At 44.8% G+C, this 288,358-nt stretch overlaps 2 protein-coding genes across 3 annotated transcripts; one reads left to right on the top strand and one right to left on the bottom strand.

Moving 5' to 3' along the window:
* Nucleotides 1-31,316: 31,316 nt before the first annotated feature.
* LOC146073058 (paraneoplastic antigen Ma2-like) lies at nucleotides 31,317-32,681 on the top strand. The gene has a single exon (XM_083180236.1). It carries the CDS (start codon nucleotides 31,317-31,319, stop codon nucleotides 32,679-32,681), a length of 1,365 nt encoding a protein of 454 aa, XP_083036362.1.
* Nucleotides 32,682-48,486: 15,805 nt separating this feature from the next.
* On the bottom strand, nucleotides 48,487-270,465 carry TACR1 (tachykinin receptor 1). 2 transcript variants are annotated; one of them, XM_083184514.1, is made up of 6 exons: nucleotides 269,691-270,465; nucleotides 166,545-166,742; nucleotides 95,674-95,824; nucleotides 85,886-86,076; nucleotides 66,051-66,103; nucleotides 48,487-49,100 (listed from the first exon to the last, which is right to left on the bottom strand). In XM_083184514.1, the coding sequence occupies exons 1-6, from the start codon at nucleotides 270,074-270,076 to the stop codon at nucleotides 48,967-48,969; spliced, it is 1,113 nt and encodes a 370-aa protein (XP_083040640.1). In that variant the 5' UTR covers nucleotides 270,077-270,465; the 3' UTR covers nucleotides 48,487-48,966. The 2 variants fall into 2 exon arrangements, with proteins under 2 accessions (XP_083040640.1, XP_083040639.1); XM_083184513.1 differs by lacking the exon at nucleotides 48,487-49,100 and having other exon boundaries at nucleotides 65,030-66,103; nucleotides 269,691-270,464.
* Nucleotides 270,466-288,358: the final 17,893 nt, after the last annotated feature.

Genomic DNA, 288,358 nt, shown 5'->3' with positions numbered 1-288,358 from the left:
CATCACCGCCACCACTTGCAGAGGAATCAGCTGCTGATGTGGATGCTGTCGGCTCTGCGTCGTCGTCATCATCCTTGTCAAGTAGGGGGAGCATGGTCAGTGCATACAGGATGCACTTGAAGGGGTCCTGTGCGCCTAAACTCTGCCTCCACATAAACTCCTGGAGGTACGAGTCCAGGTGATGGCGCGCGGTCCCACTTTGGCGCTTATTGCGCCACATGCAACTGCCCCACAAGCATTCAATGTTCTGGGTGTGAACCCTAGTGTCAGGATCCAGGATTAGGGTGCTCGCATCCTGCCGCTCCACTGCAGTGATGAAACACTGGCCTGTCTCCCTCGAGAGGCCCCCGAACACCCACTGCTGGGGCAGCATCCGTCCAACGTTACTTTTCCTCTTAACGTAGAGGCGTTCATCTACCTTCACGATGGTACCTGGCCTTCCAATGTGCTGCTGAGGCTGTGCTAGCAGGTCCACTGTGCAGGCCTCCCTCATGAGATTATTATAGAGGACTGCTGTCTTCTGGGAGATGTTCAGCTGGCGGTCACAGAATTTGATGCTGGTCAGCTCTTCCGCCCAGCAGTAGACGAAGTGGATCAGGGTGACGAAGCTCAGATGAGACCCCCCTGAACCACTGCGCTGACCTGACGCTTACTTTCTTGCGGCAGCTGCGAATATGACAGCGCCACATGCGCTCCTTCACACTCAGCCTCATGGGGTGCCCATTGGGCAGGTCTGGGTATGTGGCAGGAATTGGTGGGCCTGCAGGAATGCCGCCGCCTCCTCCTCTGTCTGCAGCAGACTGAAAAGAGTCAGGTGCTCCATCGCCATGTGAATTATTTATAAAATATGTACACATTATATATAAAAGCGTCTAAAATGTTAGCGTCTACATTGGGGACACCCCCTTTGATAGCGGTGTGCCGGAGTGTGTACTTCAGAAGCCCCGTTTGTGTGCCGGGGTGTCCAGTTTACATGCCACCAGCGCTACGCTACATTACATTACATTATAGCTAGAGTGGCACGCGCAGCATCTGGCAAGCTGCCAAGTTTCTTAGACAGACTGTGCGCGCGGCGGCGCCGTGAAACTACACAAGTACCAATATTTAACTGTTTTAAATTGATTCTTTGTTCGTATTACCATTTACATTATGCTTTTTAATTATGTAAGTAAATTATAGTTATTAGTTATCACATGTCGTCATTACTGTGTCAGTTGCATGATATTGCAGGTGTTAATGTGTTCATAAAACACCACCACTATCCACACCACCCCCAAAGCGCGGAGAGCGCAGCGAGCCCTGTGAGGGGCGGCGGAACGCGTCCTACGACCTTTCATACCCCCACTATCCACGTCGGCATGGAGTTGACATTATACAGTGTAGCGAGCGCAGCGAGCCACCGAGCCTGAAGCGTGGCGAGCGCAGCAAGCCCCAATAGGGGACGTGGAATACATGTAAAGTAATCCTCATCCCCACGCGGAGCTTGCTGCGCTCGCCACACTTTGGGCTCGGTGGCTCGCTGCACTCGCCACACTATATAAAATCAACTCTATGCCGAAGTGGATAGTGGGGGTATGAAAAGGTTGGAGGACGCGTTCCGCCGCCCCTCGCGGAGCTCGCTGCGCTCACCACGCTTTGGGGTGACGTTAATAATAATGGCATGTTAATATATTCTACACAATCTCACCGTTATCCACAATATTGTGGAACGCATGTGAGGCAGTTCTTCCGGGTATAACTGTATGCAATGTATATATTACTAGCTTATAACAATGGTGGCCAGGGCTCCGTCTCCGTACTCTGAGCAGGGCGGGGCGAGCAGGCTGTGTGGCGGGCGGAGGGAGCAGCTCCGTGTGGAGCAAGCCAGCCCATACACACTAGGCGACTTTCAGCTGAAAATCGCCTAGTGTGTATGCCCCACCAACGCAGCGCAGGCTGAAAGGTGATAGTCTTTCAGTCCGGCTGACCGTCGCGCTCCCTCCCTCCCCCCTCCCCTGCTCTAGATCATACTCACCAGCGCCTTCCGCACCGCTCCGTCAGGCTGGCTCCACATCCACACTGGAGGTTGCTCCTCCGCCCGGACACACAGCCTGCTCGCCCCGCCCCCCGCCCACTTGTCCGCACCGCACCGCCCCGCTCTGTCACTGACTGTCTGTGGCAAGTTCACTTCAATCCAGTCCACCGATGCCCGGAAGCACTGCTGGCGGCCGGCCTGACCTCTGAGTAACCAGGCCGGCCGTCAGTCATGACAAGCCGGCCCGACAGAGGGTGGATTGGGCCGGCCCAGCGGGATTTATCCCGGTATCCCGGTGGCCCAATCTGCCCCTGCTCACCTGCTTCCAAATCCTTTTCGATACATGAAATATCTCTGATCCTGGCAAAAGAAAAAAAAAATACCTGGAAAGACACTAGACTTTGCTGTGTAAAAAGACATAATTCAAATGCAAATTCTAATACTTTTAATTCTAATAAGTAAAATTGTGAGAAACCTCAATCTCAATTGATAGAGCCATGTTCTGATATGTAACACTTGGATTATTTATTTATTTAACGTTTCTTATATAGCGCAGCATATTCCGTTGCGCTTTACAATTGGAAACAACATTGATTACACAATCTGGGTAGAAACATGGAGGTAGGAGGGCCCTGCTCGCCAGCTTACAATCTATAGGGATAATAGGAGGGATACATGAGGATAGAATTCCATAGCATGGCAGTTCCATCAGATTACAAGGCAGTACTGATAGGATGCAATTAGATATAAATGCTACATGAGGTTGTATGGGGATTTCAGAATATGATAAGCTTGCCTGAAGAGTTTTCAGGGAACGCTTAAAAGTTTGGAGGCTAGAGGAGATTCCCCACCCCTCTAGAAATGCTGTATTTGCTGCTGCACTGCAGTGGGGCCTGGACAGCATTCTGCATCAGACATCATGCCCCTTCTGAGTGATATATTTTTAAAATCTTTTAAAATCTCTTCTAGTGTGTACGGGGCTTTCCACTCAGTGGAAACAGCCAGTATGTAATCTGATACAATATTTATTCTAACAGTTTACTCGGAACACCACCTGGGTATGAGGCACGTTGATAGATTACATGCTGGTGTGTTTTGTTCTTGTCCTTTAAATGCATCATCTGCTTTGTGTACAGTGTAAGCGTACCATTTAGCTTGTATGCTAGTGGAATAAAGGTAGAAGGGATGTTTTATACTTTGCTACCAATTCATACCTCCCAACACTCACGATTTCAGCGGGACAGTCCCGATTACCGGGTCCTGTCCCGCTGTCCCACCTGCGGCCGGAGGTGTCCCGCTTCGGGGGGGCAGTTGGGAGCCCCCCAATTTAACAGAATAGACGCATGCGCACAGCGTCTATTCTCGGCCGCAAACGGGGACGTGGCTCATTTGCATAAGCCGAGCCCCTAATTTACATAAGCCGCGCCCCCCTTTTTGGATGCTGCAGCTACAAAGTTGGGAGGTATGCCAATTGATGGACCAAAGTTTCAGCATAACCATTTCAAGTGTACAGCACTGCAGTCTGCTGGAGGCAGGCACTGAGTGCTTGTGGTGACAGCAGCTGAAAAACAGAATCTGGGAAACCTCAAAGGAAGATGGAAAATCATAAAAGCAATTCCTTTGATGATTAAAATCCGATTGATCAGAAATGTGACAGCTTCACATTCTTCTGATCAGTTTTAAGTTTTAGCCTGAAAAAATAATTCAATTATCTGAATATCATATTTGTAAATATATTCTAAACCTCAGGAGGTATTTGTGGCACCTCGGGAGGAGGAAGATGGAAAATAAGCTACTTTGTTTCTGAAAGCGAAGAGTTTATAACACTGGACAATGGCGGTCATTCTGATGGATACGCACCATTGCGAATTTGCAACGGTGAGCGATGGTGATGGCCTGCGCATGAGCATATTCCCTTATGTGCATGTGCAGGAAATCTGTGCGAACTGACTCATCGACTTGCTTAGTTGCCGGGCCGTTCACATGGAGCAGTGCAGACGGGAGGCTTGGGGTGGCAGGCATGGGCCACGCCTATGGGAATACCCAGCGTTTTGTGGTCTTTCCAATGAAAATCCTGGGTGTTCCCATGGTAATTTGCCCGTGACGCGGGTGTCAGGGGTAGGCAGCTGACTTCACCGGATGTCAGCTACCCATCCTCTTTGCGAGCACTGTAGAAATCATTCAATGGTAGGTGACCATCGAAAATTGCATGCGTGCAGTGGATTGGTGTTCGTGCAGGCGGTGTTTAGTTGACTTGCAAAGTTGCGAATTTCCTCCAAAGTGATCTCCAAAGTGTAATCTCATTTACCTCAGTGGACACAGCTACAGTCAGTATAGAGGTGGGAGGTGCAGTGGACAGAGACTTATTAAAGCACAAGGAGGTCCACCTACATTATGCACAGTAGCCCAAGGTATCCTGTTGCTGGCGACTCAGCCATCTTTCCAGTGATATTTGGCAAGATGGAGAAGAGGATAACAAAGTCCATGTCACGGTGCCAGTCTACACTTACTGAGTGGCACCATCTTTCTGAAGATGTCCATATCAGATCACTACATAATGGAAGGACCAGTGAGGTCTGTTCTGAGCGCAGGGTGTGTTGAGCCCTCTCTGGACCCAGGAATCACACCGTATATATAAATTCTCTATGCTTGCTCTATATCTAATTACTCACTGTGTTTGATGTGTGACTTTGGCGCAGGTACAGTGGCAAATCATTTCTATACTCATTGCAGGCAACACTGATTCAGGCCTATGGCTCAGTGTCAATGTCTCAGAAATAACAATCATTGTTTCATACTTATCCACAACTTAATGATGTAAACAAATTGTGTGTCAATCTTTCTCAACCTCTTAATTGATCCCCCTTCATTATGTACTCTGAATATATAAAGTTTCAAATTTAAATGTAAATTTCTGTTGTTTTATTGCTTTCACAAGGAAATGAGTTTATTATAGCTCCTTCTTTCTAATGCTTTATTACATCTTAATAGCTTTGTCATTGTTTCTACCTTTTATAAATTGTTCTTGCTATGTTGTATTTAAATTGATATTTCTGCTTACCCCTTAGCCTCACTAACATGGTGCAGATTTTGTATTCTTCCAATACTTCTTCCAAGAGGCAGGGCCCTCTTCCCTCCTGTTCTCACTGCCCTCTTCTCTCACACATCAAGCTCTTACCCACCTACCATCTATGCCCACATCTCTTCTCACTTGTGTTCATTCATCTCTACCAATGACAACTTGCCCTGGTAAAATGCAGACTTATGTACTAAGAATTGTGCTGCTAAGTGTTACCTGTGCTCTGTTTTTTACCTCTTCAGTTACTGTTATGTTTAGTCCTGTGTACCCTGTATTGTTCTAATGTGTGCTATATGCATGGTGCTGCCAACCATTGTGGCACCTTATAAATAAATGTAATAATAATATTTAGCAATTTTGGTGCAGTCCATATATGCAGGACCGAGGACACAAGTATCCGAGGACCCGAGTAAAGAAGCAAATGTGGCCAAATATGGGAGGCATATTAAAGTTAATGCTATAGACAGCACAACATGCTCCAATAGGGTATACATTAACATTTGTCCCCTTCAGAAACTAGCACGCACTCTTGCAGGGACCATCTTGATTGGCCTTGCCATATATAATTAGCACCTCCTCCTGTGGGATGGGGGGGGCGCAGGGGGTTGCATTGAATCGCGGGAGGGTGGGTCGCGGGGGGCGGGGGGTTGCCGCAATGACAGGAGGGGGGGTCAGGGGGTGGGGAATCGCGGTAGGGGGGTCGTGGGGGGCACCGTGAACCCGCGGGTGGGGGGGCCCTGGGGGTTGGCGCGAATCATGGGAGGGGGGGTCGCGGGGTGCCGCGAATTGCAGGAGGGGGGGTGTCACGGGGTGGGGCCGCGAATTTCGGGAGTCACCGGGGGTGCCGCGAATTGCGGGGGGTGTGCTGCAAATCGCGGGAGGGGGGTCGCGGGGGGTGCCACAAGAAAAAATCAACACAGAAAGGTCAACACATGTAAATGTTGACATAAGTGTGGCACTTCATTGGTGTCCATGTCGACACATGAGAATGAATATGAAAACATTGAAAAAGTGAAAAATAAATCTTGTCAACCTTTTTAATTGTCGACCATAGCCATGTCAGTGTTTTGCATGTGCCATTTAATCGTGGGGATGCCGTGAATGGGGGGGGGGGGGGGGGGGAGGGAGGTGCATACCCAACATGACCCTCTCCAGGAGGGACACATTGCTCTGTTTCTGGACTTTCTTCTTAATTTATGGATTACCATCACCTGTGCTTAAACACCTTTCTTATCAATTACCCTGTTTAAAATGACAGGTGATGACAATCATAAATTAATATGGAAGTCCACAAACAGAGCATTCTGTCCCTCCTGGAGAGGGTCATGTTGGGAGGTATGGAGGTGTGGGGCGCTCACCTGGTGTGCCTGGTGAGTAGCTGTGTCTTTGCTGTGTAACATGGAGAGGCAGAGGGAGTCTGGCACTGTCTGTGGGCTCACTGGGCTGGTTCTCTGTCATGTGAGTCAGTCATGTGAGTCAGAGGCTCCACCCAGCGTTATAGCTCCAGACACACTTTGAGTGACAGATGTAGCCAAATATATAAGAGATTCTCAAGCAATATATAGGGTAATGCCTATCTGAAAATGACATTGCCCACTGTATCCAAGCCCTGGAATGTAGCGCAATCTGGGCTTGGTGCATATGCGGTAAGCGGCCAAACCTCCATAAAATGCATTTTTTAATTTTGGCCACTTCTTAATATAGTAGTAGTACGTTTATTTATAAGGCGCCGCAAAGTGTCCGCAGGTATACTAACCTAACACAAGCACCGAGTATCCTTTTGCTTTCTGCAAACTCTCTAGTACTCTGTTAAATTTACTGGGCAGCTTCACCAAGCAAGCGCAAAACTGTTTGGGATACAATTTCCCAATCCCCCACATATACAATAATAATACATTTGGTAAACAGCTTTATCATAGTAATAAAGTATATCTGTCCTTTCCAACACTTGTTATTGCTGCCTCTGACATTCTGAAATAAGCAACATGGGGCCTCCTTCAGAGATGTATTCTATGCCCATGGTTTGTGTGCAGCTTTGATTGTTAGAGATCAGTGCCCGATCTGTACTGTGCGTGTGCCAATCTACTTCTGCAACATTGCTCGCAGTTCCCCATTAGCCACAGCATGTTTGTAAGCAGAGCCGTTTCTGAGGGGTAGTGAAAGGGGCTGTTCTAGGAAATGTGGCTTGCCCCTCCCATGTGTAGGCTTGCAGAGCCCAGGGTCTTCAGATGCAGATGTCCTAGGCCTAGCTGAGCATTTACGATGGTCATTCTTAGTAAGCTGAGGCTTGCTTAGATTGTTGAGGGCTGCGAGCATAACAACCGATTATCACCAGGGTGATCTGATGTTGCATCTTTGGTCTCAGCTCTCCGTTCTTTGATGCCAGCTGGCAGCATTTATTTCCTACAGGCATTTCCTGTTTGAGCATTGATGCCAGTGGCGTAGCTACAGGGGTCGCAGCGGTCGCACCTGCGACCGGGCCCCTGAGCCAGGGGGGCCCAACCCCCGTCACTGTCCGGCCGTCCTGGATGAGCAGAGGCGGAACTACCGCCGGTGCAGCCGGTGCAGTGCAGCCGGGGCCCAAGGAGACCATGGGGACCGCGGCCGTCTGCACCGTATGCTGCTGCCGCTAGTTTCCTTTTTTTTTTTTAGGGACACAGCGGCAGTGTGGATGTGAGGGGCGGGCCCGCGGACGGGAGGTAGCAGGCCTGACAGGATGTCCTGGGATCACGTGACCCAGACACTGCAGGCCTGCCGCGGGACTCCGAGTGTCTCTCCCTCACTCTGGAGCCTGCACAGCGCGCATGTCTGCTCCGTGCGTGTCAGGAGTCACGCCGTCGGGGCTGCTGGAGGGGAGAGAGCCAGAAGAGGAGAGCAGCGTGGACGTGGTGCTGCCAGCCACAGGACCAGAGGAAAGCGGGTCCCAGCTTCAGGGAGCTCAGGAGGGTGCCGTGCGGAGTGGAGGAAGGAGAAGAAGGCTGTCGGCATCCTGGAACCGGAGGTCCCCATGACTGAAGAGCTGCAGTGAAGGCAACTGGTCCGGAGTGCCCCCCAAAAGCAGCCTCCTTTGAAGCACAGAGGGTCAGGTTAGTAACTACAGCACACCCCCTGAAGCCTAAGAATATACCCTCCCTCAGCCTAACTCTAACCATGCACCCCCCTTCCCCACAGCCTAACTATGCACCACCCTCCCCCTCAGCCTAACTCTAACCATACACCTGACCCTCCTCCCCCGCAGCCTAACCTTAATCATACACCCCCTCCCCCACAGGCTAACCTTAACTATACACCCCCTCACCTGCAGCCTAACACTAACTACAGTATACACCCCCCATCGCTTAATCCTAACTGTACATGCCCCATAGCCTTACCTTAATTAAACACTCCCATGTAGCCTAACCCTAACTATACATCCCCCCATAGACTAACCCTATCTATACACCCCCTACCCCACAGCCCAACCATTCACCACCCTCCTGCAGCCTAACCCCACCCATCCCCCTCCCCACAGCCCAAACCTTACACTCCCCTCCGCAGCCTAACTATACACCCCCCTGAAACCTATAACACAAACCAAACAGGCACACACCACAGCCTATAACACTAACCATACAGGTACACACCCACAGCCTTACACACACTCTGCAGCCTATATCCCCAAACACACACACACACACCCTGCAGCCTATAGCCCTAACTGTATACACACCCTGCAGCCTATAACTCTAACCATACACACACACACCCTGCAGCCTATAACTCTAACCATACACACACCCCCCGCAGCCTATAACTCTAACAACACACACACACCCGCAGCCTATAACCCTACAGGGCCGTTTCTAGAGGCGGACAAGCCGTGCAGCCGCCCTGGGCGCCGCACGGCTTGTCCGCCTCTGTTGAATAGCCGGGGCGCCCGGCAGCTCCCCTCACGCCGCCTCTCCCCGGCGTCCGCCATTGTTGTAAAGCTGGGGCGCCCGGCAGCTCCCCCCACGCCGCCTCTCCCCGGCGAACGCCACTGTTGAATAGCCGGGGCGCCCGGCAGCTCCCCCCACGCCGCCTCTCCCCGGCGAACGCCACTGTTGAATAGCCGGGGCGCCCGGCAGCTCCCCCCACGCCGCTGCCCCCCCCTTCCTCCGCCTCTCCTCGGCGTCCGCCACACCAGCAACAGATGATTTTGTTTCAAAGGGGAGGAGAGGAGCGCATAGCGCGTCTCTGCCTTCCCCTGGCTGTGTCACTGGGCTGTTAGCGAATCATCTCGCGGGCCGGCAGCCAATCAGGAGCCAGCCCGCGAGTTATGATTGGCATAGTGAAGGGGAAGGAGAGATGCGCTAGAATGCGCTCCCCTCCCCTGGGAACTGAGCAGCAGCAGCGGCGGCGGGGGGACTGGAGGGGGTCTCAGAGCAGCAGCAACGGTGAGTTGTCCTGCTGCTAGGATATAATATTCTAGCACTGTGGGGGCATATAGGTCTTGCACTGAGGGGGGCATATGTGTGGCACTGTGGTGGCATATATGGCACTGTGTGGGCATATGTGTAGCACTGTGTGGGCATATGTGTGGCACTGTGGGGACATATGTGTGGCACTGTGGGGGCATATGTGTGGCACTGTGGGGGCATATGTGTGGCACTGTGGGGGCATATGTGTGGCACTGTGGGGGCATATATGTGGCACTGTGGGGGCATATTTGGCACTGTGGGGGCATATATGTGTGGCATTGTGGGGGCATAGCTGTCACTGTGGGGGCATAGCTGTCACTGTGGGGGCATGTTTGGCACTGTGGGGCATATATGTGTGGCACTGTGGGGGCATAGCTGTCACTGTAGGGGCATATATGTATGGCACTGTAGGGGCATATATGTGTGGCACTGAGGGGGCATATCTGCCACGGTGGGGGCATATATATGTGGCACTGGGGGCATATATGTGGCACTGTGGGGACATATTTGGCACTGTGGGGTCATATATGTATGGCATTGTGGGGGCATATATATGTGGCACTGTGTGGGCATATATATGTGGCACTGTGGGGGCATATATGTATGGCACTGTGGGGGCATATGTGTGGCACTGTGGGGGCATAGCTGTCACTGTGGGGGCATATATGTATGGCACTGTGGGGGCATATCTGCCACTGTGGGGGCATATTAGTAAACAGCATCAGTTGTATTGCAGCGGCGTGTGGGGCATAATGTGTAATAGGCATTACGTTGTGGGGAGTATTGTGTAATTGCCATCATGGTGTGCGGCGTAATATGTAATTGTCATCACAGTGTGCGTCGTAATGTGTAATTGTCATCACAGTGTGCGACATAATGTGTAATTGTCATCATGGTGTGCGGCGTAATATGTCATTGTCATCACAGTGTGCGGCGTACTGTGTAATTGGCATCACGGGTAAAAAGTGTATAATGATTTAAGTAGCCAGTCATTGTTTGGCCTTGATCTGTGAGGCGTACTAGGTAACTGTGTGGGCCTTTATATTTTTATGTCACTGTGTGGCCTTCAGCCCGCCAACTTAAGTGCGGGAGGACAATGTCTAGACGTGGAGGTTGCAAAAGTGAGATGTAAGGTAATTGTTTCCTGATAGACCACGCCCTTATATTAAGCCACGCCCCCTTTAAAATAAACCACGGCCCCTATTTCGGCGCGCGCCTTCGGCGCGCGCAATTTCTTCTATAACATGTTATGTATTGGTGGAGGGGGGGGGGACGGGGCGCATTTTTATTTCTTTGCCCTGGGAGCTAAATTGTCTAGAAACGGCCCTGTAACCCTAACCATACATTCGTACACCCTGCATCCTATAACCCTTACCATACACACTGCGCAGCCTATAACCCTAACCATACACACTGCGCAGCCTATAATCCTAACCATACACACACCACGCAGCCTATAATCCTAACCATACACACACTCTGCAACCTATAGCCCCAACCACACACACTCTGCAGCCTATAGCCCCACCCATCCCCCTCCCCACAGCCCAAACCATACACTCCCCTCCGCAGCCTAACTATACACCCCCCAGAAACCTATAACACAAACCAAACAGGCACACACCACAGCCTATAACACTAACCATACAGGCACACACCCACGGCTTATAGCCTTAACATATACCCCCCACCACAGCCTATAACACTAACCTAACCCTATGCTTAATACACACACACACACCAAAGCTTATTATGTGGCCATGACCCTTCCCCAGGAAGTCATGCCCTTTTTGTCGCCCGCCTTTGGCGCACACAGTTTCTATTTTGAGTATGGGGTGGGGGTCCCAAAGCATATTTTTGCACCTGGGCCCATAACTCACTAGTTCCGCCTCTGATTGATGCTGTGTCCAAAGATGCATCAGCAATGCTCACTTCGTCAATCTCTGAATCCATCCCATGGATCTCACACTCATCTTAAATGCACCTACTGTGTGAGGGTGTTGTACATAATGTAAACATTCATAATGCTTGTATCAGTATTCAGCATTGGTCTGCAGTCCAGACTAATGCAAGTACATTTTTCTGGTCCTGGACTGCATACCTCAGGCCTGCTGTACTAAGCCTTGAAAAGTAATCAAGTGGAGAGTGATAACCTACTAGCCAACCAACTCCTGTCATTTTTCAAACACAGCCTGTAACATGGCAGTTGTGAGCTGATTGGTTGGCACTTTATCACTCTCCACTTGATAACTTTCATGGATTAGTACATTTGGCCCTGGGTTCAGAATTATTTCCAGACAGTCGCGGCATATTAACTAGATCCCAGGGCTCCCTGTGTAAGAACATTTGCTACTGTATAGCGGCAGACTGATACCTAATCCTTCTCAGTAGACTGATCAGTACCAACTACGGAGGACAATTTTATCAAGAATTATCTTTAATGTTGGGTAATGCCAGGAATAGCCATAGGTTGGGGAGATATGCCCTGCTAAATGGCGTTATAGAACATCATATGAACATTTTTGATATGCCTCATTTATTTGTGCAACATTTTATTTTAAAGAATGTAACTATTCAGTACAGTGTTGCATTCGAATTCTCGAATTCTTCATTTCTAATATCCATGCCATTCTTTGAAGCAAAGGAAACATTGGGCCTTATTCTGGTTCACTCGTAGAGGCAAATTCCTTCTCAAATGGACAAAATCATGTGCACTGCAGGAGGGCAGATGTAACTTGTGCAAAATTAGATTTGGGTGAGCTATTTTGTTTCTGTGCAGGGAAAATACTGACTGCTTTATTTCTACACTGCAGTATAGATCTCACTTTGAAGAAAAACCCCACCCAAATCTAGCTCTCTCTGCACATGTTACATCTGCCCCACCTGCAGTGCACATGGTTTTGTCCATTTGAGAAGGAATTTGCCTCTAAGAGTGAACCAGAATAAGCCCATTGTCCTGAAGCGTGTGTGCATGTGGTGTTACTATTTAAATAAATAGAAGATACTTAATTTATCTAAGTCAATCATTGGTTGAAAAATGCCAGACAGCACTGTAAGATTAAATTTATAATTGTGTCCAGGTGACCTCTTGACCCCAGTTAAATGTATAAGCTTCCAATACTTTAGACAAAGCGGTATGGGGTATATTAGATCAGGACAACACATTAAGAAGTGGACGCTGTGGCTTCCATATTGGTAATAGGCTGTCCTGATATGTATAGAGGTTGTGCGCAGAGCGTGGATGACAGTATAACATCTTTGAACATCCGTACATTAGTTTAATCTTTGAACATCCATAACACTGCTGTGTAAATCAGTTCTAAATGAGGCACATTTCTGTTTATTTAATCAGAATAAAGCAGCGTCAGTGGCTGATATATGGTGCTATGTATTACCTTCAGCTGTGTCTCACACTGATTTATATGGCAGCTTCTCGTCTATGACGACCTAATCCCAGTATTACTGCTCAGACAGCGTATAAAGTGACACCAAGAGCAGGATTTATGACAACTGTATGTTTTATATAGTCTTAAAGTAGCATTAGATCCGGCAGCGAGTACTGTAAGTGTCAGTCAGTCTTGGTTATAATTTCCATGTTTAGCTCAGAGTCTCTTGTGTTATTGCATTGGGCCAGATTCAGACCTGACCAGATTAACGCCGCCCGCCAGAGTCAGGGGTGCCGAGAGGGTGGGTGGAGCAGGTACAGTTTACCCAGGCCCGAGCCTGTCAGGGGGGCCTGGTTTGGACACACAGGTGCACCGGAGTCAGCGGTTCAGTGGCAGCATTGGGAGTGCGGATGTGGGCCAGTGTGGGGGCAGCAGCATCACAGAGGTCCTTCTGTGTCGTTCCGCTCTCCGACTCCAGAGCCTGCTGAAAGCCAGCCACGTGACTTGGGAGATTACCGTGGCTTGGCGACAGGATGATACTTAAGGTAGGTAGTCCCTGTGTGCCAGGAGGAACTTGGTAAGAGAGAGGCCACCTCCCGCGGTAGTACCACCCACTCCGCAGAATCCAGCCTGCCCCGCTCCCCAAATTCCCATACCAACTGCCACCAGCAGCAGCAGGTGCCAGTGCCATGTCTCCAGTCTAGCAGTGCCAGACCTGGTTCCCCTCCCATGTCCAGGTCACTGTGTTCCAAGGTGGAAGGTGGGTGGCTGGTTGTTCTGTGTCTGCTGCCTCCCTCCATGTTGCTGGGGCTGAGATCCAACTCTGGAAGTCAGCATGTAACCCCTGGCAAAGAATGTAACCCATGGCAGAGCAAGTAACTCCATGGCAACGGGCATGTTTAACCCTGGCAGAGCATGTAACTCCGGGCAGAGCATGTAACTCCTGGCAGAGCAGGTTAATCCCATGGCAATGAGCATGTTGACCCCCTAATATGCAATGAGCATTACGGTGTATGGAATAACATGTAACGGGCATTATGGCATGTGGTGAAATATGTAATAGGTATTACAGTGTATGGCATATTGTGTACTGCCCACTATGTTGTGCGCCATAACGTGTAATGAGCATTATGGCATGTGGTATAATATGTAATGGATGTGTGACTAGGGTGACCAACTCATCCCTTTAATCCGGGACACATATTAATTACACAGGTTCTGTGGCTGGCTTTCATCTGGTTTTAAACTGCCACAACTCAAGACTCCATTTCACCTGGTTTTAAACTGCCACAGAACCTGTGTAATTAATATGTGTCCCGGATTAAAGGGATGAGTTGGTCACCCTATGTGTGACATGTGTAATAGGCATTACGGTGTAAATTTTTGTCCCTGTAACTTTGGAAGCAGTGGCGTAACAATGGGTCCGCAGAGTGTGCGGGGAGCTCCGTCCATGGGGGCCCCAGGAAGTTGTTGTACCAGGGCCCAGGATTTCTCTTGGTGGCCCTGGCCAGAGTCCCACTCCCCCCTGCATAATCACTCAAATGGTTTTCCCCCATGTTCACAGCGCCGCGTTAAGTCTAGACTAATTCATTGGGCTGTGACTTTGCAGCTCAGTGATCGGGTCTGGATAAGGCCCATTGTGCGGTTATAGCATTGTGTGATTATAGTGTGTGTTTGTGTTTCTTTGAGAGCCACAGGCAGCTGATGAGGACATGGCGGAGGTGTCTGCCTACTTAGCCTCTACTGTACATTAATGCAATGACCTGGACTGGATTGTTCTTACTGTTATCTCAGTTTGTGATGATGTGTCTCAACTCAACAACTTTTTTTTTTTTAATTAGGTTTTTACACAGAGAGTTTTTATTGTTTATGTGTTAAGTTTTACGAGTGCACAAGTTTATGATAGTTTTCACAATTATGCCCGTTGCATATTATACAAAGTCACTTTATGCAGGTGCTGTGGACAGCGCAGCTCTTATATATCACAGTTAAAATAATTATATACATATGCACAATGCACACCAGCACTTTATACTGTTAAGCCTATCTATATGAATGAGGCGTATTTATGTCATATTATGTATTCACAAAGTTCACGCTGCACTGGCTTGTTTACGTTGCCAGGTTACGGTAGCCGCCGGATGACATCACTTCCTGTGCGTCCCGCACGCTGATCGGGAAGCCGGAAGAGGATGGAGGCGCTTCCAGTCCCATCCTGGAGTGTATTTAATGGTGAGTGTTACACTGCTTATTTGATTCTGTTCTTGATAAAAACGCGAAAGCGTTGAAACGTTGAACCTCAGACACAGTTTGTTTGATTCTTTTACCAAGTCCTGAGTGCCGCCACATCGCCCGTATATATATATATAGGAAAAGAGAATAGGGGTGCGCTAGGTATACCACTAAGTGGCTCTACATACAATAAATCAATAAAAAATTGGTTCATCCAGCAATAAGATTTCATTTCATTGTTTTGGATTTTTCAAAAAACGGTGCCACATACAGTGCAGATCCGTGGCCCGACGCGTTTCTTCCCTTAGGACTTCATTAGGGGCAATGAATCAATCCAATAAGGAGATGTCTCCTATACAATTTATGGGTGGAGTTATATCCTCTAATCGTAAGATTGTAGTCTTATACAGAAGTTTTTTAGGGCTACCGATTTAGGTGAAAGATCTCTCAAGTTAGATTCATACATAAAGTGGCAGTGTTCTTCTGTCCACAATGGTAGATTTACACCGCCTCAATTTAGGCGAGCGTGGTCTCTCAGACCAGAATTTGGCAGATAAATTCACACACGTTATAGCAATGTTCAATATGGTATTCCTCTGTTCACAGTGGTAAATTTTTACCCTCAGTAGGGTGAAAAGTGGTCTCTAAAACCAAACAATGGACTGATTCACAAAAAAGTGGCAATGTTCAGTAAGGTATCGCTTTGTCCACAATTTAAACAGCCTCTCAATATAGCCTGAACCAAGAATCACGGAGTCTTCTGGAGCCAGTATATATATATATATATATATATATATACTGTATATAGATATGGTATACTGGCGGCACTCACAAACAAAAGCTGACTCCAACGAGATCCGATAAAGATTATGACATATAGTTGTAAGGGAAAGGGGGAGAAGGGGAAACCAGTGCACAGATCAATATCGTACGGTAATGTCAGTTGATATTAGTCATCCACAATTCCTAATGTTTATGATGAGATGTGTTCTCACCCGTAGCATTTGTCGTGGAGATGCACCCTAGAGAGTAAAATAAGTTTAAAGGCAAAAGAAGAAGAAAGCGCTCTCTTTTTTTCTGGGGCACTCTTATGTATGAAAAAAAAGAGAGTGCTTTCTTCTTCTTTTGCCTTTAAAGATTATGACATTTAATTTATTAACCGTCTTCAGATACAATTTTTTTTTATTTAAAGCTTACCTTTATACATAATACACAATATATAATATAAGACTTGCTCCTGAAGAAGCTGGAGGTATAACTCCAGTGAAACGCATTAAGCTCTAGCCAAGAACATGTACCACTCCACCGCTCCACTGGACATTCCCTCCATATAGTTTGGACTGCTCCCATCTAACCACAAACATTTATTCGGAGGCTGCTCAAGGCGACCGCACAGAACTGTTGGTTCATCCAGATACACCTTCCTACGCCTATCTGGGACCATGGATCTGGGACATTTTGATTGTTGGCCACCTGGTTACTTACATGTCACTTAACAAAGACTGGAGCTATAGTCCTAGTCCTATCCGACATCCATATTACCACTGGATGTCCACCTATCCGACATCCAGTGGTAATATGCTCTATGTAATTTGATGTTTTTTTAACAATTAATTTTTATTAATATTATTTTTATAATAATAAATGGCTATATTTAGCAGAAACTGTTCTTTATATCAATCTACAGCCGGCCCTGGTACACACACACACACACACACACACACACACACACACACACACACACACGTTTTCTTGCTATTTCCCTTTCAGGGGCTGACAACCCCCTACCAGCAGTCTGTTAGTGGCGCACCCCCCACCCTCTTTTTGCTTACTAACTGTTGCTTGTATGGGTGATTCCACTCTGTAGATGGTACTGTATTGTCTTTCATCAGACAGTTTGCTGGTATAACAATAGTTAGTTGTATTAGTGTTTAAGGATATCTGGGAGGGAAAAGGATGGGGAAATATGGCAAAATAGCTGTAATATTTTATTTATCTTACAAAGTCATTAAATTACAGTTCTTAATTGTATTTTAAGCAACATTAATATATGAATATTGTGGAAGGTAGGAGATGACAGGGCCTGCTCCTGTGGTTTCCTCGGCGCTCCCGTGAAATAATGAGCCTGGCTGATTAGTATGCTGGGTGTGTTCCAATCTTCTCTCTGACTGCTGATCATGTTTGCACTGATTAGTCACGGTATCATAATGTCTTAGAGATGCAAAATATTGAATTCTCTACTAATTTACAAAGTTAAGCTTTTTAATCTGGCATGATTACAGGGAAATGGGTAAATACCAAATAGTACATGTACAAGACCAGTGGGGATTTCACATAGAATTATAGGGGGGGGGGGGTGGGGGGTGGGAGTTCTATTTCACATGGGATGTTGCTATGGGCAACCAATCAGATCCTATCTAGAAGGTGCTGAATAAATAACAAGTAGATTCTGATTGGTGGCCCACAGCGACATCCCATGTGAAATGGATTTTGCATCTCAGTAAAATTCCCCAATACAGTAGAATCTGGTACCGAGGAGTTTGCAAATCTATCTGGCTACCTCCAACTATTGGCAAACAGTGGGAACATCCACCTGTATTCTTAGCCGCTGCATCCACTGTAAACTGTCCCCAGCTTTCCTCTTATGAGAGCAGCTGTCATCATTATTACAGTATATGCATTTGAACTTGCCTCTGGGTGCAAGAGATCCCATTGAAATCGGACATACCTCTCAGGGTTGCCTACTGACCCTCTCCTCCCGCACACAGAGCTGCAGACAGAATTGTGGTCTATTCAGAGGTGAGTGTATGTAGATGTATCAGCGTTGCCTACCTGACCCTCTCCTTCAGGAAGAAAATGCTCTGCTCCTGGACTTCCCTAGTAATGTATGATTGCCACCACCTGTGGGGAAACACCTTTCTTATCAATTACCTAGCTCCCATCAGGTGATGGCAATCATACATTACCAGGGAAGTCCAGGAACAGAGCATTTTCTCCCTGAAGGAGAGGGTCAGGTAGGCAACCCTGATACATCTGCATACACTCACCTCTGAATAGACCACAACTCTGTCTGCAGCTCTGTGAACACATTGCATGCAACCAAGGCACATCTCCTATGTTCTAATGTCCTGGTACCACAAACTAATGTCCATTCCGCTGTAAATAAGATGTGGCAGTGACGCATATCACCTGGAATGACTTGTGAAAGCTCTAATAGAACGTAGGCAGGCTGGGACACACGAGCAGTTTGCTGAAAATCACTACATCCATCCACATTAGGAATAGCGTGAAACTCTAAATTAGGCCCATAGCACCCAGTAACTGCCTATGGAGGTTATGTTTTATTTTATTTATAGACAGATAAACAGCTGTAATACATCTGTGTTCCCTTGCATGTATTAATGGAGCAATCTGATGTCACATTAATGAGATGACAAAGATACCTTTGTCTATAGCAAGCAAGGAGCAGCACTTAAAGGTCTTGCGATGGAAAAAAATCATTGATTTTATTTATTTACTGATGTCTCAGTCATATCTAAGCATACCTTTATCAAGACAGTTATTATGTGTACCAGGTTCTGGTATGTACCTTAGTGTGTATAAAGAAATCTATAAAACACATGTGTTCTTTTATCAATCTCATTACAATAACATATCTCCCAACATGACCCTCTCCAGGAGGGACACAATGCTCTGCTCCTGGACTTCCCTCTTTCTGTTTGATTACCATCACCTGTGTGGAAACACCTTTCTTATTAATTAACCAATCACTGCAACCTATCCACCCCATTCACTACAGCCTATACATTAATTCACTATCAGTATACCAGCCGTATTCTGTGATTTGTTTAAAGGGGCAATCACTTACAAGGCATGGTTATGCCCACTAGTGGCATCTTTCCAGATAAAGACGATCAGCACTCTAGTCAGTGTCATCATTTAGATTCAGCTCGGGCAGCACTACAGTGTTGTCACTCTGGATTCAGCCTGGTAAGCACTGTGGTCTCATTGCAGATCACCATTGGTTCCAGTCCGATAGTTCCTCACCATTGGTTCCAGTCCAATAATATTCTCCATGGTTCCAGTCTGACAATACTCACTATTGGTTCCAGTCTGACAATACTCACCATCAGTTCCAGTCAGACAAAACTCTCCATCAGTTCCAGTCTGACAATACACACCATCAGTTCCAGTCAGACAAAACTCTCCATCGGTTCCAGTCTGACAATACACACCATCAGTTCCAGTCAGACAAAACTCTCCATCGGTTCCTGTCCAATAATACTCTCCATGGTTCCAGTCTGACAATACTCACCATCAGTTCTAGTCTGACAATTCTCATCTTCGGTTTTAGTCCAATAATACTCACCATGGTTCCAGTCTGACAATACTCACTATTGGTTCCAGTCTGACAATACTCACTATTGGTTCCAGTCTGACAATACTCACCATCAGTTCCAGTCTGACAAAACTCTCCATCGGTTCCAGTCCAATAATACTCTCCATGGTTCCAGTCTGACAATACTCACCATCAGTTCCAGTCTGACAATACACACCATTGGTTCCAGTCCAATAATACTCACCATAGCTTTCAGTCCGATAATATTGACCATTGGTTCCAGTCTGAAAAAACTCATCTTTGGTTCTAGTCCGATAATACACGCCATTGCTTTCAGTCAATGACTCCTCCTGATTTCAGTTATTCCAGTCCCTAGCCTCAGCCTGAGTGGCCCAGTCAGAGGGCCAGGACCAGCAAAACAGAAATCCCCTTGCAAGGATCCATAAAGAGAAGACCACCGGTGGGGTAACAGTGCATGGCCCTTTTCTGGGTCTTGCCAACACCCTGGTGCTTGAATCAGATCCTAGTTAATCCATCTTCCAGTCTACAATTTCTCAAATCTTTTTTGAGGAGGGAAATACATAAAACCTTCCAGTTTCCAGCACAGCAGTTATCCAGCTACAGGCAGCTCTGACACAGGTCTAGAGACATATACACTTCAAATCCAGACACTATCTATTCACTATCACCTACCTATCCCTTCATATAGCCTGCCACTCCAATCTGATTTGATTTTCTCTGCTCACCACACACACTACTCCGTCAGATACTACTTTATCCCTCTGTTTCCAAATGTCTCAGCATTGCTGTCTCGCAATGCTGAGACACTAGCCGGACTGGGTATTTTGCGCTGTATGGAGTATAGACACTAGGGGCCAAATGTAATAGGGTGAGAGTTTCAGAAAGTGAGAGATTTTGGGAGAGTTTTCCCATGTTTTTTAAAGCAGCAATCAATTACACTGCAAAATCAGGTTGATTTAGCCATGTAATTGATTGCTGCTTTAAAAAACATGGGACAACTCTCCCAAAATCTCTCACTTTCTGAAACTCTCACCCTATTAAATTTGGCCCTAGGTGTATGAGTACACACCTGCAGGCTGTAATAGGATTATTCATATCCAACAGTATGCACTGTATGGCTGTTCTCTCCAGCCTCACAAGATCTACCACTCTGCCTCCCCAGCCTCATGTCTTCCCTCCCTGACTCTCTGGTCCCATGTTTCCCCCTCTATCTTTTCAGCCCCCCTGTGTCTTTACAGTCACTTGCCAATGGCTCCAAAGCTTCCTGCCCCCCCCCCCCCCCCCCCCTGTCTGCACAGCCTAGATCTCAACTCAAGCTGTTTCACCTCTAAGTACTTTTCTGCGTGACTTCCTCAGGCTGCCTGACCGCTGAGGACTAGACAGGGAAGCAATAACATATTTATAAATCCGTCTGAGAGAAGCATAGCGCATTATACAGCTCTTCCTGGCAGCCAAGGCTGGTTACCTTACATCATTACCCCCCTGGGCACAACAAAATCATAGGACACGTTTATTGAAACATACATATTATATGTAAAATGTGAATCTAGGACTTGACGAAAGGTTCTCTTAAAATAAGTGTAATTAATTAATTTATACTGTGGCATCCTTACTTTACACAACATTTTAATCTTATTTTGTTGTGTACAAAACTATTCTTTAATCATTTATAAACCACAAGATCACACTTTGTGTATAAAAGTATTGTGGTGAAAGCAAAGATGCATAAAGTTCTTGCAATGTCCTGGCACGGACCAGTGGATTTCCAACACCATAATGCAATCTTAATAGGATTTATGTCCTTTCATTTAAGCAAAGTTGAAGAAATAAACTGTAAACTAGATTGCAATTTTACAGTAAGGAAACGTGTTGCTCAATCAGCTGTTTTTTATGTTTGTAGAAGTACAGAATAATTCTATTAAATGTAAAAAAATTATTATTACAGCCAAGACAGCAGATTTTGTAAAGAAAACCTGACACAAAGCAGAAAAAAACGAAAACAATACAAAAATGTTAGGAAGATGAAATAATAATAAAAATCAAGCCCACTTCGGTGTTTGAAATTAAAAAAAGAAAGAAACTGGTTTATAAAATATCTGGTAGAAAGATCTAGGGGCAAATCTAATGGGTGCCGGATGGGTCGGGTGCCCAACAGTCGGGATTACACTGATGTCGGAATCCTGACTGTTAAAACCCTGACACTCGGGGTCCCGACGGCCACCGGCTATACTCCCTTGTGGGGTCCACGACCCCCATAGAGGGAGAATAGAATAGGTGGCGAGCATAGCGAGCCACTGTTCCCGCAGCGTGGCGAGCGCAATGAGCCTGCAAGGGGCTTTGTTGCGCCCCCCCCCCGCTTTCTGAGTCCAGGCAGTCAGGATCCCGACGTCGGGCTAATGAATGTTGGCATCCCGACTGTTGGGCTCCTATAGCACACCCAATTTAATAGACTCGGAAAGTGAGAGATTTGGTAAGGAATCTCAAGGTTTTTTTTTATCATTCACACGGCAAAACCAGTTTGATTTTGAACTGTAAATGATTGCTGTTTAAAAAAAAATTGAGATTTCTTACCAAATCTCTCACTTTCTGAATCTCTCATCCTATAAAATATATATATAATTACTTTCAAAGGAGGCAATTTTTGAAGCACAAAATTTGCACTTGACAAAACATAGGGGGTTTTTCAGACCTGAACCCTGGGCTGCGAAGTCGCATCCAAGCTGATTATCACTTGACTCCGCATGCATACAGATCCAGCGTCTTGTTTTTTTATCGCTAGCCTAGGGGGTTTGGCCCTGCAAGCAGATTGACAGAAAGCCGCCAATTGTGGATGGTAGCCGGCTGTATTCTGGGAGTGTCAGGGAAAACACAGGCGTGCCCAGGCGTTTTCAGGGAGGGTATGTGATGTCAGCTCCGGCCTTGGTCAGCCTGTTTTTATTGCAAAGGGCGAGTAGGTTCTGGGTTTCACACAGGCTGCACTCTGGGAAAATCATTTGATGATGAGTGAGTTGCCAATGGATTTCACGTTATTCAACATTTTTTGCATGCCTTGCACAGGGCTGGTTTTCACCCTGGCTGGGCGGCCGCCATCTGATCGCAGTGCTCAACAAATTATCATGTCTGTGAATAACCCCCAGATGTAGAAAAGCTCTTCTCAATTTCTACAGGGGTGCATACTCCAATATACTGATCTAGATGGATGCACCTGAACAGGAGCAGAACATGAGCTTTGTAAATGGGGATGGAGGTAGTAGCTGGGTATCTACTGATGCATGATACTTCATGCATCAGTCATTACACTGACATCAGAGTCCTGACTGTTAAAACCCTGACACTCTGGGTCCCGACGGCCACCGGCTATACTCCCTCGTGGGGTCCACCACCCCCATAGAGGGAGAATAGAATAGGTGGCGAGCATAGCGAGCCACTGTGCACTGGCATTGTTTCATGGAACAGTGCATAAGCAAAATTTTGGAGACGCTTTAATCATAGCGGTTTAATATTCAATAAGCCATTTCCACTCCAAAGGTCGTAAATCTTGTCCCAGCTACTGGGTGGCCATAAGGTCTTAGCCCAAGCATTTTTTGTTCCACCATTTTTCATTCAATTAAATTAATTTTATGGCATGTTCCAAGTAAACAAATATGCTTCACACACACAATTGTCACCTACAGTATAATACACTTCCTAGCTATGGCCTAACAGTCTCAGGATTAATATAAGCCATATAGAATTATAATCATATGTCACTCTAAAAAGCTTGTGATCAAAGACCAGTGAGGGACTGATTCAGAAGTGGGAGTCACAGCTTGGCAAAACCATGTTGCACTGTAGGTGGAGTAGATTTAAAGCTGTTTAGTAGGAATGTCATATGGTTAACCATCAATGGTGACTTCCATGCTATAACATCATTGCCATGGAACCAACTATGGGTTGCACCATTGGTGGCCATCCCTGCTTTGGAGCATGGTCCAATCATGTTTGTGGGGTGGGACTTATTGGTGCAAAGCAGAGGTGGGGCTAAGCTCTGCTCCTTCTGCATCATCAAACAAATTGACCTGGGTCCGACCTGTGTTTAATCCTGCTTTAATCTCATGTTGAAATGCCAGGTTGTTTGGGTTAACACAGGCTATTTTGGAGATGTGAAAGGGTATAGTGAGGTGTTTCTTCTTAACTGCACAATGCAGCAATATTGTTATTTGCATGGGATACCGGAGGGTTATTCAGACCTGATCGCCGGGCTGCTAATTTGCAGGGACCTGTGATCAGGTAATCATCACCCAGCCAGAGGGAACTCCTGCCCTGTGCAAGCCTATGCCTTCCCTCCCATTCCCACAGCCTAATCCTAGCCCCCCCTGCTGCCCGCTCCATACATACCCACCAATCAGGATGCCAACTGTGAGTATTCCGGCATCGGCATCCTGATCCGTTAGGATGTCAGTGTCAGTATACTCAATGCTGGCCTCCTGACTGCATCCCGTTTGCAGGGTCTTCGCCTTAAAGCAGGGAGTATATGTGCACCTCAAACTATACTGATGTAGAAAAACCCACATTTAACTTCATTGAAATATTATTTCTACATTATGTTTGCAGTTTGTGAGAAGAAGGCCACAGGTTTGTGTGCTTGGGTACAGACACATGAATGGAACAAATAGTCTTTTGAAATGATGGATAAGCGCTATAAATGTAAGCAAGGTTGAGAGACATGCCAGCAAGTCACATGTCATTGTTTACAGCTTATGAAATGTATCTTAGAGATAAAAGCCTAACCAATCATATCACAGCACAGCGACTGTGGAGATTTCTCAAGATTTTTCACGGATAAGAAGTTAATAGAAATGTATCATTCAAAGATAATTTCTTGAAGCTACTTGTAAGATGACATTGTTATACTCTGCTGTATTGTGCCTCAGAATAAAAGTATGGTACTTGTGTATTAGCACGGCGCCCACTAAGCAAATTGCTTAGTGGGCGATTCTGTATAAGAAAATCGTATTGCATTGCATGCTTTTTTTTGCGTGCAATGCAATGCGATTTTCCTATGTAAATTATTCACTGCTCTCTGGCCGCGGGCAGTGCGATTTTATACGGTGCGATGCCATTTACTTTACTAAACACTTCTATGAGATGCAATGAGTTTTAGGCACCCCCCCCACTATCCACGTCACCCCGAAGCGTTGCGAGCGGCGGCGGAATGCGTCCTCCCGACCGTTTCATACCCCCACTATCCATGTCCGCTTGGAGTTAAATTTATATAGTGTGGCGAGCGTAGCGAGCCACCGAGCTCGAAGTGTGGCGAGCGCAGTGATCCCTGTGAGGAGACGCGGAATACTTGTGATGTAAAGTAAATGTCATTGCACCCTAAAAAATCGCAGGCGATTTTGCGTGTGGTGCGATCGCATGCGATCGCATCGCATCGCACAGCCCCCGCGACAAGAGAGCAGTGAATAAATTACATAGGAAAGTTGAATCATATGCGATTGCATCGCACGCAAAAACCCACATGCGATGCAATGTGATTTTGCTATGGTGCCGTACGTATGCAAATAGGGCGCCGTGATAAGACACAAGTACCAAAAGTATTATGCGATGTCCCTCATATGCTGGGCGTATCACCAACATAGGCGTGCGCAGCCCATTTTCTTAGGAGGTGCACCATTGAAGGGGAGTGTCCATCACCACCTACTGGGTGTGTCCATCACCGCCTATTTGGCATAAATGCAAACTAAATAGAAGGTGACTTATTTATGTATATGCACTCCAGAATGAATCATTCCCCCCCCCCCCCTACACATATCTGAAACAGGTACAGTGTGTGCCGCAGTCACGCTGCAAAAATATAGACTGCACATTGTAATGGCAATTACACATAATGCCCATCACACATAATGCCACACACCATAATGCCCATCACACATAATGCTACACACAGTAATGCCCATTACACATAATGCCACACACCGTAATGCCCATTACACATTATGCCAGGGCTTGACAAATTTTTAAAAATTAGGTACAGTGCGCAAGGAAGGCATGCACCAATAATGTACACTGTAATGCCTATTACTCGTCACACAGCCATTACATAGTATACCACATGCTCTAATGCCCATACACGTTATACCACACACAGTAATGCCCACGTAGCGCCTTACACTGTGATGCCCATTACACCTCACTCCGTAATGCCAATTACATATTAGGCTACACACTGTAATGACAATTACCTATTATGGCCCACACTGTAATGCCAGTTACCTATTACGCCACACACCATAATGCCCAATTACATTTTACGCCCCACACCGAATTGCCTATTACACATTATGCCACATGCTGTAATGTCCATTGCACATTATGCCACACACCAAAATACCCATTACACCACACGTATATGGTGTATACATTAAATATTAAAACCACACACCATATTGCTCATTACACATTATGTCACACACCATAATGCCCATTACATATTCTGCCATATAAGTGTGCTTACCTACATGCTCGTTGTCAGGAGTTACATGTTTGATGCCAGGGTTTACATGCTCCTTGCGAGGCGGTTACATGCTCCTTGACACGGGGGAGTGTTGCTTGCGCATTGCCACAGGGATTACATGCTTGTTGCCCAGGGGGATTACATGCTCTTTGTCTGGGGGATTACATGCTTGTTGCCCACATATAATGCCCCCCTTATTTCTATATACATAATGCTCCCCCCCATAGTGTTACATGCATAATGCCCCCTGTAGAGCCACACATAGTGCTGACCCTTTAGTGCCACACACAGTTCCCCCATAGTGCCACACACATAATGCCCCTGTAGTGCCACATGCATGATGCCCCCTGTATTGGCACACACATAATGCCCTGTGTTGCCAGACATATAATGCCCCATATTGCCACACTTATAATGGCCCCATAGAGCTATATACAAAGGAGCTGCCTGGAGCCTGCGGAGGGAGGGGAGAGCTAGCTGCCACTGCCGGAGTGTGTGGGGACCAAGCTGCCGCTGTCAGGTGGGGGAGAGAAGGAGGCTACCGCTTACGGGCGGTGGAAGGGGGGGCTGCCATTGCCGGGCAGGGGAGAAAAGGAGGGTGAGTAAAGCTCCCGCTGACAGACGGTGAGGGGAAGCTGCCGTTGCCGGGTGGAGGGGGTTTGGAGGTGCTGGGCGGAGGAGGGACGTAGCTAACGTTGCCGGGCAGAGGGTGAAGGCACGCACGCTGCTGGACATTTGCAGCTGCCGAGCAGATGGGGCGGCAGGCAGCATCCAGCCAGCTCTGCGCTGAAAGGGGAAGGATGCAGGGGTGGCATCATTAGGAGGTGCCTGTGCACCTCCGGCACCCCCCGTGCGCACGCCTATGATCACCAAAGAGTAGCAGTACAAAACCAGAGGATTTTTCCTGTGTGAAGCAGGATCACCTGTAGGGTATACAGCTAGATAATACAGCACTGAACCAGTATTACTTTTTATACAGCTTATATCTCCTACAAACCTCCTACAATTCATACCTGTTACATTTTAGGACATGTATTCTATCCACCAAGGTCATTGTCCAAATTACACAAAACACAACAATATATTGTAATGCTCCACCCCAGCAGAGGCTCCATAGAAGAGGCTGTACCACAGTTCCAAATTTGAATAGGGGACAAACACCAGCTGCCATTGAGTCAGTTTGGAATGGCAGATGGTATGCCCCTACCCCCCTATTTCAATTTTGAACTGTGCTGCAGCACCAACTCTGGAGCCTCCCCTGCTCCACCCCTAAACTGTGAAGACACGCCCATTTTTCTTTTGAAACTTTTTTTGCATCCTGGATGCAAGTGCTAAAATAATTATTGGGGTACTGCAGTACACGCAGGGGGCACATTCAATTATCCAAATGCTCTATAGCACAGCTTCACTTCCCGGGTTAGATGCTTGGCATTCTATTACTGCCCACAGGTACTGTAGTGTTGCTTGCTCTTCTGTTTTATGACATATATGTTCATTGTATATTAAACCTGTCTGACAAACACAGCCCAGGTGAACATACAGGAGCTAAATACTGTGATTGGGTGTGGTACAGGGGTCCGACAGTCGGGATCCCGACAGTCATTAGCCCAATGTCGGGATCCCGACTGGCCGGACCCAGACAGCATGGTGAGGGCAACTAAGCCCCTTGCGGGCTCGCTGCGCTCTCCACGCTGCGGGCAAGGCGGCTCACTACGCTCGCCACCTATTCTATTCTCCCTCTATGGGGGTCATGGACCCCCACGAGGGAAAATAGCAGGTGGCCGTCGGGAACCCGGCTGTCGGTGTTTTGACAGTCAGGATCCCGATGTCGGGCAAATGCCTGTGGAGATCCCGACTGTCAGGACCTCTTCCGGCACCCCTGTGATTGTGCACTGTTAATTGCAGCACATGGAGCATAAGGAACCAGAAGAGCAGATGGAGCAGTAGAGTGTTGGACTTCATCTGTGAGACAGAGAGTAGCACTCTCCCCTATACAGTCAGTATCACTGTAACTATCCATTTAGACCAGGACACTCCTGAAATACACAGGATCTATGGCTGGTTAGCACCAGATAAAATGCAGGACAGCCACAGATCCCATATCATTTATGAGCATCCCGATTAAAAGGGATAGTATTGTAAGTCTTTTCATACCTGAGTAGTGATTATAAGATTTATAATAGACATAAAAATGGTCTGTCATTTGTATTGTATAAGGGAGCAAGTAAATCTTAATTTATCAGCAATTTTTTTTTCTTCCAATATTGGGGGTATTCAATGCCGTGGGCGAGTGGCGACAGTGAGCAGGGCTTCCTGCTCGCTGTCACCACTCACCCTGTCAGTATTCAACGCAGCCCCCTCATACGCCAATTCCCCCTCGCTCTGTTTTTTTAACAAGGGGGAATTGGCGTATGCGGCTCCAGAAGCAGCGAGACTCGCGGATAAATACAGCGGATTTTCTGCATTAGCCGCGGGTCTCGCTGTTTTGGGGAATTCTCGCCGTCCTGTGATGGCGAGGATTTCCCTAGAACATTGAATAGGGCGAGCGGCTGGCGAGGGGGTTAAACAGCGAGGATCTCTGGTTTTCTGCAATCCTCGCTGTTTAACCCCCTCGCCGGCCGCATTGAATACTACCCAATGAGTACTACATGAGGAGATGAAGAAGTACTACTAGACAGACAAAATTTGAGGAGCCCTCTGCATATAGGAAGGAATGAAGACTGAAATCAAAGCATGGGTGTGTATGTTGTAACATATACATGTATATATGTTAGAATAGAAGATGAGTTATAGACTGTTTGCTATAAAAGTTTATACTGTGTGACAGACTCTTTCACTAATGTGGTAACATTCACTGAGCAACTGAAGTGCCCAAGTTGCCAGGAGACTCTCTAAAACTAGGCAGCATTAAACATATGAATGCTAAATGACTATGGCAGATGCAGTATATTTATATATGTATATTGTGGCTAAATTATTCAACAAAGAACATTGGTGACAGTGAGATGTTTTGATTGTAATGTGGACACTGGTTAAACAGCACTAGTATTGGTGCTGCCCCCTCAGTGAACTCTACTATGGGCTGCCAATCAACTTCTTTCAGTGAGTGTCCCCGAGGACACTAAATGTGCGGGAAATACAGAGGCTCGCGGCCTGGGCGGGAGAACAGCTGTTCTCGTGCCAGACAGCTGACCTCCCTGCCAGAGTATAAAAAAGGTGTCAGTACAGCCAGAGCTTAGCTCAGCTGTTCCCTCCTTCATGTGCTCACCTCTCCGCTGGCGGCTCTAGCTGTAAACAGAGCTGTATACATCCGCAGCGGAGTGAGAGCCTGAGAAGGAGCTGTCTTTCCACCTGGCCAAAGAAATAGAAGGCATAGATCCCCGTGTCACCAACGGCAGACAGAGATAGACACAGCGCCCAAGTATACCCCTCCACACCCAGAGCCTGTCAACAGCTATGACAGCGCCCTGAGGGAGACGGGAGGCGGTGGGGGAAGGAGAGCGTCGGAGACGCTGCAGCCAAGAAGGGACAGGTACCTTGCTGCCGTACGCTGCTGCCGGAGGGGAGAAAGTCACGCCGCATCTGCCAAGGAAAAAGCCGGAGAGTCCCGCCTGTGGAGGCCGCGCTGCATACAGCAAAGTGAAGGAGCCGCCTTTTCCCCGCCCACTACCGGCGACGGAGGTTAGAGCCGCCCAGCGTCAGTGATATACAAGACGCCCCCTCCAACCGCAGAGCCGCGCCGACTGGAGAACAGGGAGGCGCCGTACAAGCCAGCCGGAGGGGTAAGCTGTCAGTCAGAGGCGCGCCTCCGCTAACGCCGCCCCCTGGTGACGCTGCTGCCGGGGACGAAGCAAAAGGACGTCCCTCTAACGCCCCTCTACACCCTGGTGCTGCTCACCAGCGGGAGACGGGAGGAGGCGTTGGAGAGGAGAGTGGGACGCCGGCCAGGGGACGCGTGGACAAGAGATAAGGACAGCGCCGCCTGGCAGCCAAAGCCACCGCCCACCAGCCTGTCATAGGCGCACCCCCACAAGCCGCTCCCTCATATCACCAGCCGCTGGAGCCAAGGGGCATCCCCTAGCACGCCCCTCTACACCCAGAGCCTGCTTGTCATCCAGCAGAGCTCTGAGGGAGACGGGAGGTGGCGTAGCCTGGGAGGGAGGAGTCGCACAACAAAGCACTCCCACTCAGCCATACAGCTGGAAGAACAGTGTCACCCCTGTGACAGAGAGATGTTTCTGCCGGGGCACAGCAAGAGAAACGCTGCCCACTCATCACCCTACCAAGAAGAAGAATAATCCATTGCAGCCTAGCACGGGAGCCTGTGCCCCTCTACACCCAGGTACTGCCTGCGGGAGACGGGAGGTGGCACCTACAGGCTCAAAGTCAAGCAACAAACCAAGCAAGAGAGAGACTTACAGGCACCATCCCATCGAAAGCTGCCAGACCGGTGAGCTAACCTCCTTATGCACCATAACACCACAGGAACCCCAGACATTTATGTTAGCTTCCATGAAGACAGCAGTGGTAACAGGAATAGCTCAAGCTTCCTGCTGCACTAAATAGGAGACTTTGTAGCTAATGCCCCTAAGCCCATAGCTAAACAATTACAGGAGTAAGATAGAAAGTATCAATCTTCTAAGGGAAAGCTAGACTATTGTATCTAAACTCAGTGATATTGATACGTAGTGTGGTTAATATCGCACATCAAAGGGACAGAGACATAGACTTCTACAGTGCTAGGGACACCTAGTGAAGACCATCGGAGAGACTTATTTAGACAGGTTGCTTATTAATCCATTCACACCTTCAGCACACCTAGGGCCCCAACGCGCGCCAACAAGTGTATTTATATGCAGTGTTTTTATGCTGGCCAGCACATGGTAGATTTTTGTGTAAATGCATGCATTATTATGTGTATAGGAAATATAGAGAGTATAGTAGTTTATTGAGTTTATATATGTCATGCCAAGTTATTTATTGAACCGTCATATTGTGTAAAGTTATGCTCTGCTTGTTCTACTGTTAAAGTAAATATTGAAGCTGCAAGTTATAAAAAAGTTGTTTATTGAATTCAAATGTTTGCATTGTAATGTTATACTCATCACAGTTTGAAAAGTAAACCTACCTTTTATATAATATGGTGGTACCTCTCGTCATTTGAGAATTCTGTAGAAAGTAAAATCAAAATAACCCTGTCAGTGGTATCCCCTGCCAATAGCATTACAAGAGGGGTTACATTTGGAGGCACTGTAGCTGAGATTATATACGTTTCAGGATCTTTTGTTTACCAAACAGGGATACAACATGGAAAAATTAACAGAAATAGACATTTATGAATGGTGTATCCAACACAATAGAGATCCTAAAAAATGCATAGGAATAGCAGGAAATTTTACAGAATTCTCAGATGAAAAAATATTGGAACAAGTAGACAAACTGTGTGGGATTGTTAAAGCTAAGATAGTGGATAAATGGAGAGGAGATTTGGGGAAGACGGTAGCATTTCTTATAGAAAATTTAAGGGAATTAGATCGCAGTTTAATCCCAGCTATGATCTTAGCTAGCGCAGAGACGGGGAGGAAGTGGCATGTAATGGGGCCCGTAAGACCAGAGGGGGTTACCAGTACAAGAACACCCACTGCTGCCAATGGTGACAAAGAAAAAGAGGAAAGAGACGGGGAGGATAGTGATGGACAGAGTCAGGCCACCAATGTTAATGGCGGACAGTTTGAGGTCATAGTAGATAGGGTAGTGACGCAGCTGGAGAGGTGGCACTATGAGGGAAGCTACAGAAGATTGCGCATATTCTCTGGCATCATACCAGTGCCCACAGGGGAAGAAAACTATGAAGCTTGGAAGGAAGCGGCAGTACAACAAGCCGAAGAATGGCAATGTCCGGATAAAATAAAAAGGCAAAGAATCGTTGAAAGTCTGAGAGGTCCAGCTATGGGGATAGTACAAGCTGCCCGGCGTAGCAATCCAAATGCCACGTTGGACACCTACTTCGAGGCACTCGATTATGCCTTTGGAACCATGGAAGACGTTGGAGATCTAACATCCCGCTTATACCACACTTTCCAAGAATCCGGAGAAAAGCTGAGTACCTTTCTAATTCGTGTAGACAAGCTGCTGTACAAGATTGTGGACAAAGGAGGGGTTGAAAAGAAGGATGTTGATAAACAGCGGATGAAACAGCTCCTAAGGGGGGCTTTGACCAGTGACCCTGTAGCGCAGAAATTGAGGTGCTCAACAATGCAAGAACCTCCTCCTACCTTTAATGATTTACTCAGAGACATAAAGCAAGAAGAAGCACTGATCGAAATGAGGGAAAAGACCGTGAAGAAAGTGAAGGTGGTCCAGCCTACGACAGAAAGCAGTGAGTTCGAGAGCAAGGTGCTTAAGATGTTAGAAGAACAGAATAAAAAGATAGAGGGTTTTTTGACCAAACAGAACTCCAAGACTCCTAATGTGAACAGCTATACCCCAGTGAGAGGCTTGGGCAGAGGAAGCGGTAGAGGGTGCTTCAATTGCGGAAGATTTGGACACCGAGCATTTGAATGTAATAGAAATGCATACAGAAACCCTGGCAGAAGAACTGAGAATGATGAGCAACAACCAGAAAACCAGAATCAGGGAAACGGGAGAGGGAGACCTATGAACCCCGCATAGACTCCCTTGAAATCACGTACTGTGCCATGGGAAACTCATGGTGGAATGGGGAATTGCCTAAAGGTTTGGTGGGGCCCTCCTGCCATTTGAATGCGACCATCAACGACAAACCATGCCGAATACTCCTCGACAGCGGATCTCAAGTGTCCATAATCTTTGAAAATTGGTACCAAGAAAACTTGTCTGATGTACCCATTAAACCACTCAGCGGGCTCGTGATATGGGGACTTAGTGCTGAAAAATATCCCTATTCGGGCTATGTACAAGTGACTCTTAAATTCCATCAAGAATCATCAGAAGAAAGTGACACTTTGGAGATCCCTTTAATTGCCTTGGTGTGCCCTGATTTATCGAAAGAGAGAGGTGAGACACCAGTGATCGTGGGGACAAATACCCGGTTGTATTCCTTGTTACAAGAATGGCAGGAGGGTGAGAGTGAGCAGTTCAAGACGACTTCTTTTTGCATACAATCTAAAGAAGATAAATTCCATGTCTGCTTTGAGGGGAGCGACATTCATAAAAGTGATAAAGATGAACTGATCCTTGAACTTGAAAAATACCAACAGGCATTCTCTGAGGGAGAGTGGGACCTTGGCACAGCAAAAGGAGTTGAGCACAGCATACGACTTACCAACGAGACCCCTTTTAGAGAACGCTCCCGACGGATTGCCCCAGCTGACTTCGAAGATGTGAGACAGCATTTGAAGGGATTGATTGAGAACCAACTAATTATTGAATCTCGGAGCCCTTACGCTTCCCCCATAGTGGTGGCCCGAAAGAAAAGCGGCAAAATCCGAATGTGCGTAGACTATCGTACGCTAAACCAACGTACTATCACTGACCAATACACCGTGCCCAAAGTGGATGAGGCCCTAGACTGTTTGCAGGGGAGTAGCTGGTTCTCGGTGCTGGATCTTAGAAATGGTTACTATCAGATCCCTATGAAGCCAGAAGACAGGGAAAAGACTGCCTTTATATGTCCCCTAGGATTCTTTGAATTCTTGAATATGCCCCAAGGGATCAAGGGAGCCCCTGCCACGTTCCAACGGGCCATGGAAAAGATTGTCGGGGACATGGCGTACCGAGAGGTGGTCGTATACCTCGACGATATCATAGTATTCGGAGCCACTTTGGAAGAACACAATCAGCGCCTTTTAAAAGTACTAGAGAGATTAATCGAAGGCGGATTGAAACTATCAATCGACAAGTGCCGGCTGTGTCAATCAAAAGTCAAGTATCTGGGCCACATCGTCAGTCGGGATGGGGTAGCTACTGACCCTGAAAAGGTGGAGGCGGTGAAGAAATGGCCAAGGCCGATTAAATTGAAAGAACTGCGGTCGTTCCTGGGTTTCTGCGGGTATTACCGGAGATTCGTTCCCAACTACTCCAGTGTGGCCAAGCCTCTAACCGACCTCACCAAGGGGTACCCTTCGCTGAACAAGAAAATTAAGAGCAAGAAAGAGTGCTTTAAGGTTGGTGAGCCTTTTGGAGACCGATGGACACCCGCGTGCGAAGCAGCTTTCCTGTCTTTGAAGAGATGTTTGACAGAAGCACCGGTACTAAGCTATGCAAACCCAGACCTAACTTACACACTCCACATCGACGCCTCTCTAGATGGACTAGGGGGTGTGCTCTACCAGGAGCACGAGAATGAATTACGGCCTGTATCATTTGCCAGCAGAGGACTGAGTGAGAGCGAAAGGCGTTACCCGACGCACAAGCTAGAATTCTTGGCTCTAAAGTGGTGCATTGTCGACAGGTTTCATGACTATCTGTATGGGACATCATTTATAGTGCACACTGACAACAATCCACTCACCTATGTGCAGAGTACCGCCAAGCTCGATGCCACCGGGCACAGGTGGATGGCCGCCTTAGCTCTCTATGACTTCTCCTTGAAATACCGTCCTGGTGTCAACAATACGGATGCCGACTCACTCTCTCGCATTCCAGGCCAACAAAGTAACAGCGTAGAAGACGACTGGATTGAAGTGCCTGCCAGCTGTATTAAAGGAATGTGCCATAGTATTGGAGTGGAGCTGCAGTCTGAAAAGAGATGCGTGGATTGTCTAGGGCCTCCGCCGCAAGTCCTACCACTATCATATTGCTGGCTCAGTCAAGTTGAGATGGAGGGACTGCCGAGAGTGAGACAGGATCAATTAAGAAAAGACCAGCGAACTGATCCCGGTATGAAATATGCATTCTCGAATAAGTCTGACCTGAATGTTTCCCCAGACGTTAAAAGAGAAGCTGAATTGTTGAGGCGACAGAGAAAAAACTTTATCACTAAGAAGGGAGTGATGTACAGAAAGCATGAAACTGAGAAAGGCCGGTGGCAGATTGTGCTACCCAAGAAACATCGAGCAACAGTAATGAAGGCCTTACATGACAAGCATGGTCACGTGGGAATGGAGAAGACATTGAAGTTAATATCTGACCGTTTCTACTGGCCTAATATGAGGAAAGATGTGGAGATGTACTGCAAGAGATGTGGAAATTGTATTGTCCGGAAGACCCTCCCGGGGAGGATGGCCCCTTTGATGAATATGAAAAGTCAAGGCCCCATGGACTTAGTGTGCATAGATTTCTTGACATTAGAAGTGGACCCAGGGAACAAGTGCAACATCTTGGTAGTCACTGACCACTTCACTCGCTATGCACAGGCGTATGTCACCCCAAATCAAAAGGCCATTACAGTCGCCAATGTGCTCTGGGAGAAGTATTTTGTACATTATGGCCTTCCTAACAGAATACATTCCGATCAAGGCCGTGACTTCGAGAGCAGGCTCATCAAGGAACTGTGCCAAAGCTGCGGGATAAAGAAGTCCAGAACAACTCCCTACCATCCGCAAGGCGACCCACAACCCGAGAGATTTAATCGTACTCTGTTGGACATGCTGGGGACATTGAGTCCATTAGACAAGCGTCGTTGGAAACAACAAACCTCTCGGTTAGTACATGCTTACAACTGTACCCGTTGTGACGCCACAGGATACTCGCCATACTACCTCATGTTTGGGCGGGAAGCTAAACTCCCCATTGATGTCAGCTTTGGGACCTCAGATCCCAACCAGTCAAACATGTCCCATCTAAAGTATATACAGACTCTTCGCAGAGAACTCCAAGAGGCATATGAACTGGCTGAAAAAACTGCTGATAAGTTAGGGAAGAAGAATAAAACCAATTATGACCGCACTGTGCGTGACCACCTTCTCCATCCTGGAGACAGAGTACTACTGAGACGGCTGGGACATCCTAAAAAGTTCAAAATATCCTACAGGTGGAAGGAAGAACCTTATGTAGTGATGGAGAAATTTAAAGACTCGCCTGTCTACAAAATTCAAAGGGAGGATGGAGAGGGAGCCATTTTAACCCATCATCGGCAAAATCTTCTTCCCATTGGAAGGGATACCAGAATGGAGGACCTGAAAGATAGAGACCCAGAACCTGTAAGAAAAGAAACGCCTACAAATGACACTGCACAGATACATCATTCCGCAGAACCAGAAGAGAATGGAGATGAAATTGGCCAAGGCTGTTATTTCAAAGACTGTGAAAAAGACATTGCCAAAAGCCTTGAGGAGAGTAAAATTATTGATGAACCCCCTTTGCAAAGTCCTGCTGTAGCAGATTGGGATTTTACAATTGAAGACTCTGACTGTCCTGTCCCTGAAGAATGGGTTGTGGGGGAGGAGGATATTACAGAGAATTATCCCAGTGACTATACTTTGGAAGATGGGGAAGCATTTGGGGAAGTAACTACAACTAGGCCTAAGAGAGAATGTAGGCCCCCAAACATAGTTACCTATGATCAGTTAGGGGTACCCACATATATCCCAAGAGTGACCTACCCTGCCAATTTAGCAGTATGGCCTTATTTTGCAAATACTCAAACTGTATATTAAGAAAATGTAAATATTTATATGATGATCCAAGTTCATTTATTGCCTTGTATCATCAGGGGAAGAATGTAACATATACATGTATATATGTTAGAATAGAAGATGAGTTATAGACTGTTTGCTATAAAAGTTTATACTGTGTGACAGACTCTTTCACTAATGTGGTAACATTCACTGAGCAACTGAAGTGCCCAAGTTGCCAGGAGACTCTCTAAAACTAGGCAGCATTAAACATATGAATGCTAAATGACTATGGCAGATGCAGTATATTTATATATGTATATTGTGGCTAAATTATTCAACAAAGAACATTGGTGACAGTGAGATGTTTTGATTGTAATGTGGACACTGGTTAAACAGCACTAGTATTGGTGCTGCCCCCTCAGTGAACTCTACTATGGGCTGCCAATCAACTTCTTTCAGTGAGTGTCCCCGAGGACACTAAATGTGCGGGAAATACAGAGGCTCGCGGCCTGGGCGGGAGAACAGCTGTTCTCGTGCCAGACAGCTGACCTCCCTGCCAGAGTATAAAAAAGGTGTCAGTACAGCCAGAGCTTAGCTCAGCTGTTCCCTCCTTCATGTGCTCACCTCTCCGCTGGCGGCTCTAGCTGTAAACAGAGCTGTATACATCCGCAGCGGAGTGAGAGCCTGAGAAGGAGCTGTCTTTCCACCTGGCCAAAGAAATAGAAGGCATAGATCCCCGTGTCACCAACGGCAGACAGAGATAGACACAGCGCCCAAGTATACCCCTCCACACCCAGAGCCTGTCAACAGCTATGACAGCGCCCTGAGGGAGACGGGAGGCGGTGGGGGAAGGAGAGCGTCGGAGACGCTGCAGCCAAGAAGGGACAGGTACCTTGCTGCCGTACGCTGCTGCCGGAGGGGAGAAAGTCACGCCGCATCTGCCAAGGAAGAAGCCGGAGAGTCCCGCCTGTGGAGGCCGCGCTGCATACAGCAAAGTGAAGGAGCCGCCTTTTCCCCGCCCACTACCGGCGACGGAGGTTAGAGCCGCCCAGCGTCAGTGATATACAAGACGCCCCCTCCAACCGCAGAGCCGCGCCGACTGGAGAACAGGGAGGCGCCGTACAAGCCAGCCGGAGGGGTAAGCTGTCAGTCAGAGGCACGCCTCCGCTAACGCCGCCCCCTGGTGACGCTGCTGCCGGGGACGAAGCAAAAGGACGTCCCTCTAACGCCCCTCTACACCCTGGTGCTGCTCACCAGCGGGAGACGGGAGGAGGCGTTGGAGAGGAGAGTGGGACGCCGGCCAGGGGACGCGTGGACAAGAGATAAGGACAGCGCCGCCTGGCAGCCAAAGCCACCGCCCACCAGCCTGTCATAGGCGCACCCCCACAAGCCGCTCCCTCATATCACCAGCCGCTGGAGCCAAGGGGCATCCCCTAGCACGCCCCTCTACACCCAGAGCCTGCTTGTCATCCAGCAGAGCTCTGAGGGAGACGGGAGGTGGCGTAGCCTGGGAGGGAGGAGTCGCACAACAAAGCACTCCCACTCAGCCATACAGCTGGAAGAACAGTGTCACCCCTGTGACAGAGAGATGTTTCTGCCGGGGCACAGCAAGAGAAACGCTGCCCACTCATCACCCTACCAAGAAGAAGAATAATCCATTGCAGCCTAGCACGGGAGCCTGTGCCCCTCTACACCCAGGTACTGCCTGCGGGAGACGGGAGGTGGCACCTACAGGCTCAAAGTCAAGCAACAAACCAAGCAAGAGAGAGACTTACAGGCACCATCCCATCGAAAGCTGCCAGACCGGTGAGCTAACCTCCTTATGCACCATAACACCACAGGAACCCCAGACATTTATGTTAGCTTCCATGAAGACAGCAGTGGTAACAGGAATAGCTCAAGCTTCCTGCTGCACTAAATAGGAGACTTTGTAGCTAATGCCCCTAAGCCCATAGCTAAACAATTACAGGAGTAAGATAGAAAGTATCAATCTTCTAAGGGAAAGCTAGACTATTGTATCTAAACTCAGTGATATTGATACGTAGTGTGGTTAATATCGCACATCAAAGGGACAGAGACATAGACTTCTACAGTGCTAGGGACACCTAGTGAAGACCATCGGAGAGACTTATTTAGACAGGTTGCTTATTAATCCATTCACACCTTCAGCACACCTAGGGCCCCAACGCGCGCCAACAAGTGTATTTATATGCAGTGTTTTTATGCTGGCCAGCACATGGTAGATTTTTGTGTAAATGCATGCATTATTATGTGTATAGGAAATATAGAGAGTATAGTAGTTTATTGAGTTTATATATGTCATGCCAAGTTATTTATTGAACCGTCATATTGTGTAAAGTTATGCTCTGCTTGTTCTACTGTTAAAGTAAATATTGAAGCTGCAAGTTATAAAAAAGTTGTTTATTGAATTCAAATGTTTGCATTGTAATGTTATACTCATCACAGTTTGAAAAGTAAACCTACCTTTTATATAATATGGTGGTACCTCTCGTCATTTGAGAATTCTGTAGAAAGTAAAATCAAAATAACCCTGTCAGTGGTATCCCCTGCCAATAGCATTACAAGAGGGGTTACAATGTGTTTACATCACAATATTTCTTATCATTTATCATGTATTTTTTTTATATTTTACTTTCATATGTGGCACTAGGGTTCCCAGGTTCTGCTAGGGAACGCTTCTTTTCACTAGGAGGGGGGACAACCACATTCATTTTTTTTATTTTGCAGGGCCAGAGTCCCTAGGGAATTCATATGCTAACCAGGCTTCCTGATATCATTGACCAGCCCAGCTTGGCATTATTGTTTTCTGGAGTCTAGTTATTAGAATAAAGATTGGGATGATGCTAGCTAATGCTACTGCTACAGTATATGTAATACTAATACTTATGATAAGTAAGATCAATTAATTTACAGAGCAATCACTGACAGTCAGGATGCCGATGTTGAATATACCGATGCCAGCATCCCGGCTGCTGTCAGAAGACCAGCACTGGAACCTTATAAGGATCAGGATGCCAACCACGGAATATGACAGTTGGCATCCCGATTGGTGAGTTTGCTAGGTGGGCTAGCACGTGGGCGGGACAGGGGTGGTTAGGTTTAGACACTAGAAGGGGGACTAGGAATTAGACTGCATGTGAGGGGGGTTGGAGGGGCTCTGTTCAGGTGTTGTGGTGCGCAGTTAGGTTTAGGCACTAGAGGGGAGGGTTAGGGACAGGATGCGGGGGAGGCTTAGATTGCTGCAAGGGAGGATTGGGGCACTTGCTGAGCCCCTGTGGGCATTCTCCACACCAGAATACCAGGGTTCTTTTGACCGCCTTCATCACCACCACCAGGATATGATATGCATCAACTAGTATCAGCACTGGAAGCTCAAATAGATTGTCTGGAACAGTATGTTCTATGGATCTTTTATATTCTACATTTTATTTACAATAAATGCACTATATACAATATGTACCTAATCACCATATTTAATAAGCAAAGTAATAATGGTGTGACCTCAGTAAGGTAATACAGACTTTTCTATTGCAAGCTCTTTATTTTGTGTTCTAGCATCTGAGAAGATCTGTTTGATTTGTACAGCGCACAAGTTCATTTCAATCTCATTTTAATGCATCTAGTGGTTTGTCCTACATACGGTAACATTGCCAAAGGGACTTTATGGGAGTAAGTCACTCCAGTACATTCAGTACTGTCAACATTTTGTGAATAGGCCTAAAAACAACTCTAAATAATTAGCAATAATCAAAGGGTATGTATCGCCTGTATGACAGATTCATTCTTAACACTTTTATTTTATACAAGAATCATCAAAGTCTGTAGCAGAAATAAGATGCTGTCCATCTCACCTTTCTTTGCTATGAAAAGTCAGATAACACATAGTTGCCCACCCTCCTGCATTCTGCAGGAGACTCCCTGAAATAGCAGCAATCTCCCTCTCTCCCTCATTAGTCTAGCAATCTCCTTCATTTCACCTAGCCCACATTACACGGTTAAATTTTTTTTGGGGGAAAAAGGAATGAGAGATAGATAAATTAACATTGAATCATCTGCACAATTTCCCAGCACTTTAGCGAGTATAGTATCTCTTACTAACTGCTTTGGGGCTCATCTACATTTGGATATAAGTCATTTTAAGATGTAGAAATGCACACCCACACTTCTAGGTGCCACGTTCACAATCTCTTTTCACAATATCTCCATTTATGAAACTGGACACGTCCTTGGGTGGAGCATGACACGCCCCCTCAATGGGGCACTGTGCAAAATTCTACTACCAACTATAATCTCCCTGAAACTTGTTTTCAAAAGTAGGCAAGCATGAGATAACAGCATCTTGTTGAGTAACGCTATGACTTTTCCCAGTCAGCCACCATCTCACAGGTGTCAGGGGGCTGACCTTGAGTGGGAGGTTGGCTGTTATTGGCTGGTTTAATTAGCATGATAAACATCCTCCTGAGCATATTAATCAGTTGCTGGGGCTGAACAGCGTTTGTGGAGTTTTTCTTTTTTATATATACAGTATATAGTCTTCAACAGGTTTGTCAGCACCTGTACAAATGCATCCTCATCATACTTGCCTACCAGACTTTCACCCTGAATGAGAAAATGGTCTGTTCCTGGACTTCCCTGGTAATGTATGATTGGGGGGAGCTCTTGTTCAGAAGGAATCCATAGAGTACCTGTACAAAAATAATGCATTCTCACCTAATCCAGTGTAGATCAGTTATCTTTGTTCCACAAGGTTAAGCTTGTGGTTTGGCCTAATTAACCTTGTGGTTTTCTGTAAACCGCAAGATTCTCACAGATACATGGGGATATTTCCCAAATGCGCAAAACTGAAGGTGGATAAATTAGTGGGGCCAGATGGAATACATTTAAGGATGCTACGAGAGCTTAAAGGGATGATGGTAACAACATTAACAGAATTATTCAAACAGGAGTAATACCAATGGACTGGAAAAAGCAAATGCAGACCCACTGAACAAAAGTAGACGCAAGGAAGAAGTGAGTAATTACAGACCAGTAAGCCTTACTGTACATCAGTAGTAGGGTAGGTAATGAAAACACTATAAAAAATAAGAGTTTGGGAATATCTTAAATCAAACAAGGATCCTAAACAGTATGGATTTACTTGGGGAGATCATGTCAAACAAATCTTAGTGATTTTTGACTGGATGGCTTACAGATCAAAATAGAGTTGTAGACTGTATCTAGACTTTAGAAAGGCTTTAGACACTGTCCCATGTTGCAGACAAATAAACTTGGATTTCATGATGGTTGAATGGATAATATACGGCTTCAGGAAAAGAAACATTGGATTTAGGTAAATGGAGCGCAAACATAAGATTCACCGAACCTGTGAAGTACCGCAGCAATCTTTAGGTCAGTGGTTCTCAATATCGGGCCTCAAGTACCCCGAACAGTTCACGTTTTCCAGGTCACCTGGCAGGTGCACAGCTGCACTTATTACTGACTGACACATTTGAAAAGATCCACAAGTGGAGCCCATTATTTAATTTGTTATTCTGTATGGAGATCTGGAAAACTTGCATTGTTGGGGGTACATGAGGACCAAGTTTGAGAACCACTGATCTATTGTATGTAGACTAGAGGCATGGTCAAGAGCATGGTAACTATAGTCTAATGATAAAAAATACTAAATCATGCACTAGGGCCTTGATGGCCAACCTTGACACTCCAGGTGTTTTTAAACTACAAATCCCAGCATGCTCTGCTTCAGTTTTGCTATTTTGGCCATGCTAAGTCTGATGCAGAGCATGCTGGGATGTGTAGTTCAACAACAGCTGGATTGTCAAGGTTAGCCATAAATATTGTATTAGGGGAAATGTAGTGGTAACTATGGAGGAGGAAAGAGATATACTGTAGGAATCCCTATTTCATGTGATTTAAATTATGGGAAGCAATGTAACAAAGCAAGACAATTGGTGAAAGCAAGATGCTTGGTCGCATTGGGAGAGCAGAACGAAGAAATGATGCCACTGTATAGGTCATTGGATTACTGTCATCAGTCATTGTGCCAGATGGCTCATTAGGAATACTGTGTCCAGTTCTTGAGGACATATCTCCAAAAGGATATACAGTAAATACATTATAGACAAAGAAGGGCAACTAAAAGGGTGCATGATCAACACCACAAAATATACCCACAATACTAAAACATCTTAACATGTATAGTTTGGGGCAAAGAATTAAAAGAGGGGACATGATACAAATGTTCAAATATATCAAGGGCCAAAAGTAATAGGGTGTGAGAATCAGAAAGTGAGAGATTTGGGGAGAGTTTTCCCATTCTATTTAAAGCAGCAATCATTTAGACTGCAAAACCAGGTTGATTTTGCCATGTAATTGATTGCTGCTTTAAAAAAATGGGAAAACTCTCCCAAAATCTCTGACTTTATGATTCTCACACCCTATTACATTTGCGTTTCAATGAGGTCCAGGAGAGAAACATTTGTCAAAGAAAGAGAAGATTTACAACTCAAATACATGCACTGACACTGGAGGGAGGGTGGTTAAGGGGAAATGTTGGGAAAACGATTTTACAGAAAGAGTAGTGGACAAGTGGAATAGCCTCCCATCAAAGGTGGTAGAGGCTAAGACAGTAGAGCAAGTTAAATATACTTGTGTTTGACATATAAGGATCTTTTAAAAGATATTGGCGCAACCCAACTCACATGGCATGCTGAGAGGAGCTGTTTGGTTTGGCTCTAGCAATAGTGTATGAGGATGCAAATGAACTTAGCAAAAAAGTATATGTTATATGGGAGTTACAGTGTAAGACAATCCTCAAGGTTCTAATAACAAAAATAAACGATGATCTTTATATGTCGGAGAACATTCATATACTTAATAACAGACTTTCAGCTACAGTATAAAAATGTACATTTATTAGTGATTATTAGTGAACTTTAATGGGCAGGTCTTTCTTACAACTATTGTATACCTAACTGTGCACAGCCCTTTCATAATTATTGTACACTCCATAATGCAACTGTGGAAGTCGAAATTGCATCTCTACGCCATTAATGTATTACGACCGCCTTTTACGCAATTTAACCATGCCATCTGCGTCTCCTTAGCTTAAGTATAGCGACGAAGAACGGAAGTGAAAAATGAATGGTTAAATTGTAATTGCATGTCCCCTTTGATGATGTTTCTATGTAACTCCCCAAGTATTGGGATCTGACCATCCATACTTGGTTTCTTTAACTTTGTTATAATTACCGTCACAGACGCAAGGTCAGTATGGTGATTGTAATACAATCACAATACAATCACAATACGCGGGAGAGATAGTTGGACTGTGTTATCTCTTGATTCAATATGTGAAGACACCAAATAAAGGAACAATGGACTATAACTCCAGTAGAAACTAGTTTTCCCTTATGCTCAAGACAAAGGACCGCATGGCTTGGACGATACTCTCATGAACAGGAAGACGTTCCTGTGAAGTTGAGAGCCAATGAAGAGATGCGCAGTACCCATTCCTTTATCCAATGACCATCCAGTTTGAACCCACACCCCCTTGCTTTAAAAGCCTAATCCCGGGATCGCTGCAGCCAGATGTGATCTAATCAGAACACATGCCCAGGATCTTGGGGGAATACTATTTGATCGTGGTCTCTGCTTCTTTTGACGGTAATTGTTCTCCTTATATGTTAGTTGTTTTATGTTATCTGTACCTCCATTTATACCCATTGTAGTAATGTTTCTTTTCTATGTATAAGCTGTACTGCATAAGTCTATAGTTTATATATTGTTTGTTACCTTGTAATCACCTGTGTCCACTACGGACTTCAATATATTAAGACCTGTGATCTCCATGTAACTGAGTGTTTATGTGCATTATTTCTTATAATCATAACAGCGTCTCAGACGCAGTACCAGCTTTAGTGGTTATCAGAGTGTATGTCGACTGATACAGTCAGAGAATTGCCGGTAAACCCAAGGTTATAAATATATGTTCACTGCATAAAATATCTTTGAGAGTCTCATACGCTGATGCGTCTGAGTCCCACGCTTAAATATACGTGCGGCTGCATCTCACATTCCGTATCAGATTGCGGTTGACAGGGGTAACTGTGTATTGGTTAGAAGGTAACGGATACAGTGTAACTACCTCATTATCCCCTGGTTTATTAAAATAACTGTTTTAATACAACCCACTATAGTGCCATCAAATTGTAAACTCCATTGCATCACCACTGTTCACTGTAATTTCACCAGTATACTCCCTCTGATAAGCCTTCTGTAAAAGACCTATCTTGAATAGTCAATTTTATTTTTTGGAGCAATTGCTACAGTATCCCAATGTTCTGTTTTGAAAGCCTGAACACTTTATGCATAATGCTCTCTTTAAACTTACCCCCTGTATAATGAGTTGCCATATACAGATGGCAAAATAATCACACCTTTTACACAGTCTATTTAGAAAGATATTCACATGTATTTCATCTTGATTGTACACTATGAGGTAAATATAATAGTATACAAGATACAGTCATCAGTGAGTTCCTCGCGAGTTTGCCTGGTGTTTTAAAGGGGCAATCATTTTAAAGGCCTTTTAAGTGATTACCACCTTATAAAATTGGGCAAAATCTCTGAAATCTCATTGATGACTGCATCCTAAATGCCCTCAACAATTCTTGAAATAGCTCTCCCAATATAATTTCTGTCATTCTTCTCGGTCTTCTCCCAGCATTCTATCATCAATCACCCGTCTCTCTGCACTTTCTTGTGAATCATTATTTTTTTTTTACTTTGGTTTTCATGTGCACAGAAAGAATTTACTAGTTTTTCTGACAATGGCCCTTATTCTGATCGGTGCGGCCGGATCCGAATATGCGGCCAGGACCGTGTGTGCGAAACTCCGCCTTCCATACGGATCGCCAACTCCGTCCGTACGTGGTAAGAAGCTGGCCGAACGGACCGCACGTGTATTTTTCATGGAATACGCCTCCTCCATCTCAGGGAACCTCCCCCATCATTCGATGGTCGCAGACCATCGAATGCAGGACCGAGTGGTCCACCAGCTCCCGCAACCTCAGACCACACGGACATTTTTCCGTGGAAAAGCAGGGATCTGGGCGGGCATCAGACATCCGGCGATGTCATATGTCCGCCCCCTACACGTGCATCACAGCCGCATTACCATACGTACGCCCAGCAATTGCATGGGAACGCCCATGAAACGCGGGGCGTATGCATATGGTAATGAGCCCAAATAGCTCTTCACGCCCCTCTCCACCCCCTTTTCGGAGTGTTCACATTTCATGCGGGATTTGGCCGTACACCCGCTCGCACATGCGCAGAGACGCCTCTGCACATGCGCAGACACAAAACATCGGCGGCACGAACGCACACGGATATTACCGCACCAACCAGAATAAGGGCCAATGTGTAGTAGCATAAAAAGTGCACAACTTCACCATCGGTACCGCAGGAGCGTAGCGTTTGAGTTTGATGGTCGTGCAGGATTCTGGCTGAACTCAAACTTTTGTTAAAAGGATAATCATTTACAAGGCATGATTTTGCCTTGTAAATGATTGCCTCTTTAAAAAATGTATGGGGATTTATCTTTAATAGCATTTCTTTCTGCCTTTCCTTACAGTATGTTGTGCATCATTTGTGTCCCTTTGTATATTCTCTAGTAGACAACACAAGAATCAACGGTTTGTTAAAATAATTCACATTTACTTTCCACAAAATGTCAGTTAGTAAAAAGTAAAAAAGTCACATCTTGGGACTTAAATAAGAGGACAAAAAACATTCTTATCGATTGTGCTCATTGTAAACCTATTGATTTGTCATAAGAGTCATAAGAGATGATGAAGTCATAGAGGTAGATGCCATTTTAACATAGATGAAAACATTGTGTTTCTAGAGGAATATTAGAAATGAATAAGGCAGAGTTCTCTTCCTTTATAGAAACACATTACTTACATGTTACATGCCTCTATAATGTAGGGTGGAGGTTACTGGTAAATTATTTCAAGCATGGACTGACCGTAGGGGATGTAGTTGGCATCACATGATCGGGATGTAGTTGGCATCACATGATCAGGATGCCGGCAGACTGAAGACCAGCGCTGGAATACCGACACCTGCCAGAATGCCGATGGCATCATCATGACAGCCAAAATCCTAAACGTAAGTATGGGTAGTTTATGGTTAGGCTGCAGGGGTAGTGGTTAAGGGTAGGCTCTGTGATATTTTCCTGTTGTTTGTCTATTTGTCTTGGATTAAATATCCCTAAATCTCTTTTTTAATATTGAGTAAATAGAGAATACATTTTAATTTCAAATTGTATAAACTAAGCATGCCCCCACAAAAGAAGAGAGTACTCTCTTCTTCCAGCTTTCAGGGGAGCATCTCCACTTACGTGATTGATATAGCCCTTTCACATTTAATAGTTGTGGACTTACTATATCCATCTGGTGACATTCTACCTGATAATTACCGATATTACATGTGTAGTTTGTGCTTAGGTTAATCCCCCACCCCCTCTTACCCTCTTTATATGTGGGATATAAGGGTTCGGATGCCGGAGGGGTGATTAGGGTTAGGCTGCAGGCAGAAGGGGTAGGTTTAGGGGGAGGGGAGAAGTTATAATGTGTCCACTAGAACTATCTTAATTGTGGGTCTATGGATGCTGGGGTCGGTCTTCTGACCCAACAATACATGCTTACTATACAGGCTCCTAGCAAGGCTGATACAAGAAGAGCAGCTGCAGTTCTATCTGAAATAACTTAATTAATAATGGTAAAATGAGGTGCTTCAGGCAACCAGTTCCCAACTGGCATTTTTCAAACATATGTGTTCCATTATAGTGGCTTTTTAAGAATTCTGCATTGTACCAAGAAAACTGTTGATCATTGATCATATAAAAGTTATGAGCTGATTGACTGGAGAATGATTTATCACTCCAAGGAGTCTTATCATTCACAACAATTTTTATCACTCCTTGATAAATAAGCCCCATAATGATGGCGATTTATCAAACCTGGAGGTGTGGCCATAGCAACCAACCAGAATCTAGCTAATATTTATTATCTAGTATAGTACATGCTATAAAATGAATGCAAAAATCTGAGTGTTTGGTATACAAGAAATCCTCTTGTCCTTTTTAGGTGGTTTTATAAATATCCCTTTTAATCAACTACCCAAGTAGGTCTATATTGTACTTTACTGTGTATTTATGGTATAAATGTATTTCCTCCATAAAGTAGAATACAGGTTGAGTATCCCGTATCCGAATATCCGTTATCCGAATTATTCCGAAATACGGACATTCCGGAAAGTGAAGAAATTTTTTTTTTTTTGCTAAAACCTCACTGGGGACATTTGTAACAGCATCACTGGGGACATGATATGTAACTGGCACTATATATGTGCAAGACAATGATTGCTTGGCATTCAAATTCAGTGCTGAGATAGTACACACATTTTGTTTCACGTTTTGAAACCTTGTTTTTTGAACAATTAAAATATATTTGTGTGTATTTTATGTGGTAATAAAATATATTTGTGTGTATATTATGTGTTTATACAGCATAAATGCAAGATACTTCAAAATACATCAATGAAATATTAAAATATTCCGAAATACGGAATAATCCGTTATCCAAAATTCTCCTGGTCCCGAGCATTTTGGATAAGGGATACTCAACCTGTATTACCAACCCTAATTTGCATGTCATTAACCTAAATTTAACTCTACTGTAAACTGTATAAACAACAATCTTTTGCTGAATTCTCATTATGTAAGGGTTAATGATATAGGAAGATCATTGTGGCTTATTCGCTCCCCCACACAGTCGCATGGGGGAGCGATTTTTTGCTACTGCACACATGCATAAGCATATTTGCAGTGCGCGGGGGGGGGGGGGGGGCATTGATGCGGGCGATGGGCAGCATTTAGTTAGCGAAATTCAACGCTTTGTGAGTCAACCAGAATGACCCCCTAAGTGCTTTAGATACTGGTAATTGCAAAGTGCATTTTTGGTACACATTTCCCATTTAAGTATAGTTGAATGTTACATGGTCAGATTGCACATTGTAACTGGTGACCACACATACTGTACAGTACTTCAGTCTTTTGTATGAAGAAATGTTTCCCATCAAGGTCCACCACACACATAAATATGCCGTTTTGATTTAAAAATAAAAAAAGCATAAAATGAACCTTAGCAAAGATTAAACCAATAACTTACCAACTAAAAGTATGTTAAGTAAGTTTTAAAACATTGTTAAAGGCCTTTTAAAAATACAATAACGTTTTCAAATCAAAATAATAAAATATACTATTAATAATATTTTCATAGTGTTATTTTGTCAGGGTTGTGCTTTGGTTCTTCAATCATCCAATGTTGTCAGTCGGTTCCCCCTGCAGCTTGCCGGTCCTCAGGGTTTGGAGTGGTCTTCAGCTGATTGTGCGCATTTTCCATTCTCTTAGACTCAGAGGGTCTCCTAGTTTTCATCTTATCAAGCTCCTTTTGATTCTCTCCTGTTAGGACAATATGAGGAGGTTGTCACTCTTTATCCATGGATAGTAAAACCATGACTGGAACGGAGATACAATAAGCCTTAAAAGCAATGATAGATTAACTCCACCTCAACCTAAATTATTCAGCTTAGCACGACCTCCCTCAGGGAGAAAAACAATGATAGTGTAATGAGTGCGATTTCCGCTGTTTCTCCGATACACAATAAACCTGTATCTCTGTAATGGATGTTTCTGCAGCTAGAGAATTTAGAAGGACTTCCATTGATAAAGCCATGTCTAATCTTGTTTTGAGACCAATGATTGGCTGATTTCTATGACATCCAATCAGTGAGCTTTGAAAGGTCAGGCTAACAAAATGTTTTCATTCTTTCATACAGTATAGAGGTGCTGGTGAGGGGTATGGGTCATTGGATTGAACCATTAGGTTGACTTGCATTGGGTTGACTACTGAAGGCCGACATGGCTCTGACACATGAAATTCAGGATCAGAGTGGAATTATTTAATCTCCTCCAGAAAAAAACATAATTTATATTTTAAAAATCGGAAATAGAAAGATAGTAGTGGAGATATATTATTATTATAGTACAGAATGGTGTAAATCAGGGGTAGCCAACTCGGATACTCGAGAGATACCAACATTTCACGTTTTCCAGCTCACCTCACAGGTGCACAGGTGCTCTCATTACTGGCTAACACATTTTAAAAGATCCACAGGTGGAGCTAAATACTTCACTTTAAACGTTAACTGTTGGTAGCTCTCGAGGACTGGAGTTGGCTACCCCTGGTGTACATTTTAAAAGTATTTTTACACTGCTTAAAAACATCAACTTCTATGCAGATTAGGAGAAATAGAGCCACTGTAAAATGTCAGTTGAGAACATTAGTAAGCTACCAAATTAAAAATAAAATGTTAGAGGAATAGAAAATTCTATTTAACCCTAGAACACATACATCATTTTTGCAGCCAGTAATTTCAAGTTTATTTGGGGTATTATAATATTATTATTATATTATGTGTATGTATTCGAGGGATGGTTGCCTACCTGACCTTCTCCTTCAGGAAGAAAATGCTGGACTTCCCTGGTAATGTATGATTGCCATCACCTGTGGTGAGCTAGGTAATTGATAAGAAAGGGGTTTCACCACAGGTGATGGTAATCATATATTACCAGGGAAGGCAAGGAACAGAGCATTTTCTCCCTGATGGAGAGGGTCAGGTAGGCAACCCTGATTCTAGGGTTAAGATTCTATCTCAACTAGACATTTAGCTAATATACTGTATGGCATATACTTTATAGGTAGCACATAAGCAACTAGATGGATACATCAGTAGGGGAAAGTAATTTCACACATTAGAGAAGGAACATTAAAAATAATTAAAGAAGCTGGTGGCAGAACAGTTGAAGGGAGTCATCTGGGGAGCAACAGTTGGTTTTCCAGATCCAATTTTTCTTGTTTTTGTTTTTCAAACAAAACATCCAGCCATGTACTGCCTATAAAAACACTTGGATACAGGTGGACCAGCTGCACGATATAGCCATTAGATCAGCCATATACGGGATAAGATGATGAAATTATAAGGTTCCATGCTATTGTTTATTGTTTTTTGAATCTCTCATCATATTAAATCTCACCCAATGTCACTGTGCCAGCATAGCTATGAAGATCTATGGTTTTAATGAACGTTAATCATTTAACGTCTATTTTTTTTGGGGGGGGGGGGGGGGATGGGGAGCTCCCAGAGGGAAGGCCAAAGTGGATGTAAGAATATCTAGTGATTATCATGGCAGCCATTGATGGAGGCCCATTCACAATGCGATTCTTGTCTTAACTGAACCAACTGACAATCATAAAGCAGTAGCAGTCAGTAGCAGTTCATGCAGTCCCTGCTATTGGAGCCGGTGAGGATTGGGTGACCGACAGTCCTAATCCATTCATTTTGAGCTGATGCTCTTTGAAACTGTATGTAGGTTTTCAGTGGAGCATCAGTGTTGATCCTGCTTCTTAATCACTTCTTCAATGACTTGAATGCTTCCATTTTTCATAGACTTCTATTTTGAGATTAATTTAGGCCTTAATTAGTCTTTTCAATACTGTAAGAGGATATCTGCTCTGAATTTATTTCTAGTGTCATGATTTTAGATTTACATTTTTAATTTACATTACTTAGTGTATGCTGTTATAACTCTGCAGTACGTATAGGCACAGCTCTGCTAATGATAAAGCTGACTCACATCTGATCTATTTAGAACAAGTTGTCTAATAAGGCTATAAAGGTTCTATGGATTGCTGCTAAATGGTAAGTGCCTTTAAATCAGATTACGACCAGCAGGTCCCCTCACAAGACCTTCCCGAACAGTAGGGTCGCATGCGATACATCATATGCGGTCCTTGTGCATCAGACCCGCGGGGGCATTAAAGGCATCCAATTTGGGATGATTTCTCGGCCCAATAAGTCGGGAACGGGTAAAATCGGCCCAAATCGCTGTAGTGTATAGGGGCATATAACTGGGTACACCCTGAGCGATATACCATTAACACAATGGTTGATATAATGAACAATATATACTGCAAATCACTTATTGTGTACCCACTATATCATTAACGATGCGGGATAACACACATCAATGAACCCCCCCTCTGCTGTCTGCACATGCGTGATGTCATTGACCGATATCATGACCGATATCACCAGTGTGTATGCACTATACTGTTCTCCCGCAGCACCGCCAAAATAGTTAAGAATACTGGCGGTGGCAAAGATCGCTAGTGCTCCGTACACAATGTACAATATACGGCAACATCGATATCATTAATGATAATGGCGGTGCCATGAAAACTAACGACCTAGAGGTAAACACTAAACAATATTGTTAATGATATCCTTCGCTAATGTTACCCGGAGCCCAGATGAACAGATTGAACTGCATTTCCAGATGGGAGCGCACACCGTTAATGACATAATAGGTACACACTGAACCATATGCATGATGATATTGTAACAATATTGTGCATATCATTCATTAAAATGAGAAAGTGTGTTCACGGCTTTATGTATACCCAGTTTAAGTATGTTGTGTCTAGGGGCAGGATGTATAAACATATATCACCGCCCCTCACCACGCCCCCGTCGCGATGCTAGCACATATGTACATATGTGGCTAGCATCGAGGTGCGGTGACGGAGGCACCCCGCGATACCTGTAATGTGGTCACCTCCTGGGCTCTGCGGCGGTCCCCGGCATCTCCCCCCCCCTGCAGCCAAGGAGAAGGTGCAGCACGGAGGATGGAGAGGGGGGTAGGAGACTGTGGCGGTAGAAGCCCATAGGTGGCGATACCCTGCCCTGCGATGACGCGTTGGCCGGGGATTAATACATTTGAAAATGAGGTAAAACAAGGGTTTTACCTCATTTTTATCTTAGTACATCCCGCCCTAATCCCGTTTAAAGTTCATTTAGAAATTCAATAGAAAAATGCCTCCTTTCTGCAAATCACTCGTCATAATGAGGCAATATGTTCTCACTCCACAGATAATATAATGTCACAAAGCAAGGACAGGCTTATATACAGCGCTGATATCAAATGTCTGAGCTCAATCCATCTATTGAACATATATATATATATATATATATATATATATATTTATTATATATATTACATATTATACATGTATTTGTGTGTGTGTGTGTGTGGGGAGGTGATAAAGGTTTTGGTGTGGTTAAAATTCCACAATCTGCTCCAGAGTTCTAGACATATTAGTGGCAGAAAATCACGAATCAAATTAAATATGCCTTATGCATTAAGGGGGTTATTCTGGTCTGTTCACACGGATTGTTCATTTGCATGGCCACTGATAATTAGTCACACCCAGCATTCCATTGGCGTTCCCATTGCAATCGCCTGGTGATGTGCTTGCGGGTAGATGTCTATCTCAAGATGTCAGCTGCCCGCCTATTTCCTCCCGAGTATACACGCACATCTAAGTGACCTGAGAGTCACCGGCCATCCAATGATGTGGGAGTTTCCCCCTGGCCTGCGAATTGGTGCTTATGTTAAACATCCATTCTCAGCCAGTGCGTACGAAGGCGGTGTTTGAGGGGGAGGCGGATGCCCCGGCATCTGGTGGATTTGCAAGACTGCGAATGCGCAGCCTTTCGAATCAACCAGTCCGATTGCATTAAGGATATTAAATCTGTATGTGGCATTGTGACACAGAGAATTGTTACTTGACAGTATATTGTGACAGGATGTATAAATTGTATGTCTCCTGAATCTTTGAACCCTCTTGATGTCCTCTGTCAGATTTTGTATATATACTTAATTTAATGAGTTTGCTGCACAAATCTTTCTAACATCCGTTAACCAGTTGAAAGACTAAAAGGATCTACAGTATAACAGATACTGGAGACAACCCTTTTCCTACATACGGCACACAGACACATGCTACAGTATATGAAACAGCAAGCTGATATACAGTATCTAAGCTAGCTTAACAATGAAGTCTTAAATATTTTACAATCCCATAAAAACACAAATTCAAAGCAGTGAACATTGGTTAACGCAGAACTCCCAGGAAATGGTTTTCTGGAGAAATCTGTGCTTTATACAATACATTCTTTTAACTGTGCATCACCTGAGCCTATAGAATTAGTGTGGTTGGGGCCCAGCTACGCTGCTGTAGTCTACTGGGCCATCTGTTCCGTTCCGAAAACAGTGCAGTGGTATACTGTATACTGTATGTTGGGATGTAGGTGCCTTGCCTTTCACTATCCAACACTCAATCTGTATGTTCCAACCAATTTCATGTAATTACAGATGCAGAGTCATATACCTATCAGTCACACATCTGCTTAGTACTGACGAGATGGAACTTGGCCCATTCAGTGTTTAATTAAGGTGCCATCTTGGCCTTCTGATTCAAGTCCTTTCAATGTTGTTGCAATCACCACAATGTGCAAAGCCATGTAATATGTTGGTATTTGAAAAATATAAAGATACAGATAAAGCAGGGATGGGGAACCTTTGGCCCTCCAGATGTTGTTGAACTACACATCCCAGCATGCTCTGCTACAGTTTTGCTATTTGCCCATGCAAAAACTGTTGCAAAGCATGCTGGGATGTGAAGCTCAACAACAGCTGGAGGACCGAATGTTCCCCATCCCAGAGGTAAAGTATACAAGTAAGAATATGAAATTAAATATCAAGAAATAAAATATATTTGTAATGTTCTGTTGATTGGAAGTTAACTACTTTTAAGCATTATATAATGATTGACCATCTTGCAATGGATTCAGACAATGAACCTACATTATGCCACTACTCTAAATACAAATAATTGCATACTGAGGTTTACATCCAGTTTATCTGTGAAACCTTGACTCAAGCACAACCAGGTACAGTAGTCAAGTGATAATGACACAGGATACCCATTGTGTTTACTTAATAGAGCTGCATATATTTGTGAGAATGTCATTAGCGGACTGACAGGAGGAAGGAAGGATTAAATGAATGTAGAGCGACAATTGCTAATTCTGTTGCACATTATAATGCTGCCCTAAGTCTGTATCCTATAATGTGATTAATAAGATTCTGATGTTTTTCTGGTATCATTCAGGATATTAAAACAAACACCTGGGACATTCGTACAGCAGTTCAGTGACAGGAAGAGAGATCATCAACTGCCTACTACTGATACATTCCTGAGGATGCAGAAGCAGGTGCACAAAACACTTGTGGAACATTAGCCTCAGGAATGCTGGGAGATACCGTAACAAGATAGTGACTGGGGCCAGGATGAATCAGTGCGTTTCTGTCAATCCGCCACTTTCAATTTGTATTGATGAGTGGTTTGCTAACTGTATTACAGATAAAACTATCACACTGAAGCCAGCTAAGGTCAACCCACTGTGTCAGTTTTGAGATCTGACAAAAATAGAAAATGTAACTGAGATTCATCAACCGTGTGAAACAAGTCATACAGTATAATGTATATTTTCTTAGAAGTGAGAATGCGGTTTGAGAGAGGTGTCTATACAACGTTTTCGGTTTCCTTTAATTACCCTTTGAGTGCCAACATCTCTGTGAGAGGTGTGAAAAATATCGGCTAAAAATGCCAGCATCGCTCACATTTGTTATATAAATTCAAATAAAAAAATGTTGTGTAAGAAAAGATCATATTTCCTATATAAGGTAAACATTACAGGTCATTATGAATGATGAATACAAATGTTTGCTTGGCAATTTTCACACCAATTTTGCCAAATGCACTTTTCACTCAAAGGGTTAAGTCATCCCGTATATAAATAAGTAGTTAAGTATTTTGACATTTATCCTTCCCCAATTTCCTCAACAAGCTACAGAGCATCCAAAATAGATGTTATGGTTTATTAAAATGACTTGGGAAAATGTTTTATTCATTTGAACTTTAGTTTACAAATGTGTCCGTTATAATGTGTCTAATATGTTTATTTATTCACATTTTTGCACATTTGAAATAAAAGGCAGGGATCTTAGGGGCATGCAGTCCATTACATTAGAAATTAGAGCCTTCTATTATCTTAATTTATGGCGTTTTTTTTTCAATATATACAAAAAAACCTGAATGATTGATTCATTCACATACATGTAGGGGTACATTTACTAAGATGGGAGTTCCATTTCTTGCTATGGGCAACCAATCAGACTCTGCTTTGTATTTAATTAGCATCTGCTAGAAGATAATACATAGCAGACGATTGGTTGCTATAATAATAGCAACATCCCATCTGAAATAGATCCCATCTGAAATAGATCTCCTATCTTAATACATTTTCCCTGTAGCGTTAAAACGTAATTTGGCTTAACAACCTGAGGATTGTATTTACATGCTTCATTCTGCTTGTTAGAAAGCCACAACGTTAAACCCCAAGTTAGTACTTCCTGGCCTCCGTACACCCTTAGGGCAAATGTACTAAGCCTTGAAAAGTGATACAATGGAGAGTAATAAACATAGCTCCCAACTGTCCTGCTTTTCGCGGGCCCGTCCCGTTTTTTCGTGGCATACCCGCATCCCGCCCAGGGCCGGCAGTGTCCTGCGGTGGGGGGGGGGGGGAGATAAGCTGTGCACATAGCGTCTATTCTCGCAGCTAGAGGGGCCATGGCCAGCAGCTTACAGAAGTGCTCCACAGGAGCAAAATGTGGGAGGAGCATCATGAGTATAGGCTACGCCCCTTGCCACTAGGCCACATCCCCAAAATTCCGGGAGCGTGCCTTTGGGCTGCACGGTGTCCCATTTAGCTTGCATCTAATGTTGAGAGGTATGTGATAAACCACCAACCAACCAGCTCCCAACTGTCATTTTTTCAACCACAGCCTGTAACATGACAGTTAGGAGCAGATTGTCTGGTTGTTTATCACTCTCCATTTTATCATTTTTCAAGCTTAGTACACATGTGGCCCCAAGATTTCTTAGACATGGATCCGCCGCCTATAACCACAAGACTTATTACACCATTGCCTATACTGTATATCCTGCCTGCCCTTGTAATCAGCCCTGGGAAATGGTCTCTGGAAAATAGAGCTAAACCTTTTTTTTTTTCACATTTACAAAAGAAAACGAATACAGTAATTTACATTATACGCTTATGGGTGTATCTGTCAGGAAGGGACATTTTATAATATCACAATTCTCCACTTCACACCACTTAATGAAACAACACATTTATTTGTGAAAATACTGATATTTTTTTTTGTTTTTTGTTTGAACAGTGAAACATGTACAGCGATTTACAGAGATAACCAAGGCAGGTTATAGACATATGACAGCATTTCTACATAATTAGCTGATGGAGCACAACTTACAGAGTTATACAAGTAGTTATACAAGTTTACTGTGTTTATCAGAAAGGCTGCACAGAGTCTGGGTGCTGGCTTACAGCAAAGAATAAAAAAAATCGCTTTATTTCAAGAGACTATGTACGCGACAAACTAAAGCTAGAACCAGCCAATGGCTATATTCTATTCTGTGTCCCGTTAGAAGGGAACTTTTGACCGAGGAGCGTTGGTCAGAAGTTGCCATGGATACTGGTCTCCATCACAACCCAGCAGGGGAGGCTGGAGATAGGCTTTATTCACAAATATCTGTTATTCACATTCATATTTAGTAAATACTCTGTTAAAATGTTAGCATTAACACCATGAACAGCAAAAGGCATTTCAGAAGCATTGATTTTGCTGCTGCCACAAAATGATTTTCTTTTTTTATTTAGAAAAAAATGATATTATATAGTGTAAGCACAATAAGATCCACAAAAGCTAGGATGGAACACTTGACATCAATCGTATAAAAAAGCAGTGTCCCTTGAATGCAAAATACACTTTTAGGAGGAGTTATATATAATTTTTTGATCAATATTTCTGTTAGCATGTAGCATTGTGTACACCTGCAGGAATGTCCATTAAACACTGATTTTCCCTTTTCTTTAGATAAAAAAAAAATACATTTGGCACTAATTAGGTAAAGGAAACGTAAAGCAGAGGTGAGACATCCCATCACAATATACATGTCAAGTAACTCTCTAGTCATTTTAATTAGGTATTAAATGCACAATATTAATTTAATATTTCATTTAATATTTTGCGGCATATTTGCTACTGTAGATCAGGTTCAAACTTCCAAAGAGTCTCACTGAAACAATGGAAAGGGGAGGATTCCAAGAGCATAATATGTCATTGTGCGTTTTCAATAGAAGCAGTGACTTCTGGGTAGTGCACTTTGTAAGGCAGCCTTTGGGCTAACGTTCCACCCAATGAGTTGGGCACAATAATTAAGCATATTGTTGAGTGAAATAAAAATAAAATAAAGCAAGAGAGAGCAAGTAACTTTACGCCTGGGCGCACCATGATGTTGTAATGTAAGTTGCGTAAAAGCAATTCATGCAGGATGAATACTGTCATCTTTTGCGTAATGCTGGACAGGTTTTATTTTAGACTGCAGTTTATATTTTAGTTTGGACATGCCCCCTCCCATCTAATTTCCTCTGTAGACTTTGAATCTACCCCATCTATCAATACACACTGTAATAACTGGCAGTCGTGACCTCAAGTCTGATTGTCAGTATACACTCTGCAGTAGAGGACTGGGATGGAAATCCAGCCTGGGATATTGCTGGAAACAGCTCTAATGGGGGCAAAGTTTGTTAAGGGGGCGGTGTCTGTTAAAGGGGAGAGATGAGATACCTCCTCATAGGGCCTGATTCTGAGGTGAACATACTTGCAGCTTTCCTTGTGACTTTTGATGCAGTTGTATCTATGAACTTATGCTAATGCTTCTACAGTGCCTTTCCCTGGGGTACATCTGTGCATCCGAATATGCAGGGCTAAGATGCCACTATTGGTTGCACCATTTAAGCTTTCCACAGCCATATGCTCAGTGCAGACGATCTGTATGCGAATGGCCTCCAATATTTATGCACTTATATTTATTAACATGTATCTTATTTTGAACGTATATATTGTTATATTATATAATATACTGTTATATATTAATTATATTTGTTGCTGCAATGTAATAACACACGGCTGTGTATCAGTGACGTCATCCCCAATCGCTGGGCGAGGGGAGGCGCCTGACACTCGCCTACACATGGGAGATGCTATATAAGGTGTACACTTACTCCATGTTCTTTGTATCCTGATGATAGTGCCAATTAAAGCACTGAAACATTGACACAAAGACAGTTTCCTGTTGTCTTTTTTGTATGTTGATAGCTGAGTGCCGCACCCACCCAACTCTTCTATATATATATATATATATATATATATATATATATATATATATATATAGTATCCACTTTCAGCAAGAGAGCAGCAGAGACTCAGACAGCAAGAGAAAAAAAGAGCCCACAAGTGAGCAGCATAAAAAAACAGACAACATCAAGAGAGCAGCAGAGTAAGCAAGAGAACAGCAAGAAGAGCGAGACAGGCAGCAAGAGAGAAGCAGAGAGAGACAGGCAGCAATAGAGAAGACGAGAGATGTGAGCAGCAGAGCGAGAGAGAAACAGGAAAAGAGAAGCATAGAGCAACTGAGCAGCAGAGAGAGAGAGAGAGAGCAGCATAGATTCAGCAAATGCTGGTAAAAAAACAGACCCGGGAGTAACATCCATCACCCACCAGGCTGTAACTGTTCCTCATTGGCATAGTCCCTCTGCCCCAATGGGGCATCATGCCAATCTCTTGCAGGCAGTCCAATGGGGAATCAGCTCCCCCCCCCCCCCCCCCCCCCCACACACACACACACACTGGTGTGTCCCTTGTGTGAAGGTGATACTGGGAATACTCCACTCAAGCCCCTCTCAGACTGTGGACTACATGAAGTGCTCGCTAGCTGGCAAGATCACAGTTTCTGGTTTGTGTTCCACAGGTGGAATGCACATCATGGAAGTTCAGCTCCCGGCAGGGAAAAGATGCCTTTATCAGTCGGGGCAGGTAGACAGAGTGAGCTGGTACAACAGGGGGAGAAATGGACCTGGTTCAGCCAGAACTTATACACACGGGGTGATTTTGCCTATTTTCGAAGCAGTCTGTCCAGATTGCTTAGAAATTAAGCACATGTCACTCCATGTGTACCCGAGCAACGTCACATGCGATGACACAGCTCACCTGTACACACTAGGGGGCAATGTAGACGATTTGTTGTTTCTAAAATGGCAAACTATCCTGATATCACTCCAATATGGCTTTACTTGCTCTTTCTTGCTTTATTTCCAACACAGAATTAGAATAAGTGGTGACACTAACTTAAGGATCTGCCGTTATGAAGTTAATATTATAAAACCAGTTTCGTTGTTATGTTATATTCATTGGTAAAGAATAGCTAAAAATGGTTGTCTGTTATACTTAAGGAGAATTAAAGTAGAACCCTTGATACTTTCTATTTTAAGAATTGCAGGGCAATTTTGATTTGAATTGTTTATAGAACTAAACAGATATTCAATATATTTTTATTATACAAAATGTTGATTAAATTTACTATTTTTTCAGGTGTTCCTCTCCTTTAGTACATTGCTTTTTCATGGAAAACATGAACAGTAGAACCTGAAAGAATACTACCCAAAAGTGGTAAAGAGGATTTTCCTGACATAATGTGACAGTCAGGTAAATTGTTCTGCCATGTTGCAGCACTGGATTTAGACCACATGGAGCTCGAGATTCCTGCTGTCATTACACCGACATCGGAATCCCAACTGTTAAAAACCCGACAGTTGGGATGTCGAGTTACACGGGCTATTCTCCCTCACTGGGGTCACAACGGGCTTTGTTGCTCTCTTTCCGGCAGTCGGGATTCTGACGTCGGTGTAGTGACTATTGGAATCCCGATGAGCGGGACACATCATACCACACCAAAGAAGCTATAGACAAGATACTGGTTTGAGGCCTCCCTCTATCAAACAAACTATAGCACAATATTTTCCTTCCTAATTTATGCCCCTTACAGTACATTATATGTTAATTTTCCTCTGTATATTCATAGCTTTAAACATTACAGAAATGAACAATATGGTGTAATGGTTATCATTTCTACCTCACAGCATTGAGGTTATGGGTATTCGATTCCAACCATGGCCCTAACTGTGTGAAGCTTGTATGTTCTCCCTGTGTTTGGGTGGTGTCCTACGGTTTCCTTACACAATCAAAAAATATACTACCGTAGTAGGTTAACTGGCTCCCATGAAAAAAAAAAACTTTTAGTATTTTACAGCACTGTCCCACACATCTCGCTGACACCAAAGTAACTTTTTTCCCCATTCTAGTGTTTGGTCTAAGCAACAACTGAACCTCTTTGCCATTCTGAATGCTTTTATGCAAGGAGTTGCTGTCATACTGCACTAATATTGTGCATATTGTGTAATGTTATGAGTTGCTGAATCTGTCATCATACACCTGCACCCACAGCAAAGTAACTAATTAATTTGAATCTTGCCATGGTAAACCCATGGTCCAAGCTGTTGAAGCCTATGATAAGCTGTACAAAGACTCAGGTGCATAGGATGTTGCTTAGAATGTGATGCAGGGTGGGGGGGTTTGTTATGGGGCCCCCCCATGGGGAAAAATAGCTACGCCCCTGATTGAAGTGTATAAGGTCTACTAAGCTGTGTATGTAGTAATAGTCTACTACACAGGGCCGGCCCTAGGCATAGGCCAACTAGGCAATTGCCTAGGGCATTTGGAATGCCTAGGGGCATCAGCAGCTTCTGCTGATTAAAATGATATGCAGCATGCCTATATTCTGTGTGTGAGTGAGGCTGTATCTGCATATGAAATAGTGTATTCATGGAAATCACTGTAACATAGCATTCCGTATGCAGGTACAGCCACAGTTGTACACATACATGCTGCATATAATTTTAATCATTGGAAGCTCCTTGTGTGTGCTGGTCATAACAATGCAAATAAGACGAATTTTCAGCAAAAAAGGCACCCAACGTTAGCAGAACTGGCCAGGAGCTGCATGGCCTATTGAGACAAGATGTATGAGGAAACATCTGTATCCAAGCAGAGGCAGAGGTCACAGTGTTAGCGGCTGTGCGAGTGCTGTCTGTGGGTGGGTTGGTTGTGCAATAGTGTTCAGCAAATGTGTAAGGGGCATTATGTGTGTCATGTATAAATGCATTAATAATGTGCGACATATGTGTAACAGGCATTATGTGTGTCATGTGTATTAATAATGTGCAACATATGTGTAAGGGGCATTATGTGTGTCATTATGTGTATGAAGGGAATTAATAAAGGATGGCATAATGTGTAAGCGGCATTATGGTTATAAGGACATTAATAATGTGTGTCATGTGTAAGGGGCATTACTGTGTGGTATTATCAGGGGTGCCGAGAGAAAGGGGTAGTGGGTACAAATTACCCAGGCCAAAGTCTGATGGGAGGGCCCAGTGGGGGCCCCGGGCCCCCTCCCCTTAAGTAATAGCAACAGCTGCAGCTCTTCTGCTCTGCCCAGCACACACTGCTTTGTGCTGGGTTGCAGTGTGGCCATGGAGGTGCTTAAAATACAATATTTTCTCAGTATTTTTTTCTAAGGGTATAATGTGAATAATGTGAGGAATAATGTATATAAGGTAAAGTGGTACTACAGTGCGATGTAATGTGAATAAGGGACACCATCGCATGATATAATGTGAATAAAGTTGCACTACTGTGTGGCATAATTTGAATTGGGGGTAAAATTGTGTGGCCATGCCCCTTCCCAGCAAGAAAACACCCCTGTTTGGGCTGTGCACCAAATTTGTGCACTGTTTCTATTTAAAATATTGCGGGTAGGAGCACCAAAATGATGACTGCTATGATGAGGGTTGATGGTGCTGGGAAAGGGGAGCAGGGTCAGAGGCGGAACTAGTGGCGGTGCTAGGGGGCACCAGCCAAAATCTTGCCTAGGGCGTCATTTAGGCTAGGGCCGGCACTGCTACTACATACACAGCTAGTTCACTTATCAGGCAATCTAGACTCTGCTAGTGCCCAAATTAGGGTTGATCACCCTTGGGTCTGCCATTAGGGGTCAAGGTTTTTAAACCATCTATTGGAAAACATCAATGTTTTAACTTTAATTATGCACAGACCACAGCTGGCATTTGCTATTTGGAATCCCATCAATGGTATAATTAATTGGCATCACCATCAAACCACTGAAGGTTGTTCATCATTGATGTTCAATGGTCAATGGCCAACCTTAGCCCAGATTACTGTAATTGTTTTCTGAATGTTAATTTGACGGAAGAGGGGATGCAGGGAGTCCAAACCAGTATTTTCCCTAGAGCTCCATAAGGTCTTAATAAGGCTCTGCATACAGGAGATCTACAGTATTATTTCCGCAATTTCCATTTGTGTAGCTCTCTGTCACTTGACCTAAATACTTTCGTCAACTGAATTACTTTAAAAGCAATGAACAAAGCAGAACATCTGTAGGTGCTATTGGGAGTGTTCTACGCATGGTGCCGGAGAGTAAAACAATTCATACAATTACATTTGTGCAATTGTTCAAATGCTTTAAACTAATTAGTTCAATTATATTTAATTGTGTGCAATACATTTAATATTAGTTTAATATTATATTTTTATGGAATATTCCCTTTCTGATAAGATTCCGGTTTGTAGGTGGCATTATAGAATTATGCAACTACTTTTCCCGTTCAGTAGATTTATAGAAAGAATCAGAGCCGCTAATCATTAAGTGTTTGCCCAACTGGAAGACCACTGACCTTATGGGTGAGATTTAATAGGATGAGAGATTTAGAAAGTGAGAGATTTGGGAAGAAATCTCCAGTTTTTTAAAGCGGCAATCATTTACACTGCAAAATCAAACTGGTATTGCAGTATAAATGATTGCCGCTTTAAAAAAAACTGGTGATTTCTTCCCAAATCTCTCACTTTCTGAATCTCTCATCCTATTAAATCTCATCCTAAGTTTCTATTTCACAGGAACATTTCTAGAACCTGGCATAAGATCTGGCCATGTTCCATTATAGTGGCTTTTTAAGAATTCTGCATTGTACCAAGAAAACGGTTGACCCTACCCTGTTCACCACAGTTTGGTGCCTCCATTTTTAAGCATTCAAAAGTTGTATTAAACAAAATGGTGCAACTGGTTCCGGTTGATAGATCTACAGTGCCTAGACAGACAGTCAATAGTATCTACCCCAAAAGGTTGGCATTCAATAGGTCAACAGGGTCAAAAGGTTCGACATACTGTAGTCAAAGGTCAGCATGAAAAAGGTAGACACGTGACAAGGTCGATATGGTATATTTTAAACCGGCCTTTTCTTACTTCATCATCCATGTCGGCATAAAGGGATAATATAATAGAGTGCCGAGCATAGCAAGATACCGAGCCCAAAGCATGTTGAGTGAAGCGAGGGTATGCATTACATTAACTGGCTGACCATTTTGATGAGTTGTCGACATTAACACCCAAAAAATAATGTCAACTTTTTCACGTCTACCTTTTTTATGCTGACATTTTGACCATGTTGACTTTCCCCATGTCGAACTTTTAAACCTGTCCACCTATAGCATGTTGACCTCATCGGGTGAACATATTGACTAGCTAGACACAGTTCTATCAAAATCCCAGCAGGAGGTATAATACTCCACTTTTAGCACCTGTGAGATAATGATGTTTGTTATAAGCAAATACTTCATGAAAATACCTTCTGTAATAAGACAGCTCTTAATAAATGTTGCCATGTCCTGTAAATCATGTAAACCAATCAAAAGTTTGTTTCCAAAATCTACAGCTAAACTATGGGAGTACCCAGCAAGATCAGCATTGAATGGAAGAGGCTGTGCCGGCATTGGCAAGTGCATACACATCCACCAATGCCGGCCCCGTGAGCATAACTCTCACTAGTGATGTCTTCTGTCGTCCTGCATGTACAGATAAAGGAGGTTGTTGCTGATGACGCATGAGAGTGTGCATTTTCAGCAACATAGTGTGTACATAATGGACGATATTTACATTATCTCTTTCTGAACCGCCAGAATCAGCAAAATCATTTCAATACCGTCCAGTGTGCACCAACTTAAGATAATTGCCGCTAAACAAATGAAGCAAAGCAAATCCTTAAGCGCTCAACAAAGTCCTGCTGCTGTTAGTCCCCAAAAGATAGTTCAACTGTAAACTACCAAAAAAGACATACAACAAGGTTTTTTTTCTAGAGACCTCTCACAGCGCTGGACTCCTGAATTCAGAGTGAACTAGACGTTTACATGTATCTTTCTCAGCGATATCCTTATTTAAAGTAGCATAGTCCACTCCTCTTTTTTATTAAAGTTTTTCACGATTTTTTTGAATACATTTTTTTGACTTTTTATAAAAAAGAGGAGTGGACTATGCTACTTTAAATAAGGATATCGCTGAGGAAGATACATGTAAACGTCTAGTTCACTCTGAATTCAGAAGTCCAGCGCTGTGAGAGATCTCTAGAAAAAACCCTTGTTAAGATAATTGCTAATTGTTTGCTATTGGCTAAATTACAGTTTGTTATTTTAATCGTGATATTAAATAAATTATATTATTATTCTTTCTTTAAGGGCCGATTAACATTATCTAATGATGTCATATTTTAGGTTACAATTCAAAAGTTTACTTTTTACTTTCTTAAATAATAATTTATATTACTCTGAATAAAATACAAATATCTATTATAAATAAATCTATAGGCTTTGGTCAAATAACAATTAATGCAATTATGATTTGTTGGGTATTTCTTTTAGTAAAATAAGTTGTTTAAAAAAAAAAAAAGATGAAAATATTCTTAACTATATAATATTATAATATTTATCAAAGAACACTGACAACTCCCTGAGATTGAAATATCTCATTTTTGTTTTTTTTTCCTCCTGGGAATTTGTAAAAGGGATATTCGTCTTTGGAATACCCTCTTACAGTATGTAAAAGAGAAAAATGAATATGAAAGGTGGAAAAAAAAATGTAAACATGTTACAATCCTGCAGATGGGCTGTAAGCTCTTCAGGATGTAAACATCAGCGGAACAAAGAGAAAAGACACTGGATTTGTAAACAAAATCTCTTTCACTTGTAGCCTGACAAAAAAAAAAGAAAAAAAAAAGAATGGATCATGTCCCACCCCCAATAATAGGGTCTATCGGAGTTTCGAACCACAAGACAGACACCATCGGACAATGTTGGTGTCAGTGGATCATGATTTTTATGACAGGTTATTTGAATAGAAGCTGGATGAGTCAGACATGGTCTTACAAACACTGCGAGAGGAACCATTGGAAGTGAGGTCCAAGGAGAGACGTTTCTTGCTCTTCACATTCTCTTCTGCGTCTTCATCGTTGGTGCTTAGGACAGACGAAACGGTGGTTTCGATACGACTGATTTTGTACATGCTGCTCTGTGTTTGAAGGTAGCGTGTGGATTTCATTTCCAGACCTTCATACTCACCCGCACGGATGAACGGGCACCATCGAAACACGTGCTTAAAGCCAACACGGAACCTTAGAGTGAATAGGAAAACAAAAACAATGCATCAACCACCACTGACACTGACCGTGTCCCTCCGGTGTCATCATACCAACTCCTTAATTTAGAACCGAAGCTACAATACTGCCAGGAGGTTATCACAGCTGTTTAAAATTAAGGGAACCTCTCTGAACAAAGTTCAACTATGGCAACTGGGCTGAACAGAGGGTTTAGAAAGCCGATTTACATTCACCAACACAGAAACTATGTGAAGCCCTACATGAATATATCTTAATATTTAGATAAACACATAGTGGTACATTTAAGTATTAGTCAAGCAAAAGGATTATACACTCAGCGGATAGCACTACCTGGAGCACCTGCTAGTTTGGAGTCCCACTACAACCTCCAGAAAGATTCAAACACAAAAGACAAAAGTGGCAGCACCAGAGCTATTAAACAATACATAATAACTGTAAACTCCCATCCGCAATCATCAAGTATAGACAATATATTTTAATAGCAAATGGTGTTAGCCTACAAAACATGAAAAAAGAAAACAACTATTCCGATATAAAACATATAGTAATGTATCAAAAAAGAGCACAGTATGAAAAATTGCAAGGATTGTCAAGCTTAGTAACTATACTGATTATATATATATATATAGAGAGAGAGAGAGAGAGAGAGAGAGAGAGAGTAGCAGGAGATGCAGCACTCGGATGTAGAAGAAATAAATACGCTGTACAAGCAAATGTTTTAGCAACGTTTCATCGTTTAAGATTTTCGTCAGGTCTTAAACGATTTAAACGTTGCTAAAACTTTCGCTTATACAGCGTATTTATTTCTTCTACATCCGAGTGCCGCATCTCCTGCTACTCTATATGCCCAATATTGTGCTGGCACCGGAGCATTTATACAACATAGAGCGGAGTGCCGGTTCCCCCTGCTAAGCTATATATATATATATATATATATATATATATATATATATATATATATATATATATATATGCTCTTTCAAATAGATATCTGTAACTAATATTAGGAGTGTCCAATGCACGTATCAAGTCATACAGCAGATACAGCAGCCACATGTAGTGGCAGGACAATAAATAGAGGCACTCAGGGTTGTGGAAATAGTTACTACTGTAATTATATTAATGACCAATAGATACTTACGAACCAACCTCCTCAAATGTCAATTCCTGGTAGGGGTGACCAGGATGTAATGCAAATATATTAGCAAAGAGTTCCCCTAACTCCTCCATTATAATCCAAGTGTTAAGTGCTTGAATTCAGATGGTAAAACTGCTACTAAAACTGCAAGGATTTAGTAAACGGTCACTTACTAATAACATACCTTTTCGAATATCTCCTTATTCCTTCCTAATGTTGCACATTTAGGGGCTTATTCTGATTGATTCACTTGGATGCAAATTCGCACCCTTGTGAGTCAACCAGATTCCACCTTGCAAATGGCGGTACGCCGGTCCACCATTCCCACGGTGTGTACGTTTGCACGGCATGCTAATGGATGTTTTATATAAACATCCATTCGCAGACTGCGGGGGAACACCCACATCATTCGATGGTCTCCGACCACCGAATGATGTGGAACGTGTACGCATGTCTAAGGTTGCTCAGAGCAAACTAAAGCCCTGTACACACGCTTAGATTTGCTTTAGATTTGATGTTAGATTTGATTTTCTATTAGATCTGGCATTAGATCATCCCATTCGATTTGGCATTAGATCTGTACTTTTGCATTCGATTCGATTTCGATTTCACAATGTAGGCACAATGTACTCATTCGATTTACTGGATCGAATTCGAGATTTCCTTGGCTGCTCAGTAGATTTTTCTATTCGATTTTGAGAAAACAGGAGCGCGCATCGAATCGAATGCAGATCGAAAGTGTCCTAAAAACCATTCGACGTGGATTCGATTTTGCTTCTATAAGCAAAATCGAATCGAAAACAGGGAAAAATCTAAGCATGTGTACACAGCTTAACATCTGCATGAACATTCTGAGGGAAGTGGGCAGGCAGCTGACATCTGGTGATATTGTGAGTTCATATAGCCGCACTTGACATCCGGTGATAGTGTGAGTGCATGCAGCCGCACTTGACATCCGGTGATAGTGTGAGTGCATGCAGCCGCACTTGACATCCGGTGATAGTGTGAGTTCATGCAGCCGCACTTGACATTACGGCTGCATGAACTCACACTGATAGGACTCCGAACAGCTTTGTGCGAGTTTAGGCTAATTTCAGCCCACAAAGGTTGCAATTTTAGGTGTTATTGTCAGTTTTTAAATGCAGCGGCAACAGCACATCACAGCCATCATATTGATTAAGATTGACCACGTTGTGTCTGCTAAAAGCAGTGGTGGCTCCAGAGCAGGGGATTCAGCACAGTCCAAAATATAAATAGGAGAACCTAACCCATGCCATTCCAATATGACTCACTGGCAATTGGGGTGATTCCCTTATTTGAATAATTTAAATTGCCTATAATGATATCAGACTTGGGCCAGATGCACCACACCTCAAAAAGTAATAAAGTGGAAACCAGCCAAACAGGTTTTAACTGTCATTTTTTAAACCTAGCATGTTAAATTGCAGTTAGGGGCTGATTGTCTGGCTTTTAACACTTCCTACTTTATTACTTTTTGAAGCTTGGTGCATCTGGACCATCGAGAGAACCATTGTGTGATAATTGAGCACTTCAGATAATATAAGAGTTCGTGCATGAATCTGTCACACCAGAACCAATTGCAACAACTGTTAACACCTATAGGTGTTTCTATAATGGGTGCAATATGTGCGGCGCACACACATGCCCCTGTGCCCAAGGGGGTCCACACACTGCACACATTTTATAATACATCTCCGGAGTCCCGCACCAGGCACTGCATTCGTGGAAAAAAAGGCTGACAAATGTCCGTCGCCTCATGCACAGAATTGAATTTAGTCTCCAGAATATGGTGGGCACCATGTTTCCAGAGACCTGCTAATGCGCAATTCGCAGAGTCTACTGAATTACAGAGAGGAGGGAGCCCATCCAAAGTCTGCACACGGGACCCCTCCTCTGTTAAAGCACCCGTGCCCCTTATTCAAGCTGGCATATGGCCTTAGTGATGTATTAGAGCAACAAGAGAACCTGCAAGAGATAATAGCTATGATCGAAACTATTTCAAAAATGTCAAATAGAAAAACTTTCATTTTGGATAATTCTATTATACTCGCTTATTCCTTTCTTTTCCCTATCACTAATTTAACAATTAAAAAAGATTAGATATCATAATGCATACTAATAAAGCAATATACTTTTCATACAAATTGTTTGATTCCCAGTGCACCCTGGTAAACTACTTATTTTATTCTTTTGTTCTACTGCAATATAAATCAATGTTATGTTTTATGGGCTACAACAGACATTTACTAATGAAACAGTTAACGGTGCAATAAGTATTATTAACAAACAAAAGTGGGTACTCTTTACCTAGTACGGCGCCCGTCGCGGGCATCGCGGGTACATTTATGTATGGCCGCGACGCGACCGACGCGATGCCCGCGATTTCCCATTGAAACCAATGTTAAACTTGGAAATCGTGTCGGTCGCGTCGCGGCCGGCCATAAATGCACCCGCGACGCGATGCTCCCGATTTCCCATAGGAATCAATGTTAAAAGCCGCGATGGACCCGATTTTACTGTTAAATGCCTCAATCCACCCGATTTTGCCATAGGAATCAATGTTAAATGGGCCACAGAGCCCATTAACCCTTAAATGTCCCCCCAAATTTTTAACGCCACCCCACGATCCACGCCAACCCGAAGCGTGGCGAGCGCAGCGAGCCCGCGAGGGGCGGCGGTACGCGTCCTCCGACCTTTTCATGCCCTACTATCCACGTCGGCGTGGTGTGAGAATATAATAGTGTGGCGAGCGCAGCGAGCCACCGAGCCCGAATCGTGGCGAGCGCAGCGAGCCCCGCGAGGGGACGCGGATACCTTCACAGGTATCCGCGTCCCCTCGCGGGCTTCACAGGTGTCCGTGGCGACCCAGACACCTGTGAAGCCCGCGAGGGGACGCGTCTACCTGTGAAGGTATCCGCGTCCGCTCGCCACGCTTCGGGCTCGGTGGCTCGCTGCGCTCGCCACACTATTATATTCTCACACCATGCCGACGTGGATAGTAGGGCATGAAAAGGTCGGAGGACGCGTACCGCCGCCCCTCGCGGGCTCGCTGCGCTCGCCACGCTTCGGGTTGGCGTGGATCGTGGGGTGGCGTTAAAAATTTGGGGGGACATTTAACGGTTCATTGGCCCTATTTGGGCTGTGTGGCCCATTTTACATTGATTTCTATGCCCAAATCGGGTCCATTGAGGCATTTAAGTGTAAAATCGCGGTCAATCAGGCTTTTTAACATTGTTCCCTATGGGAAAATCGCGGTAATCGTGGTCATCGCGGGCATCGCGGCCATCCCGATTTACCCGTGATGCCCGCGATGACCGCGATCACCGCGATTTTTACCCCCGACGCCCGCGATTTCAATCGTGGGCGCCGTTCTAGGTAAAGAGTACCCAAAAGTGCATAAAATAACATAACAGTTTGTCCAATAATAATACTGACAAGGTGGTAGTGCAATGTAATAGTATATGATCTAAGATGAATGAATGTCAATGACAAATATCTTGACCATACAGTAACAATATATGTATAATGCCAAATGCAATACATACAAATTACCCGAGTATTCGAGAGCAATAAATAAAGTGCCAATGATAAAGGAAGGAATCTCACCAGAGGGAGACTGTGCAGCGCGTTTCAGATAATTTACTTCCTCATGAGGAAGGAAATTATAATTGTCCAAAACGCGTTGTACGGTTCCTGTCCGCCATCTGGGATAGAACTATATCACCCTCATTGGTCTATTGCGGTGGTCCAGCACGGGACCTACCATTTGTAATTGACAAATCACCCACTGTAGCTGTCTCCCCCTGGTGAGATTCATTCTCACCAGGGGGAGAATATTGCTTCCGAATATCCGGGTAACTTGTATGAGCAGGTTGAGTATCCCTTATCCAAAATGCCCGAGACCAGGTGAATTTAGGATAATGGATTATTCCGTATTTCAGAATATTTTTATATTTCAATGATGTATCTTAAAGTATCTTGCATTTATGTTGTACAAACACAAACACATGAAATACACACAAATATATTTTATTTGTGTATAAAACAAGGTTTCAAAAACATGAAACAAAGTTTGTGTACAATATTATTGCATTTGGCATTATACCTATATTGTTACTGTATGGTCGAGATATTTGTCTTTGGCATTCATTAATCTTAGATATACTATTACATTGCACTGACACCTTGTCAGTATTATTATTGGACAAACTATTATTTTATGCACTTAATGCACTTTTTAAAAATACTCTTGGGTACATGTGAGTTATCCGGACGCCCGATTTCAAAATCGGGTCGGATCGGGCACATCGCATCGCATCGCATGCGACCATCGGATGCGATGCGATGCGATGCGATGCGATGACCCGATTTTTCCATAGGAATCAATGTTAAAATGGACTGAGTCCATTTTAACATGGAATTCAATGGGAAAAAGGGGTCCTTTTCATACCCCTACTATCCAAGTGGGCATGGAGTTGGATATAAACCTGTGGCGAGCGTAGCGAGCCACCGAGCCCGAAGCGTGGCGAGCGTAGCGAGCCCCGCGAGGGGACACGGAATACCGTCCCCTCGCGGGGCTCGCTTCGCTCGCCACGCTTCGGGCTCGGTGGCTCGCTACGCTCGCCACAGGTTTATATCCAACTCCATGCCCACTTGGATAGTAGGGGTATGAAAAGGACCCCTTTTTCCATAGGAATCATTTTAACATTGATTCCTATGGAAAAATCGGGTCATCGCATCCGATGGTCGCATGCGATGCGATGCGATATCGCATCGCATCGCATCTGATTGTATGCCTTAACTTAAGGCATACAATCAAAAAATCGGGCGTCCAGATAACTCACAAGTACCTACTCTTGCACTTTTCCCTGTTTATACACGTGTTATTTATTGCAATGTTAACACCTAAATATATAGCCCTCAAAAAGGCTATATCACATCCCTAATAGTAATTGGGGCACCCAAGGATACCTTATTTTGTTTTAACACGTTTCCTAATGGACAATTTTTTTATATTACATTTAAAATGTTAGCAAATGTGTGCATTAGCCACTGAAACATAACATTCATTTCTATTGACTGGGTTGACAGTTGAGGTGGGTTTATTGACCCTGATTCTAATTGACTTGCAGCTTACCAAGTCCTTATGATGCCACCCCAGCAAATACCCACCCCCCCTGCTGACATTTCCCCTCCCAACCATCATGAAGACACATCCCCTCGCATGTGCCCGCTGCTGGAGAAATCGCCGACCATCTAATGATATTTTCAGGGCTCGCAAATATGTCAGTGGAGACTGACTTATATTTGTGGGCTTACCGCTGAAGACAGGGCGGGCGGCTGACATCATGTGACGTCAGCCGCCTGCCCCAGCACAACTCGTCCTGCCCGCAATTCCATGGGAATGCCCATTGTTTTCATGGGGACACCCATAAAATGCTGGGCATTCCCATGGGCGACACCCGTCCCGACTGCCTCACGCCTCAAGACTGCACCACAGTAACAAAAAAACATCGGTCCCCCGTGCAAACACAGGGGACCAAAGCATTTAGAATGACCCCCGTTGTGTATTGTTCTGCCACATTTGGCCACAGTACCTACTGTACTATGTTACATTTGTTGAACAATCCTAATAATGTATTTTTTCTTTATGGAGCTTGTTTGGGTTGATTTTCTTTTTTGATACATTGCTACTTTTTGTCTGTATAGTTTTTTTTTTCACGATTTTATAGGCTTATACTAATTGCTATCAAATAATAGTCTATTTTTATATATGACTGCAGTTTGCAGCTATTGGCGCAGACCTACTAAGCCTTGGAGAGGGATAAAATTAAGAGAGATATAATACCAACCAATCAGCACCTAATTGCTATGGTACAAGCTTTTTATTTATTTTTGTTCTTTAAATGGCAGTTAGGAGCCAATTGGTTGGACATTTATTTCTCTCCACTTTATAACTCTCCAAGGCTTAGTATTGCACATATGCTCAGGGCCGTAACTAGGTGGGGGGCTGGGGGGTCACGCGCACCGGGCGCTGGAGGTGAGGGGCGCTGTGAGGTCCGGTGACAGGTATGTCCGTCCATCTCCTACTAGCGCGGCTGCAGGAAGCGCTGATGACTTCGAAAAGACTTGCCGGACGCTGATTGGCTGAATTCAGCCAATCAGCGTCCGGCAAGTCTTTTTGAAGTCATCAGCGCTTCCCGCCGCAGCGCTAGTAGGAGATGGACGGACATACCTGCGGCTTCAACGGTGAGAGGACTGTGCGGGGAGGGGGGGGGTCTCCGGCGCCAGGGACAAGGCGTCATTTGGTCGGTCCCCCCTGTCAGCTGCTAACTAAGCAGCGGGGAATAAACGCTGTGCGCATGCGCACAGCGTCTATTCCCGCAGCCAGGGGGCTGGGGGCATGGCTAGAGGCTCACAGAGCCTCTGGGTCATGCCCCCATAGCGGCAAAATGGGGGCGTGGCCTCGCGGGAGAGCAGCGATTATAGGCCATGCCCCCAAATTAGGCCACGCCCCCCGAAAATTTCGACGCGCCACCGGCGCGCATCAGCATCACTAGGGGGGGGGGGGGCACCAAAAGACTGCCTTGCCCCGGGCGCCGGAAACCCTAATTTCGGCCCTGATATGCTACTGTATCTTATTTAATAGGAGCACTGGTGAAGCCACTTTACTATAAATATATTTATATTTCTTTTCATCAGAGACCTTTAACAGTCATTTAAATGTGAACATAAAGGGTACATGTCACCTAACTAATATTTAAAAAATAGTTGTTCATTCTTGGAATAACTCCCAGCAGAGTGGGTAGAGACTAACAAAAATGTGCGGTAAAGCCTGAAGGTTGCAAAGCAATGTGGGTAAGGTAAGGAAGTGTGGTCTAAATGAGCTTCTGTAATCCAAACGGCATATCGGTATGCAGTGACAGATGATGTTACACAGATAAAAATATTTCAGTGTGGCAGCTTGTACCCAGTGGTACCAATGACCCTTTCTGTACTACCAGCCTTACAAAGGAATTGTGTCTGTACTGTAAACATTCTCATGTTCATCTCTTAAAGTTGTTTTATAAATGCAGTTATTTTATACAGTTTTCATTACCTGATATTCCTGATTTTGTGAGTGAATGGCAAATAATAACTGTAACAAATGGCAGAACTCTGGGAGGCCATGGAGTCATCTGCCGTCGGGCTCCTGCTCCCAAGGGGGCACCTCTCCTCCTTTGCTAGTTTAAATCAGTCGATTGAAAACCATTGATATCACTTCTGTGGGTGAGTTCTGAAATATATGTGTTCTCTCTCTATAGATAGATAGATAGATATATGTAGAACACACATATTTCAGAACAGACCTACATGTATATATTTATTTAAGATTGTGTGTGGGTGTGTGTGGGCAGGGCACCAATATACATTTTGCCTCCGGGACAACTGTGACAAACTTACGCCACTGACTGTAACAATATCATTTGAAAGCAGAATACTATATAGAAACATTGTGGTTCATGTCTCAACGCAAATATGTATGAAAGAGTTGCAAATTCTCAGCCTCTCTTTCATAGTGTCCTTCGGACAATTGATTTGTAAGACTATCTGGTGAACATTTATGGAAGAAGGCATCGGGGTGGCATCTGAGTCAATGGAGGTCTGGTGGGTTCTGATTCGGGGCAGAGTTGTCCAATAGGTGAATGCTGGGACATATGTGGCTCTCAGGTACCTCGGGAATCTACACTGCCTCTTTTCTATGACATCATTTTTCTTTCATTGAACCTTTTCCATTAACTCCAGTACGCCACCCAGTGGCCGAACTATAGGAAAAGAAATCCATTCAACTTACAGGGGCAATGTAGCACTAAAAATCCCAAACTAGACATATATATTTACATATACAGGCAATTGTCTGAGATTTACAGTAAGGGTTAAGCAAGGATACAATAATAGATATTTATTGTTGGTACTTATGTAGTATCTGGGCGCCCGATTTTTTGATTGTATGCCTTAAGTTAAGGCATACAATCAGATGCGATGCGATATCGCATCGCATGCGACCATCGGATGCGATGCGATGCGATGACCCGATTTTTCCATAGGAATCAATGTTAAAATGGACTGAGTCCATTTTAACATGGAATTCAATGGGAAAAAGGGGTCCTTTTCATACCCCTACTATCCAAGTGGGCATGGAGTTGGATATAAACCTGTGGCGAGCGTAGCGAGCCACCGAACCCGAAGCGTGGCGAGCCCCGCGAGGGGACGGTATTCTGTGTCCCCTCGCGGGCTCGCTACGCTCGCCACGCTTCGGGCTCGGTGGCTCGCTATGCTCGCCACAGGTTTATATCCAACTCCATGCCCACTTGGATAGTAGGGGTATGAAAAGGACCCCTTTTTCCCATTGACTTCCATGTTAAAATGGACTCAGTCCATTTTAACATTGATTCCTATGGAAAAATCGGGTCATCGCATCCGATGGACGCATGCGATGCGATGTGCCCGATCCGACCCGATTTCTAAATCGGGCGCCCAGATACTACATAAGTACCTTATTGTTTAATTTACTTTGATAAAACAAACTGATAATTGAGAATTTCTGAGTACTGTTTTGGACCAAAGGATTCCTGTAACCCCAATGATGAAGCAGAGACTGGGTGCTAATTGGTTACTGTCTTCATACAGTTGTGGGTGCAGATGCATCTTATGAAGGATGGTGCCCATGTGCAATCTCCGAGCAGACCCATCTCGTGCTGTTGCATACACATTCTTAACACAAGTATCTCTGATAATGTGGTGCAGATTTCTCTAATATGTTTGCACGTTTCTTCTTAAAAATTAAGCTAATGCCATTGTACAGTAGATTTGTTCTATGGAGGCTGCATGGTAAGCAGAGGGGCTGCAGAACATAGTTGCCTACCCTCCCGCATTCTGCAGGAGACTTCCTGAAATAACAGCAATCTCCCTCTCTCCCTTATTAGTTTAGAAATCTCCCTCATTTCCCCTAGCCCACATTACACTGTTATATTTTTTGGGGAAAAAGGAATGAGCGATAGATACATTTACATTGAATCATCAGCACAATTTCCCAACTCTTTATCAAGTATGGTAACTCTTACTAACTGCTTTGGGGCTCATCTACATTTGGATATATGTAATTTTAAATTACACACCCACGCTTATAGGTGCCACAAGTTCACAATCTATGTTTACAATCTTTCCATATATGGAACTAGCCATGCCCTTTGGGTGGAGCTTGACTCGCCCCCTGAATGGGGCGCTTTGCAAAACTCTATTACTAACTATAATCTCCCTAACACTAGTTTTAAAAATTAGGCAAGTATGCTGCAGAAGGAGGAGCCGCACCAAGGCCCTTATTCTGATCGGTGCGGATATTCCCGCATTCTTACGGAGCGGTCCGCACGCCACGGTGTTCTGCCGCGTGCGTCCATCGTCCGTAGAAACGCCCACGTGTCCTCCGCATTCGGACGGACTCACTCTTTAAGAACAGGGCGTGTTTACGGACGACATACAAACCATGCGTGTGCGGGAGAAACACTCCGATTCTGCACGGTATTACAGAGTATTACAGAGTATGCTCGGGAATACCGCATCCGAACGGGAGCCAAGCGGTGCTACCGCCCGTAAGCGGTGTATTTACGCCCAACAACCCACTATTATGTCAATTCTGCAATACATCACATGACCCACTTATTCAATTACCTATCCTCATCAAAAAATGCTTATTTGGAATTGGAATCAATTAGATTCCAATATATCCTTACAAGCATGCCTAACACATGCATTGCACACATTAACCCTTACAGCAATTGAAGTGCAATGGTTTGTATTAGACCCTGTGTAAAATATTATAAACAATCTACACATATACTGTTTAATGTGCAAAGAAAACCAACAACTTTGAACTTGCATAAATTATTTATTACCAGGAACAATTAAATATAAAAAAAACAAAGAAAAAATTATAGAATTAAATCGCGCAGGTCCTGCAGATCGGCTAATAACAGCCGTAAATGGTGTTCCGCACGCAGGAGGGCCCCACGAACCCCCTCATCTGGCGGTGTTGTGGCATCTGTGGGCATGTCAAAGGGGCAAAAATTAGTCATGATATTCATGCATACATTTCACATACTGCTACATACATTGCAGAAATGCTAGGTGACATGTGTGTGTGTATATATATATATATATATATATATATATATATATATATATATATATATATATATATATATATATATGTAGAGAGATAGAGACACACATAGATAAATAGATATGACACATACATATATACATACATGCAAACTTATTTACTACATACTGTGTTTTTTTCCCTCTACCCTTTACTCTGCAGAAGACATAACAGTCATAGTGTTTCTTCTCAGTCACAACCCACCCATGACTAACCAATGACAAGCATGTCATGGCCTCCGTCAATAAGAACTTGTCACAACCTCCTCAGTCTAAGTTCAGTGATGGTTCGTGGCATGGGAGTTATGCAAATGTCAGGAATGCACAGTACACATCCTCAAAATCATAATTCAGTCTAAACCAACCTACAATTCTGTGAGGCCAAAAAAACAATCTGAACTACAGGGGGTGTTTAGGTAGAGGAGGCTCCTGGGACACTGGCAACTTGTGACTCCATTCCAAGGTCGGCTGGGCCATACTCCATTTATAGCATACATCCTATAGTTTATAAATAACATTCACCAAAAATATAGATTCCACTATTTGATGGGTCATAATCAACGCTTGCAGCAGGTGAATTTAATCCACAAATGATCCACTCATCCCTTTACTCCAGGATCCAGTTTAACTGCAACGGTTATGTGGCAGTCAAAATGGAGCTCCAAGCCATCCCACAAACCTGTGTAATTCAGAGGTGTCCTGGATGAAAGGGATGCCTTGGACACCCCATCTAACCCGTACCTGTATCTGTAGCTACCCACTTTGGGGTCTGTATTAATAGTATTGTACCAAAATTTTTAATCACCAGTGCTACATAACAAATACCAGTCCAACTACTTCATGAATGATGCATTATGTAAACATACCGATCTGATGGGACTCCGGGGCCTCACACGCCTCCTCCCCCTCGGATTCGGACACCTCTGGGGCAACCGTGGCCTCCTCAGCCACCTCCTCCGCCAGCTCCTCCGCCACCATCACCTCCTCCACCTCCTCCGCCACAACCACCTCCTCCACCACCACCACCTCCTCCACCACCTCCTCCACCACCAACACCTCCTCCACCTCCTCCTCTGCCACCAACTCCTCTTCCACCTCCTCCACCACCACCTCCTCAGGCACCTCCTCCTCCTCCACCACCTCCTCCACCATCTCCTCCTCCTCCTCCACCATCTCCTCCACCTCCTCCACTTGCTCCTCCTCCACCCTCGCCGCCACCTCCTCATCACGCTCTTGCGCCTGCTCCTCCGCCAGGGCTGCCTCGGACTGCTCCCGTGCCTGTCGTGCTCGGGCTCGTGCTGTGTGGTAGAAAACAAAATCATGGTCAATGTCGGGTCATTGGGGCACATGTAGTAATCCATAACAAGACATACATGGAAGGGTGATAATGTTGGCAAACGATGCTTGAAAGTAGCTCCTTACTGTTAATGGACTCCAAAATGTGTCATTTAAGTTATTATGTGATTGTTAGTAATTTGTTCAATCATTACAACCCTGGCATTTATCAATGTTGAACACATATTAGATCTGGCACATTGTATGCATCTGAATCATGAATGCTATGTCATTACATATAAAAGCCACATGACTGCATGTTAACCAGGAAGAAGCACACATAACAGTCTATGGACTTTTAAACCCATGGACACCCACTTATCATGAGACACATTTTATTGTTTATAGATGGTATGATGTAAGTGCGAAATTTCATAGCTAAAATACTCACAATCAGCTATCTCGCCCCTAATTTGCTGGAGAAGCTGGGGCTGGCGCCTGCGGAGGTCCGACCACCGCCTCTCGAGCTGGCCGAGGCTCCTCCGCACCCGGGTGCGGGCGTAAATCCGGCGCCCTGCCGCAGCATAGGCCCGCCGCTTCTGCCCATTTGTGATAAAGGGCCCCGCACGGCCCAGCCTTGTCTCCATGACGGAGACCAGAGCCCTCAGCTCCGCAGGAGAAAATGGCTCTGCCCTGCGTGTCTCCGCCATGTTAACAATGGCATCAATCAACCAATCAGGTGGTGTCATTGGTTTATCACAGTTATTTGTGTTAATAACTTTATTGTTCATCTTTACATGAACAGCGTCTCTGCGCCAACACAAATGGTGACAATTTCGCATGCCTTAAAAACAGTAGTGCTGATGTATGGGAATGAGCAAATCTGATATATATAAAACACAGTGTGTATGCACTTAGCAAATCCAATAAGGCCTCGCTCCGCCAAGCAACGCGTGCTATAGCTTAGCAACGCATAGCTGTACTTAGCATTACTTACTCTATGCATCTATGTGTATGCGTACATTTATGTTTAAAAGACACATACACATACTTGCAGGTATCCTGAGTCCAGCATTATACACCAGCGCTGCCTGCCTGGCTGCCTGCCTGCCTGCCTGCCTGCTCCTTGAAATGTTTAAACATGTTAATAAATTGAAATATCATATATATATATATATATATATATATATATCTCTGCAAACCAATCATACATCAACACAGGAAAAAATCCCCAACACATTAGAGAATAAATCAATGTACTCACCAGTCATCAGGGATAGTATCAACTACAATAATGAAGATATAACAAACACATAAGATCCCTTGTACAAGGTATAATAATGATCACCTATATTGTCCTTCCCCCAAAACTAAGCACATATGATAAATATCTACTATTTCTTTGCCATTAGGAGGGCAGGCTGGCTAATTGTCGTTTTGTAACACTGACAACTACCACACTGTACTTATTTGAAGGGGTGATTTTTACAACAATTGGTGTGTTCTGGTCCACTAGATAAAATGTACCTGAAGTATCTTTGCGCCACAGAGTCCCGCAGCTGGTATCCCCTCCGGCATTCGGGGGCGCGGGATGGGCGCATGGGCGGATCTTGCGGCTCAGATGGAACCTCCCACTCATCAAAGGGTATCTCACGCCGCACAGCAATGTTATGGAAAAATATACACAGGCCCACGATCCTCGACACCATTTCAGGCGCATACTGTAAGTCACCACCAGTGCGGTGGAGCACTCTAAATCGACCCTTTAAAAGGCCAATTGAGCGCTCCACCACTTGCCTGGTGGCAACATGCGCCCGATTGAATGCCTCCTGTGGGCCCGGTGCTGGGTAGCTGTACGGCGTAAGTAGCCAGGGCGTACATGGGTAACCGGAGTCACCCAGAACCCACGCATCACGGCCTTCCAGCTCTTGTAGTCTTTGCCATATCCCGGTTTGTCGGATGACATGAGAGTCATGGGCACTTCCGGGAAACTTCGAGTTGAAGGCGAGAATTTCCATGGATGGGCCACATACCACCATCACGTTCAGTGAGTGGAACAATTTGCGGTTCCTATATATCTTCTCACTTCGAGATGGAGGCACAAATGGTACATGGGTGCCATCCACAGCCCCTATCACATTAGGGAAGCCAGCAATTTGATGGAAGGCCTGCTGGCTTCTGCGCAGGGTCTCGGTGGCAAATGTCATGGCCATGAAGTGCCCCTTGCGCCTGAACATGGCCGACGTCACACGCCTCAGGATTCGGCAGAAGGCCGGCTGAGATATTCCAGCAAGTACTGCCACTACTTGTTGGAATGATCCAGAGGCGCAGAAATGCAACACCGCCAGCAGCTGTGTGTGAGGCGGAATTGCTGTCGTGATCCCGTGTAGAGGTTCCAGATCACTCTCAATTAACGAGAGCAGATCCAGAATTACATGTGGCGGTAACCGGTACCTAGTAAGTACCTCATCATCGGGCATAGCAAACAGAGTCACCCGTGTGCGATAGATTCTAGCACGTCCTGGCCTCCTTGGGCGACGAGTGGGGAGAGCCGCAAGTGCCCTTAGCCTCCTTTCCATGTCCCGCATCATTGCTTCAGCAACCTATAAAGAAATGAACATAAATACTGATGCACCTATGCACATAATGGCCATATCCCACTACAAATAGATTTGTAGGCTTCAATACGTACAATAGATGGCCGCCCCGTAAAATCCCGAAGATCCATTTGACTCTATAATGATGTAACAATAATATGAACTCAATACACACCGTCCTAAACACACAGATGCTTACAACATCGAACTACTAAACACTACTTGAGTATCAAAGGTGTCTGCATTTGTTGCCGACATCATGTACTATGAGACATTCCAGCTATTGCTGGGACATGTTGTCCTGCAATAGATGAACACACACAGGTTTAAGACCTGTGAGTGAAATAGTGAACATGTGACATGTTGCAATAATGCTACAAAGACTTTGCAGGCCCAACAATCTGTAGTCAGTGAGGCAATGGTGCATACATTCATACACTTACATTGTTAATGGATAACATATCTACAAGGACCATGGAAGAGCTTACCTTAGACCCTGACAAGTCCAGATCTGGAGACAAATGATTCTAGCAGCAACTCACTATTTATAGGCCTGGCACATGTGTGGTCTAGAACAGTAGTGATGAGTATTGGATGACTTGTGGCCTGGATTTTCTAAGGGATTGGGCTACTTTTAGCTTGCAATCAAACGCCACAATACCACAGTAGTCATGAACCAAATGTCATGTCATGCTAGCAAATAGCATGTGTATTGTGCGATAGTCACAGGTGTATCAGAAGATTCTATGCAATGTTAGAATTGGTGACCAGTATTTCATGTAGAAGTTTCGCCAGGTTTTACACAATGGAATTTCCGCCACCGTATGCGGCGCGAAAAAACAGCGACGTACGCTCGTGCACGGAACGCAGCTGCCGCGGACGTCCGCCAAACAGGATACACAAACAGTATATAAAGGTGTATTAGAATGTGACAATGTTGCTGCTAACATGTCTGGATCACAACCAGAGGTGGACCAGGAGCTGCAGCAACTATTTGACCAGGTGGACTCCAGCACCACCTATGTGCCACTGCACATGCAGCCAGTGGGTAATGAGGAGGCTGCTGGCCCTTCTACAGCAGGGCAACCTGCACCTGACCATTCTACAGCAGGGCAACCTACACCTGGCCCTTCTGCAGCAGGGCAACCTGCAGCTGTCTCATATGCACCATCAGAAGAATCTTTTGGAACACAACCGGGGACTTCACAAGATAGTACCATGGCCAGCACTTCAAGTGCAGCGACACGTGCCAGGGGGCGTGGCCATGGACGTGGCAAGGGGAGAAAGAGGGCAACAGAGGAACCAACTACAAGAAATAAGGCATATGAAGCACAGGAGCTTGCCATCCTGGTTCCCCGAGCACGTGATTTGATTGAGTGTCCATCAGAGAGGCTGACACACACACGCAGATGGAAGATTTGGGAAGAGATAACGGCAGAGATTAATGAAGTTGCGCCACAAGTTCGTGAGGCCGACCATGTCAAGAAGAGGCAAGTTGTTTTGTGATACATGTGCCCAGTAATAGACAAGTAATGATTGAATTCATGCTTAGATGGATTTTGCAAATGGCCGGTGAGGTTGTTACCATACACAGACATTATTGACATGTTATTTGGTTGAGAGTTAGAGTAGGGTGATTGTGAATGTGTATTGTAACGGTTGATATCATAGTTGCATGTAATGTTATCTTTTGGACATTAAGCACATGTCGTAATATGTAGCACAGAGCAATGGCAGCAACAGCAAACATCTGGAGTGACATGTATTAATATGTCAACTTACATTGCAGGTGGCAGGACTTCAAAACCAACCTGAAGAGGAAGATGACCAAGCGGTGGCAACACAGCCAGACATCTGGGGCCGGGCCCATGCCATCAGGGCTAGAGTTCACCCCCCTGGAGTTGATGGCCGAGAGCTGTGTATCACTTGAGGAGGTCAGGGGGGTGAGCACGATGGATAGCGAGGCCCCAGCTGAAGTGTTTGCGTCTTTTATTGAAGGTAAATATTTGTCATGCCATAAAGTTGTGCAAGTAATTATCTTAGAATGTGTCCTAATTGTGTTTATCATTTTCCACAGACACGCCACTGCTTGGTGACGACTCTGGTCAGGAGGTGGAGGAGTCCGTGCCACCTGGCCCGAGTGGTAGGCCTGTGCAGCAGCAGCCATCGGCCCAACCCGATTTGGCCAGGTTGGCCCAGATGCTTGGGGACATAAACCAGCAGGGAGACTTGGCATCAGAACGGATGCATAGGACCGAGGAGATCATGGCGAGCTTGGTCAGCACCCAGCAGGCCATCGCTGGGAGCCTGCAGGCCATGGCTGAGGCGCATCAGGCCATGGCTGCAAGTGCTCAGGTGCTGGCCGAGCAAGCCACCCGCCAAAATGATCTCCTCCTCCACCATAATGAGCTTATGGTGGAGCTAGTTACCAGCAACAGGGTCCTAATGTCATCCGTTTCTGGTGCATTACCACCAGCAACACTCCCTGCTGGCAGGAGGGGTAGACCAGCCAACCCCTCACCAGCATCTGCTCCACCTGCCCCAGCATCTGGCCGTGCCCGAAGAGCTGCTGCACAGGCCAAGGAGCCTACCAAGGCCAAACGTGGTCGAAAATGAACTTGTGGCTGCATTAATCTCCACCGTTATCTCATCCCAAATCTTCCATTGTACTGTGTGTGTCAGCTTCTTGTGTCCAATCACGTGCTGAGGGTAACCAGATGAGCCCTTGCTTCAAATGTCCTTTTTGGTTCCCCTGTTGCCCTCTTTTGCCTGCCATTACTGTCAGCTGCACTTGATGTGATGTTGCTAAGTCCCCGGTTGTGTTCCAAATGATTCTGCTGATGGTGCATATGAGCCAGCTGCAGGTTGGCCTGCTGCAGAAGGGCCAGGTGTAGGTTGCCCTGCTGTAGAATGGTCAGGTGCAGGTTGGCCTGCTGTAGAAGGGCCAGCAGCCTCCTCATTTCCCACTGGCTGCATGTGCAGTGGCACATAGGAGGTGCTGGAGTCCATCTGTGTGCAATTATATTTGTTTTGTATTATAATTTATTTTTGTACATTCCTGCCATGGTTTGTTTTTTTTTGTATTTTTTTTTTTTTGTCATTGCATCACAGTGGCATTGACTGTGAAATGTCTATAAATAAATTTCTTTACTTTACAACAATTGTGTGGTTTAATTAGTACATGTCGCATACACATGTGTATTGATAGTATTAATATTCAGTCATGTCCATTGTTAGCAGGTTTAAAGTGTGTCCGAAGTACAGCATATGTGGGTGATTAGTAAGGTTTCCTTGAAGCAGCAATGGTTTCAATTAAAGCACTGACAAGCGTCCTATTAGTGAGTAATGAGTAAAGGAGACGATTTTATTGGGTTCAGGTGTTAATGCTTGTAGTCATTAGGCGGTCCGTTCGCCTCCCGCAGGAACGAGTGGTGTCCGCAAAGCAATAGTGGCCTTTTGGACACCGCACATTTCTTCCCTTTTTGTTCGCGTGCATTCGGAGTGGTATCCGAATGCACGCCCCCCAACATAAGTGTACTCCCCCGTGTCCGCCCATGTTTCCGCCCCGTTTTGCCCACTTTGAAACTACGCCCATGTGTCATTCCGCATGACGCCCATAATACGCCCATATTTCCCGAATGATTGCGGTGACCAGTTTTGTACGGGATTTGGCCGAACAGGTACGGAGTCAAGGCGTGGCACATGCGCGTAGCGTTCTCCACGCATGCGCAGACGCCGTAAAGACGCGATCCGAAAGTATGCGGTAAAGTACGCGTCAATCAGAATAAGGGCCCAACTGCTATTACAAACTGACTCATTGGCAGTTGGTGTTTCTCCCCTATTTGAATTTTGTACTGTACTGCAGCCCCACCTCTGGAGCCACCACAAGATACTGTATAAGTGTATTCAATGTGTGCAGCTATCCCTGTCTTTATCTCCGCTATCCCTGCTTTAGGAATACAGTGTTTATTTTCTCTCTATGGGCCCATTTAACAACGATCCAGCATACAGCATATATATATATATATACTGTTTAGTATCGCAGTGATAGCAACGATTACCCCGTCATTTAACATTACAGTACTTACCTCTGCACCAAGGTCCAGCGACATCCGCCACTCAGAGGCATCCTCCATACTGTTCAGCTTATTGTTGCCAGCAATGGGCTGTTATGTCATTTGCTTGATTCTTTCATCCGGCATGGACTCATCACTGAAGCCAAAAAGGTTGTTGATGGGTCCCGAGTGCCAGCAATAGGGCAATAGGGATCCTAATGCTATCACCATTTATAGATGGTATAAGCTGTTTGTTAAATACTGCTTCTATGCTAAAGGGGTAATTCCTAGTTGTTACTGTAAATGGGGCTCTGATTTATAGAAACTGATTTACTGGCTACCAAACACATATGTTTGCGCCCGCAAAGCAGTATATGGTAAATTAACCCCTGGGGCGTATTTAATGAAATGGTGCAATTAGAAGAATATTATTTCATAAGCCCACCCATGTGTGTCACCCGGTAATATGTGATGCTGTACGTTTGGCACTCACCTGTCATTCAGACAACAGTAAATTATGGGGTTGTACATGGTGGAGCTCATTGCCAGCCACATGATGGCCAGGTAGAGCTGCTGGTAGAGTTTTTGGTTTGTGTCATCGAGGGTCTGCAGCAGGAAATAGATGTGATACGGCAGCCAGCAGGTCGCAAATGTGCAAACAACCACGATCATCATCTTCACTACCTGCAGGGCACAGAGACAGGAAGCTTGTTAGTGACCCTCTAAGGCACTGGTGCCGCCAATTTCCAATTCCACAACAAAGGGACAAATGTATGAGAAGTGATAAAGTGGTGAAGTGATAAAGTGGTGATAAAGTGGTGAAGTGATAACGGACTAGCCAATCCTCTCCTTATTGTATTTTTTTTAACCCAGCCCATAACTTCACAATTAGGAGCTTATTGGCTAGTGCCTTATCACCACTTTATCACTTCTCCAGGCTTAATTCATCTCCCCCAAAAGGTTCTAAAATTGGCCAATCATATGAGCTTATACATTGTACTTCTGTGGTTGCATTGTGTCATATTGCTGAAATAATTTAGAGATCTCTACATAGTATTTTAGGCGTTGGATTATTGAAGGTTTAGTTCATATTTGCAAATTAAAATAAACTGTATTAGGGTTCACTGATCCCAACCTAACACATAAACAACATGAAGGATTCTGTTGAATGTGTACTAGCCTAGAACACAAGAATAAAAGAGCAGAACATATAGAATTTGTCTTCCACCATCTGTTTGATACATGGTTAGCATGAGTATACATATTGTATTTGGCATGTGGATAAATGATAACTATTACAAGCTCCATTAGGTCTACATTCCACGGGATGCGGTCAATATGCCGGCGGTCGGAATCCTGACGGACGAAATCCCGACGCTGAAATCCCGACCACCGTATTGCCGGCACTTTGTCCCTCTATGGGTGTCCACGACATCCATAGAGGGAGAATAAAATAGTGTGCCGAGCGTAGCGAGGCACAGGGCCCGCTGCATGGCAAGCGCAGCGAGCGTGCAAGGGGGGGGGGATCCACGGCCCCCCTTTGTTGGCATTTCAGTGGCCGGGATTCCGACCGCCGGCATTTCATACCGAATCCCATTCCACATGCTGTTAACAAAGCCCAACACAGAAGGTCCTGTATGCAGCCACAGTAGAACACTGTAAGCCCCAAGAACTACAATGAATGTCTTAGTGTAAACTGCTGTATAACCAATACTTTTCCATAGCATTTTTTATTTATTCTTTATGTTAGCAGCCGTCTTCCCACAGTTACTGAGGTTATTGCAAGCAGTCAGAGCTATTCGTAAGGGATTTTCCTTGAAAGAGGAGAAATGGAAATGTGAACTTGTTTTTTGGATTATCCATATTCTTTGCACAGTATGTCATATTGTATAGCACAGTACAATATTGCAATTTGTCCTATACGGCCACCATTCCTTGTTATGTGGAGTAAGAATTGGACGTGATTTAATTAACATAATAAAATATTTATTATATGGACTACATGAAAAAACCTAGAAACAATTATTATTATTTTATGGTGCCACCATTGGCATTTATGATAACATGATTTATGAATACAATAATAAACACCCTAGCATCTGATGTGTGTGACCTCTAGCATGTATATACATTCACATTTCAAAACTTACAAACTAAACCTGAAATAAAGACTCGGAGACTTAGGTTTGGCAGAAATTGTTAGCTGATTTATTTTAGCACTTTTAAGCTAGATTAATTTATTAATAATTAATTAATTAATGGTGGCCCAGAAAGAACGGCTAATTAACTAAGCTCCACCCACACAATCTGCATACGTAATCAAGCCTACCCTAACAAGCGGTATCCGCTCAACCTACTGCATTGACTACCCACCCATCAGGGTGTGGTCGCTGTCCCCGAGCGGGTGATCCAGCGAAGGCCTAAGCCAATGAGAGGCGAGCGCACCGAAAAGCAAACATATACGTAGCATCATCATTTGAATAAGAACTAATTCTATTAACCTGTCATTCTTTATCAGCCAACGCAATTAAACACCCACCCAACCATAATAACACAAGGGAGGGATGGCAGGAAAACTTTCAGCAAAGAGAGAAAGACTCCTCCCTTTCCTGCACTGATATCCCAGCTAACACTGCCCTTCCATAAGTCCTTATTGGACCCCCGATTCACATGCTTCCCTAGGTCACACTACAGCCTTGGATGTTTAACCCACTCCATACCTATTGCAGTCATTACATTATTCTTAAGGGTTAAAGCCAACAGTACAAGAGCAACACCCCCCCACCGCCCCAAAGAAAAACAACAGAAAAAACACTTAATTATTGAACAATGTTAGGTGGACAAGAAGAACAGTGGGAAGTCACCGGAGACTAGGGTAGTGCAAGGTGAGGACCAAAGGGGTGGAGGGCCCTGCTTGTGAGACCTTATAAACTGAAGGATTCTATTAAGGTACTGCTGGTAACACACATTCCATTTTTGGGAATAGTCAGTTATAAAACAGCGCCCCTTCCTCTCTGTGCCATAAATGCCTTATATGTTATTTAAATTAGTGATTAAAATAACTTAATCCCCAATCGCCCCATATGCACACAGCAATCTAAATAGTGCAAGGAATGCTGGGGGCATACCTTCCACAGTGATAAAAACAGGGGGAGTGGTGCATAGTGCAAGGTTACACCCTCTTGCAGCGAGACTACACCTACATTTTGGCCACACACTGTAATGTTTGGAGGCATGTGATCATTCTGAACCAATTGTCAGCACCGGGGTTCCTTGTGTTCCCGGCTGTGACCGTGGTGGACCAGTGGAGGGCGCTGGGTAGCAGGACGAAGGAGGTCAGAGGTAGCTGGAGCTCATGCACGGAGGAGAGAGGATGAACTGCCGGGGACACAGAGGATTGGCTGAGACCTAGAGCAGAGGCGCGGGGTCTAAGCCGACAGTGGTATTCACCAGGGACCCCCGCAAGGGGATATGGACTTCGCTGCAACTGCCGACCAGGTCGCGGCCCTCTGCCCAGGTTCCCCTGTGGCTTTGGCAGGGTTTGAAATACAAGAGTCTTTAGAGGTGTACTTAAACCATCGATGGTGATCGATGGCACTGAATGCTATACAGCAACACGGAGGGTACTTGAGAATAGTGAGATGCGGCCTGGAAGCCGGGGATGACACGAAGATATCACAGGGAGACGCTGGAGACAATGAGAAACACTGGAGCGGATAGGGAGCCGATACTTGAGATCACTGGGGATCGCTGGAGCGGCTAGGGAGCCGATACTGGAGATCACTGGGGATCGCTGGAGCGGCTTGGGAGCCGGTACTGGGGATCACTGGGGATCGCTGAAGCGGCTAGGGAGCCGATACTGGAGATCACTGGGGATCGCTGGAGCGGCTTGGGAGCCGGTACTGGGGATCGCTGAAGCGGCCTGAGAGCCGAGGGGAGACGGGCACGGAACCCACGGATAACCGGACACTGAGTAAGTAACCTGGGCTGCACGAGAAGACAGGATCACACGGCAGATGGAAACACGTGGAGACTTCTGGCAGGAGTGGAATGACCAGGACGCTGAGAGTAACACAGGTGACAGCGGACTCAGGAAACCGGACCTCTGGAGCACGTGGGGAGTCTTGACAGGAGCTTAACGCTGGAGAACTCACAGGTAAACTGACGAGTTGTTCAAGACAAGGAGGAGACTGTGAGCTGGGCTTTTATCCTCCAGGTGATTGCTTGATTGTCTGCAGCTTGCAGCAGCAGACAGAACCAGGAAGTATGCCTTGAGTTACCTGGGATCATGTGACTGGTGCTGAACTCAGGGAGCTTCACAGGAGTTCTAATCACTGAAAATGCAGAGCAGCTGCAACAGCAGCAGCTAGGAAACAAACAGGCATAGAAACCTCAGGAAATAACTGTGAACCAAGTCAGGTTCATGACAGTACCTCCCCCTTAAGGGGTGGACTCCGAACACCCCAATGAACTTGGCAGGGACGGGAGGATCGGGCCCTTGAGGCTAGGACTCCACTATAGCTTAAGTTGCATCTAGTACGATAGCCAGGGGCTTTTGGATAGCAACTTGTAGAATTCAATTTAATTTTTTCCTGAGGCAAAACATGGTTTTCATCTTCGGAACAGGTGGACCATCCATCATTGACAAAAACTGATTTTACTGGAACACCTTCCTGGAGAAAAACATGGTCGGGAGGGATAGAACCTCCCGGGAAGGGAGTTTCATCATGAACTGGGTCATAATCGGAATCTGAGTCCAATTCTAATGGACGTATATGATCCTTTCTCTTGGAAGTATCAGTTAGAAAGTCCTGTAAATAATGTAAAGCAGAAGAACCAATACAGATTGCAGACTCTGAATGATCAGTATACTTCTCTTTAGAGACAGAAGTGATGTTAGCTGGTAGTTCCATGGGACTAGAATTTTTTAAAGGACCTGCAGAAGGACAGAGTGAAATTACACCCATCTTTAAGTCAAGGGACCGGGGTTTAGAAATATCTTTATTTCTGGAGATATGTTGACTCTTAATATATGGATCCTGGAGAGCCTGGTCTTGTTCAAGTTTAGATACTCCAGAAAATTGAGAACGCTGATATACACTGGGACAGGCAGAGTCCGGGCTGGAACCGGAACGGACTGAATCCGGACATTCAGATGGTCCATCTTGGACCTGGACTACACAGGGTGTAGACATAATGGCACAGGAAGAAGGCTGACCTGGAGTAAATGGCTTGGGTGCCATTTCTGGAACTGGAGAAACAGATACAGATGTTTTAGAAGTATTATGCATAAGAGCACTGCGGCATTGAGGCTTGTCACCCTTCCTGGATGTACAGAGGTTACAGTCTCTAATAAGGTGACTAGCACTACCACAATAGAAGCATAGGTGGAGCTTTCTGCGACGCTGGCGTTCAGCTTCCGAGCATTTGGAATGCGAGAATCTAATGACTTTGTCTTCACACTGCATGGAAGAGCATGGATTATTTCTAAGGGAGTTTATAACAGGAGATTGTTTCCTTGCAGTGGGTCGAGCAGAACTTCTTGCAGTAACTTGTGTACTCTGGAGGATTTCTGGTATTAGCAGAATAATAGTGGACAGAAGACTTTGCAGCTGTTCCAACAATCTATGAAAAACACTCAGAGGCTCAGAATCCCTTTGGCAAGGGAACTGGGAAATCCGTGGACAATTCATGGGTGACAGGGGACAGGAAACTGGAACAACCGGAGTTGAATTGGAACATGGACTAGAAGTACGCAGGAATTGCTGGAGATCGTCCAAACAGGAAGTGACAGCAGGTGATGCAAAAATTTTTTGGGCAGTCGACGCAGGAGGTGTCAACGACTGCTGTATAGTGTCCAATCGAGTGGATACTCCCTGGAGACTCTTCGTTATCCACTGCTGAGTGGCTTCTTGGATCTTCATACGAGCGGAGACATCTGGAAGAGCCGCTGGTCCCACACTTGGGTCGTGAGCCGAGTCCATCGGTCTTGAACAATCTGTCAGCACCGGGGTTCCTTGTGTTCCCGGCTGTGACCGTGGTGGACCAGTGGAGGGCGCTGGGTAGCAGGACGAAGGAGGTCAGAGGTAGCTGGAGCTCATGCACGGAGGAGAGAGGATGAACTGCCGGGGACACAGAGGATTGGCTGAGACCTAGAGCAGAGGCGCGGGGTCTAAGCCGACAGTGGTATTCACCAGGGACCCCCGCAAGGGGATATGGACTTCGCTGCAACTGCCGACCAGGTCGCGGCCCTCTGCCCAGGTTCCCCTGTGGCTTTGGCAGGGTTTGAAATACAAGAGTCTTTAGAGGTGTACTTAAACCATCGATGGTGATCGATGGCACTGAATGCTATACAGCAACACGGAGGGTACTTGAGAATAGTGAGATGCGGCCTGGAAGCCGGGGATGACACGAAGATATCACAGGGAGACGCTGGAGACAATGAGAAACACTGGAGCGGATAGGGAGCCGATACTTGAGATCACTGGGGATCGCTGGAGCGGCTAGGGAGCCGATACTGGAGATCACTGGGGATCGCTGGAGCGGCTTGGGAGCCGGTACTGGGGATCACTGGGGATCGCTGAAGCGGCTAGGGAGCCGATACTGGAGATCACTGGGGATCGCTGGAGCGGCTTGGGAGCCGGTACTGGGGATCGCTGAAGCGGCCTGAGAGCCGAGGGGAGACGGGCACGGAACCCACGGATAACCGGACACTGAGTAAGTAACCTGGGCTGCACGAGAAGACAGGATCACACGGCAGATGGAAACACGTGGAGACTTCTGGCAGGAGTGGAATGACCAGGACGCTGAGAGTAACACAGGTGACAGCGGACTCAGGAAACCGGACCTCTGGAGCACGTGGGGAGTCTTGACAGGAGCTTAACGCTGGAGAACTCACAGGTAAACTGACGAGTTGTTCAAGACAAGGAGGAGACTGTGAGCTGGGCTTTTATCCTCCAGGTGATTGCTTGATTGTCTGCAGCTTGCAGCAGCAGACAGAACCAGGAAGTATGCCTTGAGTTACCTGGGATCATGTGACTGGTGCTGAACTCAGGGAGCTTCACAGGAGTTCTAATCACTGAAAATGCAGAGCAGCTGCAACAGCAGCAGCTAGGAAACAAACAGGCATAGAAACCTCAGGAAATAACTGTGAACCAAGTCAGGTTCATGACACCAATCTAGTAACACCTGGCAGTTTAACGATGTCACAGGATGTCTCTCAGGAACTAAGGGGGCATGGCCATACCTGTCCATGGTCTATTCAAACCTTCATAAAAGCCACATACCCCCTGATATTTTACAGATGTTTAAGCCCAAAGTTAATTTCATATGCAGTTTAAAAGCTGCAAACAAATGAACATACAACTAGAAGGAACCATGTCTAAAGGTGCCCACACATGATGCTTTTTTGCCTTGCGATGTGATGTGCTTCCGCACACATCACATGACAACGTACAAAAAGTATGTGCAGTCCGTACTTTTTTTTACTATATTGCATCTAGTTCTATATTGCATCTAGTTCAAAACGCACACTGTTGCATTGTATTGCATGCGCTTAGAACTGGATGTGATGTGATCTAGTACAAAATGCACAGAGCGCATCACACCTTGTGATAGGTAATGTGCGCTTCAGAAAAGCACTGCAAAAAAAATATTGTTATGGGTTAATAAAAGGACATTTGTCATCTTCACCAGTTACCTAGCTTGGTGGTATGTGATGCAATCGAAGCCAGGAGTATGGCCCTTATTCTGGTTCACTCGCAAAGGCAAATTCCTTCTCAAATCGACAAAACCATTTACACTGCTGGGGGCCTTTGAGAGTGAACCAGAATAAGGGGCTATGTTATAGTGCCCTACAGCTAAGGGAACTAGTAGCACAATTTGCAGTTGCAGAGACAAGCTGCAGCAGGGGCAATTGATCATGGGCTCTGCATGTCGGGGATAGGGTGGGTGTGTATATGCCTATGGGGGTGGGGGAACACAGGAGAGATCTATAAGAAGTGGTACGGGAAAGGAGGAATATAAGGAATATAAAGTAAAGGATGCTAAAGTGTTGAAAGGTAAAATAATAAAATGAAAAAACAAAACATTGTGGGGGATGATGCAAAAAAGGGTATTTTTACAGGTGGGGGGAAAGTTGACAAAGTGCGTGTGAGGACTATTATCATTAGGTTTTTAGACCGCTGTGGGGTTTATTGTCAGTGCGGCATTGGGGGGTTATTTTATAATGGGGCCTATGCCAAAAAAAACATAGATATATATTTTTTAAATAAAATATTTTATTAAAAATACTTTTTCAACTTTTTAAAGTAAATAAGACATCAATTTCTGAGCATCAGCGGTTAAATATATTTTTAAGAAAAGTGAATGTTGTCTGCTGAGCATCTTCTCAGACTGGCGGCCCCTCTGCTTTTGTGCTGTTACTAGAACATTCCAAAAGCATTTTCAGCTTCTTCAAAAGAGCTTACGCCTTACTCTCCCAGATAAAGACTCAGGAGCCATTTGTCTTTGGCAGCAGTAAGGCTCCAAAATGTATTCTTTATTAAAACCATATACTGCAGAGATAAGAAATTACTTTCTGGAGTTCATTAACCCCTGCTGGGTCAGCATTTTTGTCCTGCAAAGGCTCCTATAGAAATAATATTTCACTATTCTGATTAGGAACCTTTACGGGACAGTGTGCTCTCTCTCTGGGCCTGATTCAGACCTGCATACTCTGCTGCGAATTCGCAGCATGAGCGATTATCGGACTACAGCACATCGTACCATGAACATGCGCAAGCCTTCCATACGAAGACAGCCAGTGAAGGCTACAACACACAAAAATAAGAATTAAAATAATAATTGGGAATCAGCAGAGATGCTAAAATAATGTCCTCCACCACTAGGTCTTGGAGGACATTATTTTAGCATCTCTGCTGATTCCCAATTACACCTGGGACCCCTCTCCCTTTTTTGGACTCTGAGGGGTGAAGGTTTTACATCAGCAGGTTTTTTACCCAATTTTTTTTACCCAATTGTATTGTTAACTGTTGTTCATCATTTGTGAGGACTGGATGTATTTTTATTGCCATTTTATGGAAGAACCATTACATTAAAAAGATTAACTTCAACCATTGGAGGCGTTATTTGTGAGGACTGCTGTGAATCCTTACCAAAGAAACCCTTATAGGAGTATAGGGACCCACATTGGGGTAAGTGTCCATCCTTACTCTAGTGTCCAGGAGGGAGGAGATGTGGTGTAACCACCCAAGGTGCCATAATTAAGAAAGAAACCTTTATGTGAACGTTAGCCTCTTTAGTGAGGTGGGTGTATACCAGCCAAGAACCATCTGATTTTCGTTTCACTAATCTGAAATACCCCTATTTCTTTTCTTCGTTTGGCACCCTGGTTGGAGGGAAGTGGATTCGATATATCAGTCCGAAAATAGAACCTTTGACAAGGCAGCGCTGAAGGGAACTCTTATTTTTGTGTGTTGTGGGTGTAAGGGTTGGTACCCCTAAGTATTCCCAAGCTATCTGGGGTGCAGGAGGTTGCTCTAATCTTAATCTTTGCTAGCCAGTGATGGCTAGCCTTCGCTGGCTGCTTGCAGAGTGATTGACACCCTGCAGCCATTTAGGGGCAGTAACCCAGCGTTTTCTGGAAGCATCCCAGAAAACGCAGGCATTCCTCAGCTGTTGGGGGGAGGGATGCAGAGGACTCCACCTCCCATAGACGTCACAGCACCAAGCAAGTCTACAGTTACACGGCGGCTGCACACTGGGGGGAAACCATTTGATTTGACCAGTGATTCCGAATGGATTTCCCATGTGCACTGCTCATTACGAGGAAGCTGGTGTGCCCCTATTCTGATAGAAAAGCTCCCGTGTGTACTTGCCGGGGAGCTTAGTTAGTTATGCACATGTGCAGCCGCTGTGTGCCAGCGACCGGGCGCTCGCACACAACAGTGCGGGCATGGGGCGGCGGGCCTATGGGATTCGCCCATGGAAACCCCCCAGCGTTTCATGGGCGTTCCCATGAAAACTCTGGTCGTTCTCATGGTAATTCCCCGAGAACGCAGGTGCATTAACCAGAATGACCTCCTAGGACCCCTAAGTTTATTAGAAAGCAAATAATGTGACATTAAAAACTTTATGTTTTCTGCCATTTAACAAACGTTCTAGTTTAATGTTTGCGTGAAAACCCCCTATACAATGCAGCTCTAGTGCTACTCTGATAGGGAACCTCACTCTTGACCTGATAGTGTGTATTGGCATATCTGGGCGATTTGCACAACTTACCTTGCGCTTTGCTACCACCTGCTCGTGGTATCGGTCAGATGAGTCTCCGGGGATCTCACTGGCCCACAGAGTCAGGCCAATAAAGGTGTACGCACACCCTATAATCAGCAGAGGCAGCACATATACAAGGCAAAACACTGCCACTTGATACCTAGAGGAATAAGACAAGGTCAGTGTGACAGCACCATATGCAATGGCATTATATTTAGAACACTATTTAATAGAACAAAATACATATCATCTGAGTTATGTACAGTACAGTAAATGCCTATAAGGAATTGTATATTGTGGGTGCTGGAGAGCTGGTACAGTGATATACAACATCAGCATTATTATCTGGCTGCTTTTGATCAGAGTATAATGGAGGTGATTGAGAGCAGGGGCGCCCCAGTAAAATGAAGGGGCGTGGGCAATGGGAGGAGGCATGGCCAGACATCTGCCTATAAAAAAATTACTTAGTGTGCGCTGCGCAGGCGCGCCATGTCTAAACTGGTGGGCGGCAAGTGGGTTGACAGTGTATGTTGGGCTGGGGAGAAAGGCTACTGCAGCGGCGTTTAGTTCTCACTTTCCCTCGCCAGCTCTCTGCAATGGGGGGTAGCAGGAAAAAAAGCTGGTAAAGAGAAGCGTCTCTCCCCCTCTCTGCGCTGCTGAATAGGAGCACCAAAGTGGCTGTAGCAAGAGGACAACCAATGGTCGATCAAACACAGGCACCAATCAGATTGGATTTTCTAAAGCAGCTGCTTGAGCAAGGGACTAGCTTTCCCCCCCTAAAAAAAAGATACATAGAAAAAATGCAATCGTGCATAACAGCGCTTAGATTTGTTATGCACAAATTAAAAAATATATATATTTGTAATTGATACATAAGAAATCTGAGCACTGCTTTGCACCTTTATTTGCTGTGACTGATGGCACTTTCTGATGTTTTATAAACTCTATCAAGGTTTTTATCAGATGGTTAATTTCTGATTCTACAAGAATGCACCTGGAACATTTACGCTTAGACCCCACAGTAGGGGCCCGATGTATCAAGCTTCAAAAAGTGATAAAATGGAGAGTGATAAACCAACAGCCAATCAGCTCCTACCTGTCATTTTTCATACCCAGCCTGTAACATGACAGTTAAAAACTGATTGGCTGGCTGTTTATCACTCTCAATTTTATCACATTGAAGCTTGTTACATCTGGCCCTACATAGCTGGCACTGAATGTTTCCTACGTGAAAATCCCCCATTACAGCCCAGCATAGTTGTGACAGAAAGGCACACAACTGTGTTGCCCATGTTTGCCTACAGTGACTTCTGCAGCAGAGAGTAATGCGGGCCTGATTCTAACAAATTCCCAGGGCTGTGAATTTGCTGATTATCAATAGGCCACGCATGTGCACGGTACGCTGTGTGCATGTGCAAGGTCCCCCTGCAAACATAGCCAGCAATGGCTAACCATCGCTGGCCGTTCGCAAGATGATTGTCAGCTGCCCGGTGTTTGTAGGCAGCACCCTGTAGTTTTTTTTCTTTTTTGGGAGAGTGCTGCTGAAAAATGAAGTTGGGCCTAGCCATTGGGAGGTAGGGACGCTGACATCATTAGCGGTCCCGATCTCCCCACGGCCATTGCAGCGCTGAATTAGTTTAGATCAGGTCTGAATCAGGTCTGCAGTGCAAAAAGAAACAAAATTGCGTGCTTCTAACTTTGTGGAAGAATTTGGGGAGGACCTTTCCTGAATCATCATGAGCACAAAACAAGGTCTATAAGCAGATGCTGAGTGGCGTAGAGCAGGGGTCTTCAACCCATGGCCCGCGGGCCACAAGTGGCCCGCTGAGTTGTTTTGAGTGGCCCGCCACCTGTCATTGCCATGTAAAAAAAAACCTTCCGCGCTAGTCCCCTTTGCACGTGGGACACGCCAGAGGTGAATCATGGTGTGTGGCATAATGTGTAATGGGCATCATGGTGTGTGGCATAATGTGTAATGGGCATTACGGATAAACAGTGTATATTGATTTAAGTAGCCTGTCATTGTTTGGGCTTGATTTGTGAGGAGTACTAGGTCACTGTGTGGGCCTTCATGTTTATATGTCACTGTGCGGCCTTTAGCCATCCAACTTAAGCGAGGAAAGACAACAACCATTCCTGCTGTAACCAATGTCTGGTCATGCAGGTTGCAAAAGTGAGATGTCAGGTAATGGTTTTCCTGCTAGTTCACACTCTTATAATTAGACAATGCCCCTTAGAATTAGGACACACCTTTTTGGGGCGCGCAATTTCTTCAATATATTATGTATGGGGGAGCTGCATTTTTTTTCTGTTCGCACTGGGACCCTAATTGTCTAGAAATAGCCCTGGTGCTGACTATATTTTGGAGGTGGGGTTTATGTGTATGGGCAGCTGTGCCAACTATGTATGCGGGGGCTGTGCTGTCTATCTATAAAGGGCTGTGCTTTATGGGGACTGTGATGTCTGTCTAGGAAGAGCTGTGCTAAATACCACAGTAGAGATTAGTGGCCCTCGGGCTTCGTTGAATTTTTTAATGTGGCCCACACTGTCGTAAAGGTTGAAGACCCCTGCTAGAGGAACGTGATTGGCCAGCAGCAGGCCCTGGCCTCAACCCTATAGAACATGAAATGGAATGCAGGCTACAAGCCCATACTTGCCTACTTTTGAGTATAGTTAGTAATATAATTTTACACATCGCCCTATTGAGGGGGCGTGTCATGATCCACCCAAAGGGCGTGTCTAGTTCCATATATAGAGAGATTGTGAAAAGAGATTGGGAACGTGGCACCTAGAAGCGTGGCTGTGTACTGCTACATCTGAGTCTGAGAGGAATCTTTTAAAATGACTTATATCCAAATGTAGATGAGCCCCAAAGCAGCTACTTTTTCCCCAAAAAATGTAACAGTGTAATGTGGGCTAGGTGAAATGAGGGAGATTGCTAGACTAATTAGGGAGAGAGGGAGATTGCTGCTATTTCAGGGAGTCTCCTACAGAATACAGGAGGGTAGGCAGCTATGTACAAGCCAAATCTTATTGCCCCAAGCAGTGCCCAACCTAGCACTCTCGTGGCTGATGTCGGTGCTTAGAATATTAAACGGCTGGCACAACTAGCAAATTCATTCTCAACACATAACCACATTTCTCTTATCCCCTGCACCATTGTACTGCTTCTACATTGTACAATTGTCCAATATTTCATGTTGTAGATGTGCCAAATCCTGTGTTTCTCAATAGGATCAACTGCGCACATTATGCCCTGTCATTTAACACTAATGTGTATTTACTGCAGAAACCTTTACCTGCCTATGACTACGTTCACTCACTCAGTGAAAACATTGAGGTCAGTAAACTAATTTACTACAAATTACCCAGAATGCTTTATAGCAGCTTAAGCAGCCTTCTTGACAAGTGTAAAAAAAAAAATCATGGATATTTAATGTAAATCCCAAACACCCAGCTGTCTCTGCTTTATGTGAAAGAGCCACTGGGAATAGTTGTGAAGTTTTCATGGGTGATTTAAACATTATCTGAACTGCCTTCCTGCAGTTTCCTTGAGAAGCCTCCAGCTTCTTTCACAATAGTGCATACATACACAGGAGGTTTCCGAGATGAAGCCTCAGGCACCTCTGTCTTCAATCGTCGTTAGTGTTGGGACTGTGCAAATGTATACAGTGCTGATAAATATTCCTGCTTTGGTGCAGCAGCTCTCAGAGGGACAGATAAGTTTGCATTGTATTAACATCACTTAAAGTCCCCAAAATGTCTTATGAGCTTATACTGTAAGAAAACATCATTAACATTAATCATCACACATGAAAAGCCTATTACATTATTTCACCAGAAACAGTCTATTTTGTGTGATCTTAAAGATGTATTTCCAATATGTAGGACTGAGAGAAAAGCAAGTTTGTTTATTACCCAAGGAGAAGGAAATAAAAAATGGAAATACATACCTCCCAACTGTCACGATTACAGCGGGACAGTCCCGATTTTCGGGTCCTGTCCCGCTGTCCCACCCGCGGCAGGCATTGTCCCGCTGCGGGGGGTGGCAGTTGGGAGACCCCCTAATCTAATAGAATAGACGCTGTGCGCATGCGCACAGCGTCTATTCTCGTATGAAAATGAGGTTGCGGCTAATTAGCATAAACTGCGCCCTCATTTGCATACGCCCCGTCCCCTTTTCGGGCCCTATAGTGTCCCTATTTCTGAAGCAAAGAAGTTGGGAGGTATGGAAATACAAATGATGAGCTCAAACAAAATTATATATGACAGGTATCGTGTGTTATTATGTTCCCCTATGACACACTGCTTACTGTCTGTATTCAGTAAAACAACCTTTATTCCGAGTCAACGTTTTAAAGGCCATATCCCCTTTCTCAGGACATAAAGACAACATCTTCTGTTCTGAGGAAGGGGATACGGTTCCTGAAACGTTGTTTGTGAAAAGGCTATTGTATTGATATGTTCTCCAAATGTCAGCAACAACCCATGCAATCCGCATATACAAATAAATCAATTTGAATCAATAATAATTTAAAGTGACACAGGGAAAAAGTACAAACACATGCAGAAAGGGAGATGCAAAACGGTATGAAATCTATCAGTAACTAGAAAGCAACCCTGTCCCTTGTCAGTGCAAATTAATATAAGCTGGTTCAGTCCCAACTCAGAGGCGGAACTACCATTGGTGCAGCAGGTGCACCGGGGCCCCTGAGAACTAAGGGGACCAAAGCTTCCACCCACTGTTGTGTGGCATATTGTGAACTTGGGTTAAAGTGGAGGAGGGGGGGGGGGGGCAAATTATATTTTTGCACCTAGAACAACCAATCACAATTTCCACCACTGTCCCAACTGACGGCCTATAAAAAGGTTTCCCAATATCACACGAGAAACATCTCATGATGGTTAAAAGCAAACAGCTCTCTCGGGACCTTCGCTCCCTTGTTGCAAAACATACTGATGGCATTGGTTACAGAAGGATTTCCAAACTTCTGAATGTTCCATTGAGCATTGTTGGGCCATAACTGTGTAAAGAGCATAATTTCACCATAAACCAGCCACAACCAGGTGTTTCTCACAAGATTTCTGATTATAGGAGTGTTAAGAAGAGTTGTCCAACAGCCAAGGACACCTTGTGGAGAACTTAAACATGTTGACAGGCCCCAAGAACCCTGTTGTCCATAGGTAGCTGCCTATACTGCCTTGTGGGTAATTTGAACTAAACAACTAGCAGCCCATGGTGGTTCTCGAACCGGCCTGTCCAGCTGCTAGTTGTCCAAAGTCGGACACGCTACACTTGAGCCATGAGGGCTCTTGTAGTTGAATGAATGATAAATGATATATTTAAGTTTCATGGGTTTCTCCGTAAAAAAACGTTTGATGATGCCAAAATGAATAATAACAATAAAAATAAGAAATAATTTTTAAAGGTTGTGTGTATATATATATATATATATATATGGTACTTATGTAGTATCTGGGCTGCCGATTTTTTGATTGTATGCCTTAAGTTAAGGCATACAATCAGATGCGATGCGATGCGATATCGCATCGCATCGCATCGCATCCGATATCGGATGCGATGACCCGATTTTTCCATAGGAATCAATGTTAAAATGATTCCTATGGAAAAATGGGTCCTTTTCATACCCCTACTATCCAAGTGGGCATGGAGTTGGATATAAACCTGTGGCGAGCGTAGCGAGCCACCGAGCCCGAAGCGTGGCGAGCGAAGCGAGCCCCGCGAGGGGACGGTATTCGTCCCCTCGCGGGGCTCGCTTCGCTCGCCACGCTTCGGGCTCGGTGGCTCGCTACGCTCGCCACAGGTTTATATCCAACTCCATGCCCACTTGGATAGTAGGGGTATGAAAAGGACCCATTTTTCCCATTGAATTCCATGTTAAAATGGACTCAGTCCATTTTAACATTGATTCCTATGGAAAAATCGGGTCATCGCATCGCATCGCATCGCATCGCATCGAATCGCATGGTCGCATGCGATGCGATGCGATCTCCCGATCCGACCCGATTTAGAAATCGGCAGCCCAGATACTACATAAGTACCATATATATATATATATATATAAAATGGGGAATACCTAACCGTCCGCGCCTTAAAGGCCAGTTGATATATTGGAAAAATTGTACACTATGTCATCTTCAAAAAGACTATATGTATTTGTGTATTTTTTATGAGCCGAATTGTTAAGGCTTTTACTGAATAAATGTTTTAAACAAATGTGAGGAATAAGCTTTGTACCTTCACTTATAAGCGCACTCTGTTCCTTTGTCTTTATATATATATATATATATAAAATATTTTATGAGAATAATAAGAATATGATTATATATATATATATATATGTATGTATGTTTTAAAAGTTTACAATGGTCCGCAATCCACAGAGCTCCACAGAAATACATGCTCAGACTACCTGACTAATGATTGACCAGGTGCACCCACAGGTGCAATTTAATTGATGTTTTCCACTGATTGGACAGTTCACCTTTTTAAACCTGGTCAGACAACAGATAGACCATCTTCTGAGGAAACCGTCAGATTTACCACAGACGGAGAAACGCGTCAAGAGTCTATCTCATTCCGACACCCGCTTCCCATCTGATACAGCCCTAATTACCATCTATTGGCTGCCCGATTCCCAACCCAGCTGGACTGATTCCACCTTGCTCCAACGGCACAGCAGCGCTAAGAGGCGTCTCTCCATCTAAGACACCCGGGTGAGAGCTACCATCCTGCCGTGTCAGCTCCCAGCGCCGGCTCCCCCAACATCGGGCCATGCTGGTTGTTCAGCAGATCGGCCACCACTCTCTCCCAAGTGCCTGCTCCCAGCGAGAGTTACCGTTCCATCTCTGTGTCAGCTCCCAGCGCCGGCTCCCTCAACATCGGTGCTACGCTGGTTGCCAGCAGACCGGCCACCATCTGCATCTGGAGTGTCTGCTCCCGGTACCAGCTCCCTTGCCATCGGAGCAACACCGGTGGAAGCCAACACCAAAAAGCACTGGATCTCTGCCGCAATTTCATCACGCACACCAGCAGGTAATACTGTATATACCATAAAAACATTGAATTTATACAACTAAAAACTGCTACAACAATTATAATTTAAAGGGGAACACTCATATTGCCATTATCCAATTTGAGAACTTTCTTATTATTGGCAACAAAATACCAATATGGGCTCTGAGGGCCTTATTCTGGTTGGAGCGGCCGGGCCGTACGCGTACGTCCCGGGATTTTTTATGATCTGCGCATGCGTACATTCGCTAATGCGCAGGCGCGAACACTCCACAACGCTTACGGACGGGTCTCTACGAGCGAAAAAACCTATACGCGAGTGTACGGGCATTGGGGGCGGCATAGGGGCGTGATGAGGGGAGCGGCCGAAATAATGAGGGAAAATGGGCGTAAATATGGGCGTACACGGGGGTGTGCACCAAAAATGAGCGGTGCTACTACCGCACGATCGTCTAAAGCACCGTTCATTTCGGACACAAAACAGGCGGCCGCCAACCGCCATCTCAAACCACCCCTACAGATACCGCATGCCAGCGTGCGCCTGGATTTGCTAATTTACGCTGATTACTACCAAACACATACACCTGAATGTAATAACCAATGCTGCAGTCTATTAAGTCCAAACCATGATTTCACTACCTGCAAGCCTACACACAGCACTCAAACACATTGGAAGCTTATCTTTCGAAACTTCTCTACATTTAAAGGTTTGTTTAATTTAAGGTAAGAATCTTTGCAAGACCTGCTTATATATGCTAAGGTAGGTATTTGTTAAACAGTTATACACATTCACTACGTGCTTTCATAGACTTTACACAGTAGCACACTCAATCTACACAAGTCGACATGTGTCAACGTGTTCACTCTAATACAAACATAGGTTTTGTATTTAGGATACAATAACATAAACCACATCTAACACCTACAAAGGATGTTTCAGCAATGTTTTAAGCCCATGGCCACTATTTTGCACATTAATTAATTCAATCAATTAATTAATTTTAATAATTATAGTTGAAAGGCAAGATTTGCAGGTCCATATATGTGAAGGGTATGTCAGCGTACACGGACGTACGCTCACTCTCACGAGCGGTGACATAAGCTGACTTTTCTATTGAAAACAATAGGGACCCGTCCGTGCAAGCTGGCGTACGCTCAGATAGCCGCAAGAAGTCGGTGGGAAGATGGACGAGAGACGTCCGTAAACGGTGGTGTACGCTCAATTGTACGCCAGTTGTCGGAGTGTAAGGGCTGGTCCGTCCGTGTACGTTGGCGTACGCACATTTGTACGCCACTCCCCTTCGACGTTGTTTCTGGCCGTACGTATGCGGCTGAGTTGTGGGTGGACTTAACCCCAACGGCCGCGTACGGATAGCGTACGTTGTTTTGGAGCGTACGCACGTTTGGCCGCTACGATCAGAATAAGGCCCTTAAGTGTTGCTAGTCGGAACCATTATTTTATTGTATATGTATGTATTTTTTAGTTTTTCAATTTTATTGTATAATAACTGTATTAAATAATATTGAGTAAAGAATAATAACAAAGATCAACACAGTGTGCTCTCTTTTATCTTGTCTCTCTTTTATCTTGTTGTATTTTGTGGGTAATTTGGCTCTAGTGACAGGAACATATAATTTACGTGCTAGTAATTGTACAAAAAAAAGATAAAATAAAAAAGTAAAAACCTAAAGTGGCGCTACACTGAACTCATAAAGGTCAGGAGTGCCCTACCATAAGGCAAATCCAAAGTAAGCTCATGTAAGAATCATTTAGAAAAAATAAGTACACTACATGTACATTTTTTCGCATGTATGACAGAATGAGTTTATATATTCTCCCCATGCTTGAGTGGGTTTCCTCTGTGTACTCTGGTTTCCTCTCACAATCCAAAAATATACTGGTAGGCAAATTGGCTCGCAACAAATTGACCCTAGAATGTCTGTGTGTACATGTGGTAGAGAATATAGATTGTAAGCTCCACTGGGGCAGGGACTGATGTGAGTGTTCAAATATTCTCTGTAAAGCGCTGCAGAATATGTGTGCGCTATATAAGAAACTGTTAATAAAGAAATAAAATAAATACAGAAAGGCTTACTTTTGCTGAGCAAAAACAAAACTAAGACTCCAATCTCTGGGAGTATTATACACTATGTGATTTGGGCCCGATTTCACCCGATTCTGGAGGATCAGTCCGAGAAATCGGGTAAAGTAGGGCCAAGTTGCATAGTGAATGACATCCGACATCCATTGTGATAAATCTTATGTGCAGCCATCAATGCGGCAGGGAGCAAGGTCCAGGGGAGTGGGGCTTTGCTGCGGTGGGCGAGGACCAGAGAGCAGGGTCTGGGGTAGCGGCGAGCGGCGGGAGAATAGAAAAAAAAAGCTATGCCAATCAGCAGCCGCCCAGTATTTTGAATAGGATTTTTTCACTTCTCCCACCGCTCGCCGCTACCCCGGACCCTGCTCTCCTGCCACTACCCCGCCTGCAGCTCACCTGGGTGAATCACATCCGATTTATCACACATAAGAATTAGCACATCAAGTGCCAACTCTTATCAAGCTCTCCTGGGGAGCTGCTGGGGGAGCTCAGGACATGTCGGGCCGACTTATCCTTAGGACAAGTCGGTCCAATGTATGGGGGCCATAAGTGTTGAGCTACAGTATCTATGGTGTTTGACATAAATGGCAGAATACTGTACATTTTATTTATAACTTCAATTTGCTAAATAAATAACGAGACAAAGCTTTTGCTCTTGACTGCAAACGAATGAAATATCATAGCTTTAACCAAATGTGTTGCAAGACACATTCTGTTATAGTCCAGCCTTCTCTTGCGTATAATATGGAGGAGTTGCGGACCATTGTGCAACCTGAGGCTCTTTCCAATGCCAGCTGCTGGTGCTTCTGTGACCAATGATTCTGAATTGAAATGTACAGTCATACACTGTATAACAATATGCTCTGCTCTTGGATGCACTACATTCCTCATATTCCTGCCTGTCAGTCATCATGCTGCTCTCCTATTGGCAATAGGATTATATATGTATGGCTGTGAGATTCCACCTGCAGTCATTGCTTGTGGAAGTAGTGATTGCTGCGGGAGGAAGAAGTCACTGGGCCAACTTGTATGTGGAACCATCCAATTTGTTCTAGGACCGTGTAGCAGAAATGATGCTACAGACTAAGGGGTAGATGTATGAAGCAGTGATAAGGGAGAAGAAGTGAGCCAGAGGCCAAGTGGCCCATGGCAACCAATTGCCTGTTCTGTATAATATTATATTATGCAAATTATAGATGTTAAGTCAGTGCTGATTGGTTGCCATGGGACACTTCTCCTCTGGCCCACTTCTCCCTTATCACTGATTCATACATCTACCCCATTATAGACTAAGGGCGGGATGTATTAATATACATCGCCACCCCTAGCCGCCCAGCCGCCGCGATGCTACCGCATATGTACTAACATATGTGGCTAGCATCGGGGTGCGGTGACGGAGACCCCCGCGATACCTGTAATGTGGTGTGCGGGGGTCTCCGTCACATCCCGGCGGCTGTCAGTGTCCCCGGGGTCTCCTCCTCCCCCCTTCAGCCGGATGTCCTCCCGGCTGTGACACCTGCTGGGGGAGGAAGAGATCGATGGAGGATGGGAGGGGGGGTCGTGCGGACGGTGGGCAGCGATAGTGTAATGGTACATAGGAAAATGCGGTAATATCCCTGTTTTACCGCATTTTCCCTTTAGTACATCCCGCCCTATATCCTGAATCCTATGTTCATTATCACTTTTTATCTGACTTTCACCAACACCATAATCAGTGAAATGGTATTCTTTCAATGCCATATACTGTATACTTAACTGGTGCTTAGTAAATAAGCAGTGACCCATAGTTTCACAGTGGTCAGAGGGATTCTGAACAGATAGCCAACCTTTTAGATCACTTGAAAAAATAGCCATTAATGTAACCATACTGTATTTAAAACAGTATTTGTAAACACAAAATAGTACTATAAAATCAAAAGCATCTGAAAGGTGACTGGTAACTTTATACACAAAGGGGTTAATTTACTAAAATGGAAGTTCTATTGAAGATGGTATGCTGCTATGGGTAACCAATCAGATTATATCTATTATCTTCTAGAACAGGCCTGGCCAATATGTGCCTCTCCAGCTGTTTTGAAACTACAAGTCCCAGCATGCCATGCCACAGTTTTGCTATTATAGAATGCTAGAACTCTGGCAAAGCATGCTGGGATGTGTAGTTTCACAAAATCTGGAGAGGTTGGTCGGGCCTGTTTTAAAAGGTTCATTCTGATCGGTTGCTATAGGCAACATCCAATCTTCCATAGAACTCCCATCTTAGTAAATAAACACCAACATGTTTGCAGATAGTAGTATATAAAGTATGCACGATGAATAATCTTGAGATGCATGGGACCTTTTATTACAATGTCCAAAAACACATTTTTTTCTCAGAATTGGTACATGTGATGAGGTGTGGCATAATCAGTAGTATTTACGTTTTCCAGTCTGCATAATTGACTTTGAGAAGTAATAATGCCACTTTTAGCAATATTATATGACAATAGTATTTTATACTGCTTCTACAGTATTTGTTGATTGTTAAATATTTTCAACTGGGATGTTACCATACTCACCCTAAGTCACCTCACCATATCCTACCAACTGCACCGTGCTGGTCGTCGGAACCAGAAGTGCCACGTGCCTGATGCTGCAATTACGAAGCTGGCATTTCAGCATCAGAAATGTGGTACTTCTGGAAAGGACGTTCCTGATATATTATCGTCTACTAATACATGATTGTGTTCTGTAAAGTATATTAACTACATTTCCTGTGGAGCAAAATGGTAGATGGTCACAGCGAGGTATGTTCATGGTACACTATTGCAGCCTGAGGCTGTTCAAATAGATTAACCCCCTTCAGTGGAGGATTTTTTTTTAGGGAGCGCTCCTCACTGGGCAAGTTTTTTTCTGGAGAGCGCTCCCTAAAAAAAAAAAAACACTACTGTGTCCCCTGGTCCGGACGGCGGTGCTGATCTGTGTAATAACCAGGCAGCCGCTGAAGCTGAGTGCGGCGCTGATCTCAGCGCTCAGCTCAGCGGCGCTGCCCGGCAAGGGGGAGCGCAGGCAGTGGCACTCCCAAGAATTTTTTGGGTTTGCCAGTCTGCGAACTGGAGCAAACCCCGGAAAATTCTCGGGAGAACCAGGGAAGGGGTTAATAGTGTGGGCATCTGATATGGAGAAAAGTCCAATCTTAGTATGACACATGCCCAGCCACGTGTGATTAGACACATCTGCCTGCCAGCAAAGTGTCAATGCAATTTATTTGAAAATGCTGGCATCTTTGCACTCAGACTAGAACAAAAATATGTCATACAGCTAGACTAATCTGGAATCAATCAGAACGTTTAAATGTTCCTAAAACTGTTACTAAACCAGAACCAACGAAGAGTCCCTCATAACATTAGAATGATCATAGAACTAGAACAATACAACTAGATAAATCAATCATATACATTTTTAGTTATATAGAATACCCTGGATACACTCGGGCCACAGGACAAGACCAAACTGATCAATCAGAACATTTAAATGTTCCTAAAACTGTTACTAAACCAAAACCAACGAAGAGTCCCTCAGAACATTAGAATGATCATAGAACTAGAACAATACAACCAGATAAATCAAACATGTACATTTTTAGTTATGTAGAATGCCCTGGATACACTCGGGCCATTAGAATGTTTACAGGACAAAACAACCTGATCAATCAGAACATTTAAATGTTCATAAAAGTAGACCAAAAAAGGGTCACTCAGAACATTACTTTACTAGACCAACCTAGAGTCGGAGTCAGAGCATTACAATATTCGCAGAACAAGACCTTCTTAGCCAATAAGAACATTTATATGTTTACAGAAGTAGAGCAACCTGGAGTCAACCAAAACATTAGAAAGTTCACAGAACAGGACCAACCGGGTCCATCAGAGCATTTGAATGTTCACAGAACTATTTAGGTGAAAACAGTCCCTAGGTCGACTCCATATGGTCGACATTTAAAAGGTAGACAGGTAAAGTGGTCAAGAGGTACAAAAAGTTGAAACAGTTAAAAGGTTGACATGGTCACAAAATAGTTTAACACCTTTTTTTTGTTTTTTTTTAGGTGCCATTTACCATTTGAAGCCGCATGTAACCCTAATTACATAGTAACATAGTTTGTGAGGTTGAAAAAAGACCATTTAGTTCCACCTAGTTATACAATTATACTATCTCCAGTATTCCCTGAACCCTTGGCTGATATTTGCCCTACTGGACCTCCCACTATGCAATATAATTAATGGCATACTTGTCTACTTTTGAAAACTAGTTTCAGGGAGATAATAGTTGGAAATAGAATTTTGCAAAGCACCGCATTGAAGGGGCGTGTCATGTTCCACCCAAAAGGCGTGTCTAGTTTCATATATGGAGAGATTGTGAAAAGAGATTATGAACGTGGCACCTAGAAGCGTGGCTGTGTACTGCTACATCTGAGAGGAGTCTTTTAAAATGACTTATATCCAAATTTAGATGCGCCCAAAGCAGTTAGTAATAGATCCTTTACTTGGGAAATGGTGCTGATGATTCAATGTAAATGTATCTGTCTCTCATTCCTTTTTTCCCCAAAAATGTAACAGTGTAATGTGGGCTAGGTGACATGAGGGAGATTAATAGACTAATGAGGGAGAGAGGGAGATTGCTGTTATTTCAGGGAGTCTCCTGCAGAATGCAGGAGGGTAGGCAACTATGATTAATGGTTGTATCCCTGGATGTCTCTTCGTTAAAAATTGGTCCACCCCTTTCTTAAATATATTAAGTGAATCAGCCATCACAACCTATTCTGGCAGATAATTCCAGATCTTAACTGCCCTAACTGTGAAGAACCCTTTCCTTCGCTGCACGTGAAATCTCCTTTCCACAAGCCTTAAGGAATGCCCGCATGTCCTGTGCATAGATCTCATGGTAAACAGAGCACCTGACAGTTCTCTGCATTGGCCCTTGATGGACCTGTTGACCTTTTACACCAGTCGACCTTTCACATGTCAACATATTGACTGTGTCAACCTTTTGGCCATTTCAACTGAATGCATGTTGACCATATGGGGGTCGACCTATCAACCTTCCATCTAATTAAGTCGACCTATTATCCAGATACCAACATAATCATAACCAGTATTATTTTCTCTGGAAAAACAGGTTCAGGAACTCTAAGGATTGAGCTATTCAACAAAAACACACAAGAGATTGATTAATAAAATGGAGAACCTAGGATTGGGTGAAAATATCTGCAGATGGGTAGGGAATTGGCTATGTAATAGAGAACAAAGAGTGGTTGTGAATGGTGCCGTATCAGACATGATACCGGTACTAAGTGGAGTGCCCCAGGGTTCGGTTTTGGGGCCCATTTTGTTTAACATTTTTATTAACGATATTGGGATAGGGTTGCTCAGCAATGTATCCATCTTTGCGGACGATACAAAACTTAGCAAAGTCATCAAATCATCAGAAGATGTCACCATGCTTCAAAATGATCTTGCAATTCTAGATGAGTGGGCAAAAAAATTGAAGATGAGGTTCAATGTAGATAAATGTAAGGTTATGCACCTTGGGAGACACAACCAGTGTGCAAGTTACAACCTTAGCGGAGAGGAACTGGGTAATTCCATACTTGAAAAGGATCTAGGAGTCCAAATAGACAGCAAACTAGGATGTAGTGCCCATTGTAATGTAGCTACAAAAAAGGCCAACAAAATTCTGGCATGTATTAAGAGGGGAATGGAAACTAGGGACTCGAGGGTAATTATGCCACTATATAAAGCATTGGTGAGACCTCACCTAGAGTACGGAGTACTGTTCTGGGCCCCACACTATAAAAAGGACATCATAGAATTAGAAAAAGTCCAAAGGCGAGCAACAAAGCTTATTAGGGGAATGGAGAATTTAAGCTACGGGGAGAGATTAAGCAATTTGGGACTATTTACATTAGAAAAGAGACGTTTAAGGGGGGACATGCTCAACATGTACAAGTATATCAAGGGCCAATATAAGGAACTGTCACGCACCCTCTTTTCTACTAGAAAGGAATCTAGGACGCGAGGGCATGAGCATAGATTAGAAGAAAAAAGATTTCATTCAGCTAGTAGAAAGAATTTCTTTACGGTCAGAACAGTCAAACTCTGGAACTCTCTTCCCAGAGAGGTGGTAACGGCTGGCTCATTAAATGCGTTCAAGGCAAAGTTGGACAAACATTTACTGGAGAAAAACATCCATGGGTACAAATAAGAAATATAATTTGTCTGTAAAATACCAGAACCTACCAAATCAGCAATGGATATCTATACCAGGTTGAACTAGATGGACGCAAGTCTTTTTTCAGCCTTACCTACTATGTAACTATGTAACTATACACACACAAACACACACACACACACACCTGGGGCATAATTCAGACCTGATCGCTGAGCAAATTTGTTTTCAAAATGGGCAAAACCATGTGCATTGCAGGTGGTGAAAACGTAACATGCAGAGAGAGGTAGATCCGGCCACTCAGCTACTACAGAGATTGCCAAACCTCATGGATTATTTATATATAAAATATAGAAAAGATTAAAAATAAAAATAAAGTTTATTTTATGGAAAGTACATTTTGGCCCCGTTCCTGATTATATCATATTTAATGAGAGGTTCAGAAACAGTTGAAAAACAGCGCTGACCGTAAGAAACTAGCAGTGCCAGGTTAAGGTGGTTTAAAAGCGGATCAGTGTACAGCGCAGGGCAGAGGAAGAAGATTAGTGGGTTCTGGTACAGGACCTTGGACGGTGCATGATAGGTAGAAAGTGGAGCTAGGTCTGAGCAGAAAAGATAGAAGATTATAGTTCCTCTGCGATACAGAATAAGACGTCCTCAAAGCTTTTCTAACGCTACATGCTGTGTAGCACACTTTCTAAATCTTGTGCACATTATCGGATTAGTTGAAGATTACAGTAATTAAGAGAAGGACCAAATTAACCATGTTTCCAGCTGTTTTTTGGAAAGAGCATGGGACTGACGTGACGGTAAAGTAGCACTAGGATATTAAAGCTTACAGTAATACCAACCCTGTTTCAATTTGTATAGTTCTGTGGTAGAAAATCATTGCAATTCTCTTTTATATTATTAAAGAACTTGTATTAGATGGCGGTTGTGGTTAAATCATTGTTTACAGTTGTATGGTATTGGTATCTTATAAAAAGACATTAGCACAATAATATCTCACCCTACACTCAATAATCCTTGACAGATACTAGGTTATTTTATGTAAATGAGCTTTACTGTGCAATGGTCACACTAAAGCGACTTTTAATGTTACCTTACCCTGTTTTTTTATAGAGAATCTTTAAAATACTAACATGTGTATGAGATGTCACTGTACTGCGGTGGAATGTCAGACCACTTTACCACTTCCTTTCCAATTGCCCTCTGTACCTCACCAGGCAGGGAGGTAAGTCTACTTTATTGTGACCCAGAACCAACATCTACCATGAAAGCAATTCAGCTTGTGTAATTCCTATGTGTCATAACAGAGGCACAGGCAACAAATGGATTTCACATATTGGGGCAGATGCATTAAGCCTTAACAAGAGATAAATGCAAGGGTGATAAGGAGAGATAAACATCCAGCCAATCAGCTCCTTACTGACTTTTTCAAACACAGGCTGTAACATGGCAGTTAGCAGGTGATTGGCTGGACGTTTATCTCTCCTTATCACCCTTGGATATATCTCTTGTTAAAGCTTAATACATCTGACCCATAGTTTCATATTACTAATACTGGAGTTCTCAATGTGTCTACTTATCTACAGTATAAATGCATATAGAAAATAGCACAAACTTAAACATCAATGGAACACAAATCAAACTTGGAACACTATACCCAGACTATGAAGAAGAAATCTACAGCTCACAAATGGCCTTTAACCCTTTTAATGGGGGTTGTTACTTAGATACCGTACATGATGTCATGCATAAGTAATGTATGTGTTAGCATCTGCTTCTGTAATTCTTTCATTTGTTCCAATGACATTTAGATTGATACCAGAAATATTTATATTAATAGATTAGCATTGCTTTAATTAATCTGGCACCCATTACGAATCATTGGGGATCTCTAGTGTATTGGACACATTTTACTTCCCAAATACAGTAAGACATAGTTTTCTGTCTCCAGTATATAGGAGCCATATGCTCTAACTGTCATTGTATCCAGATTGTTTGGTAGATTTACTATCTCATAACGGAGAGGCTTTTGATCGGTTGTTATTAAGACAGAGGGAAGAGTCTGGATATCTATGGACACTAGGGGGTGGATTCTGGGGCTCTGCAGGAGTTAAATACCATACATAATTCCATAGCCAAGCTCAGTCATGTTCACATTTTCAGGTTCTGAAGGGCAAATTCACAATAATGGTGTTTTCATGATCTTTCTGGCTTTCATTATAGTCAGTTTTGCAGAATTATGCTTGCTCTGACAAGAGGTCATTCATAATTATACTAAATGCTTCTCTACATACATCTATATAGATTCCTGACTACTCTCTGCTCTGTCAAACAGAACTAAATAGAATTAAAGTTTATTGGGATTTAGGTTTATGCCAAAAACCACAACAAAGTTAATTACTGTGATATACGTCACCCAACAGATTTATCACTCATCAATGTGACTATGTCACCATTTCTGTAACCTTCTCTAGGCTAAAGAGTCATAGTCACTATGACTCTTTAGCCTAGAGAAAGTTACAGAAATGGTGGTTGGACAAGGTTTATAAGAGCAGTCCGGGCTTGCCTGCATCATTCAAACCGTTCTTCCCACAAAACGAACGGTCGCCACCAAGTGAACACAAATGATCACCCCCCCCCCCCCCATTGCATTTCCAGTCGCATCTTTGCCACCACCAGTGACAGTGTTGACATGTCACTCACTCTCCATTATGTACAGGCCGTATTATTTATATACTCGGAAAGGCACAATCACTCTCTAATGGATAAAACCATGTTCACTGCAGGTGGGGCAGATGTAACCTGTGCAGAGAGAGTTAGATTTGGGTGGGTTTTTACTTTAAACTGATATCTATATTGCAGTGTAAAAATAAAGCAGCAAGTATTTACCCTGCACATAAACAATAAAACACCCAAATCTGACTCTCTCTGCACATGTTACATCAGCCCCACCTGCAGTGCACATGGTTTTGTCCATTAGAGAGTGATTGTGCCTTTCCGGGTGAACTAGAATAACCCACTCAGTTCCACCAGCTCTAATGGTAGGGGCTTCTTAATTGTGGAGTAATTTAAATTGGGTGTAATATTGTGTGACTACTGCCCCTGAGAGGTACGGCTCAAATTTATAGTTTGCAGACACTGGCCTAGGCTCGCCTAATTGGGAAGGAGGATTGTAGGCTGGAGCAAGAACTGATGTGTATCAATAAAGGGTACTTGTGTAGTTTCACGGCGCCCGATATATCGGATGCGATATCGGCAAATACACTGAAATCCCGACCCGTGCAAGCCTACCAAGCCTGCCAATTGCTTGGCAGGGCTTAGAAACTATTGCAGGCCTGCGATTAGCTGCATATCCATTTGCAAGCCCATTCGTCCTGGTACCCAATAAAGTTCTCTTACTTGTACAATTATACAATCTGGGCAATGTGCTGGTGCTGTAAAAATAGAGGATAAATAAAACTACATTTCCCCATAAGATGTAGTAAAAATTTGGCTAAGAGATGCTTGGTGAGAAATATTATGTCACTGAATATAATTAGCAGCTGTCATGATATAGAGGTGCACATGGGCATATGCATGTTTAATAAAAATATAAGAAATGTTTTGTGTGTGGGTGTGCCTGCCCTGCGTATATACATATGTACCGAGCATGCCGCAGGCGGTATTTTTAGTGATATATTTTTACTTGTAGAACAAGGCGATTTAAATTTCTCTTAGTTGTTCTAAAGAAAAATCAGCTCATACTGCCTGCGGCTCTTATGTTTCAGTCACACGCAGCAGAGTCCATGACGGCCTCTTTTTTGGTTGCATGCCTGGGACTTTGGGCAAACACCACTACGAACCTTTCCTTGGTTGCTATGGACAACATCCCATCTTCAATAGAACGCCCATCTCAGCAAATTTACCTCCCAGAATCAGCCCCAATATACTTACAGCCTCCTCGCTCACAACAATTTACTTGTGAAATTCTCCACAGCTTATTAAATGTAATAAAACCATACCTGACACATATCAACTTCCATAACAGAAAGACCCGGGGAAAAGAATTTGGACTAGGAATGTACAAATGAGCTTGTTTGTATCCTCTTTTTTTTTAAAGGCTTTATCTTACACAGTGATCCAATATAGAACACAGAGTGTTGTTGTAATTATTCACCAATTAATTCCAAAGGTTTACAGCTTTGTTAACATATCTATTAGTCTAATTAAAATGTTTGCACTAATTTTGATTGCCGCCTTCTTTGTATGGAGTTGCTGCATGACGCAGAACTGGACAGTCCCAGGCTTGCAATGAAAATAACAAAAACTAAAACAAAAAAGAAATACAATATTGTGAGTCCTTTGGATAAACTGTTTGTATTCCACAGGTAATATAGACAAAAAAGTGTTATGGATCTGTATCAAGCCTTGGAGAGTACCAGCCAGGGCCGGACTGGCCATCTGGCACTTCTGGTAAATGCCAGAAGGGCCGATGGCTGATGTCTTCATTGTGTTGAGCGCACGGAGCTCCGGGGTCAGCGCGACACCGGGTGACGTCATCGGAGAGCGCCGTCTCACCCGGAAGCCGCCGAGCTCTGTGCTGTGGGGATGGACGCTGCCTGCCTGCAGTGCACGCAGGAGGCATCTACAACAAGGACACCGCCGAGGGACGGAACAAACTACGGGGGACTACGGGGGACCTGTGGTCACACTACATCCGCCAAGGTACTGCTGTGGAGGCTGACTATAAGTGACTGGGACGCCAGTTCAACTTAAGCAGCTCCTGAGATCTGCGTGTATCTGGCACTGTGGGGCATGTGTATCTGGCACTGTGGGGCATGTGTATCTGGCACTGTGGGGCATATGTATCTGGCACTGTGGGGCATGTGTATCTGGCAATGTATAATGGACATTACAGTGCCTTCCTTTTTGTGATGCCACGCCTCCTTTCCATGAGGCCATGCCCCCTTTTTGCGGCGCGGCTTTGCCGTGCAAGGGCCCCGCCCACGTCGAGTGGGCCTATGTGCTCAAAATGCCAGGGCCTATTTCTGGTCCCAGTCCAGCCCTTGTACCAGCCAATCAGCTTCTGTCCTTTTCCTGGGACACATACAATATCCTATTGGTGGGGATGTTGGTGGTCAAAAGACCTACCGCTGCATCCCGGTAAGGTGAATCCAGATAAGGGCTCATTAATATACATAACCCTCCACCCCTAACCCTCTCTAATCCTAACCCTCCCCACCAATGCCTAACTCTGGGGGAGATTCTCTAAGCGAAAAATAAGGTAAAAACTCCGTTATCGGGGTTTTTACCGCATTTTGGGATGCTGTAAGCATCCCCCGCCGGGTTACCGCGGCGGGGGGCATCGCCAGAAAAATCTGGCGATGCCCCATAGAAGCCAACGGGCTTCTACTCCATACGCGCCACCCCCCGCCCCGCATCGCCCCCTCACCTGTGTCCGGGCAGCACAGAGCTGTGCTGCCCGGACCTGTGACCTCCTCCCTGCACTGATCCTCTTCCGGGTGCAGGGAGGAGGAGAGCCCGGCGCAGCAGCAGCAGCAGCGCCGGGTGTGTGAGGGAGGGGGGAGCCACCGGGACCTGCTGGGACCCGGCGACTCTCACCGCAAAGGACAGCTCTTAACGCAAGAGCTGTCCTTTGCTATAATTATCGCATATGTTACAACATATGCAATAATTATAAATGCGATTGGCGGCGAAGGGGGGCGGAGATTCTTAGAGACTCTCCCCCTCTAACTTCCATACCTTACTGCCTAAACCTAACCCTCCCTTCCCATAGTCTAACCCTAAACTCCCCCCTTCCCCCCCCCAGTCTAAACCTAAATTCCCCTATAATGCAGAAACTTAACCCCCCTCTTCCCTGGCCTGACCCTAACCCACCCCGGCATAATATGCCGGCACCCTTATCCATGTCAAAGTTCCGGCACTGGTGTTCTGACGGCAATCTAATGTCCGACAAGGGATTAATTCACCCGGCAGTACTGTAATTGCATCCCCTTATCGTAGCACAGCCTGTAGAATGACAGCTAGGAACAGATTGGTTAGTGCTTCATCTCTCTCCGCCTTATATCTCTCCAAGAATTGATACATCCCTTGGGTTTGATGAAGAGTTCAAAGGAAGTCAGTTTACCAAGGACATTTTGCATGTTTATGCACTGCATATGCTGCAGGACAAAGTGACGCAGAGTTGTACACATGTCAGTTGCACCATTGTGGGAGCTTGAAGGGCATTACATCTCTTTGAAGGGGTATTGTGATCATGGGAGGCTCCAGAGGCTTGGGCGCGGTTCAATATTTAAATAGGGGAGGCACAGCAACTGCCACCAACTGCCATTCCAAACAGACTCAGACTTTGCATTTTGGACTGTGCTGCAGCCCCTCCTCTGGAGCTGCCACTGATTGTATTGTAGGCTTTGCAAATGATGCATCCAGACGAGTCCCACCAGAGACATACTGTAAGCAGTCCAAACAGTTGTCTCATCGCCAGTAAGAGGCCTCCTTTTCTGGCTAGTCACATGAGGCATTAAGTGAGAAGGCACCAGGAAGTCTGTTTGGACTCCAGTATAACCAAGTGATAAAAGCTGGGATCCTTGGTAGGAGAGATGATGGGAAAATCCACATGGGTTTATTGAAGAAAATGAATACACATACATATATATATATATACATTTGCAAGTGTGTTTAGCTCCTGCCGTATCCTTCTGCTAATACCACTGCATTCCTGCATACCTCCCATAAATCTATATCCTTTATCTGCTGCAGAGGAAATACATTTGTATACATAGTATATTTATATTAAAAAGTATACATTGAACCTGTTTCTAATGTTTGTTTCTAAGGGCCAGATTCAGACCTGGTACCAATGAAATTCTGTCTTTTTCTTCCATTGCAAGGTGTCTGACAGGAAGTAGGCATAGCGGTGTTATAATTGCCCATTTAATGGGAGTGCTAAGGACGCAGGTGTGCCAAGGCCTGGTAGGGGAGGTTGTTTGACATCAGGTTCAGGCCAGATATGCCTGCATTCATCGCAGCCGCCGATTAAATCCCTGGCTACTCCTAGCTTGCCATGACCGGTGCCCAGTGGAAAAATCATTAGATGGTGACCCTGTAACAAAGGATGTTGGACATTATTGTTCGGCTAGGCGTACACATCCATTCTCACATTTAGCAAATTAATTAAAACGGCGGGATTTCACTATAGTGGGATGGCGTCTTTCTGATCGCCGGACATTGTTATAAGCTCATTAGCAATCATGTCTGAGTTATCCCTTAAGGACAGTACATATGGTGCTTGGCTGACCGTAACACTGTTTGTGGACACAGGTAACAGGTGACTGAAGCATTCTCTTATCGCTGTTTGCAGGACCAGTTTCCCGGAGGCAAGAAAAATAATGGTGTCACCCAAATAGCTCAATCAGTAAGGTGTCTGTCTCCAGTAAGATAGACACCGCAAATGCGCAGATACACCTCTGCACATGCGCAAACACCAACCATCGGCCGTCCGTCCACATTCGGGGCCATCCGACTCAATCAGAATAAGGGCCATTGTGACACATTAGCAAAAATGATGCTAGGAGGGGAAGTCAGCCACAGAAATGATATCAACGGCTTTCAATTAACTGATTCAAACTCGCAGGGGATGAGAGGTGCCCCCTTGGGAGCAGAAGCCCGGCGGCAGATGACTCCATTGCCTCCCAGAGTTACGCCTCTGTGCAGGATACATCTGGAAATTTTCATGGCAGTAGAGACCATTTCCAAAAAATCAGGGCTGTCCCAGGGACTGAATGAGAGATGTAAGCAACCCCCATTTTTTGGCAATTGCTTGACTATTGGATGAGTGCGCATTAGTCTAAGCGCACAGCGCATGTGTCACAATGCTGTTGCGATGGCAGTCAGGGAGTGGTTATGGAAAGTGAAGTAACAAATGCAGACGGGTCATGTCTGTTTTCAGACATGACACGTTTTATCCTTGATACCTGCATGCTGATTCTCCAATGCTGATATGTATTGGGGATTATGCTGCAGGTGCCTTATGCTCCAATAGAATAATCTGCAATAAGTAGCCCTCAATAACACATTGGTCTGGATACTTATCTTGGATACCATCTATTATCACTTGAATATCACCATCAGGCAGGCTACATTGCAATATTAGACGTTTTTGGATGAAAAATTATCAGGGCTAATAGGATCCCCCCCCCCTTACTAAGTATATCCAGAGGATTTATTCTTGAAAATAGAATCAATATCATGAATACCCAATTTACTTTGTGCCCACAACTTATATGAAAGCAGGCTGCCTTGCTGTGTAATTTGTCTACAGACCTTGTGTTCCAGATATTATGGGAGAAACAATAAGATAGGAGAGAAAAATTGAATTTAGACTTAATGTCTGAGGATCTCTGCTGTGCACTGCGTCTGCTTGTTTTATCTGCTACAACAAGAAAATAAAGTATTCAACCGGCTTATTCGGCTAAAGTCAAGTCACAGCCTCCGCTAATGCTGGCTAGCAGACGTGCTTGGTCAGGAAGCCAAACAGGAGCAGTGCATAAAATATATGTATTACCAGTCTACAAGTTAAAATAAAAATATCAAGATACAGTTTAAATTACAGGTCGGGTCTCCCTCACCCCGTGTATTTCAGAATATTTCTGTGGGTTTTTTTTTTTGGGGGGGGGGGTCATATTTGCCTCGTCCCCTGATGTCCATGGCAGCCTTGAGGATCCTCTTCAGCAGGATCTCCGGTCCCAGGGGTGCATTGCGCGAGTGCAGCTGAGGAGGATCATGAAGGCCGCTGTGGATGCCAGGGGACACCGTGGACGTCGGGGGACCATTGGGGCACCAACAGGGGACCAGGTAAGTAAGGAGAAACAATATTCCAAAATCCAGAATAATCCCTTATCCAAAATACTTGTGGTCCAAGCATTTCGGATAAGGGATACTCAACCTGTACAATGTCAAACAAGATGGATGCGTGAACTTAATGCTAAATGCAGTTTTCTGGCAGCAGTGTGACAAGACTACAGTTTCACTATCTTGTGGTACATGCAACATCCATTTTGAATTTCTGATTGGTTACTGGTTGTTTTATTCCCGCCCACTAAGGACATTCTGGATAAGCATGAAATAAAGAGTTATGGCAATGAGGATATTGGATCCTACATTGATAATAGGTGAATAATAATATAGTATAGTGAATAATCAATAATAGATGAAAAGCGAAACACATGTCATAAATTAAATTGAGAGTTTAACAAACTGAACGTGGATTTTGTGGACTAGTGACAACTGTATCTCCAACATTGGCAAATAAATCCCAAATAAAATCTCCTACTCCTAACACACACAGCAATGCACAAAGGGTGGACAGTCAATAGTCCGACACCACATGTAAACTCGCAGAAAATCAACACATACAAAAAGTTAACAAAGAGGTCAACAAATACAAAAGGTCAACATGGTCAAAATGTCTACACATGTTTTTCTTTCCATTTTTGGGGGGTCAAATCTTGAATGTTTGGTAATATATGACAACATCAGTAAAAAAGGTGTACCCTTGTGGACTCAGTTTAGGCAAGGCGACTATTCCCAATGTGGATAGAAAATCAAGCAAATGTTGGGAAAACACAAAAAACATATCAACACTTGTGTTTCAACCATCGTCATATTGACCTTTGCACCTGTTTATCTTTTGCACCCATCAACTTTAAGCACAATTGATCTTTCATTTGTCTACCATATGATGTTGACCTATTGACTGTCATTCTAGACACTGTCTATCTATCATCCGAGTACTGTTTGCTACAGGGGGTAACAAGTGAATGTCCTAGCTTTGGATATACACACAAATATTGTTAGGACATTCAATATTGGATGTAATACCCCACTATGCAAGATATTATGTCTGACACCGTGCATGGTGCTACAGTGTATGTCTGTCATTACACAGGCTGACAATCCCCAGCAGCTGCTCAAAGAGAAATGCTTGCCTACCTTCCCAGAATGGCCGTGAAGCTCACAAAAATTGTGTCCCCCTTCTGGCCCTCCAGGAAGGTGGGCAAGTCTTCTGCCCGCTCCACCGGGACCCGTGTCCCACTTTCCCACTGAAACAAATACCAGACTTTACAACAAAATTGCTCGTCGGGTAACAATGGAGTAGGGATGAAAGGCTTCTCAGAACTCTTTCACCCATAGATGCAAACCACAAAGTTGTGAACAGGAGACCAATGAGCAAGGTAGGAATAGTAAGCCACCCCCAAGTTCCCTACGGATCAGCCCCAGTACACTACACAGTATATCAAAACAGTATATGCCAGAGTTCTTTATGTAAAGAGAGAAATAATCTAAATTCTCTTCATGAAATACACTAGTAATATCCCTTTCAAACATACGCAAAAATTTGGGATTTTTCACGTGCATGTGCATCATCCCGGGACTAGTGTATGTCTGAAAGGCTATTCCTGGGATTTTAGTCAACTAAAATCCCATGTCCTGCACACCTGGGAACCTGGGATTGTATCGGGTTTAAAATTGGTCTGAAAGGGGTATAAGTGACCAAGTTGCTGAAAAATAATGATTCAGAGTTATTGTATCTATTTGTGTACAGAGCTTGTCCTTAGGACGGACATTACAGTATACAGAAAAGGTATTACAAGCAGGCAACGCTGATATATATCTGCCATCAAGAATCCTCCCACCTCTGCACAATAAACCCCAAATATAAATACATTCATCAGATAACAGATACAATAACAGCAGAGAGATGAAAATCCTTATTTGTTATTATTACAACTTTTTCTCATTTTCTCTACGATCTGATTACAATTTGATATGCCAGATACATTAAAGTTTGGGCTTCCTTGAACAAGAGGCAAATGAAAGGAAGGATCCGTTCTTATCGGAGATGTAGAGGTTGATGGCAGTGAACCCATTATTCGGTACTTGTTTCCTAGCACGGCGCCCATCGCATACCATGGCATAACGTATGCGATGGTATACGATGTGATGCAATATTTGGGTAAATTAAATATCGCATAGCATTGCATGCCAGCGAAAGGCATGTGATGCGATTTTTAATTGTACAATAACCCTGATGGGTGCTTACAATGTTAAATGCACCCCCATTGTCAATGCCACCGCCACTATCATCGCCAACCCGAAGTGTGGTCAGTGCAGCGAACCCGCGAGGGGCGGCGGTACGTGTCCTTCAACCTTTTCATACCCCCACTATCCACGTTGGCGTGGAGTTGAATTTAGATAGTGTGGGGAGCGCAGCGAGCCACCAAGCCCGAAGCGTGGCGAGCGTAGCGAGCCCCGCGATGGGACGCGGAATACATGTTAAGTAATCCGCGCCCCCACTTAACCCCCAGGTAAGTTTGCAGAGTTGGGCTGCGGGCTGCCTGGTGCCCCTCCCCCTTATCTGGCTTCAGTGGCCATTTTGGCTACCTTCGCCCCACCAAACCTATTCGAGGTCTGTTTAAGTGTGGAGCAACTCTTGTTGGAGGAATACTGACTAAAGTGTGGGAGTGTGAAGAAGTGTTATATTTCACAAGAGCCAGACTGGCAATGCTGTTTACAGCTTTAATAAAAACATTCACACCATTAATAAAAATATTGGGTAAGAGGGCACAGTGATGTGAGCACAGCAGAAAGGTAGTGACTGTGGCCGGACGAATTTAGCCTTGAAAAATGATGAAGCGGAGGGAGATAAACTACCTCCCAATCAGCTTCTGTCATTTTTCAAACACAGCCAGTACCAGGCAGTTAGGAGCTGATTGGTTGGTATGTGCAGGTTTACAGAGGTAGAAATGTTTCTAAAAAGGAACCAAATCAGATTGTAGCTATTGGGGGAAATTTACTAAGATGTGAGTTCTATTTCACATGGGATGTTGCTATGGACAACCAATCAGAATCTACCTTATTTATTTAGCACCTTCTAGAAGATAATAGTATCTGATAGGGTGCCCATAGCAAAATCCCATGTGAAACAGCATACCTCCCAACTTTAGCAACAGTAGAATAGGGACACTCGCCGCAAAGGGGGCGTGGCGTATGTAAATGAGGGTGTGGCATATGCAAATTATGCCACACCCCTTTTCAGTTTAATTAGGTTATGTAAGATGCATATTACTAGACTCTATCTCAGGCATGGCCAAACTATGGCCCTCCCATCATGCCTTGCCACAGTTTTACTATTAGGGAATGTTATAACTATGTCGAGGCATGCTGGGATGTGTAGTTTCAAAAAAGCTGGCCATGCCTGCTGTAGCTAGATCATTCTTTGTTTGGCATATTGTTCAGTGTGTATGCACAATATACTTTGTCCAGAACAATGGAAAGTTCAAGGGAAATTGTTCAGCAATATAGTTTATTGAGCACATCCTTTAGTGTGTATGGGCCTTTAGAAAAGGATAAATGTAACCTGATTGGTTGCTGTGGGGCAGGGGCGGATCTAGACTTTTATTCTGGGGGGGCCCCATTTACCCACCTCTGTATCCGCACCTGCTTTGGGGCAACATTTCCACTTCTGTAAACCCGCACATTGACAAATACTGTGTACCCCTAAGTCCCCAATTTGTTATGTAAATATGATGAGTCCATTCCAGCTCCTGGGGCCCAGTGTAAGCGGTTGCACATTTATCATGTAATAGGAATGTTAAGTACATAATGTAAACGTGCAGTAATTCTATCTGTTTCCTATACCCATCTGTCATTCTATAAGAGCAGGAAAAATAAAAGCAGGGCAGATAAAATCAGATTCATTATTCAGCAGGATGATACTGTTATGACATGTATACCAGGGTGTAGTGCACAGAGTTCATTCTGGAAGGTAATAAGCTACTGAATGTACAGTGTATAGCCGATAAACACATGATGTATAGCCCTAGTCAGACTAAACACTTACGGATGAGATGATCAGCTAAGATTATAAAGCCTTCCAAGCAAAATGTAATGACAGTCATGTGGTGCCACATACCTCCCAACTGTCACGATTTTAGAGGGACAGTCCCGATTTTCGGGTCCTGCCCCGCTGTCCCACCCGCGGCAGGCATTGTCCCGCTGCGGGGGGTGGCAATTGGGAGACCCCCCAATCTAGTAGAATAGACGCTGTGCGCATGCGCACAGCGTCTATTCTCGTATGAAAATGAGTTCGCGGCTAATTAGCATAAGCCGCGCCCTCATTTGCATACGCCCCGCCCCCTTTTCGGGCGCTCAATCCGGACACAAGTTGGGAGGTATGTGTACAAGCATAGGCGAATCTAAGGGGTGGTCCGGTGGTGCACCCATTCGATCCGGCTGCTAACAGTGAGGCACATGATGGCAGTGGCGGCTCTGCTTCTGAGCGCTGAGCCGCCTGCACGCAAGTTGTGCCGGGTGGAGCGGGTGTTAGCAGCAGCGCTACCCTCCATATAGAGTCCCTCCCAAACCCCGGCCTGCCCACACACTTCCTGCATGGCACAGCACAGTTTGTCTCTAGGGGTTGATTTATTAAGCTCGGTGAAGTGATAAAGTGTCTGTTTTTTATTACCGGCCAATCAGCTCCTACCTGTCATTTTTCAAACCAAGCCTGTAACTTCAAACTTAGGGGCTGATTGGCCGGTGATAAAAACCAGACACTTTATCACTTCACCGAGCTTAATAAATCTGCCCCTCAGTGCGGCCGCACTGCGATGACACAAGCACCGACCTAACACCATCACCATGCTGCTGAGCTTCTGTAGGCTTCCCTGCAGGCAGCAGATTCCTGGCAGCAGCATGTACGCACTGGAGCTGCGGAGACCAGGACCCGCAGAGGTTACCGGTAGTTTATAATAGCATATGGGGGAAGGAGAGGAGGTATTACCATTAAATATATTTTATAAGGCGGGGTTGGGAAAAATTTATTATATATATAGGATATCACTGCTAAGCCACGCCCCTTTATCTGAAGCCACACACCCTTTTTGGCACGCGTGGCTACACCTCACAAGGGTACCTGGTCTTCTGCAGCAGTACTTGCATTAAGGACCACCCATTAGCGCATTTCTAGATTCGCCAGTGGGTACAAGGTACAGTACCCATAAACAAGAGACAGGATAATTTAGGATATGAAAGATCAGACTGCGGGGTGGAGACAGGGGGTGGGGGGTGGAGATAGGGTGGGTGGGTGGCAGTGAAGGGGGGGGTTAAGGGGCAGAAGAGGCAGCCGACCTGGGCACGGGGGGGGGATCATTGGTTTACTACTGCTTTTTACAACTTTTTACACTTGTTGGATGTTAATGTCACACTGATTTGGCATTTTTGTCACCAGCAAAGTTATCAATGGCTGTCCATTACTGACCATTCGCAAGTTCAGTGGCAGGCGCTGGGTGTTTGGGGGCGGCAGTGCCTTGAAAAATGCAGGCATTGCCGGTCGTTGGGAAGGAGGGCCGTTGACATCATTAGCGGCCTCCTTCTCCCCACGGTCATCACAGCACAGAGTAAGTCTAGACTAAATGCCGCGAACAGGAGGAAATTCATTCATGGGTGAGTGATTGCGAATGGTTTTTCCCCTGTGACGTATCCACAGCTGTGCACAGGGGTGGGGAAAATCTCTGGCGGGGCTGTGTTTACCTAATCACTGGGCTCCGGAGACTTGCAGCCCAGCAATCAGGTCTGAATCAGGCCCACAGTACGGTGATAACTGAGGTTCATCCTTTTTTAGCATATGACTACTGTACATACAATATATATCCTCAGGTAATGTAACAGGAGCTTACCATGCTATTCCTATTCAGACATACCTCAGCCAATAGATAAATATCCACCCACAGAAATTTTGATGCAAGACACTGGATTGGCTGAACGTCTTCCTATCACTTGTCACTGTTCTAGTGAGACTGCTGCTCTTAGCAAGGAACATAGAAGGAGACCTACAGTATAAGGGATCTATACCCCCAAACTACGCTATGCCCATGGCAGCTGCTTCCTGACTATCCCTAGTCCTGCGTCAGATGTTATTATTACAATGCAACTAAACAAATATATAGAATGTATCTTCTGGTCATTTGTTGCTAAACTGTGTATAATACTATACTTATACACACAGAAGTGCTTCAAATCCCACTCTATGAACACAAGAAAAGCACATTCTGTGGGAGAGAGGTGTGCAATCTGTCACTCTACTATAATGGTGAATCTAGGGTGTGGATCACTGGATCAGTATTAGGTCAACAGGCTGTGTGGACAGGGTCATTGGGTTGTCATTTAAAAGGAAGACACATGAAAGAGTTGACAGGTACAAAAGGTCAATACAGTCAATAGATCAACATGTGAATGGTCGACACCAAAAAATTACATAATTTATATATTTTTGGGGTGTACTCTATTAGTGTGCCACTTAATTTGCCACACTTGGGCAAGGTTTCTATTCCCTATTATATTGTACATGAATGGTAAAGGATGAAAGAATTGTCGACCTATATGTTTATTGATCACTAGCTGACCCGCCCGGCGTTGCCCGGGACAACCTTGGTTTTTTTTAAATTTCCAAAATTGCTGTAAAATGTTGTCTTATGCTGCATTTATGGCTCAAGATTGTAATTTATTAAAGCCTCCACCATAATGTTAGAATGTGTTTGCATTGATACTCAATGCTAGCAATGAAATCAGGTGTGGTATTGTTGTTGTTTGAAACGCACCACTCCTGACTTCATAGCTTGTGTGTGTTGATGAATTCCCCATCCACTCCTGAGATTTAGCACCTATGATGCATTTATTTTTGTGTGTTTGTGTGCGTTGTACTGTTTTTGTGTGTGTTGTAGTGTATGTGGGTGTGTGTACTGTGGTGTGGTGTAATGTGTTGCATCTGTCCAATGTGTAAGTGTGTGAGGTGTGCTACGTATAAATATGTGTGTGCAATGGTCGAAGTGGGAATTTTGAAGTGGGGGTATGGTAAGGTATGGGAAATTAAAGGCTGAAGTTATGTGCACACTCCAGAAAAAGAGGGTGCTGCCACTCAAAAGGGGGCAAGTCCTTGAGTGTAGTGTACCATGCTGTATGCCCCTTATACACATTATGCAAAACAGTAGTAGACTCCCTTACACTTGCCCCTTAATTATTATGCCATGCAGAAATAGACAAAATCCCCTTATGCGACACAGAATGAGCAAAAAAAATCACATTATACCACCCAGAAAGAGCCAAAATTCCCATTATGCTACATAAATTGAGCCAAAATTCACGTTATGCAACATGGATTGAGGCAAAATTGACATCAGGCCACCTGGAATAAACCCAAATTCACATCATGCCAACTGGATTGAGCCAAAATTCACATTATGCGACACAGAAAGTGGCAAAATTCACTTTATGGCACACGGATTGAGCAAAAATTCACATTATGCCACCCGGATTGAGCCAAAATTCACATTATGCCACCTGGATTGAGCCAAACTTCACATTATGCCACATGGCTTGGTGACGCATGGACAGAGACGGTGGGGTGATACAGGGGCAGAGATGGCGGGGTGATGCAGGGACAGAGATGGCGTGGTGATGCAGGGACAGAGATGACGGGGTGATGCAGGGACAGAGATGGAGGGGTGATGCAGGGACAGAGATGGAGGGGTGATGCAGGGACAGAGATGGCTGGGTGATGCAGGGACAGAGATGGCTGGGTGATGCAGGGACAGAGATGGCTGGGTGATGCAGGGCAGAGATGGCGGGGTAATGCAGGGACAGAGATGGTGGGGTGATGCAGGGACATGCACCTCTATGTCACACTACATGTCACATTCATCCCACCTGCTACCTGTCACATTCATCTGACCCGACTCCTGTTTACATCAATGGGGGAAGCCCAACCTCCAGACCGCAGCATCCTGTGGTCAGTATGGAGGTTGGATGGGGGTCACACACCGCTAGGGTTGCCACCTCATCCCTTTAAAACTGGAGACATATTAATGGCTGATTGGAATGAAGTCTGATGGCTGTTTAAACAAAAAACAGTTGACATTAAGTCTTGAAGTAAGCCAGCCATAGAACCTGTGTAATTAATATGTCTCCAGTTTTAAAGATATGAGGTGGCAACCCTATACACCGCCTCTGCTGTTGTACTCTGCAGACTGCAGCGGAGTCAGGGAGGAGGTGAATGGATGTCTGTGTGCGGCATGTATGCACTATGTATATATTAGTGTGTAGTGTGCTGTGTGTATCTGCGCAATGTCTAAATGTGTGTTCTGTGTGTTTCTGTATGTGTGCAATATTTAAGTGTGTGTGCGTGTATTTGTGAGTGTTGTACTCTTTTAGGGTGTGTGTTGCAGTGTTTGTGGGTGTATGTTGTACTGCATGTGGAGTGTTGTGTGTATCTAACTAATGTATAAGTGTGTGTAGAGCGCTATGTATCTATGTGTGTGGTGTGCTGTGTGTAGGGTGACCAACTCATCCCTTTAATCCGGGACACATATTAATTACACAGGTTCTGTGGCAGTTTAAAACCAGGTGAAATGGAGTCTTGAAGTGTGGTAGTTTAAAACCAGGTGAAAGCCAGCCACAGAACCTGAGTAATTAATATGTGTCCCGGATTAAAGGAATGAGTTTGTCACCCTAGCTGTGTGTGCGTATGTGGTGTACTGTGTGTGTTATGTGTGTGTGAAACTTGCCTACCTGACTCTCTCTTTCAGGGAGAAAATGCTCTGTTCCTGGACTTTCCTGGTAATGTTGAAATGTGTTTGCATTATTTTTCAATGGGAGCAATGAATTCAGGTGTGGTGTTGTTCCGTCAGCATCTGTTTCCCAGATCGTCAATCTTTTTTTTCCAGATCCTGATTCAAGGCAAATTGAATCTTGGTGTTTTTTAAATTTCTGAGTGAAATTTCCCAAAAACGGCTTCGAGGTGCACACCAGCGGGTATAGAGGTACCTTGTTGCCAAATTTGGGGGCTCTGAGTGCAACGGTGTGTCCGCAATGCACCGGACACGCACGCACGCACACAGACTCTTCAACTTATTATATAGATTGCCATGTCGGCCATTTTAACCTGTCTACCTTTTGAGTGTTGGCCTCTCAACCGGATACTTCAAATCTACGGTTATTGAGGTCTCTGAGCAAACTTACATATGCGTGCACCCTTGGGAGGAAATGGGCGGGCAGCTGACATCCGGTGATGTCCCCCCCCCCACGTCACGGCCTCATTACCATGAGAATGCCCAGCGTTCTCATGAGAACGCCCATGAAATGGTGGCCATTCACATATGGTAATGGGGCTGCCCGCCGCCCCATGCTCCTCTCCACCCCCACCCATTGTCCTGGATGCGTGCACCTAGCGATCCCACTATTCGCAGTGGGTGAAACCGTCAGTCTGGCTGCGAACTTATTCTGGTTGCGAAGTAACCAGAATACCCCCCTTTGTCTGATGTAGACTATAGCTAATTATGCATCCGTCATGGGCTGGCAACAATCGCTGTGAAAATCAAACATTTGGAAACACCCCCTCTCCAGAAATCCTGCATTTTCCCCTGCTCTCTACTGTAAAATCAGACAGTTAAATAGTGATAAATCTAAGTGTTACATGAAATGAAAACTATAGATATTAAACTGTAGGACCTTATATTCTTGCCAAGCAGAATCTCAGCTGTTGCATCTTGTGCATCTTGTGTATCTGGTTCAAGGTCTGTCTCTTTCTATTTCTGACAATGCCACCTGCCGAATGACCCAAGGGTTTGGCTGCGGTGGTGAGAACATTCCCTCCTGTACAGTACATGCACAATGTTTTACCATCAGTTCTCCAATCCCACAAGCTGCTATCTTTGCTGCTGGCACATTACATTGCTCCCTTGCTGAGACCACATCTGAATCGTCGGAGTTAAGGGAGAAGAATGACTTTAGTTAATTTATAAAGAAGTTCTATATCCTTATTACCCCCACAGATGGTGACTTTTGTGAGTTAGTTTCAGCGAACAGTATTGGCCTTTCCTGAAGAATTTATTAGGAGCACTAAATTACAAAATGAATATTTTAATATGTTACCATACTTGCCTACTGAAAACTAGTTTCAGGGAGATTATAGTTGGTAATAGAATTTTGCACAGTGCCCCACTGAGGGTGTGTGTCATGCTCCACCCAAAGGGCGTGTCTAGTTCCATATATGGAGAGATTGTGAAAAGAGATTGTGAACATGGCACCTAGAAGCGTGGGTGTGCACTACTACACCTGAGAGGAATATTTTAAACTGACTTATATCCAAATGTAGATGAGCCCCAAAGCAGTTAGCAAGAGCTACTGGGAAATGGTGCTGATGACTCAATGTACATGTATCTGTCTCTCATTCCGTTTTTACCCCAAAAATGTAACAGTGTAATGTGGGAAAGGTGAAATGAGGGAGATTGGTAGACCAATGAGGGAGAGAGGGAGATTGCTGTTATTTCAGGGAGTCTCCTGTAGGGGTTTGGATCATTAGGTCACCAGCATTATGCTCGACAAGCATTAAGTCTACATCATTAGGTCAACATGCATTTAGGTCGACATGAGTTAAGGTCAAAACAGTCAACATAAACACTAAAACATAGAACCATGTCCCCTCGCATCGTTCACTGCGCCGCTAGCCATGCTTTGGGCGCAGTGCTTCGCTACGCTCGGTACACTATTTTATTCTCCAACCACGCCTTAGTGGATGGTAGGGCATGAAATACTGCCTGTTGGCACATGTCGTGTCGACATGGACACCGAAACGTAGCACTACGTCCCCACTGAAATGTCACAACAGTCAACATAAACACTGAAAGATTGAACTGCATCCCCTTGTATTGCTCACTGCGCTTGCCATGCTTCGGGCACGGTGCCTTGCTACACTCGGCACACTATTTTATTCTCCCACCACGCCCTAGTAGATGGTAGGGCATGAAATACTGCCCGTCGGCACATTTTGGCTCAAATAACAGTAAAAAAAAAACCATGTCGAGCTTATGATCCTGTCGACCTTACCCATGTTGACCTAATGACCCAGTCGACCTTACGTCATGTCGACCTAATGCTTGTCGATCATCATGCTGGTGACCCAATGACCCAATATCCCTCCTGTAGAATGCAGGAGGGTAGGCAAACACCTATGTGTTAAACACCAAGGGAAAGTACATTATTCCATTGTAGTTCAGAGTGGTAACATTTAATGAAGCGGTAATTCCCACATATAATAACACTAAAATAATCTGATACTTGACAGAAAGCTGAAATGCCAATCAGCTAAACTAACCTGACATCACCGGTCTGCATAGTTGCCGATTTATGTTTTTGCTGGTGGGTGCTCAAGTCAAAAATATAGGGGAGTGGCTTCAAGGGGAAGGGGCATGGCCACAAAATAATACCAGTATGCAGCATAGTTGTCTCCAATATTCAAATTACGGCAACAGTGTTCCCCTTTTTACACATAACTTGTGGACCTTCAGCCGTTTCTCTATGATAATGCCGGGAAGATGCTTCTGTCAGCTCTGTTAATGGCGCTGGGCAGCATCTTTTATGCGGCAGCCACTGGCTCACTATAGAGCGGACGGAATACGCTCTTCCCGGCATACTGTTTGCCAGGCGGCAGGGCTGGCGATGTGGGTGCTGCAGCTGCAAATTAGCAAGTTGATATGGTGGCCCAGCAGCGCGACTCAGGCCTGTGGGTGCTCATCAATTTCCGTGGGTGCTCGGGCCCTTGAGCACCCACAGAATCGGCACCTATGCTGTTCTGTCCTGTGTTTAACCCTTTTTGTTCCAACATCTGTTAGAGATGTGCGAAATATTCATTAAAAAAGCCAACGTCGATCACATTTGTTATATAAAAAATAAAATAAAAAAAAAGGTTGTGTAAAAAAAAAAAGATTATGGGGGAAATTTACCAATATGAAAAACCTAGTTTTTCGTATTGGTATTTCCCCTACGGCTGCATACGACTGTTTTAGTCGTATGCAAAGTCGTGTTCCGGAGGGGAAATTACAAAGCAGTCAGATACGACTGCTTTGTAACCCTCCGATGGTGTAACCATTCGTATTAGCTGGCCATATATACGGCCGCTAATACGAATGTTTCTGGCAGTCTGCATGGATCAGTCAGATCCGTGCAGGCTGCAAGGTGTAAAAAAAATAGAAAAAAACAAAAAAACAAAAAAAACAGCGTGGGGTCCCCCCCACAGCCGTAACCAGCACCAGGCTGAAGGAGCCGGGGCCGGTAATTAAAAATCAGGGAACCCGACAAATAGGGGTTCCCCGATTTTTAACAACCAGCCCCAGGCTCAAGGTCCGGGGCTGGTTCCCAAAATACGGGGGACAAAATGACTAGGGGTCCCCCGTATTTTAAGAACCAGCCCCAGGCACAACCAGCCAGCAGGGTAATGTCACAGCCGGGGGACACTTATGATATAAGGTCCCGTGGCCAAAACATTAACCCCCTGACCGGTCAGCCTGGCCAAGGGCCCTGGGGGAGTGGGGACCCCCCCAATGAAGGGGTCCCCCCCCTCCAGGACTTACCTGACCAGGCTGAAGCCTGGTACTGTCCCCGATGCCCCTGGGCGGTGGGCATCGGGCTGATTCAAGTGTAAAAAATAGATGAAACTATTGTTTTTTACTGTGGCACTACAAGTGCCAGCAAGCCTCCCCAGCAAGCTGGGACTTGGAGAACCACAAGTCCCAGCCTGCTGGGCATTAAAGGGCCCGCTGGCACTTGTAGTTCCACAGTTAAAAAAATAGTACACAAAACACACTGACACACATTTTAAATAAAACTTTAATACATACAAAGCCCACACATACTAATACTTAACTATCTTCTTTCCGTAGGTAGCCCTGGTCCTGTGTCGTCTTCTGGTCCTGTGTCGTCTTCTGCCTCCATGTCGACGTCGCTGTCCATGTCGGCGATGGCGTCCCCGTCCGGATCCGACGAAATCCATGGAGGAAGCTGTGGAAGGAAACCATACTCACCTGTCCCAGCGCGACGTAGTCCAGGTAAGTGTCTTGGCAAAAAAACAAACCGACACCCGAAACCAGCCCGGACAGCAGGGAGCCGCACTGTGTTTGTGTACATCGTGCGGCTCCGCCCCCGAATGCCGCTATTGGCCGCCTTGCGGCCTAGCGGCCAATCAGGAGCCGCAAGGCGGCCAATAGCGGCATTCGGGAGGCGGAGCCGCACGATGTACACAAACACCGTGCGGCTCCCTGCTGTCCGGGCTGGTTTCGGGTGTTCGGTTTGTTTTTTTGCCAAGACACTTACCTGGACTACGTCGCGCTGGGACAGGTGAGTATGGTTTCCTTCCACAGCTTCCTCCATGGATTTCGTCGGATCCGGACGGGGACGCCATCGCCGACATGGACAGCGACGTCGACATGGAGGCAGAAGACGACACAGGACCAGAAGACGACACAGGACCAGGGCTACCTACGGAAAGAAGATAGGTAAGTATTAGTATGTGTGGGCTTTGTATGTATTAAAGTTTTATTTAAAATGTGTGTCAGTGTGTTTTGTGTACTATTTTTTTTAACTGTGGAACTACAAGTGCCAGTGGGCCCTTTAATGCCCAGCAGGCTGGGACTTGTGGTTCTCCAAGTCCCAGCTTGCTGGCACTTGTAGTGCCACAGTAAAAAACAATAGTTTAATCTTTTTTTTTACACCATAATCAGCCCGATGCCCACCGCCCAGGGGCATCGGGGACAGTACCAGGCTTCAGCCTGGTCAGGTAAGTCCTGGAGGGGGGGGACCCCTTCATTGGGGGGGTCCCCACTCCCCCAGGGCCCCTGGCCAGGCTGACCGGTCAGGGGGTTAATGTTTTGGCCGCGGGACCTTATATCATAAGTGTCCCCCGGCTGTGATATTACCCTGCTGGCTGGTTGTGCCTGGGACTGGTTCTTGAAATACGGGGGACCCCTAGTCATTTTGTCCCCCGTATTTTGGGAACCAGCCCCGGACCTTGAGCCTGGGGCTGGTTGTTAAAAATCGGGGAACCCCTATTTGTCGGGTTCCCTGATTTTTAATTACCGGCCCCGGCTCCTTCAGCCTGGTGCTGGTTTCGGCTGTGGGGGGGGACCCCACGCCGGGTTTTTTTTGGATTTATTTAATTTTTCTATTTTTTTACACTGAAGCCTGCACAGATCTGACTGATCCGTGCAGGCTTAAAGCAAATAGAACAGGAAAATGGTGTTCTATTTTCCTGTCGTATTTGCGTGGGTGTTTCACACGACTTAGCAGCCGTATTATCAGTACGGCTGCTTAGTACATCAGGAACCACCATTCTTTTGAATGGTGATTTCTGTCGTATCCTATCGATGGTGTAGGACATTCGTATTTGTAAATACAAATACGAATGTTCCATCTTTAGGAATACGAATTGTTGTATTTTGGGGATTGTAAATCCCCAAAATACAAATTCTTAAAAAAAAGGTGTATTTCTCCCTAAGAATACACCTTTTTTCTACGAATCCATTTTGGTAAATGTCCCCCTATATTTCCTATATAAAGGTAACCAGTACAGGTCATAATGATAAATAAAAATGTTTGCTTGCCAATTTTCACACCTATTTTGACAAATCCCTTGGTACTCAAAGGGATAAGTGCACATTTCTGAACCCCATCAATAGCAACACTCTACCAGGGCCGCCGAGAGGGGGGGGGGGGTGTGTGCTAATTACCTGGACTTGATGGAGGGGCCAGGCGGGGGCCCTGGTCCACCCCCCCCCCCCCCGTCCCTCCTGTGCAGCAGCAGCACACACACCTACAGCAGGCTCAGCATGAACTCACTGACAGTGTGAGTGCTCATGCTGAGCCTGCTGTCAGCACAGCACATACTGTAGGTGTGCTGCTGCTGAGGGGGGGGGGGGGGGGGCAATAACACTCCCCCATCGACTTTAGAATTACTTTTTATCACCCCCTAAACATTTAGAGGGCGTGGCCTAATTGTGGTTGGTGGCCACGCCTCCCGTGATTAGGCCATGCCTCTGGAATTTTACCGGGGCCCGGCATACCTCTCGGCAGCCCTGCCTTCTACCAGTGCAGCAACCTGCAGCAAGAGGGTGAAAGACAGCGTGATACTAACATTTACATAAGCATAAACCCTTCAGCTATTTCCTGTACTTTATTTCGTTCAGTTATATACAACATTTGATATTTATTATTATCACATTATTACTCTAACTGCTTTTTGGCAGGTGTACACTACTGTAATGGCAGGTGCCTTGTCAAAAGTTTCCAATTTGTTTTGTGAAGTGCGCCAATGTTACTAATATTTACACTGTGACATTTGTTTATCCTCAGAAATGGATGTGAGAGGCTTCGTGCTCAGTACATTATCTCGGCATCTTTCCCATTATGGAGCAGGTTGCCACCCCACAGAGCTGAGCTTTCACGTTCACATCCAACATACGTGCCCTATGACCAATATAGGTCAATATGTCGTGTATGGATCAGATCATAGACAATATCTAGGTCAACACTGACAAAAAGTCAACATGCACAAAGTCGACAGTGACAAAGGTTGACATGAACAAGGTTAACAGTGACGTGGATGGTAAAGTATGAAAGAATACCCCCAAAAATAAAATAAAAAAATCCACGAAAAGCACATCAACCTTTTCATGTTCACATTTTGCTTGTGTGACCTATTGACTGTTGACCTAGACATTGTCTGTCAGCCACCTGAATACACAATATTTTTGGGGATGATATAAGGCTGCCAAAGGCAAGTTGTCTGTTCACCAATCATGAGACATTCATAAAAAAAAAACGTAACAGTTGAAAAAGAGGGTACTTATGTAATATCTGGGCTCCCGTTTTTCTTATGAGACCGCGTCCCCTCGCGGGGCGCGCTGCGCTCGCCACGCTTCGGGCACGGTGGCTCGCTGCGCTCGCCACACTATATAAAATCAACTCCATGCGTAGTTGGATAGTAGGGTTATGAAAAAATGGGGTGCATTTAACATGGGAGCCCAGATAATACATAAGTACCAAAAAGAGTTCTAACAATAACATATCATACTGACACAGACAAAGTACACATAACCTGCCAAATGGCAACGGGAGCAGTAAAGGATACAGTCCCCTCTTTTTCTATTCAGGGGCTCCTCCATTGGATTATTATTACATTTAATTTATAAGGCGCCACAAGTGGTTGGCAGCACCGTACATAGGGCACACATTAGAACAATACAGTGAGCACAGCAGTAAACCTAACAGTAACTGAAAAACTAGAGCACAGGCTCCAACTATCAGATTCTTAGTATCCAATGCAGAGGAGCAGTCTGCGTACTACCAGGGGCAGGTTGTCATTGGTAGAGATGACTGAACACAAGTGAGAAGAGATGCGGGTATAGATGGTAGTTAAGTAAGAGAGCTGAAATTGTAGTGCGAGAAGAGGGCTTTGAGAACAGGGGGAAGAATGCCCTGCTCCAAGGAGCTTACAGTCCAGAGGAAGAGGGAGACAGGCAGGCAACATGAGTTGCAGGTAAGAAGGCCTGAGGGCAGAAGTTGGGCATGGCAGGAATGGGCAAGACACGAAGTGGCAGGTATGGAGAGCAGACTAGGTACTAGATTATGCAGGAGGGTATGCCTTGATGAACAGGTGGGTTTTCAGTGCCCATTGGATGATTGCAATTGCATATTTATATTAAATACCGTAATTGCCAATGTAGAAAAGGCACAAGATAAGTCTAAAGTGAATACAATTACATTTTAGATCATATATATTTATGGCATATATCTACATTTACACAACAAAATGCACAATTGAAGCCATTACTCAGCATGAAACCATTATTCATTATAACTTTGAATGTGCAGGACAGGTGCTGTAAATATTCAAATGTGTTGAATTGGAACCTCCGCAGCACTTTATGGTATATAAAGAACAGATATGACTACTCCCTAGCTTGAATTATTATCCATCTAATGCTGTACACATGTTATATCCTGATATTACTGCCAGCATACTGTAGGTCAGCCCCTCTATTTTGAGGTTCACCTCACATACATCAGCTCATACACCAGAATCTTCCGCATCACGATTGTTGTACTGTCATTGTCATTACCATTGTGCCCTGCTTAATTAAGTATAAATGTAACCATTGTCATTCTGTGTTACGGCGAATCAATTCAGAGCTGATAGCTCATGCAGGAAATTAAATCCTGGCTCACAGTAAAAAAACAACCCATTAAACATTAAAGTTGTTTTCTCTCATTTAAACGTTTTGCTCATTGTGAGATGTTATTTAAAAATAGTGACATTTAAATAAGATACCGTAAAAAAAGCAATCCAGTTGTGGGAATGCAGGTTTCATTTAATATGGTAATTGATATATACTGCACATACTGTAACTATACTGTATACTGTAGGTCTCATTCTGAGTTGCTTCGAAACCGCACACAATTCCGATGTTCGTGTATATTTACTGCTGCCCATGTGTAAGAAACTGGAAAAAAAAACCTACGGGACATGTGTTACCTTAAGTAGGCACCCAAAGGCGCTGCAGTGCATGCTCCTTGCACATTAAGGGCCTTATTCTAGTTCACTCTTAGAGGCAAATTCCTTCTCAGATAGACAAAACCATGTGCACTGCAGGGGGACAGATGTAACAGGTGCAGATAGAATTAGATTTGGGTGAGTTATTTTGTTTCGGTGCAGGGATACTAACTGACTGCTTTATTTTACACTGCAATATAGATCTCACTTTGAAGAAAAACCCCACCCAAATCTAATTCTCTCTGCACAAGTAACATCTACCCCACCTGCAGTGCACATGGTTTTGTCCATTTGAGAAGGAATTTGCCTCTAAGAGTGAACTAGAATAAGGCCCTAAGTCACACGTTACTACACAAGTGGCAGGCAGAAACTAGCATTGCACATTATCCATACCCTCCAACATGACCCATTCCATTAGGTACAAAATGCTCTGTTCCTGGACTTCCCTGCCAGTGGCAGTTACAGATGTGAGCCTGCAGCACAGTCCAATATTCAAAAAGGGGAGCCACACCAGCTGCCATACCAAACATCACTGAGAGTTGATGTGACCCCCCCTCTTTGAATATTGGACTGTGCTGTAGGCTCACATCTGTAACTGTCACTGGCAGGGAAGTCCAGGAACAGAGCATTTTGTACCTAATGGGATGGGTCATGTTGGAGGGTATGATTATCTCACCTGCAACCACGGCAACAGATGCCAAACACCTACATGCATGCAAATGGCATCGTGTGGTAACATTTATTTAATGAGTCCCTGAAGACAATATCTGAATTACTGAAACTTTGGATAATTGACTCAAATGCTGATTATATTAGGTAAGCTCCTGCTCCTTCTGAAAATAGTAGTAACTGAATTATGTGATGCATCATTACCACATATAGGACGATTTATTCAGTCCTCCGTGCATTTGCACTTGAAGAAAAGAGATCAGGTCTGAATCAGGCCCATAGGGGTTGATACAGGGGTTACAGGGATGCGAATTAGCAGCCTTGTCAATTATCGGAGATCCACAGTGGGCATGCGTGAGCCCTCCTTGCTGCTATAGCTACAGCCTGTGAGAGTAATATATACTGTACTTACAGCTGAACACAGATACTCTATCAAAGTTTATACATTTGAAAAAAGTTTTTAAACAGTTTCCCTGAAATGTTCTTGGCCACGATTGGTTCTGACTGCACTAGCAGCATTATGATCTTTAGCTTAGCCCGGGAAAACTCTCCCTCATTAGGAATGGATGCCCTTTACATGTCCAGAAATAGCATATAAAGGACAGGTGACCACTAGAGCATGACAGTGGTGGAGCAGGAATAGAACCCAGCAAGCCTTGAGCAGTTAACCTTTACAACTATAGAGGAGGGGTGTTTATGAATATATATATATATATATATATATATATATATATATATATATATATATATATATATATATATAGCGCCTTTTAATACAAGAGAATATGTACTGTACATCTAAATGTTAAATTATCACCAGGTCTCCATTCAGAAAATTGATACAGATTGAGTATCCCTTATCCAAATATCCCTTATCCATAGTTTCCAGAATGTAATTTTATTTTAATTTTATTTTTTTCTGAAAACCTACTGGGACATCTGTACTGGGCACTACTGGGGAAATGTTATGTAACTGACACTAAGAGGGGTATTCAATGCCGCAGCGAGCGGCCGGCGAGGGGGTTAAACAGCGAGGATTGCTTCTGGAGCCGCATCCGCCAATTCCCCCTCGCTCAAAAAACGGAGCGAGGGGGAATTGGCGGATGCGGAGGCTGTGTTGAATGCTGTCAGGGTGAGTGGTGACAGCGAGCAGGAAGCAATGCTCGCTGTCACCACTCGCAAACAGCATTGAATACCTGCCTAAATATATGCATGAAATGATTGCTTGGCATTTCAATTCAGTGCCTGAGATACTGTAGTACACAAACTTTGTTTCATCTTTTGAAACTTTGTTTCATGCACAAATAAAATATATTTGTGTGTATTTCATGTGTTTGTACAACATAAATGCAAGATATGTTTTAAATGTAAAAATGCTCCAGATGAAAGACCACTGTGCAGAAAAATGAATGAGTTGGACACACTGCTTAAACAGTATAAATTTTATATTAAAAATGCATCAAATAATACACAGAATACAATACATAATAAAAATACAAAATGCAATAGAAAAAATAATAAATAAAAATACAAATAATATTAAAGAAAAAAAGGGGGGGAGAGTATATACTGTAGATATAGATCTTAAAAAGATTGGTTCTAAAATAGAACTAGGGCTGGACTTATGCTTGGGGAGCTCCGCTGTTAGTAAGCAACATAAATGGTTAAAGCCAGTTAGTAGATAAGCACATAGCAAATGCTGATATCCGGATGTTATTAGTATTTTGTTAATAATTTGAAAGATCCAAAAAACAGTTATTTTTTAGTAAGTATGCAACAGTGAGATGTTGGGCCGGCAGTCAATTAGCATGTGGGAAAACACACATTTGAAGGAGGATGTGGAAATTTGTAAAAAATAGGTGTATTTGTATCCAGAAATACACTTATTTTTGACATTTACTATCCCGAAAATATTCCCGAATATTCCTGAAAAATTCATATTCGTATTGATAGCACATCAATACGCATATGATTTGCCGTATTTTCGGGATAGTAAATGTCAAAAATAAGTGTATGTCTGGATACAAATACACCTATTTTTTACAAATTTCCTTTAGTAAATTTCCCCCTAACAGTTAATATGCAATATTGTGAAACGGGGCTCTAGGATTATCTCACCCCTTTTTAACAGCAGTCTGTAGTGTTGCCTGGTCTGCTGGTTGCTCCATTCGAGGAGGAGAGAGGGCGGCCGGTAGTTGTCCTCTGTGGGTCACCTCTCCTGGGTGCCGGCAGCCGATATTTCCTTCTTTCCTTGAAAAGGCTGTGGATACAGCACGCTCGTAAGCAGCAGCAGACAGCCTAAAACGTCCTGGGATGATGACGTCAACGCATTTCGTCTCCTAGGTTACGTGGAGACTTTCTCAAGACGCTGCAGCTTACGAGCGTGCTGTATCCACAGCCTTTTGGCCCTCTATCAGGGCTCGCGCCCAGCTACCCTCACTTCCGTCTGTCTAATTGGGACGCTCCTGCCACACGAGAAGGAAATATCGGCTGCCGGCACCCAGGAGAGGTGACCCACAGAGGACAACTACCGGCCGCCCTCTCTCCTCCTCGAACGGAGCAACCAGCAGACCGTTCCTCTGCTCCGAATAACATACACAAAAGTCCACTTTACAGGATTTTCCCTGTTGAACTGCGACATTTCACTCAGTGTCATTTATCCGGTGTTCATATAGGGAAATTTGAAACTGTGGAGAAATGACGGTTTGTAATTACCAGATGTACAGTATATGAGAATTCCGTTTAAAGAGATTTTCATATAAGACATGGGTATAGAAGATCCAGATGGAGTGCATCCCAGCCAGCCTGCAGGATTACCCAGCTTTTCCAGCGCCGGTATATTCGGCCGCTCGCTGTCAGACCCCCCTTCACACAGGAGAGGAAATCGCCTGGTCTAAAATTTAGACCTGGAGATTTCCTCTATTACATGGGTTTTTCTCCTGTGTGAAAGAGTTGAGTTTAAGATCCGGACTGACCCTTTCAAACAGAAAGATAACCCGCGTTTTTAATGAAATTCCCGTTGGAACTGCTCTTTAATTTTCTGGGTAAAACGGATATAACTTTCAGATGCCAAACATCATTACTGTATCTCGCTCCAAGATTTGATACATCTCCCCCCTTTATATATTGTGGTTTGAAAAGTAGCTTTAATATGCGCTGTCAATCACTTGTATCTTTAAAGTCAGGCCTCATTACAATAACCAGGCAACACACATTATGCTGTACGCGTCCTGAACATTGCACACTGTCTGTTTCTGTGGCACCTGCTGTGCTCATACATAGTACGTGACAGTTCGAACCCATAGCAAATTTGCTGCACATTCTCTAAACAGATAAAGGGCTGAGTGTCTGGGAATTCCTCTGATACAGTCATTACCATTAAACAAGACATTTAATTGATAATGATGCTCAATTTCAATGATACAAAACAAGATTGACAGATATAATAGATAAGAGAAATTTGTAGCCACGGCACATACCTGACACTTAAGCAATGAATATTTGTACTTTTCCTGAAAAGACGTGGCTTTGAATGCCAAGTACTGATCTTATTGATATGAATGATACATTGGGGCTTAGCACTGTTTAAGATCTCTGCTTCCCATATAAGAAAATGTAATCAAAAAGTTAAGGTTTCAACTATGGAAAGCTGGGCGTGACATTTCTTGTGCAAACAGCAAGACAGTGAAAGAGATTAATTTAATAGAAAATGTACACAGGGAGAAAATGGCAAAAGAAAGACTGAAAGGTGGAAGGTAAACACCGGGATCAGCTGGTGGCATTTATTAAACTCAGGAAGGGAGGGTGCTTCCTGTCTGGAGTATAAACTGATGTAAAACATGCTGTATAGTAAGCATCAGCAGGAAATCATTACTCAGGAGGGGGAACACACTCTTTATAAACTCAACGCGTCCAGTTTACAGTACACACAGAATTCTGTACAGAAACATATTGTCACATCACATTACAGTATAGGATGTATTGGCATGCCTAAATCAACAAGGGGTCTAGTGGAGGTGAACTTCCAAGCCCTATTCACTTATTAGCTCGACTAAACCTGTGCCGACAGGCGGTATTTCATGCCCTACCATGCACTAGGGCAGGCATACCCAACCACGGTCCTCAAGGCACACCAACAATGCAGGTTTTGTAGATATCCAGGCTTGAGCACAGGTGACTTAATTAGTATCTGAGGGATTCTGATTAAACCATCTGTGCTGAAGCCTGGATATCACTAAAACCTGCATTGTTGGTGTGCCTTGAGGACCGTGGTTGGGAAAGCCTGCCCTAGGGCGTGGAGGGAGAATAGAATAGTGTGCTGAGTGTAGCGAGGCACCGTGCCCGAAGCATTGCCAGCGAAGCGAGCCATACAAGGGGACTTTTACTGTGTCCATGTCGACTATGTCATCATTCGGGACACAGAAAACATGAAAAACCCATTTGACCTTTTGACTGCCGACCTTCTCAATGTCGACCTTTTGACCTTATGCATGTCAACCTTTTTCATGTGTCGACCTAAGGTGTGTCGACCTTTGGTCGACCCAATGTATGTTAACCTTAATTTGGTTGACCCAATGACCCATACTCGCCTGTTCCCTCGATCAGTACTGTAGCAGGCAGGCCCCAGACTGTCAGTGCATTCCCCACCACCCCACCCCCTAGTGCATGTGATGTCATGATAACACATTCTCAAACAGTATCATTTGTGTCAATTGTAGCATATAATATTTACTCCTTTCTCTTGTGCTGCTAAATCTAGAAAACACATTTCACTCTATATTGTTGTTGTTTAAGTTCTCTTTTCTTTTGCAAAGGTATATTGTGACCATACTTGCCAACTCAACAGGAATGCCTTGGAGAATTATGAAATAGTTGGTGATCTTCTTGGACTAAAGTGTGATACTGGCAATCAAACCAGGCAAGGCTTTACAGAGAAGCACAATGTGATGTCATCATCTGGTCATGACAGAAACATTGGGTAGAAGAAATAAGTGATGCCTACATCTGTGTGCTGGAGAACAGGAGCCATTTTCTTGTAGCACAACTACTCCTGCTACTGTGAATAAAGTTTCTGTTTCTCTCTAGCACACAGATGTAGACATTACTTATCCTTCTTCTTAGGGTTTATTTTTCAGGATAACTGGCCAGTGAGTGACATTGTTCGTGTGAGAGTCAGCACCAGATCTTTACAGTAAACTAGACTCTTATTTAACATTTCGGTGCAAGTGTCTATTCTCAAAAATGAAAAGAAGGATCCTAGAATTTTGGCTATGCCTCTCTGACTCCCGAGAAGATATGATTGTCTCTTGAATCTGCACTGTACTTTGCTGTCTGCCTGTGCCACAAACACAGGGTACAGGGCCATTGCTCCTCCTCCTTCCCTACAATGAATGTCTGTCAGCACTCTGATTGGTCGATAGCTCCAGCCATCCACCAATCAGCATTTTGAAGGATATTCACTGTCTGGCTGCAGAATGGGAGACAGGTAGAGAATGCTGTAATTCACAATCAGAGTGACCAGGCAGCATGCTTCCCAATAAGCTCAGGAGGCAGATGCGCACAATCCAATTCACACCAAAGGCCCCTAGAATTGAGGGGGCCTTGGGCAGCTGCCCATTGAGCTCATATGTTAAGTTGACCCTGCTCCTGCATCCTGCTTCCCAGTGGAGCCGGCAGGATTTTATGTTACTCACTGGCAATTACGGGAGCCGAGGGAAGGGGCTGGGGCTAAATGACTGGACCCCGGTAGATAAGTATGGACTGAATAATCAGTGATGCACAGGTGACAGAGGGTGAAAGATGAATGGGTGCAGCAGTTGCTATAATGAACAGTGAGTGATACGAATGTGGGATAGAGAATTGAGGTGAGAGAAAATCTGCTGCAGAAGGAAGAGAAAATGGGAACAAAGAAATAGAGAAGGGGGGGGAGATTAGGTGAAAGGTCTGGTGAGGTGTGGACACAGTAATGAGGGAAGGGCAGTGAGAAGAGCTGGGGGAATGGTGGACGTTGTGAGAGGGGCCAGTGCTAGACCGAGTTCTGCTAAATATGTTACATGTGCCAAAGCAGTTCACACTCCTTTGTAAAAGCAGGTTTGTGGTTGGTGCCCGTCACAATGGAGCGGAAGCTTCTCTCCAGCATACTTCGTGCTTTGTGCAATTGCTGAACCTACCATCTGCAACATACTAAATCAGAACTATCATTTACTTCAGGCATGTCCAACCTCCGGCTGTTGTGAAACTACAAGTCTCATCATGCTTTGCCAAAGTTTTGCTATTAGGGAATGCTAATAATATGGCAAGGCATGCTGGGATGTGTAGTTTCACAACAGCTGGAGGGACACAGGTTGGACATGCCTGATTTACTTCTCCTTATGATGATCTGTTGTGCCTTTCTGTGCTGATACTGCCACCTACTGTCCATCCACTGCAGCTGTTCTATTCTTTCTGCAATCTCCCACTGTGTGCTGCACTTCAATGGACTTGTCACCCCGCCCACTGCAAGGCTTAAATTAGTTTTGTTTCCCAGGTTAAGGCAGTAATTTGTCTATTTGTCTCCGCTCTCCGGCATGCAGGCTAGGGTTAATTCTATTGGGAGCCCATTAATCTAACAGTATATTTCAGGATTGTGAGAAGAAACCAGGTTACCTAGAAGAAATACACGGTGAGAATATAAAAACTCCACACAGTTAAGTTGTAGAAACCGACCTCATGACCTAAAAGGTGCGTACACACGGGGGCGATTTTGTCCCAAATCGCGGGAAATATGGTCGCTCAGCGACCATATTGCCCGCAATGGGAGTGTGCACCGGCGATATATCGCCGGGTGCGCGCTCCCGTTTTTGCCCCTATGGTGATCGCTGGTCGCAGGAACATGCTCCTGCGACCAGCTGATTACCACTGCCGGGCTCCCCCCCGGCAGTTTCTTTTTCATCAGCGACCATCTCTGGTCGCTGATGAACAGGAGAAACTGAGCAATATATCTCCCCCGTGTGTACACAGCATTAGTAATGCTAACCATTACACCACAGGTTCTCAAACTCGGTCCTCAGGACCCCGCACAGTGCATGTTTTGCAGGTCTCCTCACGGAATTGCAAGTTAAATAACTAGCTCCACCTGTGGATCATTTAAAATGTGTCAGTGAGTAATGAGTGCACCTGCGCACCTGTCGGGTGACCTGGAAAACGTGAACTGTGTGGGGTCTTGGGGACTGAGTTTGAGAACCCCTGCATTACACCATCCGTGCTGCCCATCTTCTGACAAAGCTCACACTTATTCAAACACTCATGGAATTATAATGCTACAGTAATTATGGAAAAGTTTCTAAAAAAATGTAGCCAAATGTGGAAAAAGACGTATAATCCACCAATAAACTGTGACAATGTTGCTCATCTCTACATGAAAGCACTGATATAATTGGCTAAACAAAAAAACAAGAATGGATTAATGGCTCACCGTGAATACTTGGAAATAATGCATGCTACTACAGTATATTCTGTTTAATGCAGCATTATAAAAAAAAAAAAGTTTACACATTAAATATGGCAATCTCCCTTCTCCAGATTAATCCCATGAATGCCCATGCTGTGTTAATCAGGCAATTTGGGATCAAATAACTTTCAAAAACAAACAATTCACGATGCATGTCGGCTTTTTCCAAGCCATTGGCAGCTACCGCCTGTGCATACTGTATGTAAACTCCAGTCTATGGCATATTATAGCACAAAGCAAAGAACATATAGATGGCACATGTCGCAGCAATCCAGTAAAGTTATATTGATTTCCTGTCAGCAGGAAGACATTGTAACACTGAGCAGAGATGGTTAGTGCAGGGGATTACCATTGCAGACCAATGACAGATACATTCTGCAATGTTCTAGTAAAACTACAGGATTTGATTATGATAACAACTCATGTAGCCAATTTGAGAAGGCTTAGTGCGGCGCTGAACTAAACAGAACGTTGTGGGCTTTGAAGGCTTCCAAAACTAAGTTTTGCAATGCTAAATGCTTGTGAATAGTTATAGAACGGTTAAAGGGCTAGATGTTTTAAGCTTGAAAAGGGATAAAATGGAGAGTGATAAACCACCAGCCAATCAGCTCCTGATTGCCATGTCACAGGCTGTGTTTCAAATATGACAGGAAGAAGCTGATTGGTTGGTGGTTTATCACTCTCCATTTTATAACTTTTCAAGCTTAGTACATCTCGCCCAAAATGTGGGGATGGCTTTAAACTATATTTGCCTACTTTTATAATATAATTTCCAGGAGAAGCCGAGAGAGAGGATGCAGGTGGCCAGTGATGGGGGTGGTGTGGACTGTTCACATCATTAGTCCCCACCCCTCACCACAAAATCGTGCATATATGAATAGGTGGCAGGACCCAAAAGACACAGATATAGATTTGTGTAATAAGCCAACAAAAGCCAATGTCAATCCCTACATCCATTTTTCACTATGAAGGGGTCAACTACAGCAGGAAAAGTTACTCTTCCAGAAGACCAACAAATCCTGAGTCTCTCACAGGGCCTGAGAAAATAGACAGCAGAAGTATGCATTACTAGTAAGCCTGCATTGCAGGGATGGGGAACCTTTGGCCCTCCAGCTGTTGTTGAACTACACATTCCAGCATGCCCTGCAACAGTTGAAGCATGGCCACATAGCAAAACTGTAACATGGCATATTGGGCGTAGCTGCCTACCCCATTCTGCAGGAAACTCCCTGAAATAGCAGCAATCTCCCTCTCTTCCTCATTAGTCTAGCAATCTCCCTCATGTCACCTAGCCCACATTACACTGTTACATTTTTTTGGGGAAAAAGGAATGAGATAGATACATTTACATAGACTCATCAGCACCATTTCCCAGCACTGTACCAAGTATAATATCTCTTACTAACGGCTTTGGGGCTCATCTACATTTGGATATAAGTAATTTTAAAAGATTCCTCTCAGATGTAGCAGTACACACCCACGCTTCTAGGTGCCATGTTAACAATCTCTTTTCACAATCTCTCCATATATGGAACTAGGCACGCCCAATGGGTGGAGCATGACATGATAATACTATGTCTTGAGCTTTTCCTACTTGGGTCCAGATGCACCAAGCTTTAAAAATTAATAAGGTGAAGAGTGATAAACAACCTGCCAATAAGCTCCTAACTGCCCATGGCTGGGTTTGAAAAAGGCCTGAGACAATAGACAGCAGTATGCATTACTAGTAAGCCTGCTCGAAGTAAAAGCTTTAAATGCTACTGTAGTAGTCTGCTACCTTCTGTGTTTGTGCATGTGTGAGAAGGAGATGTAGTTTCACTCTCTGCCAGCGGATGGCAGTGTTTCAGAGACTCGTGGACACTATATAGATGATACTAGCATCAGATGAAAGTGTGCCTATGCCACATGCAGTGCTGCTACTGTTCGTGTGAACAGCATTGCATTTTTGCACTGATTCCAATAGTACATGATCATGTCCCCTATGTAGACTGGCCACACCCCTAAGTATGGGTACATGTCAATGCATTTCCCTGGTGGGTCCTTCATGCCCCAGTTTACCGCTGCAAATGGGTTGAATTGAAGACACCTTTGTATGTTATTTTCCAGTATATCCAAAAATAAACTAAGAGTATAAAAATATACAATTGAGTTAATTCTACTTAAAAAATAGCATTTTATCTTCTGTAAATAAGAAACTGTTAGACTTAGGGGTTAATATTAGTCCAGGTGCATCAGACTGAATATATTGCTGTACTTGCATTGCTTCCGTCCGTCCGTTGTTTATAGCCTTGTCTGTATTGTATCACATTGTTTATACCCACTGCCATGGGATATGGCACGCTCTGCACTGGTTACCATTGTGTCCAGAGACCAGCTTTGTGTTGTATCCCAGGACAATTTATATACACATAGAAAAATATGGCACAGGCAGAAGTTAGATTACCCCAACCGAGAGAAAGAAGATAAAACAGCTAAAAGATGCTGAGGGTCTTGGGTCTTCAAACTAAAATTGATGGGCCTTATTCAGACTTGTACTATGAAGCTGCAGCGCAATACTGTACAGCTATAGGCGAATGCACCAGGAGGCATCTGGGGTAAATAGGCGCCTCTTGGCTGCTTTTATTATCCCCTGATGCATCTCAAGACGCACCATTGGATCAGTCTGCGTGAACATCAGTTATCCTGTTCTGTAAATTCCTCACCATTGGACTTGTACTCTTACCATCGGATTAGCATACAAGTCTGAATGAGGCCCTATGTGTGTGATGCAAGAAGATGGCCTCACCTTATCTCCCTGTTGATAGTTTAAAGAACCCATCTTTTATGTTGTGACACTGCTTGTCCATCACCCCTAGATGCATGAGTGTAATTAGTCTATGGGAATCAGGGTCTTAAGGGGCCCTGGATCCAAGCCTTGGTGTGAGGACCCTGCAGATGTGCTGCTGATTGGGTTGTAGCAATATACGTGTTGCTGTGCTAAATAAGGTAAAACATTTAATGATTTTTTTTTTTAATTAGGGCACCACTCCAGGCCATAACTTTAACTAGGTCGCAAGTATAGGGAATAACATTAGCTAGGGCACATGTATGGGGCATAACATTAAATAGGGCACATGTATTTGCATTACATTAACTAGGCCACTAATAATGGGCAAAACATTAATTAGGGCACTACTGTGGTACATACCATACTCTGGGGCACTACAATGGGTCATAACAGTAGCTTGAGCACATGTCTATGGCATATTATTAACTAGGGCACTACTGATGGCCATAATATTAACTAGGGCACTACTATGGGGTATAACATTAACCAGGGCACTACTGTGGGGCATAACATTAACTAAGGCACAACAATGGGGCATAACATTAACTAGGGCACACGTATTGGGCATAACATCAGCTAGGGCACATTTTGGAGGCATAACATTAATTAGGACACATGTATGGTGTATAATATTAACTAGGAAACCACTATGGAGCATAACATTAAAGAGGGAACTACTGTTGGGTTTATCACTACCTAGGATCCTACTACCTACCTCCTGTCCACTTTCCATGGGAACTTTCCATTTTTTTGGGAACATTACTATGTCCTACTCGGTGGCCGGCAGCGTCCCGCGTGGGGGAGGGGGGGGGGGGGGAGTTGGTAGTCTTCTCTTTTACCCGCTGAACAGTTGTAAATATACACTGCGCACAGAAATTTTGGGCTATAGGGATTATAATGTTCTGGCTAAGTCTTTGACTAGAAGCACCAGTGAAGTACTGTAATTGCCACATGCTTTTTCAGTGCTGGTACAGAATCTCGCATGGTGGGTCTGGCACAGTGTCTGTGTGTACCACACAGTACCATATGGGGGCATTAATGAAAATCGATGCAGAGAAAAAAAAAAATCACTTTTAGAAAAAAGTGTAATTGTAGATGTAATAAAGTACACCAACACATGATCTTACATAGGAGAAGCTTTCAGTCTATTTTCTGCATTGTTGAAGATAGACTTCCAGCAGCAGTGACTCCAAAGGAGGGGCTGTACTGCAATTCAACATTTAAATATGGAAGCCACACCAACTGGCACCCCAATCACTGCCACACATCACCAGCGGGGATCTGAGCCTTACACTGGCTTTGCATTTGAAAGAAATTTCGGTACTTGTTTCCTAGCACGGCCACACCGATTCAGATCGGGGTGGTCGAGTCGGAAAAATCAGGTCGATCGCATCGCATGCGATTTGGTCGCATGCGATGCGATCGACGCGACCGACCGATTTTTGACCCGATTTTTTTCATTGAATCCAATGTAAATTGGGTCCCTGGGACCCAATTTTACATTGGATTCAATGAAAAAAATTCCCAACCCCCCCAAATTTAAGCGCGTTAACCCCAGGTCACGATAGACGCCAACCCGAAGCGTGGCGAGCGCAGCGAGCCCGCGAGGGGCGGCGGTACGCGTCCTCCGACCTTTTCATGCCCTACTATCCACGTCGGCGTGGAGTGACAATAGAATAGTGTGGCGAGCGCAGCGAGCCACCGAGCCCGAAGCGTGGCGAGCGCAGCGAGCCCCGCGAGGGGACGCGGATACCTTCACAGGTAAACGCGTCCCTTCACGGCCTTCACAGGTGTCCGCGTCGCCACGGACACCTGTGAAGCCCGCAAGGGGACGCGTATAACTGTGAAGGTATCCGCGTCCCCTCGCGGGGCTCGCTGCGCTCGCCACGCTTCGGGCTCGGTGGCTCGCTGCGCTCGCCACACTATTCTATTCTCACTCCACGCCGACGTGGATAGTAGGGCATGAAAAGGTCGGAGGACGCGTACCGCCGCCCCTCGCGGGCTCGCTGCGCTCGCCACGCTTCGGGTTGGCGTCTATAGTGGGGTGACGACGGGGACATCTATAATGTGAAATGGGTCATATTGGCCCATTTCACATTTTTTCACATTTTTACAGCATTTCAATGTTAAAATTTTTTTTAACATTGAAGCCTATGCAAAAATCGGGTGCATCGCGTCGCATCGCGTCGGGACCAATGTTAATGGTCCCGACCGACGCGATGCCCCCGATATTTTACCTTTCCCGACAAGATTTCAATGTTAAAATATTTTTTAACATTGAAGCCTATGGAAATATCGGGGGCATCGCGTCGGTCGCGTCGGGACCAATGTTAATGGTCCCGACCGACGCGATGCCCCCGATATTGTCTCCTAGCCGGCAAAAAGGACCTGATTTCAAAAGAAATCGGGTCCATCGGGGGTAATCGTGTCCCTTAATTAAGGGACACGATTACTTAAGATTGTGGCCGTGCTAGGAAACAAGTACCGAAATTTCTCCAGAATTCAGTGATAAATTTTAACTGTCATTTCTTAGGCTATGCCAGATAAATGAGACTAAGAAGCTGATTGGTTTCATTGGACATCTGCTCCACCGTACGTTATCTCAAAGCGTTGATACATTTCACCATGTGCTTATGTGCATTCATTGCTTGCTGGCTCTACGACTTTGTAGTTTGTACACCTACAGTATGATAATACTTTGCTTGAGCTTTTCATACTTGGGTCCAGATGCACCAAGCTTTAAAAAGTGATAAGGTGAAGAGCGATAAACAACCTGACAATCAGCTCCTAGCTCTCATGGCTGGGTTTGAAAAAGGAGTTGATTGGCTGGTTGTTTATCACTCTCCACCAATCACTTTTTGAAGCTTGGTGCAGCTGGACCTTGGGGTAGAGAGTTATCTGTACCAACCAATCAGGATTAACTGTCATTCTACAGGCTGTGGTTGAATAATGACATGAGCTGATTGGTACTTTATCTCTCTCTACGGTATCTCTCTTCAAGCGTTGTGAAATCTCTCCCTTGGTTTCAGACTGCAATCAATTGGATAATGGTATTAAAGAAGTTTTTAATATTAGCTTACAAATTCAGATAAAAATATGTGTTAATGGGCCATTATGCTGACACGATTACCCCACACAAATTAGCTATGTCCTTTCTTCATTAAATTCAAGTTTGCCTGACTGTAACAATATCTAATTCAGTCATAACCATCTCTGATATCATTTTGTATAACTTACAGTATTTTAATGGTACGTTGAATTGTACTCATTAGATGATCTGGGGAAGAAACCACATGGCACATAATGCATATACTAAGTGTCGTACCTGCCAATACGGTCAATGTTGCCCAGAACTCTTCCCATGTGCTTCCTAGTTTCCTGGCTCAGGTTACCAGGATCTTTAAAACACTTGTGGCAGCAACTATTTAAGTCAGTGTAGGTTATGATGCACAATTAAAATTTGGCAGGTACAATATGCAGCCCTTGCTGTCCCTAGTTGTCAAACTAATTATATATACAGGTCGAGTATCCCGTATCCGAATATCCGTTATCCGAATTATTCCGAAAACCATACATTCCAGAAAGTGAAAACATTTTTTTATTTTTGCTAAAAACTCACTGGGAACATTTGTAACAGCACTACTGAGGACATGATATGTAACTGGCACTATATATGTACAAGACAATGATTGCTTGGCATTCAAATTCAATATCTGAGATAGTACACAAATTTTGTTTCATGTTTTGAAACCTTGTTTTTTGAACAAATAAAATATCTGTGTGTATTTTATGTGGTAATAAAATATATTTGTGTGTATTTTATGTGTTTATACAGCATAAATGCAAGATACTTCAAAATACATCATTGAAATATTAAAATATTCCGAAATACGGAATAATCCTGTTATCCAAAATTCTCCTGGTCCCGAGCATTTTGGATAAGGGATACTCAACCTTTATATATATATATATATATATATATATATATATATATATATATATATATATATATATATATATATATATATATATATATATATATATATATATATATATATATATATATATATATATATATATATATATATAAACTCACTCACCCAATCTCCGTTTGTAAGCAGACCAAGCAAGAAGGGACCAGCACTCGTTTAGGTGAAAAAAGGGTTGTATTGAAGTTTACAGTGCAGGCATGTTTAGCGTACAGACATCATGTACAGCTGACCCAACAGCCGTTTCAACCAGAACTTCTGGTTTTCGTCAGGGGTAACACATACTGAAAGCAGCAGACATAAATGCATTTGAAAAGGGCGCCAGTTCCTCCCACGTAGAACCTGTCAGCTGGTGCTGCCAGCGGGTTCAGGGGTGACTGACAGCCGCAGTAGCGGGGCTGCCGTCAATGGCTCTGACGTCAGCAGGGAGTTCCCTGGTTACGTCTCACAGTATGCGATCAGCTGAGTGGAGCTGTCAAACGTACGCGCGCCGGGCTGCTTGTTCCTAAGGCAACAAGCTGGACATACATCAGGGTGGGGGTGAGACAGTGCTGTGTGCTAAGGGACGCTTGCGCTGTCACGACAAACTGACAGCTTGTGTGTGCTGGGATGGTGATTGAAAAAGGGGCATAGCACAATGTGAAATAAAACGGGACCAATGCAATGGATATCATGGGAGAGCCGTATGGCAGTGTGCAGGTGCTGGTGACTCTAGGGATGTGGCATCGCTGATGGTGTAACACAGCAGTAAAACAGAGCTTGTGGGTACCGCAATACATAATACACAACTTTGCATATACAGTGAGCAAACTACAACGGTGGGCTGGTGCATATGGCTATGCTCACCCATAGGTAGCACACTCAGGTGCTGTTAGTTGGCTCCAACCGTTTAGTGCTGTCTAAGTGCTCTGTGTGTCGGCTACCTCCATGCAGATGCCACCCAAGGCTGGTACATTTGGCAATGCTCCCCTTAGTCAAGCACACTCAGGCGCTGTTCGTGTGCCTTGGTGTGCGTACCGCATGAGGAAGCCAGTCAGCACTGAAAGTACAAATGTCAGATTAAACAAGATGGGGAGTGCTGCATATAGTCCGAAATATATATGCAGGGAATTCCGCAACAGGCATATATATATATATATTTATTATACATACATACTGTATATGCATTAAACTGTGTGCTAATATTCTGGTCTTGCTTAATGCCCAATTGCAATAAGATGATGTAAAGCTGTGTATGCATGGGCATAAATCGCTGGCAATATGGTCGCTGAGCGATTGGAGTGTGCACCAGCGATAAATCGCTGGGTGCACGATCATGTTTTTAGCCCCCTAATGGTCACTGGTCGGAGGAGCATGCTCTCACAATGCCTCTCACAATGAACTGAGGTATTAATTTACTTTGTCATTAAGCTTTGTGTAATGTGCGTGGTACCCTCTTGTGCAGCTCTAGATTCAGCCATGAATAACAGTTAAAGGATGATTATTTTGGGCACCATTTTTTATGTCCCCCAATGTAAATCATACAGGTGTTAAATACAGTATAGTATAGGAGACCCTCTAGCCTGGCAAAGTGCATCAATTCCACAAGTACAGTAGATGAAAGCCCTCTGGAAAGAGGTTGACCCATGCAGTCTAGATAGCTTCCCACATTGTATTTGTACAGTAGTTGCAGAATCTTGGGTATGAATAGATCTGTCGGGCAAATGTAGTCATCAATGGTCAACAAGCAATACAATGTAGCAGTTACCGTTCAATTACATTTTCAGGTAGACCGATGGACCCAACCCATGTCACATGAACACACCACACACCATAAAGGAACAACCACCACCCTGTACGGTGCCATGAACTGGGGTCCATGACCTCGTGGTGTCTGCACCTCACCTGAACCCATCAGCCTAAAACAACTGGAGCTGTGACTCATCAGACCACCAGTCCTCCAGGGTCCAATTAGCTATGCCAGAAGTTAAGTGTTAACAGGAGAACTCTGGTGGATCCTGCTCCCATATGCCACGGAACAAAAGAACGGTGCACTGACCTGCTGGTTATGTGTCTGGTACCTCCTGCATTTAATGTCATTCAGTCAGTGTCACTTGTCTGTTGCCAAGGACAATGCTGGCCACACGCCACTGGTCATGCTTATTAAGCATCCATGGTTGGCCACTGAGCTGTCTATGTGGTAATGCTTTCTATGAGGTATTCTCAATACACATGTGACACCACAGATCAATTAATGTTAAATGTCCGCACAACTTCGGAAATGGAATGTCCGTTCTGTTGGGCACCCTCTATAATAACAAGTTCAAGCTCCAAAGATTTCTGTTGGCTTGCCATGAGCGGCCTAGCCAGTGTCCAAACTGACTCACAAGATGCCAGATTACAACTGATGCATTCCCAAGACATCACAGTATGGAGGCACTATTTACCTTTACATACATATTAATGGATGTTTTATGAGGTGCATTAATAATATGCATTTGTTTATAGCAGTCACAATGATCAATCTCAGAGCAAAATCCACCATCTGCCTGTGAGGGCTCCCATTGCTTTGTATCCAATCTCCGCAGACATTGAGCTTTCTAGACTTACTCTCCGCTGTGTGGGATCTCATCCAGATATAAACAGCGAAGATCACAACCTGTCATGTGGGGGCTGTTTTATGTCCCAGAGCATTGTAATGGAACAAATGTCACCCGAATGAATGGTAATTGTTTCTGTGGTGCACTGCTACATGTCTTCCATAAGTATTCCCATGATCTATGTACGCAGCACTTAGCTCTAGATTTGTGTTCACTATGCGGCCATGATGCTGAAGTTCCACTGAGCACAGAGGAACAATGGACAAGAACACGTACTCCTATTAGTCCAACACCCATTGTGTCCCATCTGTATATAACATGCCAATAATGAAATACTTGTATACAAAATTAAAAATAAATTTGGACAGCAATGACAATCTGATCAGATCTCAGATGCTTAGATATCCTCGGCACAAAGAAACTTCCTGAAATCCAGGTAATCATTCCAGGGCAATCTGTGTGTATGTGCATGTGCAACCACTCCAGGTACACTCACTTTTCTTAGTGAGTAAAATGACTCTTTATCCTGAGCGGTATTGGATTTTCTGAAGAGGCTACTGCATTCTAATGAATGATGTCCAATGCCAGCCACTACAGAGGTTTGGCTAACCAATAGAGAGCGCATGCTGTGGATTAACAATAGCCCCGCAGACCCCGCGTGGTGGGGAGGCACTGAGTAAGTGTGGGTGCCAGGGGTCTGCGGGACTATTGGAAAAAGAGAAAAGGAAGGGTGAGCAGCGTTGGGTTTCACCGAAAGTATTAATATACACAATGTGTATATTAATACAGACTTGCTAGACACACGGATACACACAGCGGACCTGCACAACCCAACAGGGTAATTATCTCACCAGAAAGCTGGGTATTATACCAGAACTTTCTTTTACATTGGCAATATTTACATGCCCTGCTCCTCCACCAACACAAGGAGCCTTTATTGCACTGCCAAATGAACTCTGGTTTGAGCACCCAATTTCCCCAAAGGTTTTGTGCATGGGAGTGGGGTAATGCTGCAGCTTCACCTATCTGCCAATGTGACAGCAATTAATGGTGCTGAGCATCGGGAGCCAAAGCAAACTGACGGTACAAGTGTGCAGTGCATGACTGGGAGTTGACTAAGTCCCATGAGACTGTTGAGCTCTGATTGGTGGAGCTCATCACATGCTTCTCAGGCCCATGGAGGACAGCAGCAACACATCATAGGAGGGTTTTTTAATCAGAGGCAGCACTGAGCCTGTGCGGTCTCTAACAGAGTAAGGTACAGAGGAACAAACACGGGTTTTTCATGTGGTGTGTATTTATTAATCCCCACTCGCAGTTACCCATTGACCAAGTTTATACTGCCATTACTCAGTGTTTTGACAGTGTAATATTCTCCCGTGCAGTTTGCGGCCAGAAATGACAAGTGGGAGGGGGCCCCCCTGTCTAAAGTGGCCCGGGCCCCCCTGTCTAAAGTGGCCCGGGCCCCCCGAAGGCTTAATTTGGTCCTGTGTATAGGACTGAATGGAGATAGAGGAGTAAGACGCAGTGGATGAAGAAGTCAATCATTTGCAATATGGTTGGCGTCTAATAGAAATAAGAGGTGTAATGTTTGAAAAGGGTCAGTGAACTGCTCTGCAATCAAATTAAGGTGCAGCTGGCTGGTCAACGTGTGACTCGCTCACAATAACACATAAATCACCACTATGAACACTCTGTGCAAATGACACAGGTCACTGAGAATTCACAGTCTAGGAGGTTATTTTTATCAATGTTGATGCTGATAAATGCTGGGTACTGTATGTGCCACCTATTAGCACATTGCGGTAATGTCACAATAGATACATTTCACAAGCATACTGTAAATACAATTGGACTAATGCCTATTTCCCATAGCCACAAGTGGTAACACAATACACAGCAGGAAGCGGGTTAAATGTAAACTAAACCCCAAACACTATAAAGCTGAATTTTGTAGCATTTTTACATACATGTTAGTTATGCACCGAATCCTCCATTGGGAACAGCTGCATAACAAATGCAAATCTTATTTTGATTGTGCAAGATTTCCACTCTCAAAAAGAAAAATGCAGATGGGCTCAGTCATGGTTGTGGCCTTCTGCATCTAATCTTGTAAGATTCCTGCTTATTTGTGAATTGGAATAACTCTTTGCAGAAGATATACTGTAGCATGTTGCGGAGTGATAGAACCCTACAATGGATTATATGTACATGACATGGACAGCTATTTAATGCATACTTGCCTACTTTTAATTTCACCTCTCTGGGAGAAGCCCGGAGAGGCAACACGTCAGGGGGGTGGGAGCAAGTCTGACATCACTTGGCCCCGCCCCCATGCTGGAAAAGAGGGGATCGGGCGCAATTAGCAGAATGCGGGAGACTTGCCCACCTTCCCGGGGGGCCGGGAGAAGGACCCAATTTCCGGGAGGCTCCCGGCCATACCGGGAGGGTAGGAAAGCCTGATTTAATGAGCTTTAGCTGGTACAGTACTAGCAGGGCCGGATTAACAATGGGCCTGATGGAACTTTAGCTCCAGGACCACTCTCCAAATAGGCCCATTCTGTAGATGAGGACAGGGGCTATACCATAAATATGCGCTTTATATTGCCACTTAGTTCTAGTTAGCACTTTACACTCAGATTTACTAGTCCCACTCAATGCCCATTTCTTTAAGCATTAGCGCAACACATCATTTCACCTAAACTCCTTAGTTTACACGCACAGCTCTGGCTACCCCAGGAGCTGTGCGTTCCAATCTGCGGTCCAGCAGCCGGGCACCTGACCGCCGAACTTCCGGTTTCACAGGAAGTTCCATTGCGCTCCACAGCAGCCTGTCATTCGGGCTGGTGAGCGCAAGCAGACAGGTATATGTTGCGGGTCTGGCAGGCAGCCTGGCTGGCTTGCAGACCCTAACTACCATTAGGCATCTCACTAACCATTAGGTTATCTCACTGTAATGCAGGTACTACATGTAAATGTGCACCAGAGAGCTAGATAACCAGTGGCTTCAGTTTTGTAGAACCCTCATGTACCAGCATTGCCGGTCAGCTTCTGGCTTGGTTCGCACAGGCAGTTCCAGATCTGAAGCTCCACAACAGCTGGGGAACCAGGTTGCCTGCCTCTGGCCTATCATATATTGTATGTAGCCTATACCATAAAAAATGTACACTGTACTCTATAAACAATTCCCAGTGCTATTGCAATATTTATTGGTCCTGTGTAATGCATTTACAAGCTGGTCTGTGGAAATAGAGCTCTAGATGGTAGGTGACAAACAGATGGGAAGAAAATGTAATTTATTGCTTTAATATCTCAGAGCAATAAGCAAACCTGCCTTTCAATGAGCCATTAATAAAGATGCATGCTTGGGCTGGATTCCTCTTAGAACAGGCATACACACAGAGGTTAGTGTGTAATAGCAGATCAGGGGATTGTGGCAGAGAACAGAGTGCAGATTAAACGCACATCCTTGGAGGTACTGTATGTGGGCACCTTCTTTAGTCTTATGCAGAAGACATGCATTGCCATTGGGTCTGCACAAAATAATAAACACCAGGAATATATGGTCACAGTAGATCCTGGAGCAGACCTCAGTCACACAGGCTTGGGAAGGGCCTTCTGGTATAACAGAGGGGATTCCAGCTCTTATGTCTGCAGTGTTATGCTGGGTACACACCAGGACGACTAGGGCACGATTCTGTCAATTTAGATCCAATTCCGACCGGTTGTATGCAGATTGTATGTACTATCGTGTGTTTTTGACATTTATTTGATCCGATTCCGATCAAATGCGCGTTCACGCCGCTCGTTTGGTCGCATCTTTGGTCCTACGTGCTGCAGGTAGGATCTGTCAATCCCAGGCCGACCGACCGTCAATCGTATGCAGATCGTGAGTGTTTTTTGCCGCCTCCGTCGTCCGTCCGTCGGTGCGTCCGTCGTTTGATCCAGCCTATTTGAGTGGCATTTCCTAAACACTCCCCCGGCGCCATGTTTTTCCACATAGCAAACAGCGCTGGCGCAGCAGTTGGACTCTCCTTCTTGTCTCATCTCCCAGAACAACAACCTGGTATGTTTGCACTCCCAATGCTCTTCTATGCATGCCCACTGTTGCCACCAATGTATATAGTGTGTATAAAGCACTGGTTTGGCAACCGTGCACCCGACCATGTCACTGTTTTTTTTGGGTGGGCCCCATGTCTGTGTGTATACATATAACCAATGTCCACCATTGCAGTATTCCAAGCACTCCTCTCTGCTAGGCCCCATTCACCTGTGTGTGTGTGTTTGTGTATATATAGATATATATACATAAACCATTGTCCACCATTGCAGTATTCCAAGCACTCCTCTCTGCTAGGCCCCATTCACCTGTGTGTGTGTGTTTGTGTATATATAGATATATATACATAAACCATTGTCCACCATTGCAGTATTCCAAGCACTCCTCTCTGCTAGGCCCCATTCACCTGTGTGTGTGTGTTTGTGTATATATAGATATATATACATAAACCATTGTCCACCATTGCAGTATTCCAAGCACTCCTCTCTGCTAGGCCCCATTCACCTGTGTGTGTGTGTTTGTGTATATATAGATATATATACATAAACCATTGTCCACCATTGCAGTATTCCAAGCACTCCTCTCTGCTAGGCCCCATTCACCTGTGTGTGTGTGTTTGTGTATATATAGATATATATACATAAACCATTGTCCACCATTGCAGTATTCCAAGCACTCCTCTCTGCTAGGCCCCATTCACCTGTGTGTGTGTGTTTGTGTATATATAGATATATATACATAAACCATTGTCCACCATTGCAGTATTCCAAGCACTCCTCTCTGCTAGGCCCCATTCACCTGTGTGTGTGTGTTTGTGTATATATAGATATATATACATAAACCATTGTCCACCATTGCAGTATTCCAAGCACTCCTCTCTGCTAGGCCCCATTCACCTGTGTGTGTGTGTTTGTGTATATATAGATATATATACATAAACCATTGTCCACCATTGCAGTATTCCAAGCACTCCTCTCTGCTAGGCCCCATTCACCTGTGTGTGTGTGTTTGTGTATATATAGATATATATACATAAACCATTGTCCACCATTGCAGTATTCCAAGCACTCCTCTCTGCTAGGCCCCATTCACCTGTGTGTGTGTGTTTGTGTATATATAGATATATATACATAAACCATTGTCCACCATTGCAGTATTCCAAGCACTCCTCTCTGCTAGGCCCCATTCACCTGTGTGTGTGTGTTTGTGTATATATAGATATATATACATAAACCATTGTCCACCATTGCAGTATTCCAAGCACTCCTCTCTGCTAGGCCCCATTCACCTGTGTGTGTGTGTTTGTGTATATATAGATATATATACATAAACCATTGTCCACCATTGCAGTATTCCAAGCACTCCTCTCTGCTAGGCCCCATTCACCTGTGTGTGTGTGTTTGTGTATATATAGATATATATACATAAACCATTGTCCACCATTGCAGTATTCCAAGCACTCCTCTCTGCTAGGCCCCATTCACCTGTGTGTGTGAATAGCAATCTGCACAATAAAATGTATAGTGGTTTTCATAAAAGTTTATTAACATTTTAAATACTTAAAACATAAGAACTAGGTAAACTGGTAACTATAACTATAAAAATTTAAATATGAAACAAAACATGGGTATAACTATAACAACTAAAATGGTTTTATCTTTTTACAGTCCCAATGTCCAACGCAAAGGAACAAGAGTTTTTGGAAGGGTTTATTGAAAAATATCGTACACACGAATGCCTGTGGAGAACCAAATCCAAGGAGTATTCAAACAAAATGAAAAGAAACCAAGCCTTGGAGGAGTTGGCACGCTACAGTCTTCCATTTCACCCAGAGGCCAATGTTGAATGGGTGAGGAAACGCATCCAGAATATGCGCACGGTGTTCTTAAAGGAACACAAGAAGATGGAGGCTGCAAAGAAGTCTGGTGCTGGAGTCGACGAGATGTATCAAACATCGCTCTGGTACTATGACCGGTTGACATTCACCCTCAGCCAGGAGTCGATGAGGACAGGAGTAGTCCTTATGGTCGAACAGGAAAACCAAGAAGTCGCGGCGCAGGAGGAGGAGGAGAATTCGCAGTCTGCATCGGTGAGTCTATTTTTTTGGCTATCTAATTGATTCCTCCTGCCAATCCACAGCGCCCTCCCCATTAAAGTAGGCCATGTACTCTTCCCTCACCTGTTTGGCTCGTGCACTCCCTGTGTAGCGTTGTGTTGGGGTTTGCAAGGAGGATATCTGCACTACCTCCTCTGGCAGTTCTTGGTCTTCTTGGAGTGCTGTGCCTGTAGCCCTTTGCTGTGTGGCTTTTCTGCGGAGCAAATTGTGCAGGACACAGCACGCCGTGACAACCCAGTCAATTTTGTCCACCCTCAGGTTAATGGCAGTGTGAAAAATGCGAAACCGGCTTGCCAGGATGCCAAAAGCATTTTCCACAACACGCCGTGCCCTGGATAGCCTGTAGTTAAAGATCCTTTTGTCATGGTTCAGGCCCCTTTGCGCATATGGCTTCATGACATGCTCGTGCAGGCCAAAAGCCTCGTCAGCCACAAAAACAAAGTTAAGCCCCTGTTTAGTTTCCTGGACAGACGGCAAGTGAAGGGTGTTCGCTATGAGCCTTTCGTAGAACTTTGTGTCCTTGAAAGTGCCACCATCCGATGCACGGCCATTCCTTCCTACATCCAGGAAGATAAACTCATAGTTGGCATTCACCACAGCCATTAGTACAATGCTAAAATAGCCCTTGTAATTAAAATAGTAGGAACCACTATTGATAGGCTGGGCTATGCGGACATGTTTGCCATCAATGGCTCCACCGCAATTTGGGAAGTTCCATCGCTGTTCAAACTCCTCTGCGATGACTTTCCATTCATTCACGCTGGTAGGGAACTGAAATTAGAAGTAAATAGAATTGATTAGTAAACATGTTCAATTTTTTTACAGCTTGGTGACTACCCACCTGCAACCCCAGACCTATCTGTCCTATCTGATAATGCATGCACATCTAACGAAGTTCCTACTCCGGCACGCACTCCGCCACCCACCCTGGAACCCACTCCACCACTCCCCCGTGCCAAAAAAATGCGTGGCAAAGGAAAAAAAGGAGAAGCAGCGGCACATGAAGAATTTATGATGCGGGCACATCAAGTCCTGCAAAGAAACCCGGACAAACATGACAACTACTTCACTTATGTGGCAGAGTGTGTTCGCAACATGGCTCCTGACCAGCAACTTACTTTTGAAAAGTTATGCATGGAGTTGGTGTATAATGGCAGTTTAGGGTATCTCAACAGTGGCACTAAAATAGTTGGCATTGGTAGTGCACCAGACACACCACTGTCATTAGAATCACCAGTGCCTACTCCGCCTGCCACCGTAGCAGGCCAGTCGAGCACAATTCCAACACATACCCAGTCAACACCTACACAGCCTTCTCAACCCCCCCAGTACCGTCAATTCTACAGTTCTTTACTGATAGAAGATCCAGAGTGTCCTGTTTTTGAGGATCTGTCTTAAAAAATAGGCTACTTTATCATTTACCATCGACATGGTCTCAGCTGCAGGTATGTGATGGCCACTGCTCACATGGCGTATGGCGCACATCAATGGGGCCGGGACCATTGCATCTGCGCCATGCGCCATGTGGGCCGCAGCCTTTACATATCTGCAGCAGACATCCTCTGCCACACAAGGGCCACAGTGTGTATTTTTGTTTATTTATATGCTGCTACCTGTACCTGCATTACCAGAGGGAGAACAGGATTCTCCTCAATCTGGATAGCAAACTCCATTTATTGCCCTTTTGTCTTTACCAATAGTATGGGGTACTGTGCGGCAGACATGGTCTCGGCTGCAGGTATGTGATGGCCACTGCTCACATGGCGTATGGCGCACATCAATGGGGCGGGGGCCATTGCATCTGCGCCATGCGCCATGTGGGCCGCAGCCTTTACATATCTGCAGCAGACATCCTCTGCCGCACAGTACCTTATCCCTACTGTTGTAAGGGCATGTTCCAGAAGTTACCAGAGTGTCTTTTGTCTTGGTTTTCTACATATATGCTGCTACCTGTACCTGCATTACCAGAGGGAGAACAGGATTCTCCTCAATCTGGATAGCAAACTCCATTTATTGCCCTTTTTTCTTTGCCAATAGTATGGGGTACTGTGCCGAAGACATGGTCTCAGCTGCAGGTATGTGATGGCCACTGCTCACATGGTGTATGGCGCACATCAATGGGGCGGGGGCCATTGCATCTGCGCCATGCGCCATGTGGGCCGCAGCCTTTACATATCTGCAGCAGACATCCTCTGCCACACAGTACCTTATCCCTACTGTTGTAAGTGCCTGTTCCAGAAGTTACCAGAGTGTGTTTTTTGTTTTTTTATATGCTGCTACCTGTACCTGCATTACCAGAGGGAGAACAGGATTCTCCTCAATCTGGATAGCAAACTCCATTTATTGCCCTTTTGTCTTTACCAATAGTATGGGGTACTGTGCGGCAGACATGGTCTCAGCTGCAGGTATGTGATGGCCACTGCTCACATGGCGTATGGCGCACATCAATGTGGCCGGGACCATTGCATCTGCGCCATGCGCCATGTGGGCCGCAGCCTTTACTTATCTGCGGCAGACATCCTCTGCCACACAGTAGCCCGTACTTATTGGGAAAGTTTAAACTGGGTCATACATACTTAAATCTTTATATATAGTGTGTGTTTTTGTACAATATCTTTTATATATGGTATTATAATATATTTTTGTTGACACAATCTATTTACTATTTTACATGTTTTAACCATGAAAGGCCTAAAAAACCTGTTTCTGTCCTAGGCCTAAATTATAAATAAAAATATTTTGTTTGCACAATAAAGTGTACAGTGTATATTTCATCCTTACCTTGCAATACTGGTACTGCAGCACCTTCACAATGGCTTTGCAGGTCTCCGGGATGATGAGGCCCAAAGCTTGCGGGGAGATGAGGGATCCAAACTTTAGGTCAGCAAGAGACCGTCCTGTCGCCAGAAACCTCAGGGTGACCACCAGCCGTTCCTCAGCAGGGATAGCCATGCGATACTTGGTATCCTGCTTCTCGATGTGGGGAGTCACCAGACGCAGCAATTCCTGGAATGTGGCATCATCCATCCTCAAGAAGTTACGGAAATCGTCTGGGTTATTCTCCCTGATGTCCCTGAGCAGTGGCATGTGCGAACGAGTCTGACGCTGAAGTAGCCACTGCTTTGTCCAGCATGATCTTTCTCTCCTGCGCTGGGCTCTCTGACGCCTGAGCTTCAAAACTGCATAATAGAGCAGGTACTGTTGCTGGTGACTACCCATCACTGCATTCTCCATAGTGCAGGGTTAAAAGACACTTTGTAATGGCAGGCAAAACAAAGTAATGTGTAAATAGCTATGTCCAGCGTTCAGCAGGTATAAACCAAGCCTCACTAGTAACAAAGCAGAAATACACTGGTTTAAAATGGCTGCTGCTATTCCTATCCCCCTCTGCTAGTCCTCCCCCTCTGCTAGTCCAGCCCCTTCATTCAAATTTCAAAGGCCCATCTGACGACGGTCGCATGTGTTCTTGCAAAAAAAACAAAAACCAGCGATCCGACCGTCTTAACGACCATCGCGGGCGCATCGGGATCGGATCTAGATCGTTCCGCAAAAAAACACAATTTTTGCTAATCGTTTGCTGGGGACTGCCTGGGAGCTCCCGGGAAGTCCAAGGGAAATCGTTCCATGGTCGTCTATCGGTCGTGAACGACGGTGGTCGTCCTGGTGTGTACCCCACATTAGTGATAAGATTGACGTCCTGGGGATGTACAGATGTACAGTGCGTTGGAGGATTATCCTGTAATGTTTATTATTATTTTTTTTTTAATATATGTTCTTTGAGCAATGATTAAAGAATATATACATTTATACACGTACAGCTATATTCCCCAATGGACTACAAAACTATTTATAAATATTATTTGTTTTTTTTCCTACCTTTTGGTTTAAACAACTTTAGATTTATATTGGCTTATTGCATATTGCCTTATGTGGAACATTGTATTACAAGGAGAAAAAAGGATGTACTCTTGTACCTACTGTAGCACACAGTGGACAGTAGGCACAGATTCTGGGGAAAATATGTTAACCCCTTTGAGAGAGATAAAGTTGAGAGAGATAAAGTACTAAAAAATCTCTAACGGTCATTTTACAGGCTTTGGGGCAGATTAAAAAATTAGTGATATTCTTATTATTACTCATCATGGGCCAGATGCACTAAGCTTTAATAGCGATAAAATGGAGAGTGATAAACAGCCAGCCAATCAGCTCCTGCCTGCCATGTCACAGACTGTGTTTGAAAAATGTCAGGCAGGAGCTGATTGGTTGGTTGTTTATCACTCTCCATTTTATCACTTTTTGAAGCTTAGTGCATCTGGCCCCATTAATGTTAACCATTTGCTGTAATAAGTGATAACAAAACTATCTCCCGCTGATTATTCTGCCCCTGTATTTTAACATTTATACTTTATGTCTACGGTTTGTTACATCTCCCCCCCCATGACTACCCTTGAGGTTCAGAAGGTCCAGTGCTAGATGACATGATCCATGGGACACAATTCAATGGTGCAGGTAAGTCGTTACACTGCGCACAGTACACGACCCTGCGATAAGATATAATAAATTGCCAAACTAAGCAGCTTATCAATTCCTTTGTCAATTGAGAAATCTGATAACAAAATTCTGAGAGGTAATTTTGGGGGAGGCGATGACAGCGCTGGACTATGGGAACGCCCAGCGTTTTATGGGTGGTTCCGTCTGAGCGCTCGTAAATAAAAGTCAGTTTTCACTGACATTTATTTGCGAAGGCAGGAGCAATCATTCGATGGTCGGCGATCATCGAATGATTTCTCCTGCTAGTGGAGGCATGGGAGGGGATGTGTTCTCGTACACATCCCCCCTTGCATGTTAACAAGGGGATTCGGCGGCAGGTGGGGGGCAGGTATTCGGCCAGTAGGTCCTGCAGAATGGCCATGCAAATTGGGTAAGAGGAGGAAACTCGGGTGCCGGATGACTGCCCGACAGTTGGGATTCTGACGGTCAGTACTCCGACATCGCAATCCCGATTGCCGGAGCTCCAACAGAGGGGATCCAGACTGACCGGGGCTATTCTTCCCTTCGGGGGTCCACGACCCCCATAAAGGGAGAATAGAACCTGTGGCAAGTGAAGTGAGCCACCGAGTCCCCAGCGTGGCTTCTTTGTGCTCATCCCCCTGTCGGAGCACCGGTGGTTGGGATTCCGATGTCGGCATACTGATCGTTGGAATCCCAATTGTCGGACCGCCATACCACACCCAAGAAACTCATAGTACAATAGGATATTGTCTAATTATCTTATAAATAAATCGCATAAAAAGAACATCGCACATTAGCAGCATTCCAAGTAAACTAGTCATAAAAGAAGAAAAACTTTTCTGAGACTTTTTGATACTCACATTTTTTCATACTTCCGGCCTAATTCATAGCCAGGCCAGTCCAAGTAACACACGTCACGGCCTAGCATAGTGTCCACATCCGCATGGTAACCCAGAGGGAAGGCCATGCAAAAGGAAAAACTCCAAATGACACAGATGACAATCTTGGTGGCGGTAGCAGATAGCCTTGGTTTCAGCGGGTGGATGATAGCCATATACCTGGAATGAAAGACAGAAACAGCGAGAGTAAATGTGCTATTCTAAATGATTATTGAATGATGTTTTGTTCTACAGATGCTGTATCAATAAGCAGCAGATTGCTGGGCCGAGCTGCCCATCTGGAACATATACACATAACAGCATGTGCTTTAACCTTAGTGTATCCATCAAGAATTGTTTTATGGCACAGAACAGATGTGTAATCTAATGCATTGTCTTCTAAACATATTACCTTAAATGGCATCTACAATTCAGAATATTCCAGAGTGAAGGTTACAAAACACATTTAAATCACGTTTCAGTTGAACAGTTTTGATTGTTTTTGAAGAAAAACAAAGAAAATTAATTCTTGCCAAAAGTCAGAGGCCCTGTCCTGGCGATAGGTTACTGGTAGCCCTGGCACACTATACAGAAGCCCCGTCAGGTGATAGGTTACTGGTAGCCCTGCCACACTATACAGAAGCCCCGTCAGGTGATAGGTTACTGGAGCCCTGCCACACTATACAGAAGCCCCGTCAGGTGATAGGTTACTGTAGCCCTCTCACACTGTACAGAAGCCCCATCAGGTGATAGGTTACTGGAACCCTGCCACACTATACAGAAGCCCCGTCAGGTGATAGGTTACTGGTAGCCCTGCCACACTATACAGAAGCCCCGTCAGGTGATAGGTTACTGGAGCCCTGCCACACTATACAGAAGCCCCGTAAGGTGATAGGTTACTGTAGCCCTCTCACACTGTACAGAAGCCCCATCAGGTGATAGGTTACTGGAACCCTGCCACACTATACAGAAGCCCCGTCAGGCGATAGGTTACTGGTAGCCCTGCCACACTATACAGAAGCCCCGTCAGGTGATAGGTTACTGTAGCCCTGTCACACTGTACAGAAGCCCCATCAGGTGATAGGTTACTGGAGCCCTGCCACACTATACAGAAGCCCCGTCAGGTGATAGGTTACTGGAGCCCTGCCACACTATACAGAAGCCCCGTCAGGTGATAGGTTACTGGAGCCCTGCCACACTATACAGAAGCCCCGTCAGGTGATAGGTTACTGTAGCCCTGTCACACTGTACAGAAGCCCCATCAGGCCCTTGAGAACAACCTATTTTGTCAGGAAGTAGGTGTCCCACTCTCTTCTGACAGCCCCTGGAACCTGACATTCTGGGGGGGAACAGATAAGTATGAGAATTTTGTGTATTGATACTTCTCAATACTAGAAGCAGAACTATCGGTGGTTCAGTCGGTACCGGGGTCCTTAGTTGAAAAGGGGCCCGAAGCCAGTGACATTACAGTGAGATAGTCTAACTCATTATGAGTATTTGTTTGTTGGCTGTCAGTCCACTAGTATGCAGGGATGGTCATTGATGTTTCCTAATCATTTATGGTCAATGCCTGATGATGAATACTTTTACTATCAATGGGGGAGAACCAAATGTTTTCTACCAACGATAGTAAAGAAGCACCAGATGGTTCTTTTCTACAAGGTACTGGGGCATGGAGCGAAACCCCGCCCCAGGCTTTGCTTGGTCCACAGCCCAGGTAATATTAAACCATCCCTACCAGTAAGTTAGGCTGGATGAGCTGCTGTCTGCCTGCACAGTCCAGGCCTGGTTGGAGGGGGAGGAGAGGACGGTCTCACATCTATTCCCCTCACTACTCAGCTCCTCCCTATTTCTCTGAGCTCTCTCTATGCCCAAGGCTGTCCTTTGATCTGATGTAGTTGTGATTTTGAAGTGATGGTTTTCTTAAGGTGGCATTGCTTACAATATATCTCCACCTGCCTCTCTCCTCAATTCACTGGTTAACTGCTCTCAGCATGCAGTGTCAAGCAGTCTACTGTTAGAGATAAGCTCAAATTACTTTGAGGAATAATGTGTAGGTGGCACTATGACTTTTGGCAAAATGTGAAAAGGGACACTACTATCTGTGGACATAATGTGCAGGGGGTATTGCTACTGTGTTATCATAATGTTTAAAGGGCACTAATAAGTGGTTTTATGAGTAAAGGAGTTCTTCTGTGTGGCATAAGGTTAGGATGAGTTATACCGTGTGGTGTAATGTGAATAAGGGACACTACTGCATAAGGTTAGAATGAGTTATATACTGTGTGGTGTAATGTGAATAAGGGACACTACTGTGTGGTGTAACCTGCATAAAGACTTCTACAATGTGGCATAAGGTTATAAGGAGTATTTCCTGTGGCGTAATGAGAATAGGAGTATTACTTTATGGCATAATGCAGATAGAGAAGCTACTGTGTGGCGTAAGGTTACAAGGAGTAATATTGTGTGGTATAACATGTAAAAGGGGCCCTACTGTATGGCCCAATGTGCAGCAGGTGCCTCACAGAGCAATGGCCATAGTTGTATTCCACTGCGAACTGCACAACTGCTGCTGTACATGCAGATGCCCCTTCAGGACTTTTATCCCAGAGGCAGGAGACTCCATTGTCTTTGGGAGTTACAGTCCTGCTTGAAACCCTGTACACACCACAGGCTGGATCAGAGTTAGTGGTGGTTCTTCCCTTTGAGGCATAATGTAGAGAGGGCTCTTTGCCTCAACTCGATATTGCGATCTCAAAGTCCTGTACCAACTGCACCTTCTCCAGTATTCAGTGTCTGGCTAACACAAGCACAAATATCCTCAATGACATAAAACAGACTGCTCACATAAGAAATTACGATACATACTATAAAACATGCGTTCCTCTCTGAGTATGGTAGTAGGCTACTTCAGAGAGAAACACTCTTTTAAATTCATGACGTGGCTTATCATCTCAATTAGAGGTGAGTAATTATGTTAACTGTATTAAATACACTCCTCCATAAAGCCTGAAACACAGTATAAATAAATAAGCATCATTAAGCCTGGGCTCATTCCTTGCTCCACTGATTCACAGTGATAGATACTGGGTAGCAGGCTGGACAAATAACTGTTTCAAGAACATAAGAACTCACATTATAGTTCTATCACTGTGCATGAAAATGGGTAAACACAGGATCTTACAATCTAGTGGCATTATGGGAAATTCTGCCTTGATTGGTTAAAAATGAAATATGACATTATTCAGCTTGAAATAATAATAAAAAAAAATGGGATTCAGTAAACGAAAATATGCAAATATCACATCCAATGGGATTTGTATTAAGATACTCACAGGAGGCGTTTTGGATCCACTATTTGTGTATGAGGATGTAGACATAGGACTCACATCAGGCGATACTCAACATGCTGAGAAACCCTACAATATGTTCATGCAGCCTGGCTAATGAATTTTGGTATGTGCTGCAGCTTCACTCCTGTAGCCACCACTAATCCTAACTGTGATCGCTAATTGCTGTGTAGTTCAACTTATGCCCCTTTCACACTAGCACCTAAATCCCGGGTATTTGCGTGTATACGAGCATCAACCCAGGAGTTTGGTAGGTCTAACGCAAAATACTCTTGCCTGCTCTGTACCAGAGTTGAGGCGAGACTTGGAAATTTCCTGGTTTCAAACCTGATAAATTCCTGACAAGCATATATTACAGTATATACACATGCACAGGGAAAAAAAAAATCTCTCTGCTGCGTACAACATGGATAATACATCCATCTCTAAATAAACCCCTAAGGCTTGATTAAGAGAGTGGGACATATACAAAACTCTGGGTGCATTTTGATCAAAAGGGGTGTTACAGTGCAGGTTTAGTGATATCCAGGCAATGTACAGATGGCTAAATCAATATAATTCAGGTGCAGAGTAAGTCATCTGTGCTCAAGCATGGATATCACTACAACCTGCACTGTTGGTATGCCTTGAGGAAAGAAGTTGAATGCTCTAAACCAGGCTTGTCCAAACTGTGGCCCTCCAGCATGCCTTGCCATAGTTTTAGCAGTCCCTAATAGCAAAACTCTGGCAAGGCATGGTGGGATGTGTAGTTTCACAACAGCTGGAGGGCCGCAGGTTGGACAAGCCTGCTCTAAACCATCAAAGTATGTATTGCAGTCCAGGAATATATCCCAAGTTATACAGTGTTTTAATCAGTGACGTAACAATAGCCCCGCTATTGTAATGCCGCTGTGTCTGCGCTGCGGCCGGGACCCGCAGATTTACCTGTCTGTGCAGCGGTCCCGGCACCCCTCTTGGTTTCTGCTGAAATGAAAATGGACCATCATTAAATGTCCGCCCCCATACAGCAGACAGTTTTCTGAAACTGTCTGCTGTATGGGGGCGGACATTTTGTGATGGTCCGTTTTCATACCAGCAGAAGCCGGGAGGGGAGCTGGGACCGCAGACAAAATCTGTGGGTCTCTGGCACGGAAGCAGAGTGGAGGGAAAGGCAAGGGGGGCACGGGGGGCTTGGGCGGTGAGAGGGTTGTTAACTTTACTGGGGGGGGGGGGGGGCGCTGCTGACATTTTCGGCGGGGGTGCAATTTTGATAGTTACACCACTGAATAGTGGCACAAGCTATAAGTAGTTCTGTGCTGCTGGTTAATGAAAAACCCCTTCTGAGCTGAGTCTCAGTTGAATTTGGGAAGTACAGTACATCAAAGACATCTCATTATGGCATAAAGATGGACAAAGCCCCTTCATTTAATACAGTAGTGCTATCTAGCAAGCTACTCATTAATTTTAAAGGTTCACCAGCAACAAGTAGACTGAATTTTCCACATCTTAAATAATTGTTTTGTTTGCCTAGGGTTCCAGCAAGGCAGATAAATGGAAAGAAAATCATTTAAAGAGAGAAATCTGATTGTAGTCGTTAAGGACGAGTTTAGGTTTCTGTTTAATCGAGGATAGCACAGAATAATGAAGGGAGAAGACAGAGGCTGGCAGCAGGCGCTTGAGTTTACTTGAAAAATGAATCTTTTTAGGATCAGAATGCATTGTACTTCTGCCAATCTCTACCACTGCACAGTCACAGTATCTGTCATCTGCTGCTCATAAATCAGAAGATTGTGCAAGGGATTATGGACCTTATTCTGGTCCACACGCAACGCTGCGCATTTCGCAGCATTGTGTGTGGACTAAATGCCACCCACCGCCTGCAGAGTTGCCCCCCCCCCCTGCACGCCACGATTCCTCGCACTGCTGCGAATGGATGATATGAATAATCATTAATTCGCAGCCTTGGGTGTGGGGAACTAATCATTCGATGTTGGCGACTATCAAATTATTTTTCACGCAGATCTGACACACCTCTATGGTGTCTCTGTTCTGCGAGCGGCCTGTGCGAGAAGCGGGCGGGCAGCTGGCATCCACTGACGTTAGTTGTCTAGAACGCTTAGATAATGTCCCTACATCTCTCCATGTGTAGGGGCCATAGCGATAGCGATGTGCTGCCCCGCGTGTCGCTATCGCCCAGCGATTAATATTCAGCATGCTGGATAAATTGATTTAATCGCCGGTCAGGGCCAGTGTTCTCACATTGCTGTGTGCTGAGTGATCTTGCTGAGCGCTCTGAGTCATCTAGCATCGCTCAAAATGCTCAGCACCCCGTGTGTAGGCCCCATTAGAGTAGACCATATGCATTTGTAAGCCCCGGACACGGGGGTGGGGTTACCTTACTTTGCCGGCTACCACCGGTCCTCACCAAGTCTTCTCCGTTCCGGTCAGGAGTCTTCTCGCTCTGCGGGATGGGTAGCAAAAACCAGACAACACAGCTCTGCTTTTGACCTTTTATTCTGGGCCCGCGACTAGGGGCGCCAACCTTTTTAGCCTTAGAGCAAGGCGAATACCTCATCATAAATTACATCAATATAAGGATACAAATACAAATTCACGATACACAATATCCAGACTTTTCAAAGGCATCACCATAACATTACAATATAACTTGCCCTACGTACCCGGGTACACTCTACTGTTTAAGCCGGCAAGTCCTACACGGAGCCTGTGTCAGACTCACGGTCCAAGAAGAATATCGCAGGCCGAACATTAAAGATATTTTCCTATCCTATAAATGGCTGTACTTTGCTACTGTAGCCATCGGGTGGCACTATCGCTCCATGGGCTAAGAGTTGAAGTTCCAATAGTAAACTATGCAAGTCCTAGTAAATTGTCCCCTGCCTTCCAGGAACTTACACAGGGTTTAACTCCAGGGCTGTCGAGGGGAATGGGTATGTACTGTATAGGAAAGGAGTCTCTGGATGCCAGTTACGGGGCGGAATCCATCAGTGGGGTGAATCGGCCTTCGCCAGGTACTGTGCACCCTCCAGGGATTGCTAGTATTGGCGCAGAGCGTTGCCACACTCAGCTACACAGGGATGCCGGCTGGTACCAAACAGTCATACGGGCAGGGAATATTCACATGTCTCTGGGCATATAATGTAGCCTGTGGGCCCCCTAGGTTGGCTGGTAGGTGTGGGTACAGGTGGGGAGTGGTCTACCTGTATCTGCTGCGGGTGCCGGCTCCAGCCAGTCTCGATCCTCCGGCCGTGGTCACTGCTGGGCCTGCTGCTGGGGCTTCCTGCCTGGGGTATTCTTTCTGGGGTCAGCACGAGTCACAGCCCCTCTCCGGGCGGCGAGTCCCTGCACTCCTGCTCCTCTCTCCCTCTGTGCGCCCATCTCCCGGCGCTCACCGTGTGCAGAGGTCGGCGGGGGTCACAGCCTCCCGCGCACACTTATCCGGCTCACCCTGCGAGTCAGGCGCTGCTGTCCTGCGCCTCCCGTCTCTCTTCCCCTGCTGGAGGTCAGCGGGGGTCACCGTTACGCGCGCTCGTGACGTCACTCTGCTCTCCCCAGCTGAACTGCCAGTCCTCTGCTGGCGTTAGACACTCCTGCGGCTTAGCACACTGCCGCTCTTCTCCTCCTCCTCACGTGAGTCCTCCCCTCCTCCTTCTTTAACCCTTTAGGGATTGCTAGCTGCCCAAGGTGCTGGGGGGATATTTTAACCCCTGGTGAGCTGGAGGGTATGGTGCCTTATAATCCTACGATTATGGGGTGTTACATCCGCCCATATTTTTTTATGTGCGTGTCCTCGCGCACACCAATGCGAACACAAGTTTTGAACGGTTATAAATTTCCGGAACCACAAAGTCCCTTTGACGAGTCCGATATAACTCACCAAAAGATATACAACATTGCAAGAGATTATTACACGTGCTGACAATATAATCCACAACTGAACAACAGTGCGCAAGCATTCAATAACATGAGGAATGATGCAGTTCAATTACATTTCTATAAGTGACACCACGCTCTATACTGCAAAGGTGGCACCCCTGTTGGGAGGAATGTTGACCACCCTCTATTCGGTGACGGTTCCACTGTGCTTCGCAACCTGCTCGGGACGAGACTCTTGTCGTCATAATCATTTCCTTTGCTGCTTGATTCAAGGGGCAACTGGGTTCGGTTGGGGTATGATTTACGATGGTTGCGATGAACCCGCTGCTGTCTGGTTCCTTCTGGATCTCTACTCTGGTAGCTCCCGGTTGTCGACGTCGGTCTCTTAGTGGCCATATAAGGGCAGGTTTTCCATTTGGGGTGCACTTCATTTCGTGACGGGTCCTTTTTCATCATCCCGTTCTGCACTCGGGCATGAGAGTACCACTGGCTACATACATATGGCCTCTTCCTTGCGTTTCCTGCCATGCTTTCTGTTTTCTTGAAGTGCATACTATTCCCCTGCGGTTGGTCTTGTGTTTGGCTGCGGTGGCGTGGGTAACTCCCATACCCCTTGCTTCTTGCCACGTATCTGCTGCCTTGAACAGGAGTACCACCAGGGCCAGTGACGTTTACAGCTTGGAGACCCTTTTCACCCTGGACGATGTCAAACTCTACCATCTCTCCAGCCCTGAGGCTTCGGTATAATTTTCTTGGGTCACTCTTCTGGATGGCGGTGTAGTGGACGAAAATGTCTCGCTTTGGCTCAATACACTCGACGAACCCATATCCACGTTGTACGTGGAACCAGATAACTTTCGCTAGACTCTTCATGCGAACGGGAGGGTCACGGTTTAACCTGGCAGATAATTCGCCTGCACTTATATGGCATTGTCTGCCACAGTAGGTCTGTCTGTCTTCCTCTGGACCTATTCTTCTTGTTCTCCCCGAGGTTAAGCCCTCCCCCTCGGGGCATTGGAGTTTAAATGGTCAGATGAAGGGCAGTTCCTCTCAACAAGCCCTGCTTCTTGACACCCTTGACAACTGGGTCGGCCCTGCTGGTCAAATTGGCCGGTCGCCCGTTGTCCATATTCCTGAGGTGGGTCCCAGCGGCTCTGGTTCGACTGTTGTCGTTCTTTCTTCCATCTGGCTCCTCCGCTGTTTGGAGCGGTTTGCTGCGCAAACTGGCGCATTTCTCGCTGCATCACGGCCATCCCGAGGGCTAGGTCTTCTACCTGGCGCTGGAGGGACTGACCGGAATCTCCCAATGGCTGTTGGCTATTCTGCATGGCCCGGTCCTTCGGCTGTCTGGTTTGTTCGGGGCTCGTAGTCTCGGGTCTTTGAAAGCCCGCCATCTCCGGATACTCCACCTCTCCGTCGGCGTGGTTCCCGATTGTGAGGATGGCAGTGTTTTTAAAGTCGGCGAAGGGTTTACCCGGCATTTGCATCTTCAGGAGACGTAGCTGGGTCTTAATGTTGGGGTTTGATGCTCCTTCCACAAACTGTATGGTAAGGGCTTCATCGCTGTGGCGAATTTCATCTTGATCGGCCTCTTGTATGAGCTTCAGGGTCGCCTGTAGACTCAGGGCGAAATCTCGGAGAGTCTCGCCTGGCCGTTGTTTTCGGCCGTACAGCTTCGTCTTCAGCTCAGGGAGGGTGGTGGTCTCGAATATCGCGGCTAATCGCTTAAGGATCTCGTCAGCATCTGTTTTCTTGTCGTCCGGCCAAGATTCGACCTCGCGGAGGGCGGAACCCGTTAATTGGCCTATCAGAACCTCGACCTTCTGTTCTTCGCTCAGGGTGGAAAGACGATACATTGACTTGAGCCTGTTCCTGAAGGCAGTGAACGTGGCGCACGGCGCCTCGCTGGAGTCCCCACTGTAGAGAAGCATCCATGGGGCTCCGAAATAGTACGGTAATGTGATGGGGGTATGAGGAGTCGCTGCTGGAGCTGCCAGTAGCGGGGCAGCCTGTTGTTCGTCGTTGGGGGGTACAGCGGGTGGCTGTCTGCCCTCAACCTGTGGTGCTTCCATCCTTGGATTGGATTATACTCCTAGTTGACCGGATCCTGTTCGTGACGCCACTGAAAGGTGTAAGCCCCGGACACGGGGGTGGGGTTACCTTACTTTGCCGGCTACCACCGGTCCTCACCAAGTCTTCTCCGTCCGGTCAGGAGTCTTCTCGCTCTGCGGGATGGGTAGCAAAAACCAGACAACACAGCTCTGCTTTTGACCTTTTATTCTGGGCCCGCGACTAGGGGCGCCAACCTTTTTAGCCTTAGAGCAAGGCGAATACCTCAACATAAATTACATCAATATAAGGATACAAATACAAATTCACGATACACAATATCCAGACTTTTCAAAGGCATCACCATAACATTACAATATAACTTGCCCTACGTACCCGGGTACACTCTATTGTTTAAGCCGGCAAGTCCTACACGGAGCCTGTGTCAGACTCACGGTCCAAGAAGAATATCGCAGGCCGAACATTAAAGATATTTTCCTATCCTATAAATGGCTGTACTTTGCTACTGTTGCCATCGGGTGGCACTATCGCTCCATGGGCTAAGAGTTGAAGTTCCAATAGTAAACTATGCAAGTCCTAGTAAATTGTCCCCTGCCTTCCAGGAACTTACACAGGGTTTAACTCCAGGGCTGTCGAGGGGAATGGGTATGTACTGTATAGGAAAGGAGTCTCTGGATGCCAGTTACGGGGCGGAATCCATCAGTGGGGTGAATCGGCCTTCGCCAGGTACTGTGCACCCTCCAGGGATTGCTAGTGTGGGCGCAGAGCTTTGCCACACTCAGCTACACAGGGATGCCGGCTGGTACCAAACAGTCATACGGGCAGGGAATATTCACATGTCTCTGGGCATATAATGTAGCCTGTGGGCCCCCTAGGTTGGCTGGTAGGTGTGGGTACAGGTGGGGAGTGGTCTACCTGTATCTGCTGCGGGTGCCGGCTCCAGCCAGTCTCGATCCTCCGGCCGTGGTCACTGCTGGGCCTGCTGCTGGGGCTTCCTGCCTGGGGTATTCTTTCTGGGGTCAGCACGAGTCACAGCCCCTCTCCGGGCGGCGAGTCCCTGCACTCCTGCTCCTCTCTCCCTCTGTGCGCCCATCTCCCGGCGCTCACCGTGTGCAGAGGTCGGCGGGGGTCACAGCCTCCCGCGCACACTTATCCGGCTCACCCTGCGAGTCAGGCGCTGCTGTCCTGCGCCTCCCGTCTCTCTTCCCCTGCTGGAGGTCAGCGGGGGTCACCGTTACGCGCGCTCTCCTGTCCCCCCGGCGCGCCGGTGATGTCACTCCGCTCTCCCCAGCTGAACTGCCAGTCCTCTGCTGGCGTTAGACACTCCTGCGGCTTAGCACACTGCCGCTCTTCTCCTCCTCCTCACGTGAGTCCTCCCCTCCTCCTTCTTTAACCCTTTAGGGATTGCTAGCTGCCCAAGGTGCTGGGGGGATATTTTAACCCCTGGTGAGCTGGAGGGTATGGTGCCTTATAATCCTACGATTATGGGGTGTTACACATTCATATGTGACAAGCAATTCTGCTTCAGAGCCAGGGTAGGACCAGGAATACTTTGCAGAACAGTTTATAGTCTGTAGCTGTTGAAATAGACTGTCATCTATATGTCTAGTGTCCATGAGTCTCCGAAACACTGCCATCTGCTGGCAGAGAGTGAAACTACATCTCTTTCTCACAGTTTGTGTAAATGATTGCCGCTTTAAAAAACAAACAAACTGGTGATTTCTTACCAAATCTCTCACTTTCTGAATCTCTCATCCTATTACATCTCACCCAAAGTGTAGTCAGCTGGTTTGCCTTAAAGCAGGAGCAAAGTTTTATCTGAGGGATAGAAATATTTCATATCTTGACTTTGCTGAACATTCAGATCCAAGTAGTGAATTACACTGCAGCAGATTACAATGAAGGAATCTGTGTTTGGTGCTGCTCATATCATCTTTGACTTACAGACTGCAGCTATAATTATAGATATCTGCATCTCCAGACTTTGCCAAGTAGTGTGGCAGCTAATTAAGATGTATATAGACAAGGTGAGCCATCAGATTGCGTAGAAGCCTAATAAGCCGGCAGTAAAGCCTGTGCTCTAATAGCAAAGCATTTAAGCTATTTGGGGTTTGATTATTCAGAGTATTCCTTATTTCCTAATGTCAATATGCAGCCGTCAGCCTTATACCCATGCAATCATGGAAACCTCAACTTTGAAATGAACTCAGTGCTCTCTTAAACAAGTCATTATTATTCCTGCAGGATGTTTACATTTGTATGACAATTGTAATATTGTAGGTATCATTGTCTTGACAAGTTGTCAAACTCATGCAGATAAAGCACAAACTAACATATATTTCTGACAATCTAGCACTGGATGAATCCTTTACCTCATCACTTTTATATAAATTCACATTCGGCGGCTAAAAAAAGTACTACATACATTAAAGTGTGACTGTATCATTATGGTATCTTATTACTAGTTAGCACAGTATCATTCTTACATGGTTGCCTACCCTCCTGCATTCTGCAGGAGACTCACTGAAATAGCAGCAATCTCCCTCTCTCCCTCATTAGTCTAGCAATCTCCCCCATGTCACATAGCCCACATTACACTTACATTTTGGGGGGAAAAAAGGAATGAGGGACAGATACATTTTCATTGAATCAGCACAATTTCCCAGCACTTTACCAAGTATAGTAGCTCTTACTTACTGCTTTGGGGCTCATCTATATTTGGATACAAGTCATTTAAAAAAATTCCTCTCAGATGTAGCAGTACACACCCACAATCTCTTTTCACAATCTTTTCCTATATGGAACTAGCCACGCCCTCTGGGTGGAGCATGACACGCCCCCCTCAATGGGGTGCTGTGCAACATTCTTTTGTCAACTATAATCTCCCTGAAACTAGTTTTCAAAAGTAGGTAAGTATGCATTCTTACCGAAGCAGAAAACCCCCACCCCCCACCTCCACCACCCAAATTCTACCCAATGATTGTAGAAAATACAGAAATAAAAATTAGTTAGAAAATCATCCCTCTGCTCCAAGCCCCTAATTCAGCTGGGATCATAGGCGTGCGCACAGGGGGTGCCAGGGGTGCACAGGCACCTCCTAATGATGGGCACCCCCCTCACAATTGCAGCCAGAGCCGACATCGGGGAGCAAGCTCGGGCCGGCTGCAGTGTGTGACAGACGTGGCCGAGGCTTCTGCAGCAGGATACTACAGTACTATCTGTATCTAGTGACTCCCCTGGCTGCCTCTAGGGGGAGCTGACGTGCACAGCTTCGCTGCCTGGGTGAGGAGGGACGGAGGAGTGAGGACTTCCTGCCTGCTGATTGAAATTTGCTGCAGGTGTGCTCAACTTATCGGGACTCGGGAGGTGCTGCAACAGGGGGATTTGTATGTTATCTGGGCAGTTAATGGCTTTGTTTTATGGGGGGGGGGGTGTATAAAAAGTTTTTTTTATATTTGTCTTTAATCATGCTGCCTGCTTTTTATTATATCAAAAAGGTGTGTGTATATGTATCAGCTTTTTGTATGTACTGTATACTGCATGTGTGTCTGCATAGAGGGGCTGTGTATACTGTATGTATGTTGTGTGGGTGTGTGGGAGGGGGCTCTGTGTATACTAAAATACATCTGTGTGTGTGTGTGTGTATATGTGTGTGCATGCTGTGCCTGTATGTATAATGTGTGTGTGTGCATGCATAGAGGGGGTGTATGTGTGTATATGTGTGAGCATACTGTAGGGGGCTGTGTATATGTATACTATGTGTGTGGGAGCTCTGTATGTATATACCTGTGTGTGCATAGGGGGCATGTGTGATGGGCATTACAGTGTGTGGCATTATGTTTAATAATAGGCAATGATAAACATGCCCAGTAGGCGGTGATGGACACGCCCCTCCAATGGTGCACCCCCTAAGAAAATGGGCTACGCACGCCTATGGCTGGGATCACTTATGTGATCCCACGCTCAGTTTCCCAGTGTTCGCAGGACCCATACTATAAATGTGCAGGATATGTCCTGCTATCCGAACGCTATATTGTTTGAGCCACATGTGGCTCTTTTGTAAATGAGATGAGGCTCCTGCAGGGCATGCTGTACCAATGTCAGGAAGTGGCCACAGAGAACATGAGGAATGAAAGGTTGGGCGTCTGGACAGCAGAACGGGTGCGGTAGCCAGATGGCGGAGCTGGTATCTGGACGGACATCAGAGCAGGCGTGGGCGCTGTCTACTTTGTGAGTCGCTTTTTTTCAACACTGAAATAAGTGAAATCAAAACATCGATCTCTTCCTACAGACACACATAAGAGAATTACTGCGAGTAGCTTCTCATGCAAGCCAGAATTTAAAAAAATATATTGAAAACCAGGATTATTAAAAGTCCCACTAATAAAAATATTACAGCAAAAGTGAAAAGATAACGTAAATTGTGCATTCTCACCCCCAGCCTAACTAAAAACTAAGGTTTGACACAAGGCCATGCTCCTACAAGTGTAAATCCAAAGGTGTGACATGGGGGCATGGCCTTGTGCCAGATAGGCCACAACCCATTTAGAAATTGGGCGTGGCCTTGTGGGAGCTAAGCCTAACAAATATTTTTTGGCTCATTGCCTCTAATTGGTTGGCCACCCCTGCTATAATGCAAATGACTGAATGGCAGGCGGAGGCATTCATGGGAAGGGATGAAGGGGGTGTGTGTCGGCAGCTATCCTTCGGGAAACCGGAAGCGTGTTTCCTGAGCATGGTGAACACAGTTTCCTTGACCTTGCAAGGCTCCTTGTGAACAGAAGCCTGAGTAAGGTCAGACTTACCCTGGCTGCAGGTGCATAGGAACATCAAGAACGATGGTCACGATGTTCCTCCTAGAACTGCAATCACATTGCAGTTTAATGCAATTGCTTATGCAGACAGGATGTGATATGTAGGTCCTGAATTTGCATTGTTAAGGATGGCATATGCTAAGCAGCTAGAAGCAGCTAGCTTGTGCAATCCATGCTGAATCAGGCCCAGGGCTGCCGCCAGGAATTTTGGGCCTGGGACTCAATTCCAGTCCGGGCCCTGGGCCCCCCTCCTCCCTTCACTTACCATAACCCGGTTCCTGCTCCCCCATCTCCTCTTCTGCTGAGCTACAGCCCAGAGGTCCCAGAGCGCAGGCTTCTTCAACCGGCAGCCAATTAAAATGCAGCACCGGCTGTTGAGTCAATCAGAGCTTGCGTACCGGCATTTTAATTGGCTACCAGTGTCCTGGGTTCAGCACACTGTGCGCAGTGGAGGCAGTCGGGGGGGGTGCGGTGGGCAAAATGAGCTGAGCAGGCCCTTCCAGAGCCGGGGCCCGGGACAACTGTACCCACAGCACCCCCCTATTGACGGCCCTGATCAGGCCCCAAGTCTGGAATGGAGCGTGGCTCAGAAAGCGGATGGAGGCAGGGTTGCACCACGTCACAGAATAGATGTGTGCTATGAAACGTATTATAATTCTGCATGTTTTGTGGTTTCTAGTTGTGCTTTGCTGTAAAACAGAATAAAAGGTAAAAGCTTGAAGGCATTCTTTCTACAGTACATCAAGATCAATGCTCCACTCGAGTCTTCCCAACAAACTGATGTACTTGGCAGAATTACTGTACTGTGTTTTCATAGGGAAATGCTTCTTGCACTAATATTCCGATTTACAGTGGCTATAAAAAGCATTGATCTCTTTTGGTATTTGCATATTTTATTCTATTACATAATGTAATCAAGACATTGATTGAGGAATTCTTACCACTAAACAACACAAAATACTCAGTAGCATCCAATAAAATTAAATAATCAACTTTTGATTTGATTTTTACAATATCCGATGACAGGGGCGGTGCTAGGGTGTTCGGCGCCTCCCTACAAACTCAAACGCGCGCTAGGGGCAAACGCCACAAAAATGGAGTTGTGTTCTCACAAGGAATGTTTTTTAAAATTACACCACACAGTAGCACAATGTTATTTGCATGTAGTGCCACTGGTTCACATTATGCCACACATCAGTTGCCCTTATTGCCAATACGAAACACAGTAGAGTACATTATTTATGTAACTTCAGGCATGACCACAGTAATGCCACTTATACATAATTTCCATGTACATCCCCTTGCATGATACCGAGGGAATTTGGGGGACCGGCATTCGGCTAGGCATCGAATGATCGCTGCTTAGCGAGTGGTGTTGAATCCCCCCCATAATGCCCAGAGTAATGCAGGTTTATTTATTTTTATTTAGTAACAGTTATTATATTCACATCAGTCCCTGCCCCAGTGGAGCTTACAATCTTTATTCCCTATCACATGTACACGCGCACACACATTTATTCTAGGGTTCATTTTGTATATTTTTTTGAATTTTAGGAGGAAACCGGAGTACCCGGGGGAAACCCACCCAAGCACGGGGAGAATATACAAACTCCACACAGTTAGGGCCATGGTGGGAATCGAACTCATGACCTCAGCATTGGGATGCAGTAATGCTAACCATTACACCATCCGTACTGCCCCATTACACCTAATACCCGCAATAATTCCGCTTACACATAATGCCCAGAGTAATGCAGGTTACACATAATACCCACAGTACAGTTGCTTATACATAATGCCTAGATTAGAGGAATGCAGGTTACACATAAGGCCCACAATAATGCTGCTTACATATAATGCCCAGAGTAATGTACACAAACAGTAATGCAGCTTACACATTGGGTGGAATTTAATGCTGCCCAAGTTCAGCGGCAGTGCGAGATGTCCACCGAACTCAGACTTTTTTAAAGGGGAATTAACTTTACTGCTTACACATTACAGTATGCCCAGAATAGTGCCCTTTCACATAATGCCAACAATTCACTGTATTAACCCCTTCACGACATATGACGTATATATACGTCATATGTCGGTTGCGGGGGAATCAAGCCAGCTCACGGAGTGAGCTGGCTTGAAAGAGAGCAGGTTATGGCTGTATATTACAGCCAGGTCCCTGCTCTCACGGCCACGAGCGGCGAGTTCGCCGATCGTGGCCGTTTAACCCTTTAAGCACCGCGGGCAAAGCGCCCGCAGTGCTTAAATAGCTGATCGGAGGGGGGGCGCCCCCCTCCGGCGCCGATCGGGGCCCCCCGCAGTGAGATCGGAGGGTGCCGATCGGTTGCCATGGTAGCCAGGGGTCTAATGTAGACCCCTGTGCTGGCCGTGTATGCATACCTATTACATCCTGCCTCAGGCAGGATGTAATAGGAAGTGCATAAAATCACTACGTTCAGCCATAGAGCTCTATGGCTGAACATAGTACAGGCGATCGCGCCCCCTAGTGGTCAAGTACACTAGGGGGCCTTGTAGTAAAAGTAAAAAAAAAAAAAAAAAAAAGTTTAAAAATAAAAAAAAAAAAAAAATATTAAAAGTTCAAATCACCCCCCTTTCCCCATTTCCCAAATAAAAATAAATAAAAAATAAAAAAAATAAACATATTTGGTATCGCCGCGTTCCTAAAAGTCCGATCTATTAAAATATAACATTAGTTATCCCGCACGGTTAAAGGCGTAAACGGAAAATAATCCCCAACGCCAAAACTACGTTTTTTGGTCGCATCGCCTACCCAAAAAAAAATAGCTAAAAGAGATCAGAAAGTCGCCCATATCCCATAATGGTATTAATTAAAAAGTACACTTCAGCCCGCAAAAAATGAGCCCTCACCCAGGTCCGTAGGTGGAAAAATAAAAAAGTTATAAGCCGCAGAACATGGCGACGCGACGCAAATTCGAAAAACCGTAACATATTCTATTTTTTTTTTTAGTCGTAAAACGTAACGAAAACTATATAAGTTTGGTATCACCGGAATCGTAACGACCCATAGAATAAAGATAACCCATCATTTTAAACGAACTATGAACTCCAAAAAAACCGTAACCAGCGCAAAATTGTGGAATTGCGTTTTTTTTTTCTTTTTACCCCACATTGAATTATTTCCTGATTCCCCAGAATATTATACGGTATAGTAAATGGTACCATTAAAAAGTACAACTTGTCCCACAAAAAAAAAGCCCTCATGTGTCTATATAGCCGGAAAATTAAAAAAGTTACGCTTATTTGAACGCAAGGAGGGAAAAAAAAAAAATTACCTTAAAAGGCAATGTCGTGAAGGGGTTAACAGGGGTGGCAGGGGCACTCACAAAATTAAGCTTATGAATAAACACTCATAGACACTTCTCTATCTCAACTAATTCTAATTAATAGTGGGGAGATTCTCTAAACTAAAAATGTGGTAAAACCCCCGTTATCAGGGTTTTTACCGCATTTTGGGATGCTCTAAGCATTCCCCCGCGGGGTTACCGTGACGGGTGGGATCACCAGAAACATCTGGCGATGCCCCATAGAAGCCTATGGGCTTCTAACGCGACCCCCCGCACCAACCCCCACCGCCCTGCACCAACCCCCCCTCACCTGTGTCCGGGCAGCACAGAGCTGTGCTGCCTGGACCTGTGACCTCCTCCTCCCTGCACTGTACATCCTCTTCCGGGTGCAGGGAGGAGGAGGAGAGCCAGCCCCCCCCTGCAGCAGCAGCATCCGGGCCGGGTAAGAGAGGGAGGGGGGAGCCGCCGCTCATCGCCGGGTCACCGCAAAAGACAGCTCTTAACGCAAGAGCTGTCTTTTGCCATAATTATCGCATGTTAGATCATATGCGATAATTAATAATGGGTTGCGGTAAGGGGGCGTGGATTTTAGAGCATCCACCCCAGTGCCACCTCTGTGTTAATACAGATTGTGCCTCTCACATCATTTGGGAGGCCGCAGTGTCTATAATAGTGGCCCACCATTCTAGCCCTGAATAATTTCCCCCCTTTATTACTGTAGCGCGCACCTTAGTTAGACACTCTGTCACTCAGATGTGGCCTACCTGACTGTGTCCTGGGCGGCTCCTGCAGCATCTCTCCAAATTACCTGCTGCGCGCTGCAACAGCGTCATCATGAGCTCCCCTTTCCGACTTGACCCGGACAGGAGTTGGGCAGCATCACACAACACGGGTCTATGAATTGGGCGGCAGCATTTAATTTAATTAAATGCCCCCCCCTCCATGTCCGGCAGGAATATGGTCATTTGGTCTACAGCATGATGATCGACAGTCATTAGGTCGACACCATTAGATAGACATGGCTAAAGGTCGACATAGGAAAAGGTAGACATGGTTCTAGGTCAAAAGGTCATTAGTTCGACAGGTCGTTAGTTTGACAGGTCATTAGTTCGACAATGCCTAGGTCGACATGGGGTTTTCCACTGTTTTTCTTGCTAACGTGCCGACAGGAGGTATTTCATGCCCTACCATCCACTAGGGCGTGGTGGGAGAATAAAATAGTGTGCCCGACGCATATCGAGCACAGCGAGCGATGCAAGGGGACGCGGTGCACTTGAAACTGTGTCCATGTCAACTGTGTTGACATTCAGGTAAAAAAAACAGTGAAAAACCCCATGTCGACCTTTTGACTGCCGACATAGACATTGTCGAACTAATGACCTGTCGAACTAACGACCTGTTGAACTACTGACCTTTCGACCTAGAACCATGTTGACATTTTCCCATGTCGACCTAGACCCATCTCAACCTTTTCCCATGTCGAACTAATGGTGTCGACCTAATGACTGTCCACCATCATGCTGTAAACCAAATGATCCCAACCTGTCCAGCACCCTCTGCGATGCACTAAGCTTGCTGCCGCTGCCGCTGTCTGATATATACTTTGACAGGCGCAGGCTGCGGCACCCGGCAGCTCGCAACGACAGTCAGAGGAGGGGGGGAAGGAAGCATCTCTAAGGGTCAGCACCTACCTGCTTTGCAGGCAATGCTGAGAGGGTAGAGTCGGCCCTGACCGATGACATAAATATTCAACTCTTGTTTTAGGCTTTTACACATGAGGACACTGCATTTTCTCCCATTCTACAAGGATTTTTGTCATCTGGGGCACGGCAGTCATTTGGATCCACCCTGTCTCCTCAGACCCCCTGCAAGCACGTATCAGTATAACATCTAGCACCCGGGGCATGCGACCATGTATCCCCCTTTCTAGTTGCGGCTCTGACAAACACACACACACACACTGCAGCAAATGCCATTATTCATGACATCACACAACGTGATATGGGATGAACATTATGTGATCCTCATTCAATCACAGCATTGCTATCCCACTCCACATGAAGAGGGAATGGGAAGTGCATGGGAACCAAGATGCTGGTCTATTGTCCCGGGAATCTTTTTCCTGCGGGTTGTTAATTTTCGCGTCACCTCCGATGTGCAAGTCCCCCCTCCCCGCCCCAGACAAATCCAAAATGTGTCCATTTGAGAAGGAATTTGCCTCTGAGAGTGAACCAGAATAAGGTCCTGTAGCCTATGACATGGTAGGTAGGAGCTGATTGGCTGGTGGTTTATAACTCTCCATTTTATCACTTTTCAAGCTTAGTTCATCTGGCCCTATGTCCCTAGGTGTCTACATTGAACCTTAAAAAAATGTGAAAAAATCCTAAACAAGCATTTCATGTGTCAAAACTTTTCCGTGTCGACCTTTTGGTGTTGACCTAATATACCACAGTGATAGATAGAAGCAGATTGGTTTACATAGGCAGCGTCTCCGCTTGTCCTTTTAGGAAGGGTTAAGACACGTCCCCCATGTATAACTGTGAGCTTTGACATTCTTCCGCACTGAAAACAAGGTTTTTCTTGATTTTCTTCTACCACTCTATGCTTACAGGCAATAAGTGACAAGTTCTGCAGAGTAACTACTGAATCTCCTTGTATTGATGGCCAGCACTACTTTACCATCATTTAGTTAAATCAGCCAGATTGGCACCTTGAGCACCTACTTACACCACCCCAGTAGTCGCATGATGTCCTGAAGTGGAAGGTTTGCTGTATTAGGTGGTGATGTAGCTTTAAGCAACTCCCACACACTTCCTGGTTCCCAGAGGGCAAGGTGTTTATATCATGCCATTCTCTGGAAGGTCTAGAAAGAGACTAAATCCATCTATGTCAGAGCAAGGCATCAGCCAGTGACAAGAATCAATACACTGAAGGGAACTTTCCTGTTTGTCCTGAAGCTTTTATTTGTTTTGGAACATAACAGATCACTTGGAATCCAAATAAACGTATACTAAATCTCTTCTGACGCTGAACAATAGACAAAAAAGTAAGCTGGAAGAATGAGGCAGAGGAGAAATAATAGCACTGACCTTCCTTAAGGTTTAATACAGATGATTATATAATTTTGTGTGGCATTGATGTACATAAGACAATATTATAATGTGTTATATTATTAAAGGGGTCTTTGTATGATGATACACTGAAAGGAGTAAAGAAGTTGCCCATGGCAACCAATTAGCTGCTACTTATAATTTTATAGGAAGCACTTCATAAATGTTACCTCAAAGCTGATTGGTTGCCATGGACAACATCCCCACTGGCTCCCTTCACCATTTTTCACTGCTTCATGAAGTGAGCCCATAAGCTTTACAGAAACCGTCAACGTATTTTTCTTGGTTATGAATGTTAGGATAATCTGTGCCTCGTAAATTTATTGAGTTCAAATTATTGGTGAAACCAGAAATCATGGCATGATTACGGCTATATTGTACTTCAAATCATGTGATTTAGAAGGTAAATTGGAAACTTGCTGCAATGGGCATGTTTGGATGTTTTTGCATATTTGGAAGCAGCTGCTGTGAAAAAATAGGCTAATCGTTGCACGAGGCGTCTATCATGCTGACAAGGCAAGTGAAGCAGAAGCAGACCAGTAGATGTGTGGTGCATGATCTGGTGGCCGTTATTCAAGTTACACCATACAGTTGTACCTCTTATACACATTACAACACAGAGCCCCTTATATATTTAACACCACACAAGAACCCCTTAGACATGTAACACCACAGAAAAGCCCCTTACACATATTATGGGAGGGAGGGTAAAAGAGAGAGAGAAAGTGTGTGCATCAATTACCTTACATTAGCTAGGGCTGGGGGCACCATAATTACCATAATACAGAGGTAAGGTAGGACAGGGGCTCCCCCACCACAGTACCAGCCATAGGCTGGACCACACAGGGGCTTTTCTCCAAATCCCTGAGAGCGGTGGGAAGTTAATAACTTGTTGTAGAATATAGAATTACAACTTATTTACCCATCAAAATGGCTGCCTTGCCTGGTCAGTGACGCCAAGAGGGTGGGTATTCTTTACCCGTGCTCTGGTCTGATGGAGGGGCCCAGAGCCCGCTATCTCCTTCCTTGTTGAAGGGAGCCGGGCAGTGGGAGAGAGAAGAGAGGCTGCCAATGCGGCACAGCCTCTCTCCCCAGCCCAGCACATGTTGCTTGGTGCTCTGTGTTGAGCTGGGGAGAGAGGCATAGGCAGCCTGTCCTCTCTCTCCCTGAGTGGGTGTGCTATCCCAAATAGAGGCCAACGCCACCCCCTTCCTGCCACCACATCTGAATAAGGACCTATGTGAGCATACCACACACCTACCCTTGCTTTGCATCGGTTTTATACAGTATGCGCCTAATGTGTACCAGTTTCCCTTATGCACACCTTTGCTTTCTATGCTATGCAAACTGTGTAGTTGTAGTATTTTCTCTGCATCAGCCCCTTGATGAGGTCAGGTTGAAGTGTTCTGCGCTTTCTCTGTATTCAGTCAGTACTGTCAGCAAAAGGATATCCAGCTGCTTTGGGATGAATACAGAAGAGTCCATTGAAAGATGTGTTTTAAACTAGCAGCCAGACAATTATTTCATTGTCTCTCTATGACCAGAGAGTTAAGAGCTACAGTAATTGCTGATCGGCTAATCGGCTGCTCTCTGGCTCAGTGAAAATATCAATGGGCCTGATTAGTACGCAGGTCTGGATGTTTTCGCATCTAGCGCCTTCTAGCAAACTGCATACGTGCTCCAGTGAACGCACAGATCAGTGGTGTCAAACTCATGGTCCTCCAGTTGTTGTGGAACTACACGTCCCATCATGCCTTGGCACAGTTTTAGCAATCCATTATATAAAATATGTGGCAGGGCATGCTGGGACATGTAGTTCCACAACAGCTGGAGGGCCATGAGTTTGACACCACTGACACAGATCTGTGCATATATACAGGTAATTAGCATTCTGTATGCAATCCATATGTATTCTGACCTGAGCAAACACAGAATCAGGTCGTGTGTCATTAAACACGCTTTAGAATCGAACAATAGAAACGAAAATGTATCAGGTAGTACTACACCTGCTGGCACTGCTGTTAAGAGGGTGGGTGTGGGTACTATTTGCCCGGGCATGATAGAGGATCCTGGGTCTGCCGATACCTCACTGCCCTCCTTACCTGTCATCAGCAACAGCTTTCCACCTCTCTGCAACAAGAACTCTCACTAATTACTACATTGACCTCTCCTGACTGCCTTTTCCCACCTGTACCAGACTCTTGAAACAGCCCTTGATGAAGTAGCTCCAGCTTCCCATTACACCCCACGCAGGCTTAGATGCCAGCCGTGGCACTCCAAAATAACAAGACAACTACGAAATCAGTCAAGTGCAGTAGAACGCCAATGGCGTAAATCTCATAATATGACTGATTTCCTCACATATACTGTAAGTCTATCTACCATTCCTGCTGCAATACTTTGGATACTGCCAAACAAACGTACTTCCAATCTCTCATCTCTTCTCATGCCACCAACCCTAAGTGACTTTTTAACACATTTAAGTCTCTTCTGTACCCTCCCCCTAATCCCCCACTGGCTACCATCAGTGCACAAGAACTTGCCTCCTACTTTAAGGACAAGATTGATAACATCCGAGACAAAATGGTATGCTCTTCCGCAACCTCTTTCTTCCCCACCTGAACCCTCTGGTACTTTCTCTTCATTTGAGCCCACAAATAAAAAGAACGTATCCACACTCTTTTTTTCCTCCTACTCCTACTCCCATTCTGAAAAAACACAATTCTGACCCTAACTCTCTTTCTAACTACCATCCTATCTCTCAGCTCCCATGCCTCTCAGTTTTAGGTCTCTGCTTTTCTCAATCTATACCTCATCTCTTGGCAAACTAATCAGCTCTTTCGGATTTCAGTATCAATTGTATGCGGACGATACTCAAATCTATCTATCAACCCCAGAGTTGTTGTCACCAGTGGTCTGGGCCGAGTCTCTGAATACCTCTCTGCCATCTCATACTGGATGTCTTCTCGCTATCTTAAACTCAATATTTTGAAAACGGAATTACTCATATTCTCACCAGTCAAGAACAGTTACCTTCCTGATATCTCCCTAACTGTTGACAACTCAATAATCTACCCTACCCCACAAGCCCTTTGCCTAGGAATCATCCTCGACTCTGAACTGTCCTTTGTTCCCCACATTCAATTGGTCTCCAAATCATGTTGCATGCATCTAATAAACATATCCAAAATACGACCCAATCTCACACAAGACACTACTAAATCTCTTATCCATGCACTCATTATAGCCCGCATTGATTATTTCATTAGTCTCCTAACTGATCTTCCCAAGAACAGACTCATCCCACTGCAATCCATTTTGAATGCTGCTGCTAGGCTGATCTTCCTTGCAAGACGCTCATCGTCTGTTGATCCGCTCTGCCAGTCCCTCCATTGGTTACCTGTGTTTTACTGTATTCAATATAAAACCCTTCTGCTAGCATATAAAGCTATTAACCATACTGCACCAGCATATATCTCTTTACTTATCACAAAATATCTCCCATCTCTGCCACTCCGCTCTAAGCAAGATCTGCGTCTCTCTTCTGCACAGATCACCAGCTCCCATTCACTATTACAGAACTTTGATCTCCTGCTCCCACCCTATGGAATGCCCTTTCATGCACAATAAAACTCTCTACTAGCCTCCAAACTTTCAAGCGTTCCCTGAAAACGTACCTCTTCAGGCAAGCCTATCATATTTAATTACCACACGCATAACCCTCTGAGGAACTTATGTATTATATATATATTTTCTTCTGGACTTGTAACTTGGTGGGACTGCTATGCTCTTACTGGTGCCTGTCCTTGTGTTTCCCTCCTATGTCCCTATCAATTGTAAGCTTGCAGCAGGGGCCTCTTACTTCCAAGTCTGTCTGTTTTTACCCAGTTTGTTTTATCAGTGTCTACAAATGTAAAGCACAACGGAATCTGCTGCTAGGGTCGGATTAAAAGGGTGGCACGGGGGGGGGGGGTTTAGCTAAAGGTTTTGTGGATGGGATTGGGATAGTGCTGCAGCTTCACCTTTCTGCCAATTTGACAATGATTAATGGTGCTGAGCATCGAGAACCAAGGCACACCGACCAGTGCGTTACTGGGAGGTGACTAAGGGCCTTATTCAGATCTGAGCTCATTACACCTTTGTTTGGAAAATGGGCAAAACCATGTGCACTGCAGGTGGGGCAGATGTAACATGTATAGAGAGAGTTAGATTTGTGTGAGGTATTTTGTTTCTGTGCAGGGTAAATACTGGCTGCATTATTTTTACTATGCAATTAAGATTTCAGTTTCAGCATACCCCACCCAAATTTAACTCTCTTTGCACAGGTTACCTCTGCCCCACCTGCAGTGCACATGGTTTTGCCCATTTTTTTAAACAAATGTGTACTGAGCTCAGATCTGATTAAGGCCCTAAGTCCCATGACTTTGCACAAGAGGTCAGAGGCTGAAAGGCTTGTTCTGGGCTCTGCTTGGTGGAGCTCATCCTATGCTTCCCAGGCCCATGGAGGATAGCAGCAGTAGCGGCCTCGTCATGGGAGGGGTTTTAATCAGAGGCAGCACTGAGCCTTTCAGGGCTCCTACAGAGAAAGGTACAGAGGGACAAACACAGGTTTTTCATGTGGTATTATATATTGATTTATTTTTATATTTACCCACCACCTACTCTGCAGTTACCCATTGACCAAGTTTATGCTGCCTTTACCCTGTGTTTTGACAGTGTAATATTCTCCTGTACAGTTTGCGGCCAGTAATGACAAGTGGGAGGGGCCCCCCTGTCTAAAGTGCCCCAGGCTCCCCGAAGGCTTTATCCGGCCCTGTCTGCTGCGCTATATAAGAAACGAAATAATAAATAAATGACTGGTGACCATGCTTAGTGAAATCAATTAGACAACATCCCCCTTAGCAGCAAAGAGGGACATTTGCACCACCCCCCAGCAACCTTCCTGAGCCTTTCCAACTAGGGCCTGTGTAATTAGTACCCATTGTCAGTGACTCTGTCTGTCCATTGACTTGATAAATGTATTTGCACATGTGACATCTGTGTTCAATAATTTTGTAATTTAAATATTGAACACTACAGCTGGGTACATAATAGATGACAAGCTGGCAGGCACAATACCGGAATGCATCCCATCTTAGCATATGCGATTCTTAGCAATATAAATGTAGGAGAAGAAAAGGTGCATACTACCACCTTCCTGCTTTTGCGAATTACTAAAACTGTGATCCAACTGCAATTCAGGATGATGGTCACTCTGCCACTCTCTGGAAATGAGGGGAAGCACACGCCAGTTTTCCCAAAACACATCTGCCTCCGACCTTCACTGCGAATGGCTCTGCCTGTTAGGCATATGCTTTCACATTTCTGAGATATGATCGCAGGACCCATTTTGAACATGTGCGTAGATTCCAAATTGGGAAACTGCTGGTTGAATGGCTTTTTTACGATCCAACCTGAATTACCCCCATAGTGCATACACACTGTGCAATCCTGCCACAACCATGAGTATACTGTTGACAATATACTCAGAGGGGGAGATTCTCTAAGAATCTCTGCCCCCCTTCGCCTGTCCTCGCAATTATAATTATTGCATATGTTGTAACATATGCGATAATTAAGGCAAAGGACAGCTCTTGCGTTAAGAGCTGTCCTTTGCGGTAAGAGTCGCCGGGTCCCAGCAGGTCCCGGCGGCTCCCTCCCACACCCGGCGCTGCTGCTGCTGCACCGGGCTCTCCTCCTCCCTGCACCCGGAAGAGGATCAGTGCAGGGAGGAGGTCACAGGTCTGGGCAGCACTGCGCTGTGCTGCCCGGACACAGGTGAGGGGGCGATGCGGGGCGGCGGGGGTCCGTGCGGGGCGGCGGAGGGATGCGGTAGAAGCCCATTGGCTTCTATGGGGCATCGCCAGATTTTTCTGGCGATGCCCCCCGCCGCGTTAACCCGGCGGGGGATGCTTAGAGCATCCCAAAATGCGGTAAAAACCCCGATAACGGGGTTTTTACCGCATTTCTTATTTAGAGAATCTCCCCCATTGTGAGCTGCATGTACAGACAACAGAGGACATCGCTAGCGTACTTGCGGGAACGCGCATCGCTAGCGATATGGTGCTTACACACTGACAATTTTTTTTTTTTTTAAAAAGGGTAATTATCAGCAAATTGTTTATACTGTAGTGTGTACCCGGCTTAGCCCTTTGAGTGCCAACATCTTTGTAAGATATGTGGAAAATATCCGCTAAAAATGCCAGTGTCCCTCACATCTGTTATTTCCTATATAAGGTAAATATTACAGATCATTATGATGAATACAAATGTTTCCTTGGCAATTTTTCACACCAATTTTGAAAAATTCACTTGGCACTCAAAGGGGTAAGAAACACCTGCCAGACTGGGTTGCACTGAGCAGCAGATTCTCCGTGCAGAGATACATTCATTGGATTACTAGATTGCTCGGTTTATATGCACCATTGCTACAATATTTTTGTGCAATAGCGAGGAAAGCTGCCATAATAGAAAATAGATTTACACTGCATTTTATTCCTGAGGACGGAAACATGACGCTTGTGTTTATGTCCTAGAGCTGTATGTCCGTGCTCAGAGTTACTCATTCACAGTTAAGATTTGATCGTTCTTCATTTTTTTATGTATCGAGCATCAAGGCTGTTAAACCTAGTCTGCAGATCCCTCAGAGGCCATATTATGTAACAGTTTGTTCCTCGTGTGATTGCTGCTTATTATGTGCTCTGCTGGGTGGTATGACAGATACAGTGTTTCTGTAAGAAAAAATAACATCTGATGCACTGATTGATCAGCAACATACTGATTTCTGTGAACAAATGTATCTAGAATTACTTGTCTTCATGATCAATGTATCTACTTTCAGCATACAATGTAAAACTACTCACAAAGGGCCTTATTTTGGTTCATTCTTTCTGACAAAATCCTTCTTAGATGGACAAAACCATGTGCACTGCAGGGGGGGCAGATGTAACATGTACAGAGAGAATTAGATTTGGGTGAGTAATTTTGTTTCTGTGCAGGGAAAATACTGACTGCTTTATTTTTACACTGCAATATAGATCTCACTTTGAAGTAAAACCCCACCCAAATCTATTTCTCTCTGCACAAGTAACACCTGCCCCACCTGCAGTGCACATGGTTTTGCCCATCTAAGAAGGATTTTGTCAGAAAGAATGAACCAAAATAAGGCCCAAAGAGAGATTTAACACTTTCAGGGGCATATTTATCACTCAATATTTGCAAGATATCCAACCAAAACAGGCATTTTTTTAAGGAAAGGGGGGTGGAGGAAACATGAACCCTGAAGTAGCTTGATAGAGTAAGCCAGGGCTGGCCAAACCAGTCCTCAAGCTCTTCCAACAGTTCATGTTTATCAGGCAACCTGTGGGTCTATAGTAGGAATGAATACAGCATGTTTGAAAATGTGACAGTTAGTAATGACTACAGCTGTGCTCCAGCTACGGAGTCTGGGAAATGTGACATTTAGTAATGACTATAGCTGTGCACCAGCTAGGGAGTCTGGAAAATGTGACAGTTAGTAATGACTCCAGCTGTACTCCAGCTAGGGAGTCTGGGAAATGTGACAGTTAGTAATGACTACAGCTGTGCACCAGGATTTGGATAACGTGGACCAGTTTGGCTAACCCTGGCATAGGCTATTACACTAGGGATGGTCATCGATGGGTTAACAATCACTGGTGGTTAAACTCGATAAATATGAAACCATTGACAGCGAGCCATCAATGGTTTTGTACTGATGGTTATACCGGTACTTATGTAGTATCTGGGCTGCCGATTTTTTGATTGTATGCCTTAAGTTAAGGCATACAATCAGATGCGATGCGATATCGCATCGCATCGCATACGATGCGATACGATGCGATGCGATGCGATGACCCGATTTTTCCATAGGATTCAATGTTAAAATGGACTGAGTCCATTTTAACATGGAATTCAATGGGAAAAAGGGGTCCTTTTCATACCCCTACTATCCAAGTGGGCATGGAGTTGGATATAAACCTGTGGCGAGCGTAGCGAGCCACCGAGCCCGAAGCGTGGCGAGCGAAGCGAGCCCCGCGAGGGGACGGTATTCTGTGTCCCCTCGCGGGGCTCGCTACGCTCGCCACGCTTCGGGCTCGGTGGCTCGCTACGCTCGCCACAGGTTTATATCCAACTCCATGCCCACTTGGATAGTAGGGGTATGAAAAGGACCCCTTTTTCCCATTGAATTCCATGTTAAAATGGACTCAGTCCATTTTAACATTGAATCCTATGGAAAAATCGGGTCCATCGCATCGCATCGCATCGCATGCGATTTGGTCGGGTGCGATGCGATGCGATGGACCCGATTTCAAAATCGGCAGCCCAGTTACTACATAAGTACCGTTATACCTGCTCTACTACACACCTAGCAGCAGAGTTGGGGTCATATTGGGGTGCGAAGCTAGACTCCTTTCCCTGGTTCAAATTAGAAGAATAAAAGAACACTGTGGTGTTCAGTGCCATCAACGGCAGAGACTCAGAACAGGCTCTTAGCAGTGTCCATATCCAGACAAGAGGAAAATCATGAATTGGTGAATTACTCAAAAGATATTTATCACATCCTGATTAAAAATGTGGACTGTGATAAATATGCCTCCTTGGGTTGTATGGCTTATGAATCTGTCTGTTTCCTCACTTTTATTCAAGCAATACTGTACTACAAACCAGGGCACTCAGGGGCACCAAGATTGGGGCAAATACTAATTAACTGGAATTGACATTTTCAATGAGGCCAGATGGGTGCCTGGACCAATTGTTCAGGAGGACAAACAGGGCTGCCATCAGGGGGGACTGACAGGAACTCCAGCCCCAGGCCCAGACATAAAGGGGGCCCATGACTGGAATTTATCAAGTATAATTTGTCATAAACAAAGTTCACATTTCCCTTGAAGTAATATTGTGGACACCATAGGTTTCATCAGACACGTTTTGAGTTTGAGAAGGAGCCCTGCCTATTTTGTCTGTCCTGGTGGCCACCATTTTTAATTGCAGCACTGAGGACAAATACAACTCCAGAGCACATGCCACTGTTTAACAGCGGAACCCACAGTACTATCCAGTAATTCATGATCACCCCTCCCAAAATCGGCCATGTCCTCTTTGTATTTGCCAGGTCCATCATATGTTTCAGTTGAACTGTCGACACACAATATCATGCCTATATGTTTAAAATAATATAGTTTACTAGAAATGGAGTCCTGGGATAATGCTGAAGGCATTTCTTTGCAACTCTTTAGGGAGATTGCACAGTATAAACAAAGGTAATATCCAGGGATGGCAGCAAGATGGTCAGTAAAGCAGCTGTTCCTTTTATGGCTACAGATGCCTATGTCTGCAATAATATAGGTGTGTCAAAAAAAGGTGTGGCCTCACTGCAAGAGGTGTGACCTTGCAGTAAAAGTCTACCTTACACCCCAGTTTCGCACCCTACCTTCCACTAACATTTGAGACCACAGGGGAAAAAAATCCATGCTTCTTACATTTTTTTCCTTATAGTGATTCCCCTTACAAATTATGCCACATGCTATAATGCCAATTACACATTATGCCACACACCAAAATACCCCTTACATATTATGCCACACACTGTAAAGCCCATTACACATTATGCCACACACCGTAATGCCCATTACACATTATCTCCCTAAAATGGACTCTTTCTGTCAATCACTCTGCAACAGGTTCTGTACTGCAAGTGGTATTGCAAAGGTCCCTTGGTGCATGTACACTGTGGCTGAGCTTCGTGCGCAGTCTACTGATAATTTCTCAGTTGCCCAGTATGGGCCACATTAGGTTTTAAAGTTTTATAGCTGAAATATGCAGTTATTATTATACTTCCCTCCTTATATTAGAAAATAGTAATAATAATAATAATTATTGTTTCAGGAATTACACTAGTGAAAAGGATTAATCAAAAAATATACTGCAGTGTCTTCCCACTGCCAGCTAGCTGCTGTTTCATCCCAAAGTGGTTTATCCTGTCAGGCAAAAGAGATTAGAGATTGCAGTTCATTGTTAACCAATATATGCATTTCTCCTAATTGCTCTGACACCCCATCAGACACATCCACAAATTAATCTCAGATCCCTGCACTGTAAAATGACATGTTTTATTACTACCAAAATTAATAATTACTGCTCCAAGTCATTTCAATTCACAGCCATGCACCACGAGAGCAGGACCGAGGTATTGTGAGGAGATTAAATCACAGTTTCTCCTTCAGCGTTTTGCAAACCAAATGTAACATTTGTTATGACTAGACAAATTACTGGTAAAACATTTCCGTACTTCATACAGATATTTTTATTTTCTAGCATAAGTGCTGATGTCTAGTTGGACGGCAGTAAAATATGCACAGTTGTACTGAGCTGCCCAGAGATCAGCACATTTTTTTTGCCTGTACAAACCAGAAATAATCTGATGACGAAGATGAATACCACAAGTACCTAACTGTTTTGATTGTCTGATGGCAGGTGTATTCCAAAAGCTGATACTGTGGGTGCTTTCTTTGTCACATGTGCTTTTTTATACATTTTATATATTTTTATTTTTTATGTAATGGCCAAGCAAACACAGTAAACCTGTATCAGATGTGTTTGGAGATGCTATCACTGCTGTGTAAATTGAAATGCATCTGATATAAGTAGACTCCTCCTGCTTGCATTAGTGATTTGTGCTGCAGTTGAGGACATCTCATCAGCTCACTTGCAACACTATTGGCTGCACCAGCAGGATGTCAAACAAAGAGGTCAGAAAATCTTGGTTTTCTGACAGAGATGTTGGCCTTGCAACTCCCTCAAAATGGTGGATCCATTTTGGGAAACGTCAGCCTTCACCACCACTCTCAATCACCAATTAGGAGCAGCAGACTGTCAATCACTGATATTCTGACGTTACAGACCCACTGCCACCAATAATAAACAGACTCCATATGTGTCACTATGTCACCTCCCCTCACTAAAAGACAAAATAATTGTATCTGGGTAGATAGAAATAGACATTAGCATTGCTTTAATACAAAGCAAATATATTTAAAAAAAAACTGCTGCCATATGTCAGCAGCTGATTGGCTGATTTAAATTCCACCTATAACTGGATGTGGTGCACCATTCCATGTGATATTGTAACAATCAATGTTGGTGCTACTGAAATACAGTTTTGTTCTGGTATTTTATTGTCTACATGTCACTCTCAAAATGTCTGTCTACATCCTGTTAACAGGTTAATTATTTTCCTGTCTCGAACATCTCTATAAATTATTCTGCTACAGCCAGTCCTCAGGTATTTATCAGCCACTAATGACAAGGAAGTAAAAGATACAGATCAATTTATAAACATTAACTGGCACCGAGCTTCATGCGTTTGGAAAAGTTCCAGATTTTTTTTTTTTTCGCAAATGATGAATGAAGTCACTTTATAATGTGAGGCTGTTAGCAAGAAAGAATCAATAAACGTAATACTGTATAGATCCTCACATAGGAGAGGGGATGAATGTAAAGGGAGGGCTCAAATACGATTTGGCACTTGACATGCAAATGTAACTTCTGGGGAGCTGAAGGCTGGGGGCAGTAGAAAAAAAAAACATTCAAAAGTATGGGCGGCTGCTGATGCCCCATTTTTGTGATCACGCCTTTGGTATGAGATTTGTTGGAGCAAGACCTTGTGTCCAACAAACCTCAGTTTTTAGTTATTGCTGGGGGTGAGACAATGCACAATTGTTTTTCCAGCAGATGAGTGACAAGGTGGGTGGCTTTCTGTAGCATCCTGCCACCCCCTCAGAAAAAGATCAATGTTTTGATTTCACTTATTTCAGTGTTGAAAAAAATACTCACAAATGCAAGTAGACAGCCCCCACACCCGCTTTGCTATGCAGCAGCAGACCCGCCCTGACCTCTGTCCGCCGCACGACCCTTCTCTCCAGCTGCCGCACTCAGCCTCGCCCCCTCGCGGTCTCTTTTCTCGCTTCCTGATGCTGGGTACAACATGCTCCTCCTGCGACGTGACGTCATGACATCACGTTGAGCACAGAGCAAATTAGAGAGCAATTAGTGGAGACAAGCGGCAATGCTGTGGGTGCGGGAGCCAGCACACGGCGGAGTTGTGCACAGTCAGAGGAGGCATGCAGCAGCGCCGCGGGTGTGGGAGCCACATCTCATTGAGAAAAGAGCCACAAGTTGGCCACTGCTGCTCTAACAGATAAAGGCGTGCACTTATTTGCCAATGTTCTTATGTATGGGTAGACTCAGCCTCATATTGAGCAACGTGCCAGTAAAAGAACAATAAAACCATTCAGAACAAGGTACTGACATCAGCCTGGGTAGAACAGGAGATGGATCCTCAGAAATTGTGTAATTAGAGGGGCCATCTTGGAGGATTCCGATTCCCTATCAGTTTCTATAGCAATGGTTTTCAATTCAGTTTCTCGGACTACCAACCATGACTTTGTTCAAGATGCTCTCACTGTACTTTAAAGCCCAGAAGTGTGAATGACCCACTCACTGACTGACTAGCATGTAGCTGTCTGAGAGAAGCCTGAATGTCCTATGGAGAGATCACTGTACAATGTGTTGTACCTGCACTAGCCACAGGAGAATCTAATTCCCAGCCCGTCTCCTGTCCCCAGATAGAGAGTGAGAGTACAAGACAATGATTACCTAAAGTACAGCCTGCTATGAGCGCTCTCCCTGTACACTGCACTTTAGATGCCTCTATTTATCTACCTGTCCCTTGAGTATGTCATTCTTGAATTGAAAATACACCATGTTCCTTTCTCCTTTCTGCTGCAGATTGTCTGTGCGGTGCCCGCGTCCCTGCTGTTCCAAGTGCATTTCCTCCTCTGCTGCTACCTGAAATCAAGTTTCTCACAAGCCTCAGGCAACACTGTGCTACTGTTTACCCATTATCCTATCTCAGAACGATGGATTTGACGTTACTAAAAAAAAATATACATCCAGTAGCTCTGGATTAATTTTTTCTTTGCAGAGGTATAAACAGTGTATGTATCAAAGCTTGGAGATAGATGCAGTGGAGAAAGATAAAGTAGAAACCAATAAACTTCTGTCATTTTGTAAACACAGCTTGTAAAATGACAGTTAAAAGCATTTTGGATGATACAGAAGGGGATGGCGGAAGATTCGCCATCCGCCATCCCCCGCCAGCCGTCGTAAGGGGATGTGCGCGCACGAGATGTGCGCACGTCGCCTTACAACGGGGCTCCCCCCGGGTCCCTGCCGCCTCTCCGAGAGTCACCCCGGGTCCCCGCCACCCCCCCCCCCAACCCTGTCTGTCTACCTGAAGCAGAGACGGACAGGGTTCCTGTCCCCCCGCCGACGGGAAACTGAGACGCGCGTGCGTGTGAGACGCACGCGCAGCTCAGTCAGATGGAGCACCTCTCCACCGGCGATCGCCAGCGGACAGATTCTGGCGCTGGCGGAGCAAGAGCGAGAGGCGCTCAATCTGTACTTTGGGGGGTATTTAATCTGGGGGCATGGCTGTCGAGCTGGCCCGACAGCCGTGACCCTGTCCCATTCTCGGTCTGCTCGACCGAGAACAAGCAGGTGGGATTCAATGTCCCACCTGCTGCGGGACGAGAAGGGGGCGTGGCTGTGAGCTGCGGCCGGGAAGAGATGAGAAGAGACTGCTTGTGAAGTCGGGCTCGTTCTGCCGAGATACCCTGTTCAATGCTATCAGGGAAGTCAGCATTGAATAGAGCCCCACAGCTATCTCCCGACAAGGATTGAATTACCCCCCTTAATCTCTCTTCACTTTTTCTTCCTCCAAGGTTTGATAGATATCCTAGATTGTGCATTAATATGCATTTTTAATAAGAAACATAACATAGAAACATAGAATATGACAGCAGATAAGAACCACTTGGCCTGTCTAGTCTGTCCCTTTTTTTAAACATGTTACCTCAAACCATATTTGATCCCTATTTTTGTAAGGATATCAATATGCTGATGGGAGGCTATTCCACTTAGCTACTACTCTTTCTGTGAAGTAATTTTTCCTCAAATTTCCCCTGAATCTTCCTCCCTCTAGTCAGTGCATGCCCTCTTGTTCTGTTGCTCCTCTTCCTGTGAAGAATGTCTCACACCATAAGTGTTTTAGTTTTAATATAAGTATGTTATTCATGTATGTATCTGTGTCCATGTCTCTGTCACCCAGAATCCTTTGCCAGTCAGTTTAGAACACACATTAAGACTTTTTTAAATTTACCATCTGGTAGAGTGCAAGGGGTGTGTGATGCAGTGGGATCTTCATTGTAGCCCTACCTCATGCAGTGTGCTGCCTTAGTTCACATCATTGTGTAGTTTAGTTTATGGGTGCTCATGGCTACAATTGACATCAAGCCACCTGAACCAAAAGCAACAATGCCTGCTCAAATTTAGCAAGTGAAGGAAAAAAGGTGAACCTCTAAACCAGTGGTGGGGAACCTCAGGCCCGGGGGCCGTATGCGGCCCCCGTAGCCGGTCTGAGTGGCCCTCCTACCCACCCAGCAGCTTTGCCGGGAGTCAAGTACAGGGGACTTCTCGCGAGATTCCTCTTAATTAACAGCAGCCGGAGACTGTCAGTCCTATTCAGCGGCAGCCGCCGGAGCGTGTGATGGCTGCAGCAGGACAATTTGTAAGAGAAATTTTTACATATGGCCCCCGAAGGATTTTTCCACCATACAATTGGCCCTTGGCACAAAAAAGGTTCCCCACCCCTGCTCTAAACCATCTGAGGCTTATTGGATCCATATGCTGGGAATTAAACCAGAACTATTCTCAATTCACCAGATGAGGCCCTGACGTTTTGACCATCATTGGTGGTAACTATAATAAATAAATTGGCCTATTGAACTGCCTTTTCTTCCCTTCTGGAGCCATGTGCATGCACTGACTGTTTTTTAATCTTCCCCCTTCTTCTTTTTTATCCATTGTGCAATTTTTTCACTATATTTTTTTATATATTTTTCATATAGAGAATTCTCTTAATTGTTGTATAATGAAATAAATGTATATGTACTTTATTATCACATTTGTGTTTGGTCATCATTCAGACTAACCCAAGCGCTGTATACCCTTTCTTCAAGTTTAGCAAGTGGCTGCATTTCTACTATATTCTTCTGCATTTCTACTATACTCTCCTCCTCCACACACTCCAAAACATTGGCCTCTCTGGCACAGTCTTCAACTGGTTTTCCTCTTACCTCTTCAACCGTTCCTTCTCAGTCTCTGCCTCTGGCTCTACCTCACCACCTTCTATCCTTCCTGTCGGGGTCCCTCAGGGTTCCGTCCTTGGCCCCATTCTGTTCTCTCTGTACACCTCCTCTCTGGGTGCACTCATTAACTCCTTTGGCTTCCAATATCACCTCTATGCAGATGACACCCAAATCTACCTCTCCTCTCCTGATCTGTCCCCCACTGTTTTCTCTCAAGTTTCCAACTGCCTCGCTGCCATCTCTACCTGGATGTCTGAGCGATTTCTGAAGCTGAATATGGACAAAACCGAACTTATTATCTTTCCCCCACCCAGAGCTATGCCCCCTACTAATATCTCTATCACTGTTAACAAAACCATCATCTCCCCTGTTCCCCAACTCCGCTGCCTGGGTGTCACACTTGACTCCTCCCTCTCCTTTGCACCCCACATCCAAGCCCTGGCCCATTCTTGCCGGTTCCAGTTACGCAACATTGCTCGCATCAGGCCCTTTCTCTCACAGAGTGCAACTAAGCTGATCATCCACTCATTAGTCATCTCACGGCTTGACTACTGTAATGCTCTTCTCACTGGCCTCGCTCAATCCCAACTAGCTCCTCTCCAATCTGTCCTCAATGCTGCAGCCAGGCTTATCTTCCTCTCCCGCCGCTCTAACTCTGCTACTCCCCTTCAACAAAATCTGCACTGGCTTCCATTCCCCTACAGAATCCTCTTCAAACACCTCACACTCACATACAGGGCCATCTCTAATTCCATTGCTCCATATATCTCTAACCTCATCTCCATTCATACACCCTCCCGCCCTCTACGGTCAGCTGACGACTGTCGTCTCTCCTCCACCCTGATCACTGCTTCCCATGCTAGAGTACAGGACTTTGCCCGTGCTGCACCCCTTCAGTGGAACGCACTCCCTCGCCCCATTAGACTCTCCCCGACCTTGCAAAGCTTCAAACGGGCACTGAAAACTCACCTATTCATCAAAGCGTACCCTTCCACTGCATAAACCAGCTGGTTCTCCGACCCCTTGCCTGTTTCCTGTTTACATCCTGCTATCTAACCACCACCCCCTCGCTTGCACCTCTTGTAATCTGTCTGTCTCCCCTTCCTACTAGATTGTAAGCTCCTCCGAGTAGGGCCCTCTTCCCTCCTGTTGTCAAAGCCCACTTCTCTTCACATGTCACTCACAGCTCTCCTATACTCCAACACTCAGTGACCATCTTCATACTCATCTCCATCATTGGCCTCAAGCCTCTAGTTGTATGTTGATTGAGTCCTCACTACTTATATCCAAGCTGTAATGTGTATTGAACTGTGGTGCTCTTTATTCGTACTGTATTTTTGTTATTTATTCAATGTTATGCCAAGTTTTGTCTCCCTGTATTGTTCCTTTGTACGGCGCTGCGAAACACTTGTGGCGCCTTATAAATAAAATTATAATAATAATAATAATAATTCTTATGTTTGCTGAGGTCCCTCCATTCTCGGCTGCAAAATGGTTTTCATGGGTGCTCCAGTGCGGATGGATTTACAAGCTCACATTCCGAAGCAGGTCCCGTAAGGTCAGCTTCGGATGGTGTTACCTTATAGTAGCCTATGGGCTACTATTTCAAACAGAATACTGGGAAATGGTTCCTCTGGAATGCTTCCTACCAATGGCCACACGACACATGCCTGGTCAGCAGAACCTGCATGCACTGAGCAGCCCCAGCTCACAAAATGGATATAACTGCAGTCACATCTTCATACCTCCCAACTGTCCCATTTACCCTGGGAGTGTCCCGGTTTTTGGGAATGTTCCCGCGTCCCGCCCGGGGCCAGCAGTGTCCTGTGGTGAGGGGTGGGGGGTCAGTTGGGAGTCCCTGCTGCCACCCGCTTGTCAGCTGTGAATCCCCACCAGCAGAGGGGCAGCAGCGGCAAAACTGGGGGCGATTGAAGGCCACGCCCTAATTGGACCACCATTGAAAGTTGGGAGGTATGCATCTTGGATACTGCAAGTTACATATACAATATAGAGCACTAAATATGCAGGGCAGTGCCACTGGGCATCATTATTTTAGTACTGGTTAAGGGTGAGATGTATTAATATACATCGTCGCCCGGCCACCGCGATGCGAGCACATATGTACTAACATATGCGGCTGGCGGTGCGGTGACGGAGGCCCCCCCCCGCGATACTTGTAATGTGGTGTGCGGGGGGTCTCTGTCACCTCCCAGCTGCCTCCTGGTCCCTTCACACATGGACAGCTCAGCGTGGCTGTCCCCGGGCACTTCCTCCCCACTGCAGCCGGAAGGACGTCTGGCTGCATTGCTAGGGGGAGGAAGGGTTTTACCTTCCGGGGTGCAGGAGGACCTGCAGGAAGGTAAGCCGGAGGGAGGGGGAGAGGGGGTCGGCGAGGCGGCAGGGGTTGCAGCGGAGGGCGAAAAGAAGCCCATAGGCTTCTATAGGGTATCCCTACCCAAAGGTGGCGATACCCTACTATGCAGTAACGTGGCGGCGGGGTATTGGTACATATGAAAATGCAGTAAAACAGGGGTTTTACCACATTTCCGGCTTAATACATCCCGCCCTAAGTATGTCTTAAATGCTGGGGACAGGAGAATTTTGCTTAAGGGATTATAAGCAAAATATTTTTATAGTCACCTGGTACATAGGCGTCCTTCAGTATCCACAGTGTCCCCCGGCTTCCAATGTGTCCCACTGCATCCATCTCCTGAGCATTCTTGGTCCCAATGATGCATTGCACGGGTGACGTCATGACTTCACCAACGCAATGCTTGAAGGTGAATGCACACAGGCATCCATTCACTTCCTCCCTGCCTCCATGTTGACTGCAGGACGCTGCGTTCTGAAGTTTGGGCTTCCGCCATTGCTGTAAAATGGGAACCGGGCCAGCGTACCCGGTTACACTGCCCTTTACCCAGGTCCTGCCTGTGTTCTACCCTGGTCAGGACCTGGGTAGAAGTCCCATGTAAAGGGACACAGGTTAACCTCATTTACGCTGCTGCTGACCCGGGTCCACAGGGCAAAAACCTGGGTTTTTGCGGCGGTGTAAAAGGGGTATTAGAGGAGAGTTCTACAAAAGATGAGATGTTGACCATAGCAACTAGTCAAATTCTACTTCTTTATATAGCACCTTCTAGAAGGTAATATAGATAATCTGATTGCAAATCATGGCATTATGCCATGAGGGGGAAGGGTGTAGTTGTGTGGATGCGCCACCGGTATCTACAAACTTATCCAGTGTGTGGAAAGAACTATAAATATTGCAATACCATATTACTTTAGGTGAGTTTTGGAACCATTTTCCATAGAAAAAAAACACTGCCCTGTCTATTTGGTATGTCTGCTCATTTGGCCACAATATTAATATAATATCTTTATGGTGGCCTTAGTCTATAAGTTTTGACATCAGTGTTTATGTCCCCTGGTTAAAGTGTATTGCCAGCCGGGGGTGAGGCCATGCAACATAATGGGGTACGGTCAACTATTAGGGAGGACATGCAAAGAACAAGGCCTCTTTACAATGCAAGAGACAGAGGTGTGTCAGGAGCGGACCACCCATGTTGATTGACAGGATGGCAGATATTGCTATATTTAAGTTCCAGTATGATCCTGCTCCACCAAATCACTAACCCTAGGAGGAGGGGGCCGGGCCAGTGAACCAACCCAACCTTGTTTGGGTGTTTAGTAAAACACTGCTATACTACAACAGACACAACGTACAATTAAAGTGTATAACTTTCATAGTATCTAGTACAGTAGCTCATTATTGATAATGTGATTAAGTACACTGAGCCAGGAATGGGTGATATAGCCTGTCAGGTTCTCTTTAAATAGGTTAGTCGCACATCTATCCACAAATAATGATGTCACATGAAGCAAGGCGTGCTTATTGAGTACATACATCCTGACAGACAGATCAATAAGTGTTTCTTCCTTTAGGCTAAATACAACAAGCAAGGTGACAGTTCCTTATAGCAGATGTGCGGCTGCAGCCAGTGACCCGCATCATCAGTGGTGTCAAACCTTAGCCTAGAGGCAAGCACGTACCACTGGTCCATGAGCAGCATCATTCAGAGGTGGTTTTATGTTTGGTGCACAGGAACGGATCTGGGGACAAATGTTACTGTGAAGATTTAGACATTAGGTTTAGAGATTACATTTTTTTAAAACCATCCTACTTTAACGCGAATGCTGGTAATAATGGGTTTTCATGCTTTCATTAAATGTGCCTTGTAGTGAATGTGAATCCCTGACCGGCAATGTCTCAGAACTCCAGTAGAGCATGTACTAATGGGTTTTTGAACTTGCTGAATAGGATCCGTAATGTATAAAAAAAAAATTTACTATTCCGGTCTTTCAGCACTGGAAACAGTTGTGTAGGACTAGTGGAAGAAGGAATAAGCAGAAGGTAGTCTGCAATAGGAAATGCATGATGGATGGGATAAATTGCAGAAGATGTGTCGGATAGAAGGGTAAAAGGAGACAGACACACAAAGGAGAAGTACAGTAAGAAAGGGGTAGACAATGAAGAGATATGCAAATACAGAAAGAAAGACAGTGATGTACCAGATAGAGCAGCTCACATTGGAGCTGTTCCTGGCGATTCTATCGTCATTTGCCAGCCGCCGCTACTCGCCGCCAGCTGACAGAAGGGGGTGCGCGTGCATGAGATGCTTGCGCGCACCGTTCTGTCAGAGCCTGCCGCCACCCTTCGCCGGTTTCCTGCCGCTCCCCCGCACTCGCCCTGCCCATGTCACTGAAGCGGAGACAGGCAGGGACTCCGCTCCCCGTCACCGTGCTGACGGGGACTCCCGAATGTGTGAGACGCTCACACGTCCCCGTCAGATTGAGCTCATGTCCGCTAGCCTGCGACAGCTCAGGAGATCTGGTGATTATAAAGGCTGTCTGACAGGCGCTCCTCCTGTACATACAAATTAGACAAGCACAATGACTGGCAAGAGATGGTCAGAGAAACCGCTTCAGTCAGAGGAAGGGCAGAGTGTTAAGCACATACAGATGCTAGATTTGGCTACTTCCCCCTCTACACAAGCCTGATTTCCGTGAGCCCACGGCTCTTCCGGGAGGATAGGCGAGTTTGGCTTCATCAGACGCGTATATTCTTCTTTAGTTCACAGTCAAAGTATTTTAAAACCCTTTTGCAATGAATGTTTTATGGCTCCTTATAGTGAACAGCTAAATTCTGGCAGTCACCCAGCTTGTGGCCACGACAAGTCGATTGTGTTAGCGCATAGAAGGATGATTTATGCTATGCAAAAGCTGGGGAGCGATCTGTGTTTATGTAGCATAAGTGTGCTGATGTGTAATATCACACCATGTGCGAAGGATAAACAAACCTTTGGGGCGGCAGACTTAAGAATTCAAGAATTACAGCTTGGGTGAACCAAGTTCAGATTCATTTGTTCACTGACCCTTGCCCAATGCCAAAATTGTATTATGAACAGTCATAAACACAGAATAATCCCATAGTTGCAATGTTTGTATAAATGACAATATTGTTTTCTTCTTATTGAGAGCAGTGTAATATGAATATACAGCAATCCAGATGCACACGGGGTGTAATTCTGATCCCATAGAAAGTGCTATGGGATAGAAATTATTGGCACAGCGCATTTGTTGTAGCACTGGCATCAGGCTGTCAGTGTTTGAGAGTCTGATGCCCTTTCATGGGCTGGAAAAGGGGGGCGACGGACACCATTTGGGAAAGCAGAGGTGTGACGCCCCCCATTTGGGGGGAGTGAAAAAGTCAGAAATCTCTGTTGTTCGAAGTTCAGTGATTCAATGCTGCATCCTAGGATACAGGTTGAATCACTACTGCAGCAGGAGGCGTCTGCTTTTAATAGACACCTCCTGCTGCATTACCATACAGCGCTATCATTTGTGCTTGGTGATCGTAGCTCCAACCACATCTGAATTATCCCCAATAAGAAGTGCACACAGTTACATGCAACATTGCGAATTCACTTACAGTACATGACCCACTACTGGCGTCTCACACATGGCACTCACATAAGTGGGAAAATCAGAAACATTGGACATACACTGGTCACATGATCGAATCTGAGCAACCCTATGGTTTCTCAGACTGAATGGCTCAAATAAGTTGCAGAGGCCTCTCCAATTGCAAATAAATTGCAGTTGTTGACTACGGCACGCCCAGAAAACAGTCCAATCATGACTGCGTTTTTCTTGCCACAATCCTAGGGTGGCCACATGACTAGGGTGGCCAATCCTAGGATCGGTGGGATCCTGGTATATTTGGGCCCAAAATCGCCAGGGATTTGAATCATAGGATTGGAGCCTACTGTAAGTATGCGTAAGTCTTATGCCGGGCAGCGCTGGGCACCCGCTCAGATGCTACCCGGCTGCTCATGACTCCTTTGCTCCTCCTGTGAATTGTCTGCAGAGTACAATCGTAACGGCTGTTAACGTCCTCCCTCCCTGACAGATCAGCGGCTTCCACCAGTGACATCTATCAGCAGCTGACCTCCGGCACTCACCAATTGCCAAGTTTCGGCAAGTGTCAGCAGCTGCTGAAGGGCTCCCACCAGCAGCTTCTAATCAGCAATCATCAGTACAGTAGCCGCACGGACAACACCGGCAGATTTGACGTCACCTGCGATCACTGTCCAGTGCAGGACAAGTAATTAAGAACAAATGGTCCCTGGAATTATGTGTTTTTCCCGGTTGGAGGACTTCATCATATCTGTGTGGTGAGAATTGATCAAAAGCCTAAAGTGGAGGTAGAGCACAGCACTTACATTATTGCAATCTAAAAGAGACTGGGTGACTGTGTCTGTTCATCTGCACAGGTATAAGTGACACTTCCTTTCTTGGTCAATCATTGGTATCCCGGGAATCCCAGGATTGAGTATTTTTCAATTCCCGAATCCAGGAAATGAAAAAATGCCCTGGGATTAGCATTCCTAGTCATGACTACATCGCCATTGCTGATGATAGCCTGGTAACAGAAAGCGCTGCGGAATATGTGTGCGCTATATAAGAAACTGTTAATAAATAAATAAAATAACATTTACTTTCATTTTGTTCGCCACATAGCAGAATTGGTTTTATATACTGTTTTTGTCTAAAAGTCCCACAAAATAAATAGAAAAAAAACTACAATACAAATAACATTTTACAGTATTGCTAGACATTTACAATGCCAAGATGAAAAAAATAAATTATGTAAAAAAGTAAAACAAATAAATAAAAATCTGACACAATTTTAGAGAAATGCAAGTGAAATGCAAATGCAAGTGATTTTTTAACCTATTGCAAATGTTGTGCTGAGGCTCTACCTCTAGTCACTTTTAGACTAAGCAGACATGTTTTCTGCAGAAGTCGCTGAAAATGGATAATATAGCAGTACAATATGTACAAGTCGGAGGTCTGAGACGGACCTGATGATGCAATTCGCAATGAATTTAGTCATCATAGCTCCACCCCTCACTGTAGCCGGGGTGCAGCCACTATGACGCAATCGTGAAACCAAGTGGGTCAGCCCACTTTCCCGCTTGGTCACGCCCCTAACTCCCTGCCATGCTGCCCTTGTATTATTTGTAAAATAAGAGGGTGGTTCAATAAGTAAAGTAACAAACCCTCTCACGTATGCATTTAGTGCCTATGCCTATGCCTCTTCCAATAAGCGCTGTCCTTTGTGATCAGCACCGGCCATGGACTTCCAGGTTTATGAACTGGGAGTCCGTCTGTACATGTGCAGAAGGACGCAGCAACCACATGGGATGCTGGGAGGGATTGTGCACCCCGCCCATACTATCCCAACATCGGCTGCAAGACAGCGGGGCTGGTGGAAACATGGTCAAACATTGAGATGCATAGTGTGTACGGTGATAATATCATGTTACAGAAACAGGTTTAGTGCAATGCCTTTAATAATGGCAGGACAGACATTCCACGATGAGCATAGACCTGGCGGACAAGCACAGCCACCATGAAGCCAGACATAGGCACTTATTCTGATCGGTGCGGCCGGATCCGATTATGCGGCCAGGACCGTGCATGCGAAACCCCGCCTTCCATACGGATCGCCAACTCCGTCCGTACGCGGTAAGAAGCTGGCCGAACGGACCGCACGTGTATTTTTCATGGAATACGCCTCCTCCATCTCAGGGAACCTCCCCCATCATTCGATGGTCGCAGACCATCGAATGCAGGACCGAGTGCTCCACCAGCTCCCGCAACCTCAGAGCACACGGACATTTTTCCGTGCAAAAGCAGGGATCTGGGCAGGCAGCTGACATCCGGTGATGTCATATGTCCGCCCCCTACACGTGCGTCACGGCCGCATTACCATACGTACGCCCAGCGTTTGCATGGGAACGCCCATGAAATGCGGGGCGTATGCATATGGTAATGAGCCCAAATAGCCCTTCACGCCCCTCTCCACCCCCTGTACGGAGTGTTCACATATCATGCGGGATTTGGCCGTACGCCCCGCTCGCACATGCGCAGAGACGCCTCTGCACATGCGCAGACACAAAACATCGGCGGCACCAACGCACGCGGATATTACCGCCCCGATCAGAATAAGGGCCATAGTTATTTGCTGATGCAGTGTACATCTCAGTCAGCAGTAGCATCACTACCCAGGTGTGGGGGGAGCAGTCCCCTTCAGGTGTCTCCATCAAAGTACTGCTCCCTCTGGTGACACCCGGTAGCAGCAGACATTTTTGAGGATGCTGGCCAGGCCCCAGGAGTGATGAACATGGATTTCACAGGAGGTCGCACCCCTTTAAAATAGGCCAGGACCCTTTTCAAGGGGGGAGGGGGTGAAAATGCAAAGTTTGGATCGATTGTCACAACACCTGGTGATGCCTCTAAGTGAGAACTGTGCAAGGGATGCAGTATTTCATGCCCTACCATCCACTAGGGCGTGGCGGGAGAATAAAATAGTGTGCCGAGCGCAGCAAGGCGCCGTGCCCGACGCATTGCGAGTGCAGCGAGCGATGCGAGGGGATGCGGTGCACTTGAAACTGTGTCCAGGTCGACTGTGTTGACATTCAGGTTAAAAACTGTGAAAAATCCCATGTCGACCTTTTGACTGTCGACGTAGACATTATCGAACTGATGACCTGTCGAACTAATGACCTTTCGACCTAGAACCATGTCGACATTTCCCCATGTCGACAATTTCCCATGTCGTCATTTCCCCATGTCGACATAATGGTGTCGACCATCATGCTGTAGACCAAATGATCCCAACTCCTGTGCAAAACATTGTTCATGAGCAATTGGGGTACAAGAAACATTGTTGAACTGATTTCTTCTATGCTGGGACAGATGCTCTGGTGGGATAGACGCTCTGGTGGGATTAGGGATGCCAATACCGGGGCATTTTTTCAATCCCGGGATTGAAAAATGCTCGATCCCGGGATTGGCTTCCCTAATAATAAAAAACACCCTGGCCGCCCGAGCGCTGGGTGGGTGGGCGGGTGGCAGGGAGCGCTGGGTGGGTGGGTGGCAGGGAGCGCTGGGTGGGTGGGTGGGCGGGCGGGTGGCAGGGAGCGCTGGGTGGGTGGGCGGGCGGGTGGCAGGGAGCGTTGGCTGGGTGGGTGGGTGGGTGGCAGGGAGCGCTGGCTGGGTGGGCGGGTGGGTGGCAGGGAGCGCTGGCTGAGTGGGCGGGTGGGTGGCAGGGAGCGCTGGGTGCCCGGGAGCGCTGGGTGGGCGGGTGGCCGGGAGCGCTGGGTGGGCGGGCGGGTGGCTGATTCGGTGGATGTGCGGCTGTGCCCTGCTCAGCGTGACCTCGCAGCGTCACCTCGTCACGCTGCGCACTGCGGGGTATGGGAGAAGCCGGGCAGCATCTGAGTGCTCAGACGCTGCCCGGCATTAAACTGCGCATGCACAGTTTAATCCCGAAATCCCGGGATTGGAAATTCCAATCCCAGGATTGAAATCCCGGCGTTTTGGGGGCCAAATCCCGGGATCCCGCCGATCCCGATCCCGGGATTCGCCACCCTAGGTGGGATAGATGCTCTAGTGCAGGGCTGGGCAACACCGGCCCTCCGGATGTTAATGAACTACACATCCCAGGATGCTTTGCATTAGTTTTGCTATGTGGCCATGCTGAAACTGATGCAAGGCATGCTGGGATGTGTAGTTCATCAACATCTGGAGGGCCGGTGTTGCCCATCCCTGCGTCTAGTGTGACAGATACTTTGGTGGGATAGATGCTCTGGTGGGAAAGATACTCTGGGACAGATGCTCTGGTAGGAAAAATGCTCTGATAGGAAAGATGCTCTAATGGGACAAATGCTTTGATGAGTATGGGGACTATGTGGAAATGTTCTATGTACCAAGGCAATATTATTGATTATATGCAATATGTGGAAGATTAATAAATTCATACAATGAGAGGTCTTGTTACCTTATTTATTAACACACCCTTCTACTTTCATTAACCGCTTTATCACTACTTTATCACTTTACCAGTCTTAATACAACTGCCCCACCATTTTTGACAGGATGCAAGTGTCTAGCACAATGGCCCTTATTCTGATCGGTGCGGCCGGATCCGATTATGCGGCCAGGACCGTGCGTGCGAAACCCCGCCTTCCATACGGATCGCCAACTCCGTCCGTACGCGGTAAGAAGCTGGCCGAACGGACCGCACGTGTATTTTACACGGAATACGCCTCCTCCATCTCAGGGAACCTCCCCCATCATTCGATGGTCGCAGACCTTCAAATGCAGGACCGAGTGGTCCACCAGCTCCCGCAACCTCAGACCACACGGACATTTCTCCGTGCAAAAGCAGGGATCTGGGCGGGCAGCTGACATCCGGCGATGTCATATGTCCGCCCCCTACACGTGCGTCACGGCCGCATTACCATACGTACGCCCAGCGTTTGCATGGGAATGCCCATGAAACACGGGGCGTATGCATATGGTAATGAGCCCAAATAGCCCTTCACGCCCCTCTCCACCCCCTGTTCGGAGTGTTCACATATCATGCGGGATTTGGCCGTACGCCCCGCTCGCACATGCGCAGAGACGCCTCTGCACATGCGCAGACACAAAACATCGGCGGGCCGAACGCACGCGGATATATCCGCACCAACCAGAATAAGGGCCAATGTGACAACTCCAATTCCTTTCACAGCCAACACATTAGAAGTGAGGGGCTTCATGACTGACAAGAATCTGGCAATGTAATCAAGCAAATGACAATCAACCATTTTCTCCCAAATGCTGGAAAAAAGGACAATAGTCACTCAGATAAATTAGACAAATCTGTTTGATTTAATAAAGTTCTAAGAATAATTGGCTTTTTGGGAGCAAATGTTTGATTGTCATTTGCTCAATTACCCAATTTTTGTTTCCACAAGACAGATTGGACAGATACTGTAAATCTTTAGGTGTGTACCCAGCTTTACAGTTGATGCTACATTAAAAGCATTCAGCTACAGTCAGACTCTTTATTGCAGTGAAAAGCAAAAAATCTGATCAGCGAATCCATCCGTTTTCACCAAATTGCCGTTGTTTTGCATGGTTTTCAGTCATTATTGGCCCATGCCTTTTCAATCAAAAAAACAAAACCAAAAAATACTACAAGGCATCGGTGCAAAATTATTTAAAAAAAATGCGCATTGCAATTGACTAGTCACTGGTCAAGTTGGTTCCTTTTTTCAGCTAACCGCAAAAATGGGACCTTTTGAATACACCTTTAGTCTAAAAGGTACATGAACCATCTACATACCTCCCAACATGACCCTCTTCAGGAGGGACACAATACTCTGTTTGTGGACTTCCCTCTGAACGTATGATTGCCATCACCTGTGTTGAACCGGGTTCAATGATATGATAGGTGTTTCACCACAGGTGAGGGCAATCATAAATTAAGAGGGAAGTCAGGAACAGAGCATACTATTTCCTGGAGAGGGTCATGTTGAGAGGTATGCATCTATAATAGGCTTGTAGAAAAGGATGCATATACTGTAAAAGGGTTTCCTGTTTTGTATTGCAATACACTGCCTTGTACTGCGGGAGGTTAGGGGGTAAAGCAATACTTACTGGCCCTTATTCAGATCTGATCGCAGTACAAATTTGTTCTCAAAATGGGCAAAACCATGTGCCCTGCTGGTGGGGCAGATGTTAAGTGCAGAGAGAGTTAAATTTGGGTGGGGTATGCTAAAACTGAAATCTAAATTGCAGTGTAAAAATAATGCAGCCAGTATTTACCATGCACAGAAACAAAATAACTCACACAAATCTAACTCTCTCTATACATGTTACAATTGCCCAACCTGCAGTGCACATGGTTTTGCCCATTTTGAGAACAAATTTGTACTGCGATCAGATCTGAATAAGGGCCACTGTGTAGACCACAGGTTCTCAAACTCTGTGCTCAGGATGCCTAATGCTGCCCATACACTAGAACAACTTTCATCCAACCATCCAACTACTGTAGTTGGTTGGTTGGACTGAAAATATGGTACTGTATGGGGCAAATGCCAAATAGCAATTTGCTCACAAATTGTAGGTCCAACTACAGTACATTGTCTGAGTGACAGTTGTCCATTTTCATATTTGAGCACACCTGTGCTCCTACTAGGTAACCTGGAAATTGTGAACTGCTTGGAGTCCTTAAGGTACACTGTGCGATGAACTCTGTGCTTTTAGTACTAGATTGCATTGTATCTAGTATTAAAAGCATACAATGTGCTACATCACATATAATGCCTTCTAGTACTAAAAGCACGGGCTGCACAGACTTTCTGCGCTGTGTGATGTGCGCGGGAGCGCGCATCATACCCAAAAAAGTCACAGTGTATGGGCACCGTAAGGACCGTGTTTTAGAATCACTGATGTAAGCTAAATCACATGCAGTGTGTGTGGCTTATTTTGCAGATATATTTGGACAACCCAAGAAAATATTTGTCATGCAGCCCAGATGTCCATTTATTATCAAGCCTTAGAAAACATTAACAACATAGCAGTATTTTTGTCCAAACCATCTTCCAAGCTGCATCGCTGACAACATTGTGAAATGATGTGCAGTGACAATTTGCTGCTGAGCAGCTACATCTATGCTGCCTACCTGGGTAATACAGTCACTCTCAGGTTATGTGTACAGAGCTCACTTACTTCCTGCATTTTAAAATCTCCAGTAAATATTTAATCAGAAGGTTCTGGCAATAAGAATATTCAAAGTTTAAACTATTTTTGAGGGGCTGATAACTGGAACTGGAAACCTAATGCAGCCCACACACGCGCCGATGCCGGCGGTGCGATGCTGTACGATGGGGTGCGCACTCCCGCGGCACCTCATCGTACAGTACAAAAAGTATGTGCTGCACATACTTTTTGTACTAGCTTTTTCTAGCACAGCATCGCATCGCATGCACATCGTATGCACAAGGCATACGATGCAATGCTGTGTGTGCTAGTTAAGCCCACAACGCACGCTGGAATCAGTGCGTGTGTGGGCTGCATAAGGCTCATTCTGGTCAACTGGTCAACAAAAAACTGGTCAACAAAAAAAGTGTTCTGAGGACCCTGGTGCCAGCCAGTACCCTCCCCCAGCTTTCCTGGTACAGTAAATCTGGGTAAGATATACGTATTTTCTTTTGTGGCAATAGAAAATATTTGTTATTCTCTTATTAAATAATACTGTGGAAGACTGGACTGAGAGTGGTTAAAGATAGATGCTGTGTAAGGTGCTAAGATTTCCCAAACTTTTTGTGTATAATAAAAATGTCAAGAGCAGCCTAGTCAGGTTCCGTTCAAGAGACAAAGGAGCCAGTGTGCCCTCTCTGGAGGGCCCCCTCCTGTCTCGCTGGCAGAACAGATGAGTACATGCGCAGGTCTCCAGAAATATGGAGAATATATCTTCTCCATGTCTTCACAACCTAATCTTTGTCTGATTCCAGCAACTGCATATTTTAAGTGTAGACATGTAAAAGTAATTAAAATAAACACACACACAAGATGTCCTGTATGATGGTCATAATCAGGTGCGGCTCCTGCCTTTCTGTAGGAGGGTGGCTGCCGTTTCCCGCTTCCTGCCCCTTGCCACCATGTCCAGCTCCCCGCCATGCCTCGCTGCAGTCCAGGGACAAGGTGTAATTATGTAATAATGAAGGTGGAAATTTACTAAAGGAAATTTGTAAAAAAATAGATGTATTTGTATTCAGAAATAAACTCATTTTTGACATTTTCTATCCCTAAAATACGGCAATTCGTATTGATGTGCTATCAATACGAATACTAATTGCTGTATTTTAGGGATAGTAAAAGTCAAAAATAAGTGTATTTCTGGATACAAATACACCTATTTTTTACAAATTTACTTTAGTAAATTTCCCCCAAAATGTTTAATTGAATAGTTATGAAGTCATAATGGAGGAGTGAGTGTGGGGAGGATACCTTTAGCTTCTTTGACGGTGAGAGGAACTTTTCCAGCTGTATACCCGGGCTCATCCTACTGTTCAAACATCTTGTAAGCTGGACTGTTTATCTACCTGATTTGAGGTATACACTAAGTGCATCCTGCCTTTTTTATACATTTTAATTGTTGTGAAGAAATAAATTGTTTTTGGTACTGCACCATTAGATCCTTTTCCCTTTTGTTGCATGAAAACTGGAAAGGAGATTGGGAAAAGAAACCTTGATGTATGTGTTCGAGATGATGCTAATGTAAGCTTATGTTAGCATCATTATCATATATATTTTTTAAACACCTTTATTGGATTGAAAGAAACCTTTATGCGCTTATCTACATTTGTTGACATGTAAGATAAATGTAAGCGTATATATACACATCTTCACTGTGGTGTATTTTGGAGGTTTCCGGGTCCTTTCTGACAACACAGGTGACATCTACCTTCGAGGGTGTTAAAGATACCTTTACAGGCTTTATATGTAAGCTTCATGTGAGCATCCAGTAGTAAAAACTTTTTAAAAAGTTTCCATTTATCGATAAACATTAATCGCATCCCGTTATACCCTTCTTTTACATGTTAAATCGTGGGGAATATTTGAGGATATACCTGAGGAGACCTGTTTATAAGATCTTCTAGGAACTTTTAGCGCAGGACTTTGTCATCTGTTTTCTTTTACATATTGTCTATTTATAGTGTTTGTAGAACTATTTGTGTTGATAACCTGCAGAAGAAGTTAGCGCTAGTTTAATAGCAAAAAAATATTTTCTATATTATGTATTATACAGCAGAGATTGGTGTGAAGACACACAGAATGTAAGGGGACATATACACAGATATCTTGAGACCTTTTTGAGGGTCCCCAAGAAGAATGTGTCACTCACTCGGCTGGGCATTTTAGAGCATTTTTAAGGTGCACATGAAAAACATCTATAGAATATCGTCAAAACATCGTCAACGGTTCAAGACTTTTTCAGTCTTTTCATCAGGACGTTTGTGGAAGGTGCAAGAGTGCTATGCACATGTCTACATTTATTATACGCTGGTGAACAGTGTGTATGGTCATAGACCTCCAGCATATCTGAGTTCATCCCCTGAAAGAAGTCATCAGTGGATATTCTATCTATTTATTGGAGATCCTGACAGAAGATTGCTCCCCTCTTTTTTATGCGGCACTGGAATCCACTATTACTAAAAAATCTAGTCAAACGCATCGGTTTTCGCCCCTGAGAAAGTCATGTTTTGACGAAATGCGTTGGGATCCTGACACCGACTGATTAAATTCTTGTCGCCCGTCCACCAAAGTTATTTCCATATTGACATACTATGGATATGCATATGTGAAGTGTATTTGTTTTTATATGCCTAAAAGGGCAACTTCTATGTTATGTTTTAGACCCTATGTATTAAATTTCTTTTGAATACAGTGGTTCATAAATTTCATAGCGCACCCTGAAAGCCTCTTTCTTTAACCATACCTATCTATTAGATTCTGTCTAAAAGAGAATCTTTCAGAGGTGCTGCTGCATACTAGTTTGAGCGCAGATTGGGGAACCCTCTCTCTCTCTCTCTCTCTCTCTCTCTCTCTCTCTCTCTCTCTCTCTCTCTCTCTATATATATATATATATAATGTTTTCCTCTAGAGTGGAATTACTTGCATGGGTATTATTACACTGATACTGTTGTTTTTGTTACCAACATGTGTGATTGTGTATCCTATTGAACTGTTCTTGTGTGACACCTTCACCTATATCATCCATATATGCTATAAGATGGTGGATGTCAGTTTATATTGTTTATTTACATTTATTTACTCTTTTTGATGGTGGCTGGTTTTTTTCACTTTAATTGCTCAAAGTAGGGGTTCTGGGGTCTGCCAGATCAGTTACAGTAGTAGGTCTCTACTATGTGGTACTAGCTATAAAAAACCTTTTTCCCTTGTATATATGTTTTTCATCTTGCAGTACATGGTAGAATACTGCGGCCAATCATATGGATATGTTATCTAGCCCTGCCCAGCCGAAGTTCAGGTGCAGCGTTTACGAGTTAGCTAATGGATTATGCAGGCAAGATGGCCGTGCGTTCCACAGCCGACTGCCTTGCGTTCCAGCTGCCGTTCGTTATACATATGTTGATGGTACAGATTGAGCACAGGGTGTGGGCTACAGATTGTGGTCCCCGCTCTGGAGCTCTCTGTCCCACATGTGTGCAAGCACCATGGTGAAAAACGGCAGGCGGGGAAGAGGCTACTAGACGCACACAGGAAGCGGAAGTGCGTGCGTGTCACGCGCCGCGATGTGCGTTCCACTGCAATGATAGCGGTAATTCTACATGGGTTTGGACGGCTAGTGAGCTCTGGACCACAGGTGAGACTTATTGGGCTGATTTTGGCGGGCCTCTGTGCCCTATTTATATGGTGACTGCTCAGTTATGTTTGTGCTCTTGAAAAAGGTGATTCTCCCACCGAAACAGGCTGTCGAGCAGATTGGTTTTTGGGACCAGCGTGGAGTTCCACGGGCACTATGGTGATGGCCCGTTAAGGATAAGTGACCCACTGCTTTTTTCCTTATGCAATATGTTGCCATGTGTTTTTAAGTATTGTTCAACTATGGACTTGCAAATATATGCTTAAAAAATCAATGATGAGCATTTTTGGTGTGCAGATGTCGTTTTTCTCTGATGAGGAAATATTGGCTGTGTAATTGAATATGGGATCTGGCACCCAACAAATTGGATACCAAGTGGAGTGCGGTTTTTCTCTGTGCATCTTTGTATAATTACTATATGTGGAGCCAGCACCTGCAAACAGTGTTGTTTGATGTAAATAGACTTTTGTATATACTTTTTTTTCGGGTATTTTTTCTTTCACTTTTTTTCAATTAATTGAAATACTACCATTCCATCTGTATACAAAAATGGATCTTGATGCTAATGATCTGGCTGGCACAAAGCGGTTCTTGGAAAAGGACATTAAGCAGATTTTATTCTCTAATACCGACTCACTGCATTTTGATGTCGATAGTCCTCAAGAGATATTCGATGATTTGATGAAAATGAGGAAAAGATTGGTGGAATTAAATTTGCATGGTTTAACACTGTCACAATACCATCGTGAGAAGCTTATTCCCAGGGGATTTAGGATCAAAAATCAGCCTACCCTTGGTAGAAATAATAAAGACTTTTGTAAACAGTGGTGCCATATACTTAACCAGTGTAGCTTGGATCTAATGGTGCTAGTAATTCAACAGGTGAACACTGACATTGCAAATTTGGAAAAAGAAATAGGTGATTGTGAAAAACAGGGACTGGAGGTTCTTAGGAATGACGCATCCACTGAATGGTTAAACAAGCTGGAGAGTGCAATAGGATCCTTTAAAGAGGAATTATTGTCTTTTAAAAAAAACAAATACAAAAAAGTCAGAGATGACTATAAAGAGGTGAGAGTGTATCCTTGGATATTTTCTCAAACTAATGCCCGTTCTTGGAGGCCACGTCCAGGAGGGAGAAGGAGGACAGCACGACCATACACTGACATTGAATCACAAACATCTGATTCAGATCAATCGTCTGCTAACACCAGTGCCCATTTTTTAAAAGAGGGAGGGTACTCCAGGGCCAGAAACAAAGGAAAAAATGCAGGCGGAGCCGCCGCAAAGGGAGATCAACCGCAACGCCCCCCATACACCAGGGGGAAATGACGGTATTTAATATCTCGGATTATACATTATCCCCCATTGAAGAACAGGTAGTGGCCAGAGGTCTGTCTTTTGTACAGACCCATAAACAGAAGACCTTTAATTGTGAGGTAGAGCTTCATAGATTTCAAAGACAGCTTAAATTAAAAGATCATTTTGCCACACATGGCAACACTGTAGCTGAGAAAAAAATCTTTAAAAAGAAAAGCACATTTGATCCACCTTGTACGAATCCCTCCATTGCCACATTTATGAGGGTGGTAAGACATGACTTGATCCCCTTTATGACTAAACAAAAATTTTCATTTTCCAATGTAAGTCCTGAAGAAAGAAGCGCCATCAAATCCCTTAAAGCCAACAGACAGATAATAATACGCGCGGCCGACAAGGGCGGCGGCGTGGTCGTGCTGAATAGAAATGACTATGTTGAAGAGGTACAGCGTCAGCTGTCCGACTCAACGTGCTACAAAGCCCTACGATATGATCCCACCACTGGGTATAGCAAGGAACTTGAGAGCATTTTAACAATGGGGTTGACCAATGAATGGATTGATGAGGCCACTTTTGAATTTCTTCAACAGCCTCATCCGGTCACCCCATTGTTATATATATTGCCCAAGATCCATAAGTCCCTCCATAGACCACCGGGGAGACCAATAATTTCATCTAGGAACTCCCTGTGTCAAAACTTATCGCAGTACGTTGACTTCTTTTTACAGGCAGTGGTACAGAATATTGATAATATTCTGAAAGATACCACAGACTTTCTGATACGCATCAAAAACCTCAATTCAGTACCTCCAAATTGTTTATTAGTCACTTGTGACATCAACAGTTTATACACCAACATCAGCCACAAAGAAGGCATAGAGGCAATTAGGAGAGTGATTACCATGAATCCAATCTTCAAAGGCCCCCAGGTCGAATTTTTTCTGTTATTGATTGAATTTATTTTGCATAAAAATTATTTTTTGTTTGATAACTCCTTTTACTTGCAATTACAAGGGACGGCCATGGGGTCAAACATGGCCCCGGCCTATGCAAATTTATTTATGCATCATTATGAAACATCTTTTCTTTTACATAACAGAACCTTTTCACCATTTATTTTGTCATATGTAAGATTTATTGACGATATTTTTTTTCTGTGGACGGGGGGTCCGGAGAGATTGGATTCGTTCATGGCATACCTTAATGTATTACCTGGCACCATTAGGTTCACCCATGCAAGTAGTCCCACACAAATAAGTTTTTTGGATGTTAATGTCTGCATTAATAATGGTAGTTTTGAAACCTCAGTTTATAAAAAACAAACGGACATTAACTCCGTATTACGAGCAGAGAGTTTTCATCCATTACCGCTTAAGCGCGGATTGCCATACTCTCAGCTACTGAGGGTTGTGAGGATCACTTCGGATGCTGGCAAATTACCCCATGAGCTCAATAAAATGGGTAATGACTTTCTCCAAAGGGGCTACAATAAAGAAGAGGTGGAACAATCAATCAAACGATGCCTACAAATGGACAGGAACATCCTTTTGGAGCAGGAGAAACGAGACAGGACTGTCAGTCGGATGATTCTACCTACGACTTTCTCCATTGCATCTCCTAAATTAAGAGAAGTAGTCCTTAAACACTGGCACATATTGCAGACTGACCCAATTATGGGCCAGTTTTGTCAAGAATATCCACTCTTCGCATACAAACGTAGTAGTAACCTGAAGGATGAAATCACTTATTCTGATATTAGTTATACTCCCGACAATACCAACTGGTTGAGTATGAAGAATGGAGCTTATAAATGCAGCGGGTGTGTGAATTGTCAACATCTAATCTTGGGAGAACAGTTTAAGCACCCTTCAACAGGCTATAAATACAAGCTACAACATCGCATGACCTGTGAGAGCAAGTACATTGTGTACGTAATTGTTTGCCCTTGCCCATACTTATACATCGGCAAAACAATTAGGATGCTTAAAGAGAGGATCGGCATGCATCGGTCCTCTATCAAAAAAGCTATGACCATCCGGGACCAAACTACACCACCGGTTGCCAGACACTTTTTTGATGCCGGGCATACTATAAAGGACTTTAAGTTCATGCCCCTTTACCATGTAAAGAATCCTAAAAGGGGAGGTGATCGTCACCTCACTCTCCTACGTAAGGAAAGTGAATTTATATATGACTTAAATTCACTTAACCCCTCTGGTCTAAATGAGGAACTTAACTTAAATGTTTTCCTCTAGAGTGGAATTACTTGCATGGGTATTATTACACTGATACTGTTGTTTTTGTTACCAACATGTGTGATTGTGTATCCTATTGAACTGTTCTTGTGTGACACCTTCACCTATATCATCCATATATGCTATAAGATGGTGGATGTCAGTTTATATTGTTTATTTACATTTATTTACTCTTTTTGATGGTGGCTGGTTTTTTTCACTTTAATTGCTCAAAGTAGGGGTTCTGGGGTCTGCCAGATCAGTTACAGTAGTAGGTCTCTACTATGTGGTACTAGCTATAAAAAACCTTTTTCCCTTGTATATATGTTTTTCATCTTGCAGTACATGGTAGAATACTGCGGCCAATCATATGGATATGTTATCTAGCCCTGCCCAGCCGAAGTTCAGGTGCAGCGTTTACGAGTTAGCTAATGGATTATGCAGGCAAGATGGCCGTGCGTTCCACAGCCGACTGCCTTGCGTTCCAGCTGCCGTTCGTTATACATATGTTGATGGTACAGATTGAGCACAGGGTGTGGGCTACAGATTGTGGTCCCCGCTCTGGAGCTCTCTGTCCCACATGTGTGCAAGCACCATGGTGAAAAACGGCAGGCGGGGAAGAGGCTACTAGACGCACACAGGAAGCGGAAGTGCGTGCGTGTCACGCGCCGCGATGTGCGTTCCACTGCAATGATAGCGGTAATTCTACATGGGTTTGGACGGCTAGTGAGCTCTGGACCACAGGTGAGACTTATTGGGCTGATTTTGGCGGGCCTCTGTGCCCTATTTATATGGTGACTGCTCAGTTATGTTTGTGCTCTTGAAAAAGGTGATTCTCCCACCGAAACAGGCTGTCGAGCAGATTGGTTTTTGGGACCAGCGTGGAGTTCCACGGGCACTATGGTGATGGCCCGTTAAGGATAAGTGACCCACTGCTTTTTTCCTTATGCAATATGTTGCCATGTGTTTTTAAGTATTGTTCAACTATGGACTTGCAAATATATGCTTAAAAAATCAATGATGAGCATTTTTGGTGTGCAGATGTCGTTTTTCTCTGATGAGGAAATATTGGCTATATATATATATATATATATATATATATATACACATACATTGGGATTCTAAGCATAAAACTCCATTGAAGGGACTCTATCTTATTATATGTGTTTGTACAAAAGATTGTTTTTATATTTTTTATGCAATAAATGTGCAAAAGTTCCTCCATATGTATGAGGTGTTATCTTGATAGGTGGTGGTATAAGTCTAAGTGCTACTACTACTACTACTATTTACATACATATATACATAGCGCGCATGCAATACCGTGCCAACTCTCCCGCACGCTTCGGGCTCGGTGGCTCGCTGCGCTCGCCACACTTTCTATTCTCAACTCCACGCCGACGTGGATAGTGGGGGTATGAAAAGGTCGGAGGACGCGTACCGCCGCCCCTCGCAGGCTCGCTGCGCTCGCCACGCTTCGGGTTCACGTTTATAGTGAGGGGGGGTGGCGGGGGCAAAAATCGTATAACATATAAGTACCGATCCTATTCATGGAAATCCAATAGATCCTTGTGGCGGCCATTGCAATTGCAGGAAAATGACACTTTTCATGCGATCCGTCGCAACAATGAGTCCGAATTGCATGAAAAGTGCCCATATCGCACCAGTGTACCCCCCTTTAAGGTTTGAATATGTATACTATTTAAGGAGGGCACTGCGGTATTTGCAAAGTATCACCCAGAGTGCTTTGTGTCCGTATTGTGTATGTTTACTCCTAGTTGGAAGTCCTGGCTTGTGATAAAAAAAGATTAGCCCAAGGACAGAACAGTAGGTGCCAGCTCCATTGTGTTGGGAATGGTCAGGCTGACATTGTTCGGAACTACTGAACACGTTGCTTGTAGCACTGATAAGAGATGACTAGGCAGCGTGAATTTTGGCAATCTGACAGACCAGTGAGTGAGAAGCAGAGCGGCAAGGGCAAGGACTGGTGCGCACAATATGCCGAATGTTAGTATCAAGAAGCATAGAAAACCCTCAATGCATTAAGTAGTTTGGACAGTGTTAGAAAGAACATCGCTCATTCTGTCCAGGGTGCGGTGACTCATGTAGGGTGCTCACACTATAGAACATAATGATGTGATACCTTGCTGCTGTTCTTATCCTTCCATCAGGAATGTGCTGAGATTGTGTGTGGGATACTACTAACACAAGATATAACACTAGGGTCAGGACTTGCATTACAAACACTTATGGAGCCTGTCAGCACGTATTGCACAGTGTGGTACTTGCATGTGTGACCTTCTGCTTGCCAAGGAACTTGTCCAATGTGAGACATTACAGGTACAATGCATCATATACACCCCCTTGTGATTAGAGATGTGTGTCCAAATCCACCATAATGGTGTGGTTCTTCCCACGGCTTGGAATTGGGTTTTAAATCCTAATTTGGGCTCTGGATTAGAAAAATGACATTATTTTATTAGAGATGAGCGCAGTTTTTTTTCTCATAAGGGGCGCAAGTTCAGATTCACCTCATTGACTATCCTAAACAAAGGAGTGCAGGTAGTCAGTAATACCGCTTTCAGACCGCACTGTAGACCCGGGTTATTGCCGTGTTCTTGCGGCCCCAACACGGGTCAAGGTGCGGTCTGAAAAGGACACCACGGGTCGAGCAACATGGGTGTTCAACCCTGGTAATGACCAGGGTTGAACACGGCTATGACCAGTGTCAAGTGCAGTGTGAACGGGTGCCTGGGTCGAGCGACCCATGTCCCGTTCACAGTATGGAGGAGGCAGCACTTTCAGCTCCAAGTACTGCCTCCTCCCAAGCCCCCGATGACACGCCGCCACCCAGCTCCACCCCATGTGACGTCACTGATTCTGCAATATGCCGTGTCGGAACTTTCAGACCGCATATGCTGTGTTGCTCTGGGGATGGGACCCGAGTCCTAATCCTGTGTGCAACACGCCATTTGCTGTCTGAAAGTAGTATAAGATGCTGTTTTGTATTCATTCCATGTCCTGTGGAAGCACACCCTCTTTAATCTTCACCGATACGATAAGGTGTTAAATTCCTAAATGAGGGTTAATGGGGCAGATGTATGAAGCCTTAACAAGAGATAAATCCAAGGGTGATAAGGAGAGATAAACATCCAGCCAATCACCTGCTAACTGCCATGTTACAGGCTGTGTTTGAAAAAAGTCAGTAAGGAGCTGATTGGCTGGATGTTTATCTATCTTTATCACCCTTGTATTTATCTCTTGTTAAGGCTTAATACATCTGCCCCATTGTCTGTTAACTACTAACCACATATTCCGCCTGTGCGACTGACATCTCTTCCTTTTCTTTCTGTCTGCAGTGAAGGCCTGCACATGTGCATTAGCGATTATGCGCCTGCGCAGGCAGAAAATATCGGTCGCCAATGCGAATTTGCAATGTAATGTACGACCAGAATCAGAGCCATAGTACGTAAAAGCCTAGGCTGGGATGTAGCAGTATGTATTAGCAACCAGATTTATTAAAAGTCCGAGCTTTCCAGCTCCGAAAATGAGCAATCGGTAAAAAGTCTTATCGAGATTAATTGTCCATGTTATACAGACAACTCAGCCGATGTAATGGAGTTAGAAGGTTAGCTTTTTTTTTTGTTTGGGGGGGGGGTGGGGTGGGGTGAGTTGTAGTAACAGTGTTTAAAATAGCTTACAAGTACACAATATTACAATATTACAGCACATTAGTAACAAACTTTGTAATGTGAATACGATGCACAGGGGCAACTTCCGGTGATTAAAATTATATGCAGCATGCCTATACTCTGTAATTGTAACCAAATTATGTTGCAGTGTTTTGCTGGAAAACACTGTAACATTGTAACATAACGTTTTCTATGCAGAGACAGTTACATGCAGAATATAGGCATAATCAGTAGAAATTGCTAGTGTGGTAAATTTCCATAGCGATACAAACGATGCATTTAAAGGGATAAAGTGTAAAAGTGACATACACAGTACAGTACATGACCTATTTTGAAAGATCAAAGTATATCTTGAATTTTTAAGGTTGCAAATGTACTGTAATTGTAGATTTGCAATTGACTTACTTTATATCATTGACGAATACTACTTATCCCCCCCCCCCCCCCCCCAATTTATGTATGAGATGGAGATGTTTGTTTGACACTTTCTAACTATGGCTCCCATTACATCCTGGCCAGCAACTGTTATACTATACATTCCGGTTGGTCTGAAAAAGTTGGACACATCCTGCTCTAAAAATACTATGACAAGCTGGATCCAATTAGCATTCGGGGTAGGGATGCCAATCCCGGAATCCGTGATTGAAAAATGACCCAATCAAGGGACTCGCCGGGATAGGCTTCCCTTATACAAAAACCCGCCCCGGCCGGCCGCATATTTACTTACAGGTGCGGCGCGGCTGGGCGGGTGGACGATGGAGCTGGGCTGTAGGCATGAGGATGCTGCCTGGGTGGGTGGGCTTTGGGCGATGGTATGGGGTCCGGAAAGAGCCGAATGCAGGCAGGCTTATGGCGGGAGGTCAGCATGGTAAATAATTAAAAAGTAGATTCTGATTGGTTGCTATGGGCATCTAAAATCGGCTCCCATTACATTCCAGCCTATATCTGTATTCTTCAATGATGCATAAAATAGACACAGAGAAGGACACAGTGTAATACATTTTAAGAATGGATGGTGTACACCCTTATTGTGCATGTAAGCTGCAATTACTCAGCTAATTGCACGTACATTATGGGTGTACACCATTCTTTCTTAAAACATCCAGGGATAGAGGGATGCTCTATATGCTGATGGGATACAGGCTGTCATTGCCAGGTGTATGTCTGCACCATTATTCTGTAGTTGGTCAGTCAGCAAAGTGTGGCTACTACATATAATACATACATGGTTTATGGCCAGTGATTCCAGTAAACATGGAGATCATGACAAAGAATCTCCACACTGGGATCAAAATTTCCACCTGTGCTCGTTCTGCCGATAACGGCCTTGGATTGTCACGATCCTGGCCGGAGATAGCCTATCCACAGCAGTTTTCGTGGCCACACCCCCTTTGTGCAGATCAGCAGGCGGGACATTGAATCCCGCCTGTCGTTCAGCTGTCGGGCTGACCGCAAATGGGCCAGCATCACAGCTGTCGACATGGATCGACAGCCGTGATCCTATATTGAATACCCCCATAAATATGCACAGGCTTCAAAGCTGCAAATGTTAGGTCTTGTTTTATGCACATGTTTATTTACTGTCATTTAAGTGTTATGTATTTAAATTAAATGTTACAGTATATCTTTAAATGTTGCGTATTGTGCCATTTCAGTGTTAAAACACATTGGGATAGTTGCTGCAGGTGAGTAGAATTTACCTAGATGGAACCAACTCTACAGTTTAGAACCTCAGAGGTGTTGTTAATATCTAGTCATTCCATGAGGTGAAAACAGTTCTATGATACCTTTCAAATTAGAATGTGTGAAGGCTGCCTGTAGCTCATTAACATAATGTGCACTTAATGAAATATAATTGTGCATAGTCTGTAACATAATTGTAATTAATTTGATATTACTAGGAATACCCCATCTGATTATCTAGAGCAGTTTGTTATTTATATTCATTATACATTGTAAATCCACAGTGGTGAGAAGATGTGTGATATCTCAGTAGGATAGATATAGCTATGGTGCATACTGTACGCAGTACTATCTCCAAGTCTTGCATCACCTTCAGTTACATCAGGGGGGCGGGGGGGGGGGAATCCTTCGGGGGCCATATGTAAAAATTTCTCTTACAAATTGTCCTGCTGCAGCCATCCCACGCTCTGGCGGCTGCCGCTGAATAGGACTGACAGTCTCCAGCTGCTGTTGATTAAGAGAAATATCACAAGAACTACGACCTCTCGCGAGAATTCACCTGTACTTGACTCCCGGCAAAGCCACCGGGCGGGCAACTTAGACTGGCTACGGGGGCCACATACGGCCCCCGGGCCTGAGGTTCCCCACCCCTGATTACAGTGTCTAGACCACCAGTGGTGTCAAACTCATGGCCCTCCAGCTGTTGTGGAACTACACATCCCAGCATGCCCTGCCACAGTTTTAGCAATCCATTATATATAAAATCTGTGGCAGGGCATGCTGGGACATGTAGTTCCACAACAGCTAGAGGGCCATGCATTTGGCAACACTGATCTAGACAGTTTGTCTCTGCAGAGTCACTGGTGGGTTCCTATCTGCGAATGTATGGATGATGAAATGGTTAGCACTGCTGCCTCACAACACTGAGGTAGTGGGTTTATTTCCCGCCATAACTGTAAGCAGTTTTTATACGCTCCCTGTGCTTTTGTGGGTTTCCTCCAGGTCCTCCGGGTTCCTACCACAATAAAAATATGCGGTAAGTTAATTGGCTCCAGACGAAAATTCACCCTAGCCAGTAAGTGTGTGCATGTACACAGGCAGACAAGAGGGGCCACGTGATTCTTATCAGCTGTCAAATTCTATCTATAGGAGCCCATTCACGGTCCGTTGTGTATGGCTCCGTTCTGTACTATGCGATGCGCGCTCCCACGCATCACATAGTACGGTACAAAAAGTATGTGCTGCACATACTTTTTGTACTAGGTACACATCGGGTCGGATCGCAGTGCATGCACACTGTATGCACTAGGGATCCGATGTGTGCTAATTAAGTTCCAAACGGATCCGTTAAACGGACCGTGTATGGGCTGCTTATCTCTTATTATTTTAGAACAATTTGATACATTTTCCTTGCTTCATGTTTCGATTTTAAGTAGACGAAAATGTCTGTATGATGTGATCCTAAAACATCCAATTTCATCTTCACTAATAGATGGCATGTCATTTTTAGAGCCTGTTCAAGTAATTGAAATGTGTGTCTATGCAGATTGTGGTGTGTGTGCATTATTGGTGTGACTCTAAGTAGTGTATATTGATTTTGCTGCAGTTAATGTTTGGGAAGTACGTTCTAACCAGGGGTGAGGCATGACATCAGTGCCGAAGAGCTGTAACAGAGAGTCTAATCATACTTCCCAACTTTGCTGATTTAGCCGGGACAGCCCTGACAGGCACCTGTCCTGCCCTCCAACCTAGGAACATGTTCCTTGGTTGTAAAAATTTGGAGGTACATGCTGATACCTGCTTTACAAGTGTGCGTGGCAATAAATGGCTGTTCAGAAGGGAAAGGAGGTGTATTGCTGATTAATTCTAGGAATAACTTGGATACCATGTTCTGATACATACTGAATGACTGCAACATGTTGATTTTGTACATGGCAGTCTATAGATTGTTCTGTATTAAAGTGTCTTAGATCAGATTGGTCTGGTTCAACCATGCTTCAGCTAGGACACCAATGAGATTATTTTAAAGTGTTCACATTTGATTAATGGATGTAAATAGGAAACCACTCACACAGAAATACAGTATGGCAACTGCAAAAAAGCAACCAATGTATCAGTATAACATTGGTTAAAATGATAACATTAACATTAATAGTGACAGGGACCCCTAAAACAGAAATGAAGATCTGAAATGAGATGATGAGACAGGTTTGGCATTTCTGCCTTATTTTGAGCCCACAAATTCCTCCCCCTACATATTTTAAATTTAATTTGGATTAATAGTGTGTATTTTATGGCAGTGGCGGGTTTCCCACTAGGTCAGTGACGTCCACGCCTAGAGGCGCCACTGTGGTGGGGAGTGGCACACCAGGCTCCCCTACATGAGAGTCCTGCTAAGATGCTAGCCAGATATAGCCAGGGGGGGGAATATAATAGGGTGAGAGATTCAGAAAGTGAGAGATTTGCTAAGAACTCTCCAGTTTTTTTAAAGCGCCAATCATTTACACTCCAAAACCAGTTTGATTTTGAAGTGGAAATGATTGGCGATTTAAAAAACTTGGAGATTTCTTAACAAATCTCTCACTTTCTGATTCTCTCATCCTATTACATTTCACCCCAGGTGTTTCTTTTTTATTTTTGTCATTTCGACTTATGATTCTATTTTGAAACTAGTGGAGGGATATCAACAGGAGGTGCTAGAGGTAATGTTGGGGCTGCCTTGGTATTCTGGAGGTATCATGACCAGCCCGACATGAAGGGTGCGAAAGAGGCATTGACGTAATAGGGTAGAGCAATAATATTGTGATTAGGCATAGCCTGACCCTCAATTCCTCAATTTTATCCCTGCATTACAGTATGTAACACTCAAAAAGAAACATGGGGAGACTTTTAGTAAATAACCAACTTTTATATCCGTTTTGTGTTTCCACCTTTATGCAAGCACTGACTGACCCTCCGGCGCCAGTCACAGCCAGCTTATATAAATAGTCTGAGGACAATGTATTCCCAATGCTGCTACAGTAATGCAGTAAGACAGGGAAATGTACAGGTATTCTTAGCAGTTGGATGAGTGAGCCGGCTTTGGGTAACGTGGCACTGGCAGAGATCACTGCACACAGGACGGAAAAAATACTTCTGTGAGTGAGATTAATGAGAAGCCAGCCTTAAAGTATATTACTGCCTAAACACAGAGGCCGTTTCACTTTTTCTTACTAATGGGGTCAGAATCACAATGAATAGCAAGTGTTTAACAGAGCTAAATTTAAACAGCATTGTGGCAAAAAGAAATATTTAACTTAAAGGGAACTTTTATATACAGTACTAAAAGCATATTTGAAATAGAGATCTCTGAATAGTTTCCTTGTTTCCTATAACCAACAGAAGTGCATATTGCGGCATATATCGGTGTATATTCTACAGTAGGCTGTATATGACTATGTAGGAGAATGACAGCCAGAGACACGGTATGAATGATGGCTATGTTCATTTACTTTTGTGGTGTCATCAAGATAAGAATCATTGCTACAGGATGTCAGTCATTTTTATGAACAATCCCAAACTGTAAAGGGTTAAAGGAGGGTTGTATATCTTTACACAATTCCTTGCAATTAGGTATACAGACAGTACTCACTTTAATAGACCTCTTCTAGACTCGATGACAGTTTTAAGGCCCATACACACTATGCGACTTTGAGCTGAAAGCCGCTCAACACAGCCTGTTTGAGCGTCTTTCTGCTCAAAGCCGCCAGTGTGTATGGCCCGGCGATGAGCGGTGAGCGCTGCTGCACGCACCCACGTTATCGCCTGGAAAGCCATTCACCTGCTGTTTATACCAGCAGATGAGCAGCGTTGAGGATGGCTTTGCATAGCTTTGCGCTATGCAATGCCGTCCCCCCCCCATCCAGGGGAAAAGGCGCTCAGTGTGTATGCACTAAGCGGCTTTCCCCACAGCGGTGATTGACATCATCGCTGTCCATACACACACACTGGGCATAGTCGCCCAGTGTGTATGGACCTTTAAGCTCCATACTCACAGAGCAATATGCTCCTGCGACCAGCGACCATTGCAGGGCTGGCCCTGGGAGTGCGCTCCCGGTGACAGTCACCCCATATGCACAGAGATATGGTCGCTCAGCGACCATATCCTCAGCGATTCTTGCTAGAATCGCACAGTGTGTACAGGGCTTAAAACTGTTTTGGGGGCTGGTAAAGGGCGGCGATGGACCCTGTTTGGTAAAATAGAGGCATACAGTATTTGGGTGCTGTTTAGAGGGTAGGAAGAGGCCAGGAATCTCCATCGTAGGACAGATATTTCCTGGCCTCTACAACAGTTGTTCTGCAGCATCATGGGTGCCCCAAGCTGCCCGATTTTAGGTGCTTTGATCCAATGACCTGTGTTGCAGGTCAGATCACTACTGCAGCAGGAGGCATCTGCTTGGAATAGACGCCTCCTGCTGCATTACCATACTGGAGCAGCAGTGATAGCAACTCCAACTGCACGTGAATGACCCCCATTGTGCAATGCAGCTGGGGTGACAGTACAGAAGGGGGAGCAAAAATAACAGGATGAGAGGGGACAGGATCAGAAGGGAAGCAGCACTGCATGGCAATGGAGTATCACAGTGTTTTAGAAGCTTTAGTAAATCTACTCCCAGGTGCTTAGTTGGAGATATAAGAAGTATATATTTTACTTGTTGTCAGCCAGACCATATCAAGTCAAACACAGACCATAATTATATGGGTTTGGTATTGGATACCGGCACTGAAAATACCAACAATCAGAAGACGACCCTAAATCCAATGGCTACGATCACGACAATTCTAATATAAGAATTCTAAACTTTTCCCCTCCCTCCTTCTAACCCTCTTTTCCCGCAGTGTACCCCTAACCCATCCCCTCACAGCTTAAATGTTAGCAGTGTTAAAAGGGCCTAGCTACACATTTATATTGGCTGCCTACAGCTAGAGATGACATATTTGGATGTGTAAGGCATCTCCGGATACCGCTTCACACTTGACCTCACAGTTATCAAAAACAGTACATGCGCTGCACTGCTGCAACGAGTACTACCCATCAGTGCTGCGTGTTGAATTTTTTCATGTCTATATGTTTGTCTAGTGTATATTTTAAAATGTTTAATCAAAAGTTACATTTTAATACATTACATTTCATTTTCTACCAGGGCACTTACCTAGTCCCTACAGAATCGTAACACTAGCACTCCATTTAACTTCGGCCTTTATTTAGTTTTTTTTTTTTGTGTTTTCTCTTATTCAATCTTCAAATTGCAACATAACCTACACACATCAATTTTACATTTGTAAATTTTGATATAAGAGTGCCCCACCAAAAAAGAGAGTCTTTTTTCTTCTTTCTCTTCAAGTGTTAAAAGGGCGACATGAAAAGGATTGACACAAAAAAATCAACACAAGTTTATATTTCTGTACTAAAATGTTGACCTTTTGTACCTGTCCCTTTGACCATGTGGCCATATTGGGTCATGCTACTGACTGACTAACTAGACTCCGTCTATCCATTGACTGGAAGCGTAATTTCCTTGTCAGCAGAATAGCCTGAGCCTGTTCATGAGGTATTGCGATTTAAACATGAATGAGTCTCAGGGAGTGTAACACAGCAGGGCCTTGCATAAAATGCTTACTTATATAACTGTCAGACAGTGGGGTAACACATAATACCACATGACCAAGGAGAGCAGATTACAAAAAATATAAAAATAATCTTTTACCTTAGAAAATCCCCAGTGGCAAACTGGACAAATCCAATGTTATTTCTAAGGGGACGGAATGAATAAAGTGTTTAATAAACCTGTCTGCTTGATAAACGACTTCCATAGAATAACCCCAGAAATGAAGACGTTTTCTGATTTCATAAGTGTAGATTAAAGGATAGCAGGGAGTTACTGCTGCTGGCACTGCATTTCCTGTGGTGCTCGTCTTGTGTCTCTCCACCTTCCATTGATTCTTCTTGTTCCATCTGTGCTGTAGCACTGGCCTATCATATGCAGAGGAATGGCACTCACTATTATTATTGGTGGCTTCTGTATTACAGTAGCCACAAGCATTCCCCCTGACACCTGCTGCAATTGGTAATCGCAAGTGATTTTCCTTAAGCTGTGTACACGCGGTGCGATAGCCTTGCTATTAGATCCCAATTCCATCCCGATCGAATTGCACGGCAAGCCAAAATGCATCCATTCAGTTTTGACTATATACAGTAGTACAGATCTGTACTATATACTCATTGCTGCGCTGTCTACTGTATTTGGCTATTCAATTTCCGCTGAACGGGAGTGCGCATCGACATCGAATCGGGATTGAAAGATTAAACACATGTTCTATTTGATGTTTATGCAATCCTGATTCGATTTTATTAATATCGTCAAAATCGAGTAATATAGTCAAAATCGAATGTCAAATTGTCCCTTGTGTACACAGCATAACACTGCCCATTGGGTGTGTCTTATACCACCAATCAGGCGCGTCTACCATCATCTATTGGCACTCGCTACAATATAAAATGTCTCTCGGCCACAACATAATCTCCTGCCTATTCCAGCTCAAATTTTCGAATTACTCTGTGTAACAGTAAATGCAAATTATGTCATAAACATATATGGATGACGCAGGTATGTAGTTATATGACATTGGTCTAGTACAATTAACAATGCAAAACACACATAATTGATTCGCACTTCTTTTAATGGAATACAGTTCTAAAAAGCAAAAAGTATTTGGTAAAAGGTATTTCTGGTATTGCTAGCAGCAGGGAGGTGTTCATAAGGGTGTGCCCAGCACTAGGGAGTGCCCGTGCACCCCTAACACTCAATGTGCGCACGCCTATGACCGTGCACATGCGTGGTTGTCCGATAATCAGCAGGAATTTGAAGCCCTTCGAACAGCTCTGAATCGAGCACCTACAGTACTACCAAGGGTACATGCCTTTTTTCGGTACCTCCACACAGGGAAAGCCCCATGTAGGATATGTATAGTCTGCAGAGTATTTTAATTCAAAGGGTTGTGCAATATTATATATTCAGGATGCCAAAAGTGAGGTAATGGGGTACAAGCACAGCCAGGTGGGAGGTGCAGGGAGCAAGACACAGCAGGTTGGGATGCGCCATTATTGCATTATCACCGTTATTTAAAAACCATGAATCCTGGCATTGTAAAGTGGTGGGCAGGTCCTTAATGAATAAAATAAAATTGCATTATAAAGCTGCCTGGACTGCCCACTTCATGAGTCCCCCCATTGTGGGACCCTTTGAAATAAAGGCGGGCTTAGCCTTATGACAGTGGATTACTGGGGATTCAGAGCATGTCAAAATTTCCAGCCATCAATTCTCTCCCCCTTTGTCTCCAGTCATCAAACCCCTCCCTCTTGTGTCTCCAGTCATCAAATCCCTCCCTCTTATATCTCCAGTCATCAAACCCCTCCCTCTTGTGTCTCCAGTCATCAAATCCCTCCCTCTTATATCTCCAGTCATCAACCCCCCCCCCCCCGTGTGTGCCTGGCTTTAGTTGGTTCATATTTTTTAATCAGCCATTTCCCAGCATTCTCTCAAACAACATACTCATCTGCTTCTTTGCAGTCAGGAATCAATAAAAGGCATCAGCAGACTGCACGGAAATGAAGTTAGGTGGTTGTGTTATTTGACAGCATTCCAGGCAGAACATGATCGAGTTTAACAACCTGGAGCAGTAAGCAGAACTTAACTCATTCTAAATACATGACCCAGGGATTAGAAAAGCAAATACAATCTGCACCACCCCATCTGTACTTTCCTTATTTACCTATTAGCTTTAATCTCCCAAGATTCTTTTTAATTTCATTTTTGTGGTGCAGGTTTTGAATATTCTCTATATTATGGTTGGTCTTGCTGGGGATATATTTTGTTTTGGGCAGTGCTTTTTGTTATTTGAAGAATACTGTAGGTGGTAGCAGTATTCATGTAAAGTATAAGTTGATACTGGTTTGTACTGTCATCCATACTCTGGACAAGTCATCTTCAGCTTCCCTGTACTTGCAAAACAATAATGTGCTTATTTTATTCATCTATGATCTCATTTGGGGACAATTCAATTAGGTGCAATGCTGGTGATGCCAGTGATGGTGGCTATGTGATCTGCATGGCAGTCGCACTAACAGTGGAACATATGTCACTGTACAGTAATGTAAGGTGCCTCTGCTAACAGGGCCATAACCGTCCACAGGCATCACAAGGGAGGTGCATGTTGTATTTGGGTGTCACACGAAAATGCCAGCTCCTCGGTAGTGACAGGATCCAGGTACAGAAACTACCCAGCTCCTGTCAAAAAGTAAAAGTTGGCACTGCAGATCCTAACCTGCTGGGCATGCCCCCGGGGGTAAGTAATCAGGGGTTTCTCTTAGGCCTCGGTCCAGTAGTGACATCAATGGTGACATCACACAAGGCCACACTCTTTCTGAAAGGCCACACCCTAACTAGGGGTGCATGAATAGTACCCCCACACAAAGCGCAGGACACTGTAGTTGCCCGAAAGAAATTCCTCTGTCTAGCAAGGTGCCTGGAAAAGCACCCTGCAGTCAGGAAGGCTGCTGCATCACTGCTGGTGTGCTCCGAAAAGGCACCAGGCAACTATACAGCCGATCAGAGCATCTTCAGGACACCCGTAATTACATTGGGCGCTTTAGGACAGGCTGGCACAGGGTGCCTTTGAGCCCTGTTACAGTGCTGGATTCCAGCATTCCAATGCTTTTGAAATGGTACATTGCGTTAGGGGCATCGTTTATCATTAGCTCCTAATTGAACTGACATCTTAGATTGCACATACCGTTCAGAACTTTTTGTTTCCAGAGCCATTTATGAGAATTAAAAATTATGCAAAATACCTCTATAACACTGGTTTATGACGGTCTTGTTAAATCATCAGATCACATTATGTCATTGGAACAGCAGTAGGAAAATACTACATATAGGTCTGGCTTGGACAACCTGTGGCTCTCATCCTGTTGTCAAACATAACCCCAGAATGCTTTACCTGCTGTTCAGTGGGAAGTTATGCTGGAACATGTAGTTTTACAACAGCCGGAGAGCCGTATGACTATTGGCCTGATTCAGACCTGAACAGGGGGGTAACTAGATATTTGTAGGCCCCATAGCAAAAGTTTGTAAGGGCCCCCTATTTAGCAACTGGTGGTGATAAATGTATGTCAAACATATTACTTAGACAGTAAAGATGGGCCCCCTTCAGCTCTGGGCCCCATAGCAGCTGCACCCCTTGCACCTATGGTAGTTACGCCCTTGGACCTAAATGCAGCCTTGCCAATTATCAAGCCATCCGCGCAATGGCAGCCAGCATTGGCTAGTGTGATTGACACCCTTCGCCATTTTTGGGGCAGTAACCCTGCATTTCCCAGAAAACGCAGGTGTTCCCCGCCCATTGGGAGGGAAAACCACTGACTTCCTTATCTCCTTATCTCCACGGCCATCACTGCGGTGAGTAAGGGGGAAACCATTAAATGATGAGTGATTGCGAATGGTTTTCCCCTCATGTGCATGGCTGGGAACAAATTTGCAGTTGTGCACAGGGGCGGGAATTTGCGTGTGCGTGTGATGGCGCTTACCTGCTCGCTGGGCTCCAAAGAATCGCAGCACAGCAAACAGGTATGAAAGGGGCCCTATGAATCCACGACTTGAGTGCAGGTCAAGTTTGATTTTAAAAATGTTTGTTATTCTAACAAGCAAAATCGAAAACTAGTGAGTAAACAACTAACCTATTTCTCTCTCTGTTCTACAGCAATAAGCAAGTTAATAATGTTCCAGGTACTTTGTAGAAGAATACGCTGTGTCACAGAGGGCGAGGGATGTGTGAAGTAGGCAGATAATCCTATTGCGCTCCTTCATAGAACGCACAGCTGTGCCTTACCATGTACCTGCCAAATGTGGGCTAATCAGACGCTTTGTCTTACGCAGGCGGCGGCTTTTCTCCTCCAAGTACTTTCATTCCCAATTCCTCACTGATTACAGCCACAGAAGCCAATTAGCACCTCGCTGGAGAATACCCATTTATCTCAATAACTCCTGCATGAACCGTACACACTATCTATACACAGATTTAGCGCTGCATTAGAAAATAAAGAAAACAACACTTTGATCAACCCAATACACAAACACTGACAAAAGGATTGCAGTCTTTACAGATCTATTCCGACTCTGGTATTGAGGTTTGAGTCACATAATTATCTAATTACCAATCAAGCGTCATAGTAAAAATAAAACTTATATTTAAAAAGTAATTGCCTCATTTTTTTGGGGGGGTGATGGGACACATTGAGCACAGACAGTATGTATTACAATAGACATGTCACAGCTGCAAACCAGATAAAATATTCAGATGTTCGGAAGTGAAATGCTCTTTGGATTTTTTTTTCCTTATCCATTTGTGCTGTGGCACATCAATAACACATGCAAGGGACAGTCGCTTTACCTCTCACACACAGTAAGCAATCAGAGCAAGTGGCTTATGCCCACGTAGAAATCACCGCATATCTATGATTCATGGTTTGTAGAAAACAAACTTCATGATTGTCTTATGAACCAAGTTATATTAAATTCCCTAGCCTGTAAGCTCTCACAAGCAGGTCCCCCCCTCTTGGTTTTCACCACGCATTATACTGTACTTCCCTCCAGTGCAGTGTCACAGCAGCTCTGGGGCAGGGTGCACTAAAGTGAAAAACGTTTTTCTGGTGATACCCTCTAGAAGCCTGTGGCCCTCTCTTCGCAGTTCTGTGTGAGGGATCCTTCACAGATCCCTTCCAGTATGCCCCTGCAGCTGGCGCCAGCACTCTCCCCCCCCCCCAGCAATTTGAAGTGCGGGGTTAAGATCTGGATTGACCCTTTCACACAGAAAAAGGACCCATGTAGTTCATGAAATTCCCGGGTAGAACTGCATCACCCGGAAATTCCAGTTTCTGTGTGAAAGGGGTATTAGTGGTGTACATTTAAATAACATATAAAATGAACAATATTTCAACATGGAAATTGTATGGTACTGTAGGTCATTTTTCTAGGACAGTCACCCTCTTACATCCAGCATATTGACATCACAATACATTTTTCCCCTTAACCCAAACTCCTCCTGCACCCTTTACCATCTTTAGTGTCCATGTCGTCACAACATGTGCCGACAGGCGGTATCTCATGTCCTACCATCCACTAGGACGTGGATGGTAGGACATGTGCCGAGCGCAGCGAGGCACTGTGCCCGAGGCAAGGCGAGCGCATGCGGTGCTACGTTTTAGTGTTTATGTCGACTGTGTTGACATTCAGGTTTAAAAAAATAAACAAACATGTCCCCCTTTTCAATGTCGACCTTACCCATGTAGATGTAATGACCATGTAGACATTCCTGCATGTCAACCTTAACTCATGTCGACCTAATGATGTCGACATAATGCTTGTCGACCTAATGATCCATACCCTTAATTTAGTAGCATGCTATCCATTAGCCATTACTTTAACATCACATTACTGTATGCAGCCTGCACATCCCATGTAAACCCCTTCTTCGCAGCTCACCCGATCTCTCCCTGTGGACAGGCCCATAATACCAGGATGCCGTGGCATGAGCTATTTAAAGACACCTTATTTTGCTTCATTGTTGGGAGACCATAGTTTATCCAACAGTAATAACTTTGTCCCTAATTTGACCTTATTTCCTGGATTCTTTTTCCTGATGTACTGATTGTCCATAGCCGTGTCCTTGGCCTCTCTCTGGACTCTGAAACTAGCTTGTTCCCTGGATCTCACTTGTTTAATGCTTTAATAATGTTTTTGAATTCACTCTCTGTTAAGCTGCTGACTGCAATTATATTCAGGTGTGGCCTGTATAAAAAGTACACAGCCCATATTAGCTCAACAACTGACTAGTTACGGAAGTAACTAGTCAGTTGTTACAGAGGCTAATTACAAATAAAAAGCTGAAGTCTTTTCATACACTAACCTGAAGAGCATGCAATCTAATTTTCCTTATCAGCAGCGGGAAATGGAAAGAGTATTTAACATGCTTTCTGGCTGCACCGTGAGTGCAGCTGGGTTGGTATAATGAGGCCATGGTCTTAACATGGGTTGGCAGTGGCCGGGAGCGGATATGTGATTACCAGCAGGGGTGGAGCTATAATGACTGGATTCAGAGCTAATCACGTCATCGAGAGGGGAGTTCGGTGACACCAGTTCTTGCATGACTTACAGTATTTGCTATGTCTGCGTTATGCTAAATTTGGGGATAGGTCTCTGTGGACACTTCTGTAACGTTTATTTTGAAAGTAATACAATACAGCAGTAATATAATACAGCAGGTATGAAATTCCATCTAACATATAAATGAAAGGAATAAAAAGTTGTCACTAAATAGGTACACTTCATTATATAATCTATGTACAGTCAATGCAGAAATAGCTATAAATCAGCAATCACCCAATCAGAAGCGGCAAGCATCACCACCAGCAATGTGTACCACCGACACAGGCTCCTGGGTGCCGAATGACTGACAGACAGTTGGGATTCTGACAGTCATTACACCAACGTCGGAATCCTGACTGTTAAAACCCCGACACTCGGGATCCCGATGGTCACCAGCTATTCTCCCTCGTGGGGGTCCACGACCCCCATAGAGGGAGAATAGAATAGGTGGCGAGTGCAGCAAACCACTGTGGCCGCAGCGTGGCGAGCGCAGTGAGCCCGCAAGGGGCTTCGTTGCGCTCCCCCCGCTGTCTGAGTCTGGGCAGTCGGGATTCCGACGTCGGGCTAATAACTGTCAGAATCATGACTGTCAGTGTGCTATACCACACCCCAGGCTGCCAGCCTCATACTATGGATGCTGCTATCAGCAGGGAGATATCCTTGAGCATTTCTTCACAAACACACACACAACTCGCCCTATATTAGACCACCATATTCACTGCTGTTCAGTCACAGCAAGCACAAGTGTAGATGCGCGCCGCAATATGTGCATACAACTTGTTTTGTGGTTCACATTTGTGGATTTTACGCTGCACAAACATGTGTGTGTCCTACTCAGGCCATTTATAGACAACACGCTATAACAGTACTTAGACCTGATGACTTTTGTCGGTAGCCAAGTTTATTTTTTCAATGATTTTTCAAGTTGTACAACCCTTGAAAGACTAAACATTAGATTTATTAGCTGAAATCCAATGTAGTTAGCATCTTGTTTCCACTTAGACAAACATACACTGTAGTTTCAGGAAAGTGTAAACATTTAGCACTTAGCTTTCCTGCTGTTTTATTTCTCGTCAGCCAAGAAAATTGAAGATACAGTACCAAGACCTCATTCCTACTGACAGTGACAATCCTATTGACCTGCTGCCTTTTAAGGTGACACAAGTTGCTCCAAACTGCACAATCCAGTGTCTTTCAAACTGCATTACCAATGTCTCCCTATGGAGAATAAGGGTTATTATGGTCCGTTCGCAAGGACCGCATGTTCGCATGGAGAGCGATGTTTTGCGCAGCCACATTTTCTGCGCATGTGCATATGCCAGGTGCGTGCGGCCATGGCGAACAGATTGTTCCCTGGGTGCATGCATCCAAGGCTGCGGCCGGGGGGTGTGGATGGATAGCCGCCCATCATTTCATGGGAGTTCCCATGAAATCGCTGGGTGTTCCCATGGAAATTGCCCGGTGACGTGGGTGCCAAGGGTGGGGCAGCTGATATAACCGGACGTCAGCTACCTGCCCACTTCCTTCTGAATGCCCACGCACATCTAAGGTTACCTCTGTGTAACCTTAGATGTGCGTGTGTCTGTCACATCATTCGATGGTCCGCAACCGATTGCCCTGCCTTGCGAATGGCTTGCGGAACCACGTCGATTGCCGGCTAGCTGCAAATCCATACGCAACTCGCTCACCATCAAATTATTTTCCTAGTGTGTGCAGTCTGTGCATAACCCAGAACCTAGCCGGGTGTGGTATGGGACTCCGACAGTCGGGATCCCGACAGTCATTATCCCGACGTTGGGATCCCGACTGCCCGGAGTCAGACAGCATGGCAAGTGCAAAAAAGGCCGTTGCGCTCGCTGCGCTGCGCTCGCCACGTGGACCCCCACGAGGGAAAATAGCGGGTGGCCATCAGTCACCCGGCTGCCGGCGTTTTGACAGTCGGGATTCCGACGTCGGGTAAATGACTGTCGGGATCCCGACTGTCCGGAACCCATCCGGCACCCACCTAGTCTACTTGTGCAATGGAAACAGGCTGATCGAGTGGAGTGTATGTCACACACCCTCCTGAAAACACTTGGGCACAACAGCATTTCCCTGAAACTCCCAGAAAACAGCCAGTTACCCCCCACAAACAGCTGCTTCCTGTCAATCAACTTGAAAACAGCATGCAAATAGAGTAATCGCTGATTTGGCCTTGGGCATGCACGCTATGGTCTGTACGCATGTGCAGTCCTACAATAATTGGTCGCTGTGCAAATTTGCACAGCAACGATCAGGTCTGAATAACCCCCTATGTTGCATTTTATGTGGGCAGTCTACAATACTAAGGGGTATATTCAATGCCCTTTAGCGAGCTGTGGCGGCGAGCAGTGCTGATTGCTCACCGTCACAGCTCGTGGGTCGGTGTTCAACTGACCACCCTGTAACCGCCATTTCCACAGGGTTTTTACAGCGAGGTGGAAACGGCGTGTGCAGCTGCCAAAACGGCGAGGCTAGCAGCTAAATGCAGCGGGCTCCCTGCATTAGCCGCGAACCTTGCCATTTGGGGAATTCTAGCCATCCTCTAGCCAACAGGAATGATTCCCCCTTAAAGTTGAATAGGGTGAGTGGCCGGCGCGGGGCTTAAACTGCAAGGATGGCTTGTTTTTGCCGATCATCCCCGAAAACAAGCCACCCTCGCCATAAAAAACCCTCGCCGGCTGCATTGAATACACCCCTAAGACTAAGAGGCTTTTCACCCTAATGTAACTCATTTGGAGTGCATCAATGAAGTCTAGTCTACAAGTCAGGGGCAGTTTAAACGAGGCAGGAGCCATGTGCAGGCTCTGTGTGGGCCTCCACCTTTCTTAGCATTGTTACCTGGGACAACTCTATTAAACATGTGCAAATCATGCCCTTTTCCAGTGTCCTCAGATTATTATCTGCAACATATGCTGCCTCCGGCTCCAGTGGAGTAAGTATACTTATAGGGGTGCAGGGTGAGTGGAGTCGGCCTCCCTGGACACAGGGTCCAATGTGTACCGTACATCTTGCACCCATTATAGATACGCCAATATGGCAAGCCATGATGATATGTGAGGTATTTTTCTAAAGGTAATGCATTTGACATGTAAGGTACATAGATTGGCCATTTGCCATTTGACTTATTAAGGGACATTTTTGTTATAATACAGTATTTAAGCCAGGTGTGTGGCAAAATAATGAATTAAATAGTAATAGCTTGAATTTACCAAATTCCTTTGCTGTGAGTCAGATACTACTGTAGCCGCCGGTAGTAAAGATATCATTTTACTACCCGGCACAGATCCATCCAGCCTAATGTGCATGTTTGGCCATTGGGCTACAGGATGAACTGATGAGGAGGGAAGCATTGCGGGCTAATGCCATCTGGAGATGGTGTTAGCTATTAAGGCCAAACCTACGCAGGCTGCCCTTTCATATTTTCTGGGGACACTTCATTGTTACAGGTCTCCAGAAAAATAACTTTAATATCTTATAAATATGCCTCTTAGTGAAAGTACTCCTGTAGAATTCTAAATCAAGATATTTGGTCAGTCATGGCATTCAATGTTTTGTACAGAGATGGTCTTTATATTTGGCATTCCCCGTAACCATTGCTATTACCTTATAAGAAAGAACTGCTGCACCATGTCATTTCTCCCTTTAAAGAACAGGACATATAATAAAATATATCCAAATTTCGCTATATAAATGTTTCATGAAAAGAACGTTTTTGCCGGTAATTTCATTTTTTTCTTTTTGCTAAACTATTTTACATGTTTTATTTGAAAAAATATATGTTTTGTGTATTATTGTTTTTTTTTTTCTTGAAATTGATATTAGACATTTTATTTTCCTCAGATTTTTCTGGTATGAATTACATTAGTGCCTCATTTTTCTTGTTATAAAAATAATATTTGGTGTGTGTCTTGTGAATTGAAACCTCTAGGGCAGGCATGTCCAAACTATGGCCCTCCAGCTGTTGTGAAACTACAAGTCCCATCATGCCTTGCCACAGTTTTGCTATTAGGGGATGCTAAAACTATGGCAAGGCATGCTGGGATGTGAGGTTTCACAACAGCTGGAGGGCCACAGTTTGGACATGCCTGCTCTAGGGGGAGGAGGAGTTTACCTTCATGGTCTAGAATTTCTGGAGGAAGGTAAGCCAGGGGGAGGGGGTCAGCATCTGCGGCGGGGGTTGGCGGCCGGTGATAAGAAGCCCATAGGTGATACCCTGGCCAGCGAAAACGTGGCGGACGGGTCTTAATTCATTTGGAAATGCGGTAAAACTCCAGAAAACGGGGGTTTTACCGCATTTTTTCCTTAGTACATCCCACCCATTATGTGTTAACAACACGTATTCACCGCGCATGTCCAAAACTTTAGCAAGCATGCACAGTTGTTGGTGGGGGGGGGGTTGGGGTTCAAATGCAAAATGATTTCTTCCGAAATGATACAGAAGATAAATAAGACATTGAAAAAATAACACACATTAGGGAATGCTGGGAGTAGGAAAGCAGACGGACCCTTTACTGGTTATGATCATGGACATGACGTATGTCAAAGCAGGTTTCCAGTTCCATTGTGTCACCTGTCTGCGTCACGGTTTCTGCTTCAGGAATTTGATGTTATAAAACTATTAACATTTTAATCAAATTTGAACTTCTTAGATTTTATGTAAAAAACATCAGAGAACTTCAATAAACACTGCCAGGGCTATTCCAGTGGGACATTGCGAAGCGCGACAAGCATCTTCAGGCATATTCCAAGCGTGGTAGCAGGAGAAAGTCTTCAGCAAAAAAATGTTAAATCGCAGATCAAATAAATTTTGACAACAAGCTTCTACTGAGCTTCCTGAGTGGCTAATTCATAAATGTTTTTGTCTTTCTTTTTCCCCCCATTAATTCTGAAGTTTATTAGCGGCCAACCGAAACAATAGTAAAACATAATATAAACATAGGAAACAGGATATGAGACCATGTTTATAAGACCCATTGAAGTTACAATATGGTGGGAAAAAGGAAATATATTTCAAAATGATCATACATCTTTGGCTCAATTTATATAATCAGAGAGGTAATCAACAGGCAAGAGGCAAAAGGCGGAGGTGGTAGCAGGGCTGGCAACAGAAATCACGGGGCCCTGTACAATGATATTTCTGGGGCCCCCCCACCTAATTGCAAACCCACACAACTCACTGCAGAGCTGAGCTCCCGGACCTCACCTTAACATTTGCGGCTTCAGGGCCCTACTTTCAGTTAGGTGCTTCTCTCCGTCCGTCCTATTGGCTGCTGCTGCTGCTTGTTGACTTGCACAAAAGAACGCTGAGCAGGCAGTGCAGGCAGCCACAGAGCCCGGAACAGATGACACAGTGTGCCATGCATGCAGGAGCCGGAGATGCCACAGCGGCAGCAGTCAGTGCACGGGTACAGACGTGTGCAGTGCAGACAGGAGACAGCCAACTCAGTCTCTGATCACTGAGCGGCCACTGGCCGGGCGCACGGCACACACAGTAGACGGCATACAGGAGCCACACACAGACAGTGGCACAGTAGACAGCATGATGGCTGGGCCGTGGGGAGCACTGACTCAGTCACAGCTAGTACAGGCAGCCGGGCCGGGGCATGGAAGTTCTGGGGCCCTTCAGATCCCTGGGGCCCATCACACTTGTCCCCCTTGACCCCCCCTTCACCTGGCCTGGGTGGGAGACAAGTGAACCAACAGAGAATAAGAAGATGAAGGGGGAAATTCAATTGCCACATGCGGAACAGTTCTTGGTTTCACAGAGCTGGATAAAGTGCTGAAATCTATGGATTTCCTGTGTGCTAAAATGCAGTCATGTTACAAGTAGATCCCCAAATTTGGGTTTGGTTCTAAAGCTTCGTGTTTTAATTTAATTTTTGGCAAAGGCACCCTCAAGTATTTTGGTTTTAGATCTGGATCTCTTTAACATTTTTAAAGACTGACAGCTAAATCATGTCATTTGGACCTGTCTTTGTTCCTAAAGTATTATCAACATCTATAACTTTCCTTTATACTGTAGATATTTTCAGTTTGAAATGGCAACTAAATCATGGGAGGGACTCACGCATTACAGAACACAGAGATTTTTTTTTTTTTTTAGATCTGAGTTCCAAACTTGGCGTGATGACCCGAGCTGAGAAGGTTCTACTGCAGCCTTTTCTAAAAAGATGTTTGAAACCCTGGACAGAGATAAAGGGCCTGATTCAGAGCCTGCAAATTCGCACAGCTGCCGATTACAGATACACTGCGCATGCATACGGTTAGCAGTACGCATACACGAGGACGTCCTGCGATGAAGTCCTGCAGCTTTTTCTACATGCACGCCGTTCGCAAGGTGATTCAAGTAGGAGCATGGGGTTGGCAACCAGCCATTCTGTGGGAGTACTATGAAAAACTCAGGCGTGCCTATTAAAATGCTGGGAGTGTCTGGGGAAAACATTAGGCATGCCTGAGCATTTTAGGGGAGCGTCAGCTCCAGGTTGGATATGCCTTTATCCATCGCACGGCCGAATAAGTCAAGGACTATGCAGCGCCTGCGATGGGTAGTGACCAGGTGTAGAAATAATTCCATTTTGGGCCTGTTACAAATGGGTTTTGGACATTTTCGCACAGCTGCAAGTGGATGTGTATCCGTGCATAATATACAATTATACAGAGCAGCTGATTGGTTGCCATGGGCCACTTCTTCCCTGGCTCACTTCTCCTCCCTTATCACTGCTACTTACATCTACCCAGAGGCGTAACTAGATATTCGTAGGCCCCATAGCAAAAATTTGTAAGGGCCCCTATGTCCCATCTAATGATGATAAATGTATAGAGAAAATATAACTTATGCTGTAAAGATGGGCCCCCTTTGGCTCCGGGCCCCATAGCAGCTGCACCCCTTGCACCTATGGTAGTTACGCCTTTGCATCTACCTCTGAGTTTAAAAATGACAGAAGCTACCGGTTGTTTCTATATCTCTCTCAACTTTATCTTTCTCTGCCGTTTGGAAAATAAACTAAATACTTAAAATCCTCTACAATTTCCGCTTTTGCTGTAGGGGCTTGCCATCATAATCTTTCCCAGGGCGTTTACTTGCAAAGTGCTCCATTACATAAGGAATTCCCTGGCAACTTTTAACATCTAGGACTGATATCACTATAGTAAACAATGATAATTCATGTTACCAATGTTCTTTCAGTAATATCTTATATTGTATATTATAGCTGAAGACTTAAGCTAAGTACACACTAAGAGCCAGATGTATCAAGCTTCCTACCTGTCATTTTTTAAACCCAGCCGGTAACATGACAGGTAGGAGCTGATTGGCTGGTTGTTTATCACTCTTGAAGCTTGATACATCTGGCCCAAAAAAATTTCAGACCGATATTGACTCGATAACTTTTAGATTGTACGCTGCTCAGGGCATGAAGTTCAGTCCAAATGATGTAGAATTGGCCTCCAATATAGCGTGTGCTGCATACACAATGTTACCATTTTTAGTTCATCCAGAAACTGCAGTGTGTACAGAACTCACTCGAAAGGATCATTTAGAACTAATCATTGATTGGGTGATGCATACAGATGTGTCCTCTCTTGTTGCTGCTGTGGGAGGCAGCCTATCCGGCGATGCGTCACACAGTCTGCTGCAGCTGTTGGCTCCCCCATACTAATCTATGTGCCAGCAGGAGCTTGCATATGCCGCACCACTGCACGGAACCCACAATGCGACTGCAAGAGATCTGTATGCGTTACATTGGGCGGGATGTATTGAAATACATCACCGCCCTTCGCCGCCTGCCCGCCGCAATGCCAGCGCATGTGTACTAACATATGCAACTGGCATTGCGGTGCGGTGACTGAGACCCCCCCACGATACCTGTACTGTGGTGTGCGGGGGTCTCCGTCATCTCCCTGCCACCTGCCTCTCCCCTCACGCCGGGGACAGCTAAGCAGGCTGTCCCTGGCGCCTCCTCCTCCCCGCTGCAGCCGGAAGAACGTCCGGCTGCGTTACTAGGGGGAGGAAGGGCTTACCTTCCGGGTCCAGGAGGACCTGGACTAAGGTAAGCCAGAGGGAGGGGGAGAGGGGGGTCGGCGAGGTGGTGGGTTTGCAGCGGAGGCGTCGGACGGCAAAAAGAAGCCCATAGGCTTCTATAGGGTATCGCCACCCAAAGGTGGCAATACCCTACAATGCGGTATGGTGGCGGCGGGGTTTTAATACATAGGAAAATGTGGTAAAACGGGGGTTTTACCGCATTTTCCCCTTAGTACATCCCGCCCATTGTGTGGGTTAGTCTGACTGCGGTGTACATAGGGAAAGGCCTAGCTTTACTATTACAGGTTGAATATCCCTTACCAAATATCCCTTACCCAAATGATCCCTTATTCATAGTTTCCAGAATGTGATTTATTTGCTAAAAGCACTACTGGGGACATCTGTGACTGGCACTACTGAGAACATGATATGTAACTGGCACTACTGGGGACATGATATGTAACTGGCACTACTGGGGACATGATATGTAACTGGCACTACTGAGGACATTATATGTAACTGGCACTACTGGGGACATGATATGTACTGTAACTGGCACTACTGAAGACATGATATGTAACTGGCACTACTGAAGACATGATATGTAACTGGCACTACTGGGGTCATGATATGTAACTGGCACTACTGAGGACATGCTATGTAACTGGCACTACTGGGGACATGATATGTAACTGGCACTACTGATGACAAGATATGTAACTGGCACTACTGAGGACATGATATGTAACTGGCACTACTGAGGTCATGATATGTAACTGGCATTACTGGGGACATGATATGTAACTGGCACTACTGAGGACATGATATGTAACTGGCACTACTGGGGACATGATATGTAACTGGTACTACTGAGGACATGATATCTAACTGGCACTAAATATGTGCAAGAACATGATTGCTTGGCATTCAAATTCAGTGCCTGAGATAGGACACAATCTTTGTTTCATGTAATAAAATATATTTGTGTGTATTTCATGTGTATGATATGTATATACAACATAAATGCAATATACCTCACTGAAATATAAAAATATTCTGAAATACGGAATACTCCGTTATCCAAAATAAGGGATTCTTAACCTGTATAGCTCTTTTTGAGACTAAGGGGGTTATTCAGGTTCACTCCTTCTGGCAAATTCCTTCTAAGATGGACAAAACCATGTGCACTGCAGGGGGGGGGGGGGGGTGTAACATGTACAGAGAGAGTTAGATTTGGGTGGGGTTTTACTTCAAAGTGAGATCTACAGTATATTGCAATGTAAGAATAAAGCAGCCAGTATTTTCTGTAGCTCGCCCAAATAACTCGCCCAAATCTAATTCTCTCTGCACATTTTATATCTGCCCCCCTGCAGTGCATATGGTTTTGTCCATCTAAGAAGGAATTTGCCAGAAGGAGTGAACAGAATAACCCCCTAAATGTTTGCTTGGATTTCTTCAGCACATAATTTCTAGCAATACTTCTCCTGATAAATAATAATCCCCAAACAATCTCCCTTTGGTTTCCGAGCAGTAGAATAATAGCAGAACAACAGATGGTAAAGGCAGGGATATAGTCTTGGGCTGTATATTGTGTTTTTTAGCAGAATGGCAGCATGTATCTTACCCCCATGGGGGACGCATTTAACTTTCAGTATATATTACATCTCCGGCTTCGTGCTGCTCCTTAGTGATAGAAAATATTGTAATAATAATAACCTATCTCTGCTTTTACAATAACACAGCAGACTAGACGTAGGGTATTTTGCAGGTGTTACAGGCGATGCTGGGAATTAACAAGTTATAGAGCACTGGCGGTGCCTGCTGACAATCCTCACAGTGTAATAACCTTGGACTTATTCAGCACACAGACAGATGATAGCAAAATATGATTTTGTTACCCTGCTGCAGCCATATTAATATGACAGTGCACATTATTACTACTAATGTGTACAGTAATTGTTAGAAGGAAAGGGTTATACCCATTGATGTGTAACATCAATGCATGGACTGTTGCACAGAACCACACAGTACCACAAAGTACAATGCAAACAGCACTTGTCAGTGGGATGCGGTCAATTTGCCGGCGGTCGGGATCCCGGCGTTCAGAATCCCGACACTGGAATCCCGACTGCCGAAATCCCGAATCTTTCTCCCTCCGTGGGTGTCCACGACACCCATAGAGGGAGAATAAAATAGCGTGCCGAGCGTAGCGAGGCACCGGGCCCGCTGCGTGGCGAGCGCAGCGAGCCCGCAAGGGGGGGCGATCCACGTCCCCCCCATGTCGAGATTTCGGCGGTCGGGATTCCAGTGTCGGGATTCCGACCGCCGGGATCCCGACCGCCGGGATTTCGTATCGGATCCCTTGTCAGTATGTATGCAGTCAGATTTATTGCATTATTGTTTTGACAGCTGCACAATACTGTACCATGGGGAGATGGGGTGCCGGACGGGGTCCTGACAGTCGGGATCCCAACAGGCATTTACCCGACGTCGGGATCCCGACTGTCAAAACACTGACAGCCGGGTTCCCGACGGCCACCTGCTATTTTCCCTCGTGGGAGTCCACGACCCCCATAGAGGGAGAAGCCCGCAAGGGGCTTAGTTGCGCTCACCATGCTGTCTGAGTCCGGACAGTCATGATCCCAATGTCGGGCTAATGACTTTCGCGATCCTGACTGTCGGGCCCCTGTACCACACCCTGGGAGATGTATCAAACCAGTCCATCCCTTCAATCTCTGCAGTTAAATCCAGCAGCAACCCAGCCCCTGGAAGCTGGTGCACAGAGGCAAAAGCTTCCGTTGCCTCCAGGAGTTCCGCCACTGGATAGGTAGAAGCATAGTTGCCTACCCTCCTGCATTCTGCGAGAGACTCGCTTAAATAGTAGCTGTCACCCTAAAGAGTCTAGCAATGTCCCTGATTCCACCTAACCCATATTATGCAGCTGTTACATGTTATATAAATAAATCAGACATATATACATTCAAATGAAATCCTAAGTGCCATTTACCTTGCATTGCTTCTGGGCCGGCTTGGCTGGGATTGCATGCAAATATCGCATGCAAAAGCATGGTATGGGATCCTGTTGCCCGGGAAGGTCTGAGGGGAGAATCCACCAAAATGCATGGGGGCCTTTACAGTTCGACATAGAACACGCAATTAGAGAATTGTGCAACAGTGTTAGAAAGCCAAGATGGCGTATATTCGTCAGATATTGGTAAAATTACTGTATGATAAATGTTCAAACACAAGAAAGCATTGGAGAAGCCCACTATTCTGAATGAGATCAGTGGCCAATTTGAATGGTGGAATGGTTTATTTGTAGGATATAATGGGAATGGCTTATTGGTTGTTCAGTACATGGAAATTACAGACTGTATTTAATTTCCGTAAATTGACTGTCTGGGTATTGGTCCTGGGGATTTTCTATCCCACTGTATAGCTTATCACAAACCTGAATTACAATGACTTGATAAAGTATTCAACCCTCTTCCCCCATAAAATTTAAAAGATGACAGATTGTTGCAGACATTAATTTATTGTGAACCAGTAAAGCCAATATTTATTATTTGCAGATTTTCCCCCTCAAAAATCTAATAACTGAAAAGAGCTGCTTGCATAAGTATTCAAACCCTACAGGTTTGTGCTTGTGCTACAATGGAAATCTTTATGGTGCAATACCTAGGTAATTCCGGTGCCCCTAGTACAGCCCTGCATTCTTTTTAACATGCATTAAATGGGTGCGGATTATTAAATCGACAGTGCCTAGGTCAACAGTCAATAAGTTGACAACTATTGGTCAACAGGCATAATGTCGACACATGAAAAATTTCGACATGGGCAAAATGTTGACACAAGCAAATTGTCTACATGCAAATGGTCGATACAGCGAAAGGTCTAATTTTCATGTTTTTTTGTGTCTATGGCGACATATGTCGACATGGACCCCTAATTAGTGTATCGTGTCCACTTGCATGGCTCGGTTTGCACCCTATGCTTCAGGCTTGGTGCCTCGCTGTGCGCGGGACACTATTATATTATCCCTCTATGCTGATATGGAAGGGGAAGAAAAAACAATACAGTTTAGAAAAAAATTCAGGAAAAACGCATGTCGACCTTTTCTCAATGTCGACCTACTGCATGACTACCTTGTTTTGTGTGTCGACCTATTGCCTGTCAACCAATAGGGGAAAACCTATTCACTCGATTTAGACATTGTCAACCTATCAATCGGATACCAAATTAACAAGGTGTTGGAAATATTTCGGATTCCTGTGCTACAAAAGTTTCCCCACATCAATTCACAACAGTCTGTACCGTAGACCAATGGTTACCAAACTGGGTGCCTAGGCACCCTGCGGTGCCTCGAGACACTTACCGTTTGACCATTATATACGGTCAAATTAAAAGGCAAAACCAGTGCTGGTGGCTGCCATAATAAAATATTTGTGGACATTTAGAATCGCAACTGTGTCCACCACAAAATAACTGAACTCAAGGATGACAGTTACAATTTTTTTTTTATATATATATAATTCGATAGTCTCATAGTTTCATACATAAAAAACATTGACATCCCATTACATAAATTACATATACCACAAACACTACAAAGAGAAAGAGAGAAAAAAAAAACATGTATGTAAACATTTAGTCTAGTGTGCATAGTGCATAGTTTACCATGTAACAGGATTTTTCACGATATCTGAGTATAGTGTTAACTAATTATACAAATCTGTGATCAGTGCAGGGCCGTTTCTAGAGGCGGACAAGCCGTGCAGCAGCCCGGGGCGCCGCACGGCTTGTCCGCCTCTGTTTAGCAGCCAGGGCGCCCGCCAGCTTCCCCCACGCCGCTGTCCCCCCCGCACGCCCCGTACGCCGCACCAAAAAGATGATCTTGGAGGGGAGAGAGGAGCGCATAAGTCTCTCCTTCCCCTCGCTGTGTCACTGGGCTGTTAGCCAATCAGCTCGCGGGCCGGCAGCCAATAAGGAGCCAGCCCGCGAGATATGATTGTCTCCTGTCAGCCCAGTCACAGTGAAGGAGAGATGCGGTATGCGCTCCCCTCTCCTCCCTTGGGAAACAGAAGCAGCGGCGGCAACGGGACTCGGAGTCGGAGACCCGGACTCTGCTCTCCCCAGCAGCAGCAGCAACGGTGAGTTGTGCTGCTGCTGGGATATTATCCTCTGTCACTGTGGGGGCATATAGGTCTGGCACTGAGGGGGGCAGATGTGTGGCACTATGGGGGCATATTTTCCACTGTGGGGGCATATATGTGGCACTGTGGGGGCATATATGTGGCATTGTGGGGGCATATGTGTGGCACTGTGGGCGCATATGTGTGGCACTGTGGAGCATATTTGGCACTGTGGGGGCATATGTGTGGCACTATGGGGGCATATATGTGGCACCGTGGGGGCATATATGTGGCACCGTGGGGGCATATTTGGCACTGTAGGGGCATATGTGTGGCACTGTGGGGGCATATCTGGCACTGTGGGGGCATATCTGTGGCACTGTGGGGGCAAAGCTGTCAGTGTGGGGGCATATATGGGTGGCACTGTGGGGGCATAGCTATCACTGTGGGGGCATATATGTGTGGCACTGTGGGGGCATAGCTGTCACTGTGGGGGCATATATGTGTGGCACTGTGGGGGCATAGCTGGGACTGTGGGGCATATATGTGTGGCACTGTGGGGGCATATTAGTAAACGGCATCAGTTGTGCGGCAGCGGAGCGTTGGGCATAATGTGTAATAGGCATTACGTTGTGGGGAGTATTGTGTGCTTGCCATCATGGTGTGCGGCGTAATATGTAATGTGTAATTGGCATCACGGATAAAAAAGTGTATGATTTAAGTAGCCTGTCATTGTTTGGCCTTGATCTGTGAGGCGTACTAGGTAACTGTGTAGGGCTTTATATTTTTATGTCACCGTGTGGGCTTCAGCCCGCCAACTTAAGTGCGGGAGGACAATGACAATTCCTGCGGTAACCAATGTCTGGACATGCAGGTTGCAAAAGTGAGATGTAAGGTAATTGTTTTGCTGCTAGACCACGCCCTTATTTTAAGCCACACCCCCTTTTAAAATAAACCACGCCCCCTATTTCGGCGCGCGCGCCTTCGGCGCACGCAATTTCTTGTATTTCATGTTATGTATTTGGGGGGGGGGGGGCGCATTTTTATTTATTTGCCCTGGGAGCTAAATTGTCTAGAAACGGCCCTGGATCAGTGTATAGTGCATTTCTTCATTCATATTTATAGGGAGAAAAAGAAAAAGGGGAAGAGAAACAGCATCGGCCCAGACAGTTAAATTCTAGAAAGTTTGGGAACCACTGCCGTAGACACATGTCACAGCAGAAATTGAAACTCTTCTGCTTTACAATCATCAACTATTTGGTTATGGTGAGTCCCCAGTACCCTCAGTCTCCTGTTAGCTGACAGGAATAGATCTCGGTGTGGTGTACAGTTGCTGCAGCATCTACAATTCAAGCTTGGATGTGCTGTGCATACACAGATACTATTTTCCTGCATACCACTGTTGTGAACATATGTCTACTTCAGTTATTGCTGCAATATTGTCATTAACCCCTAACCTCATTCATTAAAAAAGTGTTTTCACCCACAGAACTGTCACTCCCTGGGTGTTTTCTCTTTCGCCCACAAGTGTCTTTAAACTTTAGAGACCTCAAAAATCCCAGGAGGATATCAGTTATCGAGACCTCGAAATTGCCCAGTCTGCTACCAAGAATAACAGGACAAAGTCACTTAGATTTAATTCTTACCATTCTAGCATTTGGCCTGAACAACAACAGAACTCTTGACCTTGAATTTAAGGCACTATGCAGCTGCCACATGATTGGGCAATATGAAACCTGTATTAAAGCGGGCAGTTGTACAAGTCATTCTCCCGGCAACGGGGGGGAAGTTCCAGAAAATTGGGTGGGACTCCCAGCCACCTCAAAAGTGAACAAGTCTCTGGCATCCTGCTTACACCCGCCAGTAGCCCTTGCCCATGTAAAGTATCACAAAATAGCATGTTTCAAAATAAATTCCTAATTGTACACAGATTAATCAATATAACTAGCTCAGTAATTATTCCTCCCAGACCCACAATACGGATTCTTTTCAGAAACGATGACACTATTTTTTACAGCATATCGAGGGTGACGCATACTAACGCTGCATCCAGAATATACTTTTAGTTGTGCTGTTAATGAGCTTTACAATATAAAGGATAGCAAGAAAACAGTACTGGAAATCAGGGGAAGCCTAGCACAAAATGTATATCCAAAAGAATTTCTCCTAGTGCGGTTTTTGGAGAAATGGAGATGTTGCCCGTAACAACCAATCAGATTAAAGCTTTATTTTCTAGAAGGTTTTAGGTAAATACTACAGGCGTGCCTACCTTCCTGAAATTGCCAGGAGGCTCCTAAAATTTGAGTCTCCCGCATCAGCCTCGCAGTCCTCGCCACCTCTCTTCCCCGCTGCACTAAAACCCATTTTTCGCGGGTCTGTGATGAGGGACGGGGCTGAAATGACGTGAATTGCGTCATTTCATTTTGCACCATTTTCGCCTATCCCCCAGTCCGTGGACCCGTGAATTGCCTTGTTTGACTGCAATGGAGGCGGGGCTTGGTGACGTCCGCCTCGTCTCGCCACCCTGACATGCTACTGTCTGGTCTCCTCTCCAAAAAATTTGGCAAATATGAAATACTAAGCAACATCCTAACTTCTATAAAACCCACACTTACCCCTGGGAGTTTCCAAATCAGTAAAGTGTGCCTGGCTGTGCGGGCGTAATTGTTGGTATGGTCATGCTTCCACCTTGGTGTACCTGGCCATACCACTCAGTGGCTATACTCAGTAGTCAGTTGGCAGCCGTTGGATACGTTGCACAAATTATATAACTCAGAGGCCACAAATCTGGCACTGCAGTTCTCGATATGCAGATTTGGAAATAAACACACCTTTGTGCATTGTAACAAAATTGCATGATTAGAAAAGCAGCAGGATAAAAACAGTATATAAAATTGCGGTTAGGAAACCAGACTCTCCTGGATACAAGCTCCTCTCTCTCTGTTACCCAGTGCAACATGCAGCTGATGCTGAAATGGAAATCTGCGATAATTGACTCTGAGAGTAAGGTTTTAACAAGAACTCCAAAATGGCAACTGCCCCAGGCCTTCTAAGCTGCACTGTCACATGACTCTGTGACTATTTGACAGGCACGTGTCAGCGCACACTGTTAACCTGTCCTGTGCAGGAGAACAGTGACGGAAATAAAAAGGTTCCCTTGAAAAATTCCAGACTCCAATAAAATGTAAACACTTTGCAGTACTGTAAAAACCACAGACAATATCAATGTAGTCGGCTTCAGGCAGAAAGCTGTTTATTACAGCTGATGAGGACAGGGAAACAAGATTGGTGCTGTTTTAGGAACTACTGAGAAGCCTACAAGGCCCCAGCCCTGCACAACAGTCTTATCTGCTAGAGCAAGCAATCCAGAGCTAAAAGACTAACGTGCCTGTGCCTGAACGCTGCTACTGATAGGGTGGGAGGTAGGTAGAAAGTTAAATACAGGGAACAGATAGCATGATGAATTGGGCTAGCATTAGTACAAAATGTTCTCGCTGTACTCGCTGTATTTCTCTGATAAATGCACTTTAATCAGCAACAGAGCAAAAGAGTTCTAAATAATATCCACCTCCTTTACAAAGAAGGGTGGCCATTTTGGTGGGCTGAACCCACTTACTAGTAGCAATGGCCATCAAAGGTTGCATCATCGATGGAGAATGGGTTTAAACCATTGATGACTGATCTCTACACATACAAAGACTTCGAGTATAGGACCTGCGCTGTCGATGTTTGCTAGTCATCGGGCCCAACCAGCCATGACAAAAACAAACATCCTTATCATTGGTCATAGACAATAGTCTAATGGTGTGTACACAATGTGCAAATTACCCTTATATTATGCAGGGGGAGCAGCCTGTGGTGTCGTGTTATTATGCAGGGGGAGCAGCCTGTGGTGTCGTGTTATTATGCAGGTGGAGCAGCCTGTGATGTCGTTATTATGAAGGGGGAGCAGCCTGTGGTGTCGTGTTATTATGCAGGTGGAGCAGCCTGTGGTGTTGTATTATTATGCAGGGGGAGCAGCCTGTGGTGTCGTGTTATTATGCAGGGGGAGCAGCCTGTGGTGTCGTGTTATTATGCAGGTGGAGCAGCCTGTGGTGTCGTTATTATGCAGGGGGAGAAGCCTGGTAGGGGGAGCAGCCTGTGTTGTCCTCTGGTTATTATGCAGGGGGAGCAGCCTGTGGTGTACTCCATTTATTATCCAGGGAGAGCAGCCTGCAGTGTCCTCAGATTGTTATGCAGGGGGAGCAGCCTGTGGTGTCCTATTCTTTTTATGCAGTGGGAGCAGCATGTGGTGTCCTGGTTTATTATTATAGTAGAGGAGCAGCCTGCGGGGTCCTGCTGCTGTTGTTGTTGTTATTATTATTATTACACAGGGGTTTTTCTCAGCCAAACGCTGTTACTCATGGGCCAGTGCTCTGGGCTTGACCCCCAGACCTAAAGTTGCCAGCCAGCCCCTGGTCACCGGCCATCAAAAGATGTGGAAGGTGCACGCATATGGAAGGTTGCTCTGAGCAAATTTACATATGTGTGCACGTTCAGGAGGAAATGGGCGGGCAGCTGACATCCAGTGATGTCCGTCACATGAGAACGCCCATGAAAATGCTGGGGATCCAATATGCTAATGGAACAGCCCGCCGCCCCATACCTGCCCTCCACCCGCCAGCAAGGGCGCACACAGCCAGCACATGCGTAAAGTAAAAACATCGGCCCCGTGCGAGCGCATGAATCGGTGCGAACGAACCAGAATAAGGTCCCATGTACGTATCGCCAGAACTTGGATGACTTTTTGCAATTTTATGTAAACTTCTGCAATTTATTGGAGACATTTTTTATTGATATTATATAAACTCATTGTTATTGCTAGTTGTTTATAAATACATTACTATCAGGATTCTAGTGTCCAGTGATTGGTGGTTTGCAGGACACAGATTTGATTACAGGCTTGCCTTACAAACAATAGCTCAGTGACACTGAGAATAAGAACATAATCAAACATCACCAGCATACTTATTTGTCCACATCTATTCTATCTTGGGGTCATTTTTCTATTACACTCAGGATATCAACACGTTTATGTTTCCATAATCAGGACATCCTGATGTCACAGACTACAGATAACCTTTTTGAGATTCAGGAAATCGTTTTATAAATGTACTCTAAGCTTCCTGCCACTCTCATAAAAAGCACAAGACTGTACGGAATGAATAAAATGTAATTCTATTTATGTTTCCAGAGACAAAAAGTTTGGTAATTAGTAGAAATGAGTGGTGGACCGTTTTTGTTGGATCTGGACTTGGCTCAGATTCGTTCCTACCAGTTTTATATTTGGATTTGCAAGAATCCACCTCTGGGAGCATGATGTTCGGACCCAACATGATGGGATCTGAGCAAAGGTTGGGACTGCCATTGGTGCAGCAGGTGCAGTGCACCGGGGCCCCTGAGGACTAAGGTGCCCACTGCTGCCCCTGTCATCCTCCACCTGTCTCCCACTATTTTTCCCTGTCTGCCTCCCCCTGCCTCTTCCTGTCACCCTTTAACTCCCCTGTCACCCACTGCTGTGTTGAATATTGTGAACTTGGGCTGGGGTGGAGGAGGGGGAGTCAAATTATATTTTTGCACCTGGGCACACGGCCCACAATTTCTACCACTGGATCTGAGTCTCTGATGCCGGGACTTATGAGATATATATATCGATCGAACCCTTATGTAGAAATGGTAGCAGTGCCAGCACTTACAGCTTAAATAACTGACGTAGACAAAGTGGAAGCACTTTAACGTTTTCAGAACTCATGTGATTTCTGTAATCCTCCTGCTGCCAATCTTTTGTCTATCTACTATCATACATTCCCTGAGCCCAAGTAATATACAAGGGTTTAACAGCCAGATGTATCAAACTTCAAAAAGTCAAACAGCCAGCCAATCAGTTCCTACCTGTCATGTTACAGGCTGGGATTGAAAAATGACACGTAGTAGCTGATTGGCTGGTTGTTTTTCACTCTTCACTTTATCACTTTTTGAAGCTTCATACATCTAGCCCATAGTGTGGCCCAATGGATCCCTCAGTGCAGCAGAGGTACATGGTCAATGCCTACAAAATGTTAAAATAGAGTAACAGATATGGTTGAATCATGTTCTAAGAATCTAGACCTCTTTGCCAAAAGTTCAGAATGTGAAACTCTGTTTTTGTATTACGTTATAATGATCCAAACAATTGCTGCAAATTACTGTCAGATGCCTTTGCACTGATATTGCAGGTACCCGTGTAATAAAAATCTTCGGATTGAGCCAAGTAGGTTGTAGCCCCAAATAGTAAATACACTTAATTTTCTAATAAAATCCTGGGATCTGAGCTTGTTTGTTTCTGAAAGTTTGGCCGCCATACAAAAATATTGGACAGCATTGTTCTGTGAAGCAAGGATTGTGTTTACAGCTATGTTGGCACACATTCCTGTATCGTTCTGCAGAGGAACAAGCTTCACACTGTCAGAAAGACTATTCAAGTGTTAATGTCCAAATGTCGCTCCAACTATAAATGGTGGTTTATTAAAATTAAATATTAATTACCCATATCTCTATACAAACAATATTAGAAAACAAACAAACAAACAAAAATACAGTTTTAATTATCCAAAGCTGAGAGAGAGAGCGAATATATTATTGAGTCTCTTGATGATAGCTAACAGATGTGCATAATATTTCTACAAGTAGAGACGGAAAACCCCCCACCCCCACCTCTGCAGATTATTCAACAGGTCCCCAATAAAATAAAATTGGAATTCCTGGCAAACAGAAGAAGATAACAGGGAAGAACTATCACCCCATCACATGAACAAATCGAGTGCAGGATAATTATATATTGACAAGAGAAACCGTTTTAAAGATCTGTTTTCTGGTTCCCCTGTGTCCAGGTATTAGGCAAGGCTTCCTCTGGAGACCAGTTCGTGTAAAAAGACCAATTTCATTAGTTAAAGGGATTAATTGAGGCATAAAACTGCAGCGACTCTTGTAATAGACAGCCCGTCCTGTGCACTAATAGATGTCTGTCTACGAATACATTGGAATTATCAATGTACAAGGTAAGTTCTGCCCTGAAAATTATATTTTATTATTTGTGATTACCGTACTGCAGGCAGATCTGTCTGCATTCCACCGTGTTATAGGCCAGTAAGTAGTCCGTGCTTATTTATGTGTACACAGCTAACTGTAGTGTACACACAGTATGTATACATCAATACGGTACACATACACATTTACAGTCTGTATTACTGGATAGAAAAAGATATTTCCTGAATTACAGAACACACACTTTACGGCTGCTATTCATGTCTGATTGGACTATGCCATAATTGTAACAAACAACTGAGAGACATCCAGTAAGAATGTCATTTTCCAGCTATATGCTAACATGCATTGCAGCTCCTCATGTATGCAGTCACACAACAACCCGCTCAGAGATACTGTACTCTACTCTACATTCTTCTCACCTCAGAGGAGTGCTCATAGATTCAGTGCTAGCTCTTACTCGCACTCACAGGTTACAGCATCTTGAAAGTAAGACACTATTCTACTTACAAAAGACATGATAAATGGCTTCTACTCATACTCACACAGGCTGCTGCTTCCAAGCACATAAACTAGCTTCTACTCACACTCCAAGCATTCATTTTAAAACCTAAGACTAGCTTATACTCATACCCACACAGCCTGCTTCCAAACACATTACCTTTGCTTCACACACACTTCAAGTTCTACTCCCAGGCACTCAGAATAGCTTCTGCTCATACTCACAATCTACTGTTTCCAGGTGCCTTAGCTACAGTATCTTCTACTAACTCTCCAGGCATTACTTCTAGACACTAAAACTAGCTTATACTCACACTCAACTTCCAGACACATTTCCTAGCTTCTATACTCTTCAAGTTCTACTCCCAGGCACTCAGAATAGCTTCTGCTCATGCTCACAGTCTACTTTTCCCAGGTACATTTATTAGCTTCTACTCACTCTCCAATCATTACTTCCAGATAATAAAACTGGCTTATACTCACACTCAACTTACAGACACATTACCTAGCTTCTACACACACTTCACTTCCAGACACTCAGAATAGTTTCTGCTCATCATCACAGTCTACTGTTTCCAGGCGTATTAACGAGTTTCAATTCACTCTCCAGGCATTACTTCCAGATACTAAAACTAGCTTAGACTGACACTCTGCTGCCAGACACATTGCCTAGTTTCTACACACTTCAAGTTCTACTTTCAGACACTCAGAATAGCTTCTGCTCATACTCACACAGTCGACTGTTTCCAGAGACATTGACCAGCTTGTACTCACATTCGAAGAAATACTATCAGACATTCAGACTAGCTAGCTGTTAATAACAGCAGATGAGCGGCTTTGAGGACGGCGTTGCATAGCGCTGCGCTATGAAACGCCGTCCTCCCCCCACTGACAGTGGCGGGCTGTGTGGCTCAGTGTGTATGCACTGAGCAGCTTTACCCCAAGCGATGATAGCCATCACCGCCCAGTATGTATGGACCTTTAGAGCTATTTCCAGACACACTAAAAAGCTTCTACTCATTCTCCAAGCAGTACTTCCAGACACTAAAACTAGCTTCTACTGACACTCTGCTTCCAGGCACATTGACTAGCTTTTACATTGTCTACACAAACTCTAAGTGCAACTTCAGACTAGCTACCATTCATACTCGAATAGACTGCAACTTCAAGACACTAGGTGCAGCTCCTTCTCAGAGTTCTGCTTCCAAATACTTGGATTTGCTTCTACTCACACTTGTATGGACTGTTGCTTTTAGACACTAGAACTAGCTTCTACTCACACTTGTATGGACTGTTGCTTTTAGACACTAGAACTAGCTTCTACTCACACTTGTATGGACTGTTGCTTTTAGACACTAGAACTAGCTTCTACTCACACTTGTATGGACTGTTGCTTTTAGACACTAGAACTAGCTTCTACTCACACTTGTATGGACTGTTGCTTTTAGACACTAGAACTAGCTTCTACTCACACTTGTATGAACTGTTGCTTTTAGACACTAGAACTAGCTTCTACTCACACTTGTATGGACTGTTGCTTTTAGACACTAGAACTAGCTTCTACTCACACTTGTATGGACTGTTGCTTTTAGACACTAGAACTAGCTTCTACTCACACTTGTATGGACTGTTGCTTTTAGACACTAGAACTAGCTTCTACTCACACTTGTATGGACTGTTGCTTTTAGACACTAGAACTAGCTTCTGCTCACACTTGTTACTTTTAGACACTAGAACTAGCTTCTACTCACACTTGTATGGATTGTTGCTTTTAGACACTAGAACTAGCTTCTACTCACACTTGTTGCTTTTAGACACTAGAACTAGCTTCTACTCACACTTGTATGGACTGTTGCTTTTAGACACTAGAACTAGCTTCTACTCACACTTGTATGGACTGTTGCTTTTAGACACTAGAACTAGCTTCTACTCACACTTGTATGGACTGTTGCTTTTAGACACTAGAACTAGCTTCTACTCACACTTGTATGGACTGTTGCTTTTAGACACTAGAACTAGCTTCTACTCACACTTGTATGGACTGTTGCTTTTAGACACTAGAACTAGCTTCTGCTCACACTTGTTGCTTTTAGACACTAGAACTAGCTTCTACTCACACTTGTATGGATTGTTGCTTTTAGACACTAGAACTAGCTTCTACTCACACTTGTTGCTTTTAGACACTAGAACTAGCTTCTACTCACACTTGTATGGACTGTTGCTTTTAGACACTAGAACTAGCTTCTACTCACACTTGTTGCTTTTAGAAACTAGAAGTAGCTTCTACTCACACTTGTATGGACTGTTGCTTTTAGACACTGGAACTAGCTTCTACTCACACTTGTATGGACTGTTGCTTTTAGACACTAGAACTAGCTTCTACTCACACTTGTATGGACTGTTGCTTTTAGACACTAGAACTAGCTTCTACTCACACTTGTATGGACTGTTGCTTTTAGATACTAGAACTAGCTTCTACTCACACTTGTATGGACTGTTGCTTTTAGACACTAGAACTAGCTTCTACTCACACAAATTGCAGCTTCTACAAACTAGGAGCAGTTTCTACCGATTGCTGCATTAGGATTTGCTTCTACTCACACTCACAATTCGCTGCTTCCAGACATTAGGACCAGCTTGAACTCATTGAGTGTTGCTTCCAGAAGACTAGCTGCTACTCACATGCCAAAAGCTACTTGGACCAATTACTACTATCAGAATGATGCTTTGAAGTTGTTCTCTCTCCAAAGACTATATCCAGAGACACTAGGATTACAGTAGTGTCTACCTATGAAGACTGCATCTTCTACACAATTTATATTCAGTGAGTGCTGCTTCTATACACGAAGGGGTAAAATTACTAATATAAGAGTTCTATTGAAGATGGGATGTTGCCCATAGCAACTAATCAGATTATGCTTCTTATTTATTTAGCACCTTCCAGAAGATAATAGATATAATCTGATTGGTTGCAATGGGCAACACACCATCTTTAATAGAACTTCCGTCTCACAAAATTACCAATAGTATTTACTTCTACGCACATAGGCCAGATGCACCAAGCTTCAAAGAGTGATAATAAAACTAGCCAATTAAATACTAACTGTCATTTTTCAAACACAGCCTTTAACATGATAGTTACAAACTGATTGGCTGGTGGTTTATCACTCCCCACTTTATCACTTTTTGGAAGCTGGGTACATCTGGCCTGAAATGTTCTGCTTCCAGATTGCAAAGATAGTAATGCTGGCCATAGACTAATGTGAAGTGGCCCAATGGCATGTGTTTGACCTGCTTGCATGAATGACCTCTGACTCAGACAGCCTACCGGCATGCAAAAGGACTGCATACGGATTATTGCATGCGATCATGCTTTACGGGTGACTCTAGGATTATTTGCTGCCTCTTCTCCCCTTGTAGAAGTTGCAGTAATGTATAGGAGCCTTAAGATTAGTTTCTGCTCAAACTCACAATGCCACTTCCATACGTTAGAGCCAGCACATGTAATTATGTCACATATGGGCCCTTATTCTGGTTGGTGCGGCCGGAGCCGCACACGGTGCTCCGGCCGCACAAACCAATCCCCGCCCACGAGACGGATCGCCACGGCCGTCCGTACACGGACGGCTGGCGATCCGCATAAAAATGGTGGGGCGTACGCCTCCACCATGGTGGGAGCTGCCCCCTGCATTCGATGGTCGTCGACCATCGAAGGCAGGGCCGCACGCCACAGCAGCTCCCGCAAGCTGAGACCACACGGACAATCGTCCGTGTGATAGCTTGTATGGGGGCTGAGAGCTGACATCCGGCGACGTCAGCTTTCCGCCCCCATCAGTGGCGTCATACCCTGATTAGCATGCATACGCCCCGCGTTTGCATGGGAACGCCCATGAAACGCGGGGCGTATACATAGGGAAATGAGGGTATGAAGCCCCTCACGCCCCTATACGCCCCCTTTGCGGCGGACGAAATACGTCTGCGGCGAATGGGGCTGCACATGCGCAGATTGACCTCTGCGCATGTGCAGACTAAAAACATCGGCGGTACGGCCGCACGCGGGCCGTACCGTCCGATTCAGAATAAGGGTAGGTGCAGTCTACGAATACATTGTTACAATAATCCCCATCATCATGGTTTCAGTGCTATAGATCTGCATTCTCAGTGCACGTATATAAATATTAATTTACAGAGTCCATAGATTAATAGCAGATAATGCAAACTCTAGCTACAGTATGGGGACTGTTACAGGAGATTGGAACTCTGCCTGTTAATAAAATATTGTAGGACTAGCTTCAGATATATCTTCTTCACTCCCATAGTATACTGGTACGTACCAGACATGAGATATATCTCTTACACTCACATAGTATACTGGTACCAGACATGAGATATATCTCCTACACTCACATAGAAAGCACTTACCCCCTCACAGAAAGGATTGGAGCCGGCACACGGTAGTAGGTGAAGAAAAAAAGGGTTTATTGCAATTACATCATTGCACAAAGAGACAGCTGCTGACCTGACAGCCGTTTCAACTGCATGTGAGCAGTTTTCATCAGAGGTCTACTCACATGCAGTTGAAACAGCTGTCAGGTCGGCAGCTGTCTCTTTGTGCAATGATGTAATTGCAATAAACCCTTTTTTTCTTCACCTACTACCGTGTGCCGGCTCCAATCCTTTCTGCGAGGGGGTAAGTGCTTTCTATTAACCACATTATGTGCCTGGCACCGGAACAGTTTTATCTTTAACCAGAGTGCCAACCTGAGAACCCAACTGTCTACACTCATATAGTATACTTGTACATACTCAGGGCCGAAACTAGGTGTTTCGGCGCCCAGGGTGGCAGTCATTTGGTCTTACACTCACATAGTATACTGATACCAGACATGAGATATATCTCTCACACTCACATAGTATACTGGTATGTACCAGACATGAGATATATCTCTTACACTCACATAGTATACTTGTACATACCAGACATGAGATATATCTCTCACACTCACACAGTATACTGGTACCAGACATGAGATGTACCTCTCACACTCACATAGTATACTGGTACCCGACATGAGATATATCTCTTACACTCACAAAGTATACTGGTTCCAGACATGAGCTATGTGTCTCTGGTCCAGAAGGGTAGACCTGGATTTTTTTCCTGTTTAAAAGGGTCAACCCGGATCTAAATTGCCAGGGCACCAACCATGGAATTTACCAGGATTTTTCCTGGATCTTAATTCCAAAAAACCCAGGTCGCTGGCTGTCTGAAAGGGTTTTTGGGATTAATATACAGGGAAAGGCACTGAGTAGCTCTCCTGGTGGGGTGCTGTCTGATTGGCTGTGAGGGTCTGCCTCTCTGATTGGCTGGGAGGGCATGGCCCTGGCGCTGGCTAGACAATGCTCATTGGGAAGACACCTCTCTATTCCCAATCTATGTTTGAAGATTCTTACAGGGGAAGTGACTTTTTTGCAGCCCTCTGCTGAAGGCAGTGCAGGTGTATGATTGTTTAATAGTGTGCTTTAGACAGTGACTTGCCACCGAGCATTTTACAGTATACTGAAAATGAACAATCTTCACAGCTCTCATGGAATTTAGTCTTGATTTCATAAATGCTGCCAAGACCAGACCACAAATTAGGGAATATATAGCAATATTGCAACCCCCAAACTGCACATCTAGTGTCCCCCTATCAGAGCCAGTAATGTGTAGGTCCCACGGCTGCTGCTAATCACTCCTTTTATTGTGACACAAACAGTACATTGCAGGGATAATCAGGCTTCTGTGTGAAAGGGGTCAACATGGGAAATTCCAGGGTTAAATGTGCTGTGTAAAAGGGGGTCAGAGCTTTCAACTTAGTCCTACCCGGGTGTTTGTATCTGGGGAAAACCCGGGTTTTTGGTATTTTTCGGTCTGAAGGTGGTATAACTCATTCTCACACAGGGGCACACAGGGACACTTATCAAACAATATTTGGGGTTAGCCAACTGTATCCCTCCATTGCCGCCTACAGCCACATCCCCCATAAGTTTCTATAAGGTATGCAATGCATACCTTATAGAAAAAACTCGCTACGAATGACAAATGGCCAATCAGCTCTGTCAGTTTTCAAACACATGACAGATAGGAGCTGATTGGCTGGGGCACCATTATCATACGCAGCAAGCTTTATCATCGACAACAATGACTTCTATTACGCATTGATAAATGTTCCCCATAGTATACTGCGCCGAGAGATAACTCTAAAATACAATAACCTAGGATGTTGCTAATAGACACTAAAAATGACTCTTAAGGCCCTCATGCACTAGTCCGATTTGGCCACTTTTCACCCAACTCCAACAGATAAGGCCGAGAAATCGGGTGAAAAGTGTGTTTGACTTCCGATCAGATGCGTGGACGTGTGCGCACTGGATCGGAGTCGGAGGTCAGACCTTTTGCACATCCGACCTCTGACTCTGACTCAGGCCACAGTTGCCAGATCATCCCCTTTAATAGGTGCACATTTGAATTACACAGGTTCTTGACTACTTTTCAAACTTTTCAAAAGTAATGACAGTTGGTATGGTTGGGAGGTGACAGAGTTCAAGAGTTCATACCAACTGTCATTACGTTTGAAAAGTAGTCAAGAACCTGTGTAATTTATATGTTGGTCTTATTAAAGGGATAATCTGGCAACCCTGGTCCAAGCAAGGGGGAACGGTATAGCAGCCGATACGTTGCATATGATCCTGCGTGCGGCTCAACTCGGATTGGCTGGCCATATACTGCTGCGACTTCTCACAGTGGTGTATGGCCACCTTAACACTCCTGTAGTCTAAAACTCCCATAATGTACATCAGAATTAACTGCAGTATAAAACCCATATTTCAAAATTAACTGTTACTCCTCACAGACACTCAAACTGTACTGCTCATAGACACCAGAGATATATTACTAAAATGTTGTAGTCAGATACCTGTTTCCAGACTAGGACTAGGCCAATGAGGTGTGGTGAGGAGGCACTGACTAGTATAATAGCCAGATATACACACAAATAGATGATTCTAATCATCAAAACTGCAGAGTGAATGAATGGAGTGACAGATGAGGCTCTGCCTACCCACACTGCACGTCACTGGCTAACGCTCATACTGATCACTGTTCCTAGACATCACATTTGAACTCTGGCTCATCCTCTCCTACTATAAAATGCTTCTAAGAGACACCTGGAAGACAAAGTAGAGCAAGCTCCATAACACAATCAGTTGGGTGGTGCCATTCCCACTCGCGCAGGCTGATTTAGTTGTCTAATTGCTGTTTTATCCAATGGAGAATGCTGCTCAATCACACGAAGACTCACAGGACGCTGTTTCTGTTCATGCTGTGAATTGCCAATTATATAAAATGAGAAAAGAAAACTTTGGGGCAGATTTATCAAGCCCAGTGAAATGAAAAGGTGGCTGTTATTGCCAATCAGCTCATAACTGTCATTTTTCAAACCCAGCCTGTAACTTAATAATCAGGAGTGGATTGGCCGGTGATAAAGTAGCAGCCACTTTATCACTTCATCAAGCTTAATAAATCTGCCCGAGTACCCAAAAAATAAATGTCACACAATCCTGCTGCCCGGGGTTACATAGATACACACTCAGACAGATGCATATACTACTCATTGGTTACTATGGTATGATCTCTTCTTAGAGCCCAGTCTTGGGCTGGCACATAGCACACATTCATTGAACTGTAGGATACTTCCACCTCCTCCAGAATGCGTTGCAGTGTGTGAAAGACTGTGACATTTCCCATTACTTTTTAACAAATTCCTCCATTGCATGAAGTCTGCATCAGTGAAAGGACATATCCAGAGATATACAGGTGCAAGCTGTTCTACTGCAAAATAATCTGCTTTAATTGTTCTTTTTTCTGTTTTGGTCCCTTCAGCATTCTAACTAGCAGCATCTATAATACACATGCCAGTAGTAGCACATAAGGTACATAAAGGAAAGTGCTGTGATATACTCAGAATAAGTTGTAGGATACATGTTTCATTCCATAATTTTACTTTTCATGACAGTATTTGCTGCAGGTTCATTTTTACATGTGTTGTATTACTATGGATGTAACAATCATAGTTCCTGCATCAGGTTAACAGTGGACAGTTTAATCACAAAGTGATGTTACCTGATATAAACCCTATTTGTTCCTACAGGAGACATACATATGTCTGCCTTCCTTAACGCCCCTCTGCTAACAGCTGTACCCTCTGGCAGTTGATCTCAGGGGGTCCTTTTACAGTATTTGTATGAACTTTTAACCTGTTTATTTAAAATGTATTACCCATCCTCTATTCACAAACGTTCTACAAATAACTCACATTAATCGTGTATACAAATAAGGAGCCCCAGTTACACATGTAGATCCAATTATACAGTAGCAATAACATCAAGTATATATATGTGTGTGTGTGTGTGTATGTTTGTGTGTGTGTGTGTATATGTTTGTGTGTGTGTATGTATATATATATATATATATATATATATATGCACACACAAACACACACACACACACCTACACACACACACACACACACACACACACACACACACACACCTAACACCACCCAGACACACAGAGGCATCTTACCTGTCCAGGGCTATAGCTGTCATAGAGTAGATGCTGGTGAACACAGCAGATATTGGGAAGAAATTGTGGAACTTGCAGTATATGAGCCCATAGTACCACTGGTTATTCATGGCATAGGTGAAATTAACCACTGTGTTGAAGGCTGACATCGATGCTTCAGCGAAAGCTAAGTTTACCAAGAAATAGTTGGTGACAGTCCTCATTCTTTTGTGGGCTAGAATGATCCACATGACAATTATATTCCCAACTACTGAGATAATGACGATGATGGAATAGGCTACAGCCCAAAGGGCTATCTGCCAAGCCGGCTGCAGAAAAGGGTTAATAAATGTCTCATTGCCATTTGTTGAATTAAGGGCTGAATCATTTTGAACGGAGATATTCATGATTACAGTCTAACAACAGACCGGTCCAATCCCTTCAAGAAAAACTTACAGTCCAATAATAAGAGATGTGCAATCAGCTGTAAGTAGGCATTAGAGTGGCTAGGATAAGTCCCATGGGCAAGCTGTGTGGTACTGAGCATGCATTGGAAGGAATGGTTACTGGTGGATGGTAATTGTCAGCATTGGGAGAAAAAAATAATAATATCACAGTTAAAAAGCTGCTGCAGCTGCTGAGGGGAGAGGAGCACAGATCTGAGGAGTCCAGCAGCTGGAAATGCTGATAAATGAAGTATATACCGGAGCTGGTCTCAGAAGAGAGTAGTCAAATCCCTGCCTCTGCCGGTGACTGCCGTGCATCTTATACCAGAGTTATACTAGGAGACTACTGGGTTGAGAAGGATTTAAAGTCAGTGTCATTGGAAGAGGCGGGGCCTGGTGACAGGGGGCGTGGTCAGACTGCTAATTCAGGACGTGAAGGGATCAGAGTTAAAAGCTGGGTCAGCGCAGTAGCAGCAGCGCTGCAGCAGTAGATAGGGACGAATCAGGGTGCTGCTGTTAGGGATCCCGGGGTGCAGAGAGCAATAGAAACCAGTCATTTTAGGGGGGCTACTCAGAGCTTCAATACTGGAGAACTAGCAATCATAGCAATGTACCTGCACTTTCCAGCGTCAGATCTCCAAATAAATGTCATTTACTCCGATATTTTCCCATATTCAAGTGAGCATAAGCATGCACACTTCTGTAAGCAAGAACTGAAGAGAGGGTCATAAAGACCACATATTTTGCCAGTACAATCGCCAGTTATAACTGCAGAGACTATATATACTGTCAGCTGCACCTGGTGCTATTTAATCACTACACACATCCAAGCACATTTCTACACACAGACACACAGCCATACACACATCCAAACACATTGCTACACACAGACAGACACACAGCTATACACACATCCAAACACATTGCTACACACAGACACACATCTATACACACACCCAAACACATTGCTACACACATCCAAACACATTGCTACACACAGACACACAGCTATACCCACATCCAATGCTACACATAGCTATACACACACACACCCAAACACATTGCTACACACAGCCATACACACATCCAAACACATTGCTATACACAGACACACAGCTATACACACATCCAATACTACACGCAGACACACAGCTATACACAAACCCAAACACATTGCTACACACACACAGCTATAAACACATCCAAACACATTCTACACACAGACACACAGCTATACACACATCCAATGCTACACACAGCTATACACACACCCAAATACATTGCTACACGCAGACACACAACTATGCACACATCCAAACACATTGCTACACGCGGACACACAGCTATGCACACATCCAAACACATTGCTACACACAGACACACAGCTATGCACACATCCAAACACATTGCTACACGCAGACACACAGCTATGCACACATCCAAACACATTGCTACACACAGACACACAGCTATGCACACATCCAAACACATTGCTACACACAGACACACATCTATACACACACCCAAACACATTGCTACACACACCCAAACACATTGCTACACACAGCCATACACACATCCAAACACATTGCTATACACAGACACACAGCTATACACACATCCAATACTACACGCAGACACACAGCTATACACACACCCAAACACATTGCTACACACACACAGCTATAAACACATCCAAACACATTCTACACACAGACACACAGCTATACACACATCCAATGCTACACACAGCTATACACACACACCCAAACACATTGCTACACACAGACACACAGCTATACACACATCCAATGCTACACACAGCTATACGCACACCCAAATACATTGCTACACGCAGACACACAGCTATGCACACATCCAAACACATTGCTACACACAGACACACAGCTATGCACACATCCAAACACATTGCTACACACAGACACACAGCTATGCACACATCCAAACACATTGCTACACACAGACACACAGCTATGCACACATCCAAACACATTGCTACACGCAGACACACAGCTATGCACACATCCAAACACATTGCTACACACAGACACACAGCTATGCACACATCCAAACACATTGCTACACACAGCTATGCACACATCCAAACACATTGCTACACACAGACACACAGCTATGCACACATCCAAACACATTGCTACACACAGACACACAGCTATGCACACATCCAAACACATTGCTACACACAGACACACAGCTATGCACACATCCAAACACATTGCTACACGCAGACACACAGCTATGCACACATCCAAACACATTGCTACACACAGACACACAGCTATGCACACATCCAAACACATTGCTACACACAGCTATGCACACATCCAAACACATTGATACACACAGACACACAGCTATGCACAGATACAAACATTTCTACACACAGATATGCACACATCCAAACACATTGCTACACACAGACACACAGCTGCACACAGATAAACAGCTATGCACATATCCAAACACATTGTAATAGTACACATAGACACACAGCTATGCACACATCCAAACACATTGCTGCACAGACACACAGCTACTGTATGCACAATTCCAAACACATTGCTGCACAGACACACACCTAGACTATGCACACATCCAAACACATTAATGCACATAGTCCTGGGTAGTTGTGGTCCGTTTGCAGCAGGGCTGCATTCGCACATGGAATTATGTTTTTGTACTGCGCATGTGCATTTCTGCGCATGTGCATATGCAGGGTGCATGCACCCACGCCGAGTGCACGCACCCAGGACAACAGGAGGGGGCGGAGAGGGGCGTGAGGCATTCTCATGCTAATGAGGCCATGACGCGGGTGCAGGGGTCGGGGAGCTGCCATCACCAGATGTCAGCTGCCCTCCCATTTTCTTCCCAGCGCGCACACATATGTAAGTGTTCCCTTCCCATCTTACACACCCAGCGGCTCTTTCCGGCATGGGAGTCTGCCACCCCCTTGCTGGGCTTTCTTCGCCCATCCCCTACTCGGCAGCCGTGTCCAGTAGCTGCTCCTCACTTGCCCGACTGCGCTGTCTCCGGCATCCAGACCCTCCTCGGCTATGTGTGAAAGCTGTCAGCTGTATCCCCGGACAGACAGTTATGGATAACCAAAAAAAGGGTGTTTGATCAGTGCGCTACTATCTGCAGCTGGTACTTGCTCCTGAAGAAGCTGGGTGTTTGACCCAGGGGAACGCGTTGAGCCTCCCAACAATCGGACATTCCTCTCAATTGCATCACCCAAACCGGGCCAAATCCACACTACAGCGGACAGCACCACGTGCATTTGCACCACCCCATCCGGACTCATCATCCGAGGCAGCTATTGAAAATTACATCATCCTCCAGGTTTACCATCTTTTCCCACCAGAGGAACCTAATTCTCCAACTGGACTCTGTGTTTTGGGACTGACATTGGCCACCAGGCTACCTGCTGCTTTTATGGGTCTACCATCAGAGACGTCCGTGTGGTAATATATATATTCAATGCCCGTATACTCTACCTTCTGTGATGCCTATTGAATGTCCTACCATTTTATTGTAACCCCCCGTTTTATACATTGATTTACCGATTCTAATAATGGTACAGCTATTTTAGCATTTTTTAATAGTAAATACATTTTGTAAAGGATACCGTTCTGTATATTATAATTTTTTATATATCTAAATTCATTTTCTACAGCCAGCGCTGGTACATTTTCTTTTTTCCAGTTATGGATAACCTCTCACTGGAGGCAAGTGTCTTTGTCAGTGTCTGTGTGTCGATGTCAGTGTCCATGAGTCAGCAACCGTATGTCTGTTTCAGTGTCCATGTTGGGGTTAGTAGGTCAGCATCTGTGTCATCGTCCATGTGCCAGTGTCTGACAGGTTCATTACATGTGTCAGCAGCCATGTGTCTGTGTGTTAGCATCTGTCTCTGTGTCACCATCAGAGTCAGCATGTATCAGAGTTAGTGTGGCAGTGTCCGTGTGTATACTGTATGTCATCATCCGTGTGTTGGCATCAGCATCTGTGTGTTGGTGTATGTGTGTCAGCATCCATGTTTCAACATCAGTTTGTCAGCCATTGTTGGGGTTAGTGTACCAGTGTCTATGTTTCTATGTCAGCGTCTGTGTTAGCATTATTGTTTCAGCATCTGTTCATGTGTTCATTTGTTAGTATCTGTCTGTGTGTTGGCATCAGTGTGTCAGTCACTGTGTGAGCGTACAGTATGTGTCTGTGTGAGTGTCCATGTGTCAGCAGCTTTCTGTCAGCATCAGTATGTCAGCATCACTTTGTGTGTCAGCATGTGTTAGGGTCAGTGTGTTAATATCTGTATGTCCATGATTCAGTGTCTCTGTATTAGCATCTGTCTGTGTTAGAGTGTCAGTGTCTATCAGTTTCAGAGAGTTTGTATGTCAGCATCTGCCTGCTTTGGCATCAGTGTATCAGTTTCTGTCTGTGTATCCGTGTGTTAGCATTTGTTTGTCAGCATTGTGTCAAAATTACTCTCTGTGATTGTCCGTGTGTCTGCATCTGTGTGTTAGTATTTGTCTGTGTCAGTGTGTCAGCATCTGTCTGTAAGTCAGTGGGTCAGCATATATCCATGTGTCAGCATATGTGAGTTAGCATCTGTCTGTGTCAGCATCTTTCTCTATGTCACTATCTGTGTGTCAGCATCTGTCTGTCAGTGTGTTATTGCCTGTGTGTTAGCGTCTGTCTGTGTGTCAGAATGTTTTTGTGGCTGTGTCTGAGTGTAGGCATCTCTGACACCACAGGCACACCCTGAGAAAGGATCTTATCAGAAACAAGTTGGTGTGAATGGAATGTGAGTGGAGATGGGACCCATACTTACTCAGTTTATCAGTTGCCATAATCCTCAATTGCCTGAAAATTGAGGATTGTGTATAAATCTGGATCAGGTTCTAAGTCTTTAGGAAGTAAACATAATACCTGTGCTATATTTAAATTAAACTGACTGCCCACATACATTGGATGAAACCATTTTGTGTGTCCAAACATTTTCAATCCTATCATAGAACATCAAAGGGACTTTGGAAGTGTGGGCATCCCCCTGGGACCTTCTTAGGTGTCCTTATGGAAAATCCGCCTCTGCCTGCAGCTAATGCGGGTTACCTCATATATTCAAGGTTAAGGGCTCGGAGGTATGGGTAAACATGCTAATGGCAATTGCAGTTATGGCATAAAGCCTAGTCACGCTAGTGGGTGTAATAATATGTTTTATAGGGGACTATTAGCCTGTCAAAATTGGAACATTACAGCAATGTCACTGCCAGCAACTGTGCATGTATTGCTGTCAGGCACCATCTAGTGGCCGCTAGTTCATACAACACTTGAATTCCTCCCATAGAGGCAGCGTTGCCCTATTATTATATAATACATATGCCACTGTCTGCTAAAATCAGTGGGATGGGGGAGAGGGAAGCACTGATAAACTATAATAAATGCAGTCAGTGGGGCAAATTTACTAAGCTAAACACAGCTAAAATACTGTAGGCGTAGTCATATTAGAAAATATGCCTATTTTATTCGTATTCAAATTTTCGGCATTTCCTATGCCGAAAATACAGGCATTTGTATACGTATTAATGGCACATTCGTATTTGTATTTATGAATACAAATGTATACACCATCGATAGAATACGACTAGGAATCACCATTCAAAAGAATGGTGATTCCTAAATTACTAAGTGGCCGTATGTAATATACGGCCACTAATTGCTGGTAATTAGTGGAATACAGCTACTAATTGCCAGTAAACTACACCTGGAAAATACACTTAATTTTCCAGGCATATTTGGCAGAAGCCTGCACGGATCAGTCAGATCCGTGCAGGCTTCAGTGTACTAAAAACAAAACAAAAAAATGACCAGAGACCAGCTACCAAGAGGAAGAGACAGGAGCCTTATCATGAACTGGGAGATTGTGAGCTTAAAAAATGCAGTACTGGTTCTATGATGTTTGTGTATTTATTTATTATGCTATGTTTAACCTTTTCCTGACCAATTATTTTATTTAAATGTTTGAAACAGCCTATATTATAGACCATCTGTTCTGTTAAATATTTATACTGTATTCCATACAGTATCCAGTGTATAAAAATACCAATTTTCAGGCTGTTACCACTCTCACAGATTCCCATACTTACTCCAATGTGCTGCAGAGTGGGAGATTTTGGATTACATCTGGAAAACCCCTTTAAACAGCCTGCATTTGCCACTTGGCTGCAAGCTTAAGTGCACTGCGTGCGGTGGGGTGAGGCAGGTGAGGCACAGCCTTTCCTGTCATACTAGCGCATATGCCAGAGTTTTGAATTCATAAAGTATGTAAAAAATACAAAGAATATACTAAAAAATTCTTATTTTTATTATTCTAATCATTTTTATAATCAAAACTCTATGGCAGGTGAGGCAGTGCCTCACCTGGCTACCTTTTCTGCACCTCTCTTATCAAAACTCAGCGAATCTCCAGCAGTGTATACTGCTGCACATGTGCATAATGCCGGCATGTACCCTGTGGCTCATATATTGTGTGCAAATCTGGCTCTGGTACTTGCCAGGGACTCTTGAGCCATTTGCCTCACCATACGTCCATGGCACTGATCAATTCATGAACTAAAACCCCATTATTTATTTATTTGATTACTTGTACATTAAGGTGAGTGTGACCCCCCTATATTATATATATATATATATATATATATATATATTACAGTTTGTTTAGGAAAGGTGCGCTGACACCTGCAGTCCCTTTAAGGCAGGGGTCTTCAACCCGTGGCCCGTGGGCCACGAGTGGCCCGCCGACTTGTTTTTCCTGGCCCGCCAGTCAGTAGCATTATTAAAATGATTGGCGTGCTGAAGGGAAAAAAAATCCTTCCGCACTGTCCTCTTAGCAGTTGGACGCGGCGGACGATGCTGCTGGGTGAGGTTGAGGCTGGGGCGGGCGGGACTCTGCGCGGACATGCGCATTGTCTACTTCCTGATGCCGTGCACTTATCCCGCCAGCACCCTTTCAATCAGCCGGGAGACTGGAGTTACAACCACCACCAGCCGCGCACTGCACCTGTCCCTGCCTGCTCCTTAGCTGTTAAGACAGCAAAGACAGACGCCGCCAGCAGCAGCAGCCCTCTGCAAGGGACACTAAGGCAGGTGCCTGAGGAGAGGGTGAGCTGGCTGTGTTTAGAAATGGTTTGTTGAACGTGGGGGTGAGGGTGAGTTGAGCTGGCTGGCTGGCTGCATTTAGAAATGTTTTGGGGAAGGTGTGAGGTGAGCTGGCTGCATTTAGAAATGTTTTGGTGGGGGGGGGGTGTGAGGTGAGCTGGCTGCATTTAGAAATGTTTTTGGGGGGGGTGTGAGGTGAGCTGTCTGCATTTAAAATTGTTTTGCTGAACATGGGGAGGGGGGGTGAGGTGAGCTGGCTGCATTTTGAAATGTTTTGCTGAACATGGGGTGAGGTGAGCAATGCCAAGTTTCGCACTGACTTGAAGAAAACAAAAGTAAGCAGACAATTCTTTTATGACTGAAACCTTATTGTTTGAAGTCTTTATTATGGGTTTGCTAGTATGGAAAAGGTCTTGTAATCTTACATTCACATTTTTAAATAGTTTTAATAGTTAAAACACCTCAGTATAACTTAGTGGCCCTCGGGCTTTGTTTAATTTTTTTATGTGGCCCACTTAGTCTTAAAGGTTGAAGACCCCTGCTTTAAGGGGTTAAACTGAGTTCGCTTCACAAGCGCAGGGTGTATATACTTGTCCAAAGATGCTTGATTAGGACAGCTGCTCCCCAATGTCAGAGCCTGATCCCAAAGGCTCAAGAGTAGAAAATCTGGAACAAGAGAAAGACAGAGGGGGGCGCCTGATGGTGTTTTACCGCTTTTTATTCTTTAAAAGACAGACAAGTGAAAATTCATAAAACAACGGGATATATTGCCCGTACCAAGTAGTCCATCTGCTGTGGACTAGACTACCACATGGTTCATAAAAAAACTCCCACTGGCACAATCTGCTGCATCGGACACTTGTCTGATGAAGTCTGGTGACGAAACGCGCTGGGGTGTGGCCACTGTGACGCAAGACGATTCTCCCACTGACCAGGCTGTGGAAGGACTGCTGGAACCCAGGTCCGTGACGATATTGCGGGACATTGCCGGCGGCTTCTGAGGTTCCGTGAGTCTAAACATCTTGACAAGTGTCCGAAGCAGCAGATTGTGCCAGTGGGAGTTGTTTTATGAACCATGTGGTAGTCTAGACTACAGCAGATGGACTACTTGGTACGGGCAATATATCCCGTTGTATTATGAATTTTCACTTGTCTGTTTTTTAACCCCTTCCTGACAGAGCCAGTTTTTGCGTTCCTGACAGAGCCATTTTTTTCAAATCTGACATGTTTCACTTAAGTGGGGATAACTTTTTTTTGCTTTTACTTATCCCAGTGATTTTGAGATTGTTTTCTCGTGACACATTGTACTTCAAATTAGTGGTAAATTTGGGTCGATACAGTCTGTGTTTTTTTGTGAAAAATACCAAAATGTCGTGAAAAAATGGAAAATTTTGCAATTTGCAAAATGTCACATTTTCTGCTTGTGAGACAAATAAACATACCACTCAAAATAGTTAATAACTAACAAAGACCATATGTCTACTTTATGTTGCAATCATTATTTCAACTTCCTTTTCATTTTTTTGGACACTAGGAGGCTTCAAATATGAATAGCAAATTCTCAAATTTTCAAGAAAATTTCAAACACTGATTTTTTTAGGGACCAGTTCAGTTCTGATGTGACTTTGAGGGACTTGTATGTGAGACACCCCCATAAATGATGCCATTTCAAAAACTGCACCCCTCACAGTATTCAAAACAGCATTTTGGAAGTTTGTTAACCCTTTATGTGTTTCACAGGAATTAAAACAAAGTGTCGGTGAAATTTCAAAATTTCTTTTTTTTTGCAGAGTTTCAATTTTAATACATTTTTCTAACGAATACAGTAGATTTTACTAGAGAAATGTGACTAAAAATTGATTCCCCCAATTCTTTTGTTTTCATAAATATCCTATATGTGGCCCTAGTGTGCACGGTGACCAAACCACAGGCTTCATAATAGAAGGAGCACCTACTTGATTTTGGAGCCTCCTTTTTATGAGATTTTTTTTTAGGCACCATGTAGGTTTCTAGGCACCATAAGTGCTAAAAGTTAGGAACCTCCCCCACAAGTCACCCCATTTTGCAAACTACACCCTTCAGGGAATTCATTTAGGGGTATAGTGTACATTTCAAACCCCCAGGGGTTTCACCAATTTTGATACAACTGGACTGTGAAAATGAAAAAATTTAATTTTTCATTTTCACAGCTCAGTTGTATCATAATTGGTGAAACCCCTGGGGGTTTGAAATGTACACTATACCCCCTGATGAATTCCCTGAAGGGTGTAGTTTTCAAAATGGGGTCACTTGTGGGGGGGTTCCACTGTATGGGTGCTTCAGGGGTCATTCAACCAGAATCTGTGCTGCAAAATCCAAAAATCACTCCTTCCCTTCTGAGTCCTGCCATGCACCCAAATGGTATTTTTTGGTCACATGTGAGGCATTGCCGTACTCGGGAGAAATTGGGGCACAGATTTTGGGGTGCTTTGTCTCCTTCATTCCTTGTGAAAATGAAAAATTTTGAGCCAGATCTGCATTTTTGTGTAAAAAAATGTAATTTTTTACACAAAAATGCAGATCTGGCTCAAAATTTTTCATTTTCACAAGGAATGAAGGAGACAAAGCACCCCAAAATCTGTGCCCCAATTTCTCCCGAGTATGGCAATGCCTCACATGTGACCAAAAAATACCAGTTGGGTGCATGGCAGGACTCAGAAGGGAAGGAGTGATATTTGGTGGTGGAATGAATGGTGGGTGCTATGTCGCATTAGCAAGACCCCCGAAGCACCAATACAGTGGAACCCCCCCACATGTGACCCCATTTTGGTCACCAGCTTTGGGAGGGGGGCTGGCGCTGCGGCTGGTGGGGGGTTGGGAGGGGTGCTGGCGCTGCGGCAGCCGGGTGGGTGGGAGGGAGGGGGGGCTGCCGGGTGGGATGGGGGGGCTGGCGATCGGTGGTGATCGGTGCTGTACTTAACAGCACCGATCACCACCGATCACTGTGTTACCGAGCGGCTTAGCCGCCGGTAACACAGAAAACGCTGCAATTGGCTGTTCAAATTTGAACAGCCAATCGCAGCGATCGCTGCGAGGGGGGATGTCTGCTGTCAGGGACAGCAGACATCTCCAAACTGTCACCGCGTCTATAGACGCGGTGACAGTTTAAAACCATGACGTATATATACGTCTTCGGTCGGGAAGTACCTCCCGACCATGACGTATATATACATCATATGTCGGGAATATCTTTATATATATATATATATATATATATATATATATATATATATATATATATATATATGTGTGTGTATGTATATATATATATATATATATATATACACATATATATATACACACACATATATATATATATATATATATATATATATATATGTGTGTGTATATATATATATATATACATATATATACACACACATATATATATATATATATATATATATATATATATATATGTGTGTGTATATATATATATATATATATATATATATATATATATTTATTCATTCATTACACATATTTATTTTTACTGTGCAGCTTGATGCTGCTGCTGCTGCGGGGGGAGGGGGGAGGAGGGAGGAGGGAGGAGGGCAGCGCTGCTGCGCTGAGCTGCCGGGGGAGCCGGGGGAGCTGCTGCTGCTGCCGGGTGAGTGCCCGGCGGGTTGGAGGGGGGGGCTGCACATCGGAGGTGATCGGTGCTGTACTTGACAGCACCGATCACCACCGATCCCTGTGTTACCGAGCGGCTTAGCCGCCGGTAACACAGGAAACGCTGTGAATGGCTGTTCAGATTTGAACAGCCAATCACAGCGATCGCCGACCGGGGGGGGCACCCCTGCCCCCCCTGGGCGGCGAGGGGGGATGTCTGCTGTCAGGGACAGCAGACATCACCTAACTGTCACTGCGTCTATAGACGCAGTGACAGTTAGAAACCATGACGTACATTTATGCCATGTGTCGGGAAGTACTTCCCGACCATGACGTAAATGTACGTCAAATGTCGGGAAGGGGTTAAAGAATAAAAAGCGGTAATACACCATCAGGCACCCCTCTTAGTTAGCAACTCATATATAATGCAGGGGGGCCAGGTACAATTATACCCCTTTCACATTGCAAAGCCGAGACAGTCACTTTTACAATAAACCCGGTTCGCCCATTATACAGAGGACGACCCGGGTTTATCCCTTCTGATAACCCGGGTCTAATGGATGGGTTGGTCAGCAAGGGTTATTAGCTGTGGTGCTTTCACACCACACCTTGACCTGTGTCCTTATGTCACCAACCCAGCAACCTGGGCCCGAGGTGCAATGTGAAAGGGGTATTAGTGAGATGGCACACTTATCTAAACCAGGGCTGTCTTAATGGCATTGTGGGACCTAGGTAAAGCAATGCACTGTGGGGGTGTCTCTCCATCCGCTATAAGCCATCCTGCAATTGGCATGCCTACAGCCACTATCTGTTACAGGCCGGTAGAGAATGTTTTCCAGCAGCTCTGATTTTGTGCAATCCAGAACCAAAGTAGCCGGGCAGCAATCTCTACTAGCCTCACAAGAACCTCTGGATGCACCAGCAAACCCCTGCTCAAAGGCCCCTAGAATTATGGGGTCCTAAGGCTAGTTGCCCAGCAAGCCAATGCGTTAAGGTGGCCCTGATCTAAACTGAATTTTGTAATAATGGGAATTACAGGGATGGGGATAATGTTTGTGATGTCTGTAATGTTTAAAGTTTTAAAAAGTTGAATATAAGAAGAGAAAATGAGAAATAATGTTAGGAGCAAATATAAATAAATGAAAATATTACATTCAAACACCAGTTTGATGGAATCTATGACCTGCAAACTGGATTTGTTCTAGGGAAGAGGATTGCCACCGAGCAACAGAGCAGTATGCACCTGCGGTCATGTACATGTGAGTGCGCACCCGATCTGCTCTGACCTGATTTTTCAGAGCTCGCTGGTGCCAAACTATTCCATAGAAAGTGGGGGAATGTAAGTAATGTACCTTAAAATTATAAATGAGGCGTAATCAATAAATACTTGCAATGAAACACAATGAAAACTTTCCTTGAGAGAAATCGCAAAAGGTTCAAATGTTTAATTCATCTTGTATGAACTCATTGCAGGAAGATAGCATCTGCTGGAAGCTCTTAGGCAGGAGTGCCGGAATTGGAGGAAGATTGCTTCTGTTCTTTATTGGACAGTGCCTGTGGCTTCTTTTGGTCCCTTACTGCGCCTTGAGGTATAAAGGATGGTAGGTCATTAATATCTGATTTGGAGAACCAGCGGAAACAATAGATCTAGCAACAGAGATAAAGGATTGGGATGGGTGGCAGCTGCTGCTAGGTGGCAATCCTGTTCCCTAGAACAAATCCAGTTTACAAGTCATATATTCCTGCAAACTGGTGTTTTGTTCTTCGGTAGGCTTGCCAATTAGCAACTGCAGGTGCGCAGACTACCACATACCTGGTGGTTGCTCCGAGAAACTCGATCCTCTGTGGATCAGTTGGTCTCCAATGCTATTTCTCCAAGGTACGAGCTGAAGACCATCTGGCCGCTAGTATGCACTAGCATTAATGTCAAACTATATTAATCAAGGGGCCCAGACATTGGATCTATAATAGCCGCAGCTCTATGGTGGCTGGACCAGCTATAAACATGGCCTTCAAAACTGCATTCCCCTGGTTGGTCCTTCATGCCCAGTCCAACACTGAAGAGATCTAATAGTGATGTAGCAATGTACTTAGTTATGCCCTCCTTCCCTGATTGTCCTGTTGCATCTACATGTGCCACAGTAGCATTGCTCATGATTGGATTCAGGCACTATTAAGTACCGATGGGATTGGAGGACCTGTGATGTTGATAGGTGTCAGGGGTTTTGCAGTTGAGGTCAGTCCACATTGTTTATTGGTTTATGAATGGACAGATAACAATATGGAGGGAAACCTATAGGTACAGTAATGCAAGAATGCACATAGGCAGTGGCGTAGCTATAGCTCCGCAGCCCCCTCGGTGGCGGGGAGGCGCAGAGAACATGTGGGCGCCGGGGGTCTGCGGGGCTATAGTTACCACTTACCTTCTGCTGTCCTGCCGTCACGGTCCCGTATCTCCCGACGCCGGCTCCTGCTGCTATAATGAAAACGGACTCTTAGAAAATGGCTGCCCCCATACTGCAGACAGTTTTCTGTCTGCAGTATGGGGGCAGCCATTTTCTAAGAGTCCGTTTTCATTATAGCAGCAGGAGCCGGCGCCGGGAGAGACGGGACCGTGACAAGCAGATGCGGCCTGGCAGGTACACCGAGGGGACGGGGGGGTGCCGAAAAATATGCTGCGGGGGGGTGACAGTTAGATAGTTACGCCACTGCACATAGGGTGGGATGTACTAAAGAAAACATGCAGTAAAAACCCAGTTTTCAGTTTTTTACGGCTTTTGAAATGCACTAAATACCCTACCGGCGTGGCTCCGACACGGATCCCTCCCAGCATGCCCTGCCGTCGCCAGCTACTCTGGGCATGCGCAGCTGGACTTCCCCATTAGAAAGGTGGAAGTCCAGGTGGCCACAGTAATCACAAGGGCAGCTTTTATTGGGAGAGCTGCCCTTTGCGTTGCTCACCACATATGTGAGTACATATGCGGTGAGCATTGGCGTGATGGGTGGCAGCATGTACTGCCGCTTCTTGGTACATCCTGCCCATACAGTGGTAAGAGACATATCTGGCCAGGAGCTTCGGGGTATATGCAGGCGGTGTGTGTGTGTAGATGAAGCAGCACAAACCTATGTATAACCACAATTGTGGCAGTGGCCCTCTAATAGTAATCTGTGGTGTTACACTGAGGTTGTAGTACCTCCGCTGTGTAGCACAGTCTCCGGTATGCAGTGCAGTCACATCGTCTAGCTATGGAGGACAGAGAAGAGCCAGGGAACATTTACGAACCTGGTCGGAGGTTGCAGCAGTGCTTGACAGAAGGGAGACAGTGTACAATGCTCTCCTTCCAACAGAGGTCACCATCAATGGAGAACATTGCTGATGGAGCGCATTGATTATTATTTGATGGCAATGCCATTTGCTATATGAAATTTAAAAAAAATAGGTCTCCCTGTAATAATCACTAAGAACCTAAGTTGTTAAATAGATTTATTTTTTAATGCTGAATGACCCCCGCAGTGGTGACATTTACTATGTACATAAGAGCATAGGCGAATCTAGGGGGTGGTCCGGGGGTGCAGCCCCGTGTCTCTAGCCCCCTGGGAACTGGAGATACTGCCAGGCAAAGCTGGAACGTTTTCCCTATAGGATAACATGGGACGCGCTAATTCCGACCCCCACCCAGTTCAATGGCTGCCAGTTCCCCCTTCGTCATCACTGAAGCTCGAGGTTGATCTCAGTCGAACCCAAATCGCTGGGCCTTCAATCTGATACCAGGCTGGATCCATATGGGTTAATTGGTTCCAGGGATATTGAGGTTAACCTTTTTTTCATTTCTTAAATTTAATTTCATGACTGTTTATGTTCTTTGAGGGCAGATTTCTCTGGAACCAAACAGCCCAGATTCACGGGACCAAAATCATTCGAAGCCAACTCAAAAGTTCTTCAATATGATACTGGTCTCATGTAAATGGGTCAGTTGGTTCCGAAGATATAGCTGTTGGTTAAAGGGGGGTAGGGAGAGGGGAGTGGTTGTCTCTCCCCCTCACACCAGAAAATGCAGGTGTATAAGTCGTCAGCCTGGGAATGTCCCTGCATGATCCTGGGACCATATTCCCGGGTAAATGCCTGCATTTTCTGTTGTGAAAGAGGTATTATTTCAAACAGCCGTGACCTGCAGTGCTCTGAATACAGCCGGGCAGCCCCCTGCTCTCTGCCCAGCTGTCAGTGACTGTCACCCCTGCAGCTTCCACTCCAATTCTTCTCCCCGTTTTCACCTCAGCCCGCTCCCCCTTTAATCATGTGGTGTCGGTGCCCGGCGTGCTCCCCCGACATCACGCACAACAACAGCGCGCAAATGTCCACTCAGCTAGAGGGGACACCAGGAGGGGAGTGGGAGCGTGCTCTGCGCTGCACTCTGCTCCTCTCCCCATAGAAGCAGCTGCACCGCTCTCCATCTCTCCCTGCAGCACCAGCGAAGGCTCATATAAAAATTTACAGTAAGTGGCACTTTTGGGGGCATTGCTTAAGGGACGCTACAAGTGGCGGTATGTGGGGGCATTACGCATAATGTGTGGCTTAATGTGTAAGGGGCATTACGGTGTGCAGCATCATGTGTAAGGGGCATTATGTGTGCAGCATCATGTGTAAGGGACATTATGTGTGCAGCATCATGTGTAATGGGTACTTTGGTGCGCGGCATCATGTGTAATGGGTACTATGGTGTGCGGCATCATGTGTAATGGGTACTATAGTGTGCGGCATCATGTGTAATGGGTACTATGGTGCCATCAAGCAAGAACCCCTAGCAATGAGCACGTAGGTAAGCAGCACTTATGTGGCAAATATGTAATGGACATTACGGTTTGTTATATAGTATGTAATTAGCATCATGATGTGTGGCACAATGTGTAATGGGCATTATGGTGTGTGGCCTTATGTGTAATTGGCATTATGGCGTGTGGCTTTATGTGTAATGGGTATTACGGAGTTTGCTAAAATGTGTAATGGGCATTACTGTGTATGGTCTAAAGTGTAATATGGTCTAAAGCAGGCATGTCCAACGTTGGCCCCCCAGATGTTATGAAACTACACATCCCAGCATGCTTTGCAATAGCTTTAGCATTCTCTAATAGCAAAACTGTTGCAAAGCATGCTGGGATGTGTAGTTTCATAACATCTGGGGGGCCAACGTTGGACATGCCTGGTCTAAAGTGTCCTTCACATGAGGCCACGCCCCATTTTGCCGCGCGGCTACGCTGCGCAAAGGTCCCCCTGCTATTATGTCTAGAACTGGGACCACACATTACCATAATTCTAGATTCGCCTATGCATAAGAGCTAGCAAAAGTACTCACAGCAGGGCTGAAATATGTAGCCATTGTCTCTCAGCACCCCTGTTGCACATTACCCTCCCACATATGACTAAAAAATTGCCATGTAGTATATACTGTAAATGGTTTTTGGCAGCAGCAGTACAAATACTGGGGGCCCTTGGAGCTAGCTAATATGAAAACTAATGGGAGCTGGCAAAAAGTATGCCCATGATTTATGGTCACTAGTCAATATTTAACGTGTACCGGTTTGCTGCTAGCGCTGAATGCAGCCATCCTGTGTGTTGATACAATCATCAAGAGAACGCAGCCTACTTATTAACTAGGAACCAGAGAGGGCTGCTTATAATGGTTAAAAAACCTAAGCAAAACCTAAAAAATCATATACTCAATAAGATTATGGTTTTGTTGCCAAACAGTGTCAGTTCCACACTATCTATTTGTAAGAAATATAAAATGACAATAGTAAACATTTTTAAAGTGGACCGCAATTGTGATATGATGTAAAACTGTATTGGTTTTTAAACATGCAATAAGAATTTTCAACAAATCTTTATTAACCCCTTCCCGACATTGGACGTACATTTACGTCATGGTCGGGATGTACTTCCCGACACATGGCATAAATGTACGTCATGACTTGTAACTGTCACCGCGTCTAGAGACGCGGTGACAGAGGGACGATGTCTGCTGTCCCTGACAGCAGACATCTTCCCTCATTGCCCAGGGGGGGCAGCGATGCCCCCGCCCATCGGCGATCGCTGTGATTGGCTGTTCAATGTGAACAGCCAATTACAGCGTTTTCTGTGTACCGGCGAATAACGTTTGCCGGTGACACAGGGATCGTTGGTGATTGGTGCTGTTAAGTACAGCACCAATCACCACCGGGTGTAAGGGTGACACTGGTGTCACCCCACCTCACCCCACCTGCCCCCAAAAGGCTGTGATTGGTCCGTCGGAACGACGGACCAATCACAGCCATTACACCACATAGAAAATACCGGAGACAGCTCTGCAGCCGCCATTCCGGTCAGGAACAGCGTGCAGAGCGGTCTCCGTGCCCATCTGTGCCCTATACTGACCTGATCAGCGTTGCTGCCAGCTCCTGTGACTTCCTGGTGCGAGTGTAGCTGCTGCTGCTGCTGCAGCAGCGTCATTGTGCCAGAAATTGTGTGATATAATTTTGTATCTGCTGCCCCCTGCTGCCCCCCTTTTGTGCTGATTAGTATAAACTAACTGATCAGCACCTTTTTTGGGGTGCAGGTTTTTTTTTTTTTATATATACCCTGTCAGGTTGCACCCACAGTTGTGTGCCTGCTGCCCCTCACTGCTAATCAGTGTTGCATTTTTGGCACAGGGTTGATCAAATTTCTGTTGCCTTTGCCTCATCAGCAGTTTTTTTTTATTTTATTTTTTTGGAGAGTGCTGTGGGGTTAAATTGTTTTTACACCCACGGTGCTTTTGTGGGTGTCCTGTGCCCGCTGAGTGCTGATCAGTGACGTACATCACTGATCAGCATTTTTGGCACAGGGTTGATCTAATATTTTTTTTTGATCAAATTTCTGTTGCCTTTGCCTCATCAGCAGTTTTTTTTTATTTTATTTTTTTTTGGAGAGTGCTGTGGGATTTTTTTTTTAAATTGTTTTTACACCCACGCTTCTTTTGTGGGTGTCCTGTGCCCGCTGAGTGCTGATCAGTGACGTACATCACTGATCAGCATTTTTGGCACAGGGTTGATCTAATATTTTTTTTTTGATCAAATTTCTGTTGCCTTTGCCTCATCAGCAGTTTTTTTTTATTTATTTTTTTTGGAGAGTGCTGTGGGATTTTTTTTTTTAAATTGTTTTTACACCCACGGTGCTTTTGTGGGTGTCCTGTGCCCGCTGAACGCTGATCAGTGACGTACATCACTGATCAGCATTTTTGGCACAGGGTTGATCTAATATTTTTTTTTTGATCAAATTTCTGTTGCCTTTGCCTCATCAGCAGTTTTTTTTTTATTTTTATTTTTTTGGAGAGTGCTGTGGGATTTTTTTTTTATATTGTTTTTACACCCACGGTGCTTTTGTGG

Source organism: Crinia signifera, chromosome 4 (genome assembly GCF_055691185.1).
Source record: "Crinia signifera chromosome 4, ASM5569118v1, whole genome shotgun sequence".
Lineage (NCBI taxonomy): Eukaryota > Metazoa > Chordata > Amphibia > Anura > Myobatrachidae > Crinia > Crinia signifera.
This window is presented reverse-complemented; position numbering and strand designations above follow the sequence as displayed.

Excerpts from the sequence above, each read along its gene's own strand:
- LOC146073058 (XM_083180236.1), top strand. The coding sequence starts at position 31,317 with ATGGAAAAATTAACAGAAATAGACATTTATGAATGGTGTATCCAACAC.
- TACR1 (XM_083184513.1), bottom strand. The coding sequence starts at position 270,076 with ATGAATATCTCCGTTCAAAATGATTCAGCCCTTAATTCAACAAATGGC. Across the intron at positions 166,743-269,690 it reads ACAGCTATAGCCCTGGACAG|GTATATGGCTATCATCCACC; the intron begins GTAAGATGCCTC and ends CTTTCATTCCAG. Across the intron at positions 95,825-166,544 it reads GGCCGGAAGTATGAAAAAAT|GTATCAAGTGGCAGTGTTTT; the intron begins GTGAGTATCAAA and ends TTATTCCTCTAG.